This window comes from Myodes glareolus, chromosome 23, assembly GCF_982192425.1.
Source record: "Myodes glareolus chromosome 23, mMyoGla1.1, whole genome shotgun sequence".
NCBI classification, from domain to species: Eukaryota; Metazoa; Chordata; class Mammalia; order Rodentia; family Cricetidae; genus Myodes; species Myodes glareolus.
The window spans coordinates 37,457,298-37,745,655 of NC_142048.1; the positions used below are offsets into that span (position 1 = coordinate 37,457,298).

The following is a 288,358-nucleotide window of genomic DNA, read 5'->3' on the forward strand; positions in this document are numbered from 1 at the left end:
TGGAGCATAATAAAATTGGCATTCTTGTTTCACGGATAACCTGTGTCCCCATGTCTCTCTGTATGCCTATGTGTTTAAATCTCCAGCTCCTTTCCCGGCTCGCATACTCTCCCATAGTGCAGGCGCTACATGGGTCCACTGTTAAGGGGGCAGGCATGGTAGACAACATGGCAGGGGAGTGTGGGAGATTAGAAAGTAGATAATAAAAGTCGAAGCAGGGCTGGGCCATATCCCTTAAAGATATTCTCTGAGAAACCTATCTCTAAAAGCTAAGCACCACATTCTCCAAAGTCCCATCACCTCCCAAACAGAGCAGCTACGTGGGAATCGAATGCTCAAAACTCAGATACTGAGTGGAGCACAACTAAGTCACTCCAGCTCTGCCTCACTCGCTTCCCTGTTCAGAGGGAACATCTGCTCTACCTGCTGTAGGGATGAATTCTGCCCCCCCCCCCCAGTTCCTGTGGTGAGGTCTCCATTTCCAGTGCCCCAAATGTGGCTTTATGTAGAGATTAGGTCTTTTAAGGGGTAATTACAGTTAGATAAGGTCATTGGGATGGTCCCTGTTCCAATATATAAAAAGAGGAAATTTGGGTGCACACCTGTCCTGAGGGCTGAGGACAGGAGAGGAAAACCCAAGGTCATTCCTACCCTCAGAAGAGGCTGACCCCACCCACACTTCAAGGGCAGGCTCGGAGCCTCCAGACTCGGAGGAAGTGAATTTGTTGTTGAGGTCAAGCCTACCGTGGCACTTTGTTAAGGCATCCTGAGCACCACGCATGTGGCTATGGGGAGGATTAAGGCAGTGAAAGACCAGAAAGAGCCCAGAGCAGCACACAGACATTAGCAAGTAAGCTCCCCAGCACTCAACTCTCTACCCCACCCTTCTTTGTACTTCCACCGTTCATGCATAGGCACATATGGTTACCTGCACTTCCACACCTCATACATGGGCACATGTGACTATCCGTACTTCCATAGCTCATCAATAGGCACATGTGGTTAACCATACTCTCCCAGCTCATGCAAGGGCCCGTGTGACTATCCGTACTTCCACAGCTCATCCACGGGTACATGTGGTTAACCATATTTCCACAGCTCATGCATGGCACGTGTGGCTTCCCATTCTTCTACAGCTCATCCATGGGCACGTGTGATTACTTGCTTCAGCAGTTCCCTGGCATCAAGCTGACTGTTTTCCAACAGTTTTCCTCGGTGTTCATAGCAGGGAAACGAAGAGCTGTGTTTGCCTACCTCGTCCCAGTAATGTGCACACAGGAAGCACCTTCAGAACTAAGTTCAAAGAGGTTGTCTGACAAAAATTAAATACATACTCTTAGAGTCAAGGCAATACTAATTAACTATCCAAAGTAGAAATGACGAAAAATCTGCAGAGTTTCTTCCCGTGGCCCTGCAGAATAGGAACTCTTGAGGCAGTGTTTATAACACACTCTGCTGCCACTAATGGATTAAAAGCTAAACCCTGGATGCCGTGTGCCTTTGCAGACAGAGGTGCTCATGCTCTGACCCCACCGTTAGAACATCTGCATGGCGTTTGCCATGTAATCCATCAGCTTACAGTGCCCTGAGCCACCCAACCACCACGACAAGCCAAGGTTAGAACTCTTCCTAGAGAAACTGTTGGACTCTAGTGTCCAACCCGAGAAGGAGTCGCCCCCAGAGACCACCTCATACACCACAGTCAATGCAAAAGCATGAGGATTTTATTAATTCTGTCATGACAGGGTCCCTCAGCATTCTTCCCGAATGCCGAGAGACCTCGAATAGCTGGTACAGTCTGCTTTTAAAGGAGAAGGCCCCATAGAAACAAGAGGGGTTGTTCCTTGACCATTATGATTGGTTTGTTCGAAAAAGGCTAATACCAATAATTGACTGGAGAGCTCTTGTCAGATCAGATGAGGTAAGAGGTCATTTTGACCCCGTTTCCCAGGGGACTGAGTCAAAACATACGTGTCTGGGTAATTGTTCAGGAACTGAGTACGTGCATGTGTAGCTGTTAGGTCCTGGGTTCCCAGGGGAGGAGGGGAAGCACTGAGGCACGGGGGCTGAGAGGGTTTGGAATTGTCAGAAATGGCTTCAGAATTGTCTAAAATCTTACAAAACCCATGAACAGCCGTTCCCCATCCCACCCACCTTCATCACCAGAGCCCCAGGATTTAAATATCTCTGTTTACCTGTTCTGGGCATTTTAATAAGCAGTCCGACAACACGTGATCTTCTGTGATGGCATTCCACCTGGCATGGCTTTTCGATGGGTCATTCAGGTGACAGCATCCATCAACGCTCCTTTTCCTTTAATGCCGAGTGCTATCCAGTTACGTAGCCCTGCCGCACTTTATTTACCCATGATCAGTGGATCTCTATTTAGCTGTTTTTGACTATGCTGCTATGAGTGTTTGTGGGTGGGGTTTTAAGTGGACGTGTGTTCCCACAGAATTGCAGAGTCATGTGTTCATCCCACGATGAGAAATTTTAAATTGCCGCTCTATCCCTGGTGCTTGCGACACTTCTGGGGCGGTAAGTATTACAATTTGTTTGCTCTGTTGTCTTTTTTTTTTTTTTTATTCTAGTGATGTTTTCACTATTACTTTGGGGGCAAAGTTGTATCATACTGTAGTTTTGATTTATATTACCTTGATGGATAATGATTTTGATTATTTTTCATGGGCTTTTGGTTTTTTTATAGGTCTTTGTGGATAAATGTCTCTTCAAAGTCTTTGCCTATTTATTTCATAGTCTTTTTATCTCAAGTTATGTCTTTGATTCTTTGAGTTGCTTTTCACTTTCTTGACAGTGTTGTTTACAACACATGGGTTTCAATACAGTTTAATCTATTTCTTTTATCACTTTTGCTTTTGATTTTGTATCGTAAGAAGACATTCATTAATCAACCTTGGGGAATAAAAACTGACTACCATATTTTCTATAATACTGTAAATAAATTTTTCACTTAAGCCTGTAAACCAAGTTGAGTTAAATTTTGTGTATGATATGAGGTAGGAGTTCAATGCATTCCCCTGTGTGTGTGTGTGTGTGTGTGTGTGTGTGTGTGTGTGTGTGTGCTAGTCAGCATTTTTCACTGTGACAAATTAGCCTAGAAAACAAAGTAAAGGAGAAAAGACTTAGTCTCACTGTCTCTGAGGTTTCTCTCCATGGTTGGCAGGCTCCATTGCTTTCAGGTTGTGGCGAGGAGGAACATGACGGTTAAGTGGGATGGTGGACTAGAGCTGTCCACCTCATGAGAATCAGGAAGCGGGGAGGTGTGGAAGACTTCAATGTGCTCTTTGCGTTCTTGCTCTCATTTGTGTACTTCTTCAAGGTGGACCTCATTCCTGTTCTAGTTTGCTTTCTGTTGTTTTGATTAACACCACAGCCAAAAGCAACTTGGGGAGGAAAGGGTTTCTTTCATCTTTCTGTTTCCAGGTAAGAGGGAAGTCAGGGCAGGAACTCAATCAAGACCGGAACCTGGAGGGAGGAACTAAAGCAGAGATCATGGAGAAATGCTACTTACTCTAGCTTGCTCAGCTGACATTCCTGTACGGTCCAGGCCTACCTGCTTAGGGGTCACACCACCCACAGTAGACAATGAAGTGAAGAAGTTTTCACACATAAGGTCACAGGTCAAGGTCACAGGTCTGCTCTGGGGAATTTCGTAGTTGAGGTTGCCTCTTCCCAAGTGATTCTAGTTTGTGTCAAGTTGACAAAACCACACAGTGCATCCCCAGCTAGCGCTACCAGTCCTTTCAGTATTAGATTGTCAAAGATTTAATCTTTTGATGAAGTAAATAACCTTATATCCTAATCTTCTCAATTGCACCCAGTTGGGGGCCAAAGATCACATGAGCTTTGGTGGGGTATAATTTCATATTCAAATCATAACTACATGTGAATACCCAGTTTACCAGCACCACTTCTCATAACTATTCTTTTAACCCAAATCAGTAAATATCAGTAGACATGAACAGACTAATATCATTAACCTCAGTTCCATTCCTCTGACTAGTAAATCCATGTCTGTCTCTTTTTATCAGCACATCGTCTTGATTGCTATATCTGCACAGCAATATTTGAAGCTAGGAAATAGGAAGTTTCCAAAATTTGTTCTTTTACTAAAGATGTTGGGCTATTCTGGGCTTTTGTGCTTTCAAATGAGTTTTAGCATTGGCTTGTCAATTTCTACCAAAAATGAGGGGGTAGCTACAACTTTACTATGATTGTGTGCAATTAATTTTAGTGTGAACATTGGTTACTTCTGCTTCGCTGTAATAAATATGTGATGAGGGTGATATGGGCATTAATTTGATTTATAATAAATCCTTTCCTCTCCTTAAGTTGCTTGCATGAGGCATTTGTTACAGCAATGACAAGAACTAGCTGAAGAAGCCTGTACCCAGAATGGGCTTCTTAGTGTAACTGCATCCAATAGTGTAGCTCAGAAGCCTCTGGGATTGGTTTATAGAATTAATCTGGAAACATCTGGTACTATACAGGCCAGAAGGCCCCTAGCATGCTAGAGGCAGAGCTTCGTGGCTGTTCTGGGGAAAGGCTAGAAGCTCAGAATAACAGTAAGAATGAAGAATGTGAAGACCGCTGTAAGGTGTTGTTGCTGCTGTAAGACTCTGTTGATAATTAGACTAACTATCATTTTTTTACACTGTGGCATGAACATGTTGTCCAGGCCCCAAAGGCTTTGTGGGATGCTAAGTTTAAAGATGACCCACTAATTAACCTGGATGAGAACATTTCAAGAGAACCCAGAATTTAGGTTTAGGAGCGCGTACTGCTGGCAGGATTTTAGCAAAGTTTATAGTAGAATTAGGTGGGGCAGAAAACCTGTTAAAACTTGCAGTTTCGTCAGGAAGGCTTCTGTAAATGGGGTTAAGAGAGACGCCATTTCTGATGGATTAGTACAATGAGAACAAAGCCAAGATGGACCTGGTTGTGCATTCTTGTAATACCAGAGCTCAAGAGGCAGAGGCAGGGGGCTGTAGAAATTTCAAACACAGCCTAGTCTACAGGGCAAGTTCTAAAACATCCAGACTACATAGTGAGACTCTATTGCCAAGGGAGAGAGAGAGAGAGAGAGAGAGAATGAAGGCACACATATACATATACACACTAATAAATAATAAAGTAATAAAAGTAAATAATATTTTTAAAAGAAAATCAATTTGTGTTTTCCTAAGCATGGGAAGCATCAATAAATTAATCGAACTCACAATGATCGTGAAACTGAGTATGATAGATTCTCAATCAGTATAAAGCCAAAACAAGTATGGTGAAGGCATAAAAGGCAGAGAAAGCTGCTGTAATTTAGGAAAAGTGGTATGAGGGAGAACTAGGCCAGGAGACAGAGCTCAGATGGAGGGTTTTTTTTTAATTGGGGGAAAAGTGAATGGGGGAGGGAGGGAGAGAGGGGAAACCGGCTGCTGGTGAAAAGAGTTGCAAAAGGAGAGGGAGAGCTAGAGAGGGATGGGAGGTGGGCAGGGCCTCTGAAAGGGGAACGTAGTGAATGTACACAGGAGGTGCTCTTAGTGACTACGGCTGAGGATCATACTTCAAGGTCAGGCCAGTACCGATGCTTGAGTACTTTGTATTTATTATAAAAATGTGAGGAGGTAGAAAGGGGTAGCCGGTGAGGTAGGAATGAGGATACTGTGTTCTCAAGACTACTTCCTGCTGACTTGGGAAGGTGTCGTTCATCTTTGGGGAACCTGGGAAAGCTGGGGTGCTGGCCATATCCTGGAGTATCTGGCTCTTTCTGTTCAGGCTCTGTAGAACTGTCAGTCACAATTTGGATCAGGCAAAATGCTGTTCGAGGTGGACCCAAGTCGACTCCCTAGGGCTTAAAGCACCTGATCCTTTGCCATCACCACAGCGCCACCCGGACAGACTTGATGGTCTTGCGCCTCTAGCTCTGTGGCCAACAGCCGACAGTCCTGCAACAATAGCTGATCAGGACTGGCCAGCGGGTCTCCAGAAAAACATCCCAATGGGAGCAAGGAGGTATAGACGATGACACAGTTCCCATGAGTGAGGCAGAGAAGATTCAAGGGTCTGCAATTCCTAGTGTCCCAAGAATTCAGAGAGGATCAGTTTCCAGACAGCTACAGGCTGCCCAGCAGGTCATCACACAAAGGGCAGAGGCCAAGGGCTCTGAGCCCGAGAGAGACACAGTCACCTGGTACCCGGACTTTGAGAAAAGCCAGAAGGGGAGGAGGGGACCGCACTCGAGAAGGAAACCTCACATCCAGGGGAATGGTCAGAGGTGGGTAGCCCCACCGAAGACCCGATTGACAATAATGAATGGAAGGCAAAGCTGCAAGTGAATCAGAAAGCAGATTCGCTGCAGGTGGAAAAGAGCGGATCTGTTGAGGATGGAGCAGGTGGATAAGGGTCCCAGCATGAAATGATTACCTTTCAGTGAGCTCTGCCACTGAGCAAGCATGCCGTATGCAACAGAGATCGGGATCACTGGCAGAATGTTGCAAAGCTCCCATAAAATATCAGGATACATAGTTCCAGATAGCAGATTTTTGGTGGGCTTATTCCCATGAGTAAGGCAGAACAAGATCCAATGGCTTTTTATCGAGGATCACGAGAAAGGCACAAGCTGCCCGGTGATCTATCAATCAAGGGGCAGGGGCCGAAGAACCCAAGGGTCCGAGAAATGAGACTGGCACAGGCTGCCCAGTGGGTCCTTGCAAAGGGCAGAGGCCAAGGGCTCTGAGTCAGAAAGAGCCGTGGTTGCATGGTACCAGGGCTTAATGAGGCCAAAAGGCAAAACACCACACTGGAGAACCTTCACTCAGGAAATAGCCAGAGGTGGGGGAAAAAGAGGGGCTCACTAATGGTGCCGATTTGGGATGGAGGAACCCTCAAGAAGGGACCCGGAGAAGCAAGTCTATTGTACATGGACTGGGTTCCAGGATCTGGGCGCGCCACAAACTGCCCTTGGGCAGGAGGAAGCGCCAGAAGAGCCTTGCCGAGTCAGGGAACCAATGTTGTAATTTAGAAAAAGCTGTAGGTTAGAGAAAGACGCCATGGGACAAAGCGCAGGTGGAGGGTTTTTTTTTTTTTAATTGGGGGAAGTGAATGGGAAAGGGGGGAGAGGAGAGGAGAGGAGAGGGGAGGGGAGGGGAGGGGAGGAGAGGAGAGGAGAGGAGAGGAGGGAGACAGAGAAAGAGGGAGGGATAGGTGGACAGGGCCCTTTTAAAAGGGAACACAATGAATGCACACAGGAGGTGCTCTCAGTGGCTACAGCTGAGGATGTGTACTCCAAGGTCAGACCAGTCCAGACCCTTGAATACTAACAAAAGCTATGTCACTTGCAGCAATAAGGAAACTATTAAAGTCATTTCTAAAGCAATGTTCTTCCTTGAAATAAGGAAGCATGGGGGAAGGGGTAATTAATCAGGTAGCCTATACATATTCATAGGGAGGAGTGATTTACTTGTGGGTACCCTTCTGAGCATGCTCAGTTTATTTTAAGGTCTTCAGTTTAAATTAAAGTCTAACTTAAGAAGGAAAGATAGACAGGCATATTTATGGGCACATTTAGCTCAAGATCATAGAATACAAGTTTCAATTACTGTAAAAGGTTCCTAAGAACATATGCATATATAAAAGTAATTTAAATGGAGTTATCATATTAATAGGGGAGAAAATGCCCGACTGGACATCATATGCAATCAAATAGAAATCACCAGTACCAGAAACAGGTTTTATCTTGTTCAATCATTGGCTAACGGGAGCCCATGGAAATCCCCAAACATTACAGCTATTGCCAGTGCTCCTGGTTACCCTGATGGTGAGACCCCATTGCTGATGACTTACGTCATCATGGAGAAATCTAGCTGGTGTTCCACTAGAGGCTTCATCACTACTGGCTAGCCTTGTAGTGCTTGAAAGTACATGCTACAGAGAAGAAAAGTTTTCATTGATCTTACCCAGCTACAGATCGTTCAAACTACAGAAGTGACTTACCCATAAGATATACCCACTGGTGAAACAGTGGCACAAGCATTATGGGAGGAACCAATCTACATTTGAATTTAAAGCTTGCTCCATGGGATGGAACCCATATCCAACACTGTGGATAAGGCCAAGAACCTGAGACTAGGTAGGTCATGCGCCCTAGGGGAAAACTCATTATTCTGCTAAATGAACATAGCAATAAAATGTTCTTAATGACATATTGCTATACCCATAGATCAGTGCCGTGCTCGACTCTGATTGGAGAAGCTTTTGCATGCAGTAGATGGTAATTACCACAGAGACCCACAACTGACGATGTGCAGCGAGTGAGAAACTTGGAAGCGCTCAGCCCTAAATGAGATGTCTTTATCACAGTCTTCCTCGCAAGGCTCATAGAATTATGCGGAGGAGGGGGTGGAAAGATCGTAAGTGCCGCAGACCATGGAAGACTCCAAGGAAACAGTGTCTTCCAGACCCAGCAGGGTGGATGCACATACGAACTCACAGAGGTTGTGCTGGCATGAACAAAACCTACATGAGTTCAAGCCAGAAAAATGTCCAGCACAGAGAAGAGGAAGTGGGTACAGAGTCCCACCCTCTAAGCAAAAATATATTTATAATTGACGGCTGTTGGAAGTGGAGTAAGGTGATACTGGTCTATCAACCCTATTCCAAGCAAGGCCTTGTGCTCAGGACTTAGTCAACAAAAAGCAGGTCTATAGATCTAGAGTCTTTTGGTTTTGTTTTTATTTTAAGAGAGAGAAAGAGCACAGGGTGGGGTGGATAGTGAGTGGAGGGTTGATCTTGGAGAAGCTGGGGGAAGCGAAAGAATATGCTAAAAATATATTGCATGAAAAATGGAAGGTTATAATGGTGGACAGGAATGCCACTGGGCATGCTCAGCTCACGCCATACAATTTTGGCTGAAGATAAAGGAAAGGACAGTTGGGCAGTCCATTAGTAGGAGAGTCGGCTCTCGGAGGCGCCAGCACTTGGAACCCTTAGAACTTGTGGTCAGAAGCACAAGGAACACTACCCAGGGCTGGTGATGGCATCTGAGGTGGTGACAGTTTTGGAAACTGAGTCCTAATCTGTGGGGTCTGGTGATGGGCACGTCGAAAGTGGTGGGAGTGAGCCGAATGGGCTGATGGCCGGTAGATACTCTGCAGAAGTGATTGCCAGCTTCTGGATGGGAAGAATAATCCTGGGCACTTGGAGGCTGTGGAAATCTGCGTTAATCTTCATGTAATGAGAAGTACAGTTTGTGGGGTCTTTGTTTGTTTTGCTGTTGTTGTTTTCCAACACAGCAGTTTGGGAGAAATTATTGTAATAATTTGCCTTAGTTTGATGACAGAAACACCATGACCAAAGCAACTTGGGAAGAAAAAGGTTTATTTGGCTTACACTTCCACAGCACTGTTCATCACTGATGGAAGTCAGGACAAGAACTCAGATGGGGCAGGAACCGAGAGGCAGAAGTTGATGCAGAGGCCAGGGAAAAGCCATGGGAAGTGTTGCTTACTGACTTGCTCCTCATGGCTTGCTCAGCCTGCTTTCTTACAGAACCCAGGGCCACCAGCTCAGAAACAGTACCACTCACAATGGACTGGACCCTCCCCCATCAACCACTAATTAAGAAAATGCCTTACAGCTGGAGCTAATGGAGGCATCTTCTCAACCAAGGTTCCTTCCTTTCAGACAACTCTCGCTTGTGTCAAGTTGCCATAAACAAGCCAGCACATAGTTCTTTTAATATCTGATAGAGATTAGTGAAGCTACCTGTCCAGGTCTTTTCTTTGGAGAAAAATTAAAAATCATTAAATTAATCTATTTGTTACCAGTCCTTAAACTCAAACTAGGTCCTTTCTCTTCTCTCAGAGTGACAGAAACAATACAAACAATAGCAATAGAAGATTTTTATTCTTGGACCAAAGTAGGAGAAATGAGAGACAAAGTCACAAGTCAATTTCCCAACCTTCCAGAACCCCGTGATAAATGGCGTGGGAGCATGTGGTTAAGGGGCTTGGAGCTAAGGGACAGGCATGGTAAAGGAGGTGACAGTGTTCTCAAATGCTACCAACACTGATCATTCTTACCAACATTTAGTAGACAGATCCTTCAGTATACTGGAGAAGAGCTTCAGAGTTCCCCTTGTATATCAAACCCATAACTGCTTAAGCATGCTCACTTGGACAGGCCTTAGGTAAAACAGATCAGTAGTTACATAGAACCTGCCCGCCTCCTCCCACAGGCTTGAAATCACCTCTAGATAACTCATACCTGATGCTATGTACGTGCTGTATAAACAGCGGCTACACTGCATCATTCAGAGAGTAATGATGAGAAATGAGCTTATGCAAATTCACTATCCTCGATTTCTCTTACAGGCTTCACTGCTGAATCCACGGATGCAAACCATGGGGCTAGGAAGGAGACCTAACCTACATTCTCCAGATGCCCCATGTCCTTGGGAAAATCTTCTGAAGATTCCAAGTGGCTGTTTTTGCTTTTCTCTTTGAAAACAGGTTTTCCTCATCACCCTAATGTGCTGGCAAGAATGTCCTCTGCCATCTGGGAAGTCCAGCTCAGCTGTCGGTGGGAGAGGGACAAGCTAATGAACTGTCAGTTCCTAGGGCACCACACAGTCCGGAAACACACACAGGCACAGAGGCCCGTATCCACGCGTGCATGGAGGCCTGTATGCAGCTTAATTTCATCCTGTGATTTCTCAACCACTGAGCATAAAATAAAGCCAAGCAATTTGTGCTGTTTAATCTCACAAAATCAATTAGTAAGGTTTTTTTTTTCATGTCTAATGAGTCTATTGTGTGAGTTCAGGTTTTCAGTCTCACTTCAGCAAAACTCTCAGAGAAACGGGGCATACTTAGGGCATCTTCCTTAAGAAATGTCAGCTTTCACAAATCAGATGTCTCCCATTTTCAGAGTTTTTGACTATGCAAAAACAGGATGTCAAGATGCTTAACACACCTTAAAATTTTAATTTAGGAAAGGAATTTTACAATGTACTTCTGGAATGTTCTTCTATGAATTTTCCAGTTGGAAATCTTTTTTCCGAGACAGGGTTTCTCTGTAGTTTTGGAACCCATCCTGGAACTAGCGCTTGTAGACCAGGCTGGCCTCGAACTCACAGAGATCCGCCTGCCTCTGCCTCCCGAGTGCAGGGATTAAAGGTGTGCACCACCACAGCCCGGCTCTGTTGGAAATTTTAAGTTGCAAGAAATATCTCTAAAAGCTTTTGGAGTCCCTTAGACACAAGGAGACAAACTGCTTGGAGTTTCTGTGAGCTGGGCTGGCCCAGGACAAATTTCTTAGCCCAGTGGTCCCCAACTCTGTTCTTATATTATCCACGTGAGCACACAGCAGTTACACAGCTTTGGAACTCGGTCCAAGTATTTTCCCAACACTTGTGTATTACCTGCACTCATTCACACAACCTTTTCTTTCTGGTTTATACTAAAGTGTTTCTGGGTACAAGCCAGTGGCAGAATACCTGCTTAGCATGTATGAGGACCTAGGTTCTACCCTTGGCACCAACATAGAGTATACTTTTTCATGCATCATTTTAAAACAAAACCATTTTACCATTAGCGCAAATAGCTAATTAGCCATTATAGAGGAAACAAATGTTGCCAAAAATTCTAGTTAGGTACTGTGAGGGGTTCTGCACTAGGGGCCTATTTCCTATGCAGTGATAGAGAACTCTGTGTGCGAGGGAATAAGAGTGAATGTCCTTGACTAGCATTTACTGTGAGTACTTTACATATAGCATCTCATTGCATAATCTCAATAACTATGTGGCATAGACAGTTCCTTTTGCCTTTTATACAAGGAAACTGGGGCACATCATAATAGATAGCAGAGGCAGGACTGAGAGGCATGCTGGTGGCCAACTTCCTAGCAGCCCCATCTCTTTCCCACACACATATGAGAGAGAGACGTGACTACATCCAAACGCACTCAGGCTTATCGCTAAATCTGCCACACTTTAGACACACTGGTCTTTGGGAAATGGGATGGCTCGTTTTGCCCACTTAATCAGATTCAGAATCAACAGAGACACACACCTCTGGCTGGGTCTATGAGGCCATTTTGATGAGAAATTAACTGAGGGGATGCACACCCCCTCCCACAGTGGTAACCTTCCTTTGGCAGCACTGATACCAAGAGGTTCCAACAAAGATCTGCGTTGCTGTAAAGGGACGGGTCCTGCAGACCCAAAGCTCCACAACACAGGGCGACAGCAGGATAACCAAGAGGAGCTAGAGTGAGGGCCCAGCATCGAAAGTGTAGCAGAAACCAGAGGCCTCAAACCAGAGGCAATGACCCTTTGCAATGAACTCTTGCACGTAAAGAGAGATGAATGAAAGGGTTTACTGTGTGACTCGCGAGGACACACTACAGCTTTCCTGACAAGCCGCTTTCCTTCTCTTTCTTTTCCCTTTTTTATCTTAAATTTTATTTGATTTTATTTTGGGGGACAAGTTGCAAGGGCAGAGGGTGGTTACAAAGGGGCGGGGAAATGAATGGGATGGAGATGCACGCCGTGAAAGACACAAAGAACAACTAAATAACCAAAAGAACGCTGTGCCACTTACTTGCCTGCCGTGGCTTCATCCTGGTGTGTGTATCCTTCACTGACACCATAATCTGGGTTCTTCTGCCTTCGGAATGTGAACCAGAGACCAGCAATTCTCCAGGAACCCAGCCTGCAGCGCCAGAGTGGGACTGTGAACACATCAAACTCTGCAGGCTAGCCAGCAGCCTGGTTTTCTGTCGCTCTAGTGGACAGACAGACATTTGGACCACCTAGATCCTGCTGTGTAAATTAATCTAAGAAACCCCCTTTCTAACTCATATTGATTCTAGTAATTTCATTCCCCTAGATATCATTGGCCGATACAGATCTTGTCCATACACCATTTCAGAAGGCTTCCTCCCACACTCAAATGCACACTCTGGTCTATAAGGGCTGATGCTTTGTACTAGGAACTAGAAGGTGCCCGGAGTCCCGCAGCACAGACTCTTTTGATTTAACACAACATGTCTTAGAGTATCTGGATCTTGGAGCCCATGGTGGAGCATGTGTTAGCAATGAGGAAATCAGATGTTCCAAGTTTGGGAAAGACCTACTTGGGTTCTGAAGGGATGGAGCAGCCTGAGCATGGCAAACATGGCTCTGGCAGGCATGGCCTTCTTCCCCATTCCCTCTGCCTTGCCAAAAACCACTAGGTTATGTTCCTAAAGTTGTCAGCAAGGTATTTTCCCTTATTTGGGCACGTCCTCCTCCTCAGGCTGATGACCAAGGTCCAGCTATCAAAGTACTGAAGTCTACTCAAAATTAAACCTCATCCTAACACAGAGCTTCCTTTTCCCCTTTATAAACAGTTGCCTCTGGGCCACCTGTTTCCTCTCTTCGCAGAGGCTGTCCTTTGTCCCTGAGGGCAAAAGCCCCTTCCTCCGCCTCTCTCCTGTTCCTTTTCCCTTCTTTCTCTTCCTCTGTCTCCTGTCTTTGTCCCTTACTCCTGGTCCTTCGTCCCTCTGGGTCAAATAAATGTTTGTGCTGAGAACCTGGTCTTGGGGTGTTCTCTGCCAACTCCAGGCTTTTTGGGCTTAGTGTTTAGAAGGATCTTCATTTCACTAAAAACGATTGTTTGTATATACAAGCAAAAGCTATTTCCTTCCCAAGTTACACGTGGTTAAATGAGGTTCTATTACCAGGTACAATTTCTCATGCTAACCCAGATAATTTCATTTGCTTTCTAAAGGCCCTTTTAAGCCCCACTTCCACCCCCAGCCCCCCCCCACTTCCACCCCCAGCCACACACACACACACACACACACACACACACACACGTGCGCACACGCGCGCATGTACACAGCCCTTTCCCACAAAGCACAATAGATTCCCTCATCCCTACCACACTGAGTGATAACACTGGGTGACATCAGCAGGAATGGGCACAGGGACCCTTGTCACTGGGATTCAGCAGACATTGTTTCCTTGCATGGGGTAGGTAGGATGGATTTGGAGTTCTGTGAAGTTGGTGCCTACTCCAGAAAACTCTCACTGAGATGGGAAAACAGCCCCTGGAGGAACTGAGAACTGTGAGGACTAATGCATTTCCCATTGTTACCACCGACACCTCCTTTGCTGTGTGACTTGCTGAGCAAGCATAAAGAACTCAAAGTGTCTCGATAAAATCCAGGTACAAATGTTGACAGAGAGATGTTCAAACTCTGCTCTCGAGCGAGCAGAAGCAGGCAGGCAGCGGTAGGGATGGCTGTCAGAACTTACCTGAGCTCAGATGCAAGGGCGAGCCATTCTACCGGAAGCAGGCCCCTTGTTTCACCTCAGGTGGTTTCAAATAGTTCACTAGAGAGGTAATATTTAAACCAGGGCAGCCAATAGCTTCACCTTCCTTTTCGGAGGTTTTTAGAAAATCTCAGAACTTTTATTTCAGCGTTCTGGTCTGAGCTGGTCCTGTGCCTATGTCTGCACGCAGCTTGGGCATGCATTTTTTTTCCATATCTTTTATCTATGAGCAAACAAACAGGGGGACACGGCTTCTGGACGGGGCCCTAAGGGACCTGTAATTCCAGCCTTCCAGGGAGATCCTAGACAGTATTTACAAGCCATGCTTCCTGTGAGGAGCCCTAAAAGGGAAGACTAGGGGGATGGGAACTTTCGAACCAATCTCATGTCAATAAGCTCCAGTTTAGAAGCATAACGGTTCGTGGCATAAAAGAATCTGACTTAACGGACAGACGGTGCTGGGCTTGGGATGTGGTTGGGTAGCAGAGCACTTGCCTGGTTCTGGAAGGTTCTGAAAGCAGGCTCCAGTCCCAAAAGACAGAACCAATGTTCCAGAGGCAGAGTTTTAAGGGGCTCTGGGGTCCGAGGGAAGGCTCAGTGGGCAAAGGCACCCGGCACCAAGGTTGCCCACCTGAGTTTGATCTCCGTGACCTAGATGGTAGACAGAGTAAACCATCCCTCCGAGGGTTCCCTTTGACTTCCACATGTGTCCTGTGGCAAGCACATGCCCCCACGCATTTCCAAATAAATAAACGGAATGAAACAAATTGAAAATAGTGGCTCTTTCAGTTTTTTGCCTTTGGGAATCCAAGCCCCAAGTAGACCAAAACAGCCAGCCCCGCTCCCCATCGCTCAAATTGGAGCTCACAATAGAAAGTTGTTATTCCCTTTAACCGATAAAATAGAAACAAACACCAACCCAACCCAGAAATAAACTCTGGAGCTGCCATGGCTTTAACATTTCATTGTATTTTTATTGATTTTTTTTTTAATTTCTGCCCTGTCAGGACAATGAACAGGGAAACCACAACCACGATTCACAGACTTCAGCATGAAAAGACACACTCCATTGGAATCATATCAAGCCCTTCCTCTTTATTCATTCAAAAGAGTCCAGTGCACATGTCAAATATGAGCACTGTCTGGGTTTTTATTTTGTTTGTTTGTTTTTTTGTTTATTTTCCTTTGAGAGGGGAAACATTTATTCTGGCAGCACTTTTACAATCCCGGGAAGTGGTTTTGCTACCACTATAGTTGTAGGAATAGAAACCATAACAAACTTGGAGAGCATCTGACAGGCAAGGGGCTCCTCGGGTAGAACCATGCCTCTTGTGCTTAGTGAAAGGTCCCTCAGCTGCTGGCCGCTGAGTTTTCCCAGGTGTTGAAAGGAGGAAACAGAATTTCCTACGTTGACGTTGGAATTCCTCTTAGTGGTTTCTGTTTCTCCACGCCTCCCCCAACTAGCTCCCAGGCTTTGCTGGAGCTTTTTCAGGCACATGACCCTCTGACCATGTCCACCCTGGCCACAACACACGTGACAACCAAGGTTCCCTCATCTACACCGCTTCTCTAGGGTTCAGATGACAACACAAAACATCATTTGTCAAAAAAGTAGCAGATATTCAGAACATGGGCGTCTGTGGTTATGAAAACAGCAACTAATTGCAGGGCGGGCTCCCCCAAGGAGCCTTAGTTTTATTCAACATGGCCCTCTGGGGAGTAAACCCAAAGTCATACATGACATTATAGGACTGGTCAAAGTTTCTTGATTGGATGGTTTCAGAACTGACTGGTGCCAATTAAAAAAACAAAAACAAACGAATCTATCGCCCAAATAATTCTGTGGTTCGTAAAGCAACAGAATGATAACCCTTCGGTTTACACTTGCGCACACACACACACACACACACACACACACACACACACACGAGAACTGTGACAAAAAAAAATCAACCAAATTCTGATTCGTCCTGCGACTGTGTTCTAAAAGGAAAAGGAAATCTTAAACTAGACTTGTCATAGTCAAGTATTCAAAACACAAAAGGAGAGGATTCCCATTCAATTCTGATTTCCAAGAAATCGCCTTTGTGGAACGGGCTCCGGGGGCGGGGAAGTCAACAGGGCAGATTCTACACAAACTGGTTGGTAATTTCTCACAGAGGAGCCGCCTGCTTGCACCTCCCTTAAAGATTCGTGGCGACTGCGTGTGCTATGGCATTCCAAGAGGCGATACTTTATAAACAAGGGAGAGTGTACGACCAGCTGACTTGCTTTTCTTGCCGGGAAGTTGGTTTTACATGCTTCCTGTCAACACACGGAGGACGCAGATGTAAACAGAAACCTTTCCGTTTTTTTAGAGAATGTGGCGTCACTACTGTAGCATATGCTGTTTGGCCCCAAGTAGGAAGACAGGAGAGAGTGATTTGTGGGGTTTGTTTTTAAGTGTTTACCTCCCGGAGATTTCAAAACAAGGGCTTTACTAGATCTTGGCAGCGGATGTCCTCCATGTGGCTCCGAGGGAATAAACAGCCAATGAGAGATGGAATAAACAGCCAATGAGAGATGGAGTTCTGTGAAAGCATGCTCCTACCGGAAGGTCCACGAGCAGAGGTGGACTCACACAAGGCTCGGCTAAATCATGCACACTGTTCCATTCCAGCGGGGGCGGGGTGGGGGCGGGGGTGGGGGAGAGTGCAGAACGGTAGAATCATTGCGAGATTGAGAACTGACCTCAGATTATCTCAAGTTGTTCCAAAAGTCAGGTTTTCATGGATCCTCCACCCCAGTTGGCCCCTAGGAACGCCTCCCTCTGCCCCGGCAGTGGGGATGAGTAAGGGAGAGAAAATTAACCATCTTTACCACCACGCCCACTGACAAACAGGCATTGTCGGGTGATGAAAAGACGGGAGGGGACTCTGTCTCAGTGGGCTGGATGTGCCTGGGGATCACTGGAGAGCTCTAGGAAGCAACACTGAATCCATCCGTGAACTAACCGGAAGAGGGTAGCCTTCCCGTTCGGCTAAAGGGTGACTGGTGAGAGAACAAAAAGTCTAACACTAAAAGAAGACGTCAGCCCCATCTTGGCACAGTTCTCACGCAGAATATTGCACCCAGTGTTAACTAATGCTAGAGGCATCCGACGGTATAAATTTAAATGCATTTGCATATTATAAAAATAAAGATTAACATATACATATGTTACACTAGTGACGGAACAGCAATGAACGTCAGTCGACCCCTCCTTCACATTGAACAGAACTGAAATCTGAGTGCTCAAAATACTGCCACCCGGACTGGAACTATGGCTTATGTGTACACGGAAAACGAAATCCCTGAGAAGCCATTCAACATTTTTTTTTTCCTTTTCTTCAAGTAGCTCTCTCCTTGGAGGGTCACAGTTCTGAGGTTCAGGTTGTGAAACATTTGCTCCATGTTCGCCCCCATCTTCCCAGCCCCCTCCAACCCCTCCAAGGGTCCTCTGCAAGCACCTGGTGCATGGTTTCACCCTGGGCCCCAAAGGCGCTTGGGAGCATGGCGGGCTCGCCAGAGGCAAGAGATGTCCCAATCAGTTCCTTCCCATGCTCTGCTTACTCCATGGAAATTCCACAGCCACGAATGTCACTGGTTTCTGTGCTTTTCACCAACGTTCTTCCTAGAGGGGACGAGAAGACAAAGCAACAAGAGAGAGAACAGCGGTCTCGATTATAAGGAAAGAGAGAGACGACATAAACGAATCTGTACAGGTTTCCAGCTCTGCTTCTAGAATTCTCTATGATCACGGAAATGTCAGGCTCCTGAGGATCCACCAAGCAAGCGATCCCTATAGCAGTTAGATTAGTCGAATGTTGTCTGTGATGCTAAGTGCGGGATTTTGTCAGCCATAAAGGGGGATGGACGCTAATGGCTAGGATCACTTACCTGAGTGGAACATTAGAGATGAACTAGCTTCGTAATGAACAAGCACAGCCTCTAAACACAGACTTGCTTCCTCAGCAAACACACACGGAAGCATAAACAACCCCTCCAGGCTCAGAAATGCGTGCCTCAACCTGAGCATAGTTGTCTACCACCAGTAAGCATGCTTTTATTGAGAATGTTACAAGCAAGGGTGTCAGCCGAAATCTGGGGTATTTGAGCATGGGATGAAAACCCTGCTGCATTCTCAGCTAACTGAACAGTGGCATTTGATTGAAACAACAGAGCAGGGAAGGTCAGATAGCTGCAGCCTTTATTCTGGCTTTCTACAATGCTGTGCCACGGATTTTCTAAGTGTTTTAATGACTCTTAATGGCATACAAAGACAATGGAAGCAAAGGGGCTCTGGTCTGCTCCTGGCCTCCATCTCTCTCAATGCTGCTTTATTTCAGAGGCTGGTAACTGGCTATCGGCCTAATGTGCCCTTCCAGCCCATACAAGAATGAGCTTAATCAATCTCCATATCAATAGCACCAAAACCAGAAGCCTCTGCTTATTACTCACCTGCCAAGAATGTACTTTTCCTTGTAGTTCAGCGCTGTTCAGTTTCTCAATATTTTACCAACCCCACCAGGTCCTGGGTGAGATGCCCAAGGGTGATGGTATAGCTAAGCTTTGCTACAGGACAAGTAAGACTCTCAAGCGTGCTTGATGGATACAAGAGAGGCTGGCTCTCTGGGGTCCTGAAGAGTTGCACATTTCTTTGGCACTCAGTCATAAGAAACTGTATGAAAATCTAGTACTATAATAAACTCCTGGCAGGGGAGGTTTAGAAACTGTCTCAAATTCGAGTAAGATACATCTAACCGGAAGAGGACGGCCATGTAAGAACCCACGTCTCACTTGGGCAGTTAAGGGAGCGATGTGGCTGCCAGCTCTCGGTTCATGGGGCAGTAACTATTTTTCCTCAGCGAACACAATGAACTTCCAGAAATGCAGACAGTTGTGTCTGCTCTCTGCTCCCCCGAGCCACGTGGAAGTCTGAGAAACACAAGATCACCTAACCGAGGCTGCTCTAGGGAACATTCCACTGTTAGCACGCGCAGCATTTCCCACATTCTGATGGTTAACTGTGTTAACGTCAACTTGGCAGAATCTAGAATCACCAGAGAGAAGGGCCTGGAGGTGATTATCTTGCTTACTGTAACTGAGGGGGGGAAGACCCGCCCACTATGGGTGGGACCATTCCCTGGATGAGATTCTGGTCAAGGTAAGTAGAGAAATGAGTAGTACTTGCTGCTTTTCTTTCTCTTCCTTCCTTCCTTCCTTCCTTCCTTCCTTCCTTCCTTCCTTCCTTCCTTCTTTCCTTCTTTCCTTCCTTCCTTCCTTCCTTCTTTCCTTCCTTCCTTCCTTCCTTCTTTCCTTCCTTCCTTCCTTCCTTCTTTCCTTCCTTCCTTCCTTCCTTCCTTCCTTCCTTCTTTCCTTCCTTCCTTCCTTCCTTCTTTCCTTCCTTCCTTCTTTCCTTCCTTCCTTCCTTCCTTCCTTCCTTCCTTCTTTCCTTCCTTCCTTCTTTCCTTCCTTCCTTCTTTCCTTCCTTCCTTCTTTCCTTCCTTCCTTCTTTCCTTCCTTCCTTCCTTCCTTCCTTCTTTCCTTCCTTCCTTCTTTCCTTCCTTCCTTCTTTCCTTCCTTCCTTCCTTCCTTCCTTCTTTCCTTCCTTCCTTCCTTCCTTCCTTCCTCCTTCCTTCCTTCCTTCCTTCCTCCCTTCCTCTCTCCCTTCCTCCTTCCTTCCCTTCTTTTATTTTCCTTTTTTTTTTAAGTTCTTTTTCTGTTTGTTTATTTGTTTTTGTTTTGAGACAGGGTATATCTGTGTAGCTCTGGTTGTCCTAGAACTCACTCTAATAGACCTGGCTGGCCTCAAACTCAGATCCTCCTTCTCTGCCTCCCAAGTGCTGGGCTTAAAGGCATGTGCCACCCCTGCCCGGCCAAGCTCTCTGTTTCTTGACTGTGGATGCTGTGGACCGTCTGATTTGAGATCCGGCTGCATTCACTTCCCCTTCACGATGAACTGTCTCTTGAACCGTGAGTCACAATAAACCACTTCTCCCTTAAGCAGCTTTGGTCAGGGCATTGTATCATGGCAACGGGAAAAGAACCCAGGACAGAGCAATCACACTCTTCATCCGTCAAATTTCCAACCTTCTCTACGTTACTGCTTTCTCATCTCAATGAGCCACCCCAGCCCTTCAAGGTCCACCCCTTTAACTTTTTTTTGTTTGTTTGTTTTTTCCCTGCTATGGTTCCTTGTGCTGTTTAGAACCTTCCATCAGCTAGATTTCTGTTTCGATCTGGCCCTGGCATGCCTTTGTCTGGCTACCTCTTTGATTCCGACTCTGTGATTCGGAGGGGCAGGTTATTTCCCCTACACTTGCCACAGCGCCCTCTAGAGTGCAAACACTCAACAGAGCTACACAAATAAAGAATAAGATGGAAGAACGGCTCCAGATAAAAAGTAGTTAAGATACTGTGAGCGCCTTCCTATGATAGTATAGTATTAAATAGCATAAAAACATCAAGGAAGTGTGCGGGACAAAAATACTTGATTAAGAGTAAGAAATGTTGAGAATGGCTTCCCTGAAAAGAAGACACACACCCTTGGCTTCAGGGGCAATGGAATCTCATTGGTAAAGAAGCCAGGTGATAGTTAGCTAAGGACTGAGAGCTCACCAGGATCTACCATGGTCAACTGCCCTTCAAGTTAGGGGCTACCTCTGAAGCTAGCAAAGGGAGTGACAGTGGAGAGCCTTGTAAGCCATGCCTGACTTTGAACTTGAGCCTGAAATCACCGGGAAGTTACTTCAGACTTTTAAAAAGGGAGATATGTGGTAGGCACTGTCATTAAAGATGAAAATTGGAGAGGGGCCTGAAAAGAGATGTCTTAGTGAGTAAGAGCCCCAGCTGCTCTTCCAGAAGACTTTGGTTCAATTAACTGTCACCTACATGGCGACTCACAGTTGTCTGTAACTCCAGTTCTAGGGAATCCAAGACCTTCTTTTGGCCCTCAATGGAACCAGACACACATGTGGCATACATGTAGGCAAAACATACATATGCATAAAAGAAAATAAATAAATCTTTTTAAAAAGTACCAGTTTGAAGGACATAAAGACTTGATAGGTTGAGTCTCATTGATAGGAATCTTGGTGGATATGGAGTCAGAGGAAATCACAGAGCTAAGGAAAAGGCTCGCTCATGTCAAGGTGCACTGATAAGATGGGGAGGGTCACAGGTGACAGATTATATAGGTGGAAGCCATTGAAGTTGACAGATCCCTAGCATGGACAGACAGGTACAAAATTCTACCACAGCTGCAACAGAAATGAAGAGATGGAGCATTCTGGGAGAAAAAGGGAGTGGATTCAGTTTCCCATGAAGCCCACAGGTCACTCAAGGTGCTGCCAGACAGGATGCTGGTCCACGAGGTGAGGAGTTGAGAAGGCTCTATTGGGGCTTAGATCTAAACTCCTTCTAGGTTGGAGCACCTGTCCCAACTCTGGATTCAAAAAGAAATGATGATTCTGTAGTGAGGGGCTGCGGGCAGGCCTGCTTTTCATCCTGCCCGGCTCCCGCACAGCTAGCTTAGCCCCAGAAATAACAACACACAAGTTATATTCATTTAAACACTGCCTGGCCCATTATTTCTAGAGAGTTAGTTACTGACTAACTCTCATATCTTGATATTAACCCATTTCTAATAATCTCGTGGTAGCACCACGAGGTAATGGCTTACCGGAAAAGATTCAGCATGTCTGACCTGGTGGCTGGCTCCATGGCTTCTGCCTCATAGCCCTCTTCCCAGCATTCTGTTCTGTTTACTCTGCCTACCTAATTTTCTGTCCTATCAAGGGGCCAAGGCAGTCTCTTTATTGACCAATGAAAATAATACAATAGACAGATAACCCTCCTCCATCATGATTCAAAATCTTTGGTTGTCTAGGTTGAAAGTGAAGCCATAGTATGAATTAATTGCATCTTTTTATTTTCTGTGTTTCAAGATATGTGTACAGGGCCTTGATCTTGGTGGGATTAGTTCCCCCCTGGAGGGATCTATTTGCTAGAGACCATAATGAACTTGCCTGCTAGGTCTCTCTTCCACACCTAAACTAGCCAGGTCACAACTCAAAGCCCACCCACTTCTGTTATTGGCTTTCCGAGTCTGGCTTACTGTCCTGCCCTAATCGCTCCAGGGCTGGACAATAGACAACTAGCAACAGCCTCCATATCCACACCAGCCAATCCTATACTTACATGCCTACCTTGCCTGGGAAATCAAGGCTGTTGCCTATAGTTCCTCCTATGTCTGTCCCACGAGCAAGCCCATGCTTCCCTGTGTGGCTTGCCCCCTTCTCTGCTGGTCCATTGGCCTTATTATCCTTCAGAATGTGAACACACTGCATTTTAAAATAGACACAGAAATGAGAGCATCCAGCACTGTGAAAACAGCACTGAAGCCTTGGGTGGCTTGGAGGCGCATGGAATGCCCATGCACTCAGTAACTGGGGTTGCGGGGAAACACTGTTGGGTGGGACACCATATTCTCTGCTTTATATGCCTTACAGGATCATTAAATGGACCAGTGTTATAGGTGTTAGTGACTACAATATGAAAGATAGCACAACACACCAACACCTCCATTTTATGAGAACAGGGGTAGGCACTGGGGACACCCTATAAACAAATCTTCATTTATTCTTCCTTGGCAACAGGGAAGGGAAGCCAATATTCTCACTTCACCAGCATACACATTAACCTTTTACAGGCAGACCCTTTAATTAATAAGTGTATAGATAAGCCAGTGGGTAAATTTTACCATAATACCCACATTGTAGAAACATTTTGTTTATTGTTTTTACTGTCTAGGTCATCCAGTGTATACCACATATATTCCTAGTAGAAACAACAGGACATGTATTTATCGAGCATATATTTACCCCATGTAATTATATCAAATGCTGTGTTTGAAATTGCCTGTCTCACGAGACAACCTCATGAAATAAGTACCTACGCAATCTACATTTTACAGATGTCTTAACATTGCAGTACTAACAAACAGCAAAGACTCAGTAGCCAGGCTGGGTGGTCCATGCATGTTGTCCAAGCACTCAGGAGGCATAGGCAGAAGGCAAATTATAGACTAATCTGTACTATATATACAGCAAGACTGACTAAAGTTAAGAGGAAGGAAGGGAGGGAGGGAGGGAGGGAGGGAGGGAGGGAGGAGAGAAAGAGAGAGGAATGAGAGAAAAGAGGGAGGGAGGGAGAACTGCAGGAGGAGAGAGGGACAGAGGGAGGAAGAGAGATTCAAGGCAATGCAGTGGAACCCCAAAGCTCAAACAATCTTGAGAAAATAAACATTGTTTTTACAAAGTTACATGAGGTGTTAACCAACTTGTTCTCTTTCTGGTGTTACTATAGTCTGTACAACAAGGAAAGCGCTCTCTCTCGCTCTCTCTCTCTCTCTCTCTCTCTCTCTCTCTCTCTCTCTCTCACACACACACACACACACACACACACACACACACACACACTTTTTTCCCAACATAGATCTAAGATTCCCGACTCATCATACTATTGTAAGTCAAGCGAAGAATGAAGCATTTTGCTACTTCTCTGTCCCAAACATAAGTGACGCTACACAAACAAAGTGATGAGTGTCTTGGACTCTCTGCCCTACGAACGCTCTTCACTCCCAGCCACCCCATTTCCTCCCTACGTGCTCCAGGTTCTTAGGGCCGTACCCATTCCAGAGACTCTGTGATTCCCAGAGACTTACCCTTAAAATTTGGTGCTCCTAAAGCCACAGATTGGGTACAGTAAAAATGGTAGCAGAGGGAAAGAAGCACTATCCTTTCCACTTAATTGTCCAAGAAAGTGTGAAGATACCTAAGCAGAGAGGGAGAATTCCAGGATCAATGTGGCTGACGGGAGACTACAGAATTCAAGAAATACAGTTCCTCCCAGCCAGGAAAGGCAGCCAGGCCATGGGCTAGTCCCTCCTTGCCAAGGACAAAATAAATAAATCAAATCATCGGAGAGCCTCCAGACAGGCAACCTCCACATGTAACTGTACATACCAGAGCATCCCACCCCTCACTTCTGTTTAAAATTTTGTGGTCAATGAATATGGTCCATTGTGATAAAGCCAAATTCAGATCATTCCATTCCTCCTTAAAATGTTTGCAGATCCATATGAACTAAACCGGGGAGACTTGAAAATTTTTGCCTAATTATTTGGTGAGCTAAAGGCCACAGTCTTCACCTGATTGTATATATGAAAGGGTATTTCAATGGGTCTTAAATATCCTTATGTCATAACAATGTCACTGCAGAATTTCCTGTATGAGACAATCACTGCTTTTCAGAATACTTAGAGTAGCAAGAAACTGGTATCTACTGGGTTCTCGCTGGGATGTGAACTCTACTGTACACAGGCAATCATCAAGGTTTTTCAGAACAACAACAGAAGTTTGAAACGCATACCTCAGCTCTGCCCTCGAATGTTAATTCACTCTGGAAAGTGCAAATGCTTAGCTAAACACTTTTAAACCAGAAAGAACATTTTTGTTAATTCCATTAACACACCATCTGCCTAACTTTCAGAACTAACTTTCTTTTTTAAATAAAGATTTATTTATTATGCATACAGTTTTGCCAGCATGTATGCCTGCAGGCCAGAAGAGGGCACCAGATCTCATTATCGATGGTTGTGAGCCACCATGTGGTTGCTGGGAATTGAACTCAGGACCTCTAGAAGAGCAGCCAGTGTTCTTTACCTCTGAGCCATCTCTCCAGTCCCCTAGAAATAACTTCTTTATTCTCTATGAACTTCCACCTCTTCCCAGGTGATGGAGCACACAGACATGATACTACCACAAGAGAAAGGTCAACTATTAAAAAATAAACATCAGACATTCATACATCCTGAATGTTCCAGGATCAGCCCACTAAAGGAACCACACAAAAGAACATGTGTGGTATGCCAGTATACTGGAAGGTAAATGGTTTGGGTTTTGTTTTGTTTTGTTTTTTTTTTTTGTTTTTTTTTTTTTTTTTTTGGCTAGCCTGTTGAATTCTTTCTGGTCTTCACAGGAAAACTGGGGTTTGTCTATAACAGAGTACACAAAGTTAGTTTGCTTAGTGGAGGAGGACACTGGTCAGAAAAAGAAAACAATATTCAGGTGCAGGACACCTGAAAATGAAGAGTGGCAGGCTATCTACTGTTTGCCCAGAAGCTCTCCCCACCCAGACTAGAACATTAAAGGTTTCAACCAGAAAAGAGACTGCACAGAGCTAGGGATTCACAAACAAAAGTGCATACGACTCTGGAATGTTGACCAGCTTCTGCAGGTGACTGCAGTAGTTGGGAGATCACAGAGCATAGGACTCTTGTCTAGAAGGTGACATAAGAGGGCAGAGCTGAGATATGCACTTCAAAACTCTCTCTCTCTCTCTCTCTCTCTGGAAACCTTATTTTGCTCTGGTTCCCCCCAATCTCTGGCTCTTATAATCATTGGGACCCCTTCCTACAAGGGTCCCTAAGTATTGCAGGCAGGAGTGTGCTTTAAAGCTAATCAGAAAAGAGTTGGTTGCTCACTAAACAGTCATGCCTCTATGGCCTATTCATGGGTCTATTCTGCCATGTTGGTTGCTCACTGTAGCTCACAGAGTTTATTGGTGGGTAAGATAGTTGATTGAAGCCGACCAGCAGGAAGAGGCTTCCTGAATAGTACCAACTTGATTTTCCCACATCCTGTGATCAAAGGATATGGTATTTTCAGCAATAGCGTCATAACATTGAATTCAGGTGAGTAACCAAGAGCAAAAGGCAATAGCCTGCATTGTTCTGGGGTATCACCAAAATACTTCAGCCAACAACTCCATGGAGGTATCCCTCATCTGGCACTGGGCTTTTTCTCTGGCATCCTATGGCTTCTGGGAAGAACATTATCCCCTGTGTAGGGTAATTCCCAATACATTCCCAATCCTCCACCCTTAACTGACGAGGTATTGGCAGCTGATGGCTTCTGGGTTGGACTCAGTTGTCTGTGAGGCTGTAATCCTAGCAGATGGCCTCCCAACCCATGATTACATGGGCAGCACAGAGTGGACTTAGTGGATTATTTCAAACCACCAACAAACAGACACAAGAGCATGAAGTTGGGAGGGGTTGGTGAATGGATCTGAGCATAAAGTAACCAGGGGAAGGAGTGGTGGATCATTAAAATATATGTCCATATGAAATCATCCAAAGTAAATGTTGTTTCAAGTATAAAACAATCAACCTTCTATTTTTCTCTCTACTGTTCCCACCGCAAGTCCACTCAGCCTCCTCCTGCCCCTCCATCATGAGACCGCATCCTCAGATGAAACCAATGGCAGACTGAAAACACTGGTGCGTGTGTCTGTACTGGTCATATACCTTCCATCGCCGTTAGTCTCTAAAGTATCTGATGGAACAATTACAGTACTTCTAGTGTGTCAAAGTAATCTAGAGGCGATATAAAGTATACAGGAAGGTCTGCAGAAAGCACATCAGTTTTATGTCATTTTATTTAATTAATAAGGTATTTTTTTTCCAAGACAGGGTCTTTCTATATAGCTCAGGCTGGTCTAGAACTCAACATCCTCCCGAGTACCAGGATTATAGGCAAGCCCAGGCCACAGGCCCAGTTTATGTCATGTTATATGAGGACTTGAGTATCTTCTGATTCTGGTGTCTAAGAGAGGAGGGGCTCTGTTACAATCCCCAAGTGGTCACCAATTCCTCACACCCATGGGATAGCATGCTTGGATGTTGAACTGTCAAGAGGCTACAACGAGAAAGTTCTGAAGGAAGCTCCTCACCTCCTTCCAAGCCATTCAACCTCTCCTTCATCACCCAGGAAACAAGGGGTGGGGAGAGATGCATGGTGCAAGCCAATTACTTCATTCTGTTTGGACTGAGTTGTGCCAGTAACAAAGGAATTATGAGAACTTATTTCAGATTTAAGAATTTGCTTAACACCAACACATCAGCCTCCAACACCACTCTAAATGATACTAAAGACACTGGCTACACAAAGAAGGTGCCACATTAGATTAGACACAAATAATGGCAGTTAGCACTAGATTCTTCTTAGGGTGATGGGGAGGCTTTAAAATAAGACAGGGGAGAGGAGCGGAACAGTCACACCACTTAAAACACACAGAGAATCATCAAGCACTGTGCAAATTAGACATCAACAGGGCTTTCGAACTGTCTAACACACTCCATGTCGAGGACTGCTATTGGTTTTTTGTTTGGGTCTTTGAGCACGTCTGCTATCAGATTCCTGGTCATCCCATGATGTGACCACAATTATGACTCCATGATTGTAAAGGGATCCTTCACCAGCATACTTCCAAAGCGTGGAAATAATTCACATTTGAGCAGATTAGCAAAGTGCACAAGACGTTTCTATTTCTCCCCCAGAGCAAGAAGGGCAATGGGGAGCAATAGCATCTCCTCCATTCCTGAAACCTCTTCTCAATGGATTGCTGGGAGAGGCCTCAATCACCCACTACCAAGACAAGTCACAGCGGTAAGCGTGTGGAGAATGAGCCCTCAAACGAAGACCTACTATGAGCCCTCAACCCCCAAACCTACTATTTACTCCTTACTTTCCACCTCTCTTTCATAGGAGAAAAATGCCTGGAAATTTTTTTTTTAAGTTATGTGTGTGTGTTGGGGGGGGGTGCGGGTGCGGGTGCAGGCACAGTGTAGAGGCTAGAGGAGACCCAAGAGCTGGAGTTACACGTTGACGTGAGCCATCCCATGTGGGTGCTGGGAACCAATCTTGACTCCTCTCCAAGAGCAGTTAGCACTCTTAACGCAATGGCACTGCAGAGTCCTCTCTCCACACACACTCAGCTTTTGTTGTTGTTTTTAAAAGTTTATACCTGGAAAGTTTCCTAAGTACGAAACAGAAAGGATGGGATGTATGTATAAGGCAGCACTAAGTAGCCACCATTGATTCCTTTCTGCTTATAAACTCTACTCTGTCACTATTTCACAAACAGCTGAAGGCAGTCCATTAAATGCCAAGTCTCTGATACCCAAGGAGAGAGGAAACTGGGCAAATAAAGGCTTGGAGAGACTTCTTTCAAAGCATTAAAAGATCGAAGTCCAGGACAGAGAGCAGGGGTTTATTCTGGAATCCGGGACTGTTCTGGTTAGCACCTGTTGTCCCAACATATTAAGGAACATACTTTCCGGGACTCTTTATCCTTTATTGACAGGAAGAGAATATCACCCCAGCCAAGAGTGGCTGACAACACTGTTGCGTATACCAGATTCTCCTTTGTGGTTGGCTTTGTAAAGGCCCAACAGGGAAAGCGAAGGACTCCTGGCTGAGATGCCATCCTTAGAGGGACAGAATCCAGGAGACAAAGTCCAACAAACATACTTGAGAACTGACCCAGTGTCTCCAGTGTCTCTTCAGAGAGGCACACTTGACTACTGTCTCTGGACATTTTGATGCATGTGCCTGCTGAGGACAGTCCGGTCTTGTCCATCTGCCAATATTTTATGGGCTGCTATAGAGGAAGAGATCATTTGTTGTGTGAGCTACTTAACTGCCTGGCGCTGCAAGGGCAGGGCTCAGTCTTGGGTTGATGGTCGTGCTGGGACACCAAGCCTTAGGCTTAGGTCAAAACCACATGACTCAGTGGCCACCCCTCTGACTGCTATCTGTGGTTTTGAACACGCTGTCTGTTAACATTCCAGTGGGCGTGGCCTAGCCCGCATATCTGCTCTTGTTCAGTGCTCACGGCTAGGGGTGTGGATGCTTCATGGGACTCTATTCCACAAGCACAGGCTCTTATCCAGAGTCATGAGAATGACCATTTATCCCGGTCTCCGTACTAAAAAAAAATTAGTCTTGCCAAAGATGCAAAACTTTCATAGTTAGGGAACAGTCCTCCACCTGGAGCTGAGAATTATACGGCCAAGACAGCTAATATCTGCTAGGTCAACAGGTTTTCAGTCCCCGGGGGTGTTGTTCTCCAGCAACTGGAAAGGTCTGAGTCAGTAGTCATTCCGGTGATGCCCCAGTCTAAAGCTGGTTGTTTATTTAGATTCAAAAAAATGTCAAGGAGAGGCTGATCGCATGGTTTTTCCCCAGGTCGGTAAACGTGGTCTAGAAAGCCACCCATGGGCCTGGCCTGATAACTCTGGCTCTGTGCCACCAGGGAGTCTGGCACAAGCTGATATTCAACTCCTGTATCTATCTTGTCTATTAAATAGCAAGGATCCATGTGAAAACAAGAGATTAGTAGCTCTAGTGGCTCAGGGACATTTACATCAATATGAAATATATTGTGTCCTGAACCCTGCTGCTTCTATAATACCCCTTTATCCCTGCCCTGGTGTATCTGAAAAGCAAGAAGCAGTAGGTACAGACCCAAAGAAATGGCAAGGCTGGCAAATGCCTGGGTTGTGATATGTTCAGGGCAGGGAAGATGCAAGTTAATAGGGCTCCTTGTGTGATTCCACTGTGGTCCCACAGAAGCACCTCAAAACCCCAGTTTCCTAGTGTCACCTCAGGGATGGGTGATGTTGGGTGCACTCTAGATAAAAGAGCACCCTGAAACTAGTATTAGAGAGGAATTTCCCTTAGGTGCTTGGGGTAGTTTCCAGCACAGCTCTACTGGATAGGCTTTGCCTAGTGGGCTGTTCAGTTTAGAAGAAATGGGGGCTTTGCCTTCTACTGCTGTTGTATTACATCACAGAGACCTGGCTGTACAGGAAGCACACGACAGGAGGAAAGCTGCCTCTGCCTGGGTGACACTCCTAACTACAGAGCTCTGGCATATGACCTGACAGCAGGTTCCTGGTGAAGAAAGCCTGGTTTTGTCCTTCTAGCTACACTGACTGAATGATAGAGAGATCACAGTTCTCAAGGGCAAACTTCCCAATGCGTTATAAAACCTTGTTCGTTGTGTGCATGTCTAGGGAGGGTAGGCACACTCTATGATCAGCAAACCAGGACGCTGTCCGATGTAGCGCTATCACCAAGACAGCGAGCTTCAATCCAGGAAGGTCTGTGGTTGCTGATTTACCAACTTTGAGTCGGTTCACCTCGGTTTAAAAGCAGCCCCTTTGGTTTCTAGTACGACAGAAACGTATAAGGAAAAGCCTCAAGCCAACAGAATGTGTCTTCTGTAGACTGTGCAGCATATATTCTGTGTGAATATTTATTTGCACACGTGCATTTGGGGGAAAGGTTGTAGCCAGTCCACAGTCTTTGTTTATCTGGGACTGATTAAAGAATGAGAGACCCCTGCAAAAAATCAGATCATTATAGATTTTCTGCAGACTTTTCTGATTTAATGGCCCCTTGCTGTTCTTTGAAGTGAAAGTCATTTAATTCTGCAATGACAGTTAGGAACGCTCACTTGGGACAAGGATGAGGCTCACGTAGACCCTAACAGCTTCTCAACAAAGCTCTGCATTAAAGATATTTGGGGGGGCATTTATTTTTTTGGTTGTACATACCAGAAAATAGACTACAAGCCAATGAACTATATGTATATTTTAAATAAGTAAACTCTGTGGTTTATGAATTATACATCTGAGAAGCTTTTGAAAAAATGTTGACTTCCTCAGCAAAGTAAAATATCACACAAAGGCAGGAAAAATAAGTTCCTATTTTGCCGCTTGAGATGCACCTGCCCTCTGGACTTTTCAAGGTTTATGCACACATGGTTGAATTTGGCTTTGGGCTATCACAACTACGGAGCCAGAATCTGCAACAAGGAGCAGCGGCTGGTGGGACTCGGGAACTCACTTGGAACAGGGGCTGATCACAGTCGGTGTAGGTGGGTAAACCAAGGCCACATTCACTCGCTCGCTGCCATTCTTGGGACAGATGATCTCTGCCACCCCTTCTGGCCTGGGCTGGCTCAGCAACTCCCCTGCAAAGAAGAGAGAGAGAGAGAAAAAAAATACATCAGGAAACAGGTCCAAAAGAGTGGAACTCGTTTACACAGAGAAATATAGCCCTTTCAAGGTGGGGAAGGGAGGCAGAAGGCCAGTAGTGAGGAAGTAAATGGTCTATAGACAGGGAGAGAGAGAACCAGCATGTAGCCAGCATGGCTGGACTGCAGGGTTCCAGTGCCAGCTGCCTGGATGCTCAGCATATCACCATGGAGAACTCTTACGTGATGACGGCAGTGACGAGAAGGTGTGACCTCCAGACAAAGCAAGCACCTGCCATGATCACCTTTCTTTTCTGACTGACTCCTGAGGTCTTCATACCAGCCAGGCAGGGCTGCCAGTGAGGGGCTTGTAACTGAGATTTGGGCATATGGGGTTTCGGCAGAGCTAGCAGGCTGGCAGCAAATCTCTGTGTAAATGATCTGGACAGGCGGCAGGCTCAAGGCGTTAACACCGTAAACAGCAGAACCACAGTCCACCCTCCTGGACAAGAGGATTTCCTGAGAGCCCAGTCGAAAGCACACGGTATTATCACATGACTAACAGGGCCTGCCTAGTAGAAACAGGTGATTAACTTCATGGATTAACTCAATACCTAAGAGAAATCAGACACTGGGCACACCTGTACGTCATCTTTCTGCCATGAAATCATTAGCTTTTCAGGAGGAGCAGCAATTTCCACTTCTTAGCTTCCCCCTGGCAGATCCCTCATCTGGGTACCTTGTCCTTCCTCCTCCTGTCCTCAGGTCCAGTCCTTCAGGCTTCCCTGCTTAGAACACTCAGTCAACAGTGTCTAGCTTCTGAGAGTCCTTGTTTTTGCCTGATGGCCCTGCTTAAGCCTAGAAGCAAGTAACTCAAACCAAGGACACAAGAGGCATGCCAAATTGAGGAAAGATCCTACTGAGATTCATCAGTTTTGATGGCCATTTGAAGTTCTAGAGACTCCAAAGTATTTGCTGATATACAATGGCAGAAAGCATGTTTGCTTCAAATCCTGTAGTTAAATCAGCAAGGTGGCTCTGTGCGTTATGTACTTGGAGCAAAAGGCTGATGACCTGAATTCAATCCACAGAACCCACATAGGAAGAGGAAGGAAAAAACTAACTCCACAAAGTTGTCCTCTGCTTCATATACCCACCTAGGCATGCGCAGCCGCAGACACACACACACACACACACACACACACACACACTTCAGCTGAGCTCACAATGATGGAGCACATCCCATAATAAATCAGAACCCTGGAGTGTATGAACATCATGCAAGTCTTTACCATGTCCCACTGAGGGCTCATCTGCATTTTACAAATGAAGAAGCTGCCGCTTCACTTAGAGTTTCTATTGTTGTGATAAAACCCATGACCATAAACAAGTCCGGAGAACAGGGCTAAGTACAGCTTACAAGTTTCAGGTAACACTCCATTGCTAATGGGAAGTCAGGGTAGGAACTTAAACAGGAAAGAAACCTGGAGGCAGGAGATGAAGCAGAGACCATGGAGAAATGCTGCTTTTTGGCTTGTTCAGCTCAGAGCCTCCAGACCAGAGAGAGGTAGCCCTGCCCACAGTGAGCTGGGCCCTCCACATTTATCATCAATCAAGAAAATGTACCACAGGTTTAGGCAGAGGCCAATTCGGTAGGGGCATTCTCCCCAGTTGAGGTTCTTGTGAGACCAAAGCAGGAAAAATATACCTTGCAGGCTAAGGGTTCTGTTTGCACTTGAGACAGTTAAGAATACGTTTCTGTTTGTCCTATGTTTGTTTGAACCATCTGTTCTGGAAGCGCTTGATCACATGTGGGTAGGAAGTAAGTGAGCAGGAAATACATCAGGATGTATGCTTGCCTCTAATTGGATGTAAGCAGGAGGTACATAGGCAGGAAATACGTCAGAATGTATGCTTGTCCCTGATTGGACTGGATGGGAAATGCAATAAATTAAGGGTTTTTCTAGTTCCTCCGTCAAGGCAGGGCACGTCTTTCCTGGAGGAACTGCTTACTAATATCACTGTTTTAAAATGAACTTAGGCACTGCCATATTTATACTTTTAGAGGCGCATTAATTCCCCAAATGGACCATTTTTCTGTGGCTTTGCACACTAAGAACGGCCACGAGTCCATTCACCAAATCCCCGCAAATATAAAAAGTATTGCAAATGCCAATCTAGTACCATCGGCTGGTCTTGGGGACACCTATGTGTCAAAACCATGTGTCCTCCAACACCAGCAAGGGAATGATTGGAAACAAAGATGCCAGCTACAAATGGAAACAGTAAGTGGTGTCAAAGCAACACAAGGGACCGAGTAAGAGCAAGTCAGAGCTCGCTGACACCTGGAAGCCATCCAGTCTAGCATCTGTGGCTAAGCCAGATGTCTGAGTTCTAACAGAGTTGCTAAGAGCTGAGCATCTGGGCAATCCAGGCAGCCTACAGTGAATCACAGAACCACTAGGGCCTCGGAGCACACAGCGCTTTCAGCTGGTCCTGGCCAGCCCTCTCCTGGCTCGTTGGTATTTTTAATTAGAATCCTAAGATCACCCAGGAGCCTGAGTACAGCTCGGGATTCTCTGTTTTCCCCTTGGGAATCCTCCCCGAATTGATTGCCATGCCGCGCGGGCCTCAGCTCCATCTGGACTGCCTGCATACCCAGATAGCGACTGCAGGTGCCAAGCCCTATCCCCTGCACGGATCCCTGGCACCAGGCACACACAGCTGTTCTATTGTTGAAGATGCTGTAGTCTTGGGTGTGCACGAGGCCAGTTGTTTTTTTTTTTTTACAAGACAGAACTGGATACAAACTGCAGATTTTTAAGCCTTGGTTACCAACTTCTAAAAAACCAGCAGCCTCTCTGCCCTCTTGACAGTCAGGTAGACGGTTTGGTTTAGGCCACGTCTGGTCGTGTTGTGGGTGTGGTTTATCCCTCAAGAGCCATGTGTCGAAGGTTTGCCCTACATGTTAAGATTCTGAGAGGAGATGGAGACAAGAGGAAAATCTTAGGTTAATCGCCACCATGAGCTTAGAAAATGGAAGGACTCCTTTCCCCGTCCCTGGCTCCTAATGCTTGGTGCGATCTGTCTTTCCACACATGCTTCTGCTGTGCTCATCTGCGGCGAGACGAGGCGACCAAAGAGGGCCCTTGCCAGAGCCAGTGTCACGGGGTTTGAACTTTCTCGCTCCAAAACCATGCACTAAAGAAACCCATTTCTCTACACAGCTAGCTTGCCTCAGGGGTTCTGTCATAGAGATAGTGGATGAATACGTGTGGAAGACAGTACAGGCAAAAAATCGGCTTGATGGAAAAAAAATAACAAAACGAACACACAAATAGATCATCATTTCAAGTACACCCATACCAGCAATAATCTTTTGTACAGTGCCAGTATTCTGAGGCGTGATCTATTCTAAGAAAACTTGCCTTAGCAGAAATTCGAAGAACAGTCAGAAATACATACGTTATTGGGGAAAACAACGGATCTAAACGCCCTTAGCTTGAACACAAGTTAGAACTTAAGATGTGCATTGTTTGGTGGGGCAGCCACCTGATGGGTGTAAGGACTGCAGAAGATGGGGGTCCCCGCCTCAAGGCAGGCCTGTGAGGGCAGGAGCCTGGCACCCAAAGGAGGACAGAGGCACAAAGCTGTAGTGGCATTTCAACTGTATTTTAATAAACAAAGACTGCCTGAAGATCTGAGAGTAAAACAGTCCCACTGGTCAGCCTTACAGACCGGATTATGGTAACACACACCTTTAATCCCAGTAGCCACACTAGTTGCCATAGTAATCAGATGGTGCATGCTTTTAATGATGGTGATGCACGCCTTTCCCACCCCTAGAGAGGAATACAAGACAGCTCTCAGATACAATCTCCTCCTGAGATTCCAGGAGGCAGGATTGCCATTTCAGACTGAGGTCCACGTAAGAGCCAGTGGCTGGCTGTTTCACTTTTCGGATCTTCAGGTTGACCCCCAATTTCTAACCCCGAGTTTTCATTTCATTGTGCATCACAAAGCACTCGGTCCTGCTCCTGGGCGGCAAGAGAGTTCACGAGAGATATAGCAGACTATGGAGGAAAATAAGTAAAAAGGCCCAGTGCTACGGACTGGAGGCTCCTCGGAGATCCAAACATGATCCCTGGGTGGCAGGTCTGCTGGTCAGCTGCTGCAGACTTCAAGCTGAGGTCTTGAGTTGACCCTTGGGTCACTGGACGCATGCCAGTGGAATTGTGGACCCCGAATCTTCTCCTTTCTCCCTGCTTCCTGGCTTAAGATGTGAGTGCTCGCTCTGCCACGACATGCTGCCCTTGTGCAAACTCACGAGCTGCCCGGCCTTGGGTTTAACTCCAAAATTATAAGCCTGAGCCAAGCTCTCCTTCAGAAAGAGCCTATGGCTCTTATCCACGGTACCCGCCCAGGGCAGTGGTTCTCAACCATCCTAATGCTGCGACCCTTTAATACAGTTCCTCATGTTGTGGTGACTCCCAAACCATAAAATAATTTTCATTGCTACTTCATAACTGTAATTTTGATACCACAATGTTGTCATAAATATTGAACTGAAAACAAATCTGATTTAACCCAGGGAAGAAAAACAACAACAATGCCCACTGGATCAATGGACATTAAATCAGTGTGTGCTGTGTACTGGATGTCGTGTGTATGTATTATCTCAGTCCGCACAACCATATAAGATAGGAAAAGTTATTCTCAATACACAGAAAAGGAAACTGGGCTGACAAGATGGCTCAGATAGTAAAGGCACTTGCCAAGCTAATGACCTGAGTTCAAACACTAGAACCTAGAAACTCTATGTCTTCCTCTGACCTCTACATGCTGAGAGATACACATACATACATAGATACACACATACACATATACATACTTACACATACATCCATATACATGGGAGTGGGGATAGTTAGTCAGCCAGACACAAGATAAAAACATAATACAAGGCAAGGCTTACAGGGTATATAATGTCCAACAGTAATCACAAAAGGAATTAGTGGAATTTGAACCAAGAACGGCTGAATTCAACTCTTAAACACCATATCAAAATGTCCCGTGACAGGGATAATGTGATAATTAAATTAGATAACACCTGGAAAACACCAAACACTCTATCTGGCATCTGATAAGTTTGAAGCAATTTTACTACAGAGGCAGGATTCTATAGATGCTTAGTCTTCCAAATATATAAAGAATTCACATAAGCACATGGTCAGCACCAGATCGCCAGTGGTGAGACAATCCGGTAGACCTTCAGTTACCACATGCAAAACTTTGCCTCACCAGAAACTAAAAAAAAAAAAAAATTCAAATGAAAACATTTTATTTTATTATACATCTGCCATCCATGGCAAAGTAAGTGAAAAGGATAATTCCCAGAGAGGGCAGGCACTATGACATAGGTAAGTTTACGGAGGACATTATAGCAACAAATTAAGGAGAAATTACATGAGTCTGGTATAATTGCATTTCTAAAACTTTCTTATGGGGCTGGAGAGATTACCCAGCTGTTTGCTAAGAAATCTTCCCGCTCTCTCAGAGGACCAGCGAATGTCCCAGCACCCACCCAGGCAGCTCTACAAGGCTGCAACTCCAGATCCAGGGGATCTGACACATCCCTTTTGATCTCTGTAGATATCTTCACACACACACACACATACACACACACACACATACACGCAAGCACGCACGCACACACACACTCTGTAACTCCAGATCCAGGGGATCTGATACATCCCTTTTGATCTCTGTAGATATCTTCACACACACACACACACACACACACATACACACACACACACACACATACACACACACATACACACACACACATACGCACACACACACACACACACGCAAGCACGCACGCACACACACACTCTGTAACTCCAGATCCAGGGGATCTGACACATCCCTTTTGATCTCTGTAGATATCTTCACACACACACACACATACGCACACACACACACACATACACGCAAGCACGCACACACACACACACACACTCTGTAACTCCAGATCCAGGGGATCTGACACATCCCTTTTGATCTCTGTAGATATCTTCATACACACACACACACACACACACACACACACACACACACGCGCGCGCGCGCGCACGTGCACGCACGCGCGCACGCACACTCATATACTACACACACTTGACAAACAAATAAATACAGCCTGCCTTTATTTCTGACAAAAACAATAGGATCGCTCTATTTATAATATGGAGAAGTGTGTCCACACTTTCAAATATCCTACAATAAGGAAACGCTACTATAAGACACGACAATAAGGGACACTTTATAGAGCATAAAGGTTATGAGGGTGGCGTTTCCATGTAAACATTGAAGCTTTGTCTAACATGAATTCAGAGTAAATAGGTCCTTGGGGACTAAATGGTCTTAATCGTTCGCTTCTTTGACACTTGGCTCTAAGTGATGGCCTTTCCTTCTGGGGGAAGTGCGCACTTGTGGTCATCAGCGAGGACACGGAAGAGAAGCCTCCTGAGCATATCCTGGTGTCTACTGAGGCCACTATGCAGCCTCCCATGTGCCTCAGGCTATGGAGAACTGCTTCATTACTCAGGCTCAAGATTTGTGCCAGGAGAATGACAGGCGACTCTTAACTGTGTTTCCCTCAGTTAAAGAACAGAACACCCCGTCCTACTAGGACATTAAAAAAAAAAATCAACAGCCTATCATTGAAATGAGCCCTACCCCCACTCCATCAGAGCGTTCCACAATTGGGTATATTATGTGAAAAACACTAAAAAGTTATCATACCAACAATGCAGGCCATTATGTTGAAAGTCAAAATGTTTGCTCAGGACAAATAACCTAAAGCTGCCAGGTATAAATATCATGCAAAACAAAGAACTTATAAAATTCACACAGATGATATCCAGGGAGAAAACAAACATCCAGACCATAAAAGAAGAGACTGGGTGAATGAATGAAAAAAAATAGGAGACAGACTTCCCAGAGTCCAGCTCAGTCGAAATAAACATTATCTACTCACCGGTCTTAACAGTCAAGGCGAGGATCACAAGAGAACATTAAAGATTGAAGAGGAATATTCAGGGGGAAGAAACTTGGCAGTGAGGGTGGCCCTCCAGGAGGCTGAGATGCTGACCTCATTGGACAGTAGGTGGTACAGGTCCCTGAACTGTGAATTCTGGCCCCTGCATTAACCGGATCAGCACAGTCCACATTCAGTTAACCAACTAGCAGGCTGGAATTCACCGCTGGTGCCAATAAAATCACAGGCAGGTTGTGTTTGCGGGCGTGGGGACAAGTTCAGGGACGGTGTGGGTTAAAGGTAAATATTCCCCACGGGCTCGCATGTTGGAACACACAGTTCCCAGCAGGTGGCACCGTTTCGATAGGCTGTGGGGTGTATGTAGCCTGTCTGAGAAGTAGGGCAGACATAAGCCATTAGGGGCTAGCCTCTGAGGGCTTCAGTCCAGCCCTGCTTGGAGCCGAGCTCTCCACTTCCTGTGACCACAGCCCTGTCACTTGCTGCATTACAGGAAGGAGTCCACTGCGCTGGTTCTGCTGTCAAGCCATCCCTGCCTTGATGGAAACTATAAGGTGAGTCCTTTCTCCTTGAAGTTGCTTTTGTCAAGTCTTAAGGCACAATGAGGGAAAAGTAATGCACGCAAACAGTAAGCATGCTGTGGAACCACAGGGGATCGCAATGGGGTACTGAAGAGAGTCCTTAGAAAGCTACTTCCCCCTCCCTCAAAACCCTGGAGAAAGCTGCTGCTGGGCTCACTGAGAAACTGCATAGGGCACAGACAGAATCAACCAAGCTCTGCTGGCCCTTTGTAAGTCATCTGGCCTACCTATTCTTTTAGGGAATTCCGGGACACACACAGTGGTCCCTAAACCTGCAAGGGGTTGCGCTATTCCTGGTCACAGAGTTTGGCTGGGGGGGGGCAGCTATTTAAACTACTCCTGTACTCCTGTAACAGCTGGATACATCCCATAATGTGAATTTGAAAGGCAACTGCAAAGACTGACAAATGGTGAGCTCCCAGCTGCTCACGGGGGGGGGGGGGCACTTGACTGTGGTTCCAGCATCCGGGAGCAGAGGCAGAGGCAGAGGGATGCTGAGTTTGAAGCCAACCTGGTCTAAAGAGTGAGATGCAATCTCTAACTAGATAGATAGATAGATAGATAGATAGATAGATAGATAGATAGATAGATAGACAGACAGATACAGATAGATGCAAAAGCCAATCAACCCACAACGGCAGCAACAACAAAACAAAATTACCGTCCTCTTCTAAAATGATGACTTTAGTTCATCACGAATCCCTGAGCTCTAGTCAACTTTACAAGGGTGAAGAAGTTGTTACCTCCATCTATTTGTTCACCGCTCGTGTCTGCTTTGATTCTGAGTGGTCCCATCTTCAGTGAGTGTTTACGATCTGATCATCAGGAAGCAACACACTTCCAGCTGCTTCCAAACGTGCTCCCAAGTGCTGACAGGTGACAGTACAGGAAGAGCAACGACCATAATCACGACTCTCGGGTGACTCACACAGCATCCCCACCCTGTCGGTCTCGTTGTGCAATCTCCTCGGGTCCAAGTGACTTCCACCTTTCAGTGGCCCTCAGTGGCAGGTGTACCATCTAGGCAAACAAGCTCAGTGTTCCCTAACAAGTGCTTGCTAATTACACAAGGCCTTTTCCCTTTTGAAAGAAAGGAGAAAGGGACACTAAGTATCTCAGGTACTCAAAGTACCTGATACTTCTTTGATACTCAGGTATCAAAGAATTCCATTTGGTCCATGGGAGTCCCTGGGGGGCCATCACCCGGGACTCTTCCGGACTAACAAGGGGTGACTTCAGAAAGGTTCAAATCAACTGCAAAGGTATCCCTTTACAGACTTTTATCTGGGGCTAACGTGTGAAGGAAGCCAAGGCAAACAGGAAAGAGCTGGCAGAAGGCAGAATGCAGATCTGTAGGCAGGGCTAGCCTAGGCTGAAGGAGTGCTCCTCAGATGTAAGAGAATGTTCTCTACCCTCACACACAGGGCACGTGACCCTAACTCCACGTTCCTGAGTGAAAACAGAATGGTAGTGCTCACCTTGTGGTCAGGTGGATTTGTCACTAGCTGTGCCATTGTCTACGTGACATTTTCTGGATCACCATCCTGTGCCAGCATATCAGGAGTCAAGGCCCCTCCCGAGCTCGGTGGCAGGGAGATCAACTACTGACTGGTGCTGTTCTCCAAACCACCTGGGCTATAGAAATGACTCTATTTAAAAAAAAAAAAAAAAGGGAAGAAAGAAAAAGAAGGAAGGAAGGGAAAAAGAAAACCTTTCTCTCATAATTAAAGAAAACAAAACAAAATTTCTTTTGAGGCAGGGTCTTACACCATCAAACAGGCTGAAGGAAAAGCACTAAGTAGCCCTACTGGGCCTAGATTCACAGTGGTCCTCTTAGCTCAGCCTTTCAAGTGTTAGTGTTAGCGCTGTGAGCCATGGTGCCTGGCGACAAAAATCCGTTTTCTATCTTTGGTGATAATGAAACATAGCAGGTGAAATTGAAGACCTAATATAAGACCACTCCTAGTTTTGCCAGCCTTAACTAATAACCCTTTAGAGAGGTACTAATACTACTCTACATACAATTATGAGGATTTCGGGTAAATATTCTAATATTAATGTTCTATGCAATATTCTGAAAGATCAAAATGGGGAAGCTCTGGCCTTGGATCACAGAGCCATTCCTAAAACACATGGCAAGACGCTCACCCAGGAGAACTGAGGGGCAAAAGGTACCAGCAGTGTCTTTTCAAACTCCACATGAGATTATCCCCTTCTCACATCACAAACCTAGCCCTTTTCATAAAGCCAGCCCCCCTTCCTATTTGTGATCTTTCATTCCCAGTCCTCATGGCTTCCCTGCGCTGTCAACATGAATTTCCCTTTCGTCTGGCACTCGGGCCTAGAGTGAAGCGACATCTGAGCATCCTCAGGCTTCTAGGGATGAGATCCAGGTGGGGACTTCAGGAAGATTCCACTTGGACGTGTGGGGCTCTGACACTTACAACACAATATTGCTGGGACCAGAATGAACATCCCAGGAGACATTTCGACATGGCTCATCCCGAGGTTATGAATGAGCCGGAGAAAGAAAGGACTCCACGGAGGCTATGGGAAGCTGTGTCGCCTACAGGGAAGGGCTTTGCTTTGGGTTCAAAAGAGAAATCAGCAAGAAAGTAAAAGGCCATTTTCTGTCCAAATTCTTTTAACAACTCTCCCCAGCATCTCCCACAGTCCCAGACTAGCCCAGACACTATACACATAATGAGGGTTAGTGAGGACCAAGACTCTCTGCTTTAGATTCTATGAGAGAATTCTCTAAAGTAGTGATTCTCTGTAGATCATAACCCTTTGGGGGGTGGAAAGCCCTTTTCACAGGGGTCACATATTAGATACCCTACATATCGGATATTTGCAATGATTTATAACAGTAGCAAATTCACAGCTATAAAGCATCAACGAGGATAACTTTATGGTTGAGGAGTCACGACAACATGAGGAACTGTATTAAAGGGTCACAGCATTAGGATGGTTGAGAACCACTGCTCTAGAGGGGCTAAAAGTAAGTCACCTTATGTCCTAGAGAAAGCAGAGCCAGGGGAACTATGAAGCTGGCCAGAAGGGATGTGAGAAGAAATCTTAAACAATCAAGAGCGAACATAAGCCACAAACTCCCTCTACCCGAGAAAGAGAAGAGCTGTTCAAAAGAAGCTCAGGTAAGTAAATCAACAGAGGACTGACATCGGAGGCCACCTAAGGCTTCGATGACATGCTTTCCACGGTGTAGAGGGGGCTGCTCATTCATGCATGTATTTAACTATCCACAACAGGAAATACGCACACACAGCAATGTACCAGAGTTGACTGACCAAGTTGCTAGCTCCGCCTCTGCTGTCTGCAGAAGCCCTGCCCCTACAGTGTCCTTAGAACAAGCAGAGGACACACCACCCTGTCCTCCTTGGCCCCTGAAAGCGCCGGACACAGTCTGACCCTAGTTCACCCATCTGGGGGCAGAGGAGCAGAGAGAAGGCCTTTGCCTTCCCCACCATCCCACTCGATCCCATGCACCTTCCCTCCGAGCGTGTGCCTGCCACTTGGCTCGTTTTCAGGACTAAGGGTTTATATAAATACAAATCCACCCAAGAAAGGAAAACTATTTCTCTTTTTCCTGCTCTGGCTAAAGTTCCAGCGCACTTGGCTGAGGATTAGACAAACAGTGCAGATCAAAGTGTGCTGAGGGGCTGGGGAGGGGGAGGGGGAGCAGATCCTACTCCCCTTCCCTCCCCAGCCCTCCCCACCTCACACTCAAGCAAGATCATAAAAAGCCTGCTCAGCTGGGCTGAAGAGCTTTCGAAGGTGACTCTTGATTTGCATCGCCTGTTACCTACTTCTGGGCAAAGGTTCCAGGCTCTGAGATTTTGATGCAGCCAGCACAGAGGAGTTCACACTGGAAGGTTCCCTCTCCAGAGGAAAGCAAAAGGAGGTTTTATGGCTTGCAATCTGAACCGCTGGTCTGTAGGCCTTATCAGCATCCTCTGGTTTTGCAACACGAAGGGGTGTGTGTGTGTGTGTGTGTGTGTGTGTGCTGGGAGCTCTCCAGAAATGTGCATTCACGGTTTGTCTCCTAACAAGGAAGCAGAGGGATTTCTGCAGCTTCATTCCCCTCTCTCCCAGAGAGAAACTGAAAGAAGAGAGATGAAAAGTGGGGCTGGGAGAGAAAGGGTGGGGGGGTTTCTTAAGGGGTGGGAAGACAGAAAAACCACAGGCCTGGAGGGAGACACGGGGCTTCAACGCCAGACGGAGCCTGGACCCAGCTCCGCTTCACTACGTTGCACAGCAATGCCACCCACACGTGTGAACAGGCTGAGAAGGGACATATCCCCACGCTCCTTAGGCTCCTTAGCCTCGACAGCTGAGAGCTGCAACTCCAAACAAGAGTTCTCTTTCTAGGTGGTTCACCACGGGAGCCCAGGCTGGCCTTGAACTAATGATCCTCTTGCTCCAGTCTCCTGAGTGCTGGCGTTGTAGGTGTGTATCGTTGCTCTTTATTTCTCAGGTGTGTCTCAAGCAGCAAACAGAGGCAGTGGGCATCCAAACTGAAGCCCAAACCCACAGGGATCAAGCTAGTAGACCGCCACGAAAGCATTCAGGTCTGGAGAGAGGTATGGAGGCCATCAGAGATTAGGATGTTTTCCTGAAAGGCCACCTCTTGGCCAGGACTCCATCAGGTGAAAACTCTCTGTCCCATGTTGCTATATTCTCCCATGACTGAAGGGGCGGCGGTGGGGGGTGGGGAGGGTGGGGGTGGAAGGGTAGAGTAACTTGCTCAAGCTTTTTAATAAGCAAACTCATTCCAGCCATGAGGGTGGAGCCGTATGTGACTTAACCATTTCCGAATGACTCTGCTTTTCAATATCACAGCAGTAGCTCCTAGATCCAGACATAGAGACTTGGGAGGACACCAATATTCAGAATACGGCAGCCATCCGTCTTCAAGACCAGCAAACTGCTTGACAACAGGAAGAGCTCACTGTGTCTGTTCTCCTCGACAAGTCCCACACTGTGGAGCCAGGGCATCTCCTAAACTGCATTTGTGAGAAGGCAGCAATGCCACTTCTGCTGGAATCTATTTATGGCTATGGCACTTAGGAGCCACTGTGACGGTTATAAAAGGATGCCCGGCTGGACCAAACCCAAGTCAGAGCTGTACAGTCACCTAAGTGGATCTAATATTAACAACCGAGTATCTAACAACTGAGGGACACCACCGTTTGCCAATGGATGTTAAATGCTGTAGGCCCAAAGAGTTAAAGAGAGCTAACGGCTCTAAGTTCTAGAGGGGAAGCAGCAATATGGACATGTATCTAATGACTACTACCAAGGGCAAACATGGAAGAGCTGGTGCTTAGGGTACACAGCTCAAACCAGTGGACACAGGAAGCCTGACTGCTCCCTCCTCGCCTTTCTCCTTGACACCTTCCCTTTCATCAGGTAGTAAAACTTGAACATGAACCACAACTGGAGTTGACCCAACACTATTCTACCAAACATCCAGGAGACCGGGCTGTGTGGGCCGGGCTGGTGGTGAGAGGGCAGTAGCTCCGTTGGGATCAAAGCCCATGAGGAGTTAGTGGCAGACTCGCAGAATTAGTTCAAACGGGCACTATTTTCTCTCCATCGGCTCTAATTTTTGAGAAACTGAACTGAAAAAGGAATACTTGCCATAATACTTTCTATCGTCTATGGGGAAATTTTTCTTTGCTCGAAAGCAACAATAATATAATAATAAAAACAAAAGGTGAAAAATTGTACCAAATTCCATCTAAGCTCTGTAAAGGGAGCTTGACTGTATCTGTCTAATGCTACCGAATGCTCTAACGAAGCTGCTTGGGATGAAAACGCACTTCACCCATACACACTTGATCTTCAAAATAGCAACTGGCCCTGTTCTCTTAGTCCCACTCCCTTCTCTCAGGCCTCTAATAATGCCACTGAAGTAGGGCATCTATCTTGAGTCCCAGCGCAGTCTCATGGCAGCCTTGGAGCCCACAAGCTCCTGGACGCAGACAGGAGAGTGCATCTGTCCTGTTTACCCTGGCTGCAGTTCTATCCTGCACGCCTCCACTCCCAGCCTTGCATTCTGCTGGGGACTGAGGGCATGAAGGAAGGAAGGAAGGAAGGGAGGGAGGGAGGGAGGGAGGGAGGGAGGGAGGGAGGAAGGGAGGAAGGAAAGAAGGAAGATGCCACCAGCATCTTTCAGGATACTGTAGACTTGTGGACTAGCCTGGAAGCCCAACCAGAGCCCAGGCTGTCTCTGGGCTATATATTCTGCTTTACAGACAGTGGGAGAGGAAATTTTAAGAATGTAGCCCCTTTATGGCTACAAGTATTTCATATCATCTAACAGCAAGCCTCTTCTGCATACCGCACAAACCTACTGAGAGGGACTTCTGAGATACCAAGCCACAGAGAGTCACGTGACAACTTTAGTGGAAATTGATCTTATACCTACTTCAATGCTCAATGAATCTTCAGACTTTTTTCATAATGCAAACTGTACAGAAATTTCTAATTTTGGTCTATCTGTCGGTGTGTGTTTGTCTGTCTGTCTGTTGAAAATCTGGCTTATATTCTTACTCACTGAGTTCCCTGAGCCTCATTTTTCTTAACAGTTAACTGTGAATAGAAATATCTAATGTATATCTCATAGGAATGCTAAAGGAATTTAAATAACGACAATTTGCACTGGCCTAATCCTAGACCAGGCACAGAACAGTGGCTTGATAAATGTTTCTTTCCTTCCTTCTTTCCGTCCTCCCTCCCTTCCTTCCTTCCTTCCTTCCTTCCTTCCTTGTTCAACTAAAATGTAAAAACCCAAGTCTCAGTAAAAGTAACTTCTGGAAACACAGTCATCATTGCAAGGACTTCATTCAAGGTTTCCACTTAACCTCTCTAAAAATCTCCATGTCTACCAATCGATCCCGTTCTACCTCAAAAGCAGCCCCATTCTCTGACGGTCTCCCTGTTTCCTATGTTCCGGAGGGAAGGATGTGTGCACTTCCTCCATAGAAGGCCTTCGGCCATTTTACTCCAGGATATTTGCTTTGGGGGGTCTACCCACAAAAGTTGTAGGCAAAGTCCGGAGGGTTCACTGTAGGACTGAGTTCTCAGCCAACCACTGAGGACTGACAGCTGGATCAGGAGCAGAAGGCTGGTTAGGTAAAACCACTTGTCACAAGGCAACACCAGGCAGCCAACTGAGAAAGGACTGGAGAGTTCTCCCTGTAGCAGATAATATTTATACTATGCTACCATTTGACACTCTAGCCTCTCCCTCCCACATGCCAATGAGCGCGCGCGTGGACGCGCGTGGGTGTATGTGTGCACTTGTATGTGTGTATGTGTGTGCATGCGCACACGCGCGTGCACCCGTGTACTCACGCCCAGGGCCAGTCAGTTCCAGGAGGCGGAAGGATGAGAGGCATGGAGAGAGGCAATGATGGTGTTCTTTTCCTCATCAGGCTTTCTGTGCCTTTTATAGCTTTGTACTACTGAAAATAAAACGAAATCATCTCGCTGGGCATAGTAGCACACGCCTTTAATCCCAAGAGGAGAGGTAGGCAGACCTCTGTGAGTTCAAGGCCAGCTCGGTCTACAGAGTGAGTTCCAGGACAGCCAGAACTACACAGTGAGACCCCTGTCTCAAAATCACCAAACAAACGAGAAAAAAAAAATTGTTTAAATCAACAACTGAATGAGTTTCATAGACTCCTGGGTCCTCCCTAGAACAGTGTTATGGTTGGAATCTGATATGTCCCCTCACCCCTCACATTTTCAATGTTTGTTCTCTAGCAAGAGGCTCAGAGGGAGGAACCTTTAGTAGGTAAGCCTGGCTGCAGAAGTAGGTCATCGAGGAGTGGACCTTTGAAACTTATACCTGGCCCGGGTTCCTACCTTATTCTTAGCTTCCTGGTTGACTGTGGCACAAATAGCTCTCCCTTGTGTTCTGCCATCATAAACCAGGCTGCGACGTCATGTCCGCCCCAGGATAACAGGTTGAACTCTCTAAGACAGGAATCAAAGTACACCTTTTCTCCTTCTTCAGCCTGCTTCCTGACCGTCAGGTATGACAGTCATAAAAATGTCAAAGGAACTGATCTAAACAATTTGTCTTACACTTTATCTATTAATATTGTTATTTCATGTTATGGTATGGGCATTTTGCCTACGTGAATGTCTGTGTATCACACTCCTGTCCGGTGTTCACAGAGGCCAGAAAAGGGCGCTGGATTCCCTGGAACTGAAGTTAATGGCAGCTGTGAGCCACTACGTGGATGTTAGGAATCGAACCCAGGTCCTCTGGGATAACAGCCAGTGTTCTTAGCTGCTGAGCCATCTGTCCAGCCTCATTGCTTATCTTTTAAATGTTTTACAATGCTAGTTTAACATAAGTTAATATAGACAGGTTTTTTTTTTTTAACTTTTCCTTTTTCTCTGCTTCCTAAGTTTGCTTGATGTGTGTGTGTCCTTCCTTACTCTTCTTCAGGTTTTCATCCACAGTGGTATTTTGTTGATTTCTTCTCTTCCTTACACACTCTTACCATGGGCGTATCTGCAACCATTGTTCGTTTCCTTGACACACACTGCCATTAGAGAACTACAGTTGTGATTGAGAGCTTCCATCACCTAATCTCAATGTATAATCCCAGCCATTCACACAAACAACTGGATGTACGTGAGACCCCCCCACCACTTCCTAAACAACAGCCCTCATCTCCATGGGAGCTGAATCCTCATGTCCTCTATGGTTCTCCACAGGCTCTCCTTGGGTTCTGCCCCTTCTCTTAGGTGGGACTACATCAGTGGTCCCTTGGCCATCCCCTCGCCTCTGGCTGGACTTGTAAATGATGGTTCTGGCCAAGCATGGAATGTGATTCCAGGCAAAAGTTGCAGAGCTGTTTGTATCACGGAATTGAACAGCCCAAATGACTCTGGATGACTTTACCAACCCAGACCACACATTTGATTAAGGCAAGGTAGCACTAGTGTGAAAGAAAAACTCAGAAGCTTCCGGTTTCATTGTCCTTCCCGTCCCTCCTACCTCTCAGAGCTGGCAGTCAGTCAGGGCATCAGAGCAGGGACAGTAGCTGGCCACTGTAACAGGGACACACTCTCCACCTGCCAGGGGTCTGCAGGCCCAGCAGCCACTCCCTGCCCATCCCTTGGGTGTGCAGGAGCAGATGCCAGATGGATACAGAATGATCTCGGGGTGGGGGTGGAGGGGATTAGCAGCCTCTGTGGGCGCTTACAGATGCCTCTAAGGCCACCTGGCAGCAGATCCGAGAATCTTAATAAGGAGGGGTGGGGGAAATGGAAGGGTGCTGACGCTAAGCCTGTTTCCACCCTGCATTTCTTGGTTCTTAGATTTCAGCAGGGCTGATTCGCAGAATATAAGTATATCTAGGCAAGAAGGCTGGCGTAGAAACGCTCACCTCCCAGACAGAATTTTGGGCTTCAGGGCAGTTTTAAGTCTCTCTGGATGCTAGGGGTTTGGGGAACACAAATGAGTCACCCACTGTTCAATTACGTCAGAGTCCCACATTTATTCGTTTAATGAGAGGGGCACAGCTTTTAAAAACCTCGCTAGACAGTAGCAATGGTTTAAAACTTCCTCAGATGTATCTATGGGGTACTGAACCTCAGCATTGAAGCCCCTCCCCACACCCAAGCCCGAGAAGTCCATTAGTGAGCAGGAGGCAATTTCCCGACTCAAATTTCTTAGAAATCACCTAGATGCCAAAGACACTGGGTTCTCACAGTACTGTTGCACTTGGCTTCAGGCACTTCCCATTTATCTTCCTTTAACTTGCAGTCCAAAATGTCAAATGGGAAATTCCACAAAGAAGCAGTTGCTAAGTTTTATACTGTGCACTGTTTGAGTATCATAAAAAAAAAAAAGTCACTGTCTGTCTGTTCTTCCTGGGATAAAAATTACCGCTCCATCAGGGAATCCCCGCTGTGTTCCTGACTATTAATCCGTGAGCAGCGAGTCCTGTTATCATATTGACTCACCGGTGAAGGCCAAGGTGCTTTTCAAGAGGCCTGTGCTGACTCTACAGGGGGCCCCAGGCACAAGAATGTTGATGCAAAGCAAGCATCCAAACATAGGCAGCACAGATGAACTCCGGCTTCTCTGGCTTCTTGCAGCCACACTGCAAAGAGGCACCCTCAGAGAAGTATTAGGGGCCCTGGAGGTCTTGGAAGGACAGTTGAAATGGGACAAGTGACCTACAGATAAGGGTAACTGCTGGAATAGGAGCTGACGAGCCTCAGATCGTCAACAACCCTTCATCAACAGACAGGGCACTACCGTCAGTAGAGAGCGGCTCCCAGATCTACGATGTTCTGTCAGTGAGTCCGCTGGCAATGAGTTTGATGGCTCTACTCTGCATCTCCCCCGCAGAGCTCATGGGGTTGTTGCAAGGACAGGATGGGATTAACACAGGCGAGTGTCTAGCAAGGGTTCCCAGTATCCCTGGCTGCATAGCTCTAGCAGACCACAGTGGCAGCCGCAGGCAGGATGGAAGAAAAGCTGCAGCAGAGCAAGAAACTGGAGTGAGAGACAGAATTAATCTGGGGTGGGGTGACCGAAGCGAAGAGGCAGGAGGAGGTGTTCCGATCCAATGTGGCTGCAGAGAGCTGTCTGGAGAGAAGGCAGAAAGAGAACAGGTCCTCAGGGAGCGACAAAGACAGTCCTGCAATTCGGCCATGCTCGCAGCAGGAGACTCAGAGGCATGGCACAGGGGTAGAGGACCCAGCAAGTCTAGCGACTTAGATGGAGACCGTGCACTCATCTGTGGGTGGGGAACAGGAGACTGAAATGGAGACGGGCCACTGAAATGGGGAACAGAGGGATGAAATGAGTCAGGGACTGAGCAGAACAAGGGACCAAAGTGGGGATAAGCAAAACAAGATGGGGACAGAGGGACAAGGCAAGTCAGGGGACTGAGAAGTGAGCAGTGTGCTCGGATGGAGTGTGTATGTGTGTGTGTGTGTGTGTATGTGTGTGTGTATGTGTGTGTGTGCGCATGTGTGTGTATGTGTGTGTGTGCGTGTGTGTGTATATGTGTGTGTGTGCGTGTGCGTGTGCGTGTGTGTGTGTGTGTGTGTGTGTGTGTGTCAGGGCTGAGATAAGGACACACTGGGCTCAGATGGAACCAGTGGGCCCAAGTGAGAGTCAGTGAACCAAGGCGGGGGCTGGGGACCAAGATGGGAACAGTGGCCAACCTTAAAATGGGACAAGTGGCCCAGATGAAGCCAGAGAAGTGAGCTGGGGACAGGGTCTCCAATGCAGTCAGAGGCCAGGGATGGGAGAAGGGAGATCAAGGACTCAAATAAGACAGGCTGTGGCCACAACCTGAGGGCACTGGAGGCAGACACTGGACCTGAGATGAAGTACACAGGGGAGAGGAGCTGGGACAGAAGCATGGGACATGGGACAGCCCCCACGAAAAGCTGTGTGTTTTCCTGTCCTCAGACTCTGGAAATTGCCCTCCCCTCATCAGAACCCTGGTTTCCTACCTCAGGCTAGCCCATCTGCTCTGACTAGACCACACCAGTTAAAGGCAGCTTTTAAGGAGAGTATGCCTTTCTTGATAGCTGTTATTACTTGCAAGTTATTAGTGACTCGAATAAATTATTACAAAAAACTCTTGAAACCTTGGCTTTATGCTGAACTTTTTTTTCTTTTCTACCCAGGGAATCCTGGTGAGTGAGTCTATCGAGCCAAAGATAGAAAGGGCAGAAGTTGGGTTTCAGCACTGGGCTCTGGTACTGGTCTGCAACTAATTCCTCTCTGGCAAACCATGCACCCTGGGGCCCCAGTGTTAGCTCTAAAGGAAGAGACTGAACTGGTTTATCTCGAGGGTCATTCAACTTTAGTGGTCAGTGATGACTTAAAATATCATGCAGATACATTTGCTACTTGATTTTCCAGGTGTCTCAAGTTCAAATCCTCGCAAACTCAGCCTGAAGTGGAGCAACCTCTGAAACTGAGCACACAAAACGTATCCTCGGCTCCCCTGAGTCACCCCCTCCCCTGCCATTTCGCTGTCTCCACCAGTACCCTTTGCCTTTCAGCTTCCCAAGCAGGGTAACCTGCGACATTTCCAGCAGACCCACAGTGGCTATGGCCAGGTGGAAAAGACAAAGGAAAGGAACAGCTGGGAAGCCATCCACCTTAGCATCTGAGCTCAACCCATGGTGCATATCGTGCGTGCTGAGCGCTCGCACAGAAGGCAGGCCATTGCTCTCCTTCGCAGCCAAGGTCCCCAGAGGGACACAAACAACAGCAAGTCATACCTATTCCCTCCAGGAAAAGGTGACACTTAAGTTTTCACTTGAATGGAATTACTGTGTTTGTTTGTTTGCTCCCACACTGCCTCGACCTACTCAGTGTTGGGATCACGGGTATGAGCTCTTCTGTATAAGGACCTTCCTTCCATTCTGCACTGAGCAGAACAGGAGCTCACCGCTCCACACCTCTGAGCCAGACCTAAACATTTACAGAAGTGCTGCTCTGTTCTGACTCCTGACTAGCCAGGATGCCCCCATCCTCGCTCCAGCCCCACTTCCTCCGGGAAAGTCAGGAAACAGCAGGCAAGCTGACGAAGGTGGCTACCTCCTGGAAGAAGCTGGCTGCTCAAACCCCACACTGTGTCCCTTTAGTTTCCTTGCTGGGCATGCAATCTTGTCCAGCATCTTTAGTTATCCTCATTGGGCACGTGTTCCTGGTTGGCTACCCTCAGTACAGAGGATGCCCCTGCAAGGCCCTTATTAGCCCCTTATTAGTCTCCTTTAATTTAGAATACTGCAGGCTATGGCAGGGTCTTCTGGCCCTGACTGGGAACCAGCTCAAAACAGAGTGCTGGAATGACAGTTTGAAGGGCTTTGGTATTTTGCAAAACACACACACACACACACACACACACACACACACACACACACACACACTTACGCATGCACACGCACACCACACTCACACGTGCACACACACCATACAAATGCATGCACACACAAACACCTTCCTGCTTCATCAGAATACCCATGTACTCACAGCTACTTTGGGGGCTAAAACAGGAGGACTGCAAGTTTGAGACTAGCCTGGGATACATTGTGAGTCCAAGACTAAACTGTGTAACTGTCATATGCCCAGAGACAGAAAAGACCTGGGAATATAGCTTGGTGGTAGAGTACTTGGTAGCATGTGGAAAACCTTTGGGTTCCAGGGAAGGAGAACAGGTAGGGAAACGCACAAGATGCCTCCTGACAGTATGTGTTCTAAGACGACTCGTAGGGACAGGGACTGCGGCTCAGTGGCTGATTACCTGCCTAACACCCACCAGGGTCCAGTTAAGATCCAGGTAACTCACCCACTGCAGAGATACGGACCATCTCTAACAGAATCAGCATCTCTGATCAGGACAGACTTATCATCCAAAAGCCAGACAAGGACCCAGGAGGGGACCTGTGCTTTCTGAAGCTAGGAAAACGGATGGATCAGACCACAGGTGGGCAGGCTAGAGGAACCAGGGAACCAGGACTCAGCTTCAGCGCCCTGAAGAAAGCTTGCGTGCTTTCCTGCTCCTCACCCACAAGTCAGTGTTACACAGGTTAGACTCCCTGTGTACACCAGGGAAGGGGGCAGAGGTGGCAGCCAGGGTTAGTGCACATCCATGCTGTCCCAGAGAGCCAGCAAAACAGCACTACCCTCCTGGATTAGAGATGGCCAGTGGTACAGCAGTGGTCAACCCCTGCTGGACCATGCCCTTTTCTCAGGCCCATCACCATTTTCCCAAACAACAGAACACAAAGCAGAAAAGAGCATGAAGAACCAACCGCCCTCACCAACGCAGGAAGGGAGAAAGCCTGAGTTTCTGTGCCGGGCTGTTGCGGCAGTCCGCAGGCTGCAGGGCTTAATGGATGTTTAGTGTCTCATTGGAATGAATGCCTGGGATGTTTAGTGTCTCGCTGGGACGGATGCTTGGCAGAGCTGGATTCTGCAAGCCTTTCTGGTTAGTTGGGAAACAGCATCTCGTCTGTCTTTCTCTGTGTCTAGAAGGCAGAGGAGGCTTCCTCTGTGTATAGTGTAGCCCATCTCTGGTTCGATGGGGAGAGCAGCCTTGCTGGTTGAAGGGAGATCCTAGCTTTCATTACTTCCTCAAAGATCTCCCCCTCTCCAAAAGCAACCACAGTCATCTTCAACACAGGCATCTGAGGGGACACAAAGGAACCCAGCACACCGATTAAGGAACTGTTTGGGTTGTGGACATTCCCTGGGATTGTGCACTTAGCTGGAGGCAGATCTAGCATAGGGGGAACCACAGCGGCGCTTAAGGCAACCTCTGATTGGACAGCTAAAACACACCATCCATGACCCAGCTCAGAATAACAGACGGACTGGACAGCTGCCCCCGACGGGTTCTGGCCATGGACTGATGTCAACTTCCTTCCTTTAAAGCTAACATACTCATTGTCTAAAAGAACAATCTCAGTGGAAAAGAACAATATAAAGTGAAAAATAATTGTCTGTCTTCCTCTTGACTGGCGGCCATTCTGCAGAGGTAATGGCTGATCCATTTCTCAGGTACATTCCAGAGACAGCGTCAATGGACACAGCCGTGAGGCTGTTTGCATCCCGTACCTCTACTGCCTGCCTAGCAACCCCTCTCATCCTCTTCCACACTTGCTGAACCCTGGATTATGTGTGAAGACAGAACACACGCCTAATTAAAACCTTTGCTTTCATAGAGCCCCTTGCAGGTCTGGGAACCCATGGGGGTAATTCTAGCCAATGCAATATGGGTACAAGGAGGCTGTGGGCTTCTCAATACTTTTCTAGGATATGAGACATGCCCATCTTGCTAATTTCCCCCTTATATTCTTTTCCTTCGTGGACCTTCGTGAGGTCTGGTAGAGTGTAACCGCCTTGTAGCCAGGAGGACTAGGCCCACAAAAATCCATGCTGCAGAAGAGAAAAAACAGCATGCAAGTCAGGGACAATACATTAGAGACTGTATGGGTCGTGAGCCCCTGGGGTTAAACGACCCTTTCACAGGGGTTGCCTAAGACCATTGGAAAGCACAGATATTTACGTTATGATTCACAACAGTAGCAAAATTACAGTTATAAAGTAGCAACAAAATAATTTCATGCATGGGGATCACCACAACATGAAGAACTGTATTAAAGGGTCGCAGCATTGGGAAGGTTGAACCACTGCTCCATGCTAACTCTGTTCAAAGGAGACCCCGTACCAACCCTGCACTGCGGATGTGGACATCCTATCACAAGGAAAATACACCCCCTTGAGGCTTTCTTTCTTTCTTAATTGTTCTGTTCTATTTTCTTCATTGTACATAGTGTCGGGTTACACAAGGACATTTTCATGCCAATATGACTTTGACAGTACTTTTTTCTTTTCATTGCTACTGTCTTCTACACTGATATTCCAGCTTCTAAATTCTGTTTTTTTAACAGGCATGCTATAAAGCATGAGTTGGCTTTTTCATCCAACATTGTGAATCCGTCCCATGCAGCATGCAGGGAATGGCAGAGAATGGTGCTTTTTTTTTCCAGCACTCCACAGTGCGGGGCTGTGTGTATTCACGTGGTTCCATGCATTTGCTTTAACAACATGGGAGCAGATAGCTCATGGACCATGGGGTTGCTGGACAGCAAGCGCCTTTACCCACTGAGTCATGTTGCAGGCCATCACTCCTCTTTTTAAACAATGAGGTTTAATGTGTTTTCTCATGCTTACTTCTAGAAGGACCATCAGTCCACCTAGCTCATCACCCTCCCCCTTTTATTGAATACCTAATACTTAACTTGTATGCAAAAGCAGTAAGCCCCTTGGCATACATTGCAGACAGTATTTCTCCCCAAATATTGCTCGTTATTTGATTTCATTCACAGAAATTCCTTCCAAACAAAGCCTTTAATTTTTCTTAGTCTTTCTTTGCCTTTATAATGCCTGAGTTTGTTCAACGGGGGTGAAGGGGCATGACAAAAATCCTCCGCCTCTATTTCAAGATGCATTTAAACATTACTTCTCTCAAAGCTTTTACAAAGTCAGTATGTCTAAATCTTTCAAGCAGATGTATTTATCGTTATTGAAGGAAGGGGACCGTTCTTTTTCCAATAGCTACTCACTGCCTCAGCCACCATTTCCTGAAGAGTATTATTTCCCCACCCTCTGAGGCCAGTGTGAATGGTGACCTTGGAGAAGGCCTGACTCAGGTCCTATCTCTGAGGACTTCCTAGGTCAAGAGAATATACAAGGAGCTTTGGTGTTGTCTGTCTGTCTTCTAACCAAGAGAATGAATCAACAGGGTCAAAATCACACTGAAAACAAAGACCTCAAAAGACCAGAGAAATAGGACAGCCCAGCAAGCTGCCACCCGGTAGGAAAAAGTTAAACCTTACAAACCTGAGGGAGCATTGGGATCAAAGGCATGGGGTGCAGAATGGGAAAGAGAATCTGCTCTGGGGTTTTACCAGCAGCCTTGACTACGACTTCTCTTTAAAAGAGACCTTAGGACATGAGATCTGGCTACAGGACCACAGGCTCTCCCTCCTTCGATAACGACAAGTACATCTGCTTTTTCCAATAGCTACCCAAAAAGACAATTGAAACTTATTTTAAAGAAAATAAGAAGGCAAACTACCAACTGGGGGAAACATTTTAACATACAAATCTGGCAGAAAACTTACATTTTGAAAAAGGTCTGTGTGTGTGTGTGTGTGTGTGTGTGTGTGTGTGTGTGTGTACTTTTAAAAAGCTGTAATAAGAAGAAACAACCCAGTTCTAGCATGAGTGAAAGATGGAAACAGACCCTTCACACAGACATACCACATAACCAACAACCAAATTCAGGCTCTTGTTAGTGGTCAGAGAAATGTATCTGAAATCACACTGCAAAGGTCTCCTAGAGCAGTTACACCAACAAGAAAGACAACAATAGGAAGTATTGGCAAATATGTGAACAGTTAAAATTTTATACATTGTTGGCAGGAATGGAGTGGCACAGCCACTCTGGAGATGATGAAGCCATGCATGAGTTTAATAAGGATGTATTGTACCAGACGGATACTGCTGTTTTGTTGCTGGTCTTTTCAGTCCTGGGAATCAAACCTAGAGCCTTAAGCACACTAGACCAGCAACACTTTACCACTGAGCCATGGCTCCAGATGCTCCAGGCAAATGCTATTAAGAAATGAGATTAGTATTGACAAACTAGAACACTAACATGTATGATACCTTGGACTGGCAAGACGGATGGTCGTGAGAGTAAAGACCCCTGACATTACGCCCAACAAGCTTAGTTCAAACCCCAGGACCCACAGTTGGGAGGAGAGAACTGGCACCTGACATGTTCTTCCCCCTCTGTCTCTGTCTGTCTCTCTGTCTCTCTCTCTGTCTGTCTGTCTCTGTCTGTCTCTGTCTCTCTCTCTCTCTCTCTCTCTCTCACACACACACAGGCATGAGCCCCCCCAACATACAAAACAAATCAATAAATGTAAAAATTCAGTCCAATACCAATAAACCCATTTCCCATAGGAACCATATGTTTTAAAAACTGCAGTTTTTCTCCTCAAATTTAAGATAGAGAATAAAAGATAGAGAATTAAAAAAAAAAAAAGTAGGGACATACTGAGAGGCTTAGATGCAAAAAATTAATGGAGAAAAATAATCTTGTTTCCTCTCGAATGTCCCCAAGATCAGGGATTTGCAAGTGTTATTTGTTGGAGAGCAAGTGTATAAGGAATTTGAATAAGGCACTGTCCACTTGCAAAGTATTGCGCAGGTCAAAGCTGTTGCAGCCATCAGGCATACTGCCACAACAAGGGGACCAGAAAGGACCCTTTGCTAGGGAGAAAGCAGACACCCTAGTGTGGGTCCAGACTCCACAGATGATGAGCCGAGTCCCTTCAGGTGAGTTAGCCACTTCGCACAGACTCTCATGACTGCCAGTTCATGTCCCAAGTAGCACTCTGGTGAGGATGCAGGAACAGATTGTGCAAATCAAAGTCCTGCCAATTAAAGGCAGTGCTACTGATGCTCACTGAGCTTGGTTTGAATCACTTTATCCACGCTTGGTTATTAATATCAATGGAGAACTCCCATCGTGTCCTTCTACCAAAAGCCCAAGCAAGGAGTAGCAACCACCTCACAGAATCTAGTCATTCGTAAGAAACAAAGCACATCTCACTTAGCGTTAATAAAGATGTGGTAGTGATAATGCCTACCTCTGGCCTTTCCCAGATGAGTAACTGCTGGGTAACTTTGATGTCAGCTCAAAATAAGCATGATAAGGAAGAAGAAACTTTCCTTAGTCTTGATAGTGTCTGATTCATTTTCTCTTGGCCACAGTGCAGGAATAAAAGTAAAATACAAATGTCATACATGGTGTAGCTTAACACTTTCAAACGCCTGCTGCCTGTCACAACATATTTAAGCCCCTTCACCAAGAAGACTCGGGGGATGCAAGACGATGAACACCTGCCCATGCCGCTCTGAACATGACGACTCTGGCAGCCATGACTTCACCAGCCACTTGTGAGCTTGGTGATGACACCAGCTCCAAATACACCCTAGACACAAGCACAGTGAGATGCTCAATTCTTACTAACACAGTCTTTTTAGATACTCCTTTAGGGAACGTGGTATTCGTCAGAAAATCAGATGTCATTGGTACTTAGCATTCCATTCTACCCACAATGCTTCTGCTATGCCTGTAGCTGCCTGGAAGCCCTGTCCAAGACTGTCTGGATTCCAAAGATTATGTTCAAATGTACAAACATTTCCATTTGAAAAAAAAAACCCAGTCCAACCTGTAATATTACATATATATATATATATATATATGTTCAGATATTAAGAAGCTCCATTGCATGTGACATTTTAAATGTCTTCATTTAACCCCAGAAAACTAGAAAGCAATATAATGAAGAGCAACTACATAGCTACATAGCAAAATTTCTTAAATAAATACCATCAAGCTAAATGTGCAACACCTCTCAGCACGTATGTGTTGAAAATACTAAAGGGAAACTGGGTGGCTCAGTGACAGAACACATGCTTAGCACACATGTGTATCTGGACAGTGGCAGAGCACATGTTTGGCATGTATGTGTATCTGGACAGTGGTAGAGTACATGCTTAGCATGTGTGTGCATCTGGACAGTGGTAGAGCACATGTTTCGCACGCATGTGTATCTGGACAGTGCAGAGCACATGCTTAGCACATGTGTATCTTGACAGTGGCAGAGCACATGTTTAGCATGCATGTGTATTTGAAGAGTGGCAGAGCACATTCTTAGCATGTGTGTGTATCTGGACAGTGGCAGAGCATATGCTTACCATACATGCATGTGTACGTGGACAGTGACAGAGCATATGCTTAGCACACATGTATCTAGACAGTGGCAGAGCACATGCTTAGCACACATTTGGATCTGGACTCCAGCCCCAATAGCACACAAACAAGGGAAAGCAGTAACTAATGCGGGGCTGCACTTACTGCTTCTTCTCGTATGTAGGAATGAACTCGTCACAGACCAATGCCCCACTCTGCCCTGAAGCAAACACACCACGCAGAAGAGGCCTTGGGAACTGGCAGTACCTTGTCAGACAGTCAAGCTGCGAGCTGTTCATCCAGAAATGCCAGTGCCAAGGCCCAAAGGGCTCTAGAGAGCTCCTCCAAGCTGCAGAAACCTCCTAGGAAGCAGACCTCACTTCACAGCCCCCGCAAAACCCCGTTTGTGCCACAGTACCCTGGATTCCCTACCGTACAGAGCAAGACAAAAGCCAGCCTCACCGCACTGACCCAGAGCAAACCACTCCCTCTGCTACTTCATATTTTTATAAAACATGCCATCCTATTTTGGCAACTCCATGTGAGGTTTCATGCATTTTTTTTTTAAAAAGAAGGATGTGTGCTCTGTACCAGCACTAGAAATAAACCTCGCCCTAGTCTCAGCAAGGCTTGAGGCTAAAAATAACTAGGGTCTGCCTCTAGAGCAAAAGCGTGTGGCAGAGTACAAAGAGGTTCTTCCTCTGCGATGACCCGGCCTGAGCCACAGGACTGCCCGGTGCAGGTCTTCAAGGGAAGCCCCGAGAGGGGATGCACACCCCACCCTGGCTTCTGGAGTGGCTACAATTGCAGAACCTAATTTTAGATACTATCACTTCCTCTGCGAACAGTGAATCATGGCTTCAAAGTGACTTGGAGGCAGACGTAAATCCTGCTAAATGCTTGCACCACAGGCGGAGAAGCTGTTTCACCTGGAGCTGCTCAGAAACATGGACCTGGGATGGCAGTCCTGGTCCTGACCCCTTGATTGGGGACCCTCATCTGAGAGGATTAGGTGAGCAGGGTAAAAGTTTTGAGAATAGTTTTTTGCAGTTTTTTTGTGTGTGTACATGTGTGTTTGCAGTGTATATGGATAGTGCACACATGCACACTGAAGTGTAGGTATACACGCCTGCGTACATGCAGAGACTAAAGAAGGATGCCAAGTGCCCAGCTCTGCCTCTCCCTGGATCACTCCTTTGTGACAGGTCTCTCACTGAACATAGAGCTGGGCTGGCAGCAAGCAAACTCCAGCAATGCTTGCAGTTCCAGCCTCAAGGTACATGCAACCACACCTAGCTGGGTTTTTTTTTATATATTTCCTTCAACATGATACGAACTCAGGTCCTCATGTGTGTGCTGCAAGCACCTCTTACCCACTGAGCCATCTGCCCAGCTTCCCTCTCTCTCCCAGCACAGGAAAGATGGAGAAACACACTCATCAAGCTCGGTAACCACTTAACCCATCCCTAAGCCATGCGAGGGCACTGCACTGTGGACAGTCCCTCTCAACCAGTGTTCTGGGGCATGCAGGTGCATACGCCCACCTTCCCCATCATCTCTCCACTTCCTCACTTGCACCTCTGACAACTTAGCAGCTTTGACTAATGAAAGAACAAACAAGAAAGCAGCGGTTTGGTGTGTATCAAAGAACGAGGGAAGAAAGCAGGGGAGAGAGGTTCACACTCCAGAGAGAGACCTGCACAGAGCATGAATGGGTCTAGGGTGGCTGGTGCTAGCAGGATGGAGGCAGGGGACGGGCAGGGCAGAGGCTGCTCATCCTCCACCTTTCCCCCTGTGCCCGCTCCTGAAGCATCAGCTCCCTCATGCATACATTCTTGGCCTTAAGTGAGATCTACTAAATTTAACTGTCACACTACGGTCAAGGATAAAGAAGTCAGGAACTATCCATTTTCATAATCTCTGAAGCAGAACTGCCTCAAGAGGTAAAAGGCAAAGAGCAGAAAGCTATTTCCGCTGTTTGCTAGGCAGTCGTAGGGTCTACTTAATAGAAGTAGTCTGTAGTCTGCTCTTCTCTGGGCTCCAACTGCACGGGTGTCACCCATGCTGAATAACAGGGACACAGAGCCACTACCCCTGCAGCATCTGTCCTGTCATAGACTTTTCTGGGAACACTGACAGGGGATCTCGGTCTCAGTCTTGGCATCCAAAGAGATGGAAGAAATCAGCCAGGAGAAGCCCCAGGATCTTGACCTACTGGCCCCCAAAACTGTCTGACCCTGAATCAAATAGCCACTGCTCCATTATTACTAGGTCTCTTAAAAGCAGAAGGAAATTTTTTTAAAAAAAGATGTTTCAGCAAACAGTTTCAATGTCGTGATAGGAAACAATGCGCTCTTCTTTAAAATACACTTCTGTTCACACTTCACTGGTTTCCTTTGCAAAAATGCAAATAAAATCTGCACGGGCACAGATGCCACTCCCATCATTGTTTAAAATTAGCCCGACTTTGTGTTCACATCTTATCTGAGATCTGGAACAAGATAGTGTGTGTGTGTGTGTGTGTGTGTGTGTGTGTGCGTGTGTGTGTGTGTGTGTGTGTGTGGTCTGAGGAGGCAAGACTACATCCAGAGCTGAGGTGTTTGTAAAAACACAGATGTATGCTTTGGGTGCCTCCTTCTCCGGTCTTTTCCACACTGCCCACCCCTTCTATACTTCAACTCCGTATCACATGCCCTCAAGTTCACGCGACACTAGACGTTCATACGACACTAGATGTTCATATGACACTAGATGCCTTACACTGGATCCTTCCATCCTTGAAGCCCCGGATTCTTCACTCCTGAGGTGCAGGACCACTCCTCTCTATTCATCACTGAGGCAGCCTGAACCCCTTCCACTGCACCTGGCACTAAGGCTGCTGCACCGCCATTGGCCAAGAAGCAAGTTTAGGTGCTAACGCCTGGCACTCAGGTTATTGGCATATTTTAAAGGGTGGCTTAAATATGATATGCACAACAAAGCAAACTTGGGATTAAAAACGCAAACAAGAGCAAGAAAAAAAAATATCAGGACGAAAAAGAAGAATTCATTTTAGTTACACCAAGAAGGAAACGACAAGACCAGATGAAATGGACCAAGGTATGCTTGAATACAAAGATGTTCATTCCCCTTAAGGATGTAACTGGCCTGCTGTCAACTGAAAAGAAAAAGACCAAGTGGAGTTCTTAAAAAGTACTTTAAGGGGGAGAGTGGGGGCGCATGTCTTTACCCCAGCACTCTCTGGAGGCAGGGGCAGGCGGATCTCTGAGTTTGAGGACAGTCTAGAGAGAGAGAGTGAGTTCCAGAGTTCCAAAGTTCTAGGACAACCAGGGCTACACAGAGTGGCCTACACCTCACCTGGGCAGCACAACAAAGCTGGCCCTTGGGACACAAGAGTGGGAGAGTTGGTTTTCTGCCAGCTCATCTGTCACGTGGTGGTGTGGGTTAGAGAAAGCCACAAAGAATAAAAAGGGTTTTTTACTTAAAAAAAAAAAAGTAAAACAAAACAAAACAAAAAAATAAAACAAAAACCAGGAACGAGGGAGATGTCTCGGTGGGTAGAAGTGTTTGCTGTACAAGCCATGAGGACCTGAGCTTGGATCCCTAACACCCACATAACAAGCTTGGCATGGCTACACACCTGCCTGTTGCCCCAGTTCTGTGCGGGTCAAAGATAAGAGGATTGCTGGAGCTTGCTGGCTGGCAGCCCGATTCCAGGTTCAGTGAGAGATCCTGTCATTTGAGAATAAAACAGGTAGTAACAGAATAGAATACCCAATCTTGTCCCCTGCTTTCCCACTTGTGTGCTCCTACATGATACACACACACGCACACACACCACACACACACAGACACACACACATACACATGCACACACACAGACATACACAGACACACACGCGCACACACACAGACACACACATGCACACACACACAGACATACACAGACACACACACAGACATGCACACATGCATACACAGACACGCACACACTGAGACACACGCAGACACACATGCACACACAGAGACACACATGCACACACACACAGAACACACCTACACCTTCACAGGCATGTTTCACATACACCTAGGCCATACTCACGCTCTCTCTCATAAACACACTGTCAGAAATAGTTCCACAAAAAAGTTAAAACTTAAGGGCTAGCATTTCAGACCAATCATAGACTGTGTACTTATCATGCATGTAATTCTGGATTTAATTCCCAGAATGCAAAACAAAATTAGAAAGCTTTTAAAAGAGTCCTGCAGTGAATAATTAATATGGATAAATTGATGGCTGACTGATCTATAAAGAAGAACAAAATCCAGACGTCTGTTTAGTGACATCGATACTAGCACACAGTGCTCTGGCTAGCCACCTCTATACCAGGGAGCATGCTCAGTCGTGGCCCCATCTGTGAACCTGTGTAGGAATGAGCTCACACAGGCATGTACAGGTTCTCGAAGGTGCCTTCCATCCACCAGGCCTGGGTCAGGCTCTGGGAAAATATTCTCCTCACTGCCTCTTCGGGTCTTGTCCCTGAGTTTTTCTTTCCTTGACTTAAAAATTCCATGTCTTAAGTTTAGAGCCACCCCGGGACTACAAACAGAAGCACGCTTATCTCCATGGAAACACAGTAAGATGGCCTAGAAAAGAGCAGCTTTTCATAGCTCCTACATCGAAAACCAAGCAGGTGTCACACTTGATTTCAGATGTTCTGCTCTCAGCCTGCTCCTTCCTAGAACACAGGCTGATAAAGGCAATTTCATTATCCTGGTTGTTCAGGCCCCAAACCTTCAACTCTTTCTTTAGGGTTTGTCTTTTCATTTTCTTAATTTCTTGTCTGACCCAGAACCAATACAGCAACAGGTTCATTAGCTCTGTCTTCAAAATCAATCTACAAGATGGCTTCTCCTCCATTCTGCTGCTCAGTCCACAATGCCATGGTTTCTTTCTGGGTCCTGCAGGCCTCCTACACAATCTCCCTGCTTTCACCCTACATGTTCACCACACACAACCCAGGGACCTTTAACATATTTAATTTAAAATGTTCTCAGGCTGGTTGTGGTGGCATACATCTGTAATCCCAGCGTGAGGAAGGTAGAGACAGCAGGATCACGAGTTCCAGGCCAGCCCAGGATACAAATTAAGGCCTTATATCAAATGACAACAGAAAAGACAATTGCTGTGGAATAATGTTCTTGTATACTGTAAAGATTTGTCACTCATGTTGGTTTAATAAAATGCTGACTGGCCAGGCAGGAAGTATAGGTGGGACAACCAGACTAGATGAATTCTGGAAAGAGGAAAGGCAGAGAGTCAGTAACCTGTCAGACACAGAGAAAGCAAGATGAGAATGCCTCATTGAGAAAAGGTGACAAGTCATGTGGCTAAACATAGACAAGAGTGATGGGCTAATTTAAGTTGTAAGAGCTAGTTAATAATAAGCCTGAGCTAATAGGCCAGACAGTTTATAATTAATATAAGCTTCTGTGTGTTTCTTTGGGACTGAATGGCTATGGGACCAAGTGGGACAGAAACTTCTGTCTACAAACAATAAAATGTTCTCAGCCCTAAGTCCCTCCCCTGCTGGCTTCTGGACCCTCATAGACTGTCTTCGGCCATTAGTCCCTCTCTGCTGACCCTGTCACTCTGATATGTTTGTATCCAGCTTACTGAAACTTGGAACATGGTAAGTTCATGTCCTTTGCGTGTTCTTCTCCAGATCACAGAGTTGCCCATTCTTTATTTGATTCATGGATCCATTCCATCACTTGCCGGAGAGGTTTTCATTTTTCCTTTCTGGAAAATATAATTCCCAGCATCATTCTGCTTGGCTCATTCCCACCAGCATTAAAAACCACAAAAGTAATGGCCTCCTTCAGTGCTTGCAATGGTTTCTGATACACTGTGGACACATGGTTATTGGCTGAATGCATGAATGAACCTATTGTGCACCTATGATGTGCATGTGCAAATACCTGCTCAGTGAATAAATTAATCCTAACTGGTTCGTCCAACCACACTTGGAGAGAGAAAAGATGTCTCGACTTCTCAAGGCAATCCTTTATCAAAAGGAGGCTAATAATTAATGTTCTTTTTTTTTTAAAGATGACAATAAGAATGATGTCTTAGTCACTTTTCTACTGCATGGAAGAGACACCATGACCAAGACAACTTATAAAAGAAAGAATTTATTGGGGTCTTGTTTGCAGTTTCATGACCACCATGGTGGGGAGCAGGGCAGTAGGCAGGCAGGGAGGCAAGCATGGTTGGAGCCGCTGAGACTTAGATGCTGAGATAACAACATGGCAGGAGCTGGGGGACAATGGGGTAGGCTTTTGAAACCTCTAAGCCTGTGGAAGTGATACACTTCCTCCAACAAGGCCACATCTCCTAACTTCTTTCACCAACTAGGCACCAAGAATTCAAATATATGAACCTATGGGCACCATTCTCTTTCAAAACACTGAAAATGACAAGAAAGAGGTCCTTACATTTACTAAGAGTGGGAGTACAGAAGGAACCCTTAACCTGTACTCTCAGGTGCCAGTCTCCCCAGCTGATCACATTCATCACACCTGCTGTCCCAGTTCCCTTTCGACTGCTGAGATTAACGCGATGACCCAAAGCTACTGGGGGCTTATTTTAGTTTACAAGCTATAGTCTATCATCAAGTGAAGCCAGAGCAGGCAGGAACTGAAGCAGGAACCTCGGAGGGATGCTGCTTACGGTTTGTTTCCCCTGGCTAGTTTGTTTAGCTACATTTCTTCTATAGCCCAGGCTACTTGCCCAGGGATGGCACTGCCCATAGTGAGTTCCCTACACACACACACACACACACACACACACACACCACACACACACACACACACAGTGACCATATCAGGTTCCGCAAGGGAGTCCTGGTAAAAGGTTCCTTGTTACTTGTCTAGAAGATCCAAGTCTTCTGCTAATAGCCATGATACTGTGATGTACTAACTCAGTAAGATGAAAGCGTGGTTTACCTCAGACTCTTTATAGTGTTGATAGACACAGTAAACATTGGCTGAAAAAAGATCCTTTCTTTAGACTGTAAGGTTCTGTCTCTTTAAGAGACAGGCCATGCCCACTCCCTTCCTGCTAGCAGCCTTAGACTCTCTCTCTTCCTGTTCCTCCCCACTTCTCCCCTTCCCCCCACTTTGGGCTCTCCTCTTTCTCTCTCTCTTCTTTCTTCTCTCTTCTCTCTCCTCTTTCTCTCTCTCTCTTCTCTCTCTCCTTTTCGACCAAAGAGCAGCAGGTGTAGAATAACCAATACTTGAGGGAACCCACAGAACTGAGCCACCTCAATTGGCTGCCATGTTTACGCCAAAGAATGCGGACATCAGTAAGCACAGCGAAGCGGACATGGCAAGACACATAGTGGTCACTGTATCCGCGTACAAATATCATTTATCTGCTCTAGATTCTGGTTCACCACGCTATGACAAAATATAAGGAGGAACAACCTACAAACCTATAAACAGGACAAGGGACCGCTGGGAAAGACACAGTGTCCCACACTGCGACCCAGAACTGCCCGCACAGGGTGTCCCACTTGGCACCAAAGGATCAGAAACTGCCACGTGTGCCCTACAGAAATGTCTACAACATTTACCATAATAGCAACCCCACTGGTCCTCAAAGAAAGGAGAGTGACCTTAATTCACACGCAGCTGACCACGTTAGCTGTTTTGAAGGTGCAACTCCTTTCTACTTTACAACGTGCAAGCCAATTAGGTTTCAAAATAAAGAAGATTTAAAGAAAAAAAAAAAGTTCCCCAATCCAGTAAAAGCAAAAACCATTAATACAGAGGCCACTGTCTGACAGCAAACGGGACTCATAGGGACATCAACATCACGTCACCGTTTAACCTGAGCGGGACTATTAGGACGCCGCACAAGGCAAAGGGTAGCTTCCTGACATGCCAAAGAGTAGGTCGTACTTAAACAATAACTCAATTATTCGACAGAGAAAGAACAAAACTTTTGGTCTTCACATGAGTCCTTTCCTTTTCAAAGCAAATAAAAGCAGAGCGTGCCCATTAGGAAGGCACCAGCAGGCAGGAGGCTGCTAAGCACAAAGGGATGACTGTCCAAAGAAGGGCTCTCCCCAGGCAGGGCCAAGCAGCTTCCTGTAATATTGGCTTAGGAGACAGCTGAATCAGATAACCAGTGTGCTCTCCCCACCCCCCCAGACTGAAGGTGGGAGAGAGATTTACTCCTAACTCCAACCACCATTATACTTATTTCCTCTTAATTACTAAGTGGCTGAATTCACCCTTCCTCCCAACAGCACGGGGCAGGCACAGAGCTCAAAGAACAGCTTTTTACAGTAATTAACCTTGTGGGTCCACAGTTCACTGACTCTCATTCCTTTGCCAGCACAGACGTGCAGGTGTGCGTGTGTGTGCATGTGTTTTCGTGCCTGTAAGGAGGAGGCAGGGTTATCGTAAAGGTCTTTGCCCGGCCCCATTTACTTCTTCGCAGTTTCCTTGTTATTGAGTCTGGCGCTGACTGCAATCTAGGAATGAGCAGCCTAGGTGGTGGCTTCATTGTGCCCAAAGGAAGCTATGCTTTTGTGTCAAGCGAAGCCTTTTGCAGAAACAACAGACAGATAAGGGGAGATACCTTTACTTTCTAGCAAGGGCAACCAAGTCTTGGGAGACCTCACAGCTCAAAAGCCCTCATTGCCTGGTGTGACCCAGGGAAAATTCCATTTTGAAAAAATGTACTTTTCCTTGAAATCCTCTGAGACAGAGAGCAACTAGTTCTTCAGAGAGGTTACTGGCCTTTTCTCAGGATGGTTGAAACCTTCCAGAAAGATAAAGGAAATGAACAATGTAAGCCTCCCCACTATGAAATTGTCATGGTCAGCAACACTGACACCCAATACCACACCTCTCCCAGGAAGACACTTTTCCTCGAACTGTTTTGTCTTGTTTAGATTTAAAGCAACCAAAGCTAATAGTCAAAATGTAAATGCTTAGTTGTAGTAAAAGATGCAGGCTCAGAAACTGGTTAGCATTTATAAACTATTAACTATATTGGTTGGTAAAGGTTAATTTTAACAGTTACATAAAGCCAAGTATGGTGGCACATGCCTTTAGTTCCTGGTTCTCTCTGAGTTCTAGGCTAGCCAAGTCTACATAGTGGGTTCCAGAATGCCGGGGCTATATACTGAGACCTTGTCATCTCAGTATATACACATCAAAGCCCAAAAAGTATGTTTTGGGTTTATGTCCCCTAGAAATGACAGGGATGCTAGCACCAATTAAACAAGACTTGAACAAGGACAATACCAATAGACATGCTAACTCGGAAGAGGGAAATCTCATGGGATCCTACCCTAAACAAAGAGTCACAGGCCATTAACAACCTGAGACAAGAAGGATTAACTGTCCTCAAGAATCAGTTCCTAGTTTGTCATCCAGTACCAAGTGGTCATCCTTATACCATATACATTGAAAAATACTAAATAGACTGGGCATATTGTACATACACACACACACACACACACACACACACACACACACAAAAGTAACAAACAGTAATACTTAAGAAAAAGAGACCATGATAACTTACTCTTGTAATTCTAGCACTAAGGAGGTTGAGGCAGGAGAATTGCCAGGAGGTGGAAGTAAGTTTGGGCTATCTTGTAAATTCCAAGACTACAAAGTAAGACTCCTGTCTCAAAGAAAAAAAAAACCCAACTGAACAAACAAACAAATAAAAAATGAAATTTGGAGACAATTAAACACCTCTCCAAATCCAAATGTAGAGTTGGGACTTAAACATGAAAACCTATTTGGCTGTTTAGGCAAATTTATCAGGCCGTGTTGTACTGCAAAGCAGCATTTTCCGGAGTTGGCAAACAACTGCAGAGCAGGAAATCAAAGGCTCACATGCTCCCCTGCAAAACAACTCGAAGCAAATCTCCATTCACTAACAACATCCTCTTGCCTTAATTTTCTTCTTCCATTCACCAACACTTCAGCGAGAGAATGTGTTTAAACAAATACTGCAAGTTAACCTCACCGTAACATTCGTGCTATTATAGATAGATGGGAAAAATAGAATGCTTCAACCCTTCCATAAAACAAGGCTTCTCCTGGCTTATACAGAGCCATTGTGTCTGCCTTCCCCGTACTTGATGATGTAGTATCTTTTCTGACAAATGCAGCTTCAGCATGAAGTTCATTATCCCCAAGCAGAATCATTAATAAGAACTGAGTGGTCCCTTAAAACAGCAACATACAGCCCAGTTTGGAAAGTTCAGGGTGGGGGCTTTAAAGTCACTGGCAACATTCGTGTCTGTGCAAATGACGGGTTCTCTAGCCTCTGTCCCACCCACCAAAGCCAGGATTCCAAGTTCTGAGGCCACTGATGCTTTTAATGACCACTAACTGATTTGAGTTCTGAAGCTCAGAGCACAGACGTTTTGCTTCCATATTCCTTACTAGGGAACAGCCAGCAGGGTACACCTTCACGTGAAGCTCTTCCGTGGCTGACGGCTGACAACAGAGCTGCCTTGATAAGCTTTCTAATGCAAGGTTGTCATTGCGTTTTAGCCCTAATGAGTCAATTTTATGTGCTAGGAGAATGGTTTGATTCTCCAACATGGGGAAGGTCAGAACTGTTTAGAGTGCTATAAAAACATTTATACCCAGCACATTTCCAAGTCTTCCTCTGGGGTTGGGAGACAGCCTACAGGGGAGGGAAGGTGCACGGGATACAGAATACACACACAGGAGACTGAGGTCCTGACTATTAGCAGCAGCAGTGACTGCCTCGTTACGTCAGCTCTGTCCCTGCTGTCCCACCTGCCCTATTTCCTATTATAAAAATGAGGCTACCATCATCCACTCAGGCTAGCTGAGCTACAAAGAGCTTATGTGCACCAACACACACATCCACACATCTCCCCTGACCCCCACACACACGCACATGCAACAGAGCCAGAGAGAACATGAGGCTTAAAACACCCACGTTGCCATGGTGTGTTTCGAGGCTATATCCCTCTAGCTCAATTGATGATACACTCTTGCTCTGCCTGGCCATCCTCTGATCAGAAATTAAGGAATAATAGAGGACATTGTCAGGCAGGCAGGTGTGGCACAAGCTTTTAATCCAAGTACTCGGGAGGCAGAGGAAGGAGGATCTCTTGAGTTCAAGGCCAGCCTGGTCTGCAGAGGCAGGCTACACAGAGAAAGCCTGTCTTGAAAAATCATATATGTGTGTGTGTATGTAGTGTATTTGTGTATGTATATATGTGTGTATATATGTGTGTATGTATATATGCATATGTGTGTGCACACACACACACACACACACACATATGACATTATCTTGAGACCCTCAGCTGCAGCAACAGAGGCAGAAGGGAGTTGAGGGGAGAACCTGACTCTAATCACAATTCTATAATCCCACACACCTGCTTTGTTGGGTAATCAGCACTGTTGTCAGAGATGTCTGCTCATTATAAAATGACAAACCTCTGCTACTGCAAGTGCCTGAAAAGAGAAAGCTTGAAGCACTGAAAACTCAGGCCCTTGATATACATCCTGTGTCAAGGTCACGTAGTTGCTGTAGGTCAAAATCCATCCTCACTTCAGGGCTTGCTTAGTATGGCTGTGATGCTATTTGCAGCTCCCACCCTGCCTTCCACGGAACAGCCTAAATCTCCGAACACCTTGATATGTCTTAGTTGGGATATGTTATAAATTCATGCCTTGTTTTGGATTTAAAAAATGGTTTCTAAGTAATATACATTCGATAGGATTTGTAGTATAGCAAATAATAATGTAGGGTGATCAATCAAATCTAAGTATTTCGTGAGAACTTTAATACTAAAAAATTATCATTTATTAGAAATTCAAATTTAACAGGATAGGCAAGCAAGAGACATGCCTTCAATTAGTACCTTACTGTGTATTTATCTGTGCACTGTGTATTTGTTCTGGGAATGCTAGCATTGTCCAAGGAGCTGGAAAACAAAGATGAATTAACACTGCATCTGGCCCCCAGGAGCTCAATGCAGGCATGAGAATCCGACCCAAGAATAAGGCAGGTTATTCCCAAAGCTACAGTGAGCAATCTACCATAGAGGGTCAGAAGCACTTGCCAAATCCCCTCACTTGAGGGGGGTGGGACGAAGGGAAGGAGAAATCAAGTCCTAAATGAGATGCCCCCCAGTGTTCTTATCCCTGACTATGAAATAAGCACTACACAATTTACTTTAATTCTGCATATTCTACGGACCCTTTGTTCCTAAATCATAAGTTCTCTAGATGTTCCAAATGATCTTCCACAACTGTACTCCGGCCACGCATCACCCTTCTAGAGAAAACCCCACAGCGTGAGACACAAGTTCCAAAGCAGGTTGCAGGTTCTGAAACTTCCAGGTGATACCTTCCCACCACCCTGTGTAAAAACAAGACAGAGCCAAGGTCTGGCTGTGGGGACTGTTTGAAGAATACCCTAGTAGTTCTATTGCTGCGAAGAGACACCATGATCACAGCAACTCTTTTAAAGCAGAATCATTTAGCTGGGGTGGCTTACATTTTTTCAGAGGTTTAGTCCATCATCATGATGGGAGATACGGCAGTGTGCAGGCAGACATGGTGCTGGAGAAGTACCTGAGAGTCCACCAAAGCTCAACTTACAGGCAACAGGAAGTGATCTGAGACACTGGGCATGTTGAACATGTACGATATCTCAAAGCCTACCTGCACAGTGACACACTTCCTCCAACCAAATCAACCTCCTAACAGTGCCACTACCCATGAGCTTATGGGGGTCAATTTACATTCACGCTACACAGAGGGTCATCTGAGAAAAACAGGTATTTACTAATCCCACACCTACTTCATGTACAATCCTTAAAACCTAAGTAACTGAAAATACCTGTGAATGAGGCCCTTTGCCTGTATCCATGTCAGAAGCGTGTTACTGCCAAGATTACGTGAAGGGACTCAGAGCACACTGGTCATTAAACATACTGAAAAACTTAAGGATGGGGCAGGACAGACGGCTCAGTAGTTGAGGGTACATACTAAGGACTCTTGCAGAGGAAATGAGCTCAGTTCCCCACATCCATGTTCAGTACCTTGGGGGTTCTGATGCCCTCTCCGAGTCTCCATGGCAACTGCATTCATGGCCACATAACCCATATAGACACACAGCCATACAAATAATTAAAATTTAAAACAAATCTAAAGGAACAACAACAACAACAAACCCACTACACACACACACACACACACACACACAAGCAAAATGAATCATTTTCTATTTTGAGAGCTAGTATGGACAGCCTGGATGGTTACCTGACTCGAAGACATTCTAGAGGCCAGTCGTCACCACTTCAGCTAATGAAAAGTGAAGGATTTCCCACACACTTTTGCATGCACAGAGATCTGGGCCCCACAGATGGAACCTCTCCAGCTATTTTTAGACCAGCAGCCATGAGAGATGGGCAGGGCACCAGAGGGGACTGTTCGGGTGAGGCCAAGCAAGAATAGTGTTGCCGTGACCTATTCCAGGCTTGCATTTGCCCTTATCATGATGTCAGGGCAGGTGTGATGTGCACAGCCTGGCAGAGAAACAGCTGACCTGGAAGGCACCCTGGGCCTCCCGAAGAGCTGCATCACCCCACCTCAGTCTGGAGCTCCCTCTCTATAACCCGGGTTTTCTCATAAGACAACAGGGAAGAAAAGAAGCCAGAAGTGAGACGTGGTGTGCCTGCTTCCTGCTGGAGTTTCCAAGAGCGCAGTTAACAGCGGGACGACAGGTACGAGCAACAGGCAAGGCTCCAATGTACCAGCACTTCGAGTCTGGTCATTGAGTAATTAGTTTCATGCTATTTTACTTACAAGATCTTGGTTGGGGGTGAATACTAACTTAGTTCCCCATATATAGCATCACTGCAAATGTCCCAACAGTTGTTGTCAATGAATGGTGTGCACAAAGACTCGACTCTAGGAGCCAGGGTCCCCACCAACAAACAGTCATTTATTACTGCACACAGGAAGCATTGCAACCACATAGTTCTGTTTATACCCCATCCCTCCAGCTACTCTAATGGATAAAGGAAAATATATTTGAGTTCTCATTTTTCAGGGACCCAGTTCATCCCAAACCAGGTATTTTATTTTTTTTAAAAAAAAATCTCACTATGTATGCGTGTGTGAGAATCTTTTTATAATTTTGTTTGAAAGCAATACAAAGGAGAATCTTAGATAGCAACAACAAATTCTAAGATGAACAAAAAAGGACCCCAAATAAATTCAGTCCATTTTAAAGAATGCAAAGGGAATTTTTTTCACCATTTCAAAGGAGTAAAGTTTAAATAGAAATTTCATAAGAGAGCAACAAATAAATTCCAGATGTGGCCCTCTTCCCTTAGTGTACAATAGTCAAAAAGAATGTTTGCTGGCTTACCAACACAGGCTAGGCTTTAGAGTAACTTAAGTATTTGACTCCAAAATGAGGCATCCTCCAGGCAATAATATGTTACCTTTTCTACTTTGAAACAAAGCCAATTTCCTGGGTCTAGGGACTTTCTCTTATTCAGTCCCTTCAACCACATTAATATGTATGGATAAGTGTGTGTGTGTGTGTGTGTGTGTGTGTGTGTGTGTACAGAGTGTGTGCATATGTATACACATATATAAAACATATGTAGTATGTGTATAAAATTTTGTTAAATAGGTACAGACAACTGCTAACTGAAATGAACATTTTAATCAAAAGTAAAGTTCAAAATTAGTCTGGGGCTTTCTAAATTCACTTGACATCTGACTGCCTCTTAACTACTTGTTTAACAGAAAGCAGTTTGTAGAAAATCATGTTTCAAGTTGCTACAGCTTAAAGCAAGCTTTACTTAAGTGCAAGCTCCGCCTGCTGACCCGCCCCTACCTGGCTGACACAGGCACAGGGGGCTATCCCCACCCACACTCCTTTCCCAGAAGCCACTGTGAAGAAGCCCTGAGTGACCTGGCTACCCAAGAAACACACAAGAAAACGCTCCAACTCAAAGGGAAAGTGGGTATGAAGGATCTGCAAATCTGGCGCCTGTGGTCTATTTTGAAGCGACAGCCATCCAATGTTTGAACACAACGGAGGGGTGGGAGCATAGAAAGGAGGGACAGGCAGTGAAGACACTAGGAAGGGGGGCTAGAGAGATGGCTCAGCGGTTACGAGCACTGGTTGCTCTCCCAGAGGATCCAGGTTCAATCCCCAGCACTCACATGGACAGCTGTCCATAACTCCAGATCCAGGGGCATCTGCCCTCTTCGTGTCTCTGTGGGCACCAGACATATCAGAGGTGGACAGACATGTGGGCAGACAAAATATTGTACACATAAAATAAAAAGAAAAGAAAAGAAAGAAACTGGAAAGGGAAGGAAGGAAATGCTTCAAATGCTGTATGACAAACATTGTCTTACTTTTACACGAATGGTTTTATTTATCCCTTTACTAGCATTAGGAAATAGATTCTGGCTTTTTAAAACCAAGAAAATGAGCTTGGGAGTTCTTGCATTATTAAAATCTAAATATACAAAATTACTAATTATATACTTTTATGACCCTTTCATCATTCTATTAAGTGAAAGAGCATCTAAATTTAATGTTTAAAATGCTATTAAATATAAGAAAATCTAATTAATTAAACAGCACATCCAATTATGAACGCTAAAAGGGACAACCGTGACAGACTGATTTTACCAGAGTCTACAGTCACAAACTAGGTCTACCCAACAGAGCAGGATGCAACTATATCAAAAATAGTTTTTGCCTCAAAAGGTAAAACAAAACTGCACACAAATTTTACTATTTTGTAATATTTTGCATGCTTTACAACATCACTTGGGGCTGAAGTAAGGCACTAAGGAGTGTGTGGGGTTTTATTGTTATAGCTGTTGTATTTTCCCACGATGCTGGCGATTAAACCCAGGAACCGAGAGCCTTGTGCATGCTAGGCAAGCACTCTGTCACTGAGCTACCGAGTCCCAGTCCCAAAATAGTTTTGCTGAATTTCATGACCATGCGTGATTTTATTAGAAAAAAAGACTATATAAAGGGGGAGAACAGAACCAGACTTTCTGCAGCTTCAACTTCTCCAAGGAGGTACAGGATTGTGCCAGTTTCTCTGAGCAAAGGAGAGGAAAGAAAACCAAAGTTACATACCGCCATCTCCCTCCTGTCAGATATAGAAATACGTATATTCAGATGTATTTGTATATTTTACATATTTTTATTTGTAATATATGTGTTTTAATTTACTAAGAAAGGTTTTGTGTAATATGTACTATAAACTAACAATAATCTGTACCTCAAGCCTCTTGTTGAGTGAGTAGTAGACAGAGACAGGTCATAGGATGGCAGAGGGACAACAGGGAGGGATTTCTTTCATATAAAAGGTCATTCTGTACTCCAACTGTGGTAATGGTTATAGCAATCTAAACATGAGTTAAAATTCATAACTATATACCAAAAAGTCAATTTAATGAAGCGATAAGCTTTAAATAATATTCTGGTTTCAACTGACAATTGTTTTGGTTTGGGTTGGGCAGTGCTAGGACCAAACCGAGGGCTTCACAGGACCTCTGAGGTATACCACTAACCCTTACTTAATGTTGTTTCTTTTTGTGGTACAAGTGGTGAAACCCATTATTCATTCTAACCAGTCTATCCCTATTTTCAAATAAAAAAGCAGCAATTCACAGAGATTAAATAATTTTCCCAATATTATATGTCTCAGCAGGTCTCAATCTGTGGGTCATGACCTCTTGGGGGGGGTTCAAACAACCCTTTCACATGGGTTCCCTAAGACCATTGTAAAACACAGATATTTACATGAAAATTCATAACAGTAATAAAATTACAGTTAAGAAGTAGCAAGAAAAATAACTTTATGGTTGGGGTCACTACAATAACGCGAGGAACTGTATTAAAGGGGCGCAACACTAGGAAGGTTGAGATCTACTGCCTTAGGTCAAGATTATAGGATCAGAAGCCACATTTAGCTAGCACCCAAATCTGCCTCAAAGTGGCCCCCTCTGAAAGAAAATGCCTCTCGAAGTAACTAATTTAGGTACAGCTGCTCCCTCCCAGAGTACAAACCTTAACCCAGAACAAGGCACAGTCAGGGGGGAACCCACAGGCAGACCTAGGAGTCCTTGAAACAGCCAGAGCAAGCATGGAAACCAATCTCATCGGCACAGCATCGTTTCTTGGGTACACTCTCTTCTGTGGCACATATCCAAAGACAACAGGCTGCTGTGTACCACGTGTGGACAGTGCGACCTGATTGCTGGGCTCGGCTGTGACCTACACAGATAATAATCACCACTTGCGTCCTCAGTCCTACACACGGTTGTTAGAAAAAGAGAAGAGCATACGCCACCATTGGGGAAGCAAAGGGTACATTTCATGCATTTCCATTTTGCTGCATGGATCCCTACCAGCAATCGATGAAAACATGGCATCAAGCTGAACTCTCTAGAAGTATGCTTCCCACCATGTCCGGGGCTCTTCATTTGAAGTTGAGCGTAGTCTGTGCTCTCACCGTGGTAAATAAGGTTTTAGAATGAAGTGACAGCCAATTTCCCAAGGTCATTTTCCCTCCAAATGAAATACTGTGAAGTCATCCCAACCATCTCACAGGATTAACGCTCAATGTGTTCAACCAGTAACTAAAGGAGGAGCCAGGGTGAGGTCACCTTCTAAGTAATGACAAACCACACAGACTTCTCTGGAAAGCTTAGAGCAAGGCTTGCTCTTGGCAGACTGTTTTAATTTTCATGCAAACTGAATCATCAATCTTCCTCCATTTCTTCAGGCTCATGTGCATACATGTTGATGCAGACAGATGTATGCACGCAAATCCAGAACTGCTAATTGCTCCAGTCTGAAACCCAAACAATTCTCGTAAGCATGACAAACACGCAATGACTGAAAACTATATTTCATAATGGCTTATTAACAATGACAAAACTCTATACATGTCTTTTAACTTAATCATCTAAGTTTGAGAGTGGGACAACATCTAATTCATCTTTATGCCAATCAAGTGGATTCCAAGCAGAATGCCCTGAAAGATACCTGTGTGTGCATGCGCATGCATGTGCACCTTGTAAAATATACTGAAGTCAATTAAAATGTAATGAAGCAAAATAAAATACATAAATTGAAACAAAAAAATTCTACGGCATTAAGAATGTCTTTTAAATACACACACACACACACACACACACACACACACACACACACCACTAAATTGGGCTAAATTATTCTTGCAAAGGACCTGAGTTTGGTCCCCAGGACCCACATTAAGCAGCTTACAACCACATATAACTCTAGCACCAGGAGATTCAACATCCTCCCCTTTGTCTCTGTAGTACATGAAGACACTTGTACACGCATTTGCGCACATGCATACACACGCGTGTGCGCGCGCGTGTGCGCACACACACACACACAGACACAATTAAAAGTACTCTAAAATTTAACAATCACTATAGTCGTGAGGTGTGATCATTTTGCCAAGTTATTGCAATGCATTAAAAACAAACAAAAATTTTGAACTTTCTGCTTTTGTGGGTCATATTGGCTGTATGCTTGGTCAGCAAGCTGGGACCAGAGAGGTGGCTCAGCAGGCAACGAGACTTTGCCCTACATGGCTGACCATCTGAGAACACTGAGGACCTCCACAGGACCTCTGCAGTATGTGTGTCCCCAGGACACAATAATGACAAATAAAAGTCGAACTGGGTATCAGTGGTTCCATTGGCTTCAGCCTAGGAGAACACAGTCACACAGTCTCAGCCGGGCCATCAGTGTGGTTCTCCTAACACTATCCCATTTGGAAAATCTTTACATAGGAAAGTTACAGCCAGAGACATAAGCCAAGTGAATATTGGGGGTGGGGACACGTCAGAATACCTAAGGAAATTATGTTAACTAGACCATAACTTTTAAATTAACTTGACTATGGTATAATGTATATGTAATAAAATTCAATAATTTTTTAGGTGTTGAATTTGGAGAGTTTTGATAAACATATTTCTTGCAATTTCTAACACAATCATGTGTAGTACATCCATGTACCCCCAAAGTTCCCTGTACCCCTGCACCACTTGCTCCCCCCTTTAACTCCTCACCTTCTTATAGTAAACAGAAAGGGAGGATGTCAGCATTCAGGCACTTTGCTGGACTGTCTCCTGGCAGGATGCGCTTGCCAGTATTCAGGCAATACTCTGGCCTGCTCAGGGGCCTGGCTACTTGGTCTATGTGCGCATGCGTTACGTTCCTTTAAAAGGTGGGCCCTGCCTGCTCCTCTCTGTCTCTGTGTCACCAAAACTACAAAGAAATCTTGTCTCAAAAATCAAAAAAGAAAGAAAGAAAGAAAAAGAAGAGAAAAATGCCCATTCTCATAGAATACTCCTAACTTTATCCCAAACCAACGGGATACATATTTCAGGCCAATCTGTCTATATTTAATATCATACTGTCTTGGTAACTATAGCTTCAACTAAGTAGTAGAAACAGTAGTGAGGCCTCCAACTTAGAGCTCTTGTTTTTAAATCACTTGCTGACTATAGACTGGTATCTAGGGGCCAATTCACTCTCAGTGAAGGTGTATTCAATATGGCTTCCATCTCTATCATCTCTTGACAGACAGATGGACAGGCTGAGAGGAGATGGTACCATATATAGCTACAGCACTGACATGTTCTCAAAACTAAAAGATTGCCTGAGGTCTCTTACAATTTTATGTAGGACTCACATGTGAGATATTCAAAAGGATGTCCAGTTTCTAAACCAATCAATTAGGATTCCATCTAAGCAAAAAAAAAATATCAAATTATAAAAAGATAGGGTTGTCCTCAAAATTAGAGGTTAAGAAAATATAGAACCACTCAGTTTAAGATAATAAACTTAAAAGACAGAGCCTGGGAATGCTGGGATATGACAAAAATGGATAGGTAGCCACAGGTTCAGGGGATAGAGAGAATGAAGGCTGGGGTTGTCCTGACTCAGATGGAATGGGACCCGAGATGCCACCTGGGAACAACCTAATAAGAGTCACACTGATAACACAAGACATTAGTTCTCTCTGGAAACCCTTAGTTTTAGAAAATGACCACCAGGTATAGCACTGCATCAGGTTCCTGCCAAGCCCTCAACTATTCAAGGGGGGCTGCCTGAGGTGTCCCAGAAATATCTAGCAATTATTAGGAAAATTAAGCTGCTACTCTTAGACCGCCTGGCCATTTAGTCTACCTACTTTGTGTTCCCAAATCTGATATTAAGTATCTAGGGAAATTTTAATTTTCATAGGCCAAAACATCAGCAGGCTGCTTATATAAAACAATTGGAGTTCTATTATTTGACTCGGGAAGAGCGAAAAACTAGGGCAGGGTTTATTCCTACCTCAGAACAGAGGTCCCCACCCGCCTGATCCAGGCTGCCAGTTGGCTGTCCGCACAGAAGAGCGGTGGGAAAAATCACCCAGCCAGCCAACCTGAAAAGGACGGCGATGATAAAGAAACCTAAATTCTGGCTCCTCGAGGGCTTGCAGGGCAATCTGGGGAAGGTTTATTTGTAGCTAAAGCAATGTTATTGCTCTTTTCCTCCAAGCCATAGGAATATAGAAAAGGGGACCCGGGGAATCTATGAGGTTCGATGCCCTTTACCACCGGCCCATGGTCACAGTCTCCTGGGTATCAGTCCTACCACAGGTCCTGTGCCTGTCCCTTTCTCATGGTGACTGTTGTTTTAGAACACTGAAATGGAGGTTGAAAGGGTGATTGATGGCTACCTAGCAAGAAGTAGTCCTAAACCCGGGGAGGGGGTCTGTGATACCAAATGGCCACTTAACCCCCTTTCCTCTGGCTTCTTCACACAGAAGTGAGTGCCTTGCTCACCATAACATGGGGGGCGGGGGGGGGGGGGAATGCTCTATCACTACCTGGATCTCTCTCGTCTTCTGATTTCCTCTAATAAACAATTACCTGGGGCAGTTTGAAAATAGTTATGATATGAATTCAGGAATAGAGAATGGGAATACATATCAACAGATACACATATACAAGACGATTTGTATAGAGGATGGGGCCAGATAGACAGCTATAGAGATAGATATACAGGACAATCTGTAAGGCATAACATCATCATTTGTAAACAATATAAATGTAAAAGGTAACACAGAAAAAGAGGTGACCAGGTATGGTCTGGTTTCAGTGTATAGCTCAGCCGTGTCCTCTTCTACTAACATAATGCAGACAGAGAAAAAGTATGGCTTTGGGTTGAAGAAAACGAGAGGACAGAGCAAATGAATTGAGTACTTCAAGACTGGTCCAAAAGAGAGCACAGCTAAACAAAACCCACAGCATTAAAATCGCATAATTAGTGCACAGAGACCAACTAATCCATCTCCACATTCTGCGATGTTTTCATAGCAGAAGAATACAATCGCACACGCACAAAAGAGCGCTTTTGAGCAAACGCTAGGATAGCAACAATAAGCATTCCTGATAGGCTGTAAAAATAAAAGGACCCGTGCACTCACCTCCTTACAGGGCTTCCCTTAGAAAGCCGTTTTCAGTAATCAATGCTTCTACTCCTTTATTAACAATTTAATCCCAGGATATCAAAGGTAATACAAAGGTTAGGATGAGCTCATGGTGATTCAAAAGTAGTAATGACTGAACAGTGTTTATGACAAGTTAAAAAACCCAGGGACCTGATGGTTTGTGTCAAAGAAAAAAGAGCATTTATTCCCATATGCCTCTTCCACCAGTAACCAAGGGAACAATGGTTTCTCAGGACTCTTCAATTGGAAGGATTCCTGTTCCTCTGAAATCTCTTGGCTTTTGGTCTACTGACCTCTTGCATTGTACTATAGCCTTGCTCAGCCTGAGCCCAAGTCCTTGAAGGCAGGTTCCAAAGATGGACCTGCTAATAACCTGTGGGTGGAAGGCCATCATAAACTCTAGCTGAATGAATGCAGGCCTGAAAGCATCAATATTGTGAGAGCCACCATCAGCCCATGAAAACCCTGCATCTGATCCCATTTCCTATATTATAGGTGCAGAATGCTGCATCATTAATCAATAAACTAACTTAATTATTCTTCCCAAGATGTTTTTAAATCCAGTAGGAACCAAACACCCAAAACGAACCCTTTAGAAGGAGCACCAGAACTTTTAAGCTGGTGTTGAATGATGACAGCAGCTTTTTGACAAATGCCTTGGAGAAAGACCTTCCTAGATAAACCTAGGCTTCTAAACAGAGGTGGCCCACAGGTTGTGGACTCTTCTCCATTAGAGGCGACTTTCAACAACTTGGATCTTTGATTTAGATCATTTTACAGATGCTATGACAGCAACACACCTAAGATGAGAGGCACGGGTGGGGCTCTTTCCAATTAATTACAGAGGACACCTGCATCGGGCAGCTGGGTAGCAGCTTCCCCGGCTGGAAGAGGTAAGCCTCGTCACAAGCGGCTTCAACTTACAGCCATGGCCACTTTCATGTGGGGAATCTCAACATCGCCTTCTGTGACTCACTCAGATCACTTTGTGAGGCAAAGAAAGAATAAAGCAGAGAGAGGCACACTGGTCGTGGAAATCCTGTCTAATCTCATCCCGTGACTAGAGAAAATTCGCCATAAGAAAAGATCACGGACACATTCCTAATCATTTGCTCTGATTTGTTTCACTTCCTAGGTGAGAAAACGGTTACAAACCAGCGTGGTTTTGCATGCAGCGTAAAGAGGTTGGTCAGGACACGGAGGAGGGTGAGCAGCTTCTAAGGGGCCGTGAATGGAGGAGCTTGCCAGTTCAGAACTCCATCATTAGCCCAACACACAGCGGCAAGCAGCACACGGTTCCCTCCTCCCAGTCGCTCCAAATCTGATGATGGAAAAAACAAAAACAATGCCGCGACTTAGACAGCAAACCCGACGGTCCTACCCAAAACAGACCCCTTCAGTGCACTTAATCTGACCTCCTCTTTCACAAGCACCACCACTGAAAACAAACTAGAACAAAAGAAGATTGGTTACGGGCCGCCATAGAGAATGCCCCGGTTGCAACATACATAATTCATGACGCTAAGAGAGCCGCCATCGACATCATTTAGCCTTTCCATATTTTAAATCAGAGAAAAGTTACCAGATGCTATTTATAAAGTCTCTTATTTCCAGAGGACCCAGCCAATTTTGAGAAATGGCACAGCTTACAAACATAAAGATCTTAAATCTCCTGGAGTTTATGTGTTATCCATCAGAGACAGGGAGGCTAATAACCCTAAATAAACCAATCAGGCCAGCAGTCCTGTTGAGACCAATGTCATCAAATCACTTCTGCTTTTCTGTCTTTAAAATAAATGCTCCAGTTTCCGTCTCCTGGCGCTTAAAGTGCATCCTGAACCGCCCACTCAAATCAAAGGGTCCGGTCATGGACAGGACAGTTAAGGAGAGTGACGCTTAGGGAGGGAGCCGGGTTCAGAGGAAGAACCTGGGTCTGCCTCCATAGCATCCCAGACTCTGGCTCCTTGGTCCCCAAGGATGCTCTGGGGCCTTTTCATTCATTACATCTGAATGAGCTCCAGTGGCCGCTGGACTTCATTCTCACTCCATTCTAAGGCATCTTCCATCCTCTGTCATGATCGTGCCTATGACACGCGAACCCAGCAGTTCCAGATGGCCATTCAATACTGCCCCTCTGCCTCACAGGGGACAAACACAGGATTTAACACTCTAGGGTTCTCTTCTAGCCACATAAATAAAATACACACATTCCACATTTGCATTCAGTGGGTGTTGATCAGAGAATACTTGTGCTCCTAGTGTGTCTAACACCTTTGTCCTCCCCACTGGGTTCTGTGAACAGCTATGGGCATGCGTCTTCTGGAGGCCTTTTCCTGCCCCACGCACCTGGCTCCCATGTCTCAGAAGGCCTCTGCCCTTGGACTTGACTCCAGAATCCCGTGGATGTTTACTGCCTGCTCTTCTTCTTCCTCTCCAGCTTCACTCTGCTCCAATGCCCCCATGACTACCCTGGGCCTTGTCATTGGGAAGCCTTCGCTCACATCTACAGTCCAGTCTCTCTGTTGGAAACAATCATATGAATGTCTCATAGGTTAGTTCTCTTTCCATTGAAGGAATCCTCACTTCGGACAGGTGGAAGCTATTTGTTTTTCCTAAAGAACTACTCAAAAATAGCCGAGATGGGAGGCTCTGGGGGACAGCCTCACTTCTGCTGCCCAGTGTGCCCAAGGTGTTTAGCCCTCTCAGGCATCCGTGCTCCTCAGGTCTCTGTGAACAAAGACCATGGCATCCACAGTCTGCATTTATTGCCTGCTCACCGTGTTGCAGATACTGTATTAGGCGCTGGATGCTTATTCGTTTATTTAGGCCTTGCAACCTTTACGGAGATAGCAACATACGGACAAATGCTTAGGGACTGAGAGAATTTTTTTTCCTGTTTTCAGATGAAGCTGAGGCTTTCCAATGCAAATGTAGCTTCCTACAGGTACCAGCCCATGACCTTGAACTTCATATAAACGAAACAGAAGCAAGGGCTCTTTCTCCGCTGCTGATTTAGCCGAAAGCAAGAAAGCTGTATGGCAATTCTCATCTCTGACTGCAGCAAGAGAGATGCTTGTTCTGTGTCGACTTCTTCGATAAGAAACCATGTGGATTCCTTGAGACAAGTCAGGGCCTTTACAGAAATGAGCTGAGTCGGAGGAGGGGCGAGCCCCAGATGGGGAAAAGGCAGAAATCAATTCATAGCATGGGCAGCATGCAGCCTGGCTCCAAGCATGAAATCTCACCCTCGGAGGTGAGAGAGCATGTGTTTGTGCAGGGCTATGAACAAAGCCACCGACACACCACCAGATTCTTCAAAGGCAAATATTTGTCCATGGTCAAAGGATGGGATTCTTCTCTGACAAAGAACAATGGACACCATTCTCACTCCCCATCCTTCCTCTCTGGTTTCTGGTGTGCTATGATCTCAATGGAGATTCCCCCATGAGTAAGCGTGTCTTGCATCACAAAGGGCCCTGTAAATCAGGAGGTTTATGGACAGTAAAAGATGGGTGATTTGAGTCCCCCGACCCCACAGCTTCCTGCCTATGGAACACCTGAGGCTGCAAGTGCAGCAATTGTTTTCGGTCCTGGAAACTGTTTTGTCTGTGGTTTTATGTAGTTGTTGCTGCTGCTGCTGCTGCTTTGGTTTTTTGTTTGTTTGTTTGCTTGTTTGCTTGCTTCTGGTTTTGTTTTGGGGTTTGCTTGTTTTTTCTTTTGGTTTTCATTTTCTTTTGCTTTGTTGTTTTTTTTTTTTTTTTTTGGCTAGGCAAGAGAATTTTGACAGCTCTGGTAATCAACAAGATATAATCAACCCTTGTTTTTTGGCTAAGTGTGAATTCTGTAGTTATGTTCTAGAGACAATGTTCAGCTGCATCCACAAGGTTCAAGAAGAGGCTGGGGAGGGGAATGGATTGTGGCTAGCAGTGCTAAGCTGGATACGCTGAAGCAGAGCCACAGCCCCATGCCACAGTCCTGAAATGACCAACTAGCAAACCAGTACACTTGCCAAGAGGAAAGGATGCAACATAGTATACCTTGGGAGAAGCAGAGAGTGGCCTGCTTGTATCTGTGAAAATGCAAGGGCTTAAGATAAGAAAGAAATTGAAAAGAACACCTGCTTCGCCCAAGAAAGGAAGAGAACCAGGGTTATGCCACTCGGGAGCCATCTGGGGACCAGCCGTGTCAGGGACAGGGACAGATGAATTGCTACGGAGGGCTTTAAAGGTCTTTTTTTGTTCCTGTATCCCCAGGCACAAAACAGCCCATCTCTGAGCAGACAGGGGAGCTAGTTTTGACGCCAAAGTCTATTGGAAAATTCACATTTCTTTTTTAGTACTTCGCGTGCAATTCATGAGCAATATTTGAATCAAAGTCACCTCAGCTTTGCCAGTCCCAGTGAATATATTTTTTAGTAAATGTTCACAGAAAATGTGAGCCACTCTTCCCCTCCATACTGTCTGCCTTGATTTTAGGCTCTCAGGGTGAGGAGGAAGATTTTTAAAGAACATATGGTGAAACCCATGCTGGAAGAAGCCAACTCTGACATTGCTGGCTTCCAGGGAACTGCGCCAGCAAGGAGCTTTGAAACACAGAAGTTTAATTCTGTCATTTGGCCAGGACAAACACACCTAAGTTGCACTAGGTTAGACCCATTCCTTATTCATTGTGCACAGAAAAAAAAAAAAGCAAACTACATGGATAAGCTCTTAAAATGTATACCCCCACTTGCTATGAGAACCTGACACCCAGTGCTGGATATATACACATCATACCGAGCATGGGTCTAGAGGATACGATGGTGTGGCGTTCCAGAGGCAAGGTAGGGGACAGACTCACCACCCTGCCACCAGCAGCGAGGCAGAAGCAGTGTTTTGAGTCAGTAGGACATGGTTCAAGACTTTTCACTGAGTTCTTACATGCGCCAAGCATTATTCTTACTGCCACAGTCCTATTGTGATCGGTGATCTTCTTATTTATAAACAGGCAAGATTTGTAATTATGTCTATGTCTAAATACCGCATCACACAATAATGGATGAATTAAGCTGTGAAAAGCATAATTACGCTCAAAGCAACAGTGTTCCAGCATGCAACACAAAGCCAGTTAGAAACGTCACCTCCTCCGAAATCACAACGCTGAGCTCTCCTAATTCCCAAGCCTCTTTCCTGTCCCGCCATTCTGACTAATTGCATCTCCAGAGTATCCTGAGCACAAAGGGTGTCTGATAAATTCAAAAGGTTTTTTAAAAAGAAGCTCATTGTTAAGCCTCTGAAAGGGAGAAAACTTCCTAGCTTAAAGATCTAGAAAACAGCTTGGAAGAGATCATAGGTCTGTCATTATGCACTGACTACACAGCACAGACAGAAGGGGGAGAATATGCAATGTGTCATAGACATATATGCAATGTGTCATAGACATATATGCAATGTGTATCTGTGTGTGCCTGTTTTCAAACTGCCATGATGGCCGGCATTTCCAAAATACATAGTTTAACAGGGTATGTGTAACATGAGGGCCGGCTTGTTGGGGTTTCTGTCTGGCCCGGTACCCCACATCCGGCAACTCCCAAGGAAAAAATCACACACAGGACTCCATAAGGTTATAAACTGATTGGCCCATTAGGTCAGGCTTCTTATTAACTAATTCTTACATCTTACGGTAACCCGTAATTCTACTCTGTGTTAGCCATATGGCTTGGTACCTCTTTCAGCTGTCAGCTCACATGCTGTTGCCTCTTCAGTGGTCTGCGCAGGAATGGCTGGGGGACTTTCCTCCTCCTTAGCCTTATTCTAGTCTCATTGCCCCACCTCTACTTCCTGTCTGGTTGACCCGCCTATACTGCCTGCCTGGCCAATCAGCGTTTTATTAAAATATGATTGACAGAATACAGACAATTCTCCCGCATCAGGTACGCGTGTTGGTATGTGTACTTGAACTCAGGTGCCCCAAGACCCAGAGATGTCAGACCCACCCAGAGTTGGAGTCAATCATGGTTGTAAGCCATCTTATGTGGGTACCAGGAACTGAACTCAGGACCTCAGGGAGAGAGCTACATATTCTTTCCTCCCTAGCCTTCGCGCCAGTCCCTAAAATGTACATTGTGACCAAATGCAAGGTGCAAGACGAGCATGCACAACCACTTTCAGGTTAAGTACACGCAAACACATTCCTGAAAGATATCACAAGAAACATTTTACAAATAGGAAGCAAGACTGATGATGGGGCGGGGCTTCTACTATTGAATTTACTTTCTATAAGCAGCTATTACTTTCTTATTGTTAGAATCATTGCACGATTTCTTCTGTTCTCTCTCTACGATGATGTTATGGATTTTTTTTAAAAGTTCTCTAAGAAGTGAATTGTGGGGGGAAAAATGTAAAGTTAAAACAAAAATTTTTAGATAACCAAAAAGGTAAAAAAAAAAACAAAAAAACTTAACGACAGCAAAAATGCATGAAGAGTTAACCTAAATTGATAAAACACTGTGTGTATGATAATTTTTTAAAGCTGAAAGGCAGTAAGATGACGCCAAAAGATATTATCTGAAAACTCAGAAAAGTAGCACCATAATTAGGCAACATGCATGCGAGGGAACATTCTCACTAATCAGGACTGAGCTGTCATGAGGCGCTGTTTTCCATTAAATCTCAGTGCATTGTTAAGGTGATGGACAGTCGAGAGGAACCCCGGCTAAGGGCTCTGGCAGGTAGCAGGAAAGCAGTGTAAACATGTTCTGAGATCATGAAATTCTCGGCCTACCACTCGATGATCCTCCTTCAGAAAAGGCCATCCCAATGCAAAACAATGCAAAACTTCATAGCATGCCTTCCAAAAGCATGGCCGATTTTTGCTGGTTCCTTTGGACCTTGACTCGCTCTGCAAATAGCCCCCAGCTGCTACTGCACACACCACTGGCAGTTCCTGCTCCTGCTCCTGCAGCCACAAAGACCAGGTGCCATCTTGCAGGAATGCAGCAGCCCCACGTGTGCCCAGGGCTATCTGCAGAGGAGCACCTGATATCTGCTGCCCCCGATGTGGGGACAGTGTCGCTCCTGTGTGTAGTAAATACAGGGACAAGTACAATCCCAGATTCAGTTTTCACACACTTCTGTTCGGTTCTTTTATCTGTAAAACCTGTGGGTAATAATAAAAGTTCATAGGCCAAATAGAAGAAAAAACAAACAAACAAACAAAAAAAGAAGACAAAAACAAGTTTCAGAAAGAAATACACCAAACAAGGTGTGGTAGCTCATGGCTGTAATCCTCAGAAGGCTGAGGCAGGGGGCTTTGCTACAAATTTGAGGCCATCCTAGGCAAAATGTCTCAACAAACAAACAAAAACAGAAAAGGAATAAAAAGGGGGGAAGAGGCCTATACAGAATTATAACAATAAAATGCAAGAGTCCAAACGGCTGAGCCAAGGCAACATGATTAAATAAACAGCTAGAATCTCCTTGTTTGCTACTACGAAAGTGCTCACAATTATTGTGCAAGTAGAAATCCCCAGAAATGTAAGGGACATTAGTTTTGTTTTTTGTTTGGATCAATACTTGAACCATTTATACAATGAGCTAAGTACACACTTTAAGAACCTAAGCTGACAGAAAGGCCTGGGAGAATGACTGGAGTGATGATGGTAATTTCAGGTATGAGTGACGTCTTTTCCCTTTGCCCTCCAGATTTATATGTTACAGTATGGGACAAGTCAGCTTGTAAAAGATTGCACGGTGCCACACCCCCACTATGAAAAAAGAAGGATTCTACCCACAGGCTTATCCAATTTCCAAAGACACACCCGAAAGTTTGGGATCTTCTGGAGAAATGGCAGTCCAGTAGTGGCTGAAATCTCTGATGTCCTCATCATGTGTGAGTTAGCTCTCTGAGCAACATGCATTACCTCACCCCTTGGGACCAGCCCATAGGACAAAAATACTGTGGCTCCCAAAGTCACACCTCTGACAGGTGCAGAAATAGAACAGAGTCCAGCCTTCCACCTCCAACCACTGTATTAGCATGCTTTAATTTTAAAAAACTCCTTGCCTTCCCCTTTTAAATTGTGTTTATTATTATGGCATGCATGTTGTACATGCACACATGTATACAGTATGTATAGTGTGCATAGTGCATGAATAGCATATATAAGGTGCAAAAGCACAAACAGAAAGATCAGAGGTTGAGCTTGTGGAGTTTACTCTCTCCTTTTGCCTTTGACTGGGTCCCAGGGATTGAACTCGGGTCATCTGGCTTGCATGGCAAGCGCCTCTACCACGAAGCCATCTTACCAGCTCAAAATGCTTCAGTTTTAAAAAGCAACATACATTCTTTGTTCCAAGTCAAAGCAGAAAAAAAAATACAAAAAATATTTTTAAACATCTTGCGCTTCCACGCATTTCAGTCCAAGTGCAAGACAGTTCATTTGGATGAACGCAGAGGTAAGGACAAACTCAAACAATGACAAAGCGACCAATGCAAGAAAGCCTGTCTTCCTGGAGTCGGTTATAGCCATGTGAACAGTAGGCATCAAAAGGGGCTTTGGGAAGCAAAGTTAATTAAAGTAGTATTTTCAGAAGCAACACATAAAGTGAGCAGAGATGTGTCAGATCCAAATTCACCTTTCTCAGGGACTGCTATGGTAAGATTTACAGCGAGGAAAATCAGCGTTCTCACATACAGTCCTATGGATTACCATGGCATGCAGCTATCCACTGTGGGAAAAATCAACAGCCCTTTCTTCCCTGTACTCTGACCTGGAGAAAGTGGCCAGTGTCACACTTAGACACTGTCCCATAAAGGTCATCTGAGGCTACCTCTCTTCCTAGGGTCCCAGCCGCAAATTCTTCCAGGGCACAGCTGAGCTCTGTCCACGGCAAAGGCTATGCTGGACCAGTGCTTCAAAGCTCTCTTTCAAGGGCCCGCAGGGCTCGCTCCCAAAGCTGATGGGTCCAGAAATGCCATTTAAAGAAAGTTCCTTCCTCATCATAACTCAGCACCAAACACGTAGAACACACAATCCATGCCATACCCGCTTACCCTATCAGTCCCCTTCACATACTGAGACCCCACTATCTTCCTCCTGTGGACACCTGGAAACTCTCTTCAACACTCAGCTGCAGAGCAGTCTTGCAGGCACCACAATGGCATGATTTCCTTGTGGCTCACACCCCTAACCATGACCTCTGCTGACCCGCACTCCCTGCAGGCCCAGCTATTAACAATATGAAAGACATTCCCTGCAAGCAGCCTAAGGAGCTAACCTCTCTGTGGGCTAAACAGAAGGCTGGTGCAAAGCCAGAGCGCTCTTACCAGAAATTCACCCCCTACCCAAGCTCGTCTCCGGTGGAAAAGGAGGGCAACAATGGTTCCTATCTCATAAGGTTCCCAGGGATCTGAATGAGCTCAGCCAGTTGAAGTCTCTAAGCAGGCTGTAAAGTCGGCACACACTCAGTCTCATGGTGTCTGTCCCTCAGCCATCTCCTATATAAAGACAGTCACGATGACACACACAATAGGTCACCTGCATGGCATGGAGCTGAGAAGTCAAAGTATCTTTCTGGTTTGACAGTGTCACCCCCATTACCTTTAAAAAAAAAAAACTTTTAGAGTGTGTGTGTGTGTGTGTGTGTGTGTGTGTGTGTGTGTGTGTGTGAAGTGTATTTATGTGGAGGCCAGAGGTCAATTCAGCAAGACGAGCTGACCATCAGATCCCAGGGATCCTCCTGTCTCTACCTCTGCATGCTGGGATTGCAGCTGCATGCCAAGACAAGCAGCTTTTTACATGGGTCCCAGCAGCCCTAAGCCAGGTCCACATGCTGCCCAGTGAGCCACCAATCCAACACCTCCACAACCACCCTTAAGCTCCCTCTTTATGCACAAGGGAGGGATAAAGGGGTGTGCTACGGCCCCTCATTCGTCAGGACGTGGTTCCAACACCATGTCAATAGCACATGACTCACCTTGGGAGCAGGGAGGATCTGAGATGTTTAACTCTTTGATTCTCTCAACATTTAATAGGCTAATAACAGGAAGACAGCTCGCCAAAGCCTCCCTCAACAAAGAAACCTGTAAGGAGCAGTCACGGCTGCGACCACACCCACTTTAGTGTGTGCTGTCTTCGGAGTCAGCATTCATGGTCTTTGGCCCTCAGAAATGACCGGTGGCCTTCATCCTTCCAAACCAGGAGCTAATAGAGGACCAAGAAAATAGCTCTGGAAAGTTTCAGAAAGACTCGGTGATGATGCTGGCTTCGGCATCCTCTCAGGCTCTGCCTGAGAGTTACCACAACAAGTGATTGAGACTCCAAGTCGACCAAAATGAGAGATGTGGGCATTCTTTTCTGTCCACTCTTCTTCATCAAGTAAATTCAAACTGGGAGCTGGCTTCCTTCTAAATGAATGGATTATTTTTTTCCTAGAAAAACCAAAAGCTAAGCCACCTCACAATGATTTCTTCTCTGTAAGGTCAGATTCCATCGCTGAAGGCTCAATCATCACGTTAAGATCCTACCCCAAAGCTCTCTGTGGCCACGGTCATGCATTTTATTTTATTCTCCTAAAACTCCCAGTTCAGCTCAAATGTCTGTATACAGCAGGCGTTCAAAAGTGATCAATGGCTGAAACAAGCTAGTGACTTGTCTTGTATGTAATATCCTAATATTGAAATATTCCCAGCCCTTACCTACTTATCTACCTGTGGCCTAAGGACCAAGCACTCTGGGTATCTATCATTTAAAAACTACCAAAAATACACACACACACAGTAAAGTCTACCTACCACAGACAGACCCAAGGGCCATGGCAGCCTCATCAACCCTAACAAGAGGATCCCAATATGGCCATGTGAGAGAAGGCCAGTCAATGGGGAACCACGGGAAGCAACTAAACCCTTACTCTAAACCATGCCCTGCAAAGAAAGCTGTCACCTGGAGCCAGGTGCAAGAATTCCCAGGCATTTCACCCCAGGAAGGAGGCCAAGCCCTGCCTCAGTGCTCCTTGCTTACGCAAGCACTCCGCTCAGAGGTCCTGCTTTCAAAGTTCTGTGAAGGTAGGAAATACCAGGGAATTATTCAGATTAAAATGGTTGATCTTACATTTGATAAATTTAACCTTGAGAGGAAGAAAAAAGGAAAGGAGGAGGAGGAAGAGAGGAAGAGAAGGGAAGGGGGAGGGGAGGGGGAAGAGGAGAGAAGAGGAAGGGAGGAAGAAGGAGGGGGGAAAAGAGAAAGAGAAGGAAGAAAGGGAGGAGAGGAGATGGGGGAAAGGAGGGTAGAAAGAGGAAGAGGGGATAAGAGGAGGAGGGATGGGAGGAGGAGGGAGGGGAGGAAGAGGGAGGGGAGGAGGAGGGAGGGGAGGAAGAGGGAGGGGAGGAAGAGGGAGGGGAGGAGGAGGGAGGGAGGGAGGAGGGAGGGGAGGAGGAGGGAGGGGAGGAGGAGAGAGAAGAGGAGGAGAGAAGGGAGAAGAAACACAAAGCAAATAACATCAAGGGCAGCCACACCAAGCATGTGACTCACGAAACCACCCCACCCCAAAACATGCTCTGCTACCAAGGGCCTCTGTACAAATTGTATGAGAAAAAGAGACAGCTGGGATCGCTTGGGTGCCCAAGACTAAGGTCTGGAGCAGCAGGAACTTTCCAGAAGCAAGCAGGGAGAGTCTCCAGGCTCTTAGCATCCAACAAAGCTGCCTGGCTCCTCTGACCACCCTGAGCACTGCACCCCATTGCAGTATTTGTATTCTCTACCTTTTGTGGAAAAATCACAAGACCCACAGTATTTCTAGCTAGGACATTACACTGAAGCAAAAAAAAAAAAATAAAAACAAAAAATAAAAAATAAGACATGTTTTTGAGCACTTAATGCCAAAAACAAAAATAACTCCAAAATTTTCCTTCTCATTCTCTACAAATAAGTCAGCCCTGTTGGCAAGGGTGTCTGGGAATTGTCATGAATGTGGCTGCCAAGTATGCGGTACGCAGGGGGTTGTCTATACCGCAGCAGTCACTCCTCCCGGGGCTTCCCTGCTCTCCAGTCAGCAGGCTGAATGCGGGGCAACATCACCTGGGAGAGGGTAAAGCAGCTGAAGAAAGCACCTGCCTGTACCCAATCTACCTCCACCAGTCAGGGCTTCGTATTCCTCAGCATCGATCCCTTCCTTCTGACAGAAGTCGAGGTTAAGGGGAAGGTATGAGTCGATCGGAGGAGGAAGAACTGTGAGACCATCAGTTTTATTTAGGAGGAAGTAATCAGTGACTAAAGGAGGATAAATGTGAGGTCAGACAAAAGGCTTTCGGTGGCTGGCTCCCACACCCTACTCAACTGGGTATCCTAATCATGGTGCCCCTTATCCATGCATCCATTTCTGGAAGTGTAGAGTTTGTACACAAAGATTAAAAACACACGAACACACTAGAAAAATCATATGGAAAACCTTAACGTGTATACACTTGCAGATAAAGAACACCAGGAACAACCCAAACCCCACTTCCTGAGAATCACTGAGATGACATCATGTCTTGAGCTCTCAGAAACCAGGCCCGTGGAGACCCTCCCACCTGTTCGGTCATGCCAGTACTGCCCAGATGACTGCCAATACACGAAACATCAGAAGGCAAAAAAAAGTCTCTGGGACACAGTGCCATTCTTCAGAAGGGGGTGTCTCTAGGTCTATGAGTTGGTGGCATGCATTCTGCGGGTGTCTGAGGTCCCTATCAATCATTCTGAGGATAAGAAGGCCAGTTTCATTAATGCCAGAACAGACTAGAGAATACGTGTCCTCTGAGGGAAAGGCCATCAACCCCCCGAGAAAGACAAACTGACACCCACAATACTCAGCAACTGGTTTTACATCAGGAAGACGGAATCTGAGAGACCTGAGACCTGGCTGAGGGCGCCTGCCCCAAACAGACCATTAGGTGTACCGCTGCAGAGACCGTGCATGAGGGCATGGGAGCCGCAAGGGACAGGAGAGGGCAAAGGCTGAACCAGCACTTGCTCTGGTTTTTCATTTCAAACAAAAGCCCACTAAGGATGACTGCTGAGCCTCTGAGAAAGGTGAGCCAGTGGAGGGAAGAGAGCTGAGGAGCAAGACGGGGGAAACCTCTCCAGCAACATCCACTCCAGAATTGGCCCTCCCCGTAATGGGCAAAAACTGGCACTTCCTCCTAACCCAGGGAGAGCACTATTATTCTAGATCCTCCCTTAGCCCCCCCAAACATCTGTGAGTGTACCCCATCAGTGTATTCGATATGAGATGAAGTGATTGAAGGAAGAGCTAAACCAGGCCAGGTTCAAGGGAGCAAGGGGAACAGGAGGCAGTGTGCTACAAACTAGAAAGAAAACTGTGTTACAAACAAAGAGTGTCTCTCTGGGAAGTTCTCAAGTAGCTGAGCAGGGACAGCCTTGAGAGTCCACCCTAGAACTGACACACCTAAATCTTACAATAATTTGGGCACTACTAAAACCTCTCCAGTCTTTGAACTCTATTCCACACAGGGTTTCTTTCTCCTACTACGCGGTTAAGGTTTTTCTTTTTATTTGGAGCAAAGTCCTGCTGAGTTCCAAGAGGCCTGTTTAGGAAAATGAAAGCCCAGGGGGCATCACTATTAATAAAGTTAAACTAAAAAGATATTGAGGAACCTTCGTGAGGTTACAAAACAACGATTAATTCAATCCAAGCAACTAGGTCATGCTCAGATTCCAGTCGTTGTAAGCGTTAGATATAATAAGGCAAGAACTTTGCTTCGCTCCAGTAGTCACAATGAAGGGCCCATTCAGGGGCAAGTGCTGCAGTCCAAACCCAGCAGGAGAGCTGGGACATCTGAGGTGGGGAGGGGGAGCAGGGCAGGGCAGACTCACCATCCGGTACTACCTGGGAACTTGACAGCGCAACAAAGAGATTCTTCTTCTAAAGCCCAGTCATCGAGGGACACCTGAGAGGCTTCCGGAGACCACAAAGCCTGGGGCAGGTCTCCACGTAGAGGAAGCAAGTGAACAATCCAATCAAAGAGGTATTATGATACACACAGCCACTCCTGGGACAGGGGAACTATGCTAAGCGTCAGACGACAGGCATGCACCACCAGACAGGCATATACACTCAGACCCACACACAGTCAGACAAGCGCACACTATTAGGCTGGCACACACAGATGAGTACATACAACAATCAGATAGTCACAAACGGTCAGACAGGTACACGGAGCCAGACAGACACTATCAGATGGGCACACAGTCACATGGGCACACACAGTCAGACCAGTTCACACTAGGTGTAGAAAATGAAGGAGCAAAGGACACTTGTGAGATACGGACAGGATCTGTATGAATGAATGTAGCCAAAATTAAAGAAAACCACACAATTAATTAAGCTTACTGGATTGCTTTCTCCTTATCGTTAAAAATTACACTTCAAGTCGGACAGTGGTGGCACACGTCTTTAATCCCAGCACTCGGGAGGCAGAGGCAGGCAGATCTCTGTTAAGTTCGAAGCCAGCCTGGTCAACAAGAACTAGTTTCAGGACAGGCTCCAAAGTTACAGAGAAACCCTGTCTCAAAGAAAAAAAAAAAAAAACTACACTTCATAATTTGGAGGGTGAATAATTGAATAGAAGTGAAAACTTATATTCAAAATCAGTTAGACAAAGACATACTCTTCCAACTTAAAAGCACACCGTGGGCGTTCGATAGTGGAAATGCTATCAATCCACTGCGGTCTTGCTGCAGGCCAGAGTTCTAGCCACTTAGGTCACTTAGGTCACTTAGGTCGGCCAGCCTCATTCTGGTCTAAATGACACAGGCAAAGGGAACGAAAACATGAACAAACACCCCATAGAAAGAACAGTGTGCTCTGGGAACGAGAGTATGGGACCAACCACGGGGCAGAAACGGAAGAGGGTGGTGGGACAGGCAGGTGTCGGCACCCAGAGAAAGCATTAGATTCTCACAGGGATATTTTGAAAAACTATTGCATTTACGTGTGTGCACGCGAGTCAGTACATAAGTGGAGGCCAGTTCTTCCTTCCACCTTTACGTGGGGTCTGGGGATGAACTCAGATCTCTGGAATTGCTAGACAAGTTACCTGCTGAACCACAGTGACATTTAAGCATCTTACATGTGTGTCTCCCGTTTCTGGAAGAACCCTGGAGGGCGGTTAAGAGCACTGAAGTACTGGGGTTCAGTTCCCAGCACCCACACGGCAGCTAACAACTGCCTGTAACTCCCTGCCAACACTCTCCTTTATGCAGACATACAGACAGACTAAACATCCACAGATAAAGTACATAATAAACCTTGACTTTAACTCCTCTACGTCGACCCAACTGTCTTCAGTGAAACACACCTGCCATCCCTTTGGCAATGTGATTTGATCTTCTCTGTGAGAAATTTTAAACCCATGGTTGCTGGCTAAGGATCTCCAAAATCAAAGCCAGAGGAATCCAATCCCGCATCATTCAGCCAGCTAAGCAGCTCTCAACAGAAAGGGCAGATAGGCAGGACCAGGAGAGCTTTCCATATGAGAACATTTTCACAGGTACTAATGCTTTCTGTTGGGACTGCTTCTGCCGAATGGTCCCAAACAACACGGGAACTGGCACTTGATGTCCCAGGGTAGACAAAAGCAAAAAACCTAAAAAAATCAGTTTGTAAACCACTATATGAAAAATCGTGAGTTTACAAGAAAACTTGATACATTAAGTGTAAAATGACGTCACCAATTTCCTGTCCCCCAAAAGGAAATGAAAGACATAAAAAGACTTCATAGAAAGACAGAATGCTACACGCAGATTCAAAAGCTTCTCCTAAGCTGAAATATGTTCCAGTCGCCTATGGGTGTGTCCTTTAATAACTGAACATCAGATGTTGTCATTTCTCCCATGTGACATTCTAGATTTCATTGTTTTTTGTTCTTACCAGATCTTTAAGAATTATGACAATTACTAATTAATGTTGAGAATCACAGAAAAAAATACGACAGGAAAAAAATCCTGTTCTCCCGTTGTTGTTGCTGCTGCCGCTGTCATAATGTAAAGAAAAACAATATTGTCAGTTTTCCCAATATTCTGATCTCTCTGCTACTTTTTGGGGGGGGGAATACAAGCGAAAACAAATTTTAAAAAAAAATAACATTTCTGTCAGAAATATTCCATAAGTGTTATAAAAAATAACTAATGCCATATTTCTCAATATAGACATGTGTTCTTACAATTTTTCCTCTCTTCCCTTCTCAACTTGAAAAATCCTTACAACCCGGATTGCCAACCAGGTGTGCCTCATTTGAAAGGCGAATGAGACACAAGCCCCGCCCCTACTTATTGTTTGCCCATCACTGCTGGCTCCTTTATACAATAGATGAAGGTGAAAATTTAAGAGCAAAAGTAAGGGTAAAAAAAAAAAAATCCTGCTAGCCTCCCTGTTTCGCTGACCGAATTCCTCAGCCCAGATTGGTCCGTGTTCAATTATGTCCTTCCCTTTGTCGCGCATGACGTCAGTTTAATTCACACCCGGCCTCTGCATTGGGCAGGAACTAGTCCCAGAGGGCTCCTTCAGTGGAGCAGGCTGTGAGTACAGTGTGCCCAACCACTCTGTGCAAACCAGCAACACGATAAAGTGTTTGGCTTCCATGAATAAAAGACCATGGCAAATATACGATACACCGAGGCATCCACCAAGTCGGGGCCTGTGACAAGATGCCAGATAATCATACAGAATGGCTGGCTCCATTAGCTGGTCACCCGATATGGTGGCTTTTTTTCAAGCTGAAGAATTAAACCTAGATCTAGGGCAACGGAAAGGCTTTCCCTTCGGAAATACTGGTGTCCTGTGCCTCCCTGATACTATTACCAGCCGCGTTCTTGTTGGCACTCTCGCCACGACAAAGATCAGAGTGGCATTCAGTCACCCCTCGGCTTACCCCGGGTGGTGGGGCCCAAGGCGAGAGAGGCTGAGTGGTGCTATTGTCACAGGATCTGCGCAAGGGATGCTTGTGACGCTATCGCCCAAATCAGCGGTCGCACAACGACAAACGGTGAGGAAACAGTTCCTAGCTAAAGACTTGCGCCTAATTAGTCAGGAAAAAAAGAAAAGAAAAATCCCAGGCAAAGCAGAAGAAGACCAGGAGTTTCCAGGACAGTTTCCCAGGAACCTATCCTGGATAACACTACCATGATGGGCATGTGTCATTCATGACACATTTGCCCAAACCCACAGGAATAAATACCCAGACAGGGATTCGCTCCAGTGGATGGGAGGATGGAGCGACTGGACTGCGCCAGCGCAGAGGATGATGGATGAGGACCGGGAGGCTATGCATATGTGAGGGAGGGGCAGGGGGAGACAATCCATACCCTCTGCTCTGCGTTGCTGCACCGTTAAAGCTGCACTTTCAAAAATGAGGATTTTTTTTCTTTTAAATCTCAAACAACCAGTCCTCAAATTCTCTCACTTGCCTATAACTGCTTACAAAAGAAAAAGACAGAGACAAAAAAAAAAAATGACTTGGGAAACACTCCCTAGGAGACTCATGGGTTTTCTCGTTTTCCCTTTCATTACTTACGAACCACCATTGGAAAGTCCCATTCACCAGGGGAACGTATCTGACAACGTCTATGAAACTCAAATATCGCCAGGAAATAGTGGAGGAAATCCCCCTCAGAGAAGTGAGCCCGCTCTGTCCTGAGCTGGTCAAGTCTGTACTCTCCAGAGGCAGGCATGCATTAACAGACCACACAGCCATCGCTCACCACGGTTACAGGACATTCTTCAGATGTCTCAAGAAACGCCGGCCCTCACTCTGACTTGCTAGGCTACATCAGGACTTTAAACAAAAGACTGTGACCACCACCGACACAGACTCAAGCTCCTCCCTGGGACAACACGTGTCTGATGACTGTGAGAACCCAGGCTCAGCACAGGGCTAATGTCACCCTCCTCCCAGCTTCTGTGCCGATCACCTGGGATTTCCCGCTACAAACGGTGGCTACAAACGGTGGCCGACTTTCAAAGAATAATAAAGGAGACTTGGATATGTTTTAAGCTGGGTGGTATGAGACTCCCTGTTAGAAGAAAATGACTCTTGCCATTGCGTTTCACGTTGCTTTGACAACTGTCACAGCCTCCCTGGATCCACCTGTGAGAGCCTAGGAGGCTGCAGAAGCATCCCCCCCCCCCACATGAGAAACAAATGTCCCCAAAAAACGCAATGTAACACGAACCACCAGTGAAGCCCAACACCCGCTCCACCTACCTGGGAAAGCGTGTGGATTGGGGGACCCTCTCTTAAGGCACTTAGAACAGAGGATGTGCACAGTGTAGTGTAGTCCAGGCCATTCCTGAAGTAGGACATTCAGTTCCTCTACCAGAGGGGTGATGGCTTGCCATGCGGTCCATATATTTGGTAACGATGCGTGGCTAGCGATGGACAGGGTGTCCGGCTGCAGGACCCCCTTGGCAGGTCTGTAGCTCACCACCACTGGGACTTTCCCTCGATATGCAAAGATCTGAAACTTCCCATCCGACCTGTGCACCACATGGCTGTTGATCTGGACACTGTAGCGTGCAAACAATCCAGGTGGAAAGGTAAAGGGGAAACTATACTCGATCTGCAACTGTTCGGCCACAAAAGATTGCCCAGCTAGGTTGGTCCCATTGATCCAGGCCTCTGCGTGGGGCACCTCGTTCTGCACGTAGCATGGGAACTTGTACCAAGCTGTGGAGCCGTTCAAAGGCTTGCCTTTGGGTTTATTGAGGCAGTAACAGAGCCCCATCTTCTCCAATAGCTCCAGGAGAAGCTGCAAGTCCTGCTGGGCCTGGACATGAGGCTTAAGCAGCAGTCGGATGACATGGGCTGGCAGGAGCCCATGCAGCAGAAAGCCTTCCACATAATGATGAAGCTGGGTGGCCCGGAGTGGGTCCTGACCCGAGGTGGGCACTGCTATGGTGGGGAAACTCTCCCCGTCACCCTCGCCCTCTCCATTGGTCCCTAGGAGCAGCTTATGCAGCAGCAAAGAAGCATCCCTCTGGAAAAAGACATTGAGGATGTCAATGAGGCGGGTGAGGTTGTGGAAGACGTGCTCCTTGAGGGCCGGGCTATCCTCGAAATAGAGTAGCTTGCCGCTCTCGTGCAGGTAGGAGAGGGCACTCTGCAGTCGGTCCTCCGTCAGGCCCGCCTGCAGACCCAGGCGGGCCGAGTCCCACCAGCTTAGCCACAGTCGCTGTGCCTGAGGTGGCTGGAAGTGCAGTTCCTCGAGCACCTGCCAGGATCGAGGCAGGACTCTGTGTAAGTTGGGGAAGATCTCTCGGTGCTCAGCGACAGACAGCAGCTTGTCGCGAAGGCGTTGCAATTGGTGGGGGTCCCTGCAGCTAACAGGCAACACGGGGGAGAGGATCTGCAGCCGGTGGTTGAGCAGGTACTGAAAATGGGCCTTGCGCCTCCGAAGGTTCTTGTCTGAAACACCGTAGTAGGCTGCATGGGGGCTGGCAGAGCGCAGCTCAAAGTCCCGAGCCAGGGCCTCGTCCACCACCTTGGCTAGATGGCTTAGGCCCTCTGCATCGTGTTTCTCCTGTAGAGCGATCTGGCGGTGAATGTCCAGACACTTTTCCTCAAGCTCCCGCTCCCCGCACAGGTCCGCGTGGGTGCCCACAATGCACACCACAGCGTGAGGCACCCGGGCCCCCACCCGGTGCAAGAAGGTGCCCACAGCAGTAGGAAAGCAGCGAGGTTCATAGGTGGCCAAGTTGACCACCAGCACATACAGGGCTCCTGGGGAGAGGAAAAAAGGCTGTATCACCTCATAGCTTTCATCACCGGCTAAGTCATACACAATGAACCGCAGGCCCCGGGAAGCATCCGCAGTCCAGCTGGTCACCTCGATGCCCTTGCTCCCAAGGGGAGGGAAGAGTAGGTAGCTCTTCTCCTTGTCCCCTCCTCCTTGATCTCCCTCCACTTTGTCCTCAGTGAGGCAGTGCCTGAGCAGGGTCTTCCCTGCAGCCTTGTGGCCCATTAGGAGCAGCTTGAGGCGGGGCTGCACAGCTGGCTGGGAATGAGCCAATTCCTTCTGGTAGGCTGCGATGTAAGGGATCCCCTTCATGCAGACTTCGTAAGGGGGCTGAATCAGTGGGTTGTCCTTGATTTTCCACAAGCCTACCCGGGAGAGCTGGCCAAAGTTGTCGGGCAGAACAGCGATCTGGTTGCCCTGAAGCACCAGCTCCTCCAGGCCGGTCAGCTCCACAATGGAGTCTGGCAAGTAGCGGATGCGGTTATTATCCAGCCACAGGGTGAGAAGCCGGCCCAGCCCGGCGATAAGGGATGGCACTGAGGTGAGCTGGTTGCGACTAAGATAGAGCTCCTCCAGACCAGCCAGGGGCAGCAGCGCAGCAGGAAACTCCTCAAAGAGGTTGGAAGAGAGGTTGAGCATCTTGAGTCTTTGCAGGCGGCTGAATTCGGGGGGCAGAGCCTGCAGCCCGTTGTTGTCTAACATGAGGCTTTCTAAACTGGCCAGCTCACAGAAGCCGCTGGGCAAGGTGCCAAGCTCGGCCCCACTAAGCCAGAGAATCTTGAGGGCACGCAGGGCACTGATATCCTCAGGTAGGCCTCGCAGCCGGTTGCTGGATACGTCCAGCTCCTCCAGGGCAGTCAGCTGCAACAGCTGCCTGGGAAAGGCGGTGAGTTGGTTGTGGTCCACGTCGAGGGTGCGCAGGTGGTTGAGGCAGGAGAAGGAATCTGGCAGATGCGCTAGCCGGTTGAAGCTGACATCCAGCTCCTCCAGGTGGGCGAGGGCACCCAGTTGGACAGGCAGAGCTGGCAGCTGGTTGTGGCTCAAGTTGAGTTTGCGTAGCTCCCTTAGGGCGCTCACCACCTCGGCACCCAGGACTGTCAGCCGGTTGTGGCTCACGTCCAGCTCCGTAAGGTGATGGCCTAGCTCCGCCACCGCAGGGGGCAGCCGGGCAAAGCGGTTCCTGCGCAAGACCAAGACGCGAAGGCTGCCCAGAGCCGACCCCAGACCTTCAGGCACATCCTCCAGGCCGTTGTTCCCCAGGTTCAGCACCTCAATGTCCCCGATGTTGGCCGGCAGCACCAGCTGGGGGGCGTCTGGGGAGTCGAGTGCGTCGCCTCCGGCCCCTGGGCAGCTGAGTGTGAGCTGGCGCAGGTTGCTCCGCAGCTTCCTGGCGCGCAGGGCGGCGTCCCGCCACAGTCTCACCGTCTTCAGGTTGCCACTGTCCTTGTCAGCCATGGCGGGGCCCCGCGCCGACAACCCTCACGCCGGCACCGGAGCCCGCAGCTGCATGCCGCGCTGCACCCCAGCCGGCGCCCGGGCCCTCGCGCTCCCGCTGCTCCCGAGCCACCACCCCTGCGCGGCCGGCGGCCGTGGGTCCTAGCGCAGTCAGCGATCGGGTGCCCGCAGCTGGGGGGCGGCGGCGACGCGGGCAGCTCTGGGGGGCTCCCGGCAAGCGGCGCGGAGCTGGGCTGCGGCCGCGCAGCGCGGCTCGCATTCTCCGTGCTCCCGGGCCATGGGCGCGCCGGGCAGCAGGGCCGCCGCCCGCCGCGCCGCGGAGGATGCCTGCTCCTCTTCCAGCTCCGGCCGCTTCGCTGTGTCTTGGTAACCGACTCCAGCCCCGCTACCCTCGCAGCGGCGGCCCGGAGGCCGGCGGAGTCGCCTCCGCTAACAGCAGGAGGAGGGCAGCGCTCGGCTCCGCTGCCGGCATGCTGCGGGCGCAGGGCCGGGGCGCGCCGGGGGTGGCGGCGTCTCCTTGTCTCCGTTTCCCCGCGGCTCGGGCGGGAGCGCGAGCGCCGCGTCCCCGGCGCTGGGAGGGCGCGATCGGAAAGCTACAGCGCCGCCCGGTGGAGCGGCCCCCACGTGACCGGCGGAGGCGCTGCTGGTTCCCGGCACCGCCCCGGGGGCGGGAGTTGCAAGCGAGCGCAAACCGAGAGGCTTGGGGGCGCCGGACTTGGTGGGGTTAGTGGTGTGGACCTTGTCCCTCTGTGAGGCTCACCTTATGCGATTCTCAAGGCTGTGTGGGACTCTGGGGTCTCTGGGTTGGGTTCCCCTGCATCGGGTTCTTTGTTGGCTGTGGTTCTCTAAGGATTTCTTATTCATTCCTAAAGCGTAGGAGTTAGCTGGCTTCCTTACTCATTCTTACTCACTTTCCATTCCCTGCACCCTGCATCCACATCATTGGGGAACAGACGGAAAGGAGGGACCCGGTGTCAAAGGGGCTTCGAACGAGACGGTGGTTAAACCAAAGGCAGACAGGTGAGAGTCGACAACCTCTAATCCATTTGATAAGTAGTTATTGGGGCCCATGTGTGCTGGGTCTACTAAAGCCTAGTTTTCAACTCCCCTCGTTTGAGCCGGCACCTCTCTGGCCTGCTGTGGGTGTTTGCGGGTCGGAAGCAAAGCAAAGTGTCGTATCTGGGCTATTCCATTTAGTGTCACAACCGCATGAAACATGCTACATCATGAATCCGACATTCTTGTTGCTCTGGAGAGTCAAGAAAATGACGGTAGTTCTTTTCGCTGTGTTCAGCTTGGGTTTGTTTCCATTGAAAGGAGTTGGTCTAATAGCATATCCATCCTAAAAAATCTCCTCCGAACTTATCGAAGCCTTGAAACCCTGCTCACAGTTGGCTTTTCTAAGGAGCCATTGGCGATTAATGGCTGGTTGAAAAGGACAGTCACTTTCATTGAGGGCACGGCCACTGATAGGTTACAAAGGCTCAGCAGTTGGCCCCACACCTTGAAATAAGGGCAGCTATTTGGATTCAATATGATTCTAGAAAGCGAGAACCCAAAGAAAGGGAGAGTGAGAGAGGAAAAGAAAATCATGAAGTTAGGAGGGAAATGAGGGGGGGATCTGGGAGTTAAATGGGGAAACTAGCTATGATCAATACTCACTGTGTCCATGTATAAAATTCTCGACGAATAAATACAAGGGAGTTTTTAAGTAATCAAATAGTTCTCACCCTCGGGGATTTCAATTAAATTGATTAAATTCACTGCTTACCATACTCCAGCTTTACTACATATGCATAGACATTCAAGGGTTATTCATGTTCAGTGCTTTGTTTCTTCAAAAAAGAGAAACAGACAGAACATCCACCCCATTGATGACTACAAGTCCTGGGCGAGCATCCTGTACTAAGAGTGCTCCCAGGGTTAGTCTTGGATACCTCAGGTAAAATCAGTAATTTAACTGTCCATATTTATCTGCATTCACCCTGAAGGACTTCCTGGGAAATTAAACACTCAAGAACTCCAGTATTCTCTTGGAGATGGGGTGTGTGTGTGTGTGTGTGTGTGTGTGTTCTAAATCATGGATGCTGACCCTTTGGTTTTTCATGGAGGTAGGAAGGGCCTCAAAGACATTAAGCAATCTCTAATCCATCAGTAAATATTGGGAAGTTTGCTGACTCCACAGGTGAGGTGGTTGAGCACACCCTGGCCTACTCTGTTCTTGAGTGTCAGCTCTGAATCTTCCACTTTTAACAAACGGAATAAGCTGAAGTTCTGCCTGAGGAGGAAACCCAGGCAAGACCTCGGTGCCCTACTGCATCTTAAATAGGTCCACCTTAGTTCTAAAGTGCTTTAGGTTGCATCTAGAAAGCCCTTCCTAAACAGTTGCCATCAAAAAATTAGTACCTTGTACCCTTCCATTATAAGTATCTTCAGAAAACTCTTCTCCCTTCATCATTAGATAATCTGTTTAGCTCATAGAGGGAGCTGAGTGGGATCCAGCCAGTCAGCTGTTAGCTGTGCCCCTCCCAAGCCTGGTATAAATGAGCTGAGTGAGTCTGCCTGCAAGGAACTATTCTCTACTTGCAAAGTGTTTCAAGATCCCCTTGGCTAGAAAGGCTCCCCCACTGCCCGTAACCCACGCCCCACCACCCTGAGAGTAGGAGCCCAGGGTGTGTGGCAGACACGCGAGATAAAGTGTCTTCCTGGAGCAAAGTCACTACTGAGGAAGTTTGGGAGAAGCCTGTTCCAGAGTCCCCTGAAGCTATGTGTGGTAGTGCAAGCCTGTTGCTCCTGCAGCCTCAGGGCCTAAACCAAGACGATTTAAAGTGTGAAGCCAACTTTGGCTACAAACGTGCTTCAGATAAAGAAGAGAACGGAGTTCTTTGAAAGCCAGTCTACTGAAAACTAAAATGGTAAATCAGGAGAAAGAATATTTTAGATAACAGAAGGAAAAGGGAGAGGGAGAGAAGGAAAAGCAAGGGACAGAGGGACGGAGGAAGGGTGGGAACTCTGTTATATATAACTTCTGCACAGACACCCAGCCTGGTCTACTGAGCCCATGCTCCAATTCCAAGTGGTTAATTTTCTGATGTGCCAAGGGGACATGCCCCCTTCACCTTCTAGAACATTTTAGGTATGAAAGAACTTAATTGTCAGGTGTTGGCAGCTTCCAACATAAATGGGAGTACTGTAGTTTGGGTCTTGGATGTCCCCAAAGACCCCCATACTAAAGGTTTTGGTTCTAGCCTGGCACTATTGAGGGGTGGCCGAAACATTTTGTAATGACATCTTATTAGAGGAAGCTGGGTCCTTAGGACTGTGTCCTCAAAGAAAATCCCTTCCAATCTCTCTCTCCCACTCTCTCCCCCTCCCTCTCTCCCTCCCTCCCTCCCTCCCTCCCTCCCTCTCTCTCTTTCTCTCTCTCACCAGCTTCCATGAAGCAAGTACCCTCCTGCCACGTGCTCCCCTCTCTGATGTCCTGCCCTGAAGAGAGCACAAAATCCAGCAGTGCCCGTTGTTCTTGGAATGAACCAGAATAAAGTTATTCCTTTTGTAAGTTGATCATGGCAGCAATCAGTGATAATAATTGAAAGTTGAGTAGCGCCAATTAGACAAGGCAGTGCTTTGTGGTCCTTCAAAAGAGATCAATCATGAGCTCACCCTGAGGCCTATGGGGATGTGTGCACATGGGGCATCACCAGCTGTGTGCCCACGTGGCTATCACAGGTGGATGGAGCCCAAGGTTAGGGCTAGCAGGAGCCACATCTGCTAGCATGAAGTAGCACATGTATATCCTTCAGCATGTGGAATATGGGCCTATAGTGCTACCTCCACATCCTGCAATGGCAAGCCTCTTCTTGCTCCCTTTTCCTAACTCAAATGTCTGCTTGACAAAGGAAGACTCTGTCAGAAGTTCTCTTACCTTGGATGTTTGATGTCATGGATCCAACCCATGAACGATCTAAAACCTTCCAAGTGTAGGCCTTTTTATTTAACTTGTCTCTCTGCCTCTGACACTGTTAGCTCTGGAGCAGCTGCCCTGTGAGTACAATAGCATCCCATGCATGGAGCCTTGGCCTAGAGTTTGGAGCATACAGTCTTTTCAGGGGTAGAAAGTGTGTGTGTGTGTGTGTGTGTGTGTGTGTGTGTGTGTGTGTGTGTGTGTGTGTGTGTAAGGCAATGTCTTGAGCTAGGCTGTCAAAATGTGCCTAAGGTGCCAGGAGCATTCTGGGTATCCCAGGTAAAGGTCTCCATTTACATAGCATGTTGTTATCCCTAACTAAGACCAGTCACAAACTCCAGTTGAGCGTTCTCATCTTTGAGCTTTGGTCCATCTTCAGCATAGTTAACTCTCCTCCGTCTTGACAAATTTCCCGCTTGCTCGGACTCACACCCAGATTGGTCTCATTGCCATCCTTGTCGACCTGGTCCTCTCCACTAGCCCCATCTCCAGCACGTCACCGGGCTTGCTCTCCCAAAGGTCACGTCACCCTGTCCTTCCCTGCGAAGACCCATTATTGATATGGGAAACTTCCTTTGTACACCGGATTCTTCCTTGGTCTGTAGGGTGTTTGGTGTTGTATTACACTTTGGGTTTACTTAAAAGAAAAAAGAAAAGAACCCTATCAGCATTAATTATTTCCTCCCAGGGATCAAGTCTGCAATTGGAGTACATGCTACCGAATGACTGAAAATGCAGGGACCACTGATGGGGATTTCCTGAGATAGTGACAGTTTTTTAGGAGAGAACTTGCCCCCTGACCTTTTCTGTTTACATTATTTTATCTAGATTAAGAGGCATGATTCTAAAGATCAGTGAAGCATACTCTATCATGGAATTTTAATTTGGTAAGTGCAATTCACCTTTTTGTTGAAGTGACCTAATGTTCCAGTTCACACAATACTACGGGTTTCCCACAATGAGAGACAGTCTGGGCTCAGAACCAGGCAGCCCTGGGAACTGAGTACAGCTTCTTCACCTACTGGCTCTTTAAAAGGAGCTTTTTTTTTTCTTTTGCTCTTCTTTTAGGCTTTCAGAGTTCCAGAAAACACTGTGTCCCAGAAATTCAGCTCCTTCACTTCATCCAGCCGCGTTAGGCTCGCAAAACAGTGTGCTGATTTCATTCACTTAGCAGCTTTGGAGTTTGAAAGTAAAAATCCTCGTGGCCAGAGGCTGTGACTAGCTCTGGTTCTGACTAACCTTGGAATATAGAAAGGTCTTAAAGGGAAATTCAGTCATCAATGAACCCAGCAGCGCTAATGTCAACCAGGGCTGGGTTACTACACTTCACAGGAAGGTGACCTTGAGCTCTGTAAACGGAGGTTGCACATTTGTTTCCCGGCCACCCAGACCCAAACAATCACACAAGAACTACGTTAATTACAACACTGTTTGGCTGGTGGCTTGGGTGTATTTCTAGCTAGCTCTTACAACTTAAATTAACCCATTTCTATTCATTTGTGTATCACCATGAGGTTGTGGTGTTCTTCTTCGGTAGCTTCATGGCATCTTCCTGACTCTGCCTTCTTTCTTTCTCTGTGTTTGAATTTCCCACCTGGATTTACTCTGCTAACATTGGCAGAAATAGCTTTATTCATTAACCAATAAAAGCAACACAGAAGGATATTCCACATCAGAACTCTCTCTCAGAGTCTGGGAAGGTTGACTACTGTGTCTCTTTGGAGTAAGCTTAGAACCTTTTAGAATGATAGCCCTTTACCTATTCCTTTCCCTCTTTCTGTTCTTCCTTGGACGGCCTCCATTTCTGGAAAGCCAAATTAAAAAGGAGATGGTCTATTCAAAATCATGGAGGTGATTTTATCTGTGCTATCTTAAGCCAGATAGGAAGTAGTAGTGTTACAAAATGCTGGCTATGTCTAAAATTACAAGACAGAAGAAGCATGGGGCCCTGGCCCGCTGTCCCTGGTGAAGGCAAGAGTCTTCAAGGTACGACAGCTTGAGTAGAAATGTCCACTGTGGTGATGTGGGATTCCCCTCTGTATGCTGTAAATATCATTGGCTAATAAAGAAGCTGCTTTCGGCCAATGGCTTAACAGAATATAGCCAGGCTGGAAAAGATACATAGTGAGAGAGTAGGTGGAGTCAAGAAGATGCCATTGGCTGCCAGAGAAGAAGGAAACCAGCTGCCAGATCGAGCCTTCCTGATAGGCCACAGCCTCGTGGTGATTCACAGATTAATAGAAATTGATTGATTTAAGATGTAAGAGTTAGCCAGGAATATGCCTAAACTATTGGCCAAACAGTGTTGTAATTAGTATAGTTTCTGTGTGATTATTCGGGTCTGAGTGGCCAAGGACAAACGAGCAGTCTCCACCAACACTGTGGCCCTCATTTCATAGCTAGAAATGAAGGCAAAGATGGTTGACTCATGTCATTGTGCCCCAATAACTGCAACATCCCAGAGTAACTGCCAGTTATAGGAGCTGAGGTATATTAAGAATTTCAATGTCCTCAGATGATTAATGTTTTTCTTCCGTTCTTGCCCTATACAGGTATGTGAAGGCAATTGTATACACACACACACACACTTCAATGTCTGCAAGGCATGATTTTATGTTCTCCTCACTCTGTATTTCATCTAATTCTCACAATCTCCCTGAGTAGTAACTCTTCATATTACCCCAGAAATGAAAGCAGAGCCATGGAACGGTAGAATCCAGACTCAAAATAGGATGGAGTGCAACACTCACATAGCTGGTCCCTTTGGTTGAAGGTTTGGGGAGATGGATGTGACCAGTCTGGGTCCATGAGAGCTGACCGTGTTTGAAGTCAAAGAGTAGTAAGACCAGGTGCAGAGGAGAGCTGGCATTGGCTCCAGGGGCCACTGTACTGGGTTCTTTCAGATAAATTAGAAGAACACCACTCTGGGCAGGCAGAAATCCCTTAAACCAAAAGTTTCCCCAAACCCCGGGTCAGAGCTTAACATTCGGTACCACTGCTGCAAGAGAAGAATATGTGGTCTCTGCTAGCTGTTATTTGATTGGTTTCACACAGACGAGGGTCTATAGAACATGCATCTCAATTAAAAGGCAGTTCATAGTCTATATTTTGCTAAGAATATTTTTCAAGTACTAATTGATCAAGCCAAGATTGAATGCAAAGATCAGACATCTTTTTGTGTTAATTTTTTTTTTTTAATCTCGCCCTTTCTTCCCTCCAAACGTAATAAATCTGCCTTGGATGTGCCATCTGGTTTCAGTGCAAGCCAGTTCCCATCAGCACTGGGGAAGTAGCCCATGCCTCATCACCTGTCTGCAAACAGGGAGCAGAAACAATGCAATCGAGATGCCAGCTTCTCCAGAGGGCAAAGGCAAATGGCGCCAATATGTCTACTGTTTGTTCTTTCCCTGGGTCTACAGAAAACAAATTTTATCTTGGAATGAGCAACATTAAACTGAACATTGGCTTTCTTTCTGTTTTTTGGTCAAGTGGGAACACAGACTCCCGGCGGAGAGAATAAACAACGATGTACTTTTGGCATCTGTTGGCAGTACCTTCAGCTAAGGATATTTGGCAGGGGTTAGCTGATTTCCCTGGAGGCCAAAGGATTTATCACATTGTCACCTGAAATTCCAGAACTTTCTCGGGGGCTGTGTAAGGGTATATCCTCTCCACCACCACATTTACTGGTTACACACCAGTTCCAGTCCCAGTCCTGCCGCGGGGTTCCTCTTCCCGAGAAAAAGAAGGCAAATTGGCCCAGAGAAAAATGAACTGAAAACACTCTTGGAGTAGCTGTGGCAAATGAAGCTGGCTATAGTTCACTTGGCGCTTTTCGGTGAAGTATGTGGAGGAGGGGGGATGGAAATACTGCAAGAGAAGCGCTGAGCCTGCTTTGTGCCAGGGGCTAAAGGTGGGACGGGGAATTCTCAGCAGGCTTTATACAGGCATGCGCAAGGCACGGTGAGCAGGACTCTCAGCAGACCTCACAGTTATCCCCCAGTCAGAAAAGTCAGTCTGCCTTTAGCTTCCACTTACTCCCTCCAAGGGCGGTATGTGTGTGGCACACGAACCCTACACAGCTCTCTTACGGATTTAGTGATGTATCTGAAATTGTGTGAGATTTGCTGACAGTGAGTCAGATGGATGCTTTAAGATTTTACTTCAACAGGTACAGTTTTTCCAAACATATCCCACTAAAAAGAGTAACATACCTAACTTATAAATGGATCTCACATTTATAATAGCAAGCCTTTCTTTTTGAGCCTTGTTATTTTAATATTTAAGACTTGTTTTAGCTGGTTAGTGGTGGCGCATGCCTTTAATCCCAACACTCAGGAGGCAGAGGCAGGTGGATCTCTGTAGGTTCAAGGTCAGCCTGGTCTATAGAGTGAGTTCCAGGACAATCAAGATTGTTACACAGAGAAACCCTGTCTTGAAAAACTAAAAGGAAAAAAAGAAAAAAGAAAAACAGACTTAACTCTGGTCTCTTGCGGGGTAGTCCACACTTGTATTTTTCAGGGTTCTCTAGAGAAACAGAGCAGATACAAACATGACCATGGCAACTCTTATAAAGAAAACGTTGAATTGAGGGTGGATGGCTTACAGTTTTCAGATGTTCAGTCCGTTATCATCATGGCAGGGTGGTGGTGTGCAGGCAGGCATATTGTTGGAGCTGAGAGTGCTACATCTTGCAGGCAACAGGAAGTCAACTGGCAGTCACACTGAGGGAAGCTTGAGCAAAAGAGACCTCAAAGCCCACCCCCACAATGACATACTTCCTCCAACAAGGTCACACCTCCTAATAGGGCCACTCCCTTTGGGGGTCATTTCTTTTCAAACCACATTTCACTCCCTGACCCTCAAAGGCTTATAGATTTAACAATGAAAAAAAATTATTCAGTCTGATTTCAAAAGTCCCCATAAGTCTATAACAGTCTCAAACTTGTTTCAAAGTCCAAAGACTCTTCTGAGATGCGTGGTAATCTTTTAACTGCAATCCCCCTGTAAAAATCAAAAGAAGAAAGCAAATCACATACCTCCAACATATAGTGGCACAGTATATACATTATCACTCCAAAACACAGGGAAGGGAGCATAATGAGGAAATGCTGAACCAAAGCAAGACCGAAAACTGGGCAAACCCCAAACTCTGCAGCTCCGTGTCTGATGTCAAAATGCTCTTCAGATTTCCAACTTTGTTCAACTCTGTTGACTGAAACATACGTCTTTCTCTTGGACTGGCTCCACTCCCTGTTAGCAGCTCTCCTTGGCAGGTATCCCAGCTCTGGCATCTTTAACATACTGAGTTCTCCAAGGCAATCTAGGCTTCAACTTCACAGCTTCACGTAATGGCCTAATAGGTCTCCATTCAGGGACACCGCTGACACATGTCTGGCCTCCGCAGCTTTATTTAGGTAGGGAAGCAAATTCCATAGCCCATTTCTTCTATCCTTAACCCTAAAGCCAGAACCATGTGGCCAAAGCTGCTAACTTCTGCTGCTTACTGGTGCTGGAACATGGCCCCCTTATTTAATTACATCTTCACCAGCTTTCTGTCCTTCACTGCCTAAGCTTGGCTATCCTGAAACTTGCTCTGTAGACCAAACTGGCCTCAGACTCAGAGATCTGTCAGCCTCTGCCTTAAAAGTTCTGGTATGCCCCACCACAACTGGCTCTAAACTTCCCTTTAGACCTTTTCCCAAGTTGGAAACTTAGCTTGCTCTGAGGTCACCACTCCTATATTTGATTTCTTAATTCCTTTATCTCCTTGAACAGAGAATACAGCTCTAATCCTCTACCTGATGCACTTTTCTCCTCAAAATTTTCATTTTTTTTTATTTACCCTGCTCAGCTTGCTCTTTGTCATTATAATTCTTCATTAGAGTTGCCACTAAAAAACCACATGGCAGAGTCTATACTCGGCTGTTTTGAGATTTCTTCTGCCAACAAAATTAATCCAAAACTCTTCACTTTAGCCTCAGGTAGACTCTTTGGACAAAGGCAAAATGCAGCCACTTTCTTCACCAAAACATTACAAGAATGATCTATAGGGAACATACTAAAATTATTCTCCGTTGAAATCTCTTGAGAGAGCCCCTGACAGTTCAGATAATTCTTAGTACCCCTGTCTCCCATGCTCCTACTAGTATGGCCCCGTAAGCAGTGCTTAAAGCAATTCATTGCTTTCCTAACCCAAAGTTCAAATTCTCCAAACAAGCACACAGGTCTATCACATAGAGTTTTCATTCCTGTGAAGAGACACCATGACCACAGCAACTCATATGAAGAAAGCAATTCATTGAGGAGGCTCACTTACAGTCTCAAAGGTTCAATCTATTATCATTATGATAGGGAGTATGGCAGTATGCAGGCAGATGTGATGCTGGAGCTGAGAGTGCTACATCTTACAGGCAATAGGAAGTTGACTGACAGTCACAGTGAGGGAAACTAGAGAAAAAGAGACCTCAAAGTCTGTCCCCACAATGTGTTACATTTGTTTATGCTGTGGAACATTTGTTTAAAAATGCAAAAATACGTTGCATTTGTTTAATTCTGTGAAGCTGTGTTACTTTGCCTATCTAAAATAACTGATTGGTCTAATAAAGAGCTAACTCCCCAATATCAAGGCAGGAGAAAGGATAGGCAGGGCTGGCAGATAGAGAGAATAAATAGGAGGAGAGAACTGGGAGGGGGGCAAAGGGAGCAAGATAGGACAAGGAGAGGAGGACATCAGAGGCCAGTCACCCAGCTACACAGCAAGTCACAAAAAAAAAAAAGAAAGGAAATAGCAATAGAGAAAAGCCCAGAGGCAAAAGATAGATGAGGTAATTTAAGATAAGAAAAGCTGGCTAGAAACAAACCAAGCTAAGGCTGGGTGTTTACACAAAAGAGTAAGATTCCATGTGTGATTGATTTGGGACCTGGTGGAGCGCCCCCCCCCCAAAAAAGGTCTAAAAGAGTAAAGCAACCAACAATAACATTCAAGGGCATGGGACTGGTATTGGCTTGGCTCTGCTGAGAGCACTGTGGTGGCTGGCATCAGTGGTTGGGGGATATGTGAGATGGAGAGGTGATGTAGTCAGATGGGAATCAGAGCAACTAAGCAGTGGCCAGGTTTGTTCTTTTCTGTATTGTTTGGTTTGTTCTCTTTCTGTGGCACTAGAGGTTAAACCCAGGGTCTCGCACATGCATACATATTTGTCAAGATCTCTGTCACTGAGCTATATTCCTACCCCTTTGGTGTGTGTGTGTGTGTGTGTGTGTGTGTGTGTGTGTGTGTGTGTGTGTATAAGTACATGACTGGGATGTAGCTCAGTTAGTAGATCATTTGTCTAACATGTATGAAGCCCTAGGTTTGCTCCCTAACACTGCATAAACCACTGGGGTGGTGCATGTCTGTAATCCCAGTACATGGGAAATAGAGGCAAGAACATCAGGAGTTAAAGATCAAGTTCAAGGTCATTCTCAGCTTAAGCAAGTTCAAGGTCAGCATGAGCTATACAAAGATGTATCTTACATTAAAAAAAATTGAAGGGAGGGAAAGAACTACAAAAATTGAAAAAAAAAAGTGAGGCAAGTTTGTGTTTGTTGTCCAGGATGCTGTGAACTCACTGTTACCCAGGCAGGCCTTGAACTTGCCCTCCTCCTGCTCCACCCTTCTATGTTGCTGGGAACACAGGCTGTCCCACTGGCCCAGCAGGCTTGTTCATTTATAACAACCTCTTGTGAGAACTAATTCAGAGTCCAGTAAGAGCTACCTTAATTTTTACCCAAGATCCAGCTCTCTCTCTCAGTGGGAGTAGAGACCTCCCACTGGGCCTGGCTGGATGGCTTAGTGGTTAAAATCACTGGCTGCTCTTTTGGAGAACCCAGATTCAAATCCCAGCACTCACAGGGTAGCTTACAACCGCGTATAGCTCCAGTTTTAGGGGATCTGACGTGCTCTTCTAACACTAGCAGACACTGCACACATGGTACACCAACATATATACAGACAAAACACCGACACACATACGATAATGATGATGACCTCACATAAGATCAAGCTCCTAAAGATCCACCAAACCTTATTATGGCCACAATAAAACTCAAATTCATTCCAGGCTATCTCTTGTCACAGGAACTATTGGGGACATATCAAACCCTAGCAGAAGCCATAGTTAGTCTACTAAATTGCCATCAATTTTCAAACACCCAGTGTTCATGGGAGAATAGGCAAGGAGGGCACATTCATATATTGTACGTGGGAGTACAAGTTAATATAGCCACATAGAAAATATGAGTAATAGATGGCAAAAAGTCTAAAACACATCTTAAAAAGAGAGATGTATTCAAGGATCTACACACAACATCATTCGTTGGAGAAAAAATGAAGACACCCTGACTGTTAACAGCAGAGTAAGGGTTAAATAGACACCAGTTTGGAACCGTGATAGAGCTGTTTTCCAGAAGGTTCCTCTGTAGATCAGCCAGTGGAGGACACAAGCCTCGCAGGCATAAAGCCCTGGGTTTCGTTCCCAGCATCACATTAAAAACAAAAAGGATTTCTAGGAAAATTTAATAACTTTAAAAAAAAATCTGTCCTGTAACATGTGTTGAAAATATCAAGATGCAGTTTTCATATAACACATGACCATATTTTATCTAAAATGGGAACATGGGCAATTATATTATATATGAGTAGTCAGAGAAAGAAGCCTGGAAAAGCATGCATCAAATGTCACTTTCATTTCTGCTTATTGGAATTATGTCAATTCTATTTCTTCCTTTCCTGTACTTCACAATTTCTGTACTAGGCACGATCTTCATCATCAGGATAATTTATGTCCTAAAAGAAAGGCATATGAGTCTGGAGAGATGGCTCAGTGGTTAAGAGCACCGACTACTTCTCCCGGTCACCTGGGTTCAATTCTTAGCACCCTGATGGCAGCTCACAACTGTATCACTCCAGTTCTAGGGCCTATTAGATGCCTTCTCCTAGCTTCCTGCAGGAGCTTCATGCATGGGGTGCACAGACATACACGCAGGCAAAACACTCATGCACATAAAATAAGATTTTTTTAATTTTTAAGAAATATGTGCAATAACACATATGTTTTGGGTAGTCACCAAAATCTCTTGTTCGTGCGATGACACATTTTCTGTATTTGCGGTCATTGGAGAGTAAACGTGTTCACAGGGAAATCTCTGTCTTCCTGGAATATCAACCGAAGCTTCCTCCTTGGCCTTAACATGGCCCTTCACCAGCATGTGCAGTTTATCCAAGCTAATTGCTGGAACTCATAAAATTGGGGGTTTTTTAAATACATTTCAACAATGTCAGGAATCCAGTTGCTTAGGATTACAATACAAAACATTTCCAGAACTCTGGCTTCTAGCTGGAAGGGCCAAAAAAAAAAAAAAAAAAGGAAGCAGATGATGAAGGATGATGAAGTCCTCCAAATGCTGCGTTTGCTTAATGTTAATCCTGCCAGACGCTTTGGCCCTGTGTCTGCTTCAGCAAGGCTATTTAAGAGATTCCAGGTCTCTCCAGCATCTCCATGGTGCTCTGCTGAGCTGTCTTGGAGCAGTATGTAAAGGCATGGTGGTCAAGTGTCACAGCAGGTAGGGTTCGGGGCTAGGACCCATAGCATACTCTATCATACCTGTGTCTGGTGTTTGAACAGAACACAGTGCTTAAAGGCTTGCCGAAGTTACCAGACACATGTTAGCAAAGGACCCCATATGTGAGCATATGAGGCTCTATCTGAAGCGGACGGGCAGGACACATTTTGGTGGAGGGGGCCTCTCACATCAATCCACTGAAGTTAAGTGAAATCTGGTTAGACGTTTCATAACCAGGGTAAGGAACAGAGAGCAGATGGGACAGTTCTTGTCTTACACGTGTGAGGTCCTGGATTTAGCCCCAACGATTTAAAAATGGCAACAAAAATAACCCCACCAATACACAGAAGAAGTTTCATAACTGATATTAAAGATTACTTTGTCCTACGATGAACTCTCCATCCTGCCTTACTCTGCAGCACCTCCAGACACCATGCCTCTCAGTTCCAACCACGATAAAGGAAGGAGTTAAATGACGTCCGCATCTGTTTAAAAATCAATTGATTTTTTTTAAAGCTTAACCATCAAGTTACATGTCCTTATCATGGCCAGCACGATATCTTGAAATACATATACTTGGTAGGAGGGTTAGATGGTGCCGATTACCTCTCAAAATTATTATTTCTGTGGCAAGAGTGCACTGCATTATGGGTAAGCATGCTGTGCAGCTCTCATCTCCGGTTCATCTGTCCTACCTACCTGTGAGTATGTGTCCTTTGGCCAACCTCTCCTGACATCAGATTCTTAACCTGAATCCTGAATGTGTGCGTCAGAGGACGCATGGACAGAAAAAAAAATATGAAGCAGAATGACACACCATTTTTCGAGGGAAAAGATCCAGGGTTTTTATTGGCTTCTCCATTTACAAACTCAAGACCCTATGTGTGGAGGGCCACAACCACATTCTCCAGTGCTTCAAGGGACAAAGGTAGAGATTGACCTCTGTGACCTCAAGGTGTGGTGGTACACGCCTTTAGTCCTGATACCTGGGAGGCAGAGGCAGATTGATCTCTGTGACCTCAAGGTGTGGTAGTACACACCTTTGGTCCCAATGCCTGGGAGGCAGAGACAGGCAGATCTCTGTGAGTTCAAGGTGATGTAGCACACGCCTTTAATCCCAGCGCACGTGCTTGGTAACTCTCTACTGCTGCGTCCCTGCCTACTTCCGAGGCATCACCTGGGATAATGGGCAGCGGACCAATCCAAGAGTGACACGTCAGAAGCGAGGACTGTTTCCTTTATAAGGGCTGGGTTCCCCTCATTCTGGGTCTCCGCTTTGGAAGCTGATGCTCTCCCTCTCAAGACGCCTTAAAGCTTTACTGCAGAAGAATCCTAAGTGCCCCGCGTCGTTCTTGCTGGCGATCATGGAATTCCTCAAACTTTTTTTTTTTTCTGTTTCAAAAGGCTTTATTTTTGACTTGGTCTAAGACTTGAGAGGGGCTCCAGGGCGTTACAAAGCTGCCTAGTGGCTTCTTGAGAGGTCCGGGTGAAGGTCCTGAGGCTGGCTGGTGCAGAGCAGAGGTGGGAGACCCTCGGAAGGAGAGGCCCCCTAGTCATGCTTCAGAGTGAGCCGCTCAAAGAGGTACTCGCCCAGAGATGCCTGGGGCCCAAAAGTCAACCTGCGGAGGTTGGTCAGGTGGTTGCCCATCTTCTTGATGACCTTGACCTCCTCATCCAGGAAATGGTTTTCAAGGAAGTCACAGAGATGAGGATCTGTGCGAGCAGAGCCCAGGGAATGAAGATCCAAGAGGGCCTGGTTCAAGTTCTTCTCCAAGGCCAGGGCAGCTTCCATGGCCTCCTGGGTTTTACCCCACTCATCTTGAGATGGCTTCTGCACATCCTGAAAGAGCGCACGGCCTCCGCGATCGTTCTGCAACTTGAGGAGACGCTCGGCACCCTCGCGCTTCTCCTTGGCCAATTCACGGAAGAAGTGGCCTACACCCTCCAGAGCCACGTCATCCCGATCAAAATAGTAGCCCAGCGAGAGGTAGGTGTAGGAGGCCCGCAGGTGCAGGTTGACCAGGCGGTTCACGGCAGCCTCCACTTCGGTGGAATAATTCTGACGAACCTGGGAAGTCATGGCTGAGACGCAGTCTGGAGCTACGCGCAAAAAGATGGTGCTGGCTGGTCCTGGGAGCTGAAGGCGGTGAGGAGATGGTCCCGGAGGCTGCGACTGGAGATGAGGAGCGGTGGAAGCTAACAAAGGGAGGCCCCGGGTCTGTTCCGTCCAAACACTGTTGAAGCAAGACACAGATCCACGGGATCTCTGACGGCTGCTCAATTCCTCAAACTTTAAATCCCATCTGACATCACCGTTGCATGATGCTTCACGCTTGTGTATTTTGAATGCCGTTTTTACCTGATTAGAGAATTTTATTCTATACCGTGTTTGGGGTTTGTAAAGATGTCAGTGGGTATGGCTGGCTGGACTCCAGGGTGATGTGAAAGCTATGTTTCCTTCTGCAACTCCAAGGGCTTTCTGTGAAAGTGGTTTCTATATCTGCACCCACATCAGCCAGAAAAATGCAAAAAAAAAAAAAACCCACCCCAAATTACTGAACTAGACCACTTATATGTCAATGAAAAGAATTTTGCAATAGTGTGAAATTAGTCATATTTGAATTTTGTATTTGATACTTTTTTGGTTTTTATTTGTTTTGTTTTGTTTTTTTGAGACAGAGTTTCTCTGTGTAACAGCTCTGACTGTCTTGGAACTCATTTTGTAGACCAGAATGGCCACAACTCCCAGAAATCTGCCTGCCTCTGCCTCCTGAGTACTGGAATGAAAGGAGAGTGCTACCACTGCCCGTCATACACAGTACATTTTAAAAATAATTAGACCAGTGGTTCTCAACCTTCCTAATGCTTCAGATTCAACCCTTTAGTACAGTTCCTCATGTTGTGCTGACTCCCCCAACGATAAAATCATTTTGTTTCTATTTTATAGCTGTAATTTTGCTGTGAACCTGAGATGTAGGCTATTTGATATGCGACCCTCAAAGGGGTTGTGAGCCACAGGTTGAGAACCACTGAATTAGATGACTGTATTTCGTGTTGTCAGCATAATATTTTGAGGCTGATCTTGGTCCGTTATTTCTAAAGTAGGCCGGCCATCATTCTAGCCCTCAGGAGGCAAAGGACAGCAGGACAGCCTAGTCTACATAGCAGGTTCTAGGCCCGTCAGGGAGACATAGATAAACCTTGTCTCAGACAAACAAAAGAGTAGACTGGAAAGATGAGGGGCAATCAGAGAAAATATACTTCCAAGATGCAAGCCTCTCAACACGTAAGTAACCTGACCGTAATGAATTCAGAGTGGTCAGATTACCCCTGCCTGCTTAGTATCAATAATGCAAAACACCTATTCACACGCACCTGCCAGATACGTACCTATAAGGCGCTTTCAAGAGAGGACGTCAGGAAGGACTCACTAGTGTGAGCATGCAGCGCGGAGTTGCTTTAGGTGATGACTAAGATGAATTGAGAAATGATGCCTGGGAGCGCATACCCAGACACTGTCTGTGCCTAGAAGCTGAGTCAGTGTATTGGCTCCTGTTTCCTGGCCAGCCTTGATGAGCAAGAGACTGTCCCTTTCCTGCTGGATACTCGGCCACGAGGAACAAGAGAGAGAGGTACCACACCCACAAAACCAAACAGCCTAGCCCTGCAACTGTGGAGAGCTGTTTATTTTTGTTTTGAAGTGGTCCATGTTGGGCGGGAGAGACGGTTCAGTGTGTGGGAGCTCGGGATGCTCTTCCAGGGGACGGAGGAGTGATTCTCAGCACCCATGTAACGGCTCACACCTCTCTGTAATTCCAGCCCCAGGGGCATTCTAGCCTCCAAGGGTACTAGGCATGCCCAGGAAGGCAGAACATTCATGCAGTTAAAATAAATAACTTTTACATGGTATATCTTAAGCCAAGGTTGGTATATCTTAAGCCAAGGCTGATAAACCCATCTGCTAGAGAGGTTGAGGCAGGAGGAGCACAGACTCAAATCCTGCTGGACTGCAGAGTGAGTTCAAGGCTGGTTGCCTGAGCAACTTAGCAAGACAGATGCAAAATAAACGAAAATGAAGTCAAGAAGGCCAAGAGGTCAAAAGAAACAGGAGAAGTGGATTGAGGCCGTAGCTCAGCAACACAATGTTTGCTTAGAATGTGTGGCTCCCATTGCTGGAGACAAACAAACAAACAAACAAAAAGAAGAAAGAGCAGGGCTGTCACAGCGCTTCTGTCCAACCTCTGACAAAGAGCTGAGTTTCAGTGCTGGGATCTGGGCTCACACAGCTCTTTGGCTTTTGGACAGCATCGTGCCACAGGCTTTGCCTGCGTCTTTGCCCCCAGAGAATTCAGAGAATCCACAAATGAAAACTGAAATAACACAGTTGCAGATAATTTGAAATAATGGGATGAACACAGCAAGGTACTGAACAATGGAATATTGCCTGTGTAAAAGGACATTTTGACCTGGGCATGGTGGTGGCCCATACCTGCAATCCTGGCACTCGGGAGGCGGAATCAGGAGGGTTCCAAGTCCAAGGCCTGCGTGTGTTACAGAGTGAGGTCAAGCGTTATTTCACAAGAGCCTGTCTCGCAGACTAAAATAAAAGATAAAGTATTCAAGAACCTGGTACAGCAAGGATGAGCCTTGGAAATGTCAGGCCAAGTGAAAAAAGCCAGTCGTAAGAGCACAATTGCTGGGATGGTTCCTATATGCGAGATACTGAGAGTTACCAGGCTCGTACACACAGCATAGCAGGGGGCATCGTGTTCCAGGAGAGGAAGGTAGGCTGGGAGTTAATGTTTAACGGGTGCAGAGACTCGGTGTGAGAGAATCAAAGGTAAGTTCTAGGGATGGATAGTAGCAAGCAATGTTTGCACAGCAGAATCAATGGATTCATTGCCACGGAGTTTCACATTTCAGCACAACTAAATAGGGCGGGAACTGTCACTCAGTTGGTAGTATACAACTAATGGATGAGCAGGCAGGAATCCCCGGGTTTACAGTCAGCATCCGATACACACCTGGTGTGGCGGCACGTGCCTATAATCCCAGCACTTGGGAGGCAGCAGTAGGAGGATCTGAAGTTCAATGTCATTTAAAAAAAATATTGATTTATTGATGCATTGGTGTTTCTCTGGCATGTGTGTCTGTGTAAGGGTATTGCATCCCCTGGAATAGTTGTGAGATGCCACGGGGTTGCTGGGAATTGAACCTGAAGGCCCCAGAGGAACTGCCTGTGCTCTTAACCATGAAGGCAACTCTCCAGCCCCTCAATGTCATTCTTAAGTATGTGAGGAATCTAAGGCTAGCCTGGACTTATGAGAACCCTGTCTCAAAGAAGAAACTGTTAAAAAAAAAAAAGTGCTTTTGAAAAATTACCAGCTATAGCTCAACGGATAGTGTTCCAGTATAGCCTACCAAAAGCCCCGGGTTCCATCCTGCACCTTCTAAATCAGGATAGTGGTACACAGGCCACCGCAGTGGTAAAATCAGGCAGACTGGGAGTTCAAGGTGATCCTCAGCCTCAACCAGTTTCTGACCTACCTAGGGTACATGAGTCCCTGCCTTAAACATAGTTTAGAAAAGAAGAAAAGGGGAGGGAGGAAGAAAGAGAGGAAGGGAAGGGGGAGGAAAGGGGGGTAAAAGGAGAGAACAAGAGAGAAATCATGAGATGATCAGGAACCATAACTAAATGCGCCTCGATGCGGCATATGTTTAAGGGCTCTGTCTTTTACTAGTTCTTAGTGAAATCTCTGTGGGTAAACCTGGTGCTCCCGGATAACTGGGTGAGGAATGACAGGGACAGACTGAACCAGACGAAGTGACAAATGTCAAGAGAGAAACGAGGAGACGTTCATCTGTAGCAATGACTCTTGGAAGTAAGTTAGCCCTTTCTTCTGCTTGTCATAACTTACGTGGAAATCTACAAACTTAAAAGTCTCACAGGGGAAAGCCCGGCCGGTTGAAACAGCAGGTGACTGGGTCACTGTAAATGCTCTTTCAAGAGTGAAGTCTTCAGTGTGAATCAGGTAGGCCACAAAGTTACTACCTCAACAGGGAGATGTGATCTTCAAGTCATTTGCCAGTTGGCGTCATTTATACTGAGCCTTCATTTAATTAAAAAAACTAGATTATACTACTCTATCCTATTGCGTAACTAGGGGAACCTTTGTGCTGTACCTATAAAAGATACACTAAAAGTCTCTTTTACTTGTAGACTTCCAAACATTACTGGGAAGGACATAACCCCGAAAAGCCTTTACGGAGCCATGCTTTCCACAGGAATTCTCTGGTATTAGGGACTGGGGCTCCAAACTTCAGCTGTGGTACGGAGTCCTTTGGGGTTACTTCACCAAGTGAATCCTGGAGACCATCCGTAGAAATGCGCATTCATTTGATCTGGTGAGGGGGGGTGATGCTTGTGAAGTACAACCAAGACGAAGGTCATCAGAAAAGTGGGACAGTTCTTGTGTCTCCCAACTCAATACCTGGGATTGGAGTCCACGAAAGAGGTAAAAGCCGCAGGCCAGGGTAGAATGGCTGCAAGATTTCTCTGTAATTCTAAACGCTTTAAACTGCTTCAATAGCATCATGAATATTCCTGCACAGTGTAAGGAATAACACCTGGTTATTTCTTAGAAGAACTTCTCCTTTAGAAGCTAAGATACAAGCTAAGCTGGGCTAAGCAAGGCAACGGATGTCAAGGTGACAGACAGCACCCAGGATAGAGTGAGTGATGTACTTTTAAAAAGTAGCAAGTTATAAGAATGGGAAATGCTTTTCTTATTAGTCAAAATTTTGACATGACTGTGCCAAAAAAAGGACAAAAGTGCTTATTCATATTATATAAATTGCCTTAAAGATAAATCCGAACAACACACAAGGATGTCTACATTTATTTCAGAGATGTGATTTCATAAGTAATCACTCCCATTGATGAATGAACATAACAGTTCATGCCCGAGAGTTCTGCCTATTCTGACCCTCGCCATCCAGAGAACCACAGAGCAACACAGCTCTCAGTCACTCGACATTGTTCCCGCTCTCCTATGAAGAGTGCCACTGTAAATAACTCGGTTTCCTGGTCACTTCTCACATCTGATTGGCTTCCTTAACTGTGACCTGTAACCCAGATAACATGGAAAACGAGATACAAATGAAGACTTAAAAAAAAAAATCAGTAAGATGGAAAAAATTACACTGGATTGATGAGATGGCTTAGCAGGTAAAGGCACTTACTCACTCTTAAGTGACAGTCTCAGTTCAATTGCCAGAAACCGCCATGGCAGAAGAAGACAACCAAGGCCCGCAAGTTGTCATGTGACTTCCACATGTGTGTACGCACATACACACACACCATAAATGCACAAACAAATACCAAAGAAAGAGGAAGCATATGAAGCCACTTCTCTAAGAGTTAAGGCTAAAAACTGCCACACCCAATGACTCAACCATTGATCCTCTTGGACTCTCGGGTCCCCACTGTCCTTCTGGCTACGGATCTCCCTCCTTTCTTACCCCTAGATTGCTTAAGTCATTTTGGGGCGTCCTTTCCCCTGCTTAGCTGCAGGCTGTGGCCTTGTATTTGATTGATGTACACTCTCAGACGCCACCAGACTGGTGTCATCACTCAACACCCCCATTTAAGCACTCTCTCAATTCCTCCTATTTAGTCTGGCTGGTTGGGTGTTGCCCATAAAGACAATTTGGCTTTGGCAATCACCATTAGAGCAGGCGTGTGACTAATCAGCCAGCCAGGTATCACTGCTATTGTCATCTGGGAAGCGAGTCTCCACGTTGACTCCGTGCTTCTGTCGGTTCCGCTCTCTGAGGTCTTCACCTATATACGTTCCCGAGTGGAGACTGTGGTATAAAATTCCATTTGCTTTCTTCCTACAGATACATCCTGTATTCTCTCTCAAGGGTGAAAGTCACACAACAGGGGAATTTGAAAAGGTTTCCAAAATGCCAGCCCACTGTGTAGACACCCAGGGCAGTGAAAGTCCTTTGTTCTCTGCAACTGGGAATTCTACCGAAGACGCAGAACTTCAGGTCATCATCACTCATGGAGGGAATATTTTCAGTGTGCTAGATATGGTTCATATGTTTAGTGTTGTGGAATACTTGTTTACACTGTGTGAAGATATGTCACTATGGTTGGTTTAATAGAGCTGAATGGCCAATAGCTAGGCAGGAGAGGATAGATGGTATTTCTGAGGAGAGAGAGGAAGAGGAGGAGGAATCTAGGCTTGCAGATTTTGCCAGTAGATCCAGGGCCATACAGAGTAGACATGCCATTCTGAGGAGAGGTAACCAAGCCACATGGCAGAATGTAGCTTAATAAAACAGATTAATTTAAGTCATAAGAACTAGTGGGAGAAGCCTAAGCTAATAGTTGAACTCTCATAATTAATAAGAGGTCTCTGTGCTGATATTTGGGGGCTGGCAATCCAAAGAGAGCCCAACAAGAAAGTTTGCTACAGTCTAGCTTTAAAAACTAAAGCTTGTTTGAGGTGGGGCAGTGAAGTGACTTGGGGTAAGAGTGCTTGCTTCCTTCATGGCCTGATAAACCAAGTTCAAGCCCCAGCCACCATCTTGAAAGGAAAGAACTAACTGTTGAAAGCTGTGTTGTGACCTCCCTGCACACATGCACACACACACACACACACACACACACACACATACACACACACTACCATCACCGCCACCAATAATCAATAATAATTAATAATAAAAATCAAAATCAAAGCTTATTTAGAGTTATTTTACATTTACAGAAAATCACAAGTACAATATGAAGTCTCCATATATCCCATATCCAATTTCTGCTACTGTTAGTATCTTACCTCAGCGTGGTGCCTACACTACAATGAGCAGAATGATGTGCTACTACTTCAATCACCATGCACTGTGATTGGCAAAGCTCATTGTGCTTACTGGATTTTATCTCTTCTGGAATCCCTTCGGGGGAGAGGGTAATCTTGATTGTCAATTTGATGAGACTTAGAATCATCGTGGAAACAAATCTCTAGGCATCTGTGTGAGGGAGTTTCTAGGCTGGGTTAGCTAGGGTGAGAAGACCCAACCCTAAATACAGCACCACTCCCTGGGTGAGGTCTTGAACTACAGACAAAAGAGAGAGTGAGCCGAGCCCAGTACTGATCTCTCTCTGCTTCTGGGCTGCCAGGAAGTGGGTCCAGCTGTCTATGCTCCAGCTGATGTAACTCCTGCTGACGTAACTCTCCCACTATGATTGCGCTAACGTAACTCACCCACCATGATTGACTGTACCTCAAACTGAACGGAAGCAACCCTTTTCTTTCTAAAGCTCCTTTGTCCCCAACAATGCATGCAGCAATACCATCCCAGACACATATAGTCACCGTGTCTCCTTGGGATCCTTTCAACTGTGACAGATACTCCTTTCTTTCTTACTTTTTCTTTTCTTGTCCTTTATAAAGAACATCACATTGTAGCCCAGGCTGCTGTTGAACCCATACTCCTTCAGACCCAATCATCAGGTGTTAGAGTTACAGGCATTACCACCACATCTAGCTTTAGGCGTGATTTCTTTTTGAGGAAGTTAACCATTTTAAGGCATTTTAAAGGAAGTTCCTCTGTGGGATTTGCCAAGTGTTTCTCTCATTAGACTTTATTTACTTAGTATTTCTGTAAGGAAGCCTCCAGAGGCAAGATGCCATTGTTTTCACATCTTACCAAGGTTACCTAGCATCCACAGGACCAGTCACTGTTCAGTGACCTCTGGTCACTTGGCTGAGGGAGTGCTTGTCAAATTACTGTCCCCACAATTTCTATTCTGCACTATTGGGAGGGAAGTCACTTTATAGCCCACACTTAAGTTGCAAGGAGCTATGCATGCCTCCTTGAGGCAAGGTATTTATATAAATTATATAAAATTCCTACTTATTTAGTCATTTACTTATAATAGTATTGACTCAAAGTTTTTTTTAATACATTGAATTATAATCCATCATGTCTTCAGCTTCACAGTCTTTTGATATTTTTGGTCCTTTGACAAACTTCCTTGTATCTACAGAGTTGGAAAGCAGGGGCAGCCTTCTTTAGTCTCTCCTTCTATATGATGCTTCGTCCACCCTCTTCACATATATTAGCTACCCCAGTCCTAGAATCTTCCATTTCTCCTAGGATCCCCCATCCCTTCCTGAGGAAAGTCCCAGAAGTAAAGTCTGGTTGCTAACTACGGACGTTGCTGCTGAGTGTCCTCGCCCCGGAGCAAAATGGAAAAGGAACTCTGTGTTCACAAAGTCATACACATCTCAAATAGTATTTCTATCTGTAGCTTTTCACATTTATATCAAGCCAACATACATTCATAGACATGAGGCCAATTCTTCCATGTCTACCTGCATCATGCTAGGTTCTTTCCCTCATTCTCGGTGAGACACTGGCTCTCACCCTCCACTCTCCGTTTATCTAAGTGGTCAATTCTAGGACTTACGCTAACAATGTGAAAATTATTGTTGATGGGTGGAAGGCAGATTTATCAACTGCAGTTATTCCATGGTTTTTCAAAAACATGATTCTGTATGGCGTAAGCCAGGTATCATAGATTATTATTTTAGCAAGGCAAAGATATGTTACATTTGTCTATGCTGCAGAATATTACTTTTAACTGTAAAGGTGTTTCTTTTGTTTATATTGCATTTGTTTAATTATGAAAATGTGTTTCGTTTGTTTCATCTTGCTGCCTAAGGCACCTGATTGGTCTAATGAAGAACTGAATGACCCATAGCTGAGCAGAGAAAGGGGCTGGCAGACAGAGGGAATAAATAGAAGAAGCTAGGCATGAGAGAAGAAGAGAGAAGAAAAGAATGAGAGAAAGAGGAGAGAATGAGGGACACACCCAAGACAAGAATCCAGGCAGCTGCCTGCCAGCTAGACATAGAGAAACAGTGAAAGTAAAATAGAAAGAAAGAAGAAAGATAAAAATTCCATAGGCAAAACATAGAAGACGAAAAACAGAATAATCTAAGTTAAAAGAGCTAGTTGGATATGTCCCTAAACTAAGGCAAGCATTCAAAACTAATAATAAATCTCTGTGTCAGGATTTGGGAGCTTGTTGGTGGCCTAAAAGAAAAACCTTGGTACAGCCAAGTATCATTGGATAATTCTGTTACCCATGGAGAAGGAGAGATAAGAAAGGAGGGTCAGTGTTCTCCACCCAGCATGTGCTGCACTGAAAGACTTGGAAGAGAAAAATACAGTGTGCTTGTTTATAATTTTAGTTCGGTTTCTGTAAAACATGTAGCAGACTTTCTTTTGGACCACCAACCAACCCTCAAATCATGACCCAGAGACTTCTTATTAGTTATGAATGTTCAACTTATGCTTGTTTCTTGCTAGGTCTCATACATTAATTTAACCTGTTTCTTTTCATCTATATTTTTTTGCCTTGGGACTTTTAATCTTTCTTTTCCTTTCTTTCATTCTGTATGTCCTACTTCCCCGCTTACTCCATGCCTGGCCGGCTAGTTGGTCCTGAAAGTCTCCCTGTTTATCTCCCTCATTCTCTTCTCTCTCTTCCCTGGAGCCTAGATTTCTCCTCCTATTTATTCTCTCTGCCTGCCGTCCCCACCTATTGGTCTACTGCCTAGCTATTGGCTGTTCAGCTTTTTATTAGACCAATCCTTAGGCAGGGAAAATCAAACAGCAACACACCTTTAAGTAATTAAACAAATACAGCATAAACAAGCGCAGCACACCTTTACATAAGCTAGAGTCATGAGAGAGGAAGTCGCCTCCATTGGGAAGAATACTTCCATAAGATTGGACCATAAGCAAGCCTCTTGGGCATTTTCTTAGTGATTGCTGGGGAAGGGCTCAGTACATGGTGGGTGGTGTCTTCCTGGGCTGGTGGTCCTGGGTTCGATAAGAAAGCAGGCTGAGCAAGCTATGGGGAGCAAGCCAGTAAACAGCACCCCTCCCTGGCCTCTACATCAGCTCGTGCCTCCAGGTTCCTACCCTGTTTGAGTTCCCGTTCTGAATTCCTTCAATGATGGATTGTGGTGTGGAAGTGTAAATCAAACAAACCCTTCCCTCCCCAAGTTGCTTTGGTCATGGTGTTCTATAATAGCAATAGCAACTCTAACTAGGACAGGCAGGAAGTGGGCTGTCACTAAAGAACACCTCTAATGGAACAGTACATAGTACTGCATATGTGTATTCGACCTAACGAGAGCTTGACTTTATCTGTTTGACACAGTCTTGCTACATAGCCCAGGCTAGCCTTTGTCCTGTGGTCCTCCTGCTTTGGCCTCCTGAGTACTCAGATCACAGACACAAACTGCCACACCCATTCAACCTGACTTAGAAATAAGTCAAAACAACAGTACAGGTTTAGGTTTTGTTTTATTTTTTTCAAAATTACGTAGTTAATGAACTTGGAGAGCTATGTCGAGAAGCATAAGCTATAAAACTGTAAAGCAGTGGGTCAATGAGATGGCTCATCAGGTCGAGGGGCTAGCCTTCGACAATGACAGCATGAATTCCAGTCCCTGGAACCCACATAGGGAAGAAGAGAACCAACACTCACTAGTTGTCCTCTGACCTGAACACTTGCAATGTGGCACGTGATTGCCTGCACCCACATGAAACAAGTAATTGTTGGCAAGGTTTTTAAAAATACCAAGTGGAATAGTTCCTTGGGTTAGGGAGATGTCAATTTTGAGTCTAAAATAATGACAATGTTATGTCATCAATAATGGCATGCTGTTCTCACTTAAATATTTTTGTAAGTAGGTTCTTGGGTTCTCTATCTTTATATCTATCTATCTATCTATCTATCTATCTATCTATCTATCTATCTATCTATCTATCTGTGTGTGTATATGTATGTGTGTTTCTCTCTGCGAGTCTCCTTTCAGTATCTCTCTATGTTTCTGTCTCTATCTGTCTGTCTCTGTCTCTTACATGTACACATGCACGAGCGTGTGTGTGTGCGCGTGCACACACACACACATACACACACACACACACACACACACACACACACACACATCTCTCTTCCCCTCTTCTCCCTCTCCTTGGAGATTTTGATGTTAGCCTGGATGCTTATAGGATGGGTGGAAATGGAATATGGTAGTTAATAGTAGCTTGGTGTCCATTTCAAGTGGTTCCCTAGCAACAGTTTCAGATCAAAGGGGCAGCTCCGAAGCCTGACTGAGCTGCACACTCGCCTGCAAAACAACTCACTTGTATGGTTTTAATCAGAACTACCTTTGGAGTCATACGGGCTGACACTCAGCTGACTGATATTCATCTCGTTGCCTGACAAGCTGATTAAGCTACGCTTGTAGGAAGTCACTCAGGCTATGGGGGAGAAATCTGACCATATTTAGAACCGAAAGAAAAACCTTTCACGGTTTCTAGATATTGTACATAGTGATCATGTAACTTACAAGTAGATAAACTTTTTTATATCCACTTTTAAGTAAGAAAATTAGCAGTTTGCTTAAAATCACAGGATGGGCTAGAAAAGTTGAAGTAGGCTAAATAAAATAATTTTTACTGCAGTTAAATATTACTCAAAAAGTGCCTGCAGACTCCCAAGTCCTCAACCCTTTGTTTACTTCCAGGACACTAAAGCACATATCTATAAAAGGACAGAAGCAGGGTCCACAGAGGCTGAGATGCGTGGCATCCTCAGTGTCATTGAAACACACCTTTATTTTATTAAGCCTTTCTCCCTTTGTACGCCCATTTTATTCCCATATTTCAAAAACAGAACAAATATTTCATTTGTTTGATTTTGTGGTAGCATATGTGAGCTTGAACCAAATCTGAAAGAAAGACTCTTGTACAAGTTCAAGTCCTATTGCTCAGGTTGCGTGTATTAGGAATAGAATTTCCACAAAACGTCAAGTTCAGGGGTCTCAAGCAGATACTTTCTAGATCAAATTCCATAGCAGAATTATGAAAAATACCTAGTGTTGGAAACAGCCCAAGAGTTCATCAATAGGTACCTGGATAAATAAACACAGGCATACACACATAAATTATAGGCTATTATTCAGTCTTTAAAAGGGAAGGTGATTTGACACATGCCGCAGCATGGAAAATTCCTGAAGATGCTACGATGTGTGAAACTGTGATTGCCAGAGGCTGAGGGGAGGAGACAGTGGGAAGTGTCTATTGGCAGCAGAGTTTTCATGGGAAAGGTTCCAGGGACTGTCGTGATGACGGCACACCAGGTGAACAGACAATGGCAAACCATTGGCTATGGTTAAACTGGTAAATTTATGTGGTGCATCACTTACTACAATAAAAGAAATCCAGCGTTCTCATTTGATCCACACCAAAATTTTCCTTGATCTATAATGTTCTAAAATATGTCTTATAAATATGACTGCTTTCCAGGGAAAGAGAAGATCCGCCTTGGCTGTTATCGTGTGCTCCCCTTGCAGCATGGACCACATTGTATGAGGAGCAAAATGGCTGCCTCATTCTTGCCAAGAATTCTTAAAGTCAAGCTATAACTTTCTTTTGAAGTGAAAATAATCTTTGGAGAGAGAAGGAGCTGGCAATATATAACACAATAATGTCTATTGAACTGTTTCTAACCAAAGTTATTTTTATAGTTAGATATTTCCTCAGATTTTTATATTTACTAGTGAGAAGGACTTTAAATGATATTTTATTCTTATTTCTCCTAAGCACAACTTTCATAAACCATTCATGGTTTTATAACTGACCTTAACTGTCGAACTAAATGTTTATATTTTTCTCTCTATGTGGTAAACTATATGGACATATTACCATTTTTATGCAGGGGCATGGATTAGCATTGATTGATGACTCGGTCATTAAGAACACTGGCTGCTGCTCTTTCAGAGGACCAGGGTTCAATTCCCAGCATCCACACAGTAGCTCACAACTGTCTCTAATTTCAGTCCCAAGGGAACCAATGGCCTCTTCTGGTTTCTTTGGGCACCGGACATGCATGTGATGCACAGACATACATGCAGACAAAACACCCATACATTCAAACAAACAAACAATAAATAAATAAATAAGATTTAAGCATAATGATTAACTAGAGGTCTCGGCTTGTACATCAGTCAGCAGAGTGCTTACCTAACACGCACAAGACTTGGGGTTCAAGTGTCAACCAGACATGGTGGTACCAACATCTGCCATCTCAGTTCTCAGGAGGCAGAAGCAGGAGGATCAGAAATTCCAGGTTATCCCTGGCTTCATAGTAATTTCAAGACTAGATGAGCTATATGATACCCTGTCTCAAAACAGAACTTGTAGAAGCAAACAAAAAAACCTCAATGATGAACTACAAGAAAAGATTAAATTAGACTTTCAGGTTATTCAGTCACAAATTTGCACAAGTCACTTTTAGAAGTTTTTTTTTTTATTATTAAAAAGTATGATTCTGCTTCATTCCCTGGGGACTCTGCCTCTTGGTGTTAACTCTTACTCAAAATTTAACTCTTTCTTACTGTATTACTTAGGATTTCTATATGGCAACTCTTATAAAGGAAAACACTGGGGACTTGCTTACAGCTTCAGAGGTGTTGTCCTTTATCATCATAGTAGGAAGCATGGTGGCATGCAGGCAGATGGTTCCGGAGAGGTAGCTGAGAGTTCTACATCTGGATCAGCAGACAACAGGAAGGGAAAGACACACCAGGCTCGGCTTGAGCATCTGAGACCTCAAAGCCCACCCCTACGGTGACACACTTCCTCCAACAAGGCCACACCTGCTAGTAGTTCAACTCCCAAGGAGCCCAAGGGGGTCATTTTCTTTCAAACCACTGCAATCAGCAACCCTATCAGCCTTCCTTTCTAGCCTGACTCTGTTCCTCTCTGTCACCCAAATGCAGAAACACTTTCCATCAGAGATTCTCAGTGGCCACACAGGGTTTCGACTCAGACAAGCCTCATTCAACCATCATTAGAGAAGTTTCTTCTTGCAGTAGATGGGAACTAAAACAGACTCACAGGTGAACAATTTGCAGACAGTGGGAGACTTTGGAACATTCAGTCCTAAATGGGATGTCTTTATGAAATCCCTTCCCTCAATGGTTTATGCAGCAGAGGAGGCAAAAAGATTGGAAGAACCAGAGGTAATAGATGACTCCAAAGAGACAGTGTCTTCCAGACACAACAGTGTAGAGGAAAAATTAGTAGAATCATTGTATCTAGTGCCATGGACTAATTCTTTTGTTTACTATGAAAATGTGCTGTTCTCGTTGGTTTAATAAGAGCTAACTGGCCAATAGCTAGGCAGGAAGAGGTTAGGTGGAAGAGCCAGACTGAGAGAATGCTGGGAAGAAGAAGGGTGGAGTTGCCAGCCAGATGTAGAAGAAACAGATCATGTAGAAGATGAGGTAACAAACCATGAGCCACATGGCAACATGTAAATTAATATATATGGGTTAATTTAAGTTGTAATAGCTAGTTAGTAGCAAGCCTGTAGGCAAAGGCTGCTTGTTAGTTCCTGGCCACCCAGACCCAAAATAATCAGAAAAACTGTATTAATTAAAATACTGCTGGGCCTATTAGCTTAGGCATATTCCTGGATAACTCATATGTTAAATTAACCCATTTCTGCTATTCTGCGTATCACCATGTGGCTGTGGTTTACTGGATAAAGTTCCAGCGGGTCTGGGTCCTGCAGTGGCTACATTGCTTCTCATTGACTCCACCCACTCTCTCCTCCTCTAGCTGCTTAGAAGTCCTGCCTTACCTTATTCTGCGCTGCAATAGGCCCAAAGCAGATTCTTTATTAACCAATGGCATTCATGCCGTACAGAGGGGAATCCCATATCACAAGCCTAAGCTGTCATCTAAGCATTTATAATTAATAATAAGTCTCTGTGTCATTTACTGGGGAGCCAGTAGTACTGCCGAAAAACCCCTGCCTGCAATCTAAGGTAAACATTAGAATGATATGGTTTTTTCTAGAAGAACTGAGACTTGAAGATATTATTGTGGAAAACAGCAGTTGTTTTGTTATCTTTAGAGTTTTTCTGAAGGAGTTTTACGGTCTTTGCAGGACCTTGGTCACAAGACTATCCTGGCACACCTGGACATCTTGAACTGTGTGCTGCATACACAATACACAATAATCCCTAAAGTGGCGGGGCATGATGGTTTCCTTCAGAACATATACAGATTAGATGAAGGCTTTGGTATCTAAACAACAACTTTTGTGTAACAATCAAAAATTTGCCTTTACATGGCTATTTGAAGTTCAGTTTATAGAAACCATTCCTTCCTGTTGCCAAGTAGCCTAAAATTCATCTTGGGATGACATGCTTTTTCAACCTACCTATGCAACACAGTACACCGACACATCAAGACTGGTGCACATATGAACACACAGAGACTGTAGCAGCAACCACAGGACTTGTAGAAGTTCAAGTTAGAGTCCAACGGTGGTGGTGCATGCCTTTAATCCCAGCACTCAGGAGGCAGAGGCAGGCTGGGCTCTGTGAGTTTGAGGCCAGTTCTGGTCTACAAGAGCTAGTTCCAGGACAGGCACCAAAGCCACAGAGAAACCCTGTTTTGAAAAACCAAAAAAAAAAAAAAAAAAAGTTCAAGTTAGACAGGGTCCTAACCCTGAAAGGAAGAAGTGGGCATGGACTCCTACCCCCCTACCCCTCAATAAAATATCTCCAACTGATAGCTACTTCCAAAAGAAAAATTAGTTTTCTCCAACAGAATCTCACTAGGCAAATTAACCACACTTCAGGGTAGGCCCCAGGCACAGTAAACATAAAACAAAGTCAATGGTACTTTTGTAGACCTGGTCTCTCACTTTGTTTTGTTTGGGTAATTTTTTTTATCTTAATGATTGTCTTAGTTAGGGTTTTAGCTGCTATGAGGAGACAATTGGGGTGTGGGAGCATGGTGACATGCAGGCAGATGTGGTGCTGGTTACACCTTGGCTTGCAGGGAACAGGAAGTTGACTGAGACACTGGGCAGTATCTTGAGCAAAGAAAACCTCAAAGCCCACCTCCACAGTGACACATTTCCTCAAACAAGGCCGTAACCACTTCAATAAAGTCACCCCTCCTAATAATGCCATTCCCTCTGAGATTATGGGGGCCAATTACATTCAAGCTACCACAATGATCTTTTGCTTATACATTTTGGTTTCTGTGTTGTATTTCTGTAGGGTTGAGAGTTGTGTATGTTTCTTAATTTTTTCTTAGTTTTGTTTTTGTTTTTTAAAGAAAAAGAGAAAGAAAGGATGTAGAGTTGGTGGAGGTGGAGAGGACCTAGGAGGAGTTTGAGGAGGGGGAAATTGTGATCAAAATATACTGCATGAAAAAAGAAGAACTGTTTTTTTAAAAAAGCATGATTCCTTATTTTTATATATGCAAAAAATGTCTATTTTTTTGGTTGAAAATCAAATGTATAAATTATAGAAAAATCAAGAAATTCATTGAGGCCCAAAATATCCTATGGGGCATGTTGCAACACCTTTCAGCAGTCTAGCCCAGTAGTTTGGTAGACCAGATGTCTGTCTCCAGAGTGCCATACCCATTAGGGCTATCAGTTGTGATGGTTCCTGCAGGTCAGGCTTGAGGTTTCACTGAGCTGTTCCATCCACCAACTGCCTTGCCTTCCAGTTGTATGCAGCCAATGGCCCTGCTTCAGGAGCCTCCAGAAGGTCTCACTTTCAGGGGAGGAACTCAGTGTTTCCTTTTAGCACCCTTTAAAATTACATCCTGATAGGTTGAGTTGAAACAAACTGTTTGTTTGGGAAGCAGGCCCAAGAAAAGGCTACAGAGCCAAAGAGAGTAGAGAAACCAAGGAAGGGGGCTAGGGATTACCAAGCAAGTTTTCTTATTGGACAGCTGGGGAAATTTCAGGAGGTGAAGAATGAGTTGTTCCATTTGAAGACAGGATATTTGGGATATTTATCAGTGATTCTCATCCTTAACTGAGGCTTTCTCCAGAGTGAGTGCATGCAAATGCCAGCAGTGACAGGCTGCAAGAGGAACTCCACGCCGAGTCAGGAGAGCACAGAAAGCTCTGCAAGAGTGCTTTTAGCCCTGGCCTGCTTCCTCTTTTGTCTCAAAAGGAGCTGCTGGAAGGTCAGTTCTTGTGTAGTGGCATGGGCTATCCGGTGGGGCCAATGCCAGAATTCCTCAAAGAGAGAAAAAGAGATTGTTTTTTTGTTTTTGTTTTGTTTTGTTTTGTTTTCCAATAAAGCTTTCCCAGTCAAGAAAGGGCTGGAACACAGAGATAGTTGATTGGAACAGTGTTAAACTAGGATTCTTGAAAGTTTCCTCAATCTATAAGACCTGAGATAGCCTCCACCCCACCCTCCACCCAACTTTGTGCATGTTGTTTTTTATTTTGTGAGACAGGGCCTTGTTTTGTAGCTTGGCCTAAACTCAAAATCCTTCTGCCTCAGCTTTCTGAGTGCTAGGATTCTAAGTGTGCACCACTACACTTGGCTGGCTAAGACACGCACACACACACACACACACACACACACACATTATATCTTTAGGCATCCAGTCATATCTGAATATTATTTCCAGCTGCCAGCCCCTCTGTTCGTAGCTGGAGCCAGGAGGCATTCCTTTTCAGATCAGCTCTAAGCAGAAGCTGTTTGTGCTGCCAGAGAGGAGGCACGACATTCGTGAGCACTGACATCCATGTTGACAAGGCGACACATGATCCTGCCTTATGCTCCAGTGGTCCCAGCATTCGAGATATTCAAATGAGAATCAGCATTCCGACAGCATAAGGCTTTTGTTCTAGAAAAGACATTGAGGTTCAAATATAACAATAAGAAACCACAAAATATCGAGGATGGCTGATTTGTCACGTGACTATGCGGACAGGTTCAGAGTCTTATTACACCTACCTATTGGATCACTCTAACTACGACAGGAGACTGTCCTGAAATCCTCCTAAAACTCTGACCAGAGACTCGTGGCCTTGCTTTTCAGAGTGGAACTCTTTAATGGCTACTCAAATGAATGTCACCCAAGAAGAATGAGGATGGGATCCTTTGGGTCTGAGACATTGTTGGGACTGGTAACATGGTAGGGACAGCAGATGACAAAATCACTTATTTGGCCACCTCTTCTTCACCGAGGAATGCAGACCCTTATATGATGCCAGTGAGCCTACACAAAGCAAAGCAAACCCATGTCGTAGACAATCATAGCATTCTGATATTTAATTCAAAGTGAACCTATGCCATAGAGAATCATAGGATTCTGATATTTAATTCAAAGTGAACCCATGCCATAGATAATCTCAAAATTCTGATAGTTAATTCTAAGTGAACCCATGCCCTAGAAAATCCCAAGAGTCTTATATTTAATTCAAAGTGAACCCATGCCATAGATAATCCCAAGATTCTGATATTTAATTCTTACTAAGTATTTAGTTAAAAGACATAGCTTCTATGATTAAGATAACTTATCTTGGAAATACTCAGGGATTACAGGAATTTGACAGGAAAAACCCCACAGGCATAGGTATGTATGCATACAGCCAAACACTTGCTTTAATGGAGCAGCGATCTTGGAACTTGCATTTCCAACCATGATTACTTTGCCTGTGGTTCAAATCACTGTGGTCAATGTGATGAATATTGCATGAATGACCCGAGACACACAGAAAGTGGAGAAAGGTGCTTTAATATCGCAGGGCCGTTGTGGAAACAAGTGAGATAATGTAACATAAAAACAATTCCCAGGCTCTATAGCACACAGTTAGGAAGCCTAATATTCACTTGCTTGCTTCTTGAATGTCTCCTCATGTATTTTTGGAGTGATTATGTATTATTCTATTTGAATCGAGACCTGTTTCATCACTGCCAAATTGTTCTTCATTCTTGCTTTCTGCTATCTAAATAAAGTTATTTATAAACATTTCTGCATGACTGGCATTTTTTTCCCTTTTGAAATGCTTCCTCTAGATGAATTCCTGGAAGTACAATAAATGGTTCTAAATAGAATTGAGACATTCTTGTTTAAATGATGAATGCCTTCTTGGCGTACCCAAACAACTAGTTAATGATGATAGGCCATAATTCAGATGAATTAAGAAACTAATTCTAATTGCGGTGGTGTTAACAAGTCAGCATATATAGAACCAGTTAAGATAATTTTCAAGGCAGGAAGTACAGACAACAGAGAAGCCCAGTTAAGATTTGACTTACCAGTTCAACTTTGCAACTAAGCACCCAAATGACCAGGCCTAACCCAATTTATTTAACTCAAGTTGGCCTTAAATGGAGTCCAAAGTGTTTTTCAGATCTCATATTGGCTCCATAGAGAACAAAGGCCCATCTCCTCCAGGTAAGGCACCCAAGGATAAACAACTGAGAAAATTCACCTCAGTAAATAAAGTAAAGCTGTCAGGGCAAAGAACTTCCAAGTCCAGTCATTATGCTATGCTATCATAATATATGCATAATATATAATTATGCTATGCTATTATAACACCTCGGTGTGGATGGTGGGGATGAGGGGTTGCTTGGCGGTTGGGTGAAAGGAGAGAGATTCCCCACCCTTCACACATCAACAGATAAAAAAAAACAGGCTGTGAATCCCACCATACTCTCTTCAGAGTGGGAGAACAGCAATCAGACCACCCTGACCTCGTGGTCCAGGGAAGCTGCCAGGAAGCCTGAGGAGCCTCCTCTCCATGCTGAGGCAGCAACCTTGGGAGTTCTGAGAGGAAGCGGAGAGGGCAATGCAGTGGGTTAATGTTGAGAAAGAGCTGAGGACACAGCAGAACTGCAAGTTAAATTAACCCCTGAGTGTCCCCAACAGCACAGGACTGTGAGCTGAATTAACCCATGAGGGTCACTATCAGCACTTTCAGAAAAGGCAAGGATCAAGCAAACCAAAGAGCAAATAAGCAATAACCTCCCACCACACCTACGCACTAACTTTATTCACACTTCATTCACTACTCTGGGACTCCAGAGACTTGCCATGAATACATGGCAAGAATGCCATGAATACAACAGCAGTTTGGCTGGCTGCTGTTCTGACCTGAGTAGGATTAGGGATGGATTGGTCACAGCACAGGGGGCTGGGGAAATGTATGGCCAGATGTATTGATGTAGAATCCTGATCTACTGAGGTATATAGTGCCACAGCTGCTCCAACACAATCATGAACCATCACCTGCCAATATGAGCCCTGATTAATTAGAGACAATAACACTTAAGAAATGTATAGGGCCAGGTTGTACCTCTGTGGTAGACATCTTGCCTAGCATATAAAAAGCCTGCCATTTCATTTCCAGCACTATAAAAATTAACTATATGAATAAATCATCATGTTTATACCTCTCAAGAAATTATAAACTATTCTTTAGATTTAATTCTGGAGCTTCTTGTCTTCATATTTCTTCTCTGTTTCTCTGGCGGGGGTGCTGAATCTAAGATCCCATAATAGATGTCATCTACAAAGACAAGAGGATGAACGATGAAGGCTAAGGGTCACCAAACTCAGCTTCTCTAGAGTTTCCTGACCATCTACGGCCCCTGCTCTGCAGACCTCCAAACCCCAGTTCTAGACCAATGCATGGCTGGTTATATGGCCTCTGATCACCATGCCTCTGCCCTATGATCATCTTCTTTGAACCCTATTGCCTCCTTAGATTCACCCTGATCTTGCTTGCACTTTGTACCATGGAAAACCACTTGCTGTGAGCTGTTGTGTATTTTTCCCTGGCTCTGGACCCAGAAGATTTTTGTTCCTGCTTTTTAGTCTAGCTAATGCTTACATCTGCCACTTTTTAAGTCTTAGCTAAAATATCTCCTCCAGAGCCACTTAAGCACTGAGTTATAAACCTGTAAGAACTATATGCTTTGGAGCCAAATATTTTATGGTGATTTGTATATTTTAGCATTCAGTCAGAATTTAGCAAATAAGTGTTTTGATACACACTGAATAAATAGGTAGATGTATGTGCTAGTATGTGCTAATGATCACATCACCAATTCCTCTTTAGTACACGGTAAGTGAGGAAGGTAGATGCTAAAAGGATGGAGAAAGCCCTTGTGGGAGCATGTATTCAGCCACGCTTGTACTTAGAGTTGTTTGATGGAAATTCATCTATAACAGTGGTTCTCAACCTTCCTAATGTTGCATCTCCTTAATACACTTCCTCATGTTGTGGTGACCCCCAACCATAGAATTATTTTTGTTGCCACTTCATAACTGTCATCGTGTTACTGTTATGTCTCATGGAGGGCTCATGACTGAAAGTTGAGAAGCACTGATCCAGAAACAAGAAAAAGGAGACCAGGTGGTCTAAGATCCCTTTCCCTTCCAAGGGTCTAAATGAATCTAAAAGAAAAGTTCTTCAAGAAAAAGAAATTTCCCCACTCATAACACAGCCTGTGAGTTTCCCTCATACTTCCTTTCTTCTCATATTGTTTATAAATTGAATTGACTTATGTTGTATGAGGGAGGAGGTGCTCGTGTGTGTAGAAGCTTATCCTCTTTCCTCTTCCTATTTCTCTCCTTCCACCACACGGGACCTGAAAATTGACCTCAGATGGTTAGGTTCGGAGACAAGAGCCCTTATCCACTGAGTCATCTTGCTAGTCCTCTCTTACACTTTCTAACACCCATTAATTCATTTAAGTTAACAAATTGCTCTTAAGCAAATCCTATTACTTCTTAGAAAGTCTAGGCCTCATTTACTCCTTAGTACAAGTTATTCCTAATGTGAATCCTTCTGCAGAATGACTTGCTAGGAACAGTGGGTACTGAAGAATCGTGCTTTGAATGAAGGACTCCTTCCAGGCATCACTGACACAATTTAAATGCTAATCTATGCTCCTGGGCAGTGGTCCATTGCTGGCCCTGGTTCTGAGCCCATTGGAACATTGTCTCCATAGTGAGGAGATCCTAGACAACCTTCCCAGACAAAGCTAGTTTTTCAAGTTCTGGCTCTGTCATCAATCGGTTCTATTCTGTCTTTCAGGAAGTCACTCAGTTCTGCCAAGCTTCTGCTTTTCCACCCATAAAAGGGTGAACATAATAGTAAATCCTCAAGATGTAAGAGCTAAAGTCTAGTGTGTCTTTGGGTTACTCTGGGACTCCAGAGATTTACCATGAATACATGTGGATTGGCTGGGTGCTGTTCTGACCTGAGCAGGATGAGGGATGGTTTGGTCACAGCACAGGAGGCTTGGAAAGTGTATGGCCAGATGTGTCGATGTAGAATCCTGATCTACTGAGGTATATAGTCCACAGCTGCTCTAATCATGAACCCACAACCTGCCAAAATGAGCCCTGGTTGATTAGATCCTGCAGTTCACCCCCTCTTCTAACAGAGATCTTTTCTAGTCCTGGTAGACTGATCTGTGCTCTACAGAGCTGCAGAGCACACAAAAACTTTGAACCTTGGACAAGAAGTGAAATTTCAGGAACAGTGGTACACATCTGTAAATGATCCATCTACCCGCATCGGCTTTGGAATTAGAGCAAACAGAAACGTTTGCTCTCAGAGAATTTAGAGGACTTACTCACCCCTGGCTGGACCCAATCTCACCTTTTAAGATCAGGGTTCCAGAGATGGTGATGGAGAAGGTTCATGCGCTTCTTGACCTGGCTTTCAAAGTGGTCCCCTGCACAACAGCATCAGAATCACCTGGCCATTTAAAAGAAATGCAGAATCCTGGGCTATGTCCAGACCTACTGAATCTACATTTTTAAAAGGTCATAATAAAATACATACAATTCAGAATCTATCCATAATAGCTATGTTTTAGTATACAGATAAGTAGACCCAGTGTGCTCACATAATAATGTAGCCCCTTCCCAGGACTGTTCTTTACCATTCAGAAATGGAAACTTGATACCTGCTGTGCAGCTCTCCACCTTCCCTCCCATCCCCAGTCTCTGATATACACCCAGAATCGGCATTTTTAACAACGCTCCCAGCTAATTCCTATGCCGAGTAAATGTTTGGGAAAGAGGAACCAAAGTATAAAACTCAAAGATAATAAAACCCAGAACTTTGCATGAGTTTGCGGGGGGCAGCCTGGTCACTCCATGGGGCAAAGTCAGGGGTGAAAAAAATGGAAGCTAGTCAGTGGAACCATGGCAAATTCCTCTGGGTAATTTTGGTATGTGGCCAAGTTTGACAGTGTTGCTTTGATGATCTTCTATCTCTATAACCGTTGGAATCACCTAGAGACTTTAAAACCATATCCACACCTGAGACCATCAAAAACCATCTGATTTCTAGAGGAAGGTCCCAGGCACATAACTTTTTATAGATTTTCCAGTGATTCTTGGAACTCAATGTATTATCTATCATCTATCTATCTATCTGCCTGTCTTTGAAGCATGTTGCTGCATGTATGTATGTGTGTACATATAAATATTATCCCTCTAGAAAAATAATCCAAGTTTTTTCTCTTGTGTATTTCTTTATCCTACTTCTCCTAGTTGGTGACATCAGCCAGAGCCACCAGAGCAAGAAAACTGAACTAAAAATGGGAGCAGAATACTGTGCGATTTCCACATCTTTGATTTGCACACCAAATCTGACCGTTCCACCATCGTCTCACCTGTCTGGGCCATTCGCTGTACAATTTTCAGCTCTGTGGTCATCAGCGATTTCAAATCTACCAACATAACTGCCCTTCAGCACCTGTAGACACTGGGCAAGGCTGACTTTGGAGCATGGATTCACAGAGACTTGGTTCTCGACTCTCATCTCTGCATGGTTGGGGCTGTTGACACCATCAGTCAGAACACTGATGTGTACACTGTGATAGCACATAAAGACAGTAGGAAGTGCACTCAGGTTTAACTGTGGGGAGAAGGAAGAGACAGGTAGGCCACAGAGGATGCTGGAGTGCGTCCTTGATAAAGGGAAATGGCGGCTCCAGGCTAGGCTTTGGAGCTGCTCCTTGCTACAGCTCTTCTGGCCTGAATTCTGGTAATTCAAGCAAGGCAAGGCACTTGTAAACAAAGCTGTATCTGGGAAAAATAGCTCTTTATTAGCTGTAATCCAGCACATTAGATATAAACCTCTCCCTCATTGCCATTCTGTCTGGTAGCACGAATTCTAATTGGTCTTAATAATAAAAACCTGGAGTCAGATATTAGGAGGTGAAAGCTAAAAGATCAGAGATGCAGCACAATCAGGCACTAGAGAGACCTTTTACCTCTACCGAATCCTCAGACTGCATGTTCAGACTGCAGGCTCAGACGGCCATGAGCTCCTGTCTCCTCAGACTTTTATATTCCACTTTCCACAGGCTGTATCACTTCCTACCTCCACCTCCCAAGTGCTGAGATTAAAGGTGTGAGCCACCACTGCCTGCCTGGATCTGTTTCTCTTTGAGACTGGATTAATCTACTGTAGCCCAGGGTGGCCTTGAACTCAGAGAGATCCAGCTGCTTCTGTCTCCCAAGTGCTGGGATTAAAAATCTGTGTTGGCCTCTAGTATCTTAGCTCTGCACTCTGATCTTCAGGCAAGCTTTGTCAAAACACAAACAAAATATAACCTTTCTTTGCGTCTGTTTCTCTGTCTCTGTCTAAGACAGGACTTCATTGCGCTCTAACTTGCCTGGAACTTGCTCTGTAGACCACGCTGGCCTTGAATTCCCAGAGATCCTGCAGCCCCACCTCTCCAGTGCTGGGATTAAAGGTGTGTACCGCCTTCTGTCATTCTTTCCCATCAGTGCACTGTGTTTATTTTCTTAGTATCATTTCCCACAATTATAGTTCATATACTCATCATCTGCCTGCCCTTGCAAAAATAACAGCCGTTATTTTACACAGCTGTTTCTGTGTAAGATCTGGGTTCATTTGTCTTCTCTCTTCCTTTCGCAGAGTCTCGTGATACATACTTGAAAGAATGAAACGAATCAGTAGTCAGTGAATTAATGCCGTGGTCACACGTTGAGCCATCCAATGACCTTCTACCTGGCAAACTAACTGTGCTAGCTTCTCATTGCTATAACTAAATATACAAGATAAGGAACTTACAAAGAAAAGTGTAATTTGGCCCCATGGATTTGGAGGTTCTAGTCAGTAATAAAACTTTTTGCTTTGGGTCTGTTGCAAGGTGGCCTATCATGATGAATAAAATCCTCATCTAATAGCCAGAGAGCAAAAGGGAGAGGAAGATTCTGGAGTCCCACAGTGCCCTCCAAGTGCTCATCACCAAGGCTTACCTTCCATGAGACCCTGCCTCTCAAAGTGGCCATCACTTCCCATTAGTACCACCATGCCAACCCTTTCATGCTTGGGTCTTTCGGGGCTGTTCAGCATCCAAACCACAGCACCTAAAAAGAGGATAGTGCAGAAATAGCAGGCTGATATTCTTGAGAGTCAGCTGACCCTTTAGAATGGAGAGGACTGCCATGGTAGAAGGAAACAGTGTTTGTGAGGCAAGAGGCCTGCTTGCAGCAGTCAGAGTCAGTGGAGTCTGACCTCTGCTTTCTTTATAGGGCATGCTGACACAGAGTAACCCGGGCTGATCCTTTAGAATGGAGAGGACTGCCATGGTAGAAGGAAACAGCGTTTGTGAGGCAAGAGGCCTGCTTGCAGCAGTCAGAGTCAACGGAGTCTGACCTCTGCTTTCTTTATAGGGCATGCTGACACAGAGTAACCCGGAACATACGTCTACTTTCACGTCTGTAATTTGCATACCTTCACCCATCATTTTTCCAATCTTCTGCTCTTAGTTTCATTTTATCTCTTTTCCCCCTGCATCTTTAGAAGTACATTCAGTCCCTTTTTAAACACTGTAATAAGTGACATCTAATAGATTTTACTCTAACATTTCGTTGAGAGATCTTGGAAGTATTAGAAGCTGGAAGATGAATTTTCCTTATTTCTCAGCACGAATAGAAATAGCTCTTTGGACGGGCACCTTGCCGTGTGCTTTGTTCTGCTGTCTATCACTCAGCTCTGCAGTCAGACAGACACATGAGTCTGGCACGAGTTTTCCTGATCTCGGAACAGTGACGTATTTCAGATAGGAAGCAGTGGTGGCTCTCTGACTGTTTCGTACAGTGCTACATCTTTATAAAAATATCACCTGATCCCCCACCCCTGCCAAATACTGAACATTTGGCAGACCTCATAGAGAAGTTAACAATAGCCCTTGAGGTCACTTAAGGCTATGTTCTTAACCTGTTATCCTACTGTGTTCTCGGCCTGTTTAAATTTAATCTGCCTTTAAGAGAACAATGCAGCCCACCTTCTATTGTTTTGAATTTCCCATATAAGTAGATCACAGTCTAAGCCGATGCATAGCTTTACTCTTAAATTATATACTCTTTCACATCCCTGACCCAAAATAAGGTTTGTGTGCATATGTGCACTGTGGCTAACATTTGCTAAAGGCAGCTAACACATTGGAAACTGATGCAGGAGAATTGTCTGTATTCTGTCAGTCATATTTTAATAAAACGTTGATTGGCCAGGCAGGCAGTTTAGGCGGGAAAACCAGACAGGAAGTAGAGGTGATGCAATGAGAACAGGAGAATTCTGGGAAGCAGGGAGGATCTATGCACACCACCGAAGAGACAGCATGTAACCTGCCCAGCTGGAAAAGGTACTGAGCCATTATGGCTAACATAGATAATGATAATGGATTAATATACGTTACAAGGACTAATAAGAAGCCTGACCTAATGAGCCAATCAGTTTATAACCTAATGGAGTCCTATGTGTGATTTTCCTTTGGGGCTTGCCAGCTATGGGGTACTGGGCGGGATGGAAACCCCAACAAGCCGGCCCCTTCGTGTTACAGGAAACAACCCTTATATAATAAATATCTATCATAAATATTAGAAGCAGTATAAGCTTGCTAATGTCTATTTGCGGTATTGAGTACATCCAGGTCAGTTGGGGTCAGTTAAATGACTTTTTTCCCTGTAAAACTCCATTAAAGGTTTCTGTAAAGAGTCTCTTGTCCCTCTCCCTTGCAGTGTTTTCTGTGCTGTTTCAATAAATACAGAGCAAAACCCTATGGTAGACACAGGTACAGCTTCAGAAGAGACACAGACAGACCAGATAGGCAACCGACAGCCATCAGATAGGCATATGCAACAGACAGATCACAGGCAGGCCAGTAGTCACGAACTACAGCTAGAAGGTAGGGAGAGAAGTGAAGAATTCCAATTTGGGCTTGCTCTAGGTCAAATTAAGAGGAAGCGCTTTGTTTCATTCTTTAACGTGACGTGTACTCAATTTTGTGCCTCTGGGGTTATCCTTCATGCGTTTACCAATGCAACTTTTGTATCCCCTAAGCAAACTTTCTCCACTTGCCTTTGCTACACTGGGGGAGGGGAGTGGACATAAAGTCTATGCCTTATACCAGGAAAGTTCTCTACTACTGACCTATATCTCAAGCCAATTGGATTAGACTAGTGCTAGCAAGACCCAGTGTCTTAGTTTGGGTTTTTATTGCCCTGAAGAGACACCATAACCACCCAATTATTATAAAGGAATTTAATTATGGGGGGGCTTGCTTACAGTTTCAGGAGTTCTGTCTATTATCATCATGATGAGGAGCATGGCAGTGTGCAGGCAAACGTCATGCTGGAACTTGGAGTGTTATGTCTTGTAGACAACAGGAAGTCAGCTGACACACTGGGCAGTATCCTGAGCATAGGAAACCTCAAAGCCCACCCCCACAGAGACACACTTCCTCCAACAAGGCCATACCCACTTCAACAAGCCACACCTCCTTATAGTGCCACTCCCTGAGATTATGGGGGGGCAATTACATTCAAACTACCACATCCAGGATTTTTCTGTCTTAGTTTCTCAAACACTGAGATTGCAGCTACAAACAACCATGCCTGGGTGTTTATGTAGGTGCTAAGGAAAAGAACTCAGGTCCCCATGAATGTGAGAAACACTGACTGAGCTATCTTCTCTGACTCCTCAAATACCTTCTAGAAAATTTTGTTCTGTCAGACAATTTTATTTATTAAGACCCTTTTTATTCAATGTACGTTTATCATGTTGCCCCTTTCCCTAGCTCCTCCCAGATTCTAACAGTATCTTTACCCAATAAACTTTATTTTCTTTCCCTCTCTCTTTCAAAAAAGACAAAAAACAAATAAGCAAGAAATGATCAAAAGGAAAAATGTAGAAGGAACGGCGGGCTGCATTCCCGCCCACTACCCGGCTAGCTTTACCCGAAATAATTACACGGAAACTGTATTCTTTTAAACACTGCCTGGCCCATTATCTGTAGCCTCTTATTGGCTAACTCTTACATAATGTTCTAACCCATTTCTAATAATCTCTGTAGTCGTGGTGGCTTACCAGGAGGATTCTAACCTGCGGCTGTCTCGGAGAGGAGAGTCATGGTGACTGCCTGCCTCTGCTTTCTTTCTCCCAAAATTCTGTTCTGTCTACTCCACCCACCTAAGGGTTGGCCTATCAAAAAGGCCAAGGCAGTCTCTTTATTAACCAATGAAAGTAACAATAGACAGATGACCCTCCTCCATCAGAAAAAAAATACAGAGTTCATTTTGTGTTGACTCTTTGTTTAGGGCTTGTCCTAGCCTGTGGCTGATACACGCAGTGACACTCTATTGGAGATCCCCTTCTTGGTACTGGGAACCCATCTGGCTTGAACTTGTGCAGGTCCTGTTCATGTTGCCATAATCTCTATGAATTCACATGTACATTAGCCCTGCGTTTTCTGGAAGGCATCCATCATCTCCGGCTCATACAATTTTTCTACCTCCTCTGTCACATAGAGCCCTGAGCCCTGCGTGGAGGGGGGTTGATGAGGACTGAGTGCATCAAAGTCTCTCACTCTCTAGACATTGTCCAGTTGAAGTTTTACCCCTATTGACAATATTCCTGGCACTGGAAAACAGACTTTCTTCCAGAGGAGAAAGGCAATCTTCAATATCACTCAACTACAAATGCTGTGTCTTGCAGCAATAACTTACCTTCAAGATATCCTGGTGCAACAGTGACACAAACGTTATGGGAGTAACCAAACCACTCCATGAGATCAAACCCGTACCTGAAATTGTTAAAGTGGCCAAGAACCTGAGACTAGCCAGGCCTAGGAGAAAACCTAGTATTCTTTTTCCTGCTAAAGAAACATAACAATAAAATGACTCCTAATGAGAGACTGTTATACTCATAGACCAGTGCCTTTCTCAGCTCACATCAGAGAAGCTTTTTCTTGCAGTAGACGGGAACTATCACAATTAAATAATGCTAGACAGTTTATTATTGTTATTATGACTGACAATAGATAATGTCTCTGACTGTAAGTGGTGTTGCACATCTGCAATCTCAGCATTGTCAAGGCCAGTGGGAGGACCACAAGTTTAAGACCAGACTGGGTTACATAGTAAGACCTTAAAGACCCTATCTGAGCCAAGTGCTGGTGGTACATGCCTTTAATCCCAGTATTTGAGAGGCAGAGGCAGGCAGATGGTTGTGAGTTTGAGGCTAGCCTGGTCTACAAAGCGAGTTCCAGGGCAGCTAGAACTGCTACAGAGAGAAATCCTGTCTTAAAAAAAAATGAACAACAAAAAAGACCCTATCAGAAAGAAGGAGAAGAAAATACAGGAGGAGAAAGAGATGAACAAGAAGGAGGAGGTGGAGAAGGAGAACGATAAACTCAGCTCTAAAAACAAGTATATGTACTATCTTGGTCTCTGACTTTTTACTGGAAAATGAACAGGAAGAGGAGGCTGGAGACAGCAGAGAAACTAGATTAACATCTTTTCTCAGGGCTGTGACCAACACCTGACAATGGCCAAGTGGAGGGAGAAAAGACATTTCTGGACTAATGGTTTGAGCATTCAGTCCACCCAGACATGGATGGCATGGAGACAGGAGCACAGGGCTGCTTGCTCACATCTTAGCAGAACAGGAACCAGAGGGAAAAAAATCACTGGCTCTAGCTTTCTGCTTTTTATTCAAGTCTGAGATTCAGACTGTGGAATGGTGCTGTCTGCATTCAGAGCCAGTCTTCCTCCAGCTAATGCTCTCTGGAAATGTCCTCATAGACCTATCCAAAGGGCATCTCATGGATAGTCTTTTGATTTTGTTTTTTCAAGACAGGGTTTTTCTGTGTAATAGTCCTGGCTGTCTTGGAACTTGCTTTGTAGACCAAGCTGGTCACAAAGTCAGAGATCTGCCTGCCTCTGCCTCCTGAGAGCTTGGAATAAAGGTGTTCACCACAACTGCTTGGCTGATAAGGTCTTTCTTGATCTAATGAAGTTGAAGACAAAGGTTAAGCTTTGGAGACTAATAGAATATGGAGAATATCACTAGGGGATAAGGTATAGAAAACCCAAGATTGATAGGGATGGTTGATGTGGGAAGAGATCACCAAACAGGGCTTCTGTGAGTGTTGTAGAAAAATATGCTCATCACTTGCCATACCAATAAATTATTCAAGTCATGCATATAACAGGGAATGTTTCATGTTTTCTACCAAAGTGTTTGGGAGTCTTTTTTTATATATATAAAAAATTAAGCTCAGAGTCTTGGCACAATCCTGTGTGAGTTAGAATTTCCCGGGCTCTAAACATTGCTAACTCCTTTGCGCATCTGAGTATCTATTTTTATTGTTATTTGTGGCTTATAAATAATCAAACAGGAGGCTTGAGATATGGCTCACTTGGTAGAGTGCTTGCCACACAAGCATAAGGACTTGAATTTGATCACCGTCTCTCAAAAGTTGGGCAGGGCATCCACGTGTATGTAATTCCAGAACTAATTCTGTAATTAGGGAGGCTGAGACAGGAGGTCCCTGAAGCCTGCTAGTTAGTCAGTCAAGCTGAGTTCTCAAGATCTACAGCCAGTGAGAAACACTGTCTCAAAAAAAAAAAGGTGAAGAAAAACACATTGTATAACTCTCAAAAAACTAATTAAAAATAATAGGGTGGCAAGTGATTAAGGAAGACTCTTGATATCAACCACTGGCCTTACACCCATTTACACATATCATACACATACACACCACACAGAGATAATCAATGCTAGGGGTTATATTACGCTATGCTGTGTATATGCACACTGTCCTGTGAACTCCTTCTCAGGTATGTGCGTGTGTGTGTGTGTGTGTGTGTGTGTGTGTGTGTAATACAATTCTCATTTTAAAGTAGGTCAATAGTTGTTCCAATATTCATTATATATTGTTTACTAAATGGCTTCCGCAGCTCTACACTCTGGTTGGGTGGGGCATGTTTTGCACAGCAACCAGAACATGCTAAGCCTGCTAAACCTAAATAAGCAAATGTCTATTGAATTGGTTCATTGTCATGAACTTTGTGTCTCCAGATTTAACAGGGTTAAGATGGCCTGAGGAGGTAGGAGGGGAGAACAAAGCATCCATTCTATTCCCACTCCTGGAGGCCCCTCTTCTGTTTATCTTCACCCCCCACTCTGTGCCCCCCTCCAGCCTCCTCCAGGCTATCCTCACCCAGCCTGGCTGTTAACAAAGGGTAGAAAACATCACTGAACAGGTTTGGCCAGAACACAAGATGGTGGGTTGGGAACATGTTCTAGATTTCACAATTTCAATTTCACATAGTTAGTTTCTTGAACATTCTTTCCCCTAGGCTAATGGGAGCACAGTTCCAAACATGAGGTGTGATTGACAATAGCAATCTGAGGATCTGGAGTACATTTAGTTATTGCAATCTTCAAAAACAAAGACTATTAATTGAATAAAAATTTCACAAAAATCAAGGAATCTATGTACACATATGTGTATAATTTTTATGTGTAGTACTGAGCACTGAGCCCAGGATCTCAAGAATATTATATCAGCAATATACCACTGAGCTACACATCTAGCCTATATATTCTTGTTTGAAAGATTGGATAAATCTCTTTAGCTGGATCACAAGGCATAATTAGTTTGCTTGTTAGAGACAGCCTCTAGCAATAAAACAAAAAAATCAGAAGTCTGTATTAGCAGGAGAGATAATAGATTCAAATCTGTAATATCAGAATATTGACTATATATTTAGGCTCTTCCTCCTCCTCTTCTTCTTTCATTTCTTTTCCTTCATGTGCTAGAGATTGGATTTCTGGGCCTTACACATGCCAAACACAAGCTCTACCACCGAGATCCAGCCTAAGTTCTAGTGTTTTGGATGAGGAAATCTGTACACCTACTTTCTTTAATAAATATCTACATCATGCACGGACAACAGTGGACTATGAAACCTACCAGCTTTTCTTATTCCCTGCCTCTAGAATCTCCTTACCTTCTGGGTGAAGGCTCCCCTTTCTGCTACTGGGTTAATCATGTCCCCAGACACAAAGGGATCTAAGTGGACTGGCTTAAAGGCCAGAGGTGGTGGCGCCTGCTATTCTTTTGTGTTTTTCTCACTTTCTAGCAGCAATGCTCAAGTGTCTGCTTGTGGGGCTCAGGATGCCCCCAAAATATTTTAAGCTGAAGAAATCTGAAAAATGGCAGAAGCAGGAATGCCAATCTAACTTATACTCACTGTTCTCCTTGAAGCAGATTGTATAACTCACTTCAGAGGTACCCTCCCTGTCCTCAGAGGAAATGAACATCTTTAGAAAACTCTGAGAAGAATTTGAACCAACAACCCTATTTTATTTTCTTTAGGTCATGGCTCCTTTGTCTAATCACAAATTGCCATGGCGAGCTACCTTTCAATCAAACTTTGCATTGTAAAAAAATATGTAAGCGCATCCATTTCTTGAAGTCTTCATTTCTTTATGAAGGCTCTCATGTTGTATAAAGTTGTTTAAATTTGCAAACCTTTCTCTTGCTGATCCATCTTTTGTTAGACACTTCTACTACGAACCGATCATAGGATGAAACACTCACTATTTCTTTTCTCTACACTTCTGTATTGATTACGTTTACAGTCACTATGAGCAAATACCCACCATGGACGTCTTAAGACAGGAGAGACTTATTTTGACCAACCGCTCAAAAGGATTCTATCTATAATCACCTGTCCCCATGTGCTTAGCAAAATACCATGGCAGTATGTGGGTGTGAAATAAGAGAGCTCTTCACTCACGTAGTCAAGAGGATGACAAGAAAAGGCCAGGGATGACAATGCCAAGGACCTGTCCTCAGTGACCAGCTACAGTTACTAAAACGGTGCCACCAGCTGAGGATCAACCTTGTGCTACATGAACTCTGGGAATGGGAAGGACGTGTGACATCTAAACCCTGACAACTGCCAATGCCAGCTTTCAGCAACACTGTTAATTGAGGTTTTCTGGGACTAAGCCCCTCTGCAAACATGGTTAGCTGGCCATCTGTCTTAGTGACCATTCTATTGCTGTGAAGAGACCCCATGACCAAGATTACTTATAAAAGAAATAAAAGAAAGTATTTAATTGGGAGGGTGCTTGCAGTTTCAGAAGCTTGGTTCGTGTTCATCAGGGCAAGGAGCATGGCAGGGACCAGACAGGCATGGAGCTGGAACAGTAGCTGAGAGCTCACATCTGATCTACAAGATGGAGGCAGAGACTGAGCCTGACATGGGCTTTTGAAATTTCAAACAACCACCCTCACACCCATGATACACCTTTTCCAAGAAGGTCACACCTCCTAATCCTCCTAAACAGTCTACTGATGGGGAATCAGATAGCAAATATATGCGCCAATGGCAGCCATTGTCAGCCAAATTACCACACCATCTATGACCTCAGTGCCTAGAAAACTCAATCTTTCTCATACTGTTGAGGCATTTCAAAGACTGCTGACTCTACCACCAGTTCCCAGAAGCACACTCTGATGGCTATTATTAGCCCACTCCAATTTCTCGGCCAGTCTCTCAATTCAGAGAACTCCGTAAGTAGTGAGTCCCAGGCAAGCCAGTGTTCGTTGCATCTTACTGAGAATGCAGGGACTGAGAGGCTGTGTTTCTTTCAGTGAGTATATGATAGAGGGGGTTTGGCTTTCACTGCCGCAGATGGTAAAAACTAGCTAAATATTTAACCATGTTTCTACTTAAACTAGCTAAATATTTAACTGAGTTTCTACTTTCCTTCTGGATCCACAGTTCAACTACTTTTCCCAGAATCCTTTGTAATTAAAAGTAACGGGTCTGTGAGAGTTGATTTCAATTGTCAACTTGATTGGAACAATAAACACCTATGAGATTAGTGAGGCATTCCTTTGGATCTGTCTTCCATGGGGCTTCCAGAGAGCTCTAATGGAGGAGAGAATACTCACCCTGAATGTAGATGGCACCATCCCATGGAGTGGCCTCTTGGACTGAAGAGGAAAAATGACTCCTGATGAATGTCAGCATTCATCTCTTTCTCTGTTTCCTGGCTATCGATGTAATGTGACTGCCTGCTTCATACTCTGACAATTATGCTAATGACTGGATGCTCAAATTGTGATGCTCTTCATTCAAACCAAACTCCTCTACCCCCGACCCCCAAAAAAATGAAGCAAACCTGTCGTTCCTTAAATTCTTTCTTGGTGTGGGAGAATTGTCTGTATTCTGTCAATCATATTTTAATAAAACGCTGATTGGCCAGGCAGGCAGTATAGGCGGGAAAGCCAGACAGGAAGTAGAGGTGGAACAAAGAGACTGGGAGTATTCTGGGAAGCAGGAAGCTCCCTCCACAGTTCTGCCCAGATCACCGAAGAGGCAACATGTGAGCTGACAGCTGAGAAAGGTACTGAGCCGTGTGGCTAACATAGATAATGATAATGGATTAATATAAGTTACAAGGACTAATAAGAAGCCTGACCTATTGAGCCAATCAGTTTATAACCTTATGAAGCCCTGTGTATGATTTTTCTTGGCAGTTGCCGGTTGTGGGGTACCGGGTGGGACAGAAACCCCAACAAGCCGGCCCACATGTTACACTTTCTGTTGGGTATTTTATCTCAGTAATGAGAAAGCTACTAGAAGTTTGTCCCAAAGAGAAGCAGTGTGACCCTGGGGAGTCCTTGGACCTTTGAGGGTGGTTTGCAAGAAGAGTGGGGAAGAGTTAGAAACTGTAGGCTTGACTTGGAACACAATGAGAAGAACTTAATGGCTCGTTATGGGTGAGACTACAGAAGACCTTAATACTGCAAAGAAATACTCAGGAAATTCCAAAGAGGACCAAGGACGTAACTGGGATCTGAATGAGAGGGCACCGATGCTACAGCCTGGCAAACAATCTCACTGCATTCGGTTCGAGCCCTGAAACCTCAGGTGTAGCTGAATTCCAAAGTAATGAACTAATTTGCTTGGCAGAGGAAAGTTCAAAACAATATACTCTCCAGGTCATGGTGTGGTTACTGCTTACTGTTTGTAGTCAGATAGAGAGACAGAGAAAGAGAGAGCAACAGAACAATTGGCTATGTACTCCAGGGGAAAAGATCCATGCACTGAAGGCTCTAATTTATAAAAGTACAAGCTCATTTGAGAATAGAAAACCTGAACTAAGAATGCTGATAAAGTACAATGAATTAGAGACGGGTTTTTCTAGGTTCACCTACCATGAGCACAGAGACCATGAAAACTGTGATAGAAGGGGGGGGGCAAACTAAACCCCTAGCAGCAGGGCATACCTGTGAGGAACTTTTCTTGATTGGCTCGTTCGAGATGGGAAGCCCCATCTTAGATCTGGCCACATCTTTTCGTGCCAGCCTATGTAAGAAGATATGGAAGGAGGAAGAGTTTGCTTTTTTCCTGCTTGCCCTCACTCTTATTGGTAAGTTCATCTAGTCTGCTACAGAGGCATTCCTTCCCTGGGGTTAAATCCTGCTCCTTCAGGATTCTAAATATACTGAAGACCGGCTGAGACATCCAGCCTCCTGGACTGAACAACTACTGGGTTCTTAGACTCTCCACCAAGAGGCAGCATTGCTAGCCTAGCCAGACCACAGCCTGTAAGCCACTCTCATATAGATAGGCAATTGATAGATGGATCGATAGATAGGTAGAGGTTCATTCTATCAGTTTTGTTTTTCTTGAGAGCCCCTCCCCCCATATAGATGCCACTGTAAAAGGCTGTGAAGGCGATGCCTGAGTTGCAGTGGAGGCTCCGGGATACTGGACCTAAGCAGGGCTCCCAGTTATGTGCAGAGGAAAACTGTCGGTACCAAGAGAAGCTGGCCCAGGAGACAGCTATGTGTGTCTCAAGTGGCAGAACTTGAAGAGTGAGACTACCCAAGACCCCTGGAACACAGCTGACACCAGCATGCTGCACACTGAGCTGAAAGGTTTGATGTTTCCCCTGCTGTGTTTTAGTCTTGTTTTGGTCCAGGCATTCCCCACCAGTTTCCCACTCCTTCTATGTTTCTTCTATGCCACGGTAGGTTAGAAATGTGTGCTTTTTCCTTTGTGTTATGGTAGCTTATAGGTAATAGTTTGTTTCGAGTCTCAAAAGAGACTTTGAACACTAACTTTTTTTTTTTCATTTGAGACAGGGTCTTACTATGTAGCTCCAGCTGTCTTGAAACCCCCTGTGCAGACCACGTTGGCTTTGAACTCACAGAGACCTGCCTGCTTCTGCCTCCTGAGTGCTGCCGTTAGAGGCATGCACCACCACACCCAGCCTGAACGCTAACTATCAAACAATGTTGAGAATCTAAAACTTCGGGGACTGTTGAAATTCGAAAGGATGCATTTTGCATTATAAGATGATCATGAGTCAGGAGAAGTCAGAGGTAGAACAGTGCAGTTTAAAGTGATGTGTTTGGGTGTGAGGATAAGGGATGGGACCTTAGTTGGTTGGATTAATAAACAACAGGGCATCAGTGAGACATGCTTTAGGGCGTGCCTGAGAGTGTTGTAGAGAGATTTAACCAAGGAGATCCACTCTGAACATGGCAACACCACCTCACGGACTTGGTGAGAAGACCAAATGGGCACCAAGATTCTCCTATCTTTGCTTCCTGACTGCGGACTCAATCTGGCCCCTGCTCCAGCTCCTATGCCGTCCCAATCATAAGGAACTGGACCCAGTCTGAAAGCGCGATCCTATCAAAGCAAGAAACTTCCTCTTTTTCACATCTGCCCCCTATTTTCTTACAACAAAGAGAAAGTAACTCCTGCAGTCTGAGATCTAGTCAACGGGGTGGAAGCCAAAGTGTCGGCTGGCCACGCAAGGCTGTCCCCTGAGGGGCTTTCCTGTTTGTTTCTGTGTCTGCGCGCTGAACGGTGGAGGTTCCAAGGAGCAGACCAGATAGGCCCACACGGAAGGAGCCCACGGGAAAGTTATCTTCCCAGGGCCACTATTTGAGCTGGAAGATGAACTCATCAGTTGCATGAAGAAGTCAGTTTCCACCGTATTATCACTCCCAGTCTGCGGTTGCCTGACTAATTCACTTTCTTACCCTGATCCTTCGCTCTGGCTCTCCTCAAAGGCCTTCCTATTGTCTGGACATGCTTAGGTTGGGTCTTCTGTTGCTGTTTAGAAGAACGCGATACCTGATCCCTTTCTAAACCCCACCTCATAATTGCACTGTGGCTTCTCGGCTGTCCTGTTCATTCGATTTGTCCCTCACATTCATTCACGGCCGTCACTCTGAAAGAGGGTGGGGTTTGTTTTGTTAAGGGCTTAAAGTGGCAATTCTGATTGGGTGCTTTCCCCACTTACTTTATTCACTAAAATAGTACATTATTTCTTCACTGAAAATGTCTATCCATTTAAGGATTGAGTATAATCCCCCTTGTGCCTATTCTGATCCTAGCTAATAGCTTAACTCTTCCTAATTACTTACTAAAAGGTCTAGTAGCCAATTACGTTAAGTAATATCATAAGGTAAGAAAAAAGGTTAAATTAGGCCTAAGTGCCTCATCCTTCTTTGGGGGATTATGTTTCTGGATCAGCGCACTCATATGTCCTAGGTCCATGCTTCAACAGGGATTAGAAACTTGGGGATCGAGTGAGGAAGTTTAACGAGACAATAAAGACTTGACTTGGTCTTCTGCAAGGCTTTGTCTCTTTGGGGCGAGTACTAGCTTGTTTACGATTATGACACCCTTGTCATAATCACATTCACAAATAATTTAATATTGAGGAAGAGTCAAAAGTGTTCATGAATGAGCTCCGGGCCCTTTGCCTGCCAAATGAATGCTCTACTAAGGGGCTCTTCCTCCCTCCCTCTCTCCCTCCCTTCCCTCTTTTCTCCTGTGTGTGCCTGTGTGTGTGTGTGTGTCTGGGTCTAGGTTCATATATATGCTAGTGATGTATTCAGAAACAAGGGAACAACCTCAACTGTGGTTCCTCAACACCACTGACTTTGGTTTTTTTTTTTTCTTGTTTGTTTTGCTTTTGTTTTTGTTTAAATAAGATGTCTCAGTGACCTAGATCTCACTCACCATTTGGTTATCTGGTGCTCTGTACGGTTTAGAGAATGGTCTGTGATAGCCATACTTTCTGTTTTCCCCGAGTTTACTAAGTATAGAGCAAACCAACATGGATGGATAAATAACAAGTTGTAGATAGATTGTCATCTAGAGAGAGAGAGCGAAGCATTGTCACACCCGACAACTCAAAATAGCCAGCAGGTATGTGCCAGGAAGCCCCTTAAAGACATCTAGTTGAAGTTTCTGATGGAGGCCTAGACAGAGCAGAGTGTCTCCCCCTCCCCCCCCTCCCCCCCCCCCCCCCCCCCCCGGCCCGGTGAAGCTTCCAGATGAAAGAAATAACGGCCGGAAGGTGACATCATCAAATCAGGAACTTGGAAACACACTCCAGACACTGAGTGGGGAATCCCTGTTAAAACGGTCAGCTAGAGCCTTCCAGGAGTCCCAGACAGAGCAGAGAGTCCCTTTGGGGGAGGGTCCACATGAAAGAACAAATTGTCACCAATAGAGACAGCCTCACCAAATCAGGCAGCTCACAGAAACTGACTAGGAGGTGGAGTCAGGCAGTTGGAGTTTCCCTTTAAGCTTTTCCTCCTCCAATGAGATTCTCAGGCCTGAGCTTTCATTTTCTCTTTTTCACTGAGGACAATTTTATGACATGGGATAAATGCTAGTAATCTCTGTTGGTGACTACCCATCTTCCAGTTGCTCTCAAGGACAATGTTTTTACTCCTGAGTCATTTTACTGGTCTATTTCCTCCCTGCCACTGAACTATCATCCAGCCCATCCCCAGATAAGGGGCCTTGGAGGACACTTTGAAACAAACATGCTTGGGTCTGATAGCATGTGTGGGGGTGCAGGGAACCCTGCGTCTGTCATCAGCTTCTTAGTGAGCTCAAACAGCCCATGATAATTTACCAATATAATGTATGCTACAGGTGGCTACCCAGCTAACCCCAGCCTCCCACTCCTACTTCTGGAATTACAAATACACACCACCACACCTGGATTTTTTAGTGAGGGTTCCAGGGATTGAACATGGGTCCTTCTGTTTCCAGGTAAACCTTTATCCTGAGTCATCTCTCCAGCCCACATTCCACGGTCTGCTTACTCCTGACCGATCCGGGGCAGCCTCCCAATGCCACCTGCCTTGTCAGCCTTGATGAATGAGACCAATATCACACAGCCAGTTGTTTTAATCTGCTAATCCCAGTTACCACATTTTTCTATTTCTGTTTTACGGAGTACTGAAAGTACATAAATCATTAAGAAGACAACACCAATGTTTCCAGAGAACTTGAAGTCTCATGGAGACACATACATTTCAGTTTCATAGACTCAGGAGGGCCAGGGAAAAGGTACACACCACAGGCTATGGGGGGGACTATTAAGGATCACAGAGTCCAATTTGAAGTTCAAAAAAAAAAACCTTCAGAGAGAAGGTGGTGCCTAAACTTAACCACAATAGGCAGAACAGTATTTGAACAAAAAGCACAAGGAAGAAACGCTGGGATTTGTGAGTGGAATGATACAAAAGCATCAGGGTAGAAGGCAGGGAGGTCAGGACTTAGAAGAGACCTCCAAGTGCGGGTCTGAATAATTTATGTCTATTAGAATTTACGTTCGCTGAGTGCAGGGACGTGGCCTATTTTGTCCACTAATGTACCTTCACTGCTGACCGTAGTTCTTGGCACCAAATGTGCCAAGTGGAAGCTTGGGCATACATCCACCAGATGCATCTCTTTGATACCACAGTTTGGCAACCATTAGGGAGTGGTAGTGAGGCCAGTAATGAGCCTATTGCCGTCACCGGGGTAGTGAATTTAATAGCAGGATTGGGACAAGTGGGCACGTTTGAGGATCAGCAGGCCAAGAATGCTTCTTAACTGATAAATAATACAGGAAGAGAAAAAGAGTCAGAGAGAAAAGAAAGTGAGAGGAATTTTTGCTTATTATTTCATTCATTCATTCTTGTAAACCAGGATGGCCTCAAACTCACAGAGATCTACCTGCTTCTGCCTCCTAGTGCGCTTGGATTAAAGCTGTGTGCCACCATATCTGGCCCTGTGAATTTGAGTTTAACAGAATTTTCTCCCTTTGCCCTCTATTATCTACCTTTGTCCTTTGTGGACTCTAAACAAGAGGTGTTCTGCTCACATTTCTGGGCATATTCATTCAAGTCACCTTTATGTAACTTTGAAGTTATATAATTTAAATAATTCTCCTCTAATTGTGTGTTAGTCACTCTTATTGGCTCTCCCCACAACTCTTCTATCCATTGAATTTTTTTTTTAAATTCCAGTTTCCAAATTCTTCATGACAATATGTACATGTGTTCTTCTATGTTTGTTGTAGATGTTTTAGGCAGTATAAAAGTAAAGAAGAAAACTGGCTCATCATATTCTTACCCAAGAGTGGCCAACAGCACTGATATGGTTTTCATATACATATACAGAAATCCTATTGGAGAGATCAATCTGTAATGTAGGAGGGTCTTCTGTATTTCTGTTACTTTCATTGGTTAATTAATAAAGACACTGCTTGGCCTGATAGTTCAAAACATAGGTGGGTGGAGTAGACAGAACAGAATGCTGGGAGAAAGAACCAGAGGCAGAGAGTCACTGCCATGAAGCTGCCAGGTCAGACATGCTGATCTCTCCTGGTAAGCCACGACCTCGTGGTGATACACAGATTATTAGAAATGGGTTAATCAAGATGTGAGAGTTAGCCAATAAGAGGCTGAAACTAATGGGCCAAGCAGTGTTTAAAAGAATACAATTTGTGTGTAATTATTTGGGGGTAAACTAGCCAGGATCTGGGCGGGAACACAGCCTGCTGCTTATTTTACAGAGTTTCTGTATAAGGAGCAGTGGGCTGTGTCCCGCCACCTGGCTCCCGGCTATCTGTATCCAAAATAATTACACACAAATTGTATTCTTTTTTTTTTATGGTGAAAAAGTGTATATTTAGAATTAGCCGGCTGGGCTCAGTTTAGATGATTCCAATTTTGTTGGCAACATCCAGAGCATCATAATCAGGAGCCAACCGAACATATGCCTTCTTCTCTCCATCGGGCCTTATGAGGGTGTTGACTTTGGCCACATCAATGTCGTAGAGTTTCTTCACTGCCTGTTTGATCTGGTGCTTGTTGGCCTTGACATCCACAATGAACACCAGTGTGTTGTTGTCTTCTATCTTCTTCATGGCTGACTCGGTGGTCAGGGGGAATTTGATGATGGCATAGTGGTCAAGCTTGTTCCTCCTGGGCGCGCTCTTCCGGGGGTATTTAGGCTGCCTTCGTAGCCGCAGAGTCTTGGGCCGTCGAAAAGTGGGCGATGTGCGGATCTTCTTCTTTTTGTGGCTGTGGACGCCTTTCAGCACTGCCTTCTTGGCTTTCAAGGCCTTCGCTTTAGCTTCGGCTTTGGGAGGGGCAGGAGCTTCCTTCTTCGCTTTAGGCGCCATCTTGACGAAAAGCCAAATTGTATTCTTTTAAACACTGCTTGGCCCATTAGTTTCAGCCTCTTATTGGCTAACTCTCACACCTTGATTAACCCATTTCTAATAATCTGTGTAGCACCACGAGGTGGTGGCTTACCAGGAAGAATCTTAACCTGCATCCATCTTGGAGAGGAGAGCTATAGCATCTGCCTCACTGCCTTCTTCCTCCCAGCATTCTGTTCTGTCTTCCCCACCTACCTATGTTCTGACCTATCAGGCCAAGCAGTCTCTTTATTAACCAATGAAAGTAACACATAGAAAGACACACCTACATCAAATCTGTACCTGTTTTTTCCCACTTAACATAGGATCATGAATATTTTTCCTATCAATATAAACATATTATTAATATGTACAAGTACCCATTACATGGCTGTATCATTTTTTTAAAGACTGTTTATTTTTATTTGGTGTATATGAGTGATTTGCCTGCATGGATGTATGTGGAACACATACTAGGTATCTGGAGAGGTAGAAGAGGGTGTAGATCCCTGGAAGTGGAGTTACAGGTGGTTATGAACTGCCATGTAGGTGCAGGGAATGGATTTCCTGTCCTCTTTCTGCAAGGGTGGAGTGTGTTCTTAACTGCTAAGCCATCTCTCTGGACCCAACTTGCATCATTTTGAAAGCCCACCTTATTGTAAGGCTTGTAGGGTACTTCTACATTTTATTATTAAAGCGTATTGTGGTGTATTCCTCTGAGTTGAAGACTTATTATTATTAGCTACTTCTGAGTGTTAGAAGTACAAAGACAAAAGGAATAAATACTTTGATAATCTCAATATTGCCTTTCAAAGTACTTTCCCAATCATCCAGCAATTAGTGTGTATCTGTCTTTGTTATCATCATCATCATCATAACTATCATCATCTTGGTACTTGGAATTGAATTTAGGGTCATTTGCATGCCAGGCGACTGACTCTAATACAAAGCTACCCTCCCTCAGGCAGAATTAGTGTATGTGAGACCACCTCTGTCACAATGTTCTTGAAAGAATAGATCTAGTGGATTGTTTTTATTTGTAAAGGGAATGCTATCCAATTCACCCTTTTATTCTGTTCCACACTTTGTTGCTCATAAAAAAATAAAACAAGCTAATTTTTAAGTCACAAAACAAGAGTATGAGATTGGAGACGTTCACATCATGCAATTAACTGTGGCAGTTGTTCAGTAGGATAGGTGGGAATGTTAGCATAAAGGAGTCTAAAGGCTTTGGAGTCCCATGTGTCTGTGCGGCATCTCTGATAGGCTTGTGTTTACCATGCTTCAAGGGAATGCAAGATGAACATGAACGGTGACTCTCAGGTCATTCTTGATGAGTATGGAGTTCAGCTGGCAGCTATTTCCGGAGATCGTCACACTGTGCCTCTAATTGCTGTCCCTTCGGAAGAAATCTGACGTTCTGTGCTTCCTCCTGCCTTCCCCCTTTGTCTTTTATTTTCTCAAGTTTACTCAACTATGTCCAGATGTAGCTTCTTGCTATTAACTGGTCTTGTGAATCCAGAAATTGAGTCTTCTATTAATGCCACAAAAGAAAAAGAAAGGAAGAAATGAAGAAAAAAAAAAGAAAAGAAAAGTCTTCTTCACCCTTTCCTCACTTTCTGGATGCTGATGTTACATGTATGTCCTGGACCAACTATTTTAAAAGATTAAGGAATTATAAACTTGTAGGCATAGTAGCGACTCTGTGACTATTTTAAGAATCACACACTTTTCTTTTTAAAACCTTCTCTTCTTTTTGTGAGGATATACATTTTTAAAAATGTGTTAGATATTTTCCCAATCTCTTCCATCTCCCCGTCTCTCTTTCTGCTCTGTATTACATATTTATGACATTCTTATTTGAAATTCTTTTTTTGTTTTAGACTGAGTCTCATCTAGATCAGGCCAACCCCTGCTTCTCTAGGATGACCTTCATCCTGTCTCCTACCTCCTACCCCTAACTCTTCACACACCTGGTCCCAGTCCTAAACTTTATGAAAATCCATAGCCTGAGCTACTTCTCGCCAATCTGCTCTTTTTTTCTGCTGTGCCCATCTGCTGACAGAGGTGTGACATGCATTATTCCCACGTAGGCTTTCCCTAAACCTGAGAGAGTCTCTGTCTGTTATCCTTTTTGGCTTTTCAATTTCTTAACGCAACCCAAATAACCAAGCCCACCATTTGTAGACTCAAGACATTTATTTGCTAACATCACTTAGCTTTAGGAATTAACAAAAGGTAGGGTAACTCAAGAGGCTGTTTTGAGGGAGGAGGGGTGTAGCGCAGTGGTCGAGTGTGAGCCTAGAAGCACAGGACCCATCTTCATACCCAGTAGCCCCTCCTCCAACGGCTTTTCCCTCTGGGGAGCTTACAATTAAAATGTAGGTGGGTGGCTTTTAGAAGCTATCGAATAAGGAATTGTTTATTATTAGCAATAGCAAATACTTTCAAGTTGCATCCTTATGTAGTCCACTGTGTGCAATTGCACCAAGTGCTGTTCCTGGCCTCTGCAGCTGATACCCAGTGGACAGTGTCTGAATAGCCAGGGGCACAGATGAGGGCAGCTACCACTATTCAGTCATCTGACCTTAGACTTCCATTTCCTAAGTCTGAGATGAAAAGACTGAACTCTGACCTCTGAAATGAGAAGGTCAATTTAGTTCAAGGTTTAATCTGGCCTCTCTCAGGGCTAATAATAAAGACTGATAATATTTCAGCTCCTATCCCTGGAGAAGAGAAATACCCATTTATCCAGTTACTAGAGTTGGTTTAGTGTTTTTTTTTAATTTTGCCTTAGTCCAAAATAATAATCATATTTATATTATTATTAATAATAAAAGAGCTAGCAACAACATAAAAATATAAATCAATATAATGATATTGAAAAGCATATCAAGATTTTAAAACTAAAGGAAGGGAAGAAAAACATGCACTCATGAACTATTCTGTACTATTCTGTGCCTGGGTGACAATGTTTAGACCAAACACTGCAGTGGCCCAGAGAGAAGCATCAATGAGCAACCAAGCTCACATTTTAATCCGTTAATAGCAAACCAAAGAAAGTATTCTAGAACTTGTCTTAAGAAAACCTTTTTACATTTAAACAATTTGTTTTCAATTAATTAATTACTTATTTTGCATTACTGGACAAGAATTTAACCTGGGGCCTTACTTATACTATACTATCTTAGTTAGCGTCATACTGTTACTATTGCTAGGAGGAAACACCATGACCTTAAACAAGTTGAAGAGGAAGGGGTTTATTTGTTTTACACTTTCACATCATAGCCCATCACTGAAAAAAGTCAGGACAGAAAGTCAAACAGGGTAGGAACCTGGAGGCAGGCACTGATGCGGAGATCATGGAGGGGTGCCGCTTACTGACTTGCTCCTCGTGGCTTGCTCAGCCTGCTTCCTTATAGAACCCAGCACTGCCAGTCCATACTGTGAGACAATGGTCTTGTACCCTGTAACGATTTGTCAATTGTGTTGCTTTAGTAAAATGCTGATTGCCCAGTAGCCAGGTAGGAAGTATAGGCGGGGTAACCAGGCAGAAAGTATAGGTGGGAAAATGAGAACAAGAGAATTTTGGGAAGAGGAAAAGTGCGGTCTGCAGTCGTCACACAGACACAGAGGAAGCAGATGAGAATGCCTCACTGGTTAAAGGTACCAGGCTAACATAGACAAGAATTATGGGTTAATGTAGGATGTAAGAGTTAATAAGAAGCCTGAGCTAATAGGCCAACCAGTTTATAATTAATGTAAGCCTCTGTGTGTTTCTTTGGGACTGAACAAGTGCAGGACCGGTTGGAATAGAAATCTAAGTCAACAATTCCAGGAATGGCACCACTCACAATAGGCTGTGCCCTCCCCCATCAATCACTAATTTAAAAAGTGCCCTGCAGGCTTGCCTACAAACTGATTTCATGTAGGCATTTTCTTAATTGAGGCTCCCTCCTCTCAGACAACTTTAGCTTGTGGAAAGTTGACATAAAACTACCCAGTACATATACATTGAGCCTCCCTTTTACTTTTTAAGATGAGGCCTCACTATATGTGTGTGTGTGTGTGTGTGTGTGTGTGTGTGTGTGTGTGTGTGTGTGATTTACACTCCTTCAGTCTCAGCCTCCCAATACTGGAATTACAGGCCTATGTCATGAGGTCCCACTTCTCTTCTGGATTTCAGTTCATTTTCTTGGGCTGCTATGGCAACTACAACAAACAGAATGGTGTAGAAAATAAGAATCATGCTAGGAATACTGCTGAGGACCTGCAGCCTCAGCTTCTTCGAGGCTGAAGTAGGAAGATCACTGGAGCCCAGGGAGTCTCAGCCATTGTAGGTAATGTAGTCGAATTTCATTTCAGTATCAACAATGAAACAAAACGGCATAAAGCAAAACATAAATGAGAATCAGAAACCTGCTCTTTGGAGGCCTGGGGTCTAAAATCAGGGTGCCCTACAGTGAGCTCCTACAGTGAGTTCATTTCAGGTCTGAGCCTCTGGAGGCTGCTGAAAGTCCTCGGTGAGCATTAATTTAGAGTTGTATCACCCCAATGTCTGCCTGTTCTTACATGACTTTACTCTGTATTCATATGTGTTTCTGTGTCAAATCTCCCCCACCCTTTCTCTTCCAAAAACACCAGATAAGGGATGTAGAGCCCACCCTAAACCCGTATGGCCTCATCTAATTTTGCTTATATCTGCATAGAGACACTCTCCGTTTCCTAAAAGATCGAATTCACCGATACTTAGTTCAGCCTTGAATATATCTTTGCAGGGCCCTGATTCCACCCAGGAGAAGACTTCCTCAAAGCCTGAGGGATGCACTGGAAGTTCTTTCTCATCCATTGCTCCGCTCAGAGGGTTCATCCCTCCCCTGTACCCATTGTCCCAGAGGCTGGCTGCTGGGCATGGAGACAAGGGTGGGGGTGGGGCTCACCTTCTCACAGATGTTCTGGATTGCCCAGGAGCATATTAATAAGTAACGATAACTGGATCAACGAGTTATTTGTAGAAGAAATTAGAAATACGCTGTCAGCATTTCCTGCAAACCAAAGTCCCCTGGCTGACTACCAGGTGTCATTATTATGAGCAGCTCTTCTTGGCCGTCTCGCTGCCAGGTTTTGGCATGGGAACCTAGCTCCAGCCATGCACACTAGAAGCCTGTTTGAAGACATTGCCATGCTTGCCTTTTGATTTTAGCCGAAGCACATAGTGGAACTGTTTTCTGTGCAGAACTCCAGAGAAGATGATGAAGCAATAGAGAGGCGGGTCTGAAGAGTTCCTTCTCCCGGCTCTAAGCCCATGTGTCTATATGAGTGGGAGTCTATACTGGTTTGAGTCTTTCTTTTTCTTTCTCTCTTTCTTTCTTTCCTTCTTTCTTTTCTTCTTCTTCTTCTTCTTCTTCTTCTTCTTCTTCTTCTTCTTCTTCTTCTTCTTTTTTTTTTGGTGATGATGGGGCAGGAGGTGATAACTACCACAAAATAATGAGGCAGGATATGTATAAAGAAAAGAGACCGTTTTGTTGCTCACAATTTTAGAAGATGGGAGTCCAAATAGTATACAACAGACTCTGACAAGTCCCATCGGCTACCTTGACTGCATCCCCCTATGGGAAGAACATTGTGTATCATATATATACATATTCAGTCTCTCGTCTGCGTGGTAGACAGGCCCTTGAAGTCAGTTACAATGGCTCCACTCTAGTGATCTCATCTAACCCAAGCACTTTTAGAAAACTCTCATGAGAGCTAGGGAAATTGACTCATGGGTAAAGCACTGGCCATGCAACCCTGTCAGACTGAGTCCAGGTTCCCAGATCCCATGGAAGAAGCAGAACAATCCCTTCCATCCAGCATGTCTCTGTGGGGTGATGTTGGTGCAGATAGGAAATATTCAGAAACCCAAGGACCAGTTAGCCTGGCTAATGCAGTAAAAAAGAGACCCTGTCTCTAAAACAAGGTGGAAAGGTAAGCATTGGCACTGGAGATTGTCCTCTGACTTCCCAATGCATGGGATGGCATGAACACACTTTCACCTACACACTTGAGCAAGTACATATCATATACACACACACAAATGCACACCATACAAAGGGCTCATGACGGATACTATACTGGCTGGGTTTGTGTGTGTCAACTTAGCGCAAGCTAGAGTCATGAGAGGAAGGAGCCTCTGCTGAGGAAATGCCTCCATGAGATCCAGTTGTAAGGACTTTTCTCATTTAGGAATCTCTAGGGGAGGGCCCAGCCCATGGTGGGTGGTGCCATCCCTGGGCTGGTGGTCCTGAGTTCTATAAGAAGGTAGGTTGAGCAAGCCATGGGAAACCAGCCAGTAAGCAGCAGCCCCCACCTCATGGCCTCTGCATCAGCTCCTGCCTCCAGGATCCTGCCCTGTCTGAGTTCCTATCTTGACTTCCTGCAGTGATGAACGGCAAGGCTGAAATGTTAGCCAATTAAACCCTTTCCTTCCTAACTTGCTTTCAGTCATGGTGTTTCCTTGCAACAATAGAAACCCTAGCTAAGACAGATCCTATTTGTATTAAGTTTCCACTTTTCTAAAAATACCAGTAACATAGACTTTAAGGATTAAAATTTTGTATGTGTGCAAGGAAATAAGATATTCAAACCATAGCAGAGCCCGAGGATGTTGGGAAGAAACTCAGGACCCCCGAGGCTCAGGCATGTTGTGGATCCTGTCTCAGGAAGCAGCTGCCTCTCTCCATTTCTCCATTTCTGGAACACACATTGGCTATGACATGGGGAGGACCAACGGGGAACCTGCACCACAGGGTGCAGCAAAGGGCTTTGGGTAAGGCCGTAGACAGAAAGGATGCAGCCCTAGGTGTGTGGGTACGAGTGGTGGTGGGGACACCGGCAGAAGCAGCAGTGCGCATGCGCCGCCTTCAAGAGCTTTGGACTGAGGACTTACGTAAGCAAGCCAAAGTGCATGCGCATGAGCGGGTTTGTTTCTGAGCAAATACGAGTCAGTTCTGTTCCAGAAGCAGCTATAATTTCTCTCTTCTTTAATTGTTTTTGAAATTACAATTGCAGCCTTTCCCTTCGATCCTTTCCCTCCATCCAAGTTCTCCCATGTACATCCTCTCTGACATCTTTCAAACTCACTGACTCTTGTTTTTGAATTGTTGTGTGAGTGTGTGTGCATGTGTGTGTGTGTGTGTATTCCTAAATACATAAATACAACCTGCTCAACCTGTGTAACATTATGCATATACATTATATATACATATATAAGCATATATATTCAGGACTGGCCATTTGGAATTGAATAAGCAATTGGTGTGGACTTCCCAGGGGAAGACCGTCTCTCCACCTCTTAGAATTCCTTAGTTGTCTGGAGTTTTATGTGGAGTTGAGGCCTCATGAGCTCCCCCAACTCTTTCTACACATACATTAACATGTCTATTGGTGGTGTCCTTGTCGGCTCATGTCTATGCAGCCATGATGGTGAGCCTTCATAGGTGTAGCTTCTGACATTCCTAGGAGACACAATCTCACAGCAAACTTCTGGTGCCTCTGGCTCGTGTCATCTTCCACTCCCTCTTATACAATGACCCCCAAACCAAGGAGCAAAGATTGTGTTGTAGATGCGTATGCTGGGTTTTAAAAATAACGCTCACTTTCATCTTTCTTGTGATAAAATAAACATCATTCAGAATAGAAAAGTGAAGTACTTGGGAGGCAGAAAGCGGGCAAACTGTGAGCATGAGGTCAGCCTGAGCGATGAGGAGGAACATTTCAGGCCAGTCTGGAAGACAGAGACCCTAACTTAACACAGAACAGCAGACACAAAACCAAGAGCCGGAGAGAAATCAACTTCTAAAGACAAACAGGGTTGTTAAGGCTCATGCCTTTGCAGGTTTGGTCTGTTACTGGCTGGCCCTCCTGCTTTTGGACTGCGGTGGGGCAGCACTGTTGGTGATGGTTTTTTGTTTACTCTTTGCCCTTTGCTCTTTGGGGAGCCCGCCACCCAGCTTTCAAATAAATGCACAGAAGCTTCTTCTTTTTTATGAATGTTCAACCTTAGCTTGGCTTATTTCTAGTCAGCTTTTGTTAAATTATCCTGTCTACCTTTTGTCTCTGGGCTTTAATTTTTCTCTGTGCTATAAAACTTTCTTTATTTCTTACTTCGTAGTTTGCTGGCTCCGGGTGTCCTCCTTACCTCGTTTTCCTTGCTCTTGGATCCTCTCTTCCCAGATTTCTCCTCCTATTTATCCTCTCTGCCTGATGTCCCCATCGATCCTTTCTCCTATCTAGCTATTGGCCTTTAAGTTCTTTATGAGAGCAATCAGGTGTTTTAGACAGGTAAAGTAACGCAGCCTTCTCAGAGTTAAATAAAAGAATGCAACACGTTGTTGCATCATTGAACAAACGTTCCACAAAAAAAAAAATGTAATACGTCTTCAACTAATATTCCACAACACAGCACAACATGGCAAGAGTCCTGGGAAAAGATACTTTTCTGGGTAGGAAAGAGAAAGAAAAAGGTGGCATCAGCAGATCCCTTTGAGGGCATGACCCAGTTCCCTAAGACCTCACTAGAGCTGACTCCTCCTGCTCCTCCTTTTGAGAGGTGGTCTCACTATATAGCTCTGGAACTCACCATGGCTGGCCTTGGACTAACAGAGATCTACCTTCCTCAGCCTCCTGAGTGCTAGAATTAAAGGTGTATCTACCTGGTGTGGGCCTACTTCTTAAAAGTCCTTCCCTCTCCATTCAAGCCAGCTTGGGGGTGAAGCTTTTAATACGTGAGGGACCAGCTCGCCTACAGCACATTAGGTGCTGTCTCTCCTCTGACTTTGCAAATGATCATGGCATTCATCTCTGCTGAGAATGGACGTGTGGCCCTCTCCTTTAAACCCAACAAACAGAATCTTTGGGCCAGCCCACCCGTCAGGAAGAAAACTGAAGTTAACCTTGCCTTTCTGCTGACAACCAAGTCGATTATCAAGCCTGTTCTTTGTGTGTGTGTGTGTGTGTGTGCGTGTGTGTGTGTGTGTGTGTGTGTGTTTAAATTTCTTTAGGAATAGATCCTATTTTCCACAAAATGAACATCACCCAATTTACATGCTTATGTTTTATCAATAGATACACAGAATTCATAAATACAAAATTGCAGCATGGCTCATCTGGTTGGTGAAATAGTGAGAGGCTGGGGTTGTATATGCAGAAAGGCAGCTGGAGGGCTTTGGCAGTAATGGCATGACTTTAGTACTCTCCCTGGGAATGAAAAGTGTGAAGAGGGAAGCCCAGCAATTCTCAATCACTAGAGATGCTTTCTGTTAAGAGATCCCACCCGTTACTGCAATTTCACTGCCAACGTGAAAGGAAAATGACCAGAATTTTAAAGGGAACAAATGTGCTTTTAAACCGCCTAATGAAACAATTAAGTAGTGGAAATGCGATTGTCATAAATGGCATTTAAATTCAGTGAGGAGGGTGGAGATTGCTTCTGGGACATTCCATGGATAGATTTAAAAAGATAAGAGGGGCTGGGGAGAAGACTCAGTCAGTAAACCGATTGCCACACAAGAATGAAGACAAGAATTTAGATTTCCAGCACCCACATCCAAGCACATGGGGCAAGGCATACCTGTAATGCCTGCACTGGGGTGGCAGAGTCAGAAGCATTCCTGGGGGTCCTGGCCAACCAGCCTAGCCAAATCCGTGAGATCCAGGATCAGTCAGAGATCCTGTGTCAAAATAAGGTGAAAGTGATTCCAGTCAACACCCAATTTTGACCTCTGCCCTACGTGTGTGTGTGTGTGTGTGTGTGTGTGTGTGTGTGTGTGTGTGTGTGTGCTGCAGGAGCTCCTTCCACTCCTTCAGCCAATCGCCGCTGAGTTACCAGCCCATTTGGGGCGTTGTCTCTCTCTCTCTTTAAAAAAAGCAGCGGTTGTCCTCCTCTTGCTCTCTGGCTTCTGGCTCCACTTCTGGCTTCTAGTCTCCTTTCCTGTTCGCGCAGAGGTGCTGTTGTCTGGGACGGTAATCTGTAAGTTTTTTCCCCTTTGAATAAATAACCATTCTATTAATCATAATTCCAAACTGGTGTGGTATTGTCTGTGACTTACGCCTTCATACATGTGCACACACACAAAAGTACAAATTGGTGAAATAACAGTAATAACATATTTCAAAGTAGCAGCATATGAAATACAACAAAGAAAAGAGAAACATAAAATGCAACATAACTCTGAGTTATAGTCTATTTCAGTAACTAGATGGGCCAAGTAGACATGACATATTCAAACAGTAGGAGCAAACTCACAGACCAACTCATTCCTTAATTAATTCCTACCCTGGTTAAATAAAACCAAACAAAGCAAGCAAAAAAAGTCGACACAGTAAAATGATAGTAGAAATCTATCCCCTTTCTATGGATACAAAATTTTAATATGTTTGGTTATGGCAGACTGTTGAGCTAGTCAAATACACATGTAACTTGGTATGCAAATCAGAGTGCTGGCATTCTTTTGGTTTGTTTGTTATTATACAGGGTCTTACTATGTAGTTTGGCTGGACTGGAATTTATCAGGTAGTCCAGGCTGGCCTTGAACTCATAGAGATCTACCTGCTGCTGCCTCCCGAATGCTGAGATTGAAAGTGTGTGCCCACATGCCCAGTTCTCAACCCCAAATGGAGAAGTGAACCTCCTGCCTTAACCTGGCCTGGGAACAGACCACATACATACAATTTGGGGTGTTCAATCTGCTATTGCTGAAGTCTGGGTCTGGTGCTGAAAGCCTAAAAATAAACAGACGTTTCCTTTCGGGGCTCTGGGATTTGTCCGATTTGAATTACACAGATTGTTCGCATTCCTTGGTGTCTAAAATATGGAGGGCTGCAATCTGTTTGCAGCTCTTTGCATGTGTTTATTTAGGGGTGGACTAGTCCCTGCAGGCTAGGCTGGTCCTATAGAAGCAGGAACAGGGATTTGAAACCTCTGGAGGAGCTAGGTGTTGTAGTGACAGGTTTACATCTCCATTTGGGGCTTAGGAAGGTGGGAGGTAGTTTAGAGATCTTAAAGAAAAGCCTGTAGGATGGCTTTGTTTTCATGGTGAAGTTCCGAACTATGCAAACTCAGACCAAAGCGTTTGAAATTCTATCCTGCTCTGTGTACTAGAAGAGAATATCTGCAGTGTAGACCTAATTCCTATTTCACACAGCTGCATATTCCAATTCTATGCATTACACGATGCATAGAATGTTGGTGTATATATAATTATATACGTGTATGTGTGTTGCATGTAATTATTTATATATATATATATATATATATATATATATACGCTCTATGTATTTACTCTGAAATTTTGTATTTCAGAGTTGATATTTAGAAAATAGACACATACTTTATACTTCAAAGTTTACCTTAAATGTTTATGTTAGTCACAGAGTTAAGGTTCATGATTCTACTAGGTCTAGCCTAAAAAGTAAGACTTCATTGTCTTCAAAATGAAGAGTCTCAACTCTGGTTGACTCAGTTCTCACATGATACGCTATGTTACCCTGATTCTGTGTTTTAAAATTTGTAATAAGGGGGATAACAGAGAACAGTGGGCTGAAGGGAAAATGGGAAAAACGGGGTGGGGCGCTCTTGTTAGGGAAGAGGGAGGACATAATTACAGAAGGAGGGAGGATGGACATTGTTTCAATCCCTGGAGCCCACATGCTGGAAAAAGAACTGACTCCGTAAGTTGCCTTCTGACTCCCTAGCACAGTGCATCTTCAAGTGCACTCTCGCACACACAAATAAACATGATTAATTTTTAAAAAATCAGTGATCCAGTAAGCTGATGAAGGATGGACTTGTGTTGGTTAATTTCAGTAATAACATAATTGGATTGATAAATACCTAAGGCATTTATGAGGCACAACTTTGTGTTTTTTAAGAGATTTTTCAAATAGGATTAACCAAAGGGTAAGACCTATCTTTAATGTCAGTAGCACCAATCCACAGGCTAGGATTCCAGACTGAGCAAAGGGGGCAGGGAGATGACATGGGATTCCCCTCTGTATACTACGAATATGTTTTATTACCATTGGTTAAAAACGAAGCTACTTTGACCTATGACAGGGCAGAATATAGCAAGACCGGAAATCCAAGCAGAGATAGAGGAGGAATGAAGGCGAGTCAGAGAGATGCCATGTAGCTGCTGAAGGAGAAAGACACTGGAACCTTTACTTCAGTAAACCACAGTCTCGTGGGGGTACACAGATTAATAAAAATGGGTTAATTTAAGATATAAGAGCTAGGTAGGAATATGCCTAAGCCATTTGCCAAGCAGTGTTGTAATAATATGGTTTCTGTGTGATTTTTTTTGGGTCTGGGCAGCTGGGAAACCAAAGTAGAGTCTCTGTTTACAGTGAGGGGGGTGGATCTGACTAAAGGCCAGCACCTCCTTTCCTCAGCTCCCCAGGATATGGGGAATCCTTGCCACAGACTCCTACTGACATGAATTTGGTCATGCCCCCCGTGCTATGATGGCCTTTCTCCTCTCCCAGTTGTTTCTTCTCAGACATTTGGTCTCACAGACGAAGAAAATAAAGAACCTGTGTCCTAATTAACTTTGGCTGTCAGTTTGATACAACCTCTTGTCCTCTGAGAGAGGAGCTGCCCACTTCAGATGGGCCTGTGGTCGTGGTTAGTGGGAGGAGGGGAATGCCTTGATTGTTACTGATTTTGGAGGGCTCAGCTCATCAAAATGATGATGATGATGGTCCGGGGGTATATTAGAAAATTGGGTAAGCATGAGCCTACAAGTGAACCAGCAAGCATCATTACCCCCTGGTTTCTACTGTACTTCCTCAGCTCTGAGGGAGGGCTCTGGCAAGAGGTAATCCTGGGTGTGGTAGCAAGCAGGCCCATCTTGAATTCCTGCCTGGAATGTCTGCCTCAGTAAGGGACTGTGACCTGGGACTGTGCGCTAACATAAACCTTTCCTCTCCTAAGTTTCTTCCGGTTAAAGTGTTTTGTCATAGCAACCAAAGTGTTATCAAATTAAATATAGTGGCCTATTATGTGTGTTTTAATCAATAAAGCTTGCCTGAAGATCAGTGCAAAGCAGCCACACTAGTCAGCCATACAGGCCAGGCAGTGATGGCACACACCTTTAATCCTAGTAGCCACACTAGGTAGCCATAGAGGCCCGGTGGTGATGGTGCACACATTTAATCCCAGCACTAGAGAGAAATATAAAAGGGGAAGAGACAGGTCTCACTCCCAGTCTCAATCTGAGGATCCGTGGAGACAGAATTGCCCATTTTCAGTCTGAGGTCGAGGTAAGAGCCAGTGGCTGGCTGCTTTGCTTTTCTGATCTTCAGGTTGAACTCCAATATCTGTCTCTGGGTTTTTATTTCCCATGCTACAATTAACCATTCGCTTAACCTGTGATTCAGTGCTCATGCTCCTGTAGTTAGTGAAATGAGCTGAAAATGTGTATGTACAAAACCTACCCGCAGATGCCTACAGCAGCTTTATCTCGAAGCTCCCAATCTTGGCTCATTGAAGACAGCCTTGAATGAGGAAAAGGATAATAAAACAGTGTACATCCAGACAATAAAAATGTTACTCAGTCCTAAAGGCAAGTGAGCTATCCATCTAATCTGAAACAGTTATATGTAGTGTGATTTCAACTATATGGCATATAGGACAGGCTAAACTGTGAGACCGTGTAAAACCCAATGGTTGCTAGGCATTAGGGCAGAGAGAAGGATGTACAAGGCAGAACAAAAAGGATTTTGAAGGCAGTGAAACTATTCTGCGCGGTACCACAGTAGTCGGTGGAGACATGTTTTTATATGTTTATCTAAATCTATAGAATGTACACTGCAAAGAGTGAACCCTAATATAAACTGTGAGTTCTGTGATAATGTCACAGATAATGTCATAATGTGATAATGTCAGGGGCATCATTTACATTTATCCACAACATGCTCTAAAAAAAAGAAAAAGGCAGTGTCGTTGTTATTCCTTTGGGCCTGGTCACTTTAAGAGCTAACCACGCCCACTCCCAGCCACTTCTGACCTCCCTCACCGCCATCTTAACTCACTCTCTCTCTCTGTCCCCCATCTCTTGGTGTGTACACATGTGTCTCTGTCTCTCCCTATGTTTTTCTCCATGTTTCTCTGTTTCCCTCTTCTTTAAGTAATAAATGTCTCACTCTTCTCTAAGTAATAAATGTTTAGCTTTATGTATAGCTTTATGTCCATTTACTCCGCCGTCCACCGCATCCAGCTGCCTGCACTGCTCTGGCGGCAGCCTCTGCCTGGCTCACAGATCCCAACCTATTATCTTTTTAAAGAACAATAGTCGTGCCTGAATATAAAAGAGAAAACGATGTTCTGGAGAGATGTTTGGTTCAGCAGTTAAGAGTACTTGCTGCTCTTCCAGGGGACATGGGTTCAGTTCCCGGCTCCCACATGGCAGTTCATAATCCCTCCGTCACTCCATTTTCAGGGTTTCTGATGCCTGCTTCTTACCTCTAAGGGTACCGGGCATGCAAGCAGTACACAGACAGGCAGACATGCAAGCAAAACTCTCACAGACATAAAATAAAAGCAAGTAAATCTAAAAGTCTTTAAAGTGAGACCCGAGTCATTTGTCTGTCTGTATTGGCCAACGTGAATGTGACAGCTACAGAGGCAGGCTGATCTGGGTCCTTACACTGGCAGATTTCTATCCCAAATCTTCAGTGCTTTTCTTGTTTAATGGCAAACAACACATTTAGCAAAGCGAGCAAAATAAAGTATAGCCTTGTGGGATTCACCCGAGGTCTGTATCACCACCCTCCCGGTATGGACCGCGGCTCCATACCACCATGAGCTTGGGCAAGGGCCTAGGGGTTAAACACAAGACACACACACAGAGAGTTCGAGTCATTCGCCGAGAGGTGAATGCCAAATTTATTTAGTTACTGCCAGGTTAATATACACTTTTCCCCAGTAACGGAAATCCCTCCCAGCCAGAGAGGGTTGGGGGAACTGGCGGCATGTGAGGACTCCCCCACAGGCAGGTGGGCGAGAGGTGCGGGCCAGTGGCAGACAGGGGAGAGGGACCTTGGCGCCTGAGTTTTCCCGGGCAGGCTGGGAAATTACCATTTTAAAGTAATACAAGGCCCTACGACTAATTCACCAAGGAGCAGAGCAGAGCACAGAATTTAGCAGGAAGCTTAGCTGGTAAGCCCAAACAGTCCTTGATTTGCATCCCAGGGAGCAAGGGAGGACAGGGCCCTATACAGCCTTCCCATTTTTTTTTTTAACTTCAGATCATTCAAAGAAATTCAGTATATATTAAAAATCACACAAAGGACATTCTGTTAAATTAACCCCGAGGGATAATCTCTCTATCATAATGTCAGCTGGGACACAAAGTATGATGTCATCAGTGAAGTGGTGCCTCTCACTTGCAGACTCTAGGGTCCAGACTGTGTTACTATAGGGTGTGAGCAGTAAGTTTCTGCCTGCCATACATTGGTTAGGGCAGTTGCTATTCTAATTAAGATTTCATGATGATTAATGAACAGACTTATGATGATCCAAGATTGAAGTGAATTTTAGGAACCCTGGTAATTGGTAACAGAAACATGTTCCTGTAAATTTATTGTCCTCCTCTTACACAGTCACTAACAACATAGAGAAATTGAAAACACAGACACTCCCAGCAATCAGTGCAACGCTTCAGGGATTTGAATTATTTTTGGTGAACATTAATTTTAGATAGTATAAATAAATGTTTATCTCATTTTAAAAGATAATCTGCATTTATATTAAAATGAACTAGAGTTACAGAGTTGATGACCAAATAGGATGTTCAATTTGCATTAAATATGTCTGAGGGGATATTAAAATTTGGCAGAATTGTCTTTACCAATAGTTCTACACAGCACTGTAGTAACACATTTGTCTTTATTATTTGGATGACTTTAGGGTTGAAGCCCTGCTGTCTTGCATGTCTTGTGAGTTCTCTATCATTGAGCTACATCCCCTAGCCCCATGCTATCATTTTTCTTAATTGAAAATAGATTTTTTTCATACAATATATTCTGATGACAGTTTCCTCTCTGTTAGGTCCTTCCAGATCTTCCCCACTTAAATACACATCCAAATCCAAACCCTTTCTTTTTCTCATTAAAATACAGACATCTAAAAATGATAATAAAAACAAACAAACCAAAATGGGACAAAATAAACAGAAACAAAGAACCAGAAAAGAATAAGAAAAAATACAAACAGAAACACACACACATTAAAAAAAATAAAAACAAAATCAGAAACCTTAGTAATATATAGGCAAAAAATCTGTAAGATTAAGAAAAAAAAAGCCCAGATAAAGCATTATGAGACAAAAAAAAAAGACAAAAACAAAAACAAAAAGCTTTACCAAATACCATTTGAATTCATTTTGTGATGGCCATTTACTGCTGGGCATGGGGCTTGCCTTTTAGTGGGTTTGTGTACCTAGTGAGACTCTGTTGGAGAAAACTAATGTTTCCTTTGTGAGTGGGTATCAACTGAAGATACCTTTTGTGTGAGGGATGGGGGCATGTGTCTGCATCTCCTCTCAGCACGAGGACCCCACCTTGTGCAGACATATGTAGGCCCTGTGTAAGCTACCAGCCTCTGTGGGCTCACACGTGTGTCCATCCTGTTTTGTTTAGAAGGCCTCTTCCCTTGGTGTTCTTCCTTCCTTCCCTCCAGTTCTTTTAGTCTTTCCACCTTTTCTCCCCCAGAGTTCCTTGAGTCGCGAGGGGAGGAATTTTAGGGAGACCATTTAGGACCGAGTGTTCCAAGGTCGGCCGCTCTCTGCATGTTGTCCAATTGTGGGTCTGTGTACTTGTTCCCATCTACTGCAGGAGGAAGCTTCTCAGCTGAGGCAGACATTGACCCATGGGTCTTGCAGAATGTTGTCAGGAGAAATTTCCTTGCTACACTCCTTTAGCAGAACAGTAGCATTTGCTTTTCCCTTAGGTTCAGAGCCTATCTTATTTCAGAGTCTCGGCCAGCCAGGGAATAATTAATCTTATTAAATAAAATAAGATTTAAATAAGATGAGCTCCAGCCAGGCAGTGTTGGGTTTTAACTCTAATAAGATTTAAATAAGATGGGCTCCGTCTTATGGAGTGGGCTTTCATTCTAATAAGATAGTGGTTGGATGCTCCCACAACTTCTGTGCCACTATTACATTGGCATATCTTGCAAGTTGGTCACTATTATAGGTTGCAGAGTTTGTGGGGTGGTGGTGCCTTTCTCTTAGGGTATTGTCACTACTAGGAACACTAGTCAGTAGAGAGAAAGGCTCTAGGAAGGAGCCGGCCTGACTTCTCCATGTTCAACGAGACATGCAGGTGTCGTCTTCAGCAAATGGGAATATGCTTGTGGAGAGCAACCAATACCACACTGCTATTATAATCATTGTTCTAAAGGGCTCAAACAGGAATATGACATGTTTTACTCATTGATGTGAGATATGAATCAAGGAAAAGCAGATTAAGTTGTTAGAAACAAGATGGGCTTAGAAATTGAAAGTTTAGACTGACCACACAGCAAGGCTTCCCTCCCCTGTCTGACCAGAGAGTGAAGGCTGAAGCAGTGAGTTCATGCACAAATAGAAGTGCTATGTCTCCAGATGGCTTTCCCAGTGGCTGCATCTGGCTCTTAGTCCAGGGGCTGCCTTAGGCCCTCAGGCATGGAGAATAACACAGATGCAAATGCATGGGCCGTAATGAGCTCAGTGAAATGAGGGGAGCGAGAGGAAGGTTCCTCGGTCTCTCCACTTCCAAACAGCTGCCTCTATGAGTTCCAGCCTGGCTTAAGCACAACATCCCCTGTGCAAGCAAATTCTGTTTGTCCATGTGCAAATATCACACTGCACAGGCACACTCACTTGACATACATCCAGTAGTCAAGAGGAGAGGTGCAGGGTAGAAAGACTGCATCAAGAGGAAAGAGGTGAGATAGTGTCTTAGTGAGAGTCTCTATTGATGTGAAGAGACGCCATGACCACAGCAACTCTTATAAAGAAGAACATTTAATTGAGACTGACTTACAGTTTCAGAGGTTTAGTACATTTTCATTATGGTGGGAAACAAGTCAGCATGCAGGCAGACATGGTTTTGGAGATGTAGCTGAGGGCGCTACATCTTGATCTGCAGACAACGGGAAGTGAACTATGCCCCACATTGGGTGTAGCTTGAGCATATGAGAACTCAGAGCCCATCCCCACAATGACACACTTCCTCCAACAAGGCCACACATCCTAATAATGCACTTCCTATAGGCCAAGCATTCAAATGCATGAGTCTTTTGGGGCCACACCTATTCAAACCACCACAGATCATAATTCCCAATCCTAGCTGACATAAAAATCTCTAGGGAAGACTTTAAAAGTAATGATGCCTGATATTCTCATTTTTACTTCTGAAAAATGATTTTAGTAGGTGTGTGTGTGTGTGTGCGTGTGTGTATGCGTGTGTGTTTGGTGTTTGTGGGTGTCCATAGTTGTCCTCTGACCTCCAAACATGGGCTGCAGCAGGTGCATGCACACGATAAACATTACAAAAAAAAAAAAAAACTCTGCTCAGAAAGAGAGAATCACAACCTTGCACAAAGGCTTTATTGATCTGTGTAGTCAAGAACTGTTATTTCAAAGTATCTTATGCAATCATCCTCATTTTCCCTTTAAAACCTTTCTCTCCTCAACCTTGTTGAGCCTGCTTAGAAGTTTACCATGCCACAAGCCTTCTCACTAGGATGAAATGCTGCTCCCCAGTAAGTTTAATAACATTTTATTTTTTTAGTCAGTTAGTTATTTGTGTGTGTGTATGTGTGCATGTGCGAACACACCACAATGCATGTAGAGGTCAGAGAACAATTTGAGGGAGCTGATTCTCTCCTTCCACTACGTGGGTCTTGGAGATAGAATTTGTGTCATCAAGCTTGACAGCAAGTGTGTCTACTCACTGAGCCATGGCGCTGGCCCTAAATCTAATCCTTAAAGAACAGCTCTCTCTGCTGCTTGATTTGACAACAGCCAGCTTAATTTATTCTGTAGTGATAGCTACTCATGTTGGCTGAGGGCATGGCTTTAGCATCATGTTTCTGGTTAGTGTCACAGGTTTCATCAGAGTCGAGGGAATAACTCCTTGGCACAGCATGTGTTTAGCAAGGTTGAGGCTTTGGGTTCAGTCTCAGAACCAAAGGGGGAAAAGCAAACAACAATGACAAAAACAACCTCATTGTTCTAATGCAATGCATGCCTATGGAGCAACTAGATACAATGGAAGGATGAAAGCTTTCCTTTTTGCCTGTGTGGTATTTTACAAAGTCAATGCATGGGTGTTGAATGGCAGAGGGAAAAGAAGCTGGGCAGAGATGATGGCTCCGTGGTTAAAGCTCTTGTCATGCAAGCAGCAAGCATGCGAAGAGCTCAAATCCTCAGGATTCACATGAGTATCGAGAGTGTGTGTTGCAGCCCACCTGCAATTCTGGTGCCCGGAAGGGAGCTAGGTCATCCCTGGAACAAGGTGGCGGAGCTGTATAGGCGTGTTCTGGTTTGAGTGAGAGACCCTCAGTGAATAAGATGGAGAGCAAAGACACTCTGAAGCAACTTTGAGATTTGCAGACACACATACAAACATGCACACATACACACACACACACACACACACACACACACACACACACACATACACACTCCAGAGAAGACCAGAAGAGGAGTTGGATCCTCTGGAGCTGTAGTTACAAACAATTGTGAGACTCTTGACATGCTGCTGAGAATTGAACTTGGGTCCTTTGAAAGAGCAGCAAGCTCTCTTAGCCACCAAGCCATCTCTCTAGCCTCTTTTCTAATCTTAGTTATATTTTGATTCAAACCTGCAGGGATAAAGATCCAGAATGGTGAGCAGAAGGGCCAGGGATGAGAAATAAAGAAGATGGAAAAATAAAGAACACAAAAGCGATATCTGAGACCAAGAAGTCTTGCATAACCTGGAAGACTTATGAAAAGCAAATTTACAAAGTACAGTATCATATATACTATGTGTGGGGGTGGGGCCAAGATCAGTAGAGAGCCAAGGGAGACGATGTTGGCAAAGAGAACATGAAATGATCTCAGACATAGCTGCCTAAGGACTGATAACCACAGCCCAGGGAGGTGAGTCTGGTCCACAGAAACCACAGCCTTGACGCCTTCCAGGCATTGGCTTCAGCCCTAGACCAGTCCTGCCAAGTTCAGTCCTGGACAACAGAAGCAGAGTTCCCTTTGTCCCTTCGTCAGGGTCTCTGAGAAAGTTGTGCTGGTCTGGCTCCTCACAATGGCTGTGGAGCTCGGCTCTCATCTGTAGAGTGTGAAAAGCAAATGTTTATGACATATTGGTCCTACTTTTCTAAGTGTCCTTGACAGTGGGTGCTTTACTTTCCCCCAAAAAATGATCTCACCAGATTCCAATGTCTCTCTCTTTCTTGAGTCAGAGCATGTCTATGCTTGCTTCCCAACTATGTAGACTAGTTCATGGCTACTAGTTCATGAAGGCCAGAGGAGCCCCAATCAAGGAAATTGGGGGTATGTACCAAGTGATCTGCAAGAAGAACTGGGAAAAATACTCATATGTTTATACAAGCACATCTTCATGAGTGAGGAAAAGAAATGACCACATATTAAGGGTATTGATTAATTATTAATTATTGTGTGCCTATAATGCAGAAGCCAGTAGAGTGTTTCTCTTTCTGTATCACATCTCAGAGCTGAAGACACTTCAGAACATTGTGACGTTTATCACTGTATAAAATCAATGGTTTTAGATCAGCTACTAGATCGTTATATTTCAGCATATACAGTGGTAGTTCACACATTTGCTTTGCATGCATTTAAGCAGATATATCTCAGGATAATAGTACCTTTTGTGTTCCTATGCGTTTATATGTTTAAAGGGTAATTGAAAGACAGGCCCATAAGTTTTACTAGGCTTTTACAGAGAACTCTGTTCCATAAAAATGCAAGATTCCTGACTTAGGGGATCATAGATCTTCAGAACAAGGGGCTCAATAAAACCTCACTCCAAATGGAACCACAAACCTGTAGACACTTACATAAGAAAAAATTGCACCTGGGGGTCTTTGAATCCATGGTATAGAAATAAAGTATTATAATCACATAAATAGTTTTTTAATTATTTTATTATTTTTAAGAAATACTAAAAAGAATTAGGATATTGAAGTCCAACATTTTAGTGAAGAACAATTAACAATTGCACAAATTTGCTTGAAGGAGATCGTTGGAGACCTCTGACTTGAACTGATTTCAATAAAGGTATTAATTAGTGCAACATTATACCTCTAGAATTTTGGAAGGGATCTGATATTCAAAGAAAAAAATGGGTTCATAATATTTAATTTGAATTTTTAGCTGTTGAATGGATACTATTCTTATCTCATATATGTTTTGAATAGAAACACCTATGTTTAGAGGCTTAAAATATTTATTCTTAATCTATAATAGAAACAAAACGTGGATATTATAATAAATCAATTTCATTTTTAATGCAATAAGGACAACAATGACATTATATCTGTACCATACTATTCATTCATGCTGTGACAATGAGTTTTACATTTTAATTCAGATCTTAATAAATACTTGAAAGACTACATAAGCTATTCTTGGATGAATTTATTTCTAAATTATGCTTTTGTTACACAATTAATTTAAAGCAAAAGAAGTTACAGTCAAATGGGAAAAATCTGAGTGTCTCTATGTTTTAAGTATTACTAAGGATATACAAAATATAATGATTGGAAATCCACTTCCTATATGAAATGACTATTTTATGGCATATACATAAAGCTTTTAAATTCCCTTGAAGTATTACAGATGTCATTGTTTAGATTTTTTATTGTTTAGATCTTACACACACTCCAAAGGCTTTTGAGGTCCTGGTTCCCAGCTGGAGGAAGGTGAGGGTTAACGGAAGGAAGTTAGGTCATTTGCAGTGCGCTCTTGAAGGGACGATTGCCACCCAGCTCCTGCTTCCCTCTCCTCTCGATTCCTGGAGGCCACAGGATGAATGTTTCCTCCCCACCATGTGATCCTTGCTATAATGTCATGACCTACATAGGCCAGAGAGCAAATGGAGCAGTTGGCCATCGTGTGAAACTGCAGAATTCACGAACAACAATGAAAGTTTCCTCCGCCCCAGTCACTTCTCTTAGATATTTTATCACAGTGACAGAAAGCAAGCACAGTAGGCCACTCTGGAACAAGTCTTTGGGGATCAAATAAGCAACTAGACAACGCTATCTTGAAAAGAAGACTTAGTTCACCATAGAATATTAATGTCAGCTGAAGAAAGACCCAGGCTTGTCCTCAACTCATTGGCAGAATGTTCTGCCTAATTATCACTTGTTTACTTACCAGAGGACTCTGGATAACACATGACAATCTACATTAACAATATAATTTACAAGACAATCTGCATTAGCAATATAATGTAGTGAGAGCTTTGGATCATGCATGATCAGACTAACTCTGTAGGGTGTGGTGGCTAAGGTCAGCTATATGCATGTCGACAATTATGTCTATGAGACCAGGCTCCCTTACAAAGTCTTCTAGGCTCAAACAGTCTTTCCTTATTGGCAATACCCACACAGACTGTGACACACTGTTGGGAGGAGTCAGCGCCATTTGTACCTCAACTGGGAAAACCTTGCCCTTGGAAGTCTGGGGACTCTGTCTGTGTTCCTGTATGCTTTGTCTATAATAAACCATAAGTATATCAGCTTTGTGTTCTTGAGAACCCATTAACTTGTAGCTGGTGTCAGAAAGGAAGAGGGTCTCAGGAACTTCTGAATGTCATAGCTGAGCCCTCTACATCCATGTAAGGAAGAAGCTATTGGTTCTCCACTCTACTCTACCCTACCTGCTTTCTGTCACAGCATCTCTAACATTCCCTTGTTCCGGGGGAAGATGAGCAAGAAGAGGAAAAGAAGGCATCTTTCTTCTCATTCCATGGAATGAAGAACTAGTGACTGCCTAGAACAGGAAGCCACAGCACCCAAGGTTTTCAGAGTGCAGGGTTTTGAGACACTCAGTAGCTCTGTCCCAGGAACTATAACAGCTTTTGTCCTCTGGGGAATGACCTCCTTTCTCTTTTTTGTCTTTCTACATCCCCCCCTCCATCTTGTCCAACGCGCTCTGAATTGATTTTCTCTCAGCTTTCAGGTATCCTGAAAGTACAATGACTGATAAAGATTTCCTATGGTAATAATAAGTCTCACCTTTTTTATCAGATAGAAGTATTATGAACACCCTCTACCCACTGGTTGCTAGGTTTCTCTATGGTTAAGGAAGAGCCATTTAATTTCACAGTATTATAATCCCACAAAGGAAACACCTGTAAAATAGTGAAGGTCTCTATTAAAAGGAACAGTGGAAACATACACATTTTAAAATGTGCTCGCTGCAACAGGATGAATTTAAAAGACCAGGTCAGGTTGTTCCATATTTATGATATTTACTCTCTCTAGTCATAAAGTCACGTGGGTGGTCATCAGGAGGATAAGCTCTGCAATCAAATGTCATTTCTGCCATCTATTGGCAACTTGGCCTTAGCTCTCTCTGTGAGTCATTTCCTTATGTGACAGAGGGAATAGAAACAGGCCTATGTCAGGGACATAGGAGACAGCTCAGGACGTAAGGTCCCTCCACACAAATGTGAGGACTTGAGTTTCATTCCCAAAACCCTCATAAAAGCTGGGCATGGGGGCTGCAGCTATGGCTCAGCTATGAAGAGCACGTGTTGCTTGCTAGAGTACCTGAATTTGGTTCCCAGAAGCCAGGTCAGGTGACTCACAACTGCCTGTGACTCCAGTTCTAGGGTACGTGCACATGCACGCGCGCGCGCGCACACACACACACACACACACACACACACACATACACACCAGGGGTAGGAGTACTGGCTAGTTTTATGTCAACTTGACACAAGCTAAAACCATTTGAGAGGAGGGAGCCTCCACAGAGAAAATGCCTCTATAAGACCAGGCTGCAGGCTAGCCTGTAGAGCATTTTCTTAATTAGTGATCAAAGGGGAAGAACACAGTCCATTATGAGTGGAGTCATCCCTGGGTTGGTGGTTCTGAGTTCTATAAGAAAGCAGGCTCAATAAGCCATGAGGAGCAAGCCAGTAAGCAGCCCCCCTCCATGGCCTCTGCATCAATTCCTGCCTCCAGGTTCCTGCCCTGCTGGAGTTCCTGTCCTGACTTCCTCCAATAATGAACAGCGATAAGGAAGTGTAAACCCAATAAACCCTTCCCTCTTCAATTTGCTTTTGGTTGTGTTGTTTCATCACAGCAGTAGTAATCCTAACTAGAACAAGGGTGGATAAAATAAATCTAAAAATAAACAGACAAACAAAAACACGGCAGGGGAATGGAGAGTAGGGAGAGGAGCATTGATCCTGAAGGTCAGTGGCCGGATAACCTAGCAGAAGTGAGCTCAGGTTTAGTAAGAGACCTTTCCTATAGTAAGCCTTTCTCGGTACTGCCAGCTCCCAAATAATGACAAGGAGACTCACTATTAATTATGAAAGTTCAGCCTTATTTTAGGCTTGTTCCTCTATTTCTTATAACTTAAACTAACCAATTTATTTTCATCCACAGTCTGCCATGTGCCTTGTTACTTCATCTCTCCTTACTGCTCCATGTTGCTTTCTCCACCTCTGGCTGGCAAGCCTACATTTCTTCTTCACAGAGTTCTCTCTGTCCCCAGAAGTCCCACCTAACTTCTTCCTGTCTAGTTATTGGCCATTCAGCTCGTTATTAAACCATTCACAGTGGCACATATTCACACAGTGTAAAGGAATATTCTGCAACATTTTTCTCAAAAAATAAGTTGATTAGTGGCTGAGGAAGATAACCAACTTCGATCCCTGACCTCCATTCATGTGTACACACACATGTGAAACTGTGAACACACATAACACGTAACTCTTTTCCCCCATCTCTTTCTCCCCATCTCTCTCTCCCTCTCTCTCTCTGTCTCTCTGTCTCTGTCTCTCTCTGTCTCTGTCTCTCTCTCTCTCTCTCTCTCTCTCTCACACACACACACACACTCAAAAAAGACTTATCACATTTGGTAAGGGCTAGATGCCCTAATAATCCATCCATATATTACCAGACTGTTTCACAAGCAAGACTGATTGGAAAGGAAGGCTATTTTATCTCTCATCCATTTAAAATGTATTCAGTGGAAGAAGATCTATCTCTGTCCACAAATGAAAAACACTAGGTGGTTCTCTAATGCTTCTAAATAATCTAAACCAGATTAAGTACCAAAGAACCATGATGTTAGGATGCTGTGGCCCAAATAACAATCAAAGTTTCAGGTTTCATTCCGTTTCCCACTACTGGGATCTTCTGAAGAGAAGCCAGGTCAGGAGGACAAACTTCTATTTTCTTCTCCCCCCACCAGTCTTGTCCTCCCAACATGGCAATTACAGTTTATCAGCTGAAGTGGGGGGGAAAGGTAAGGATGGGGTGGGCAAAAAAGATGTCCCTTAACCAGTTCTTTTGAAGAATGGCCTCTCTCTTTCAAGCCTGACAAATGTCTAAGGGTACCTGTACCTATACTTGAGTCCCCGCCATGAAGTTGGCCATACTTCACATATTGAAAGCTATGTATGTTTTTCTGGTTGTGACTAGGTGTCACTCCATTAGCATGTGTCTGCCCACATCATGTATGTACCTGTGTGTTCAGTTCCATTCCAGGTGGCATCACTGTCACAGTCCAGAAAGCTCCTTGACTGGGGTACTGAGAAGCACTACACTGGAGGTTCTCAACCTGTGGGCCGTGACCCCCAAGGGGTTGCATATCAGATACTTACATTGTGATTCATAACAGTTAAGGAAATTACAGTTATGAAGTAGCAATGAAATAACTTTTTGGGTGGGAGGTCACCCCAACATGAGGAACTGTGATAAGTGTCACAGCATTGGGAAGGTTGAGAACCACTGCTCCAGGACTTCTTCTCCTGGTCCAAGATGGATTCTAGACTTGGTAGACCATGAATGAGGAAGATGACCTCATGGCATCAGTAACTCCCCTTTCAAACTACTAATGACATCTCTTGCCCTCAGGATTTCCCATGTGCAAAATACAGCTCACTGTGCCTTGGCATGGCAAGGGAACAAGCTCTCCGAGGTTCCAAGTGAACTTTTCTTGGCTTGAGGTAAAGAAGGAAGCATTTCTACCAACCCACTGTGGCCAAAGCACAAAAAGATGCTTAGTGCTTTTCTTTCCGAACCTATTTTCTTCACAACGTTCTCTCCCCTTCAGCGGTTTTATAGACGTGCTAACTCTTCTGTCAACAGTCAAAAGGCCTGTACCATGTGATCTTATACATTTACAGTGGATCTAAAAGCCAATCGTCCAGAGATGAGCGCTGCATGACTCATGTGTTTGTGGTGTAAGTAACCCCCTGTATGGCCACCAGTCACACAAAAGTGTAGCACATACAATTAGGCACACCGCATGACGCTTGATGGCGGGAATAAACGACAGTTTCTGGCTTGTGTTTATAATACTTGGTTTCATACCATTATTGTAGAACGTACTCCTGCTTATTAAAATATCCCGGGCTTCACTGGGAGACACTGCATGTACCTCATGCTTGCTACATATGCATGTGGAATGGTTGACCTGTATCATCCAAGTATGTGCAAGTCTGAACTGTGATGTTTGAAAGAGGATGAGACTGCCTAAGGACAGATTTCTGAGAAAGCAGCCATGTTGTTAATTGAAGAATGACTGCACTTGACTTTGGCTGAAAGGGCCAAAGGTTCTATACCTCGTTTCTTTTTTTTTTTTTTTTTCTTTTCTTTTCAGGCTAGCAGAGATCTCACCATGTAGTTGCGGATGACTTTGGGGTTTCTTTATTTGTTTATGCTTTTGTTTGTTTTTGAGACTGCATCTCTCCCTGAGTCCCGCTGGCTGTCCAGAAACTCACTATGTAAATCAAGATGTCCTCAAACTCACAGAGATCTGCCTGCTTCTACCTCTGCCTCCTGGGTTTCTGCCTTTGGGATTAAAGGCCTGTGCCACCCACCATGCCTGGCTGAGAGTGAGTTTGAATGCATCTTCCTACCTCTGCCTGCTTTCAGTGCATGAGAGATTTTCATGTATTTGGAATGGACTAGCTGTGGTTGGGTTTAAGCAGAGCACAGCACTTGTGACCTCTTGCTGCCCATCAGTGATGCTCCGGAAAGTTATGTGAGACAGCAGTTCTGGCTGTCATGGGACAAGAAGGGGTACAGAGTCATCACACTCCACTGAAAAAAAATGGGCTAAGATTCCCATCTTACTAATACTCGGCAATAGAGTGTTAGCATTTCCTTCAACAACTGTAATAGGGGAATGGAAGGGTACTGGTCACACACTTAGAATAATTTTTCATGACTGAATTTTCTAAAGTAAGAAGCTTTCAAGCTGAAATAGTTCTGTAACTAACAAAGACATGGCATTTTGCTTGTTTGTTTTATAATTATAGCTACACTTTCTTTCCTCTCCACAGTAAGAGGGATGGTTACCTGAATTTGAAGGGAGCATACTTCCCTCCCAGCTGGAAGAGCCTATCTGAAAGCCTGAAGCCTTGAGCCTTGCTTTCTCCTCCATGAAATGGGCATCTCAGCCCTGTCTTGATCAGTTCACAGAGCTAATCAAGCACTGGGCAGAGGAGCTGTCTAGAGCAATGACTCAGCAGTTGCGAGCACTGGCTACTCTTGTTGAGGACCCAGGTTCAGCACCCACAGGTCAGCTCACATGATCTATAAATTCCTGTTCCAAGGCATCTGATGCCCTCTTTTGGCTTCCTCAGGCACTGCATGCATGAGGTGCACATAGACACATGCAGACAAAATACCCATATACATAAAATAAACAAATATTTTAAACATAATTCCATGGGCAAGTATGTACAAAATAATAAAAATATTAATTTACTATGAAAGCACAGAATAACATGAAGAAAAGAGAATAAGTAAGGCTAAATATAAGAGGATGGTGAAGGACTGAACGCAGGTAAAGAACTTGAGTAAAGAGAGGATACAGGGATAATTATTTTTCTATTGCTAATTCTGTTATGGGTTTTTTTGGTGAATAAGTACAGCACATATATTCAACACTGAAAGTGTAAAATTTAATGTGATGCTTCACAGCTTCTGCTCAGAATGCCAATTCTAACTTTGTAGAAATTAATTGAATTGGATAGCTTTGGATCTGGCCACTTTTGGTGTGGAACTTTTTTTATTTATTTGCAAGCTTTTATAATGACCTTTATTAAAGTTATAATGTTACAAAAATTAAGTAAAAAAAAATTGAAAGTACCGAATTAGTAAAGCAAAGAACCAGTTTTGCTGCTTTGTTTGGACTGAAGAGAAGGCAAAGCCTCCCAGGAATCTAGAGTTTTCTGTCTAATAGAAGAACCTTCACAATCAAATAGTGATAAGACAGTGAATAGAGCCTCATGAATTCATTTACTTCAGTAAAATACATTCCAGTTTCTTCCATCAAGATATATTACAGAACAAAATGGACCCAGTGTCTACAACCTGGGGACTATAATTTCCTTAGAACCTGAAAGCCACATTTCCAGTAGCTTGACTATGTCTATGTTTTAACACATGAGTACCCTATGATTTATCCTGATGGGCTAGGATGACATAGTCTTCATCAATGTGATCTCTAGTGAGAATAGAGTTGGAGTCAGGGTGGTAGACATGTTGGGGTAAGCCAACAGACAAAAACACTGAAAATAATGAAAAGTGATGATAGGACATTTTATTTTCACTGTGGGAGATTACAAATTGGAACCTATGATGCTAGATTGTGAACAATGATATAAGCATGAACATACAATTTACTTATACATGTAGAATTAGCTACACAGGGTACATGTCTGACTGTGTCTTCTGTTCTTGAGTGAGCTCAGAGGCAACAACTGTATCACTCTCTAGTGAGAGCACACTGGGCAAGAGCAAGAAAACATGTGATCTTGAAACATTTTTGCATGTTGCACAACAAAGCAAGGAAATGATGCGGGGGAGGGAGAGTCAAATAGGAACATGCAAAACAAACCCAAGCCTGGGCCTGAGGGAGACCAGCTTAGGTCAATCTAAGCAAAGGAGAGAGGGAGAGAGTAGGGGAATAGCAAGTCTCACATCCATACTGATATGAAAAGATTACTGAGGTAGGAAGGCTCTTCTCGGCAGTGAATTGATAGCTATAGCAGGGGCGATGGAGAGGGACGAGTAATTTATTGGCTGGCTAGCATAACGACAGCCTACTGGGGCAGGAATTGTCAACAGATGCTAAAGCTTGTGGGTTGACATTTGATAAAGCACTGACATCGTTTCCATACCCTTCTCCCTCAAATAACAATATACCAAGTAGCAAATATCAATTTCCAATGGCCTAACTCTGATGTAACAGCACAGAAACTGGACAAACAACAGCTTGACCAAGCAATGTTGCTTGTTATTGTAGTGTAAACTGTGTTCCTCCAAAACTCATGTGTTGAAGTACTAACGCCCTGAAGTACCAATGCTGCTGAATTTAACTCTTTTGGAGAGCTCATCATAGATGGGAGTAGAACCTAAACACAGATAGCAAATACAAATAAAAAACACAAACCTAAATTCAAATAGGCCTTGTGTGCGCTAGGCAAATGCTCTGCCACTGAGTTACATCTCAGCCCAGCGTTGAGGAAGTTAAAAGTGAGTAACTAGGGTGACCCATGTATGAGTGCTATCTTTACTAGAAAAATAATCTGGAAGCAGGCACACAGCCTCGGTTACTCTTCTACTGCCTTGACAAAGCACCATGACCAAGGCAACTTATAAAAGTGTTTATTGGGGTTTACAGTTATAGGGGATGAGTCCATGACCATCCTGGTGGGGTGTATGGCAAACAGGTAGGCAGGTATGGCACAGAAGAAGTAGTTGAAAGTTTCCATCTTCTCCATAAACGTGAAGCAGAGAGAGCTAACCGGAATGATAAGAGTTTTTGAAACCTCAAAGCCTTCCCTCCAGTGACACACCTCCTCCAACAAGGTCTAATCTTTCCCAAACAGTTCCACCTACTGGGGACCAAGTATTTAAATACATGAGCCCAAGGAGGACCATCCTTATCCAAACCACCATACACATACAGAGAGAAAACCAAATGAAGAGGGTCGTTTGCAAAGCAAACAATGAGGCTTGAGAAGAAATCAATCAATTTGCACCTTAATTACAGACTTGAAGCGTCCAGAATTGTGAAAATAAAAATCTCTTTATTTAAGTCATCCAATTCATGGAATTTTGTTCTAGCGGTCCCACTTGCTGTCACTTGAAATGGGATGACTGCATGTTGTCTCCCTTGTGAGATGTCAAGAAAACCACAGAGGAAGTTCTGTGATCTTTCTGGCAGAAATGATTGATTTGAGTCTGAGGAGCTGACAAGGGCAGACTGATAACACCAAACACCAGGGGAACACCAAGATGATGAAAGGCCAGGAAAAGGTGAAGAAAGTTCCAGACTGAAGGAAGCTAAAATAGCCTGGCAACTAGTATCATGTGTGACCTTGAAATGAACCCTGAGCCAGAAACAAAAAGATGTTGGAGAAGTTGGAAAACTTAAGTAACGTCTGAGGGTTATGGGGGTGGCAAGTTTGTACGGGTTTTGATTCCCTGATTAAAAGAGGCTGTGTGTTAGTTGTGAAGAAAATGTCTTTTGCTTTGAAAAAGAGAACAGTGGAGTACATCTTGGGAGTCTGGATGAAACCAGTCAATGAATTCTTCATGCTGATTCTGTGCTTAATGTCCAAATAAGTTATATTTATTGATGCACTAATAATAATTCTAATAAATACTATTTAAATAATACTATTTCACATCTATCCTTTCTATTTAATAAGTCCTACATCCTGTATTCTGAAATTGCAGATATTAAATATTCTGGACCTGTCTCTTCCTTTACTTACTATATTTTCTTTTCTTCTGTTTTCTGAGACAGGGTTTTACACTGCTTGGCTTGACTTCACACTCATTGTACAGACTGAGGATGAATTTGAACTTCTGATCCTCTGACTTCTACCTTCAGAATGCTGGGATTGCAGGCATGCAGCACTAGGCCTAGTGTGCAAGGTAGATTGACCTCTGTGACTTCAAGGTGTGGCAGCACACGCCTTTAATCCCAGCACTGGGGAGGCGGATCTCTGTGAGTTCAAGGATAGCCTAGTTTACAGAGGGAATTCCAGGACAAAGATATACAAAGAACCTGTCTCAAAAAGCCAAACGTTAAAAGTAAAAATAAAAGAAATAGAGTTTAAAATAAAGCCGCATAAAGATGGAAAACACACAGAGAATCTTGATACTGTATGCTATTGTGCTCTTTTTGAATTGTCTGAATGCTGAGGAAGGAGCAACAGCTGCTAAAAGATATTTGTTTATAAATGCTGTTGAATTAATCAAAGATAGGTATTTTGAAAATACCTTGGCTTCAAAATTGAAGTCAAAAGATATGTTATTTTGGAGAAAAGGATTTGTTTTTGTTTCCACAGGAAATGAGAGGCTGTGGATTCATTCTGAACTAAGAAAAATCAAGTTTGATCAAGGAAATCTTTATTTAAGTCATCCATTTTTTTCCATCCTCACTCTTCCCAGGAACCTAGATTTCTCCTCCTATTTATACCCCACCTATCCTGCTCCTACTTAGTCGTTCAGCTCCTTATTAGATCATTCAGGTGCTTGAGGCAAGCAAAATAACCAAGCTTTACGGAGTGAAACAAATGTGACATAAAAGAATGCAACATATCTTTGCATCATTAAACAAATATTCCACAGCATAAACAAATGTAACCCATTTTAAACTAATATTGCCCAACAACAGGGTCTTAGCACGTAATCAGGAATGCTACACAGACCATGCTGGCCTTGAATTCACAGAGATCCTCCTGCATCTTCCTCCTGAGTGCTGGAATTAAAGGTGTGTGCCACCATGCCCAGTGACAGTAATTTTTATTCTTCTCTAAGAGTTCTAGCATTTTTATGCCTAGATGATTCTATAATCTTGCATTGTTTTCATGTGAAAGTGTGTCAAGGCATACACTAACCTTCCTGTTTATAGTGGCCACGTTTCTCGTCACAGTGGCCTAATCACCTGATGAGACACAACTTGAGGAGGGATGGGTTTCCAGTTTGAGAGGGTCCAGTCCCCCTTGAGTATGGCACCCATAGCTTGTGCTCTTTGTATCTCGATGGAACAGGAAGCAGAAGCCAGACACAAACGAGGGTGTGCCATAAAACTTAAGGTCCATCCCAGAAATCCTCCACTGAGGCTCCATTTGACATCTCATGACCACACAAAGCAGAGCCACCAGTATATGGGGAAATGATTATTCAAACACAGGAGAATATGGATACTCTCATCACATTTCACATCAAACCAATAGCACACACTGCTTTCCTATATAGGATAATTTTCTTCCACTGTATCTTCAGTTATTGGTGCATGTCAGACACAGTCAAGCTTTCTCAGCCTGACTTAAATGCTTCTGTATTCTCTTCCAATGAGCTTTTGTCTCTTATTTCCTTCCTCATTATTTTGTCCCAGTTTCATAAAACGACAATTTATAATCACAAAATTTAAAAGAACAGTAGTGCTGTGTCACATTCTGGGAATGATACTTTTTCTATTCTGTAATTCTTTTACATTATAAAATGAATCATCTATACAAAAGCTTTTTAAAATATAATGATGGCAGTGATGATGATGTAAGTCCTTCCTGTATCTGCCACCCAGAATAAGAACAAGAGCTCAGTGTTTTAGAACCCTCTTCATGCCTCCCATTTACTGCTTTTTGAAAATGTTTTCATCTGTAGATCTGTAACCTGAATATTTTAGTTTTGAAAATGTTTAGTTTTGAAAAATTAAGAGGCAAACACAAAGGAAAGCTGCCATATAAGGAAGAATCGACACTTTTATTGAAGCCTTCAAGGTCATCTGAATGGCCCCTGAGCCACAGACTGAACTCTGATAGTTCACAGATCTTTGAGAAGTCTATGGGCAAAGCGGCAAGTCCCAAGGACCTGGGCATCTTAGGGACATCTCATAGAACCACAGAATAGTGCAGCAGCCATGAAGAAAACATCTGGCCAAACAGAATGGGCTGCAGAAGGTTTTCTCCTTCTTTGCCTTCACCTTTTGAGTAGTTCAAAGCAGAGCATGTTTATGGAATGTCATGAATATCTTCGAAGACATAGTGGTGGAACTCAGGACAAAACAAGGAATCTCATCATGCTCAAGACAACGCAGGTGCAGATACAAAACAAAACCAGCGTCACTGGACTCTGCTCACAGGTTTAACGTATCTGTTGCAGCATCAAGTGTCTTTGCAGCGATGGTATTGAACAGGCTCTGTTCTAGCCTGCTTACTGTTGTGATAAACATCACGACCAGCAACAGCCTGCTTACAAGTGAAAGCCCACCATTGAGGAAAGCCAGGGCAGGGGATCAATCAGGACCCTGGAGGCAGAGAACTGAAGCAGACAGCACAGAGGAACACTGCTTACCGGCTTGCTCTCCGTGGCTTGCTCAGTTTTCTTTCTTACATAGCTCAGGTCCACCAGCCCAGGTCTGGCACCACCCACAGCCTGTGCCCTTAGATCAATCATGAAGAACATGCACCCACAGACATGCCCATAGGCCCACCTGATGGAGGCACCCTCTCCAGAGGTCCCCTCTTCCCAGGTGACTTGAGTTTGTGACAGGTTGACAAAAACTGACTAGCACATTCCTGTATCTAAAGGTGGTATTGCAGAAGAGGGTGGCGTCGTAGAGAAAGCTGATCAGAAAACTTGGTGCCAGACGTTCATCAATGACTATTTTTAACGTGTGTGTGTGTGTGTGTGTGTGTGTGTGTCTGTCTGTCTGTCTGTCTGTCTCTGTGTGTGTTATTTTCCCTACAGATTATATGAGATACCCAATACTTCATTATAAAGTAGACTCTGGTTAGATAACTTCGCTAGCTGTGGGTTAATAAAAGGTCTTCTGAGAAGATTTAAGGAAGCTAGATTACTGTGATGTTTAGTAGGCATTACTAGCTGATGCCAGTTTCGATTTATACTGGCTTTGGGACTCCTTGAAGAGCCAATGAGCTTGCTGGACATGGTGGCTCACACTTGTAATGCCAGGAATTAAAGGCAGAGGCAGGAGGTTTATGAGTTTTTGGCAGCCCTGTTCTTAGCAGCCTGTGTATTTTCTTTATTGATGGCCAGAGGCCTAAGGGAAGAGTCCACCTTCTACCAGGAGGGTGAAGTCTAGCCATTCTATTCTGGGTTCTAAATTTGGTAGGAGCTTTGGGGGGATGGGGAGTGGAATCCTTTAATTCCCCTCAGTGAGAATAAGCACCCTAACCCTGCCAGTCAGCGAGGCTCTGGGACTCCTGCTTCTTTTCAAAGCACTTTCAGCCCAGTCTTCCTTGTCTCCCCCGCCCCCATTCTCCTGCAGTCCTAGGCATACCTGAAACCTCAGAAAGGGCTCTAAGAATTCGCTGTCCGACACAGCTCTGTTGGCTTTTCCCACTGCTAGCTTGTGAGTTTGGTTTCTTGGGTCTGTTAAACATACTACTGCTCTCTCCCTCCCCCACCCCCCAGCTTCCAAAAATGAGGCCAAGTTCTCCTATCCTTTAGTCTAGTCTTTGGAGAATTGGGTTTAAAAAACGTAAGTTTTATTTTAGGGTGCTTACAAGGGACGAAAGGACAGTATTCATGTGCAGTTCACACTGAACTGAAGGACAGTGCACACGTGCAGTTCACACTGAACTGAAGGACAGTATCCACGTGTAGTTCACACTGAACTGAAGGACAGTATACACACACAGTTCACACTGAACTGAAGGACAGTGCACACGTGCAGTTCACACTGAACTGAAGGACAGTGCACACGTGCAGTTCACACTGAACTGAAGGACAGTATCCACATGTAGTTCACACTGAACTGAAGGACAGTATACACACACAGTTCACACTAAACTAAAGGACAGTGCACAAATGATTGCAATTTACCACTTTAACACAGAAATTTGAACACTAAACTTCTCTGGTAAGACCTTGTTCTGCTATGAAGTGACTTACCCGTCTTCAACAGAATTAATCCTGCTCTTCCAAGATTTTCAGTGGAATATAAAACATATTTGATCCAGTTTTGTTTATGTATGTCTCTTGCCTACCGAAATAAAGAATGCCAAAACATAAGGAAAAGGTTTTATTCCAAGCCTCAACAACAGCATCCATCACAATGCACAGTAAAAACAAAAACAGAACAATACATTTGCCAATGTAAGAATATAAAATACGTGATAAACCTTTAAAAACTGTAAATACTTTCATATACGTTTTCCTCTGGCTAAACCTACTGACTAGTAATTATTATTATTTTTTTTTTTTGGAGCAGGGTATCGGAAATTGAATCTAGGGGTTCATGCATGGTAGGCAAATGTGCTATGACTGTGTTCATATCAACTTTCAATTGCTATCTCCTCAAACTAAAACTGAATATTTGCTAGTACTTTCAATGAGGAAACCGGCTTGTTAAACATAAAGTGCAGGAAGTTTGGGGTCTACTGCCCTCTGCTGGCACTTCAGAAAACTAACCTTCTGAATGGCGAAACCTGACACTGGTGGTGTTCAACTTCAATACAAAACAGAATTCTTTTTCCCTCCCTCCCTCCCTCCCTCCCTCCCTCCCTCCCTCCCTCCCTCCCTCCCTCCCTCCCTCCCTCCCTCCCTCCCTCCCTCCCTCCTTTTTGCTTGAGACAGGGTCTCACTATGTATCTCTGGCTGGCCTAGAACCTGCTGGGTAGACCAGGCTAGGTCCCAAACTCACAGGGATTTGCCCGTCTATGGCCTGCACACGTTGAGATGTAACGATGTAAGCCACTGTGGCCAACTTCTATTTTCTTAATTTTCCAAGTGCACATGCCTAGAATTTGCAATCAGAGAAAACTTGTGATTTTCCAAATAACTTGATGTTTCTTACATATGTTTCTTTCGGAAGAATTTGGGGGTATCATATAGTATTGTCAGAAAGGTGTGGTGCTAGATGGTTCTAGCTGTGGCAGTCGGAGAACACGGCAGTAAGGAAGCAGAGGGATGAATTCAGGTGTTCTACCTGCTTGCTCCACTGACTCAGTTCAGGACTCCAGCTCATGGGATGCTGCTGCCTGCATTCAAGGTAAGTCTCCTCCAGTGTCAGATCCCCTGGAGCTGAAGCTGCAGGCAGGTATGAGTCACCCAAGGCGGCTACTTGAATGCACATCAGTATTGTTCCTAACCACTGAGCCATCTCTTTCCATCCTGGGCTTAGAGCGATGGAGCACTTTCAAGGTGTGCAGACAGCCACCAAAGGCATCATTAGATAGGACGCACTCTCAATGGGTGAGTTTGGACAGAGGCCAAAGAGACCACGCCAGCCTGGGCTCTAATTAGGCTTTATACCAGTTCTAGTCTCCAGAACAGACAGCTTTTTCTCGGAGATGGGCTCTTCCCCCTTGCACTCGTGATTGACAGGCCTGTTGTAGGACAGTATTTTAAGATGTGTTACACTTGTTTATGCTATAGAACATTTGTTTTGGTGATGCAAAGATGTGTTGCAATTTTCTCTGTTGCATTTGTTTAACTCTGTGAAGCTGTGATTCTTTGCCTGTCTAAGACATCTGATGATTTAATAAAGAGCTGAATGGCCAATAGCAAGGCGGGAGAAAGGATAGATGGTGTTAGGAGGCAGAGAGAATAAACAGAAGTAGAAATCTAGGAGGAAAAAAAAGGAAGGATCAAGAGAACAAGAAGAGGAGGGCATCAGGGACCACCCACCCAGCCATGGAGTAAGCGCCAGAGAAAGATATACAGAAGAAAGAAAGATAAAAGCCCAGAGGGAAAAGATAAATTGGGATAATTTAAGTTAAGAAAAGCTGGCTAGAAACAAGCCAAGCTAAGGCTGGGCATTTATAAGAAAGAATGAATCTCCGTGTCATGATTTAGAGGCTGGATGGTGGGCCCCTAAATGAGTCAAAAAACAACAGCAATACAGACCCATTTGGATTAGGAGGGAACCGTGATGTGCTCTTGTTCTTTACCCTGGGTCTCAAGAGTTACCAATCGTGACTGCCTGCTTCTCTGGCCCAGGAAAGCAGAACTATAATAGCTCCAGGGATAGCCCAGGCAGGGGTAAAGTTTGAAAGCTGCTCAGATAAGTCTAGTGAGCAGCAATACTAACGAGCTGTGCCTTAAAAGGCTCTTCAAATAAGATTCTACACTGACTTCACCAAAATACAACGCTGGGCATTTCATTCCTCTCTCTTCAGTGAGTAGATATTCATCTAGAGACATGGCTCAGATTCCAACCTTCTGATTAGGAACCACAGTCATGGAGTTTCAGTTTCTGGTCCTGACTATGAAGTGAGGGAGGAGTCTATTCTCAGCGACCTTCAATAGTGTGGAGAAAAAAGGAAAGCTATGAGAAACAGAAAACCTCGCGAAGGACATGAAAGGCAGAAGCACAACGCTAGTATCGCTATTGTGCATCCTGGACAGAAAAGAATTGGAGGAAACTACACTTCAGGAACCAATGAAGAGGCTGGAAATATAGCTTAGATGGTAAAGGCACTTGCTGCTCTTGCATAGGACAAGTGTTCAGTTCCTGCAGCCACAGGGCAGCTGACAGCCATCTGAAACTCCAATCCCAGGGGTCCTCATACCCTGTTTTGGCTTCTGTTAGCACTGCGGGTCCATGCAGTGTGCATAGGTGTACATGGAGGCAAAATACTCATGCACATTGAATAAAATCATTATTTTTCTACGAATACTTTAAAACTTATATTTACAACGAAGAATTGAAATCTTTTTATCTTCCCCCACCTTTAAGCAAATGTTTCAATCCTCCAGAACCAGAAAAACCATTGCTTACCGGAAGAACTCTTCTTTTACTCTAGGACTGTGATGGCCGGGCACAGCGACCCTCTTCCCCTTCCTCCACCTCCCTTTCTCCTTCCTCCATTTCCAATTCTTTTCAGACTAGTAAATTGAACAAGACTGTGCGATTGGACTCCAGTCAACGTGGAAGAGACACAACCACCATCAAAGTTAGAATAAACACCAAACACACTTCCTGTCTCTTGTGTGTCCACTCTTCTGAGCACACCCACTTGATCAAGCATAAAGTTTGCCTGGCCCAGACACTTCCATTAAAACGGTGGTCTCTTCCTTTGCTTCTCGAACTTACTTCTAACACCGGCACCCATGTGGCAGCTTCCAGATGGTTCTAACTCCAATCCCAGGGTACCCAAATGTCCTCTCCTGTCCTCCTGGGGTACTACAACTCAAGGTGCAGACATACACTCAGGTAATCATAAACACAATGGGTGTGTGTGTGGAATAAATAAAAATTTCCCTAAATGAAATGATTGAAAAACGCCAGAGAATGCCAAACAGTAACGGAAAGGGAGGAAAATCCTGTAGATTTAAGCGTGTATCTAGTCAAGAAAAAAGCCTGTGGTGTATAGACATGAGGTATCCACCTGCCTAAGGACAAAGACCATAATGGCCATTTTTTTTCTTTTCTCTCTCTCTCTTTGTTTTTTTTCGAGACTGAGTTTCTATGCATAGCCCTGCCTTTCCTGACACTCATTCTGTAGACCAGACTGGCCTGGAACTCACAGAGATCCGCATGTCTCTGCTTCCTGAGTGTTGGAATTAAAGACGTGCACCCACGCCGCCCGGTTTCAAAGCAACTTCGGCTACAGGAAGAAAATAAACGGAGTTTTTGAGTTACTGGGGGGAAAGATCTTAGAACCTGCCACAAACACTAATTAGGATAGCGCCCACCCGTAGCCTGGGCAATGGACACACCCTGGGAAGCGCGGCTTGACCACGCCCACTTCCCCCTGGCGCTCCTCTCCCGGGCTCTTTCCCGCCGCCGTCCTGGCGCGCACGCGCGCACGCTCCCGCCCACTTCGCCTGCGCGGCGTGACGACGCCGCTCGCTCCCGGAAGTAGGAGGCGTCCGGCGGAGTTTGTGTGGCAGCCGCCGCGGGAACCTGAGCGCGGTAGTTTTCTTCCGAGGGAGAAAGGCGGCTCCGCGGGGCTCGGCGGCGTGGGAGCGAGCGTCGGCGGCCATCTCCCGTCGTGAGAGGCGGCATGGAGGACGAGCGGGGCCGGCTGCGTGGCGGCGGCGACGCGGCTCAGCAGAAGACGCCGCGGGCCGAGTGTGAGGAGCCGCGGCCGCTGAGCGTGGAGGTGAGGGTGCTCGCGCGGGGCTGCCTCGCTACCCCGGCTCCGTCCCCATCCGGGCGAGCCCGCCTCGGCTTGAGGGGGGAGGTCGGGCGGGAAGTTCCGAGTGAGAATTCTGCGTAAACATTCGGCCTGCGCGGGCGCACTGCCTTTCCTCCAGCCCCGCGGCGCTGATTGGCTGAGCTAGCGCCGGCACTCGCCCACCCCCTGGGTGGGGTTCCTAGCCGCCTGGGGTGCTCCTCGCTGCCTGTGCCTTCCCCAGACCACCACACTGCCGTCTCTACCCGCTTCCGAAGGGATTCCTTCCCCCCCCCCGGCTTCCCCTGTCCCCCTACTATCTCGAGAATCCAGCCGCAACCGGCTTCTGAAGTAGTTTGGTGTCCCGCCGATCCATCCTCGAGACGGCGGCGAGACTGTAAGACGCCTCCCCAGACTTAGTTATTCATCTTGATGGGTTAGTGTTGGCAAGCGCTGCGGCTTGGGAAGGAGACGCTAAAAAGTCCGTGCTTTTTCGTCGCAGGAGTTGAGCACTGGAAATCCAGGGTCTTCGCGGGACTGGGGAGGTGATCTGCCCAGCCGTGGAAGTGTAGGGTCAAAACCAAAACGTCAAAATGTTCGGGAGATGCTGCCTAGTGCCTTTGTTCTTTCTATTTGCACCTTCGTGTAGTAGCCAGAATACTCTTTAAAACGTTATTTTTTTAATGCATATGTGTGTATGTGTGTAGTGGACGCCACGAGTATGCAGGTGCCTTCAAAGACCAGAGTTAGAGGTTAGACATGGGTCCTGGGGACCAAACTCCCGTCCGCTTGCAAGAACAGAAATGCTCTTGAGTGATCTTTTAACAGTCTGAATGTATCTAGTTTACTCCCATCGTTCCGTGCCTTCAGTTTGCCCCCGCCGCCTTTGCCCATTGCATAGTGAACATCTTTACTCTGCTGTCCACTCTGACTTCCCTGTGTCCTTCTTTAGTAGGGGATTTTCTCCCTTAAGGATCTTGTGTTTCCCTTGGCCTGACCACTCTCTTTCCGGATCTTTACAGCGTTAGTTATCTTCCTGCGCTTGTTAACTGGGTACTTTAGAAGGCTGACAGAGGCTTGCATTCGCCTGCTCTGGAACGATGCCCTTTTTGTTCTAATCCGTGTTGTCAATAACATCACCTAAGTCAGTTTTAAAGCTAATTTGCAGAGCTTCTCCTAAGAAAAATTGAGGATACTTCACTGTCTTCAAAGTCCTGAAACTTTGAAATGGAATTCTTTGGGTCCCGGAGCTGTGTTCAGATTGATTTTAGCGAGTATTTTGCCTGTTAAAATCTTAACTGTTACGTGCTTTTAACAGATGAATATATATTTCCCTCCTTGACTTCAGCCTCACAAAATTGTTGTTTTTGAGATTTATCTAGTAATTTTCCATTGACTTTAGCTTCAGTGATCCTTGTAAACCAGTAGAAGAAGAAACATTTTAATGTTTGGGCATTTTTATTTCAACCTGCAAATGCAAAAGCTTTTCTTTTGTGAGTAGATAGTGTATAGTTTTGGTAGTTTTGTCAACAAGAGTGTGGAAACAGGAGTTATTTAAGTAGTTACTTTGTAGTTACTCTATGAGTCTCACCTCAGAAACAGTAGATTGTATTTACTTGAAAGAGCATTCAAACCTTTCTCTATAGAAAAACCCAGCAACTTTTAAAGTGACTTATATTTTTATTCTGGAAAGTGCAACCCAGCCTTAAGTTCCACACTTTAAAGTACTTCTCTACAGTATAGCAAATTAATGTACAAGTTCATATCATTTCCCGTAATGTGAAAGGAGTACTCCACACGACCCCTAGCAGTACAGCAGTACAACCTGGGCGTTTGCAGTGTTGAGTTGATTGCTGAGAGTGGGGGGGGGGGTTAACCTTGATCTGTCAAGATCAGTTTAAGTTAGGGACGGCATTATGGCCAAGTAAATATACATTAATATGCTATTAGCAAATAAATTGTTTCTGATGGTGTTGAAAACATAGTTTGTTTGTAGCATCACATGTAGAACATAATTAACTTTAGAAGTTAGTGTTTGGTTTAGATCTATCCGTGGAGAAAATAGAATGGAGTCATATGACAGAAAAGCAACACTGTAGATCTGAATAACTGATGAATGTGTGACAATTTATGAGCTTTGAAGCAGAATGCATGTGTTTGCTTAAGTGCTGTGACATTTTAGTAGTGGACTGGAAGTCTGTTTTTTTTTTCTCTCCGGGTGGGTTCTGTTAGCTTTGTGAAAAGCTAGACTGAAAAGTTCTGAGGAAGTTGCTGATGCATACACGCAGTGATGTAAAAGGTCTCTTAAACTTGGCTTAGTTTCAGAATATTGTTTGTGAAAAGACTTGTTTACACTCTGATGACAGTAAAGTAAAATTACTGTTTATTAGTAGTTAGCCTGCTATATACACAGTTTCATACTTAGAGTAAATGCTGCCTAAATACTGTTTACCATTACCAAATACCATCTAGGTAGGACAGGTACATTTGTGTAGGTGAGGGAACTGCATATCAGTGGTCTGAGGCCCTGCTGCTGTAAATGGCTAGCTGGGACCCAGACTGTCATGCTCTGACTCCTATTCTGTCCTCTTTTTACTTAGCTTCATTGCATCTGAAGAATCTCATGACTCAGAGCAGAGCGGGGCCAATTATATTGGAAACACATCTTTCATCTTCCTGCTTTCTTCCACTGGCACCAAGGGGAGCCTTTCATTGAACATGTAGCATGGAGAACCCTTAGGAATTTACATCTTTAAAAATAAAATATATTTGCACTAATTGTAAATTTTCTCTCTCCCTTTTTCATAGAAAAAGCAACAATTATATTGGAAACACATCTTTCATCTTCCTGCTTTCCTCCACTGGCACCAAGGGGAGCCTTTCATTGAACATGTAGCATGGAGAACCCTTAGGAATTTACATCTTTAAAAATAAAATATATTTGCACTAATTGTAAATTTTCTCTCTCCCTTTTTCATAGAAAAAGCAGCGATGTAGACTTGATGGCAAAGATACAGATGGATCTAAGATCATTACCTCCAATGGAAGTGACTTCAGCGACCCAGTTTACAAAGAGATTGCAATGGCAAATGGCTTTATTAATAGAATGAGTAAGGAGGAACTCAGAGCCAAGCTCTCAGAATTTAAACTTGAAACAAGGTAATTAAAACTTAACATGAACCTGCTAGTATACACTCTGCTTCTCAAAAACTAGAATCCCTTTACAGTTACAGAAGTGGAACCTGCTCATTATAGAAAACCTTGACAGGACTAAAAGTAAAAGCAAGTCCTCTGTAATTTATATTCTTTAGCTTGAGTCTTGGCATTCAACTTTGTTTTGTTCTGCTTTAGATAGCAAAGGAGCTCTCCGAACCAAAGTTTGTGACTGTGTTAGAAATGTACCATCAGTGTATACATGTATAGTCCTTGTATAGCCTGAGCTGGCTTTGAGCACATAGTCCTCCTGCCTCCTGGCTTGTTCACCATATTGGTCTTGAAAATTTTGCTTAATAGTTGGTCATTTATTTGACATGATAGAGGATATTTTTATTTAGTTCCATATATTTTTATAACAGGTTTGTCTGAAATCAGGTAGAAATCCTTCACTTCCATACAAATCACTTTGTTTTAGCTTCTGAAGGAACTGTTGTATCCATCACATTTAGCCGTCCCGAATGAGAAAGTGTAGCTTGGTGAACCCTCTGTCTTCTGAGAAATAGACACATATGTTTACAGAACTAATTTCTACCCCTTCCCACTTTTTGTTTTGTTTTGGGGTATGTGGCATTCTGACTTTTAGCATCCAGAAATAGGCACAGTGTTTGATACCAAGAAAAAAAAAACTTGACTATGTGTAATAGTTGAGAACATTCTTCTGGGCAGTAGACTTATCCCTCGAAGTGGACTGCCTCCACTAGCTTCAGGTGGGACTTGTTCCCTTCCAGACTGTCTGCCACAGTTGTAAGGAAAGTCTTGATTTAGTTTTCTCTTGACTCTTTCTGTTATTAAAGTATAGCCTGTGGCCTACAGATGTCTGAGAAAACTTGTTCTTCCCAGGTGTGAAGATCAGTTGCTTACTCCTAGCTTGCATGGGAGCTAGAGATCTAGATGCATGTTTATACATTTACTCAACAAGCCTGTATTGAACTGTAAGCACTACACTAGACACGTTATAAAGGTAAATACAGATACATTTGCCTGCTCAGAAACTCTCAGACTTGAGAAAACACACAGATGTCACAGAGCGGTCAGGGTAGTGTTGACACTCTGAGTGTCGCAGTGCAGCTGAGGGTGCATAGCAGTGTGTCCAGGAGTTCAGAAGTGGGCCATTTAAATTATGCCAAGTAGGGGAGGGAAGAGCATGTTTCAGGCAAGAAGAAATTAACAACAAAATAAAAAAACCAGAAAACTTATGATTTCTATTTGTGTGCTTTCAGTCATATATTCTTGTCTTTACTGTACAACCAAACTTAAGGAATTCAAAAGCACACAGTGCTCTTTACCCACCTTACGGTGTAGCAGCGTGCTGTGGGGAGAAGGAGTGTTTGACAGTGATACTGAAATGGTTCCTCGAGCAAAGCGAAGGAGCCCTATGCTGAAGTCCTTTTTTCCTTGTGACGCAGGGAAGCCACTGAAGATGACCTGCAGGAAAATTGAATTAGTGCTCAGTTCTTAAGTCAGGTGAAGCAGTATGCTGCAGGCTGTGATCACAGGCAGCCTCTGCCATAGTCCCGGAAACTAAGAGAAGCCACTGTGGAGAGGATTGAGGACAACCTGGTTCAGGTAGTGTTCAGAAGTCGACCTGGTAAACATGACATTTGGATAAGGAGGAGCCAGGCAGATGTTAGAAGTTTTTATCCAGGGCAGCTAGTTAAGTGTTTGTGCTACGTCAGGCCTGCAGTGCCATTTCCTTAGAGATACACTAGGTAGGTAGGTAGGTAGGTAGGTAGGTAGGTAGGTACGTACGTAGATAGATAGATAGATAGATAGATAGATAGATAGATAGATAGATAGATAGATAGATAGATGGATAGATGGATGGATGGATAGATAGATAGATAGATGGAGAGAAAGGAAATGAAAGTAATCATATCTCACAGATCACTCGATGTCTTAATATGAAAAGGAAAGGGTTGAGGGACTTTTCTATGTTTTGATAATGTATAAAGAAAACACTGAAATGCTGGGCATGTGCATGCCTTCACTTCCAGTAACTGGGAAGAAAAGGCAGGTATATGTCCAGGTTCAAGGTCAGCCTGTCTACATACTTGTAATACAAATAATAAACACCCTGTGACAGATATTTGGGTTCAACCTGAAGATCAGAAAAGTAAAACAGCCAACCATTAGAGAAACCTTTTACCTCTACCAAATCTTTAGACTGAAATGACTGAGATCCAGTCTCCACAAATCCTGAAGACTCCACACTACACTGAGTTCAGTGTTTCAGTGGTTGGTAGGTAAGAAAGGAAAGCAAATGGCTTAAAACGTAACTTTTAAGTCTCTGTTTGGCAGTGTGACCAAAAAATAAAGTACCTACTTCTAGTCACCTGTGAGTATGTTAGTGTTCACTCAAAGTGGGCTCTGGGTTGGTGTTTCCTGAATTACTTTTGAAGTAGCTATAAGACATTCAACTTTAGGGCCGTAATGCTTTCATACCCTTAAGAATTTTTTGTTTGTTTAGTTGTCTAACCCACGAATGCCAGAAAGGAGTATAATATGTCCAGTGTGTCTGCATTTTCTCACTCAACATTCCAGCTTGTCCAGTTATCTGTTTTTATATCACATATGTCTTAACATAGAAGGCAGTGTGCGCGCGCATGCACAGTTATGGCTTGAAGTACTAGATATAATGAAGACAAAACTTCTCTTGTGAAGGAAAATTTGTCGCATTAAGCATTTTGTTTTCACAGCTCTTTGCTAACTTAGCTTTGAGTTTTTCCTTCCCTCCATTTGTTTTAGCTCTCATTTGTTTGTTATGCTGTGATTTGGACTGTTCAACCTAGTGCCTGCAGTTAGGACTTAGGATTCTCGACTGTAACGTTTACCTAATCTTCTGTTGTTTTAGAGGGGTCAAGGATGTCCTAAAGAAGAGATTGAAGAACTATTACAAGAAGCAGAAGTTGATGTTGAAAGAAAGCAGTTATGTGGACAGTTACTATGACTACATTTGTATTATTGACTTTGAAGCTACTTGTGAAGAGGGAAACCCAGCTGAGTTCATACATGAAATTATCGAGTTTCCTGTTGTCCTGTTGAATACGCACACCTTAGAAATAGTAAGTGAATTGTTGCATTTTCATCTTATTTTGAGTAGCAAGTGTTCTAGTATTCAGTAGGAAACTGGAAGCGCCTGTCTGCCATTTTAGCTGGAAATAGAATTTGGAAAGGAGATTTTTGCACATTGCTGTGCACTCCCTATCAGCATGATTATTTAATAGAGAAACCATACTGAGGCGATTCCAGGACCTGCTTTTCTTCTCTGTGAGCTGAAATTGTGCTTTCCTGGTGTTCAGAACAACTGAGTAGATGGCAATCTCTAGGGAAGTGACAAAGACAATGGAAAAATACCCTGGTGCCTGCCCCTTGCCCCAGAGATAAGAGTCCAGTTCTGTGGACGGCCCTTGGCATCAGCTTACTTTTTAGAGCACCTTAGGCGGTTGTGATGTTCAGTGAGGGTGGAGGATAGTTTGTAGGAATAATTGCTGATGACATTGCGGGGCGATTGTAGCTGGACCTAAATTCCCAAACCAGACTTTGTATACCCTAGGTAATTGCTGGCACTGCGTTGTTAGTTCAGGGCATCATAGAATGCACTCCTAAACAGACTTCTTACTTTTAAACTGTGATTGAGGAGATGTCACCAAGTCCAGAAAGACCTTGTACATGGTAGTGTGTTATGTTCTTCATCTCCATCCCCTAGGAGTGGGGGTCAGAGGACAGCTTTGGGGAGCTCTCTCCTCATACCTTCTTGAAGCGGGTCTCTTACTGTTTGTTTCACCTGCATGATCCAGCCTATTTCTAAAATTGTCTGCTCTAAAACAGATTAATAATCAAAAGGGAAAATGGCAGCTGTGCAGCAGGTATCCTGGTTAACTCAGTCGATTCCATTTCTTCTCTGAGCTTAGGGCACTGATGTAACACTAGACAGTCGGGTGCATTGCCTTCTGCGTGTTCTCATGTTGTCCCACAGGGACATCCTCCTCTTACTCCACTCTACTGCTACTGCTGCGCTTCTTCATTTCTGGAAAACCCTTCAGTAAGCTCCCTACCCTTCTGTCTTCATTTGCTTTCTTCCCATCATCTCTTATACCCACTCCAGTCAATCAAGCTTAAATTGTATATTCTCTTTAAAATACTTATGAAGCTGTGGGTGTGTGTGGGTGTGTGCACACGTGTGTGCATGTGACAGCCGATGTGTGAAGGTCAGAAGATAACTTTGGGGAGATGGTTCCCTCCTCCCATTTTGTTTAGGAAGGATCTCTTAGTTCTCTTGTCTACCTATTCCAAGCTTCTGGGCAATTCTTCATCAGCCGGTCTGTGTTTCTATCCTTGTTACCAGCTGATTTCAACACAGCAGCCCAAGGACCCTTTAAAAACCTTGCCATGACTTCTGTTTTAACTTTAAATAAAGAAAACATATTCCATGTATGATTTAGGCTATTACATATGATTACCTCCTGTTTTTATGAATTTATTTATTATTAAACTCATGTATTTTGTTTGTTCAATCTCAAGCTGATTTCCTATGACGGAAACCTCATATTTTCAAAAAAAAGTATTTTTAAAAGCCATTATTGTAATGCACCAACTTTAATAGGCTTAATGTTCTGAGCATACTGTAAACAAAATGACCAACATTTTACGTACCAAGAAAATATTTACCTCAACTTTGAAGGTTTGCTTTTAGACACCTGCTGACATGATGTTTTTAAGAAACAAAATAAACTGTCTTTACATTTAAATATCAGAGAACTTTTTGTTGGGGAAGTCTCCTTAGGAACTCTAAAATGATCTCCCATGAATAGCTATCTATTTCTGCTGTGGCTGGATTTATTTTGCGTGTGTGACCTGTATTATAGTCACATAAAGCGCTTTCCCTTGTGTCCCTCCCTGCAGGAAGACACGTTTCAGCAGTATGTGAGGCCAGAGGTTAACTCACAGCTTTCAGATTTCTGCATCAATCTTACTGGAATTACTCAGGTGATAATTCTATCTTAATTTCTCTTAGTTTTTGGTGGTGGGTGCTTGTTTATTTTGAATTTGAAAAGAAAATTTTAAATCTGATTTATTTTGTGACTAGTATAAAAATATCATTATGAGCAAGTTAATGCATTGTTTTCCTTGTTTGGTAAAAGTCTTTCTTTCATACTGTAGTTTAATCAAGAACTAAGAGATGGTTTATAGAGATGGCTCAGCAGTTAGGAGCATTGGCTGTTCTTTCGGAGGAAATGGATTATCCCCAGCACCTACATAGTCGCTCATAACTGTGTGTGACTCCAGATCCAGGTTCCAGTGCCTTCTTCTGGCCTCCATGGGCACTGAACCTGCATGGTTCACATGAAGGCCAAGTACCCATGCACAGACAATTAGAGAACTTTTAAAAATAATAAATTCGTTGTCTGTAATAATGAAGTAACAAATAATAATGACAATTTTTTTAAACAAACGAAAGGCCTTAGGACTGGTGCAGTGGTGTGTGCTATAGTTTCACTTGCTAAGGGAATAAGGGGCTCAGTTCAGAGGTTAGATGTTCTCTTGAGCGCAGATATTTGAGACCAGCTTGGGCAGCACTGACAGAGCCTCTCTTCAGAAACAAAAGTCAAAGCCAAACTACACCTGATAGCATTTTTTGTTACTCCCTACTCCCCACCACCCCTGGAGTTGTAATGATGCAGTCAAGATGTTAGTTGTAAACTGGGCGGTGGCACTTGCCTTTAATCTTAGCACTCAGGAGGCAGATCTCTGTGAATTTGAGCCAACCTTGTCGATAGAGCTAGTTCTAAGACAGCGAGGGCTGTTGCACAGACAAACCCTGTCTCGAAAAACAAAGAAAAGAATTCAGTTGTAGAATGGAGCTTTAGTAAGGTAAGTGTCATTACTGTACTCAGGTCGGGTTTGGGACATGTCTGTTTACAGTCTTGACTATATACCCTTGGTGGTCTATCTCTGGTCTTATTTATGTTTTTATTTAAAATTTATTTGGATCCTTCATTAGTTTCACTCTCTCTACACATAGTTCAGTGCCCACAGGCCACTCATAGGCCAGTCTGGTCCAGCAATCCTTCTGTTGAGCTTCACTCTTCCTAGTGACTCTAGGTCACCTGTGTCATTAGCAAAACCAGGACGATCTTAATTCTTAATTTTGGGAGAGTTGTATACTCACTTGAAAGCAGTCTTTAATTCTTGGCCATAAAATGAGTTAATTTTCCCAGATTAACATTTTGGTGGTAAGTAGGTCTAAGTCATTGAAATCACAGAGTTTACCAGTTCAGGAACTGTTTGTTTCTCTCTGGTTTATGCCTGGATGTGTTACAGGACCACAAGCAGTAGCTGCCCTAATCTTGTTCTCCTGTGTCTTCAGGATCAGGTAGACAGAGCCGATGCTTTCCCTCAAGTCCTGAAAAAAGTAATTGAGTGGATGAAGTCAAAGGAGTTAGGAACTAAGTATAAATACTGCATATTAACAGATGGGTAAGTAGGAAAATACGGTTTGAATCCTTTTTAGCAGTGAAGAGGCTCTTACTCATTGAGTGTCTAGACTGTCCGTGCAGTGTTACTAAGTCCCCAGGAATCACTGCACAAGAGAGGGTTGTTTCTTTTCCCATTCTTTCCTGGTTAGAATTCCCAGTATAGAGAGCAGGAGAGAAAACAACCATCACATCGTCTGATTGGAGACCCAGAGGGGTACATACCCTGCAGAACTCTGGGACACTTGTTCCGTCGTGACATTTGCTTGCTCCCAGAGGCCTGCAGCTTGACATCCACACAGAGACACAGACACACCTACACCCGTTTCACCTACCGTTATTCAGGCTGCCTGTCCATTGGCAGGGTTACCCTTTCTCTGTCCACTTGGTTTCTCCTCCTGGGAGATGCTCTTCTGCGCCACCTTGTCCTTGAGCTTTACCCTGGCGCCACAACTCACATCTTTCTTTCCAGCTCTTGTGAAAGTCTTCAGCTATGACAGTGACAGCCGTTGTGACTGATGTCTGTCCTTTTGTCCAGGAATTGAAAGTCCTTTTATTACCCAGCAGTCTTCATAGCACTGCCCATAGTGTCGAGTCCAGAGAATCTGTTAAATGGAAAGGGAGGGCGTGCTGCGTATCAGGGCTCTCCTCTGTAACCCCCACTTGAGAGTTGGAGGCAGGAGGATTAGGGATTCAAGGTCAGCCTATGTAGTGAATTGAAGGCAATCCTCAGCTGTATTTTGAGATTATATCTCAAATTCCTACTTGTGCCTCTTCTCCAAAAAAGAAAAGGAAAAGGAAAAATGAAGAACTAATAGGAAGGTCTGAAGGTTTGAAAGGTCACAGACATTGTGCCAAGGTCACTGTACCACAGTGTCATTAAAGGTGAAGAAAAAAGCCCTAAAGAGCTTCTGGTCCAGTGTCTGCCACTGTCGTGTGTGCTCCCATGTTAAGTTGTTGCTGACATAAAGACTTAGAGCTCTTCACATATGACCTTAAATTCTGGGACAGATTATTCAAAATCAGTATTTTGTTTGTTTGTTTGCTTTGCTTTTTAATTAGAACAGTAGCAAAAACAGTACTTGATGTCCCCAGAAACAATTAGGTAGCTCAGGCAATTGTCTGGTGAGGGCTGATGATGGCTGTTAAAAATACACAGGAAGTAGTACCCTAGGGGATGTAGTTGTTTTTGATTTTATAGCAGCTGAGTTGAGGGGGTGTAAAATTGGCAGCTGTTCTTGACTCTCCCTAAGAGTAACTTCGAGGTCACTGATTTGCACACTGCACACTCAATTGGCTGGTTTGATTCTGAGACAAGGCTTCACTGTGGAGCACTGGCTGGTCTGTGTGCTGTAGCACCTACAGTGCTAGGATTAAGTAGTGTGCACTACACCCTGCAGTAAGCACAGAAGAGGAATAGCAGGCCAGGTTGTTTACCCCTAAAATTTGTCTCTAAGTTAGTTGCTTACATGTTTTATGTCAGGACATACTCTTAAAGAACTTAACTAAAATGGTAAGTTTGGTGTGATATGCAAGTCTAGCAGTTACATAAAAGAACTCAGCAAGGTGACAGTTTGACAGGAATCAGCCATGAGCAGTCAAGATGAGGAGCCTTGGTGAAGAAAATAATTGCATTTTTTTTTAAAGTTTAAAAATGTTTTCTGGGAATCAAGGTTATTAAGTTCTCAGCTTGGTATTTTGTGTGAATATGAGAAGGTCAACGTAAGTAGAGCACAGAAAGAACAACTTAAATATTCTTTGTAGTACTGGTGTAGTGTTTACTTTATCTCCTTTCTCTCCTTATAAGTTCCTGGGATATGAGTAAGTTCCTGAACATCCAGTGCCAACTCAGCAGGCTCAAATACCCTCCTTTTGCTAAAAAGTGGATCAATATTCGAAAGTCATACGGAAACTTTTATAAGGTAAAATTTTTACTTTTTAAATTAGTTATGCTGATCATATTTGCTCAATTTTGCATATATATTCAGCTGTGATTTTTATATGCATATTAAAATTTTTTAAGTTTTTAAAATTTTGATTTTCTCTGTGTGCATGCATTTATAAAATTATATAAGTGTTTTATGGGCCCCTATCTTCATTAAAATATTGATTTTGAAGTAAAGGATGAAATAGCTGTCCTGATTTCTATGCTTTGTTTTTCTTTCTTCTGTACAGTTAGTCAGTTTGGACGTAACTTAAGATCATATAAACTGGTATAGTCGAGACATGCTTCCTTATTTAAGCGCTGGATGTAACAAGCGAGTAACCACAGCTGCAGGGCACAGGAGTCTCTTGGTTCTCAGACAGCTGAGCAAATGTCCCCGTGTTTAGGCATCATATATACCCAGGTATATAATCTAAGTGTAAATCCATCAGTAGGTTTTGAAGTAGCACCCCATCTCTGCAGAAAGCTGAGCACTATTCTATCATTTTATTAGAATTTCCATTTTTAATTAAAAACAATTTTTATAAATATTTCTGGTCACAACTTTCCCCTTTCAAGTCCCAAATCCTCCCCACCCACCCAACTACATGCTCCTTCTCTCTCTAAAACGCACAAGAACTCACAAAAATATAAGCCAAGGTATATAAGCAGATGACCAATAAGGCAAAAAATGCCCCAGACTGAGACAAAAAGTACCAAAAAAACATACTTAGTAAGACTCTATTGGAGGAAACTTAATCCTTCTGTTGCTAGTGTGTATCAGTTATGGGTAGTTTTGGTTAGGGGTGGGAGCCTGTGTCCACTTCAGCCTCGGCACTGAGACCCCATCTCACTTGAACCTTCACAGGCCCTGTGCATGCTGCCTTAGTCTCTGAGTTCACATAGGCATCAGTCCTGTTGTTGGGAAGACACTGTTTCCTTGGAGTTGTCCTTCACCCCTGGCTCCTTCACCTCTTCTGCATAGCTCCCTGAACCCTGAGGGGAGGGGTTTGATGGAGACACCTGCTTAGGACTGAGTGCTCCAAGGTCTCCCTCTGCACATTGTCCAGTTGTGGGTTTCTGTTAGTTCCCATCTGCTGTGCAAAGTGGTGGCTGGCCGAGGCAGGAGAAGCAGTGATAGAATTCCTCTTCCCTGGGGATGCTTTGTTTTGCTGACACCTGTGTTAGAGGTCCAGCAGCCTAACTTGTCCTCTGCCCAGACCACTGAGGATTGAGTCTTAGCTTGCCTCCCTGTTCCACAGTGTGGCCACACCTTCTCGACATCACCGTTTTTAATTTGTTCCCCACTGGCTAATACCTCAGAGTTACAACTGGACAATGGATAGCGAACTCTCTAGCTCAAGGCTATGCCAGCCCAAATGCCTTTGTAGTGGAGTCCAGAAACTATTTTTCTTTCTTCTGCGACTATGATTGATGGTTTAATGAGTGGTGGTCTGCTGTGCCTGTGCTTTCAGTGCATGTGCATCAGAGTCTCGAGAATGCCGGTGTTAAGCTAGTGGTCGCCTTTATGCGAGCCTTGGTCTTTTCCCTTGCAGCTGTTAATGTCCTTCCTTTGTTCTGTGCGTACAGGTGTTTTGATTATTAAGTCCCGTGGGGAGTTTCTTTTCTGGGCTTGTGTGTTTGGTATTCTGTATGTCCCTTCAACCTCGATGGGAATCGCTTAGCTTTGAGGATTTTTCTTTTGTTAAAAATATTTTCTGGACTTTTGACCTAGGTTTCTTCTTCCTTTGTATCAGTATTTGTAGGATTGGTCTTCTCATACTCTCCTATCCAGGTGTCTTGTGGGGTTTTCATTTGGTTTGTTTGTTTTTGTTCTATTTTGTTTAAGATTTATTATTTTCTTTTGATTGATCTTTTCTTTTATAGTGACTTTATGACCTGAAATTCTCTGTTCTATCTCAGTTTCCTCTGAGTTTTTTTATTTTGACTTAACTGAATCGAGTTTTATTTTTGGTTTTTGTCTTTTAGAGTTAGGATCTTACTGTGTAGCTCTGACTGTGCAGGAACTCACCATGTAGACCAGGCTAGCCTCAAACTCACAGAGATAGATCCTCCTGCCTCTCCCTCCCGAGTGCTGGAATTAAAGGCGTGTTCCACCACACCGGGTAGTTTGACTTTAATGCTTCTATTTTTCTTTTAGATTTTACTTTCATGCCTTGAATTGTTTTTATTATTTCATCCAACCGTTTATTTTCCTGGTCTTCATTCAGGCATATTCTTGTTAAGGTTGTTGAGCATATTCATAATTGCTATCTTGTAGTTTTTGTCTTGTGCCTTAGTGAAATTGCTTTTCTCTGGGAAAAGTAGAATAAGGTACTACTGACTGTTTTGTTTCTTAGTTTTCAGTTAACTGTTCACAGTACTTAAAATACTAAATAAGCTTTTTATTTTCCAGGTTCCTAGAAGCCAAACCAAACTGACAATAATGCTTGAAAAATTAGGAATGGATTATGATGGGCGGCCTCACAGTGGTCTTGATGACTCGAGGAATATTGCTAGAATAGCAATTCGGATGCTTCAGGATGGATGCGAACTTCGAATCAATGAAAAAATACACGGAGGACAGTTGATGAGTGTGTCCTCTTCCTTTCCAGTAGAGGGTGCTCCAGCTCCACAAATGCCACACAGTAGAAAGTAGCTGCATATTTGTTGGTTCAGTTACTACAATTGCATCCCAACTAGTGCAGCCTCAAGCACCTTAAGCATTTAAAATCCTTTTACAGTTACAGAGAGATGGGTATGTATGCAAACACTCTGGGAGAACACACTGCATTCTTTGCCACCAGCACTTTTGGTATGAGCAGTATTTGTTACACAGTAGCCATTCCTGCTTAGAGCTGAATTTTATACTATGAGGTGTCCAAGATGTGTTCCTTTGGTTTTAAAATGCAGTTTTATTGATTCACTCCTTGATGTTGAAATTTGAAATGAATTTCTACATTAATGCCATTAAATTAAATATGTTTTTAGAAGTGTGGAAAGGATTGAAAAGTAATGTTTATGTTCCCATTGGATTTTATGTATAACATCGTCCTTTGAGTTTTTGAAGTTTGTAGGTAAAGTTCAACTGCCGTCATCCTCTTGGTGTCATTGAGGGATTTGTTCTAGGATTGCCACGTGGGTGCCAGAGTCTACAGGTGTTCACATTCTGTACTTCAAGTAGCATAATGCACACACATTATATAAACTACACAGATTCTCCCGTATACTTCATAAAGTATTAAAAATGGTTGCATTGTTTAGGGACTAAAGACAAGAATAAAAGTATGCAGTTGATGCACATACAGCCTCAGTAGACCTGACCACACGGCACATGAAGTTGCTCGGCCAGCGGCAGCATTTATCCTGTGCACCACACATTCTGGTCCATTCAGCTTAGCGTTTTCTGTACAGCAAATTCAGGTATTTCTTTCTGGAACACTGCATGTATTCGGGAAAGGTAGTTGCTTTAAAGGTCTACCACCAAGCTTGACAACCTGAGTTTTGAGTTTCAGAACTCACATGGTGGACTGAGAGAATCAACTCAAGGCTGCCCTCAGACCCTCTTCTTTTAATTGAGTCCGCACATACACATCCTTCCAAAGCAAATAAGCACAATGTAATGAAGTACTGGGACACATCTACTTTGAACTCACAACTGAAACCCTGTAATAGACTACAGGCTCTAGTAAGAAATCTAGTTGTTGATAAGATTAGCGAAGAGTTAGAAGAACCAGCCTGTGACATACACATGTAATTCCAGTACTGGGGAGTTAGGGTAAAGATGAATCTGAGGCCACCCTGGACCACATAAGAGAGCCCGACTCCAAAAAGTGTCACAAAAGTTAAAAGTAAAATTATGAGAGCTATAACCTACAAATCAATGGGAGCTTTTAGGGATTTGTTCATTGGCTTCTCTCCATTGTGAATGTGTATTTGCCCCACTTTGAGACTGACTTACTGACATTTGTGTTCAGTTACCTGTGCCATAGTAAAAGTACCTGGCTTGTCTTAATGAGTGACCAGTGTATATTGGAAAATAATTCCTATTTATAAAATCAGAATGTGCATTGGAGATAATGATGTAAAACTACCTAGAAACCAAAAGTATGGACTTTTGGAATTAAACCCCTCTCAAGCTTTTTCTGGACTAATTTCACTGACATGGCTTGTTTTCTGTTTTGAACCCTTAATAGTGACTGTGATATCACATTATTTCTGTGGTTAATCCAGGCAAGTAGATTTCATCATGTTCTCCAGCCCTGTGCCTAAAAGAAAGGGACAGTAGGCGTGCTTGGTGGCATGAGAACTCACTACAGGCTTATGGGTTTTTTTGAGCCAATGAGCTTCTGTCCTGCCAGAGAGAAATGGAAAATAATGCAGCACTGTGAGTGACAGGTGTTGCGAGGCCCATTCAGCTTACTCTTGAGGTGATTTTCCCACATATACCATGTTGACACAGGGCAGGTCCATGCCCTTGAAAAATAATTGCTTGTCACCTGATTACATAGTTGCTACCAAATAGCTGAAACTACAATTGGAAAATTGGAGAATAGCAGGAAATACTAATGCCTTCCTGGGTTTTTGGTTTTTGTTTTTTTTTTTTTAAATCAGGCTGACTAAATTTCTTCCTAACAAGTAATCAAGTACTTAACCTTTTTTTTTTTTTTAAATAATTCTAACAGTAAAAGTTTTTATAATTCTTGGCCCTACTAAGTGTTTTGCCATCTTTCCTCATCATGTTTTGGGTTTCCACCAACCTGATCTGGTTTGGCTTCTGCTCTGATGACTTGTCTAACATGTAGAATCAGGTAGTTCTCGGGAGGAAAATGCTGAAGAGTGCCTGCCGTTGTGTGTAAAGATATTTGTACTATTCTATTCTTGGTACTGCTGTAACCTGTTACACTGAGAGTAATATAGTTTCTTAAAGTCTCTGCTCTCTCTTTTGTCATCAGTATCCATGTTCATTTCCTTGCGTTCCTTTTACTTGCTTGGACACATTGAGATGTTTTTCTACCTGTGTTGTTTCCAAATCCACACCAACTGATACATACACTCAGGCATATTTTGTCTCTCATGTTTGTATTAAATACTGACATGGACTCTGAAAATATTTATTTTCTTTACACTTTTCCCTTTGACTAAACCAAACAGAAGAATGAAGAAGTAGTTTGGTTCTTTCTTTAAACATTTGTTTTTATGTGTGTGTTTGCCTGTGTGAGTTTAGGTGCACCATGTGCCCTTAGATTCCTGTGGAGCTCTAAGGGTATCAGGTGCCACCTTGGAACTGGAGTTATACGTGGTTGTGAGCTACCTAATGTGGGTGCTGGGAACCTGAGTCCATGCTTCTACAAGAGCAGCCTACACTCAACCGTGGAGCCGTCTCCAGCCCCAAAGAAATGTTTTTCTGATTTCCTCCCTCCCTCTGTCCATCCCTTCTTCCCTTCCTTCTTTCATTGCTTTTTTCCCCTTTAGAGACCTGCTTGTCCCTCAGTAGGGATAGATTTCCTCAGCTGGGTTAGCATGAAAGGTCATGGGAGTCGCTAACATGCTACTTAGATACTGTCGTTGAGTTATTTATTTAAGTGGTTGTTTCTTGAGAGGTGAAACCTCACTAGCCCATCCTCCTGAATGTTACCTTACAAAATATTAAGGTGCAGGGAAGGTGGGTAGTAAGAGTTCTAGGGTAGGGGGGAAGAAGCAGCACCAGGGGGTGTTTTGGAGGCTGGGAGGGCCCGTGCCTAGGTGGTACTTTTGGGAAGGACCTTGCCATGTCAGCATGGTGTGGAGAGAACGGTGGGAAGGAAAAGTAAGAGCGCGCCCTGCCCTCTTCCATCTCGTGCCTGTAAGGCTGCTAATACCATCCGGAGGGCCCACCCTTATGGCCTCACCTGATCTCAGTTTCTACCTCTCAGGACCATCAGCAGAGGAATTTGAGGTGTTTCTAAGACATGAGCTTTAGGCTATGCATTGAAACCATACCGCTGTGTTAAACTTCTCTCTTGCTGTGATAATACCATGGCCAAAGTCAGCTTGGGAGTAGAGGGCATGTTTTATCCAACACCTGAGAAGTTAAGTCAGCAAATCTGGAGAAAGCTGCTTAGTGCTGGCACTGCCCACAGTGGGCTATGCTTTCCTGTGTCAGTTGCCAATCAAGGAAAAGCCTCAGGTAGGTCCACAGGCCTGTCTGAGGCATTTTTCTCAAGTACCTGTATGCTGTGTCAAGCTGAAGCGAACTGTGCCTCCCTCTCTGTTCGTCTCATAAATATTTCTAAAATGTTCCTCTGCACTTCTATCACAGAAGCCTGCATTTCTCACTAGATAACAGTCCTGGCATTTAGACCTTCCAGTATGGGTTCTTTATTTTCCAGTTTTGATGGCGGTCATCTTCCCCAGGTTAATGACTATCCCCGCTTTATGTGTGTCAGTCGCCGACTTTTGTCCCCAGAAAGTGGTCCATCAAGCTTGGTCTCTTCTAATTTTTAAGAACTGACTTTGATCCCAACCCACCCTGACTTTGACAATGTCTGCTGATGTTTTCTGTGCCCACGGGACCCTTGAGTGGTGCCACAGAGGTTCATGTTCACATCTTCATGGGTTCTTACACACCGTGTCCTCAGACTCTAACATACAGTGTGTAATTGAAAATAGGCGTGGTGAAATATACCCCTTGTGGTCGGTACCTCTTCCTGAACCAAAGAAGGTGGGTGGCTTAAATCGCGTTTACTCTGAGGAAAGAGTGGCTGCCTGAAAAGTTCCCATCGGAGCTTTGCCTTTTCTTGTTCCTATGAACTCTGACTCTCAGAGCCAGAAATATTTAATTCCTATCAATACTTGGCTTTCCCTCTAGATGCCAGAAAAAGCAAACAAATGCTGAATTCATTCTACTTTGTCTCTGCATTGCTAATTTTAAACACGCTCCAAGTATCTTTGACCTTGAAAAGGTCATTCATTGCTTCTGTTCTGTTTTGGAGCAATAATTCAACTTTTTGGCTTGCACAAATACGTTTTTAAAAGAGTTTTAGAAAGAAACTTATTCCACCGCATACTTTTCATTTTTGTTTGGTTTTTGAGGCCGACTCTCACTGCACAGACCTGGCTGTCCTGGAACTTGCTGTGTATGTATTAGTCTGGCCTTGAACTCTCTGGAGACCCTCCTGCCTCTACCTCTGCCTCTTGAGTGATGAGATTAAAAGTGTGAGCCACCACACCTGGCTCCATTGCACAGTTAAAGCACATTAAATTTCCCAGGTTTGATCTTGTCGGTAGATAGCATATTCACCTTAGCATAAGTTCTCATATGTTAGAATAGGTGTTATTCTTTGTCTGATGGGCTCTAAATGCTATAGAAATCAATTCCATTATCCACAGAAATGCATAGAGAGGGGCTGGAGAAGTTATTTAGTGGATAAGAGTGCACACTGCCCTTGCAGAGAGCCTGAGCTCTATTGTCAGCAGCCATCTAGAGCTGATGCCTACTTCTGGCCTTCATGGCCAACTGTAGTCACACGCATGAAGTGTACACACATTTTCAAAAAAAAACAGCCCAAAAGATGAATAAAGATTTTTAAAGTATATCTTTTTCTTTCTTAAGTTACATAGTTATCTCAACTACCCCATCAAGATTTTCTAATACAATAAAACCACTGAAAATGCCCATATTGGACCTAAAAATTTGATGCAAATGTAGGGTTGTATGAGTGCAAATGAAGGAAGGTTGTTTTGCCCTACGCTGTCCTACAGGATAAAAGCGGTGAAACATAGAACTTGACCATTCCCTACTTAGGAAGCCCCCAGGGCAGTCACTGGACTCTCACTTTTCCTGTGGTGCTCAGCTCCTGTGTGGGGAAAGGTGGCTGGGCGGGAGAGCAGGAGCCATTCCCACTGGACCAGTAGATCTCATCCTTGTATTTCATTGCTTGTATTTCTGTGTTACAAAGCCGTAGAAGTATTTTAAATATTTGCTATCAAACAAATGTAAACTGTGGCGTGCTCTTTTGTAGGGGGAGGTCGGGGCGTTAGACCCAGGGTCTCAGGTGTGACACTAGTCAAGCTTTCTGCCACATTCGTGAAAGAGCACCTGGTAGTCTGTGTTTAATTTTTAAAGCTTGTATCCATATCAGTGTGAGTGCATCCCCTACATAAAGAGGAGGAGGAATGGGAATGACTTTTAGTACAGTTTTATTCAGTTTCGTAAATCCCATGCCAAAGACTACATTGTGTTCTGTCTTCAAAACTTGAGTTTTAAAAAGTCCCCAGTTAATAATGATTAGCTTCTTGGTCTTTTATTATTGGAAACAGCTAGTTGTAGGTTATGTGACTGTTAGAAGTGTGTGTAAATTAAAATTACACATTTTCAGGTTTGGGAATGTAAGCTCAAAGGGTCTTACCAAGACTTAGGTGCATATTAGTTGGTCCTTAGTTCGGGAAACTCTAATCCAGTGTATTCAAGAATTGGGATAGTCCAACCTGTTCCTTTCAAAATACATTTGTACAGATAACAGTATTTTTATATAATTAGCACTTTAGATTATTTTTATTATACTACATACTCCTGACTATATTTGTCAAATATCTATTATATAATAAAATCAAGTATTGTAAGTCAACTAAATCAAACTAATTTGTCAGAAAATGGTTTGTGAATAAAATAATTTTAATGAATTCTGAAGAATATGAAATCCACTGAGAAACAATATAAAAGACTATGCAAAGGAATCGAAGAGATGGTCCAGTGGTTAGGAGCACTTGCTGCTTTCCCAGAGGGCCTGGTTTTGAGCCTCAGGATCCACATGGTGGTTCACTATCCATAACTCCAGTTCTAGTGGGACCCAGTGTGCTTTTCTGACCTTCTAAGGTACTAGGGACTTGTGAACACATACATACATGCAGACAGAACACCTCTAATCAATAAATCTTAAAAACAAAGTTATAGAAAACAGTGAGGGTATAAACTCTGGTAGATTTACCAGACAGGACTCAGTGTTTCCTCTAAGTTGTAGCACGTCAGTGCTTTGTATGAAATGGTCGTCTACTAAGCAGGTTAGGTGGGTACAAGATGAGATGTTTCATTCAGTAAAAGTACATGTTTTGAACTGAGATGTTTGGTAGCGTTAGGAAGTAAGTGCAAACTGCTTTACTAATGCATCAGGTGCTGTTTGCTGCTAAAAACAAACTAATCTGGCAGCTGGCATCTAGTTTTTTTTTCTGCTGGTAGATTGTAATAATTTTATAAGATTTAAGTAAACTGTTGTTTGTTGTGAGGATAATTATCTTACAGTATGATTCATTTTGTGTATAGATTTTATTCAGTTCATGAAAATTTTGATAGTCTATAAAAATATTCCATGTACAATTAAAATAATAAACTACCAGAATATAGTTTTGATGGCCGAAAGTTACTATTTTATTTATTATCCTAAGAATAATTTTTCTGTTTTATTTTTATCTTTGAGGATTTCATACATGCATGCAATGTATTTTGAACTTATTCACCTGAAAACTTCTAACTCTTTGACCCACCTCACTGCCTCAGCCCCTCCCAGGGCTTCCATCTCTTAAGATTTTTTCTTTTTTTGTTAATTACCAGGTTCAGTTTGTGCTGCCCAAATACATGTGGGTGTGGGACCATTAGGAATAAGTTTGAGTTTTGTTCTTTAAAACCTCACATTAATTGTGCCTTTAGTTGTACTGGACATCGTTCTAAATGCTTTTATTGCTATTAAATCTTATTAATATTCTGGTGGGTTGCATGAAGTGTGGCAGTCAGAGGACAGTTTGAGGGAGCTAGTTTTTTCCCTGTGATGGCAGAAGTCACAAACTAATCCCACACTAGTTTAGAATTATGAATAATAAAGGGTTATTTATTTAGGGGAGACTTACAGATCACTGTCCTAGATAAAAGTCCTCTTTATGAACGGGAACCAGGAACAGAGTCTAGCAGCCCAAAGCAAGAGAGCAAGTGCATGCTATACAGCTCCATAAGAGACCATGCCCAAGTGGACTGGTATCTTAAAGGCTGTGGGCTGAAGGAGTGGAAGGAGCGCCCACAGCACCATATCTTAAAAGCTATTGGCTGAAGGAGCAGATGGAGGAGCTCCTACAGCATCCCTGCCCCAAATGGGACCCAGAGCTCAAACTCAGGTCACCAGGCTTGGTAACAAGTGTCTGCCTTCTGAACCAGCTCAGTGACCCTGGTTGGTTTTTAAGCAGTTGACAGGTTTACTTAGGTAAAACGCTATAGCATTCAGTATTTCTTACAGGTTTTGCTACCTGACTGGTGGAACTTCACCAAGACTGATGCATAAAGGTGTCTTTGCTGGATCTGAGTTCAGTTCCCAGACCACAGGGTGGAAAGAGAAGCCCAACCCCTGACACACAAATACATATTTTTCCCCAGAAAATAAAAATGATGTCATTTGGAGGCTGGGGAGATAGCTCAGATGGTGGAGTATAGTCCCCAGTAATAGAAGCTGGACATTCATGTCATCCCAGCACTGGGGATGTGGACTAGGACAGTTCCCGGGCTCTGGAAAGCCAGCATTCTAGTGTATTCTTTGAGTTCAAGGTCGCTAGGAGACCCTGTCTTAAGAAAAGGGGGAGGGAGAACACTAGCCTTCAAGTGACAGCACCTGAGAGTGCTCTGGCCCTGGCCTCTGTACACAACACACACCACATTCAAACACTTGTGATGCACACCCAAAAGGGTGATGCACTTAATTACTGGGGTGGTGGCTCATACCTGTAATCTGAGCTCTAGGGAGGCTAAGACAGGCAGGCACTGCCCTGAGTTTGAGATCAGTGTGTGCTATAGCAAGTATCCTATCCGGCCAGCCAGAGCTACAAAGCGAGATTCCATTGAAAGCAGCAAACAAAAAAAAAAATGAAGGGTGTCTGAATAGGGAGATGAAAGTGGCCAACTTGTTAAATTAAAATCATAGTTTCTTTTATTTTTGCTCTATTTTTCTATATATCCACATTTTAAACATCCTGACAAATCCCCAAATATCCCTATTTCTAGTTCTTATTAACAGGAGTGTGTGTGTGTGTGTGAATATGTGGTAGGTATGCTTGCAGAGGTCATGGCAGGACATCTCACAGGAACATAAAGCCATGCCCTACTTACATAGTGCTAGAGATTTAAGCTCAAATCTTCATGCTTGCAGAGCAAATCTTAGTCATTGAGTGGTTTCCCCAGTGCACATATTTGGTACACATATTTAAATGGGGCAGGTGTCTGAGAAAGTGCCAAGCTCCCTGCCTTTGTGCAGAATGTTAATGCCTCAAACCTGTGCTCCTGGAGTGAGCTTAGGTGAGAGAGGTGCCTTGGTTTTATAGACAGGATGCATTAGATTTTACGTGTGTGTATGTGTGTAGGTTGCCCAGTTGAAAGAATATATACAAGAGTTGAGAATATGGAGTAAAGTTCCTTTAAGATTACCCTTCCATGGGGTCCCTTAGAAGATATCTCGGCACCTCTTTGCGTAGACATACCCTACATATACACATGCCTATGTGCAGGTATACCCTATGTATAGATATACCTACATACAGACACCCTATAAATGGGTATACCCTACTTATGGACATACCGTACATGTGGGCATACCTACATATAGATATACCCTACATGGAGACCTTTGGTGCAGTGTTTCTAGTTCTTAACACATGTTCATAAAGTATTTTTGTTTGCTTGCTTATTTGGTCTACTCTTCTACTAATTTACACTCAATAAACGCTCTTACTGAGGACTTCTTTAGTGAACAACAGTAAAATAGGTGAAGAGTCTCTAGGCGGAGTAGAAACAAACCTGGAAGTCATGGAGTCTGTTCATCAGCCTCCATGTACCAGCCTTGGAGTTCTTCCACCTGATGTCAGACACGCCTGCCTGTGAGCACCACCTTACCTCAGTCACATTTATTCAGTCCTTGCTGTGTGGAAGCCATGAACATCAGCGGTGGTGGGACACAGTAGCTCTCCATCACTTGCAGACTGCTGTCGCTTTGCAGCTGAACGACACTCTTGTTGCCTTGCCTGAAATATGTGACGAACAAGGTAAGTTTTCATCCATTTTGTTTGGTGAGGATAATGCAGCCTCCGAACATTACATTGATTCAAATTCAGGAGAGACAGGTAAAATTTAGTAAAGACACTTTAAGTCGGAAGCCATTAACTCCTACGTTGTTTACTTTAGGAAACTCTTGTGTTTTACCACTTAGTGATTGGAGAGGCCAGAAGGAAGCAGAGCCTTCTAAAATAAAGCATAAGGAGAATTCAGTGTAATGATTTGGAATATCATGTGATTCTTTGCTCAAATAATGGAGATTGGTGATAGAATTTTGTGCTTAGAAAGCACAGGTTTTTATCCCCTCTGTGTGTGTGTGTGTGTGTGTGTGTGTGTGTGTGTGTGTGTGTGTGTGTGTGTGTGTAGTGTGTCAGAGCCCTGGAACTTGGTTACTGGGAACCAAACTCAGGTCCTCTGCAAAAACAGCAAGCATCCAGCTCCTGAGCCATCTCGCCAATCCCAGATTTTTATTCTTGAGACAGTTATTCAAAAATCATATTCTGCTGTCACATTTTTGCGTAGCCCTACTAGTTAAAGTCACTTATGCCAAGGCTTGATTCAAGTACCAGGTTTAGGGAGACATTTACTACTTACTGTTGAGAGGAGATGAAATGTAAATAAAACACTAGAGGTTCTCAGCCTTCTTAACACCGCAACCTTTTAATACAGTTCCTCATGCTGTGGTGTCCCCAACAATAAAGAGCTAGTTCCAGGACAGGCTCCAAAGCTACAGAGAAACCCTGTCTCAAAAAACCAAAAAAGAAAAAAAAATTCTTTTATTGCTACTTCATGCCTTAGTTAGGGTTTCTATCGCTGTGAAGAGACACCATGACTACAGCAACTATTAAGGAAAACATTTAATTGGGGCTGACTTACAGCTTCAGAGGTTCAGTCCGTTATCATCGTGGCAGGACATGATGGCATGCAGGCCGACATGGTGCTGGGGTCTAGAGCTCTACATCTTGATCCACAAGCAGCAGGAATCTGTCCCACTGGGCATATATTGAGCATATATGAGACCTCAAAGCCTGCCTCCACCGTGACACACTTCCTCCACATACTTTCACTCCCTATGGCCACGCATTCAAGCACATGAGTTCATGGGGTCATACTTATTCAAACCACACTTCATAACTAATTTTGCTACTGTTATGAATTGTAATATAAGTATCTGTATTTTCTGATGGTCTTAGGTGACCCCTGTGAAAGAGTCATTCGACCCCAAAGGGCTCACTACCGCAGGTTGAAAACTGCAGAGTTAGAACTTCACAAGGCAGAGAGAGCTCTCTACAGTGAAGGAAAAGCCAGAGTGCTCCATGCATGCAGAGGGAGAGCCAGAGTGCTCCATGCATGCAGAGGGAGAGCCAATGTGTTCCATGCTTGCAGAGGGAGAGCCACTGTGTTCCATGCATGCCGCCTGTACTTCCCTAGGCTCATGTCCTCACTTTACATATTGCTTCTGGTGGTGATGCTCATGGTTTATCTTGCGCCTTTTGGCAACTCTTTCTAAAATCAATTAATTGCCCTGGCCTCTGACGTTCTGGAAATTTCTCCACTAGCTCCCAGGATAGTTCTCTGGTTGTCCCCAGCACCTTGGAAGTACATGAAGAAACAAGTCATGCTTATTCCCTGGTCCTCCACCCTTTCTCCCAGCAGCAAGCACAGCCAAGGCAGGGCTGGCTCCCACCACTCCTGCTCCAACCTGCCAGCTCCCTTGCTCTTTGCAAATGCTGGCACTTCCCTTTCCACACACGGATGTGTGAGGGCAGAATGCCTAGGTGTGATTCCACTTTGCACCTCAACTGTAAGCTTGTCAACTACTGAAGCTGGAGGCGGTGTCTTTCCAAGAGCTGTACCTGAACCTGCTTACCTTACCCTGTGCTCGTGTGCTGGCTCTTCATTGCCCTGGTACATAGTCTAGAGTCTGTGCAAGGCCCCGGACCAGCTTGCAGGAAAATGCTTCATTGCTGTCCTCTGTTGTAGTGATTTGTGTTTTCTCTTGCCCTGTGTTTAAGTTCATCTCCTCATCTTTGTTTTTGAAGCTTGTTATGTAGCCCAGGTTGTCCTTAAACACATTGTGACCTCACATTCATGCTGATCTTCCTGCTATGGCTCCCCAAGTGTGAGTCACTTCCTTAGGCTTCTAGTTCTTGAATGATCTTGAATGGGAAGGGATGCATAATTCTGATTAGTTGATTTTTTTTTTTTACTTTACCAGTATTCAGTCCAGTAACATGCAATGATAACTGTATTGTTTATATTCAACTAGGGACTACTTGCTAAGTATCTTATTCTTATTGAGAAAGCAAGGCAGGAAAGCACAATGAAAAGCAGGTTTCAAGAGATAAAGAGCAACACAGTGTTTAAGAACATGACATTGGGGTCAGGCCTGCATTTTGATCTGGATTCCGACACCAGTGGCGTGGCCTCGGCAGGTTACTTAATCTTTCCGAACTCTCTGCTTCCCTACAGAACTTAATAGGGTTATTGTGGGAGCTGAGTGAGCTAACGTCTGAATCATGCCCAGGGAATGATTGCTTGGTTTAACGAGAGGATCTCAGAGTAGGACACAAGCAAACTACTTCAGAACTCATTGTGGTACTAAAGGCTGTCCCAAATAGAATAGATTCAGGGTCGAGTCTAGAATTCCTTAAGTTCTCTGTGAGAGTGGATGATCGCGGATTCTGGAGTCCAGTGGATTTGACAAAGTCAGAGTGACTCACGGTGGAAATATGGGGAAGGTGAGGGGCAGGAAGGAAGCCACTGGACAGGGTAGCAGATGCACCTGCATCTATCCAGTAGAAGTAAAGTTCCTGCTGGCCACTTCCCCAGCAGATTTAGTGACCAGATAACCACCACCAAGTGGTGGCGATAAGGTGATCACAGTCATAGTGCTAAGTACTCCTAGGACTTTAGGAGGGATCACAGTCATAGTGCTAAGTACTCCTAGGACTTTAGGAGGAACATAAGCAATGATCGATGGGTCAGGCTGTCAGCAGGGCAACTTCTGAGTAGAAATGCAAACCAAAGCTTGAGGAACACACTAATAAGCACTAGAAAAAGACAGGATAATAGTTTGCCATGCCGCTAAAATACCATTTTGATGAAATAGAAAAATGGGAACATAAGCACAGCTGAATTCTCTATACAGTATTTTCCCAGGGGATTCCAGCCTGCCTGCCTCGAGAGGGCATAGATTCTGAACCTGTCAGGACTCTTACCCTGGCTCACACCTGCGTCATCTGCTTGGCTGACGTGGAGCCAGAGTCTCTTGGTGAGACCTGTTCTTGAACTCTGGCCTTGGAGTCCGAACCATGAAGCCTTTATGAGTTAGGAACATTAGCTCCCACTGTGAGCTGGCTTCCCACCCTTCTCCTAGACTGGTTCTGCAGCCAGCGCTCTGAGGAACGGGTTCCCACTCATGTACAGTGGCAATAAAATGAGTTGTTCATGGCCCTGTAATAAGGATCCTCTACAAGCAGTAGAAGCCTTAAAGGGCAACCTCTCCTGAGTCTCAGTGAAAAGATTCACTGACACCCTTCAGTGGCTCTTGTCTAATTTATTGTGAGAATCTCTTGAGGAATTTTATTTCAGAATTCTGGGCAGGGTGGGGATTAGGTCTGATCTCAAACAAGAGTCGGGTCTGGAACGTGAGTTTGCGTGGGCAGCCTCGGAGCCACTAGCCACTGCAGCTGATAGGATCTGGCCAGTTGGGTTCTTTCCCCCTGACAGTTGGTACTGAAAGACTCCAGGCATGCACAGCACATCTTTAGTGGAAATGATGGGTGCTGCTCTCTGAGTGACAGTGACATTTCTCCTTGCCGACAGGCAGTAAATGCCTGTGAACGGACAGAAAAAAAAAGCAGTCCATGGTCAAAAGGAGAGCCAGGCTGTGGCAGAGATGCCTGGGCAAGCTGGCCGCATTTCCTCTCCTGGCGCCCAGGACATGTTCCTTTATTCTGTGACAAATTCCCTCCGTAGCTCCAACTAGCACAAGCTGGTTTCTGTTACTTGTGGTTAAGGGGCCATCTACACTAAGCTTTAATAAAGCAGCACCCATGAAGAACAGAAGCAGCACCTACTTTAAATACTCGATGGTCGGAAATAGCAGCTCCCTTCCCAAGCGAGCCCGGAAATGGGCTCCTGCTCAGGAGACACGAAACCCAAATCCTCTCATTGTTGAGGAGTTTATTCAACTCTTAGCTTGGTATAAAGAGCAGCCGGTTGCTAAAAAGTGGAATTGAAGACACCGTATTGGTGGGAAGAAATAAGCGAGGCTCAAATCAGCCTCCCCACAGGGAAAGGAAACAGAGTCAATTCTGTGGCGATGGTGAGTTCGGAGGCAGAACCAACTTCATTCATGCAGATCTCAATATGTACCTGCTGTCTCCCCATCCGAATCAGCCTGAGGCTGGCAGAGGTCTCAAAACTGAGCTGAGCTTTTGGTTGGTTGGGTTTAGCTTGTAGCTAACAACAACAACAACAAAAAACACCGCGTAAGAAATAGATAAAGCACATCTATGTGTTAAATAATACATAAAGAATTAAATATTGACAGCATCAACATAACAGCGAGGGGAGGGAGGAGCATTGTGCAAATATAGACTTGGGCCCCATCTTTATTTAAAGTAGTTTTTTAAAGATGAGTTTTGGTTTTATTTGTTTGTAGTACTATGAATGGAACTTGGGCCCTAATTTTGATTCCTAAAAAATATTATATTGAAATACCCTTTTCCTTCCTTCCTTCCTTCCTTCCTTCCTTCCTTCCTTCCTTCCTTCCTTCCTTCCTTTCTTATTTTTGAGACAGAGTTTCTCTGTAGCTTTGGTGCCTGTCCTGGAACTCACTTTATAGACCAGGATGGTCTTGAACTCACAGAGATCCACCTGCCTCTGCCTCCCGAGTGCTGGGATTAAAGATGTGCGCCACCACTGCCCAGTCGAAAATGCTCTTTTTCTTTGTGTGTGTGTGTGTTGGGGGGGCTTGTTGGCTCTCGAGCTTTCAGATGAATCTCCTGACTCTCCCTCCTGTTCTACCATAGGAATACCGTCAGTGTTATAGATGTGTACCACCATATCTGGCTTTTTACATGACTTCCGGGAATGGAGCTCAGGTTGTCAGGTTTGCGTGGCTAGTGTCTTTGCCTGCTGAGCCACCTCCCCAGCCAGCAAGATGCCCCAGCTGAGCCCCAGGAGACATTTTTTCGGCTTGTTCACTTCTAAAGCAAAGGAGAGTACCCTGAAAGGAAGCACTTTATATAGCAGCGGGACACTGAGCCTCACAAAGGCCTATTGGATTTCTGACATCAAAAGGGAGATTTCACCAGAGAGATAACCTAAGTGTTGAGAGTTGGCAAGGGAAGAGAGGAGGAGAGGTAACCATCTTCAGCATGTGTCACCAAACACAGCCTGTGAAGTGCCATTGTTGGCTGATTCATGCAGCTGGGCTGAGTTCTGGATCCGCTCTCAGGCAGGATCACTCACTGTTGCCTTGGTAACCTGCTTCACCTCCCGTGGTTCTCATTAGTAAAATAGAGCTCCCAATGTGTCCCTCACAAGGATGTTTTAAAGATAAATGGGCCAGGAAGTAAAGACAGACAATAAATAGGTAGAAGATAGATAATAGATAAGAGATAGATGATAGATAGTATGCTGGTCGGCAGTAGATGATGAATAGAGAGGTGATAGGTAAGTGGATAGGTTTGTGTGTGCCTGGGATGTCAGAGGGCTCAAAAAATACAGCTAGTCTCACTTCAGCGTAACGTTTTCTAACTTCTAAGAGCCTTGTCTCCTTATCTGCTCGTGCTTGGAACCTGACCCAGCTAACTGCCCAGCTCCCAGAGGGTAGGGCAAACCAGACAATTATGCTGCTTAGAATACATGCGAGACATTGTCATTCAGGCAGGTCAGGGTTCCAGAAGGAAGAAAAGCCTGGATTCTCAGCCATAGGACTTGCTGCTGGCTGCCCTCGGGTAGTGGTCTTCCAACGTCTGAGCTCCTCTCTTCCTCCCCAAGTGAGAGGCCTAACTTCCTGTGGGAATCTACAGAACAGTGGGACACTGTAGGAGGCTGATCCCATCAGTGACCTCACCTCGTGTCCGGGCTGGTTTACTTGGTTTCGATGCTGCACTTGAATAATCTGTAGGTGCGGCTTCTTTTCTTGGGGCTTAGAATGGCAGACATTTCCGCTGAGGGTAGCCTACTATGGCTATGGAAGGAACTATTTGTTTCTAGCTAAACTGTCACTTTAAGTGCATGAGGTAGCTCGATGGTGGAATTCCCTTCCATGGGGAATGCAGAGTACTTGTGTGTGAGCTTTTTGTCTAGGGCGAGTCTCCTTCTTGGGTCTGCCTGGCGCCCTTCCTTCAGTTTGTATACTTGATTAGATTTTTTCCTTTTGAGTGTTCTGTTCAACTACACACGCTCTGTGTGAATTTGAATGATCCCTCCTTTCTCCCACGACTGATATAGATTGTGAGAATTTTCAACCATTTTTTACCGTTATTGCTCAGAATTCTAGCTGTAAATGCAGTCATTTTCCGGCCATTGAAAGAGCGAGCGCTGCAACGATTGAGAACCCAGGCTCACCAAATAAACGGCCTTCTGCTAAATAAGGACACAGCAGCCTTCAACTGGTAGGCTTAGAGTGAGAAATGAAAGATTAATGTTTGTAAAGGACTTCAAACGGTGCCTAATGAATAGTAACCACCACCACTGCATCGACCCCCATTTAAGCTGGCTTTTATTGTACTGGCCTCTGTTCTGGGAGCAGACTTGGAGCTTGTGGGTAGGGGGAGGAACGTTCTCTTAAGGGCTTGCACTACTGCCTGCTACACTTGTTGACAAAGATTTGTCTCTGTCTGACTTCTGCGGCTATGCGTTCTTCCTTTTTAGATGGCGAGAGGGAGAGCACAGACAGCCCCTCCCGGGAAGGCGCTTCATCTTGCTTCCTTGCACTGCACCAAGCATCTCCCTTCTTCCCACAGCCTCTCCCATGCTGCCCTCCATCGGTTGCAGCCACAGATATCTCTGCCATTTTGCAGTACTGAGTCTGTGATGGATGGCTAGCAACCACACTTCATGAATTATAGAGTGAAGTTTTCATTTATTAGTTAATAATTGATGAGTATCACAAACACGCCACTATTTGTACTATTTATTTAAGCCAAATTACTTTTATAAGATTCAATGATTGCTATTTCTTTTCATTTGAAAAAGTATTTTGTTTGTGTGCTTGCTTTGAGTCAAGGTCTTGCCATGAAGCCCAAGCTGGCCTTGAACTAATAAGCTTCCTCCCTCCGTCTTATAAATGAGCACTCCTACACTCAGCTCCATAAAACAATTGTAAATGATGCTTGTTTAGTAGAGTAAGAGCGGTACCCGGGAAGTTCTAGACTCTCCGAATGTGGACTTGAAGGGCTAGCTGATTCAGGTTGATAAGTCAGAGGGTGTGTGACACTGTGACCCCTGAGGAAGGATTTATCTCACTGCTATGGCTTAGCTACTGACGTAGGCTCTTTGGGATATAAACAAGAGGACCATGGGCCTTACCCTTGGTGTTTACTGTGAGCAGTTTGATGTCCTGGACCAGGAAGTGTGGCTTATTCTTAGAAATAAGAATTACAGGAGCAGCGTTTTCATCCCAGTTAGTTACTCTTTATACAATGACAAGAAAAGGAGCTGGGAAGGTGTCCCAGTGGTTAGGAGCACCTGCTGCTCTTGGGGAAGACTGGGGTTCAGTTCCCAGCACCCACGTGGTGGCTTCACAACCATCCATAATTCTAGTTTCAGGGACTCTGACACTTCCTTCTGACCTCTGTGGGCACCAGGTATACATGGAGGCAAAATGTTCACACACTTAAAATAAATAAATCTAAAGATAATTAAAATTACAAAATGGTAGTCCAAGATCCCCTTTGTGCGGTTACTCCTGTGGAAGTGAGCATGATTCTGTCCATAGTTTGCATATATACATATTTGAAATTGTTAACTGAAAAAACAAATCTATAATTCTTTAATCTAAAGAACTAATGAAGAAAATAGCTTATTCAGTTTACAAAAAAAAAAAAAAAGAAATTGTTGCCTATAATCCCATCACCCGGAGTGTGGAGTATGAAGGACTTGAGTTTTAGGCCAGACTGTATCTAATAGCAAGACGCTTCCCAAGTTGAAAACAAATCCCTCATTTGCAAGAGGGTGGATGAACATGGAAGCTATTGTGCCAAGTGGCTAAGGCACAAGGTCACATCCAAAGCATCACAGTCATGGAAACAGAGAGGGTGATGGGGAGGAGGTGGGGCGGGAGAAGGGGAAGTGAGAAGTGTTAGTCGGAGGGTGCAGGCTGCATCCCAGGTTGGGTTTTGCAGGGCTAGCTTATCACGTCGTGACAGTTCTTAATAACTGCATTGTATACTTGAAATCTGCAGTGGCTAGATTGCAAGTGTTCGCATACAGCGCGAATCGCGGCTATTGAGATGACATATGCTAAGTAGCTTGATTGTGGCAACTCGTGTTACAGATGAAGACATCATGCTGCATGCTTCAAATATGTGCGGTTTTCTTTTTATTATACCTTAACAAAGCTGGAAAACGTGATGTAAAATAGAAGCTGATAAATGCCCCTGTGCTGATTTACTATGAAAATCTCTCTATTTCAGAAACTCTGATGTAAATGTGTGTATTTGGGAAACAGAGAGAAATGTTTTGAGATGAAGAATCGCTCATTATATCATTGCCCAAACAGTATGAGCGGCTGATTTCGGTTTTGAGTTGGAAATTAGTGAATTAGTGTTTGTAAGCGGGTACCATTTCAAAAATAGCAAAATGGGCAGGGCATGTTTTTTTTTTTTTTAACATCTGTGCTCTTCATGTCAGGGTGGAGAGGTAGACCATCCACAGTCTCTGGAAGGCTGACCCTTGGGGACGCTCGAAGCTGGAGAGTGGACGAACCTGGATTAGTCCTGGAATCTTTAAGTTCAAATTTGACATGCTCGTCAAGCATAGAGGCGATATTGTCAGACTCATTTATTTGACATTTCCCAAGAAGCCAAACAAATGTCGACACTGAAAACAAAGCAAATACTGCCCTGGATTGGAGGCAAGAAGGTGTGGGGCTAAGTATGGACCATGAAGAGAAGTCAGGGGAGGAGTCTGGGTTTGAGGCCAGCCTGGGCTACGTGGTAGGATAATGAATTCAAGGCCAGCCTGGGCTAAGTAATAAGACTTTATGTTTTTTTTTTTTTTAAAAAGGATAATTTAAAAATATATCTGGTTGGCACAAGCATGGATACCCAGCACTTGGGAGGTAAAGTGGGAGGTTACTGGGTTTGAGGATAGCCTGGGCTACATGGGGAGACTTTGTGTCAAAGAACACCACCACCAACAAAAGCAAAAAAAAAAAAAAAAACACCGTTCCCAAAGACTTTCAGATGTGAAAAGACACAAGGCCATGTTTTTAATCAAAGAAAATTAAATAAAAGAGAAAACCTCGGTGTCCCTGGAGATAACAATTGCCAAAGTGTGATGTAGTCACAGATCAGCTACTCAAACGTGCAAAGGCCGTGAACTGAGAATTCGATCATGTGAACTGTACATGTCTAAATGTGCTATTGCAGAATTAACCCGTTACCAACGAGTACGTATTGTAGATTTCTAGTGACGTCACAGTTAAAACAAGGACATCAGCACTAAGCCACGATGATTGGGATAAAAGCATGACTGGGCTGGAAGTCACACTGCTGGGGCAGCTGACGAGAAGAGAGGATGTGTGGTGTTGGGGGCGGTGACAAGGCTTTTGGGATAAACTTCTATTTATTGACCTTTGTTGTGGTGATATACTTCTCATGTTCATTACTGTGCTGTACGTTTTTATTTTGTATATTCCCTCTTGGGTGGGCTCGATTTCACCATTGAAAGGTTAAAACAAAACCATAAAATTCCCCTTGATGGTTCATGACCAAAAAAAAAAAAAAAAGAAAATCAGAGCTCATTAGAGAGATCCAAGGGCAGAATCCTGCATGGTTCTATTTTTAAACTAATAAGTAAACAAGACAGAGGGCCTGGTTAGCTGCCCCAGTGCTAACTTCCCACTGTTTATTACCAAAACACAGGGCATTCTATTTCCCTGAAATGTTACAGAAGCAAACACAGAAATCAGCTTCTGTATCTTCTTAGACTCAAGGAAGATTAAACTTATGGCTGTACACAAATCACACCACAGAATTCTATTTCATTTAAAAAAGAATATATGATGGGTTGGGCACAGTGGTTCATGCCTGTAGTCTGAGTGCTTGGGAGTTGGAGGCAAGAGAATCCTGGATTTGAGATCAGCTTCCTGGGGCTATCTATCATAAACAAATAAATAAAATAAAATACATGATAGCTAGTCATGAAAAGCTTCAAAATGTGTCTTCCTGGAAATACTTAGCTATAAAATTGAGCCTTTGGGCCGATTTTGGTTTTTGAAATCTCCATGTTTGCAACTAAACTTTTGTGTGCTTATGAGACTTTAAAATCAAGTAGGTTTATTTTTGACAAGTCACAGGAGCCAGGGAAACATGTTTTACCGTACAGTTGCTCAGCATGTTTTGGGCCGGATGACGTGTGGCCCAGGGGTAGACGGCTTGCCTCACATGTGTGAACCCATATGTTCCATTTCATTACAGAGAAAGAGCTAGGGCAGGGGATTATCTGTTTGTCTGGAGAGAGATGCTTTCCTGATTTTATTCTTGAACAGACTTGAGCATGTATGCAGGGCTCTGAAGACCATAAAATGCCCTGAAGTCATTGTAAGCTGAATTTGATTGAGCAGACTCTAAATCAAAACTCAGAGAAGGCATGTGTTAGGTAATTTACATTGACAGAATCTTTTGTTTTTCGTGGTCAAAGACTGGTAGGTAATATGGTAGGAGCTTTGAAAGAATCACTGCTGTTTCTCTCTTTTAAAACCAAAAAGTGTGTGTGTGTGTGTGTGTGTGTGTGTGTTTGATTGTGTGTGTGTGTGTGTGTTTGTAAGCGCATGACGATATATGTGTGTGTATAAGAACATGGCATATTACCTGCCTGTGAGAGAGTATGTGGAGATCAGAGGTGTTGCGGAATATTTTTTTAACTGGGCAAAGATGTGCACATTTGTTTATGCTGCAGAATGTTACTTCAGCTGTGAAAGGTGTGTTGCGTTTGTTTCTACTGCTGTGGTTAACGATGTGAAGATTTGTTGCATTTGTTTCTGCTGCATTTGTTTAATTATGTAAAGACACGCTGCTGTTTCACCTTGCCTGCCTAAGGCACCTGATTAGTCTAATAAAAAAGAGACTGGCCAATAGCTAGGCTGGAAAAGGATAGGCAGGGGCTGGCAGGCAGAGAGAATAAAAAGAGAAAAAGAGAGAGAACAAGGGAGAAAGGAAGGGAGATGCCCTGGGGACAGGCAGGCAGCCACCAGCCAGCACCAGCAGACAGGTGGAGTAGGACACAAAGAAAAGGTAGGGCTGGAGAGATGGCTCAGAGGTTAAGAGCACTGACTGCTCTTCCAGAGGTCCTGAGTTCAATTCCCAGCAACCACATGGTGGTTCACAACCATCTGTAATGAGATCTGGTGCCTTCTTCTGGCCTGCAAGTATACATGCAAGCAGAACACTGTGTATGTAATATGTAAATAAAGATTAAAAAAAAAGGTAAAAAGCCCTGAGGCAAAAGATAGATGAAGAGAAACAGGGTAGTTTAAGTTAAAGGAACTAACCAGAAATAAGCATAGGGCAAGAGTGAGCATTCATAATTAATAAGAAGTCTCCATATCATGATTTGGGAGCTAGTTCATGGCCCTAAAGAAAAGACCGGATGCAGAGGACACCTTCCTGTGGAGCTGGTTTTCTCCTTCCGCCCTTATGTGGGTTTTGAACTCAGGTTTTCAGTTTTGCAAGGCAAGTGCCTTTAGCCACTGAGCCATCTCAATGTGCCCTGTGCTGTGGCCTCTTCAGTGCATCACAATGGCTCCGCCCACATGTGCCAGCTAGACTGATAATTCGGAGACAATTCCTTCCCTGCTTCCCCCGGCCTTCCTTTCCTTCCTTGGCTCTTTTGGACCTGGCCCTTGGCAGCCCCCACTGCAGCTCATCGGCTGAGTATTTCTGACTCCCCGCTTAGGGTCAAGGCTCCTCAGGGTACGTGGGAGGTGTGGGTGCTGCACGCTGTGATGTGCACAGTACGTTCTTATGCCTCCACCCCTCCTTCAGGGCCCTGCCTCTTCTCCCAGCTCCACTTTTATACTTCTGTTTCTGTTCACGTTCTATGTGATTGGCAGGAGGGTCCCTCAGGTGCCTCGTTTTTAAGTATTCTTCGAAGCACCTCAGGGGAGATCCCTCAGGTGGGATCTCAGGGGAGGTCACTGGGTACCTGTATACTTAAGATGCCTGGGGATTTGACATCAGAAGGATGCACCCCTTTTAGTCAGAAAGCCAAGAGTATGAGCTCTTTGCATCTGCTTATGTTTGACCTACTTCCTTCCCATCCTGTCCCCTAAAGTAAAAGGCAGGGAATAATTTGTTATATTGTATCACATTAGAATTCTCCATATTGTTAACCTATTAACGAGTCATTAAAACAGATTAGGTTGATTAAACTCAGTTTGATTAATCATGCTTTTATTGTCAATTACCCAAGTTGTTTTCAAGTCTTGTATCATCTTTGATTTTTGTGGATTTTTTTTTCCAAATGCACACACACAAAACATGAGCCCAGGCTGGCCTCCTAAGTAGTCAAAGTTGGCCTTGAACTCGGCCTCTGAAGTGCTGAGGTTACATGTGTGTCACCACCCCTCCTGAACTCCAAATTTTGCTCTAAAAGGCACAAATGGAAGAAAATCTTTGTTCACTTAGTTTTTCCTTTTTTGCCCCCCACATGTAAGATACATTCCCACAAGTTAATTCTTGAATATTTTAAAGCTTTTGACTTGTTGGTTAAGTAATTTTCCAGAAAGCTTGCATTTGTTGACAGTGTATTTTTCTCTGTTCTTTTGTCTACTCTGGGTGTGAAACCTTGGCTAACTTCATGGTTGAAGGTCACCTTGCCACTTTGACACCCATTTCTCAGATTCACTCTCAAAGTGAAGCACTTTGTGCCCATGTGCTCATAGATGCTTATTTCTTTATACCTGTGACTCTCTCCAGACTCTTCCTGTCACAGCTGCAAAGGATGCCAACACCATACTGAGGAAGAGAGTTGAAAAAACTCTATAGTCACCTAACATCTTTTGCATATGTTGGAAATACAGTAACAGTATCTAGACTTATTGATTATGTCTGTCACCTGCTTTCTGGCATGTGTTTTCATTCACCCGCTCAACAGTTGATGGTGTAAGTTACAAAATAATCCCACCTAGTGCAAAATTACGTATAATAAAGGGTTATTTGTTTAAGGGAGACTCACAGATCACTGTCCTAGATCCTGTGCACGAACGGGAAGAGGAACAGAGTCTAGCAGCTGGAAGCCAGAGAGAGCACACACACTGTACAGATGCTTTTATAGTATAAGAGACCATGCCCAAATGGGCTGGTATCTTAAAAGGTGTTGGCCGAAGGAGCTCTCACAGCAAACAATCATATTCTACCTGTCTCTGTGTACAGGTGCTGTCTCAGGAAAAGTGAAAAACAACGCCAAGAGCCTGTTCCCTTTGGGAAGCATCCCATCTAGTGAGGAAGGGACCAAAGTGAACATAATATGCCTGCTGTCTACTAAATTAAAAGATGGTGGTTCTGGGGGAAAGAGAACAGCTGAGTAAGGGGGCTGGAGGGCCCCAGGGAGTAAAGGGGCTGCGGATTTAATTGGGGAGGTCAGAGGGCACCTTAGTGAGAAGCAGACATTTTACCAGAGTCATGAAAAACGTGAGTCTGTGCCAAGTAAGGGTCTGGATGGGTGCGTCCAGCAGAGGTACTGACCAGGGCAAGGCTTCTGAGGTGGGACAGGAACAGAGAAACCAGAGTGGCAGGCACAGGCCGACTCACCAATGCAGGAAGAAGAGTTGAGTTCAGCGAGGCCAAATGGTGACTGGGTAGGTCACTTCCTCAAAGTGAGCTGGAGATAGCCCTGGTGTGCTGAGAACTGTCTTGGGTTTTAAAAGAGCTTCCTGGCTACCTACTGCATCCTAGGGACCACAGAAGAGTCAAGGGCAGAGCTGGCAGAGGAGAGAAAATGCCGTAAATACTCAGAGCCCTCAGTGCTTGAGGTGATAAATGAGGAAATCCAGCGTCCCTGCAAGGTTTTGAGATTTCCTGAAGGGGGAGGGTATAGGGCAGGAGAGAGGGAGGGTCAAGGAAGATGTTTGCATTTCTTGCTTTCTTTCTTTTTCAGTTTTTTGATTGTTCTTTTTTAATTATTTGTTTTAGATTATCATATAATTATATAATCCCCCTCCCTCTTCCCAACCCTTCCATATAGCCCTTCTTGCTCTTTCTCACATTATTAACTGTGTAGATATAATTAATATATATAAACTATACGTATACCTCCTGCTCAGTCTGTATATTGTTACTCGAATGTATGTTTTCAGGGCTGACCATTTGGTTTTGGATAGCCAGCTGGCATGCTCTTCCTTGGAGAAGACTGTTTCTCCTGCTCTCAGCGTTCTTTAGTTGTCTGTAGCTCCCTGTATAGGGTTGAGGCCTGTAAGCACCCCCTCACTATCCACTTTAACATAGTTTTGGTGTGGAAGGACCAGCTTGTTTCTAAGACCTCAGGGCTTACTCCACACACAGCGGTCCCTAATTAATGCTTCTGAACAGATCGAGACTTAAAATTAGAATCAAAATGAGAACGCAGAAGGGACAACAGGCTGGAGATGTAGGTCAGTGGTAGAGCACTTCATACCATGTGCGGACCCTTGGCTGGAGCCCCAGCAACCACATACCCCAACATATACCATATACCAAGTACAACACACACACCAAACCAACAACACACAAAGGCGGTAGTGCCTTTATCCATTTTAAGAAACAACAGATTTTTTTTAAAAAATCTGATAGTGGCATTTGGTCCATCCTTCCACAATCCTCATCGCTGTCAAGTTTCCCTTAGTGGCTTAGGAAAGTATTTGCTCTCTTGGCAAACGCCATGGGACTCATGGAGAATTTGTACCCAGGGTACAGTTCTTCTCAGTTTGCCAACACTCGCAGTGCGTTGATTCAGCCTTCACACTAAGCTTGAGTTACTAGGAACAGGGATGCTGCAAGAGACGGCAGCAGGCAGACTTCGACGGGGTTATTTTGGGTGGGTGTAGGCTGCCCCTCTGTCAGTCCAGGTGTCCAGTGACGACTGGCACTCTGTGCTGTAAAGGCACAGCTTTTGCATTGGAAGTGCACTTCTTTAAGATCTAGGATCTAAAATAAAGAGAAGAAAAGGGTCTCACAGATTCCACAGCAGAGATTAAGGCGTGACCCCTGAGCTGACCGGGAAGCAGCTGGTTGGGTCACTATGTAATGACTTCTGATTCAAGAAAGTCTGGACGTCATGGGCCAGTGAGATGGCTCAGTGGGCAAAGGTGCTTGCTGCTAAGCCCGACGACCTCAGTTTGATCCTTGGGACCTACATGGTGAAAGGGAAGAACTGACTCTATAACGATAATAATAGCAATAATAACAATAATGTAAAAACTAGAAATTTGCTTTTCCAAATATCAGAATGTCATGTACATCTTTTCTGAACCTAGGTATAATAGTTTAAAATAGTTGGTTATGTAACTGAGAGATGGCTCGTTGATTAAAAACACTGGTTGTTCTTCCAGAGTACCAGGTTTAACTCTCAACACCCACAATGGATTCGAACAACTTTTTGTAACTCAATTCCAGGGCATCTGATGCCCTCTCTTGGTTTCCATGGGGACCAGGCATGCACACACATGGTGCACAGACATATATGCAAGCAAAATACTCATGCACATAAAACATTAATTAATTTTTAAAAATGTTACAATTAGAATTTTTAAAACTAATTCTTATTTTAACTTCGATTTACTTGTTGTAATGTCTTTTATTAAAAATCTGATTGGGATTAGCGTTATTTGTAGAGGCATGGCACAGGAACTGAAGTGGTTGGAAAGACACGGTCACCTGAAACGCGTTCCTTCGTCACGTTCCCTGAGAATTCCAGAGAGTGTGAAGATCAGAAGGTCAGCATCTTCTGGCTGTGAGGCTCACACACACACACACACACACACGAAAGTATTTTGATGAGTGTGAGCAAGTCATGCAGCACCAATCTTTTTGGCTCAAGATGGGAGTGAGAAAGCCAGTGGTGGCTTCCTCAAACGGTGTATGTAGAACACCCTCACATATTTAGTTGTTGATGCTTTAAGATGCCAAGCAAGATGCTGGCCATGTTCAGAACTACCAATAAGGGGCAAAGAGGAAGAAATGGGTTGGCTCTTTATCCAACCACTTCTTTACCGAGAGAGCATTCATAATGAATACACCTGAGACCAATTAACCCCCTTAATCAGTGTGTTTCATTCTTGCAAATACACGCAGAAGTGAACGCATGACATCTGCAAGAATCAGGCTCCAGTGACATGTCTGTGGACCAAAGTTCACTTTAAAAACATCACTATGGTTCTGTAACTATATTTCTAACTTAGAGCTGAGTTCCTCTTAACACATTGGTGGACTAGTGTGAAGGGTTGGGCAGGGGAGCCTAGTGATCAGGGCAGCAGGGGCTCAGAGTGGGGAGGGAGCCTTGCTAGGGTGCCCCTGGGTGTTTTCACTCTGCAGCGCCCCAGGGACTGCAGGGTAACCAGGCTCAACCCTCTCTCGACCCAGTTCTCCCTGGGGTTTTGGTCTGTTGATTTACCAGTGGCTGTAACCCAAAGCAACACATCTTTCTTGGCATGTTTGGGAAGGGAACTGTTGCTGAGATCAATGGGCTCACCCAGCAAAGTCCTTGCATTTGCACAGCGCGATCCAGGGCATTGTTCTTGGCAGACGACAATCCCTCTTTAGGTTTTGGTGGTTTCTTTATGAATGTCACTGATCTCTGTGTCTCTTGGCTTTGCGAGGCTGCCATGTTTCTTAGTCATCTTAATTAAATGAATAAAAAACCAGTGGATTTGATGTAGTTACCACTCAGTGAAGCTTCGGTGTTGAAGAAATACCTTTTCTTTTTCTGGTATTTATTCTACTTATTACATTGGAAGTCAAATGTGTGCCCGTCACAAAATGCACATCTCTGTAAGCTCCCTCTTTGGAATTCTCCATAATTAAAAGCAACAGATACTTGTGAAGTTCCTGGGAATGCTGACTCTATGTGCAAAATCTGAGGGATACCTGAGAATTAGAAGTCTAGTCAGTAGCATTCTAATTATACAAAGGAATAGAAAAATCTCCGGTATTCAGCTCCCAGACCATTTGCAGGAGTGTGTCCCTCAGAAAGGTCCGATTGATTCTTTTAATTGGTGCTTCCAACCTCCAGAGAACCAAGAAGGCCAGGATCTTTCCAGGATGTGTAAGCAGCCACACACTCATGCCACTGTCCCTTTGTGAGCTGAGCAGGGGAGAATCACATAACTGCAGAAACGACAGCATCAGAGGACGACAGAGGTTTCAGAGGTGGAACCCAGAGTGTAGTATTGAGTTTGCCCTGTAATTCTTTCTTTAGGTTTTGGTGGTGTCCTTCCATCTGAACATCACTAATCTCTTTATGTCTTGGCTCTGTGAAGCTGCCCTGTTAAAGCTCATAGCACAGGACCCCCCCCCCCCAACTCCAGTGGTCTGAGGCTAGAGCAAAGAAAAACAACAACAAGACCCCTAAAAAGACCCAACGTTTCATCTTAGTAGACAAGTGATTTCACGGTGGTTTTGCATTGGAGGGTAAAGTTGTCTCCCAGGAAACTGAAAGATAAAACAGCTCAATAATAGAACGTGATAGCTAATTATTTACAGACTTACTTTTTAAAGCAAGCATTTTAGACTGAAGGCTACGTCACTCTTTCCTAACTTCAACCCGCTTAGATATAAATCCTTCTATTATGCTGAAAAAGTTTGGTCCTGCATAAAATACTAATATAGTTGTTTCATTAAAGAATAATCTGTTCGGGCAGAAGACCCAACTTGTCTTCATATGCACTACGTATAATTCATATGCACTACGTGCAACCAATGTTGCAGCCAATTTTAGGGCATTTCCATTCCTTCAAGAAAACACTATTGTCTTTCTATTTCCATCCTGTCTATTCCTAACCACTAGCAAATATGCACTACGTAATAATTCATATGCACTACGTGCAACCAATGTTGCAGCCAATTTTAGGGCATTTCCATTCCTTCAAGAAAACACTATTGTCTTTCTATTTCCATCCTGTCTATTCCTAACCACTAATCTACTTTCCTTAAAAGAAACACACACACACACACACACACACACACACACACACACACACACACACACACACATCGGGCAGTCCAGGCATAGTGCTATCCACCCAGCTACCTGGAAGGCTGAGGCAAGAAGATCACTTGAGCCCTGGAGTGTGAGTTTAGCCTGGGTGGCATAGTGAGATTTTGCCTTCTATAAACAAACAAAACTCCTGGAAGCCTCCTGAATTAGCGTTTTAACGTGAATCTCTATTCTCACTCTGCCAGCATATCTTGGTCAATTATTCCCCAGAACTGCAGCTTGTCATGCGTTCATCGTAACTAGATTGCCAAGGCACGGGAAGTCCACTGGAAAAGCAGCAGCCATGAGAAGCTGAGGTTAGAGCAGCGGTTCTCACCCTGGGGACCGCACACCAGCTGTCTTACATATCAGATATTTACGTCACGATTCATAACCAGCAAAATTGAAGTTATGAAACAACAATTCACCGCAACATGAGGAACTGTATTAAAGGGTTGCAGCCTTAGAAAGGTTGAGAATCATTAGGTTAGAATCTGTGTAGTCGTCTTGGGGAGCATCAATCTTGATGCGGCCTTTGGAGACCTCCCTGGTCTTTGCATTGAGATCCACCTACAACGAACCTTCCTCTCTACCTTCCTCTCTCTTCTGGCATGTAAGATGGTCTTGGTAATCAGCTCCCCACCTCCCTTCTGTGCTAACTGGGATTGACACCCGCCTGTCAGACGTGCAGAGTTTTCAATCTTATTCAGTGCTGTCGTGAAAGAACAAATACACGGTCCTTCCAGATTCTGCCATCAGTGAGTTTGAATGCCGGTTGCTTTCTCAGCCATAAACTTCATTTCCTGACCTTAGTTCTCCAGCTGTGTCCTTGGTGTGGGGACAACTGAGAATCATTATTATTTATCTTTGCCAAAGGCAAATATCTTAACCATCCCAGTACTGCATTAATCTATCAGCTCATCCCAGTGATGCAAGGCACGGGCAACATGGAGACCTGAGACACGTCCTCTCTAGGAAAGAGCCTCAGCTTTGGGTCCTCGTCACTTCCAAGAAGAGTAAACACAACAGGAGGGACTTGGAAGGCATTTCAAGGGGAAGGGTGTCTTTGACATTGTTGGTGGGTTCTCCGAGAACGCTGAGAAGGAGATCACGTGCTTGGTTCTTCATAAGATAACAGGTAGAATGCTTTAAATCTGTTATTAACTTTCTAGATCAAGGTTTAAAACAAGATTTCATTTTTAATTTTAATTGTGTGCATGTGCATGTGTGCAGATACCCATGGACGCCAGAAAAATGTATCAGATCCCTTTGAACTGGAGTTATTGCCCAGACAGTGTTTTCCAGCTGCCCAACATGGGTGCTAGAGACTGAACTCCAGTCCTCTGCATGAACACATGCTTTTAACTGCAGAGCCTTCTCTGCAGCCCCCAGTTCCATGTGTGCATGTGTGCATGTGTGTGTATGTGCTAGTGTGTTTAAATGATTACAAGGCTTTAACCTCCACATGTTTGAGCTTTGTTCTAAAGATGCAGGTTGTGAGGCTTTTTAAAATGCTGCAGAATGATTATATCCCGAGGATATGAAAATGTGTGGCATTAGAAAGTCTCTTATTTCTTAAATAGGCTGATTCACACACCTCTACTGTGCCCAGACTGATGTGACCAGGGCTCTGCTGATAGGAACAATGCGACACACAAGCCTTTATTTTAGAATCTTTCACTCGTTAATGTTTCTCTTCATGAAAGAGCCCAATCTTGAGGTACCTCAGGGAACACCATGGTTCAGTAAATACAGTACTTGTACATGTATATAGACGGGTACTTCTTGTAATAGTACCTCGAGATAAAGGACACATAAGGCATCATCAGTAGAACTCATAGCTCTCAACGACGATTTCTGCTCTTGTCAGAGAGGGGCAGTGCTGCCTAGTGCGGTCTTCATCCTCAGAGTCTTGAGAGCACCGCAGGAAGTGACTGGGAGTGTGGTCGAAGGTACCATGTGCTTCTGTATATTTGTTTGGTCAGGTTTCCCATGGATGTCCATTTTTTCTCGCTGCATCTCATCTGAGCCAGGAGCCCTAAATGGCAAAGACTCCCTGTTCAGTGACGTGATGCCAACTTGTGACATTCCTTCCAGTGAGTCACCGTCAATACAATGTGTTTCACAAATGACTCTGGGTAGCCTTCTAACACAAGGCAGCCAGCAACGCAGGGAAGCCTTATCAGAGCAAAGGCCTTGTGTCATTGGGCCAGCTCAGAGTGATCTCCCCACCAAGGCTGCGCTTGGAGAGAAGACCCAAGTTGTCCTTAGCCCCTGGATTTTTGTCTCGTCTACTGTGAAAAAGCGAAGGAGCTGCACACTGAGAAAAATGCTTGAGCTCAGGGATTGAGGCTAAGACAGCAAGTTTCGTGAGCACTAGTGATGAAATAATAATGAAAGATACTTTACTCTGGAGGGCGTCTATGCAGGAACAGCCGGCACTGGTGAGAATTGACTGAACATATTGAGCGCTGTCTTAGCGTCTTAGACAGCACCGACACTGTGACTGGGCATTATTAGAAATGCCCTAGTCTGTTGTTCATAAGGAGACTTGTGTTGGGAATGCTGGGGGAGGGGGGACGCGGAACAGCGTTCTACACGCGCACACATTAGCCATAGGTGGGCTCACCTTTTAGGCTTGGGGAGGGTGGAACGCAGCGTAAGGAGAGACTGGTTTTCTTTACAGCTCGGTGGTGGAAAGTCTTGAGAAACGCTGGGAAACGGTGCCATGGTTCGAGGCACAGGAAAGGGGGTGTGAACGACAGAAACGACTCCCGTAAATCCTTTAAGTGAAGTATACGCGACCTAGAAGACATTCTGCATCAGAACAAACTGGAGTCGGAAGATGACTGATGGGCTTAAGCTCTGTCCGAGTGCCAAGAAGTCCGGGACTGTACGGACGTGCGAGTGTTCACGTAGACCTTGCCCTCGCCTCTCCTGAAGCTCTGGCCATGAAGTGCTCTGTAAGGGAAGAGGCGGGTGGGGAATTACCTTCTGATCCTCCTGTCAAGGGTTTGTTTGTTTAAATTATCCAAGTGCCTTTGCTCACGCCAAGGGCTTCTCTCCTGTGTGTGTGTGTGTGGGGGGGACTGAACTGTACTCAAAAGAGAAGAGTATGGCAGGAAAAAAAAATAACCAAAACCCTTAAGTGAGAAATATCTGAAAAGGGGGTGGAAGATGCATTGAATGAGAAGAAAAAACCTGAATTAGGAGCAGGAAGGTTAAGAGGAAGAGAGACTGTGTTCTCACCTAATGTTCCAGAAAGCGTGGCTGGAAGTGCTTGGTCTCGAAGCTGCTTCCTGAGGGAAAAGATGTGAAGGCTAAGCCTGTAAAGGTGAAGGGGTGAGGGGATGAGATCACACCATGGTGTGAAGATGGGGTACTGCTCAGTAAAACCGACTCCTCAAATCTCCTCCCTTCAGTTCTGCCTTCCCGTGTATCCCAGGTTAACCTATATAGGTGACATTTTGAACACAGTGAACTGCTTTGCTGGTCAGAACTCTACCAAACTGTCCACGAGTAAAGTCATTTTCATCTTTGCACACAAATGCACATTCTCGGGCCCAGCCTAGCAGTACTTAATTGGCGACCCCACCCTGGCGCCTTTGTCCTGACAGGCCTTCTCGGTGTACTCTATCCTCCAGCCTGAGGAGGATTATCTCCTTGTCTGCGGGGGCCAGGTCTTCCAGCGACTAAAGAGACAGTAGCAAGTATACAAACTCCGGTTCTCAGGGAAGACGGCAGCTTATAACAGTGCTGAGTGTGCAGAGATTTTTATCAGGATATATATTTCTTAAAGATACTTTAATGACTCCACAGGCAAGGTGATGAGCTAAGGGGTGTGGTCTTACCTGGAGGCCAAGGTGTCAGAGACACCTTCTGGGAGAGAGGAAGAAGACAGATCTTTGGAAGGGAAATTCTTCAGGGGTGTCAGTAACACTCGCGGGGAGAGGGAGAAAAGATTTATTATGGAATTTTAATTTGGGAACGAAATGACATTTAAAAAAAAAATCTTAAGGGATCTTAGCCGAAAAGTGCTGACAGCAGGTCTTTGGTGAAGGGGCGGAACAAGGCAGAGGATTAGGAGGACGCCTGGAAGGAACACAGTTAACCCCTTATTTCTGCAGAAGCATTCTGACTTCATTCCAGGGTCATTCTATTCTGGAAAATAGAAATAGTTTAGCTGTGGATGACTGGAGTTGCCCCTACCCGGCTGGATGGTTTATTCTAAGGAAGAAAACAAATATATGAAATGCACTCCTGGTATTATATTTTGAATAATACAGAATGTTGGTGATTCCTCTCTTCGTCCACATTATATTATATAGCAGAGTATCGTAGGCTAGGATAATTTCTAGACAAATTTATCCCTTAGAGCTCCAGAGGCTGGAAAGATGCTAGGCTCCGGCAAAGACTTCAGGGCTACACCATTCAGTGGTAGATAAGGGAGCAAGAGGAGGTTGAACTGGCCTGCAATTGTCCACTCTCAGGGTAGTTAACTTATCCCCACCTTAATGGCATTAATCCATCAACAAGGATGGAAACCTCAGGTCTTAATAACTCTGCTGCACTGGGAGTTAAAGATACAGCATATGGCTTTTGGTACACCTTCAAACTATGACACTCTTGTTCAAAATGTGCCTGGCATTAGCTAGCACAGAAGAACTTGCTGGAAGTTTAAATCACCGTGTAGCCAAAATAGTCTCACTTGGTGGCTGGGTCCTTCAGGTCTCTATGAGCTTTGGTGGTCAACCTGTATTCCATGTTTTGAGAGAATGTTCTGGATCAACCACTGTACCTTGTAGGAATCACTGCCTTCCTCTGTTCTCCTGAAGCTGTTCGTGGGTTCACACTCTCCCATGGTGAGTTCACACTCTCCCATGGTGGGTTCACATTCTCCTATGATTGGTTCACTCTCCATGATGGGCTCACACTCTCCTATGGTGGGGTCACACTCTCCCACGGTGGACTCACACTCTTCCATGGTAGGTTCACACTCTCCCATGGTGGGTTCACACTCTCCTATGCTGTCCTCCTCTTGCCTTATTGGTCATGGCCAACTGGTTTCTATGAACTTCAGGGACCTTGAGCACTTCAGCATTGTAAACATGAAGTTTCCAACCATATAGAAGAACATGGCTTCCTCTTCATCCTGTAAGTATGGATCACGCAGAAACTAGCTAATTTGGCAGGAGCAGTTGAAAACTGGCTAGTTAAATCTTACTGCTGTGCTGAAATATTTATCAGTGAACTACAATGTATGAATTTCCCTTTAGGATGAATCATGCTGGAAGGGCAAGGGGTCAGAAAATTTGATTAAATGAGGCTTTGAGCTAATAATTGTTGAAGCTCGAAATGGCACACTAGGTTCATTATACGAGGCTGTTTACTTTTGAATATAACTCAAAATTTTCATAATAAATAATTTTTAAATAGTTCCTACGATTACTGTTTTAGAGTCCCTGGGTTGTCCCTGGTTCCTGAAGTTTCTCTCTGGCCACCTTTCTCTCTGACGTGTTTGCTTGGCTCTCCTCCTCCTGGTTCTCGTTTCTTTCACTTTCTCCTCTTTTGAGCCACTGAATCCCTACACACCACACTTACAACTTTTAAATAAATGTTTTAGTTAGTGGACCACGAGCTTTGCTAGAACATTTTTATGTCTGCACATCCATGTCCTGCAAGTGTGTTTACCCTTCCCCAGGACTGTCTTTCCACGTCAGGCAAACACTATCACGAACCAAGGAAAGCAACCAGCTCTTTCTATGCATAACAGGTGATATCATTCTTTGGTTAGACTTATCAGTTTACAGCGGGGTCAGGTGTGTGTGTGTGTGTGTGTGTGTGTGTGTGTGTGTGTGTGAGAGAGAGAGAGAGAGAGAGAGAGAGAGAGAGAGAGAGAGAGGCCATACTCCACTCTTATCAAACAAACCCATTGACACTGAACTTGTGAACCAAGTGGTTGTCCCCTGAAGAATGCTACCTTCCTCCTGGTCACCCTGGATCTTACACCCAGTTTTAAAGTCACTGTGTTTGTCCACTCTAACCTTTGTTTAACCTCATAGCAGAATAAGAAGAATGTAAAGTGGACACTTCTTATGATTCCAGGCAACAGAATTGAGTGTCTTTCTAGAACGTTCCATCTGGAGATGTCAACTATAAGAGATAAGTCTTTTTAACTCTGATTTAGAGAGCAAGGCAAAATCCCCACAACCCCTAAAACTTTTTTTTTTTAAAACTGATTTCTCTCCCTTAGAAGCCTCTTGCTTCTTTTACGAGAATTTCTGGCAAGAAACATGTTGACTCATGGTGGTTTATCACTTCCTTCCTCTGGCTCGCTTCCAGTTGGGATGCTAATGAGCTGTCAAGCGATAGGCAGGGAAAATGGACGGCTCTCTAGCCGCGGAAACTCCATCATCGTAGCTTTAATAATCTGGAACCGATAGTGACAGGTGGAGACAGAGTCGCCGGAGTTAAGTTGGATGCAAGCTATCTCCTGCTGGCCCTCCTATCGCTCTGCCCTCGACTTCCTTCGGAGAGCCCATTCTCCAGTGTCTATCTGTATGTGTAGACTCCACCACAGCAGAAATGGTTGGCGCATCTCGAGGGTTTGAATCTCAGCTCTGTTGGGTGTGGCTGAAGGGTGAAAGGAATCCGTGGGATGCCTCATCTTAGAGAGCAGGCCCGCTTGGCGACGGCGACGGGCAAATGCTTCTCTCCTTCCACACTTCCCTTCCATGACGAGGGGCCAGGTAGAATACTCACCTCAAAGCCATGTAGCTGTGGGAGAATGCCTTCCCAGGAAGACCAGGAAAGGCGGTGATGAAATATAGAGACTTGTGATTGCATAACTGTAGTCTAGTCAGTTTGGAGTAAGCTGAGATGAGGCATGAGCTAGAGAGAAGGGTGGGACGGGCAGGGGCTCCTAAATTTTCTAAGCCACTGGAATAAATAAAGGAGCCAGATAAAATACGGGATGCCCACTTGAATTCGAATTTCAGGTCAATAATATTCTTTTAGCAAAAATACGCCCTATATGTTGCATAGGACACACATATCAAAATATATGTTTGCTATTTATCAGGAGTTGCATGGCTTTCACTTGTTGGTAACCCCTGAGAAGCCAATCACTGTAGTGACCTTACCTATTGAGCCCCTAAATCTGGCAGGTGACCATGGAGCAGTTTCTGGGTAGAGTAAGCATAGTGTGGTAGCGGTGACTTACTATGAACCCACTGTAAGTGAAAAACTAATCAAAAACTAATCCCTTCTTTTCTTCCTTGGGGAATGTTGGAAAAAACAGTGGTTGCAAATGGAAAATAATGCCTAGCTATAGGTCTTTTGTTATTTGGGATATGGTCTGTAGAGAAAGCCTACAGTTTAGGGCCCCAAATTGTGGTTTTATTCCATATCCCCACTCCCCACTCTTACTGCCTTTTAAAAAACGTACTAGTTTTTGTTCCAGAAAACTTTTAGTTTGTACTAGAGGGAGGCTAACACAATGGGTGCCCACGTACCATCATCCGGTCTTAATGGTTACCAGCTACCACTCAACACCGCCCTGCCTATGCCACCCCATCCATCCACCCCAACTCCATTACTCTGGAGCAGAGCCCAGGAAGTTGAAGGGCAATGGCTCAGGGACTTTCTCTTCCTCACTCTACCCTCCTGCTCTCCACAACAGAGCTCTAAGTCGACGGGGCTAGACATCTTTTGAACGGTGTTCCTGTTCTTACAGTTCTGCCTTGCCAAAACAAAAAGCTCTCCATCCACATCCCCCAGCTCCCTTGCCCTGCACGGCGGGACTTGACTTTTGGGACTCGCACCCCATCGTAAGACTTTGGCTGGCCGTGTGGGATGCTTCTGGGAGCTGACTCAGCAGCACGTTCCTGAAGCTCAGTGTATTCGCTGAGGTTAAACCCAAGAGTCGTGCTAGGCAAAGGCTCAGCCACCATGCTCAGCCACCGGCCCTTCATCGCTAGCTATAACACTGGAAGTATTAAAAGCGGCAGACATGCCCTACTTAATGTAGGTTTTGTAAATCGTGCCTTGTGTGTGATGTGGAATAGTCTGTGTGCTCATTAAAATGATGTCATCAAGGCATTCTTGTTGACAGGGATTCATTTTCAGATTGTTGAGTGAAAGAATGGTTTCAAAGCCTCATTTTTTTTTTTCTGCGAAAGACTAGCATAGAGACCTTTGAGGCATATGATCATATTAAAATCTTGACGTCCTAAAAATGATTTAGTGGCATTGTAGGATTATGAGCAGTTTTGACTTTCATCTTGTTATTTTTTATTTTACAAATTTCTGTAGTGATTGTGTTGGACTTGTGTGAATATATATGTATTTTTTAATGCACATTTATACCTCAGAGCAGCCGGACAACATTTTAATGTGTACATTTAGACACCCCACACCTTCTGGTGCACTGGACACACTATCCTTCTCTTGTATTCTCTTGTATCTGGACAGGGCCTTAGGCCCACCAGGGTTTCAGATTGCCCTACTTTTGCTGGGATGACATGAGACAGAAACACATGCCTAGCATTCTGGTAGCTGAGACAGGAGGACTGCAGGTTTGAGGTCACCTTGGGCTACAAAGCAAAAACGAATCAAAAGACCAAGGAAAATAAACCAAAGACTACTATGCCCAACACACAGAACCCCTGCATTTCCCACATTTCCCAGACAGAATGGTTAGCATCTCTGTTTGCCTAGACTGAAGGTTATCCTAGGATACAGTTCACCGAGTGTTCACGGAGAAACCCCAGGTCCACTTTGGGACCCACTGGTCAGGACCTCCCAGGCATAGAGGTTGGCCCGACTCCCTCTATGGAACGCGTTCTCCAGAGGCCTGAGGACATTGAGCTTAGCAGGGTGGGGCCAGGACTCAACTTTTCTGACCCTTGAAAAGGCCACAGCACTTTTCTGTCTCTTCACCTCTGCATTTAGCCCGGGGCACATTTGTTCTGCGTCTGAGTTCCCAGAAGTAAAATGTGATAAAAGATTATCTGAATAATTCAGGACAAACTGGCTGTTCAGTAACTAAATTTCTTGAGTCTGCTATTAAGGATTATTATTCGATTCTGTCAAATCAAATTTGCTTTTTCCTCTATTGCTTTTAGCATCCTTCTTAGCATAAAGCGAAAGAAGACAGGGGTCAGGAGTGGGACGAGAAAAACCGCAGCTGGTGTGGGAAGGAAACCTGTCGCAAACGGAAGTCTGTGTTAACTGCGTGTGGGGGGAGGGGTGTGTTGTGGGGTGGAGGCAGAAGCTCGTCACCCTTGGGCTACGTTGCTCTGGCTGCGGGACGTGACATGGAGCATCTGCACAGAACTGACCGGACCCACTCAGATAGGTCACGTGGGCAGCTGACGGGCCTCTAAACACGCCGCCCCTTGACCTTGAAGGTCAAGACCACAGAGTAGGAGGGCATAGGAGAAAGTTAGAAGTGACTTAAAGTTCACCCATTTCCGGTGTGCTTCTGGGACGTTATTGACCTCACTAAGCCTGCATTTCCTGCAAAGGGTAATATGAAGGGCACCATTCTTACTTCACACTGGTCTTTTTCCTAGCTGCGCATCATGAGACTTGCAGTCCACACGGGCCAAGAAGGAACTGCAGCTCCATGTCCATGGTACCCTCAAGCTTGGGGTCCATTTGCCACAGGGCGCTCTCTTTAAAAGCACGTATTCTCTGTGCAAAACATTGAGTTTCATGAAGACATTTTCCGACCTGCGGGCGACGGACTTTGGCCCCACCCAGTTGCCTTCCGATGGCCCCACCCACCTTCTCCTCAGGCTCCCTTCTTTTCCATGCAGGAGCTTCGGATTCATCTTTGTTTTCCAGGAATGTTTTCAGTGTAGGATTTATGACCCACATGCTGCTTTAGCAGAATCCTGGGAGACTTCTTTTCTATGAGGGAGCGAGCCCAGAGGAGACCTGTAGCACGTGAAGACTCCTAGTTCAGGTGAAATCAGGTTCCCTATCTCTGTCCTATCGAAGAGCCCCACACCACCTACTTCTTTGATGCCTTCCCCAGCTCATCTTCACCAGCAACAGGATTATAGCAAGGCTTGGGGAGAAAAAAAAAACCACTCCTGGGGTTTCCCTGTTTTACACATTAGGTGAGAGTCCACTGAGATTTTGGGTGAAGAAATAAGAGGTGTGATGAGATGCGTTCAAGGGCATCACCCCCACCACTCTACCTCCACACCCCCTCTAGAGGAGTGGAAATGAGGAGGATGTTGATGTGATATTCCCCTCTGTACGCTGTGAATATATTTTATTGCCATTGGTTAATAAGTTGTTTCAGCCAGTGGCTTAGCAGAAAAGAGCAAGGCGGGAATTCCAAGCAGATAGAAGAGGAAAGAAGGTGGAGTCAGTCAGAGACGCCATGTAGTCACTGGGGGAGAAAGACATGAGCCGCCTGCCAGAACCTTGCTGGTAAACCACAAGCCTTGAAGTAAAATATAAAATAATAGAAATGGGTTAATTTAAGATGTAAGAGTTAGCTAGAAATACACTTAAGCTATTGGCCAAACAGTATTGCAATTAATACAGTTTCTGTCTGATTATTTTGTGTCTGGGTGGCCGGGAAACGAACGGGCAGCCTCTGCCCACAGGATGTGAACTTGGATATGAGACAAATTTCCTGAAAGTGCAGGGAAAGTGGAGGCAAAGCTTTGCACTGATGCAACTTTCTAGAAACAGGTAGAGCAGAGCAGAGTGGATGTGTCTCTGCATTCTGCTGAGCTGGCGTCCACCTCAGTCTGCATCATGCCTCTTCTCCGAGGCAGTGAGGGTGTGCAACAGACACAAGCAGACACCCGGGGGTCATTAATGAAAATCCCACTTCTTTGAGCAAACCTCAACCCAATTGTCATGGAAAGCAAATGCTTCATCCTCATTGTATTCTGTGAGAGAAAACGCAAGAAAGAAGTTTCCCCTAGCCTTGTAGACCATATTCTAGAGAAGAAATCAGGGAAGCAAGAAGTCACTCCTACAATTGATGGAGGAAAGCTGAAGACTCCAACAAACACCTTTTCGGTGTAAATGCAACTGAGAACTGTTTTGAACAATTTTTTATCCTATTATTTTTTACTATCACGTGTATGCATGTGTGTGTGCACGTACATGTATGTGTGCACATGCATATATGGGTGTGTCTGTGTGCCTGTATGCAAGTGCATGCGTGTGTGTGCATGTGTGCCTGTCTGTGCATGCGTGTGTATGTGTGTGCATGTGTACATACAAGTGCAAATGTGTGTGCATGTGTACCTGTGTGTGCATTCATGCAAGTGGGTGTGCCTCTGCGTACACATGTGCGCATGCATGCACACAAGCATATGTATGCCATGGCATGTGTGCGAGGTCAGAGGGCAACACTGGGGACTCTTTCTACTACAGGTCTTGGGGATTGAACTCAGGTCCTCGGTGTTGCACAGCAGACACTTCCAACCCCTGAGCCATCTTGCCTGCCCTTGCCAAACAACAAAAGAACAAACAATGAAAAAGAAATATTCCAAACTGTTCTCCGGTATGAAATTTGGGATAATGTTTATTTCTGTTTTTTTCTTTGTTTCTTTGTTATTTCCCTACAGAGTGGTCTTGCTGTGTAGCACAGGCCAGCCTCAAATTTATGAGCCCCCCTGCCTCAACCTTCCAAGCCCTGGGATGATAGGAATGAGAACCATCCATGCCTGGCCTAAATGTCTTACCATGTTTATTATTACTTTCTAATACTGAGCATTTAGGAGCTGAGGTTTACATCAAGTTCAGAACTCAGCAAAGAGCACACACGATGGGGTGTTTCACTGTTTGCTTCTTTGTTTTGAAACAGGGTTTCTCTGTGTAACGGCCCTGGTTGTCCTGGAACTCTCTCTGTAGACCAGGCTGGCCTGAAACTCAACAGAGATCCTCCTGCCTCTGCCTCCCAAGTGCTGGGATTAAAGGCGTGCGCCACCACTGTGCAGCCACGATGACATTCTTAAGTCAAGGATTTTACATTTGTGCATATAAAGTCTCTTCATTTGTGAGTCTCAAATAGTGGCGCAGGCTAATTGGTTTTCTTCCAGAAGACTCAGCTAACATTCCGCTTCATCAGCGCACACAGGAGAGAAACACCACCACCAAGAAGTCCAAGTCCCTGTCGCCGCTCCGTAGTTCCACACTCAAAAAAAAAAAAAAAATGCTCCAGTTGCATTTGAATGTCCAGTGCTGCAGTTTGAACTTGGTCTTTCTATAAATGAATCTATCTGGGAAAATAAATCTGACTGGGTTTTAGGTCAAGATCTAATGTTCTGAGAGTTTGCCAAAGAATCCTAAGGAAACACATTCGTCTGGTTCGTGCGTGACAGCCCTCGGGAACAGATTATCCCCGTTCCCGAAAACACTGAATGTATATTTAGGAGTTAAGTACACATTTATGGTATTAGAGTGGCATTTCAGACTCCATATACACATTTTAAAGTGACAGGCCTTTCTAAATGACCCTTTAAAAGGCCCAGTGAGTAGTGTTGATTACTAAGTGTTGGGGGGCGGGTGCTGCAGTGAGGGGGTGAGTATGTGTTTCGATAGTAGAATTGACTCAGTGCTGTGTAACCCACATTTGAAGGAATTTACAAGGTGGAGTACTTGCTTCTTATTCCTTCTGGAATCTTCTCTCTGTGCCATGGAACTATGGCCAGTGCCTCCTGAGGTTTGTTTTTCCCCCCCTTCAGCACAGATGTATGAAAATGAGGGCTGTGGACCTGCGAAGCTGCAAGCAACACGGAGCCAGAGAGCTGTGGGCGGTTGTCTGTTGCTTTGACTAGACTAAAATTTCTGCTTCCTCATTCCCTTGAGACCTGAAGATTTAGGATAGCTGTAGTGTGTCTTAGTTTGCTATGACTGCCTTATTTATCACAAAAAAACCCCACCAAAAAACAGAAAACCCAAAACAAAACAAAAAAGAACCCACACCAGACTGGGCACCTTGAACAGCAGCAGTATTTCACGTCTCACAGTGGCCTCTGGTTTCCTCTGACGACCGTGAGGGAGAATCCATCCTGGCAATGGCTGGCATTTCCTGACTTGCAGACACATCGCCCTAATGGTTACCGTCACCCATGGCATCTCCCCTGTGTGTGCTTCCAAATGCTTTCTCTTTATGAAGCTGTCAGACAGCCTAGAGTCTCACCCAGATGACTTCATCCAAACTGATGGTGTCCACACCAGCCCTATTACCAAATAAGGTCACACCCCGAGGTGCTGTGGGTTGGAAGTTCAACTTATGAATTTGGAGTGGGGGGGGCACAGTTTCTCAACTGTCATTGTCTAATAGCGTCTTAGTTCGGTCCTGCAGTGTGAGCCGGCCCACGGTAGCAGTTACACATTGGGTATCTCTGCGGCAATGTGTGTGAGTCTGGCAGTAGGATGATGTGTCATGGGGTCAGTACTATTTCGGACAACAGTAGATGAGCTACACAGTCAAGCAACCAACATGGGATGTCTCTAAGATGTGGTTTAGGTTTTCTCAGAATTTCTTCCTTTTTTTTTTTCCTTTTTAAAAGACAATATCATTTCCTTCTTCATTCTGATTTAGAAATTTACTTTATTATTCCACAGTTAGGTCAGTTTTCAACCTGAATAAATTGTGTGTAGATGCCCACAGTGTGGATCATGTGGGTGATTGGGTGGGATCCCCAAACTGGATTCTTTTTCCAGCTGTGTTTCAGGTTGATCCCAATCTCGGCTATGAGTGGATACTAGAGATATACCCAAAGGAACACTCTGTGAACGGCTCTGTGAGGTCTAAAGACCATTGATCTCATCTGTATTTTGACATCCTTGGCAGAGAACCCGGTAGGTATCAGTTGTGGCTACAAGTTTCCTGGTATCAGTCCTCTGGGGACAGATAGTGCCTCTCACCAGGAGCAAAGCAGCCTTTGAAGAAATCAAGCACGGCCCTCGAGTAGTCAAGAGAGCATTGTTCTCCGGGAAACAGTTGCTGAAGGACCAAAAGGATGCCCAGGAATAAAATGAAAATCCACAGCATTTATATAAATTTGCAAAACTGTATAAGACATTAAAAATGTTTTCTTCAAAATTACTCAAATGCAGGAAGAAAAGAAACCTTTATTTTATTTTATTGAGATAGGGTCCTGACATCCAAGCTGTCCTGTCAATCAGTGTACATCCCAGGGTAGCCTCAAGTTCACCTCTTCTGAACTTCAACCTCTGGGATTACAAGTGCATCAGTTAGCGTCATCAAATATTAATAACTGTTATAAATTCTATATTTGACAATAACATCTCACATGCTTTGCTGGATCATATTAGAGGTGAGATATTGAGGTGAATCGGGTAATGACCTGGGATTTTTCTTGACAAACCGTAGCTCCAATAATAGTAGCCTTGGACAACATGGACACTAAGAACTGCTGTGGATTTTCATAACCTGTCTAGAAAACCTGCAGAGTGTCTGCCAGGGGTTGAAGACACAATTCCCCTTTCTTGGCGTTGATGTGGGCCGTGTTCCAGGGTCCTCTCTCAGAGAAGTGATTGCTACTTGCCTAATGCTCCCCTTCCCTGCAACTGTGAGCGTGGAGTCTCTCTGTCTCTCCACTCTGTGAACCTCTTTGATGAGGGCAAAGCGCCTCAAGCCATTGCCCTACCTGTTTGCTCTGCCCACAGGGACAGATCTGGGCTTTGTTTCCCTCTCAGGCACCCTCTGTCTGCTGTTGCGATGGATGATGAGCTTGCTGCAACCCAACTGTTCACAACAAAGACCGCATCCCTGTTTCTCCTTTCTCTGCGGGCTGCTTGGGGAACGCGAATGTGTTTCTCATTACTTGGTCCGTTTTGCCATGTGAGTCCCTGCTGGGGTTCATTGCAGTGGGGTTACAGACTATTTCTTCTCAGCTAGCCCTCGCCCTTCCCTCATGTTTAATAACGGCACTGTCTGAAGACAGGAAATCCTGGTGCTTGGCTGACTTTACATTTTCAACCAAAAATTAACGTTAAAGAGAATCCCCATGCCCCCATTTCAAGAAATGGTTACCTTTATGCAGCTGCTGGATGTGTGTGAATTGTGGGAACAGGGAGGCCCTGCATGGTAGGAGGGACCCAAAGCAAACATATTCCTAGCAAAGCCATTATAGCACAATGGGAAAGAGTCAAAGTGCTGGAGTCAGAAGAGACTTTAAATCTCATGTTTCTTACTGGCTGGTGGAATAGCTAGTGATTCCCTTCTGGCCTTAACATTCAACTACAAGACAAGATTGGTAGAACTTACTTGAAATGCTAACTCAAAGTACCTGGCACACTATAGGTATTTAATAAAAAATACACTATTGTTTTATTAATATTTTAAGAGACAATGCTTCGCTATGTTGCCCATGCTGGCTCCAAAGTCCTAGACTCTAGTGATCCTTTTGCCTCAGCGTCTCAAGTAGCTGAGACTATAGGTGTATGCCACAATAACCTGGCTTGAAACTGTTGAACTTTGGACAGGGTCTATGGCCACCAGATGCCTCAGTTCATGGAGCTGACATTTAGAATAGAAACTTACTGTTTAGTTAGGATTTGTTTCTATAGGAAGGGAGGGAAGTGTGACCCTCAGATCTGTTGGCTTCATGAGAATTATAGATGAAACCTCCAAAGAGAAGCCATCAACCCAGGCATTGAGTCATCAAAGAAATCATCACGGTTTCCTTTCCTCAGAGATGACTGCAATGAGGAGCTGAGAACTTGCCTACAGAAGTCCCAGGTGAACTCAGAGAACTGTCTGAATGCACCACTGCTGAGATGGGGGCAACAGGCCAGTTTACAACACCCTTCACAAGGTTCCTACACAAGCTTTCCCGCGGAGGCATTCAGCAGAGAGCAGACACAGGTCCGTGCGGCTTTGGCATCGAATGAAAGGCACACAGAGTCTTTCCGTTGTTTTACTTCCTCTCTCTTCCCTCCCAGAGAAAGGGCAGGCCCCCTGAGTACTTCCTGCTGAGTTTAGACAGAAGGTGCTGGGTTTCAAGTCCAGCCCAGTCCCAGGACCTTGAAGTCAGAGAAAAGAGTGAGGCATCAGGGCAGGGTATCTGAGGACCCCCATCCTTGGTCCTCCTGGCTTCCTCTCAAGACTCAAGCTATTGCCATGCAGCCCCAGCACTGCCTTCTCCCTCATGGGGCCCTCAGAGGAGCAGCATCCTGGAGCACTTGAATTGTGTAACTGCTGAACGCCCCGAGGATGGGGAGAACGGGGAGGCGGTGACCGAGGATGCTCGAGTGCCCTTTGTCCAGCAGCATCACCTGGCTTTGATATTTCAGGCTTGCTTTGAGAAGAGTCCTCAGTACCCAGAGCTCAAGTTTATCTTCAAAGTTCCTCCTTTACTATCTACTGCTATTCTCCATCTAACTTTGATCCTAGCAATAATAATAATAATAATAATAACAACAACAATAATCAACCCTAGGCTGCATGTGCCAAATTCCACCCTAGTGAGGAGAGTTGAGGTGCCTGTGCTCCCCACTTGGCAAGGTGGCTCCAGTGCCCCCCATCTTTGCTTTCACTCTCCCCATTCTCTCACTTCCTCAGGAAGTGAGCCTGCTGTGCTCCTCCATCCTTTGGAAGCCCCCTCCTCAGGGAGGCTTTCATGGCAATTCAGCCCAGCTATTCACCCTCCCTCTGGCCTCCCCTGGAGTATTCATTTCATATCACTCTGCCCTCTAATGATTTTCTGCCCCTTCTCCATTAATAATTGAGTACCTTTGTATTAATGATTGCATTAAGCACTGGCGGCCAATAGGCTGTGAAAACCCGGCTCGCCAGACAAAGAATTTACCATTCAATAATAATGGGGAGAAGGAAAGAAAGAAGGAAGGAGCCTTACATAACACGTTGTAAAGAAAGCCGATTTTATCCTGAAAATCACGAAAGCCGTTGCAGAAGTTTCGAAATCTGCGACTGCCTTGCTGAGGCATAATTGACGCACAGTAAACTCCACGCTTGAAATACACAGGAGGATGTGTTTGGGCATCTTTATATGCCCATAAAGTCACCACTACAATGTGGTGACTGTCACAGTCTATCTTTTTTTCCTGCTATAAAAGATTACCCCCATTTGGGTAATAGGTAAACAAGAGAAGTTCTTTGGTTTACTAGCTGGAAGATCAGACTGAAGAGCCCTGGGCTGCATCCTAAGGCAGCAAAAGAGCAAGGGAGGAGAGGCGATTGGCCTGACTCTCCCTTTTCACCAAGAATTCACTCTCTTGATAGCAGTGCTATTCCTAAATGTATGAAGTCAAAGCCCCTGTGACCTGATCCTCCCTTAAAGGTCTAACGTTAGCAGGTGGTTATATGAGATTTGTGGGAAACAGAAGTGTATTAAGAACCGTGTTCATAGCCAGGCGGTGGCGGTGCACACAGTCAGGAGGCAGAGGGAGGTGGATGTCTGTGGGTTCGAGGTCAGCCTGCTCTACAAAGTGAGTTCTAGGACAGCCAGGGACATACAGAAAAACCCTGGCTCAAAAACAAAGCAAAACAAAATATGACAAAAAAACTCCACAAAAAGAACAAACCTAAAACAAAAACAACAACAAACAAACAAAACTGTATTTATCATGTTCATGACCCCAGAAACACAGTGAAAAGAAAGTCTTCATCTGGTGCTTTAGGTAGATGTACCTTCTAATCCCTCCCACGCCTCATAGCTTCAGCCACTCCCCTGCTCTGCACAGAAACTGGTGAGGACCAACACAATGCCAGATGCTCTCTGGACCAGAGCTCCATACTGAAAAGCCTGGAGCAGCTTGCACATGTCTCTCATGTGCCGGATGGGGGCACGACCATGGTAGACACACTGTGCCAGCCAGCTTGCACTCCCTGCCTGGCTTTCTCCTGCCAGTGTTTGAACCTACACCATGATGTTGGGATCCCTGGGCCTCTGCCTTCTTGCTCTCTGTCTCTGTCTCTCTCTCTCTTTTTCTTTCTCTCTCTCCCTCTCCTTTCTTTCCACTGGAGCTTTTTTATTCTTAGTAGGCGATCACTGTCCCGGTCATTGTCCCTTGGCCATGGCTTTTGCCAAATGCTAAGTCTACGGTTGCAGTCGAACATGAGGCTGCCCAGCAGAGAGGGCATTTCCTCTTGATGCTGTGCCCTGGGAGAACTGAAGAGGTAACGGTTGACTCAGTGGCTCTTGGCTGCTTTTCTGTGCTTTTCTACTGCTGGTCAACAGCTGGTGTTCAGAGGGCAAGAGGGTGAGGGATACAGGGCAGGTTCACTGGGTCATATGGGGGGCATGATGCTAACTAACATCCATGGGGCTCGGAGAAAAAGAATTTTTATCCCAATTCCCCAGTTCCCCAGGTTTCTTATCAGGCATCTTGATCCCAGGAAGGTAAGAAAGAACAAAGCCACCACGGCAAAATCCTACAGCCAGAGAAAAATGTCCGTCCAGTAAGAGCAAGAAATAGACTCCCCCAAGCATCGCAGGTCCTCTGTGTTGCTGTAACGAGCCTCATGCTGGATAACTTATTATAAATAGAAGGGACTGATTCCCTGTAACTTGAGATGTCAGTGAGTGATCAAGGCCCCTGGGAATTCCATGAATGAGGAGGGGTCGCTTCTCTCTCTAAAATGATGTTTTACCCTTGTGTCCTCATGGGGTGGGGCAAAAGGCAAGGTCCTACCTCTTAGCATTGCCACAGTGGTAATTACATTTCAACATGCATTTTAGAGGGAGTGCCCCAGCCCCATCAATGAACACACTTGTTCATCATCTTCAGAGATTTCCTCCTCTTTCCCCAAGCGGCAACTGGTCAGGGAAATTCTTGACCAGTCGGAGTTTTCTAGAATTTGATATGAAAGAGCTGATAGTGTATGCTCACCTGGACATCTTCAGCTCCGTCCTGCTGGATCTGGATCTCTCTCTCTCCAAAGCCTGCCCTCTCAGAGAATCTCCAACATTTACAGCGTTGTCTGATCCACACGTGTTTTGACTTGGTTTTGGGTACCGTTCTCTGTGGGGCTCCATCCATCAACACATAATAGGAGTGGGATGAGTGATAAGCATGGTGTCCTGAGACTTCAAGACTCACAGGCTTAATGCTTTGGTGAGAAGAGCACAGCTTTTTGGGGTGGAAGAACCCCGATATTTCGCAGCAGAAGGGCTGCGAAGCCGCTGGCAGAATGGTGGCAGTGTTGTCTGTCCTGCAGGCCCGTGAACACCGGTGATGACTAAACTAAGCACCAATCCCCTGAAGAATGGGGGGGTGATGAATACAAACACCTAGCCTCGTCTTGCTCTTTTTTTGTTTGTTTTTGTTTTAAGGCTCACACTTTTTCATTTTTGAAACCTAAACGTCCTTGCTAAGGGAAGGTGATCTTTCCCAAACTGTAGGCAGGTTTTGAGTGTTGTTACATCAGCATGTGGGTGGAGGGCCTATTCCCGGATTTCACCAGCGTTGAAGGAATTCATGATTTAAAGATCTGATAGTCAGCTTTATGTTACTGTAATAAATCTGCTTAGATAGAGACAATGTGCTCAGAGAGAGAAAAATATTTCTCCTGGCTCACCGTTTCAATCCGTGGTCAGATCGTGTTGCTCTGGGCCTGTGGCTTAGCAACACGTCTTGACTGGAACAGCCCACAAACAAAAGGACTCCTCTGGTGAGGAGGAAACAAAAGAGGAAAAGGAAGGGGTGGGTCCCACTGCTCCCTTCAAGGACACAGTCCCTAAAGACTTTTTACTAGGTCCCACTTTTTGCAGCTTCCTCCACCTTCCCATAGCACCAGACTAGGTCCTCAACCCTTAACCCAACGATGTCCTTCCCTTTAAGCAATGTCTGGTCTGCAAAAGTAAATAGAAACATGCCATGCTTTGTGAACATATGTGTTCTCCAACTAACCATACAAACTTTATGTGCAGACTCTACACCCCAGATTGACATCTGAAGCAAAGAGCAGAAGTGTCCTAGACGGTGAAGGTGGACATTTAGAAAATGCTCCTTAAACCGGGAAGAGGCTGGGGGATTAGGAGACACACCCTCTGGACTTCTCACCTCGCTGCCAGACAGCTGCTCCCAGGCTGTTGACAGAATGCAGGTCCTGCCCTGTCTGAAGGGATCAGTTGATCCTGAAGGGCGTGAGGTGTGGGGCGAACTGGACAGCCTCTCACCTAGTGGGGGCCCAGGAGAACTCCGTCTACCTAGGGAGAGCAATTTCCTCATTTGGCTAGACTACCCGTGCCTCGGGTTCCTGCTACACAAAGCAAAAGCAAGCCATTAAACTTTAAAGTAAAGAAAAAAGTAAGCTCTTTGCTCAATTGTTTTGAGAACAGGTAGGTCACTATGTCAACAGTGTTTGGAGGAAAAAGCAGGGATGCTTCTCAGCTTCCGGCAACGGGAGCTAGAAAATTCCTTGGGCTTGGAGAGAGGGTTAGGAAATTGCACAGCTCAGTCCCCTCCTATTTATTGCGGGAACTGGGGCCAAGGAGTTGACATGACTTCAGGGTTTCCTAAGCATAGTTCTCTGTCTAAAGGCAGGGCAGCTAGAGAGGGGATATTTAAGGCAGGGACCTTCCTCGTGATTCATGCTTTGACCTCTTAACTATGGGAAAAGGCCCCTCTGCAGTTCCTGCCACTTCCATGACCTTGTCTGCAGTGAGGAGACTCCGCCTGCCCCATCACCTCTCTACCTGGGGGGGGGGCACTGGGCCTATTTGTTCTCTGGCGCACTTTGCTCTTTTTATTTTTACTGGCCCTGCACTCGTGTTTGTTCTTGGGGTTCACCATGCACGTTGCTGGAGGCCGCAAGGGTAACTTGAGCTCAGTGCTAAATATAACCGCAGCTATCACCAGAGGTCCCCATACCTATCAGCCCCTCTCAATGTCTGCAAGCCTCACCCTAGGCTGCAGACACAGGGCTGCTTCCCTGGGAGTTCACTTTGAAAAGGAAACTGTCATGGAAAGCAGGGGTGACCCGGTACCTACCACAGCCCCTCCCTTGCATTGTCTCTGGTATGCACACAGACAGGGCAGAGGCTGGGGTAGGGCCCCTCATCTCTCTTTAGCAGGTGATTTATCGGAATAGTAAATGTCCCTGTAGACTCCAGTCCCACCTGTGGGTCCTCTGAAGGGAACAGGACTGTGCCTGGAAGTATACTCCATCACCCAGGGGCATCGTTAGTGTTCCTAGAGGAATCTGCCCTGTGGTTTCACACCGTGTTTTTGTCCCAGACCTGGGAGTCCCAGTTCCCAGATAGTGCTGTCGAGCTCCACATGACACTGGGTCAAGTTTCTGACTCCACATCCTCCCCAAAGTCATAACCTTCCTATGCACAATCTGTCTCTTGCCCAGAGTGATGACTGTATTGCTTCCCAGTTGCCCGTGTGGTTCATAAATTATTTGGAGTTTTCGTCTTGCCAGAACGAGAGCAAGGCCGCTCAGAATTCGAGCCCACGCCTTCCGCTTCTTCCAGTGCCGAGGCGGCAATAAGGCCTGACTGAGTTCTTGCTCTCTTGAGAACATGGAAGAAGATTCTGCCCATCTCCGCACCTGCTGTCCCTTAACAGAGAAGAATCTGCCATTAGCTATCTCAAGGCTGGGGGGGTGACATGGGGGGTGACAAACCAGAAGAGGAGGCTGGAGTGGAGCAGGACAAACTCAGTGTAGGAAGGAAGCAGACTCTTGCTCAATGAGTCAAGTCAACCAGGAGAGAGAGAGACAGAGACAGAGACAGAGAGAGAGAGACAGACAGACAGACAGACAGACACAGAGAGAGAGAGAGAGAGAGAGAAAGGTTCATGATAGATTGTTGTTGGAAATGTGCCCTAGAGTTTGTCCATTTTTTCTTCCAAGTATTCTAATGGCTGCTATAGGTCCAGACCCTGTACATATAAAACAGACAGAATGGAATGAATGCCAGCTTTCCTTCTTGATAAGGCTTGTTATGAAGAACATAAGATAACTTTCAATGGCAACAAAGAATTCACCTTATTGATATTTAGGCCTCATCCATGTTCATGTTAGCTGCCGATGAGGGCTAGAAATGACACTTGTTCTTTGCCCTTGGCCCTGTGATCAGAGGGCCACACTCAGGCCATCAGGACTTCGAGTGAGCACACAGTGTCGGACTGAGTTCACTCCAAAACAGTCTTGGCCGGTGTTCACCTGACTCCCCAGGACTGTTGGCAGGGGCCGTGTGGGATGCTGACAATCCCATTGTGCCAATCTCTCTGGGTTTCTGGTTTTTACTGCAGGCCATACCCCACAAGGGGCCTAAAGAGTGGTGTGTTCTCACAGCGCAGCTGAGAACACGGTCGATGAGGGGCGTGTCTATGAGGAGTGGGGCTTGCGGTGAGCTTCAAGTGGGGCCTCTGATACTAAGTGGTTTGTGGATAGAACCAGATTTTCAGGGTTCTTGCGGCTTGGGGGTCTGTGGGAAGGTGTCAGAGAAGTGGAATAACTAGATCGTTAAGTGGTGTTGAGTGGGGCTGTGGCAAACTTTGTAGAAAGTTTTATCCAAAACACGGGCTTTTATCTCTTCTGCCTGGGGGTGAGATACATGATATTGTATTAGACAGATGATCAAAGTCTGCCCTTCCCTCGGAATTAGCCAGTAAAGTCTAGAAGTGATGAATTGAGAGGCAAAGTTTTAGCTTGTGTTTTTAAGTCATACCCCAAGTCCGACGCATTTGTTCACAAACATATGCTGTTCATTATTCCGCATCGGTGTAAGATGATACAACGCGCGCCTCGGGTGTGGACTTGGTTGCTTTTGTTCTCCCCTTTCTGTAGCGCTGGCTCCCCAAGAAGACGAGCAGAACTGTGTGTGGAACCTGGGTCTCTTTCACGCACTCTTTATGATAATGGCCGGGCTGGGGCACACAGCAGGAAAAAAAAAAGTCCCTTCCTTGAAGAATTTCGAGGCTAGCAGGGAACACGTTCAAGAAACGACACCCAATGCACAAGGTCAGTGCATTGAAGGTCCTATGGGAAGTACACCGTGGTGCAGGGACACCAAAGGAGCCCTCATAACCAGGTTGCCATCCTCCTGCAGCCAGTATAGTCTCCCAGAGGAAGGAGTGTATATCGAATCCTTCCTATAGCAGAGATGCCATCGTTCTGCCCATCTTTGCTTTTTTCCCCTGCTTATTTTTTTTTAAAGATTTATTTATCTTATGTGTATATCTGTATGTGCTGGAATATATGTATGTACACCACACGCACGTGGGTGCCCGTAGAGGCCAAAAGAGGGCGTTGGATTCTCTAGAATTACAGCTGTACGTGGCTGTGAACTGTGTGTTGTGGGTGCTGGGAACTGAACTAGGGTCCTCTGTAAGTGGAGTCACTGCCTTTAACTGCCAGACCATTCACCACCCCCACCCCCAACCCACCCCTCCCCACCCCCCACTCCACACAGCTGCTTTTCTGTTTATTTGCATATTGTTATTGATTCAGACCTCAACTCATCCTGCATCTGATTTGGGTTGAAATCGCTCCGAACAGTGCAGCCCTTGGTTGCCGGTTTGTGAATAGTGGCGTACTCTCTCGGTCTCGGTCTGGGTCTATATTTATTTTATTGTGCTGCAGAAAAAGATGTTCCCAAAGGATGCCGCTTGCATCCCGAGTACTTGCAGTACTCTGAACTGAAGGACTCTCTGCAAGGGTCTCTTTCTGGCTTTCTTCTGTTTCCCTTCTCTCCTAAGACAGTAATAGCAGCTCAGTTCCCCCGTTTCCCAAGATGGACAGTAGACACTAGAACTCAAAAGCAGCTGGGAAACCAAGAAACATTGCTCTAACCTTCTCCTGCCTTTCTGCATAGTGACAAGCTAGAAACAAAACGAACAAACAAAAAAACCCCACCACAATAAGAAAACCAATCCTTACCCTGCCTTGTCTAAGAGTGGATCATAAAATACTCATTCCACAAATGTTCCTCCCTTAGCTGGGGGAGAGCCAATGCCCCGTAGAGAGACCTGCATGGAGAGAGAATCTGGACCCAGAGTTTTGCTGTGTCCCTTCTGTCCCCAACTGTTAGTTCACACCTTTTTGTCAACTGCATTTCTACAAGGCTGTCTGTTTTCCCAGGGGCTTTGGGTCTACATTTCTGAGGTTTCTCATGTCACATAAAACCTGAGAGAAATCCACTGTGCTGTTTGTTAGCTCAGTAACCTATCCCTTCTTTCCCTGATGTTTGCCCTGACTTTTACAAAGTGCGGCAGTGAGATTTTACCCCTTCGTGCTCCTGCAAAGTTATCTCTGCGTTGGTTTAGTAGTTCAGCCCTGGATAGAATCAAGATGAAAATCATTTCCCACTCAGTGCTGGGAAATATCCCATTGTCTTGTGGTGTTTTTGCTGAGGTAGAGCAGCCTTTTGTAATTGTTTTATGTGTAATTTATCTTTTGTTCCCCTCTCTGCTTCCTTTCTGCTGCCCTGCCTTCTGCTTTTTCTTCCTTTTACCCTTTTGACTGCTTAAATTTTTCACAATACTCCATGTGTGTGTGTTGTGTTTGTGCGTTGTGTGTGTGTGTGTGTGTGTGTGTGTGTGTGTGTGTGTGTTGTAGCTCAATAAGGGTGTCTTAGCACCATTTAGGTTTTTACTCTCTCCTTCTGGGACCATTGTCTTTAAGTCTTTAAATATGGATTCTTATTCACACTCCCTAATCTCAAATTCCAATTAAATGCTCACTTTTCTAGCTTCCATTTCTCTTAATACTGTTTAATTTTTTTCTATCTCTTTATCTCTCTGGCTGAATAATGGGTAATCCGTGCATACATGTTACAGTTACAGACCATAGCAGCTCATTGTGCAGTTCTCACAGCCTCTCTGGGTTTCACTGATCTGTAGTTAAAGTGTGCATTGCATTCTAATATCCATGACACCTTTGCTTTGGGGAATTAAATTCAAATCTTTTCTCCCAGCCACACAGTGACTTGTTCTCGTCTCATGATTTTTGCCGTTTTTCTCTTTTGGAGTATGGCCTTAACTCTTTAAGTATTTAACCATGGGTTTAGTATTTTCAAATATACTTATTCTTTTGCTCCTTCAGATTACCATCTCGTTCTTTCAAGTCTAGCCCTGAAGATTCTGTTTGCTCATTCTTGGCAATAGTGAATTGTTCCTTAGATATGTTTAAGTTTTAATTGTTCGCTGAGATTGTGAGTGTGTATACATATGTATATGTATGTGTTACATATATGTGTGTCTAAGTATGTGTATGCATGTATATGTGTATTTATGTGAGTATTGTGTTTGTATGTGTGCATATATATGTGTTATGCATGCACAAGTGTATGTGTGTAAGCATGTATGTACATGTGTGTTGTGTAAGTGCATTTATGTGTATGTTTATGTGTGTGTGTGTGCATGTGCACAGCCTGTACAAAAAGCTACCTGCAGTGTATATTGTCCAAAGTATCCTTCCAATGTTGCCACTGATTCTACCAAAGACTCCATGAGTATATTAGCTGAAAAGACCATTTTTTAAAATACTAATTGCCAAATTAAGCGTTCCTAGACCACAGAGGTAAAACTGAACCAGAGTCTGTGCAAGACAGAGGCACAACATTAGACTTTATTCCTTCACCCCAGTCTAACCCAAACTGGGAACTCTCTTGGTTTAGCATGGTCTGGTTGGACAGACGCTTGTAGCTCACTTACTGAACTATAGAGACAGCTAATTGAGGGTCACGACTGAGCTCGGGAATCCTGCCTCCAGTTCGTCTCTCAGTCAGGCTCAAAGCCTTGTTCAGATCCACCTGCAATGTCTGGGTCCCAGGATCCGACAGGAAGCCTGGAGACTGGTCCCAGAACCAGCTGCTGAGTCTTGGGATTGTGGAGATACAGGTTCTCTTTCCCTATCTCTCTCCAGATCTACAGCATCTGCAGATGTGAACACATGGAAGTTTCGGGAGCATATATATGCTTATCCTTCCAGTCCCCACCGCCATCCCCCGACATTGAGGAATTGATTTTTTTTCAGATGTTTTTGTCTTGTTTAGGTGTTTTGTTTCCTCTGTGTGTTTTAGGGGGACTTAGGAATGCAATTTTCATTCTTGGCAACTAATCTATGCGTTTAAAAACATTTCGGTGTTTGCTGAAACTTTCTTCGTTGGGCGTATTGCCAGGCTTGGAAAGTCAGTCCTGCTCATTTTTCAAGCTGAGCCTTAAGCAGTTAACTGTGTGCTCTGCCAGCCCCAGTTCCGTGCTCTGCATATCCGGACGCTCATTAACTCTTTCCGGCTCTCGTGGTTAAAGGACGGAGTAGAAACGTGCCTTTGAAAAGTGCGGGGATAAGTAGAGCCATTTTTGCTCAGCTCACCCCCTTCTATGATGCCCTGTGATTGTTAGCCCACAACAGGTTCTGCTAATGCTACGTGCATTTCGTTGAAGGCACCAGGACTGGCTAAAGGCTGGGCTTCCTCTCTTGCACCCTGTCATGAGATAGGGGGAATCAGCTGTATGCTCAGAATTACAGAGACAGCGCAGAACAGCACGGGCCAGTTTATCAGGGCCGCCTCTTGTGGAGTTCCTGTCTTTGAGAAGTTGGTTATCTCCGCCCATGTCATGCTGCTACACATCGGGGTGGGGGTTGGAAGAGCTGCTGTGGATTTGGCTCCCCCCCAGATTCCATCAGCAGGCACTAACACGCACCCCGCCCCCTCAGTGCATTGAAGTATCCTGACCTCGAGGGGCACCTGAAAGGGAAGAAGCAGCGCTCGACTTTAGGGAGCTTTTGATCTTGTAGTAACGAGGCACCATACCAACCCGAATAAGAAGAAAACCCCCAAGGTCCTGGAAAGTCAGTGTAGGGTGGAGAGGAGGAGACACCGTGAGAATGTCAAGGGAGCACCGGGCACAGAGCAAGGTGTCTTCAGAGTAGGGTGGCACCATCCTTTTGGCCTCTGAGAACACAAGTTTCTGTCCTCCGCCTGCCTTGGCGCTGAAGAGAAACAGCGTTTTCTTTCCAGAGAGGAGCAAAGCTCCTCTGCTTTCCCCTGCCAAGGAAATCAATCCCGCAGCCCCAGAGAGTTCAGTGTTTTATACCATGACACTCTGCTGGGTCTAGAAAACCAGTGTTCCCTGCGTGAGGTTCAGACCGGGCTTGTGCTTCCCTCCACCTCCTGTAGGGTTCTCTGGCCCACGGTCCCTCCTCACTGTCAGAAAAGCTTGCACTCAGCACGTCCTTTATGTTTTGGACGGCGAAGGACAGGCCAACAAAAACCTCGGAGCCTACTCTGCTCCACTCAGCTCGAGGGCAGGGTTATTATCTGAAACTATTCCCCACACCCCCCACCACCACCCCACTCCCTGCCCCCGAAACCTCTCCAGCCAGCATGTTCTGGTTTTTGTTTCCGGGGAAGCCAACCTTTGCTCTCAACACACCCAGTCCTGAAATCTTTCTCTTACCCAAATCTCTTTCAAATGCTACTGTTTCTTTTCTTTCTTTCTTTCTTTTTTTAAAAAATCACGATTACTATTATTATTTGCTTTTTATTATTTTATAGGGATGACGTTTGGCCTGCATTATGGAATGTGCGTGCGCAATGTGATTGCCAGGCACCGGATGAGGTCAGAAGAGGGCATCAGAACCCCTGGAACTGCAGTTCCAGATGGTCCTGAGCTGCTTTGTGGGTGCCCGGTCCTCAGCAAGTGCTCCTAACAGCTGAGCCAACTTTCCAGCCCCATCCTACCTGTCCTTAAATGCCCACTTTCCCTGGTGGCGCTGTATCTGCACTAACTCTCTGAAGCTCAGGTGTGTCCTGTTTTGATCAAAATTGCTCCTTATGTCTTTCTGAGTTAGCTTTCCAAATATATTTGAAACTTTGATGACAGAGCGCTTATGAGCCTCAGTACACGGACGGGCACACAGCCAGCTTTCATGGGTCTCAGAAAAGTCTGTTGAAACTGAGCATATTATTTGTGTTACTCATGTAATATCTATCATCTGCCTATCAATTATAATATATACGTATACATATATATTTTTTCACCTGTTGCCGTGAAGTATTCTGCACGATGTCTAGGATGTTCTAGAAATCATATCAAAGAGTATCTAAAACAGCTGGGCAGTGGTGGCACACACCTTGAATCCCAGCACTCGGGAGGTGAATCTCTGAGTTCGAGGCCAGCCTGGTCTACAGAGTGAGTGATTTCCTGGACAACCAGGGCTACACAGAGAAACCCTCTGTCTCCAAAACAAAATGAAACAAGCAAACAAGCAAACAAAAAGCCAAGAGAGAACAAAAATACCCCCAAACCTAAAATCATTAGGATCTCTTGCTCATAAAGCTTGTATTCAATGAACCAAGCTCTAAGCGACAGGGGAAGCGACCTGTCTCTCATTTCCGCAGACAAAGTGCTCCTGTCCCCGATGCCAACGCTCTTTCCTGCAGCATAATAAAATGACAAGACGACTTCACCTTTGTGTCTTTGGAAGCTCTGTGATTCTGTGTACACCGTGTGTGGTAGCTATGTTTTCCCAATGAGACAGCGTTTCTCTGATTATGAAATGACCTGTTTTCTTTTAGTAACACTTCCGGCCTTCAAGTCATTTTTATATTGAGTGAATCCATATAGATAAAGAAGATATGTTTTTGGCTGGGCATGTTGGCACATGCTTATGCTCCTAAGCACTTAGGACACTGAGTCAGGAGAATTTTGGAAGTCCTTCATGCATTGTTCTTAGATCCCTGACTCCACCTGAGGTCCCCCACTTCTTGCCTTGAATCCATCGTGTTTCGCTGAGTGCTATGGGACATTGCTCATCCCTCAAGAGCCTCTCCTTCCTGGCTGGCTTCCTTTCTTTTTCTTGTAGTGCCTCGATTTTCAGAAAATTCAAGGGCGCCATTGCCATTCATCCTGGTGACCGATGACCTCAGGTTGGTAGCTGACAGAAAGAAACTTCCTCCCTTCTCTGCCAGCAGGGTCAGTCACATAGCTGTTCCTTCTGGCTTCCTACAGAACCCAGCTTGCACTCTCTGTGCTCAGCTGTTGGCCAAGAGCATGGCCGACTGGACGCAAGGCCTTTGCTCTGAGGAATTCAACCATGTACAAGTTTTCATTAGGTAAATTAAATAAGTAAAACTCTGACTAATGTCTTCTCTCATTCTAGAATCTTGTCATTCATGGAAATTCCGAAGTCTACCTCCTGTCTCTTTTTCTACCTTCCTCTTATTTATTTATTTTTTTAAAAACTATTTGTACTGGAAAGGTCATCCTGCTTGAGTCAAAGAGAAAGTGGGACAGAGGAAGCCTGGTGCTGATGTCCTACAGCAACCTTGTGGCAAATGACAGCGTGGGTCTCAGCCAGAAGAAGATTTCAGCCTCCCCATCTTCCCAGAAATGGCTTCAATATGAGGTTATGGGCATAAACCATACTCCCTTCTTGATGCCCTGTGTATCTCTGGGAAATGAATTTAACCTTTCAGTGATCCAAGTATGAATAATGATAGATGCCCAGGGGTTGCCCCCCATAATTCTGTGACAATGAGAACTGTTGAACTCTTAAGGGAGTTTGGAAAAATAAAATGACCTTACAGAGGAGAGACTTCCAGCAACTGCTAAAACTATAAAGGTATTTGAAATGAAACTCTTGGGTCCCTCGTAAATTTATACCTTCAATTTCCTGTGAGATTGTGCTCCTCAGTTTGTCCTGGAGAGTTCTAAATCAGACCTTGGCATCTGACAGCCCATATGTCAGCGGTGGTAGGTGAGGACCAGGCGGAGACCGGCTCCATGGCACCTTCACTTACAAATCAAATTTCCTTCTCCCTCCTCGCGATCAAATGCTCATAAGAACAGAATCACAGTTGCTTACGTGAACCTTATAGGAGTCACCGAACAAGAAGAGGAGGCCTTTCGCTTGGCAAAATATTGGGAGATTTCCCAACATCTTGTCTAGAAGGGGAAAGTGTTCATGCCCTAAAATGAGGGCTCAAGTTTTCCCAGAATCACAAAAGTATCCAACTAAGAGATAATAACTTGTTGACATAGTTTCAGAGTTTTCCTGAGGGTCAACAGTTCAGAGGAAGCCATTTCGCTTCGTGGCCTGACTCTTGGTTTTTCTCACCCATAAAATGAGGCAGTAGGCATCACGGGTCGTCCAGGAAGACTTCCCCTTTCAACAATCTAAGCATCTGTCTTCTGATCACTGTACCAAGCTATGGCCCAGTGTTGCCTAGTGTTGTTTATTGTATTGCTATTTTCTAAACAAAATAACCTCTGGGTCCCACTCCCCATAACCTTTACAGGGCGCCAGGCTTAGTAAAGTCCCATGACTTTGTCCTATGCCAATCAGACTCAGGCTTTCGTACTCCTCCGTGGATGTAGTTGGGGTATCATCAGTAACATGAACTTTACATTAGCTGTAGATAATCTCTGGAAAGGAATTTTATTCTTAGCTAGTATTACCTCTTCAGTGCTAAGATTCCCTTGTATGTCTTATTTTTAATTTCTCAGCAAAATTCTGTTCTCTTTTCGGCTAGGTCTGATTTTCACTTGGGAAAAAAATCTCCTCACAGGCTAATCAAGATATTTCTAAACAGTCATTGTATATCCCATAGCATGGGTAATCTAGAAGAAAAAATGTATTGGGCACTGAGGTCCTCAATCTGAAACCAGAGAGAAACAAAACTAACGGACATCAGCAAGCAAGCACTTGTTGAAGTCTCTTTGCGAGAGGTGGCTGGAAGCCTCGTGGAAAACGTGACCATCCGCACACCAAGTTTCTAGGAACTCATTCTGCTTGTATCTGTTATGTCAATCTAATTATTAGTGTCAATCCCCAGGCTTTCAGAAATGTCCTAGTTTGGACGATGAGTTATAAAGTTGCCTTAATAATGTCTCATCTATAGAAATGAATTCAACAGAGACTATAACCATAGCAACTAAGAACCATGATGATGGGCGCTTTGTTAGCATGGACAACATCACACCCTGGGTGTATTTCAGTTTGAATGAGGCAATTCCTTCTATTGCTGGTGAGATTTGTACAGGTTGCACTTGTCTTGTCGGTTAATCTGATGCAAAGGCTGTTAGCGTCCGGATTCTGGTCTCTGGGATAGACTGAGAGTATTGCTGAGACATGTCAGGTCTTCATCTATGGGAAACAGGTCAAGTTCAGCTCAAAAGAACTGGCCAAAAGTGAACGGCAGAGAACTGTGTGGTTCACATAAAGGAAGGAGGCTGGGAGTCTCAGCAGCTCAGCCTGGCCGGAGCAGCCACTCCATGCTGAATGCTGGGCCTTTTCTCAGAGGCAAGAGAAGCATGGAATGGCATGGGGTATGGGGCAATTTAGCATAGGTGGAAGCGCACACTGCATCAGTTGGAGGCAAGGGCCAGGGATGCTGGCAAAGGCTAGATGATGGAGAACCTACATCAACATCCATCATGGGCTTCCTTTGAAACTGAAATGGTACCTCAGATGTCACCCCATCCCAAGGCCTCTACTTGTACTGACAGTTACATTTGCCACAAGATGACCTGTTTTTCATGTCTCGTTGATCTCTGAGAACCTCTCTGCTCCTGTTAAGGCCCTGTTCTTGTGTTGAGCACATCATTGGATGGAGCAGATCTAGTGACACTGTTTCTGGGGATCCAGGACAAAGAGTGCTGGCTGGAACTGCCAGCCTTGGGCACATGTCCTCATGTTTGTGGTCACCTCCAGATGTTACAGAAGTAGTGCAGCCAGAACAATCGATTTACGGGGATTTCTGTAGCAATTGCTGACAGTGCTTGGCTGACATGGAAGATGCTGCCCGCTCCTGTGGTTGACCTGGATGGGGTCAAAGGTCGTGGAACCAGGTGCCGTGAATCTTGGAGTCTCTGCAGCTCTGAAGGACAGACCATAAAGCATGTGACCCTGTTTACCATGGTAGCTTGCACTCTTGGCTGCAGCAGCAGAACAGGTTGGAACGAGCAAATAAAATCACTCCCAAAAGTAAAAACTCTGCAATCACACGAGGAGGGCATGCTAACCAAGATTCTTTTCAGAGAAGAGAGTTATGGGATTAAAAAAAAAGAGAGACGACTAAGAACTTTTAAATGAAGTGCAGATGTTTGTTTTCCACTTTGCTAGACATAAGGGCTAAACATGATATCTATAAGAAATGTCTCTTTTTAGGCCCGAGGGAGATTTTCATTAGTGTTGTGCAAAACGCTTCCCCTTCAATAACTCGCTAAAGTGCAGTTTCTGAATAGTGACTTTTCCTTTTCTTCCGACAGTCAGCAGTGTCGATTTGCTGACAAGTCAGTGGTGCTCTGAAGGAGTGTGGTAAGCCCTTCTTCTCGCCTGGGGACTCTGGAGATGCCAACAGATGGAAGTCACTTTGACTAGATGCCCACAAGGTTAGTGGGCCGTTTGGTCCACCCTGGACCATGGGGATGCTCGGTCCATCTTATCCACCCAATATGCTTTAGCAAGAGCTTGGTGATGATCCTTTAATGGTGGCTCTCCCTTGAGAGATCTCTCCTGTTTAAAAGTCTTTGTTATGATGTGTCCATTCATGTTCCCTTGTCATGGACCCCAGCACCACTCGATTTGCTCTAGCCTGAATTCTAATTGGTCTTAATGATATAAACCCAGAGTCAGATATGGGGGTCAATGCTGAAGATCAGAGAAGCAGAATAGCCAGCCGCTAGGGAGTTCTGACCTTTACCAATGCTCAGACCAAAGGGGCAAGCCTGTCCTCAGACTGCTCCTCAGACTGTCTGCTTCCTCAGACGGCTTCAGGCTGACTGCACTGAGCTCCTGTCTCCTCCTGCCTTATATTCCTCTCTCCGACCAGCCATATCATTCCTGTCTCCACTTCCCTAGTCCTGGAATTAAAAGTGTGTGATTCCAAGTTCTGGGATCACCTTTGGGTGAGCTCTGTTTCTCTTTTGGACTGGATCAATTTTGTGTCACTCAGGGTGGCCTTGAACTAACAGAGATCCATCTGCCTCCGTCTCCTGAGTGTTGGGATTAAAGGTGTGTGTCACCACCGCCTGGCCTCTTTGGCTAACTAGTGTGGCTAGCTCTGCATTCTGATCCTCAGACAAGCTGTATTTGTTAGATAATAAACAAAATATCACCACAATTTGCCTCTGATGCCTCTGAGGCTTGGTCCAGAATATAAATCAAGAATCTGTTCTCTTCATAGAGAAAGCCAGGCTCTGAGAAATCTATCATTCAAAACACAATGTTCTTTTTGTTTTGTTTTGTTTTTAAAGACAGGATTTCTCTGGAATTGGCTCTGTACAGCAGACTGACCTCAAACTCAGAGATCCACTTGCCTCTGCCTCCTGAGTACTGGGATTAAAGGCACACACCACCACCACCCAGTGCCAATGTTCTTGACGGGGAGGCTGCCATACACTATGGTGTGAAACTCCCTTGACTGACGCCCTTTGGTGGCTACTGCAATCTGCCGTCTCTCTGCAGAACGCCCTTTGAGAAGCGCTGATGAACCCACAACTGCCATCTATTCTGACTTCACAGCTCAGAAATAACCTCGGTTATCAGTCTGTCTTAACCTTCAGAAAGAACAGTTTGTTTGGAACAATTCGTGTCCGTGCAAAGATACAGCGGTACAAAGAACTCCTGTGTGTCTTCCATCTTGGTCCCTTTCGAGTTCGGCCTATGGTATCCTTGCTACTAACGGATTGATTCATGATTGTATGACCTAGAGTTCCCGTCTGCACCTTTCTCGGGGAACTGTGTCCCCAACCCTCATGAGGAGGACCTCATTACAGATGATCTCAGGATTTTCCCTATGCTGCCTCATAATTTAACCCGAGTCATACTTTTTTTTTGTGGCAAAAAATGTCACAGTCATGATGCTGTGATCTCCTTACTGCCCGTTTACCAAGTGACCCTTGATGTGAATTTGTCCCTGTGTGCTTGTGGTAGTGACTTGATTGAGACAGCGTTTGTCCCCATTTTTAAAAGTTACTTTCAAAAATGTAATTAGTATTATGAAAATATTCCATTACCCAGTCTACACTCACCTCGTGTGTGTGTGTGTATGTGTGTGTGCGTGTGTGCACATGTGTGTGGGTGCATGCACGCACATGCATGTATGTGCACATATGTGTGAAAGCTGGAATTCCATGTTAAGAGTCTTTCTCAGATACTCTCCCCTTTATTTCTTGAGACAGGGTCTTTCACTGAAGCTGGAACTTGTCAAGGCAGCTAGACTGGTCTGTCTGTAAGCCCCTGTGGTCCTCTCGTCTATACCCCCAGCTGTGGGATCAGAGGTGTCCTCTGCCCCACTTGGCCTTTCGCATGCTTGCTGGGGCTCAGACTCAGGCCCTCACATTTGCATGGTGAGCACTTTGTTGACAGAGTCGTGTCCCCCAGCCCTCGTGTGTTTAACACCAGCGTGAGCTTCTTGATGGCGTTTTTGCTGAGATGTTTACCAAGTGGTAATTTTCTAATTGTATCACGTCACTCCCTGCATATTTAGCAGTCAGCATTGCCGTGGAAAGATGAACTATCTCATCTCTCGTCTTAAAACTCGTTTATAAGTCATTCATCATTCAATAGATTATAGTCCTTTATTGCCATTCATTATTTTGATAGTCAAGTTGACCTAGATTTTGATAAGTCCCAAGCATGTAACTGTGGTGCTCTTTTGATATGTGACCATGTGTGTGTGTGTGTGTGTGTGTGTGTGTGTGTGTGTGTGTGTGTGTGTATGCATGAGGTGGTGTTAGGAATCAAGCCCAGGGCCTTTATATAAACTAGTTAAGTATCATTCTACTGAACTGCATTCTCAGCCCTTTCAGTGACTTCTCCACAGTTGTTTTAAGACACTTGAGACCTTTCCTGCGCTAATTCTGGGTCAGCCAGTCTTCTCAGGGCTTTGCTTTCTGTTCTTGGTGATAGATGTTTAGAAGCCACGATCTGAGTGTTGTGATCTCCTTGCTACTAGAGTGTTGCTGCTCCTAGGCCCTCTCGGTGGACAGAGCTAGGAGCTATAGGTGCTTTCATTCTCTCTCTCTCTCTCTCTCACACACACACACACACACACACACCCGTATGTATGTATGCAACCCTTTTTAGCTACACTTTTGTCGCCATTTATCTGGACCCTGTCATCCTTCATTCAGTTGCTCACCGCCCTGTAAACACCTCTTCTCTCGACTGCACGGTGCTGCCTCTTGCCCCGATCTGATACTGTGCTTAGCAGGATTCATGCCCAGCTGATGCCTGCTGTCCTTGCTCCTGCTCTCTCTTTGCTCTGGCCACTCTCACACATGCGCTTGGTCTTCCCAGTGCCTGGGAGGCTGAATCTGGACAGAGAGGAAGTAAGCTAAGGTGCTGTTTCTTAATCTGAAGGAAAAGTAGGCGATGGCTAAACCAGGGTTGCTTGCAAGGCTCCCCTTTGGTTCAATGCTGCACTTTAGCACTGAAACTGGAAGGCAGGCAGCCTGGCTACCTAGAAGACACTAAGGTTGAAATAAAATGGTCTTACGTGCACCAAGTCTACCTCAGAACTCTGATGGTGGCCAGGAGGGTGAGAGGAGGTGGTGTTTATGCATTCTGCAGTGTATTTTGGCCCTGGCTCTAATAGCACGAATGGGGTTGTCAGTGCTGGTTTTAACACTGCTAAGTCAGCAGAATGCCTGTCAACTGGTCTAGACACGCACAGCGCCTAATGAAATGAGAACAAGAAACGATTGATTTTTCAGCTGCACCAAGCGATTGCACTCACCCTTCCAGGACAGTCTTGCATGACAGCAGTGCATCCCACTCAAATGCCAATGAAGCCCTCTACCACACGCACACTAAGAAATATAAAGGGTACTCATACATGGGGGTTCAGCTTGTGAGGCGTTAATGTCAGCCTCTCCATCATGTTTATGGGGAACCGTGTTCTGTGAGCACCAATAGATCAGAACAAAATAACCATTAGGAAAAATGGTGGTTATGTGGCTGCTTCTTTATCTTCTAGGCACTCATCTAGAGTATATACATTCTACTTCCAGGCACCGTCTACTGTATATACGCCCATCTACTGTAGATACACCTGTCTAGGGTACATACACACATCTACTGTACATACACCCATCTAGGGTATATACATACATCTACTGTATATACACCCATCTACTGTAGATACACCCATCTATGGTATATAGAGCCATCTAGGGTATATAGCCCATCTAGGATATATACACCCAACTAGGGTATATACACTCATACACATCTATGGTATATACACACCAACCTAAGGTATATACACCCTACTGAAACCCACAGCCCAGATCCAAGTGCTAAACAGGCAGCACAATGTAGAAGAAAATAAGACATTAAGAGATCTGGTTTTGATAACAACGCTAGACAATTAAGTACTTCCCTATTTTCAGGCTTCACTGTTACTCAGAGGAGCTCCCTTTTCCTACCAAATCCTTCTGGATCAAGTGTAAGCTCTTTGAGGGTTAAGGACAGAATGGAGTCACACAGGGCCAGTTACAAGTAGGAGCTGACTCATAAGATGATGCCAGGCTTTCCCTGCTACACTGTGACCTGTTACAGTGAGGAAGGGTTTGTGCCTGTTTCTCTACAGTGTTTCAGTGACTTTCGCTTAATACGCATAAGACTCACACTGAGAGCTACCACAGCCCTTCTGCTTTGCCTCCTTGCCTAGCTCATAGGTTGATTGATGCTGATGCAAGAATGATCCTCAGCTAGGTTTGGAAACCGTCTTGCTCTGCTTGGAACTGGATTACTTTCATCTCAGCGCCTAGAAGTCAGACATTCCAGCTCAGGATACAGTCCGGGCATTAGTTCTGGACTGGCTTCCGCCGTGAATTTTTGGCTGGACTTTCAGCAGCTCTCCTAGCCTCTCTGGGATTTATGCCTTGCACTTGTGAGATGGAAGGTTGGACTTCCTGATCTCTCAGCATCCACAGATGCTTGTGCGTAATCGTAATATCGCCACATCCTGATAGATAGCGCAAAGATTGACAAGGAAAACTGGAACCATGGCCTATAATACAGGCCGTCATCTTCATACTGGAGTTCACCCTTCTTTTCCTCTGTTTTATTGTTTTCTGCCTTTGCAGTTCCCGAGACTGAGAGAACGGCAGAAGGCACCGAGGGCTGCTGCATCCCCAGCTCAGGGGACAGCTAGGAGAAGCCTGGCATCCACAGCCTTCTGCTTCCCTTTGAGACCACAGAAGACTGTAAGCACCCAAGGCATCCAGTCCCCAGTGATGGAGGGCTGCAGCGGCCGGCAAGCCCACCGCTCTCAGTGACCTTTTCATATTTCAGAGTTTGGGTTTTTTTTTTTTTTTAAACAAAATGTCACAATGTTTGAACCAAAGGATCAATAGCCAGACTCTCCTTCCACACTTGTCTTTCTTTCCGAAATCATCTCCATTCCTGAAACATGGGCAAAGTAATTTCTCCTATTCTTCTTCGCTTCTCTCGCTCTCTCTGTGAAAATGACTGCATTGGTTATAAATGTAAACGATCTAAAATACAGTTTGGAAATTCATTTCAAAATACCTGGCATGCGTGTCTAATAAGCCTCGTGCTGTATTTAAGGGGAAAAGCAATAATAATAGAGCCACAAAATTACACACTGTCAAAGGCAGAAAAGACAATAGAGAACACGGAAATCAATGTTTTCCCAATTGCTGTTGGAATACCTCAGTGGAACTTGAAATGACCTAATGTGACAACCAGTATTTTATGAAAGTAATGGAAGTATATAAACAACAGTGCACAAGTAGACAAGCATACTCATCTATGTAAGCATGATTATTTATGATTGATTATTTTGACGTCCTGTTTAATTTAGAAATAGTCTACGGAAAATGAAAATTGACTGAAAAAAAGACATTAAATATTTATTGAGCATCTAAATGTGCAAGGGTCTGTGCAAAAATAATTCGTGGAAATAATGATTATTAGGTGCTGTAACTATTAAAGGTATTCAATTTGTAACTTTAAAGACCTAAGAAAGAAAATGTCTGGGTCCAGAAGACATTAATGGTGTACTCCAGGAAACATTTTAAAAAGAATAACATTCTTTTGCATGATTTCCTGCCCCCCCCCAAAAGTAAAGACAGAAAGACTTCTAATTTCATTTTACTATTATATACCTGATACCCAAGTCAGAGCAACAGGACATTTAATTTTATACACAAAATCTTCAACAAAACATTAGTATTCTGGTTGGTGTCTTATGGTCAACTTGACACAAGACAGCTATGTGAGAAGAGGGAGCTACAATTGAGAAAATGCCCTGTGGGACATTCTCTTACTTAGTGATTGGTATGGGAGGACCCAGCACAGGGTGAATAGCGCTGCCCCTGGACAGCTGGTCCTGGCTTGTATAAGAGATCGGACTGAGAGCGCCATGGCCAGCCAACCAACAAACAGCACTTCACTATGGTTTCTGCTCCCATTCCCGCTTCCACACTCCCACCTTGAGCTTCTGACTTGACTTCCCTTTGCATCGACTGTGATCAGGACGTGTGCGCTTAAACGACTCCTTTCCTCCTCAGGTTGTCTTGGGCATGGTGGGGGTTTGCTTTTGTTGTTGTTGTTTTGTTTTGTGTTTTGCTTTTTGAGACAGGGTTTCTCTGTAGCTTTGGAGCCTGTCCTGGAACTCACTCTGTAGTCCAGGCTGGCCTCGAACTCACAGAGATCCACCTGCCTCTGCCTCCCGAGCGCTGAGATGAAAGGTGTGCGCCACCACTGCCTGGCTCAGTCACATTGTTTTATCTTAGCAATATTAACTAAGACAATTGGCAACTCAGATCTATCAGTATATAAAAACAGCAGGGATGTGGCTCACTGATAGAACACTTATGCCTAGTTAGTAGGTATGAAACCCTTGCCTTTGATTCCTACGACCACAAAAGAAAAAAAATTAAAAATGTGAAAATCATTATATACCATGACCAAATACGATCAATATTCAAAAATCAGTCTCATAATATCAATTTATATAGGATAAATATTTGATAAAATTCAATACTCATTTATGATTTAAAAAACCAAAAACAAATAACGTTCTCAAACTAGTGCTAAAGGAAGCTTTCTTCAGCTTGACATTAAGAGCAGTTATGAAGAGCTTGTGGTCAACGTGTTTCAGCAACAGGCAAGATTACTTCCCCTCTAAGACCAAGAACAAGGCAAAAGGAAGAGTGTCATCATTCTCGTTCAATAGGGTACCAGCGCTCTAGCAATTGTCAGCAACCACAGCAAAGAAATAAATGTCACACGGTTTGGAAAGGTAGAGATTGAACTTCTGTATTTTCAGATGATATAGCTAGCTACATAGACAATCCAAGCTATCCAAATGAATAAATTCATAAATAAGTAGATAGAGAAATAAAGTCCCTCCTAGGCTTAATAAGAAAGTTCAGTATGTTTGTCGGGTGTATAAGATCAACACACACACACACACACACACACCAATTACATTCCTGAATTCCATATTTTCTATGTTATATTTTATGTACATGTTTGTATAACTAACTGTAAACAACTGAAAATTCGAATTAAAACTGCAATTTAATTTAAAGTCACTTAAAATAAACAGAAGGGATGAAATACAAAATTTGTATTCTGAAAAGAAAACGGCAAAATGCTGACTACAGAAATTCAGAAAGCCCAGACAAACAAGGAGCACTTTGTGTGTACAGACCAGAAGAATCGCTATAGTAGATAAGTCACTCTTCCCAAACTGATTGGTAGATGTAGCACAACTTTTATCAGAATCTCAGCTTGCTTTTGTAAAGATAAAATTATTATAGCGTTTATATTAAAAGGCACAATAGATCATAACAGACTACCCATAAATACTTTACTATCCTACAGTGTCTATGTTCTCTTTGGGGCTATAGAGGCAGACACAGTTCTATGGAGGAAAGGCAGTCTTCTCAATAAATGGTTTGGAGGCATGTGGACATCCACAGTTAAAGAGACTCAACTATTCCTCACAAAATTTCCCCACTAAAAATAGATTAACACTTATTTGTTTTAAACATCTTTTATGAATTTTGTGAAAGTTTCCTGCATCCGTACATGGTATTTTGATCCTAAGCACCATGTTCCCCCTTACTCCTCTCACATCTCCCCTTCCATTCCCCACTCCCTCCCTCCCAACTTTAAGTTCTTCTTGAAACAACTCGTGGAGTCCAATTTGTGCTATCCATATATTCACATGTTGAAGGTCACTCACTGGCGTATGGTTGATCTACTCGAGGCCACAACCTTGGATCATATTTTTAAATTTAAAATATAAAAATGAAAAACTTTTTTCTTTAAAAAGTATTTATGAGTATGAGTGTACTGCCTGTATGAATGTCTAGTGCCCAAAGAAGCCAAGGGTGATCATGGGATCTTTGGGACTGGAGTTACATGTGAGCTGCCATGTGGGTGCTAAGCATTGAACCCACTGTCCACTGGAAGAGCAGCCAGTGCTTTGAACTGCTGAGTGCATCATTCCAGTGCTCCAAACTAGAAAACTTGTAAAAAGTAATTTAGTCATTTGTATTTTACATGCATTGGTGTTTTATTTTGTTTTGTTTTCCCTTGTACATTTGACTGTGTTACGGTGCCGGATCCCTTGGGACAGGAGTTACACAGTTGTGAGCTGCCATGTGGTTGCTGGGAATTGAACCCAGGTCCTCTGGAAGAACAGCCAGTGCTCTTAACTGTTAAGCCATCTCTCTAACCCCTAGAAAACTTTTACAAGAAAACATAGAAGAAAATCTTTAGACTCTAGGTCTAGACAAAGAGTCCTTACACTGGCACCAGGAGCATGGATCCACAAATGGGAAAATTGGTACTGTAAACCTTCAACTCTGAGAGAGTCCATGGAAGGAGGATGCAGAAAAGGTACAGCCTGGGGGAAAATATACTAAAATATTGTATCTGTCAAAGGGCTCGTACCTGCAATGCATAAAGAACTCCCATTGTCAACAATGAAAGGAAAACAAAATAAAATATCCAATCAAAAATGGGGGAAATATGAAAAGACTTTTTCCCAAAGATGTACAGATGGCGAAGAAGCCCGTGGCAAGATGTTCAGCATAATTTTCCAGTCACGACACATGTATCAGAATTACTGCCGTAGAAGCTGGTCCCAGTACCAGACACCGACAAGGATGCAGAGACAGAGTGCATTACTTATAAAAATACATAATCTGCCCCAGAAAAGTCTGACAGTTTCTTATAAAGCTAAATACAGGCTACCATATGACCCAGAAAGTTTACTTTTGAACTCTTGCCCACAGAAATAAGAAAGGGCGTGTTTATAGATCTACATATGAAATGTCTATAACCTCTATTTATAATAGCAGCAAACTAGAAGCAAATCTAATACTCTCCCACATATTAAAGGGTAAACTGAATGTGGCACAGGCATGCAGTGGGACAGTCCTCAACAAGGAGAGAAACCAAGGACTAACACATGGCGAGTGTGGAGAAATCTACAGGACCACACACAGAGTAGAAAAGGACAAGTCCCGTGAGTTATACTCTGTGCAATTGCAATATATATATATATAATATATATTAAATATAATATATTCATATATAAAATAAATATATATTTATATATTTAATATATATTAAATATAATATATTAATATATATTAAATAATTATATTTAATTATTTAATAATTAATTTAATATAATTAAATATATAATATAACATAATATAATATATTATATATAATAAATATATATTTATAAATATATATAAAATATATATATATATTTGAGCTTTATATTTTTCTCCACTCCACTCCCTTCCTCTCCCCTCCCCTTCTACCCTCTCTCAAGGTCCCGATGCACCCAATTTACTCAGGAGATCTTGTCTTTTTCTACTTCCCATGTACATTAGATCCATGTATGTCTCTCTTAGGGTCCTCTTTGTGATCTAGGTTCTCTGGGATTGTGAATTGTAGGCTGTTTTTTCTTTGCTTTATGTCCAAAGGCCACTTCTAAGTGAGTATGTATTATATTTGTCTTTCTGGGTCTGGGTTACCTCACTCAGGATGATGTTTTCTAGATCCATCGATTTGCCCACAAATTTCAAGATGTCATTTTTTTTTCTGCTGTGTAGTTCTCCATTATGTAAATGTACCACATTTTCCTTATCCATTCTTTGTTCGAGGGGCATTTAGGTTGTTTCCAGGTTCTGGCTATGACAAACAATGCTGCTGTGAACACGACCTTGTGGTATGACTGAGCATCCTTTGGGTATATACCCAAAGTAGTATTGCTGGGTCTTGAGGAAAGCTGTTTTCTAATTTTTTGAGAAATTGCCATACTGATATCCAAGGTGACTGTACCAGTTTGACCCACCACAATGGAGGAGTGTTCCCTTTGCCCCACATCCTCTCCTGCATAAGTTGTCATCAGTGATTTTGATCTTGGTCATTCTGACAGGTGTAAGATGGAATCTCAGAGTTGTTTTGATTTGCATTTCTCTGAAGGCTAAGGATTGAGCGTTTCCTTAAGTGTCTTTCAGCACTCATGAACATTGATGCAAAAATACTCAATAAAATTCTGACAAAACGAATCCTAGAGCACCTCAGAAAAATCATCCACCATGATCTGGCTTCAACCCAGAGATGCAGTGATAGTTCGACATATGAAAATCTGTCAATGTAATCCACCATATAATCAAACTGAGAAAAACCAAAACCACATGATCATCTTATTAGATGTTGTAAAAGCCTTCAACAAAATACAACATCTCTTCATGATAAAGGTCTTGGAGAGAGCAAGGATACAAGGAACATGCCTAAACATAATGAAGGCAATATACAGCAAGCCTACAGCTAACATTAAAATAAATGGAGAGAAAATCAAAGTGATCCCATTGAAATCAGGAACAAGACAAGGTTGGCCACTCTCTCCATATCTCTGCAATTGCATCTATATTACATCCTTGGAACGATGAAGAAGCAGTGAGTAGCTTGGTGGCAGCCAGGAATTAAGGACCATGGTTGGAAATGGATGGGAAAGGATAGGAGCGAAGGTGGAAATGTGAGGAAACTGTGGAAGACCAACATGAGAGATTACTTTGTATCTACCTGGATGAATGTCACCAGTTTATGACTTTACATTACGGTTTTGCCATATGTTGCTGGTGGGGAAAGTACAGAAGTCATATATAAATGGAATCTCGCTACCTCATTTCTTCCAGCTACATGTGAACCAACAGTGATCTCAAAGTATTGATTTTATTTTTAAAACAGAAACACACTATCTTCAGCCGAGTTTTATATGAAAAAAAATGGAGTGAAGTATGCATAATTCGGGAGAAAATTAAAGTAACCATGGGTAAATAGCTTCTTGACGCAACATGTCTTTTTCTGTCCATTCCCCTTGGACCACGTGGTCCTAATCACAACTTGGGTGCACAGAAACACCCAGGACTTTATTTTTACGCAATGCTATTAGTATGAAACAAAAATTGCCTTGCCAAACAATTTAATTTATGAATGTAAATGAAAGGCACATATGGACAACTCGATGAAATCCAACTGTGGCTCTGTGAAATATCTGGGGAAAAGGAGACGCTAACTATCTTTGATGATATAGCCAAAACATAACCAGAGTCTGCTCGTGTGATCTAGAGTTAAATCTGGCAGAGGTGTGGTTCAGCTTGCTTTTGCCTGCTTTTCCCGGCCCTTGCTCAGCTGCATTACGGAACCTAGGAGGTAGGACTGGTGCAGTTTCTCACACTTGTTTCTAGAGCACAGAGCTTGGGAAGCGCCTATGGGAGGGAAATGCATGTTGTCTCCTGTCTCCCGAAGTGCCCGTGCTGGCACCCTTCTCTTCTAGGTGTCAGTGGATTGAATACCACTGCCATCCCCTTCACCCCAAGTCTGGCAGTTCCTTTGCTATTTTGCCTAGTTTGGGGTGTATATGTGTCTTTGTGTTTCTTATGCTTTTTTTTTCACCTAGGGATTTTTGTTATTGTTTGTTTTATTTTACCTATTACTTTTCTAAAGGAATAAAAAGGCATAGAGTTGGGGGCGGTGAGAGAATCTGGAAGGAGCTGGAGGAGGGGAAACCATGATCAGAATGCATTATATGGAAAAAATTATTTTTCAATAAAAAAAGAGAATTGGTTTAAGAAAAGATTGCATTGCCTCCATATAGTTGGCGGAGTACCAGTTACTCTGGGTTGCATTCTCTGAGGCTCAGCACTGGTTACCACTGGGGACAGCATCTCTGCATTCTCTGTCTGGGGAGAAGGGTTGAGGTAGGAGAGGGCTCTGTCAGCAGACAGGAGCAGGAGTGTCTTTGCCACTTTCTCCCATCCCAGGCATAGCCAGCAGAGCATCACCTTCCATGTTGTCCTGATAAGGACAGAACGCTTCCTGACTAGAGGACCTCTGAAGAAGTCACACCATTCCAGGACAGAAAAGTCAACTGGCACAGGTGTCTTTTGCAAGAAAAGACACTTCTGCTGGGCAGTGGTGGCACACACCTTTGATCCCAGCACTCCGGAGGCAGAGGCAGGCAGATCTCTGTGAGTTTGAGGCCAACCTGGTCTACAAGAGCTAGTTACAGGATAGGTTTGATAGCTACAGTGAAACCCTGTCTCAAAGAACAAAACAAAAAACAAAACAACAAAACAAAAAACATTTTCTTTGATTTCTATGTCAAAGTCTCTCCTCCCCTCCCCTCCTTTCTCCTCTCCTCTCTTCTTTCCATCTTCTCTCTTCTCTTCTCTTCTCTTCTCTTCTCTTCTCTTCTCTTCTCTTCTCTTCTCTTCTCTTCTCTTCTCTTCTCTTCTTTCTTCCCTTCTTTTCTTCTCCCCTCCCCTCTCTTCCTCCCCTCTCTTCTTCTCTCCTCTCCTTTCCCCTCCCCTTCTATCTTTTTCTCTCCCTTCTCTCTCTCTCTCTCTCACTCTCTCATACAATGCATGAGTGTTATAACGTATGATGGTTCCATGCAGTATGATTAATCAATTGATAAGAAAAGTCCCTGCAGAATTCACATTAATAGGGGTTTAGTGCATGTGCAAATGTGCAGAGCTGGTGTCTAAAGTTGACACAAAGACATTTGGCTAGGAGTGTCAACACTGGGCTCAATAAATAAGTGACCAATGATGATTATTAGTTTATTTTAAAAATAGGGAAGGATGAGATTTTAAGGGTAGTGGAGGAATAGAGTATTGGAAAGCACGGGATAAGCATTCAAAGAGAGCAGGGCTAAGCTGAAGAAGGAAGATGTACAGGTTTGTTTTTGTTGCCTTGACACAAATGAAAATCACCTGGGAAGAGAAACCTCAGTTGAGGAATTGCCTACATCAGATTAACCCAAGGGCAAATTTATGGGGTAGTTTTCTTATTTAATGGGTGCTGTGAGGGGACTCTTCCCACTGTGGGCACTGCCACCCTTAGGCAGGTATCCCTAGATATATAAGAAAGCAAGCTGAGTAAACTTGCTTCCTCCTGGTGCCTGGCTCCATCCTTGCTTGAGTTCCTGACCTGATTTCCCCTGATTATGGACAGTGACTGGGACAGGTACACCAAATAAACCCGGTCCTCCACGGTTGCTTCTGACCATGGTGTTTATCACAGCAGCAGCAAGAAAAGTCGGACAGAAGGGAATCAACTGAAAGTAGGGAGTACAGGAAGGTCAGCAGGCGGAAGGACGAATGAGAACAAAGTCTAACGGCACTCACGGATGAAGATGCCATGACAAACCTATTCATTTTTATGTCAACTTAAAATTAAAAGAGTAATTTCTTGGTGGGGGGTGGTCTTTGATATAGAATTTTTCTGTGTATCCCTGGCTATCCTGGAACTTGCTCTGTAGACCAGACTGGCCTCGAACTCAGAGGTCCACCTGCCTGTGCCTCGCAAGTGCAGGATTAAAGGTGTGCGCCACCACCTCTCAGCGATAAAGAGTTTCTAATAAGATGACATACTAATTTTATTAATGGCTAGTATCATGTCTAAAAAGGCCAAGATTTTTGACAAAGGCAACAGAGTCAGGGGCTCTGGGAAGGAGCCCGATGGAGACACCTACAACAGCAATGCACTGCAATATCCCTAAAGAAAATAGTATTTCTTTTGTTCCAAACAAGTCTCAACCAGGGGCAGATACTGCAAGATAAAGCAAACTGGCTTTGCTGATGCAGTGACTTTAGGATCTAGGAGGGACTCCTCAAGACCTTGCACTAATAAAGATCCTCCTAGCATGACAGATCACCTTCACAACTTGGTTAGTGGTCAGTACTTCCAGGAGAAGGCATTAGAAAGCAGAAAACAGAACATCCATTCCCTCACCGCATGGTTACCACCAGGAAGGAAGAGGGACCTTCAGGGCAATGACTAGAGGCTTTGGAGATGGGATCACACCTTCCTGGTCTCTCGGGTACATAAGGCCTCTTGAATTTGTCCAGGAATAAGCTAAGTATCCATAGCTGACAAAATTCTCAGCAGCATGTTGGCCTTTCTACCTGAGTCTTGGATCTGGAATACTGTAAGGCTCCAGAGTCTGTCCACAGCACTCCACTGGGAGCATTGGCATGCTCTTGAGGTTGGACACAGGAGTGTGGTAGGGTGGGGGAAGGCCACAGTAGGGAGTAAGCCCAAACCATTAATAACCCCTTTCTTTCTAAGCATGCTACTGTGAAGAGTAAATTGACTATAATTTCCAGAGGGCTTTTGGCTATCAGTACTACAATTAGGAAACAGAAAACCCAAGCAACAGAAACATACCAAAACCACAGGCTGAGCCACGGCTGTTATAATAATACCTTGCCTGCCCCATCCCCAGAAAAGCAGTATCCTGCCAGGACAGATTGCTACACACTACAGTCACAGGCAGGCTGCGTTCTCCAAAGGCAAAGAAAGAGAACAACCTCCTGACCCATCTCTTCAACAAGTCACCTCTCCTGTGTCTTCCTAGGGTCTTTCGCCAGAAATAATAAATAACCCTTTAATACAGTTCCTCATGTTGTGGTACCCCCAACCATAAAATTCTTCCATTGCTACAGCATAATTGTAATTTTGCTGCTGTTATGAACAGGACTGTAAATATCTGATACGCAGGGTATCTTATATATGACCCCCAAGGGCTTGTAACCCACAGGTTGGGAGCCGCTGTCTTTGAGCTTTATGTACACAACCAACATTGGAGATCATTACTGATATCTTGGGCCTCTAGAAAGTCTGTCCAGTCTAAGGTCCAGCCTGAGGGAGGCATATCGGTTTTTGTAGATGACTTCAACTCAAGCATGGAGCTTGCCAGATGATTCCCTTGGGACAGCCTGAGCTATACATTGAGCCTCCCTTGCTCTCCTGCTCTGAGGATGGTGACAGAGACAAGGAGGAATGGCATTTGCCCAAGGCTTTCCTGTCTTACATTACTGTGGTGGTTTGAATGAAAAAGGCCCCCAGGGAGTGGCACTGTCAGGAGGTGTGGTCTTGTTGGAGGAAGTGTGCCACTGGGGGTGGGCTTTGAGGTCTCAGAAGCCCAAGCCAGGCCCAATGTCACTCTCTCTTCCTGCTGCCTGTCAATCCGGATGTGGAATGCTTAGTCCCCTCTCCAGCAACATGTCTGCCTACACACTGCCACCGTGATGACAATATACTAAACCTCTGAACTGTAAGCCAGCCCCAATTAAATGCTTTCCTTGATAAGAGTTGCTATGGCCATGGTGTCTCTTCACAGCTGTAGAGACCCTAACTATGACAACTACAATAAAACTTTTAGGGGGAAAAAAGAAAAGTCAAGACTCTCACTCCTCTCCCATTTCCAACCTCAGTAACCACAGACCCCGTGGATGTTTCTGTCCATCAGTCACATCCTAATGTCCCAGAAGACCGTGAACACATACACATTTCCTTCTCCCTCTTATGCTTACTAGTCTGTGGTCCTAGCACAAACAGAGGAAGTCCTTGGGAGAGATGACCCTGCTCACTGCCATCCTGGGAACAGAGTGGTTCTGCCGTGAAGCCCTGCTTCCTAGCTCCAGTTTCCTCACAGTTCTGAGCAACTGACTTATTCAAGGGGATGGGTGAGAACAAAAACAAACAAGCGTGTCTTCTTCCTAATGGACCCTGAGGGGTGAGGGAATGCTATAACAGCTCTCATCTTTGTCCGTATAGACCAGGTTCTCAACCTGTGGGTTGTGTTCCCTTTTTTTGGGGGGGCGGGTGTCGCATATCAGATATTCTGTATATCAGATAGTTACATTACAATTTACAACAGTAGCGAAACTAGTGTTATGAAGTAGCAATGAAAATAATTCTAGGGTGTGGGCACCATAACATGAGGAACGGCTGTATTAAAGGGTCACAGCCGTAGGAAGGTCGAGAACCCCTGCTCTCTTTGCAGCTGTGTTCCCTGCTCTTCTTTGCAGCTCAAACAGCGATGATTTTCCTAAGTCCAATAATGTCCAAGAGTACCGTGGACCCCAGGAGTCACGGTCCTTCTCACAAGACTCCATATTAGAAGTGTCTGAAAAAATGAACATGTCGGCTAATTCTAAAATATTCAAGCCGCCAGTCTGGCTGCTAGTTCCTTTATTCTCA

At 44.5% G+C, this 288,358-nt stretch overlaps 5 protein-coding genes and 2 long non-coding RNA genes across 15 annotated transcripts; 2 read left to right on the forward strand and 5 right to left on the reverse strand.

Moving 5' to 3' along the window:
- Positions 1–15,285: 15,285 nt before the first annotated feature.
- Positions 15,286–101,410, reverse strand: Mfhas1 (multifunctional ROCO family signaling regulator 1). Of its 7 annotated transcripts, XM_085680809.2 has the most exons (4): positions 98,100–101,410; positions 31,111–31,237; positions 24,078–24,187; positions 15,286–17,984 (listed from the first exon to the last, which is right to left on the reverse strand). In XM_085680809.2, the coding sequence occupies exons 1-3, from the start codon at positions 101,083–101,085 to the stop codon at positions 24,160–24,162; spliced, it is 3,141 nt and encodes a 1,046-aa protein (XP_085536935.2). In that variant the 5' UTR covers positions 101,086–101,410; the 3' UTR covers positions 15,286–17,984; positions 24,078–24,159. The 7 variants fall into 7 exon arrangements, with proteins under 7 accessions (XP_085536935.2, XP_048312540.3, XP_087757192.1 ...); XM_048456583.3 differs by lacking the exon at positions 24,078–24,187; XM_087901066.1 differs by lacking the exons at positions 15,286–17,984; positions 24,078–24,187 and adding an exon at positions 63,917–64,042.
- Positions 101,408–108,519, forward strand: LOC125414513 (uncharacterized). The gene is made up of 5 exons (XM_085680537.2): positions 101,408–101,808; positions 102,039–102,105; positions 104,518–104,640; positions 105,878–105,936; positions 108,309–108,519. Exons 1-3 carry the CDS (start codon positions 101,409–101,411, stop codon positions 104,573–104,575), a joined length of 525 nt encoding a protein of 174 aa, XP_085536663.2. The 5' UTR covers position 101,408; the 3' UTR covers positions 104,576–104,640; positions 105,878–105,936; positions 108,309–108,519.
- Positions 108,520–109,530: 1,011 nt separating this feature from the next.
- LOC146890586 (uncharacterized) lies at positions 109,531–118,181 on the reverse strand. The gene is made up of 2 exons (XR_014998634.2): positions 118,046–118,181; positions 109,531–110,053 (listed from the first exon to the last, which is right to left on the reverse strand). It is a non-coding gene; the product is annotated as an uncharacterized LOC146890586 (long non-coding RNA).
- On the reverse strand, positions 116,181–116,785 carry LOC148118341 (ferritin light chain 1-like). Its single transcript, XM_087900963.1, has one exon. The coding sequence runs from the start codon at positions 116,733–116,735 to the stop codon at positions 116,205–116,207; it is 531 nt and encodes a 176-aa protein (XP_087757089.1). The 5' UTR covers positions 116,736–116,785; the 3' UTR covers positions 116,181–116,204.
- An 18,464-nt stretch (positions 118,182–136,645) lies between the features above and the next one.
- On the reverse strand, positions 136,646–168,175 carry LOC146890585 (uncharacterized). The gene is made up of 4 exons (XR_015736191.1): positions 168,028–168,175; positions 141,848–141,958; positions 139,206–139,304; positions 136,646–137,102 (listed from the first exon to the last, which is right to left on the reverse strand). It is a non-coding gene; the product is annotated as an uncharacterized LOC146890585 (long non-coding RNA).
- On the reverse strand, positions 157,898–158,404 carry LOC148118342 (large ribosomal subunit protein uL23). Its single transcript, XM_087900966.1, has one exon. It carries the CDS (start codon positions 158,394–158,396, stop codon positions 157,926–157,928), a length of 471 nt encoding a protein of 156 aa, XP_087757092.1. The 5' UTR covers positions 158,397–158,404; the 3' UTR covers positions 157,898–157,925.
- A 29,344-nt stretch (positions 168,176–197,519) lies between the features above and the next one.
- On the forward strand, positions 197,520–214,313 carry Eri1 (exoribonuclease 1). 3 transcript variants are annotated; one of them, XM_048456579.3, is made up of 7 exons: positions 197,522–197,756; positions 200,749–200,927; positions 203,836–204,046; positions 205,887–205,970; positions 207,352–207,461; positions 209,265–209,379; positions 211,798–214,313. In XM_048456579.3, the coding sequence occupies exons 1-7, from the start codon at positions 197,658–197,660 to the stop codon at positions 212,038–212,040; spliced, it is 1,041 nt and encodes a 346-aa protein (XP_048312536.3). In that variant the 5' UTR covers positions 197,522–197,657; the 3' UTR covers positions 212,041–214,313. The 3 variants fall into 3 exon arrangements, with proteins under 3 accessions (XP_048312537.3, XP_048312536.3, XP_087757291.1); XM_087901165.1 differs by lacking the exon at positions 197,522–197,756 and adding an exon at positions 198,187–198,204; XM_048456580.3 differs by lacking the exon at positions 205,887–205,970 and having other exon boundaries at positions 197,520–197,756.
- Positions 214,314–288,358: the final 74,045 nt, after the last annotated feature.

Coding starts and splice junctions, on each gene's coding strand:
- Mfhas1 (XM_085680808.2), bottom strand. CDS start 101,085: ATGGCTGACAAGGACAGTGGCAACCTGAAGACGGTGAGACTGTGGCGG. Junction 86,997..98,099: donor CAATCCACACGCTTTCCCAG/GTAGGTGGAGCG, acceptor TATTACCCACAG/GTTTTACAGATAAAAGAACC.
- LOC125414513 (XM_085680537.2), top strand. CDS start 101,409: ATGCCTGCTCCTCTTCCAGCTCCGGCCGCTTCGCTGTGTCTTGGTAAC. Junction 101,809..102,038: donor GGGGCGCCGGACTTGGTGGG/GTTAGTGGTGTG, acceptor ATTGGGGAACAG/ACGGAAAGGAGGGACCCGGT. Junction 102,106..104,517: donor GTTAAACCAAAGGCAGACAG/GTGAGAGTCGAC, acceptor CTCTCTCACCAG/CTTCCATGAAGCAAGTACCC.
- LOC148118341 (XM_087900963.1), bottom strand. CDS start 116,735: ATGACTTCCCAGGTTCGTCAGAATTATTCCACCGAAGTGGAGGCTGCC.
- LOC148118342 (XM_087900966.1), bottom strand. CDS start 158,396: ATGGCGCCTAAAGCGAAGAAGGAAGCTCCTGCCCCTCCCAAAGCCGAA.
- Eri1 (XM_048456579.3), top strand. CDS start 197,658: ATGGAGGACGAGCGGGGCCGGCTGCGTGGCGGCGGCGACGCGGCTCAG. Junction 204,047..205,886: donor ATACGCACACCTTAGAAATA/GTAAGTGAATTG, acceptor CCCTCCCTGCAG/GAAGACACGTTTCAGCAGTA. Junction 209,380..211,797: donor CATACGGAAACTTTTATAAG/GTAAAATTTTTA, acceptor TTTATTTTCCAG/GTTCCTAGAAGCCAAACCAA.